The 288358-nt window shown below is 44.4% G+C and overlaps 2 protein-coding genes across 51 annotated transcripts; one reads left to right on the top strand and one right to left on the bottom strand.

Annotated features, from left to right (window-relative positions):
- Positions 1–3225: 3225 nt before the first annotated feature.
- Positions 3226–214576, top strand: LIMCH1 (LIM and calponin homology domains 1). 50 transcript variants are annotated; one of them, XM_083457894.1, is made up of 34 exons: positions 3226–3658; positions 78186–78256; positions 95663–95732; positions 119186–119292; positions 126303–126333; positions 133871–133981; positions 145373–145568; positions 148756–149008; positions 151463–151744; positions 158227–158511; positions 160850–161101; positions 162482–162829; positions 168356–168634; positions 169683–170015; positions 172735–172998; positions 174267–174302; positions 178863–178992; positions 180728–180885; positions 182893–183301; positions 184574–184792; positions 186227–186296; positions 187494–187672; positions 189206–189311; positions 192815–192843; positions 194181–194264; positions 196069–196161; positions 198410–198514; positions 199010–199146; positions 200321–200439; positions 201474–201597; positions 203563–203655; positions 204974–205082; positions 206241–206343; positions 209260–214576. In XM_083457894.1, the coding sequence occupies exons 1-34, from the start codon at positions 3566–3568 to the stop codon at positions 209283–209285; spliced, it is 5304 nt and encodes a 1767-aa protein (XP_083314020.1). In that variant the 5' UTR covers positions 3226–3565; the 3' UTR covers positions 209286–214576. The 50 variants fall into 50 exon arrangements, with proteins under 50 accessions (XP_083314020.1, XP_083314031.1, XP_083314042.1 ...); XM_083457905.1 differs by having other exon boundaries at positions 203563–203646; XM_083457916.1 differs by having other exon boundaries at positions 169701–170015.
- An 8842-nt stretch (positions 214577–223418) lies between these two features.
- PHOX2B (paired like homeobox 2B) lies at positions 223419–230394 on the bottom strand. The gene is made up of 3 exons (XM_083458453.1): positions 230145–230394; positions 228210–228397; positions 223419–225471 (listed from the first exon to the last, which is right to left on the bottom strand). Exons 1-3 carry the CDS (start codon positions 230383–230385, stop codon positions 225016–225018), a joined length of 885 nt encoding a protein of 294 aa, XP_083314579.1. The 5' UTR covers positions 230386–230394; the 3' UTR covers positions 223419–225015.
- Between the last annotated feature and the right edge of the window lie 57964 nt (positions 230395–288358).

Raw genomic sequence — 288358 nt, forward strand, 5'->3', positions numbered from 1 at the left:
GCACTGGCTGCTGTTGGGGACCAGTGTAATGAAATGTTGCTCTGTGCAAATAAACGTAAGGAAATTCCCCCGCATGTAAAATGCTAGATGTCAGGGAGAAAGATAGCTTCTGGTCCCTGCCCCAGGAGCATTCTATCATGTGACTCCCCAACACAAACCCCATTGTCTTACAGGATGATGTACAAACAATCCGCAAGTCACAAGTTATTTTACAATAGTCACCATCTACAGAGAGGAGAATTCCATTGCCCTGAAATAACACAGACTGAGGCTCGCTTATTCATTTGGAGTCTTCCAAACCTTAATAGCGTAACTTCTAGAGACTGCTTGCCACTGATTCTATATATTATCATCATCAATCTTTATTACGGTCCAGAGACCCAACAAATCATTACAAAGCAATACACAATTCATACAGCCTACCTCCAGGTTAAACAAGCATTTTGTTCAGAATATAGGGATCATTGGCTCTTGCAACCACCGATAAAAACTTTGCCACTGCTAATGTTTTAGCATTTGTCCGGTCTTCCAATAGGAACCTGACATAGTGAGCCTCTGATTTTCCCGGGAAAGGTACCAGCAAGGGTAGTATCAGTTCAGCCCTGGCTTGCTCATATTTTGCACAGTGCAACCAAATATGTTTTATGGAATCGATGTCTTGAGCACACGAGCAAAGTCTGTCCTGGTAGGGAACTCCTCTCAACCTGCCATCCAACACTGCAGAAGGAAAGACATTTAATCTGGCTTTGGTGAAAAGCCTTCGATAGTTTGGTACTGTCAGGTTTTTAATGTAAGATGTTAACTTAAAGACATGCCATGCCATGGCACTCCTACTGCCAGCGGACTACAGACTGCGTGTGATCGAGATCGCAAGTCACTGTGCATTATCCCATAATCTTTGCTTTAACGTCTTTAGGGCGCCTTCATAACCCAGGTAATATAGTTGGGGGGGGTGTCTAAATATACTAAAGTAGGTTTCTATGGAGGGACAAAAGTGTATATCAATTTTCACAGATCCTTAGATGTTTCAGCCGCCTCCCTGTGACTCGATTTCGGAGGCTCAGAAAATTTCAAAGGAAATAATCCTGGCCTGGATTTCAAATTTCAGGGGAAATCAACCTGGCCTGGAAATGGCTGCTGGAGCAGCCAGATGTTAGACTTTTCCAGGGTGGGGCTATCTCACACAGGGATCTGCTGCCATTTCTTAAAGCTTCTGTCTCTTCATAAGAGTTACAGGGCGGGGGAGGTTCTTAGCACATTGGCTGCTGTTTGCAAGAACCATGCCTGAGTTTATATGCACACAATGCATTGCCCTCGGCTGTACTTGAGGAACGCTTCCAACAGATTCCACACGAAAAACGCTTATGTCCCTGTGGAGATGGAAGTACCAAATTGGTGGCACATGTCCTTCTGGCTTGCAAACTTTATAAAGACCTGAGGAATGAGGTTATCATCCCTCTTTTATTCTCCATTCTGGGTCAGCCCAGCCACTGCCACAGTGTCCTTTCTCTTGGCAGATCAAGATGAGCAGGTGACAGCAAAGGTTGCAAGGGTTTTAGCTGGGGCAATCAGAATAAGATCCACTATTTGACTATTGATTCAAAACCCTAAAATGTATTTTATATAATTGACTTTTTATTCTTTGTATATTGTGTTGTTGTTTTATTGCTATGGCTGAAGGCTGATGCAAATAAAGATTCATTCATTTGCACACTGTGATGGCCTGGGACTCGGGCTCGGACTCGGAACCGGAGGAGTCATGGTCCGCACCGAGTAGTTTTGGGACTACAATTCCCATCATCCCTGAACACTGGTCCTGTTAGCTAGGGATGATGGAAGTTGTAGTTCCAAAACAGCTGGAGGGTCAAGTTTGACCATGCCTGCTCAATACTTAGAGCCAGTGTGGTGTAGTGGTTAAGAGCGGTAGTCTCATAATATGGGGAACCGGGTTCGCGTCTCCGCTCTTCCACATGCAGCTGCTGGGTGACCTTGGGCCAGTCACACTTCTCTGAAGTCTCTCAGCCCCACTCACCTCACAGAGTGTTTGTTGTGGGGGAGGAAGGGAAAGGAGAATGTTAGCCGCTTTGAGACTCCTTAAAGGGAGTGAAAGGCGGGATATCAAATCCAAACTTAGCCTGTAACTTGGCTAACAGAAAAAGACTAAGCTCAAATCTGCCCTTTTTCAAAGGGCAGGCTTTTATTTTATTTTTAAAGGCTGGCTGTAAGAGATGCATGTGCAGAGGGAACTGAGAGAAGATAGGTGTATGCTGGGCTTTTTTCCCAGCCGGAACTCGGTTCTGGCACCTCTCTGGTGGGTGCCATTGCCATTACAGTGGTACCTCTAGTTATGAACTTAATTTGTTCCGGAGGTCCGTTCTTAACCTGAAGCTGTTCTTAACTAGAGGCGTGCTTTTGCTAATGGGGCCTCTTGCTGCCTCTGTGCTGCTGACACACAATTTCCTCTCTCATCCTGGGGCAAAGTTCTCAACTCGAGGTAACTCTTCCAGATTAGCGGAGTTTATAACCTGAGGTGTTTGTAACTCAAGGTACCACTGTATAAGAGAACAAGGCAGGCGTTCATGGTATGTTCCAGCACCTCTTTCTCTCCAAAAATAGCACTGGGAGTGTGACTTTATATTTCACCAGGGTACTCTAGTGCAGTGGCGTAGCGTGGGGGGTGCAGGGGGGGCCGGCCGCACCAGGCGCAACATCTGGGGGTTAGGGTTAGGGGGCGCAAATCCACGGGTTAGGGGGCGCAAATTACTTGCCTTGCCCCGGGTGCTGACAACCCACGCTACGCCACTGCTCTAGTGACAACGAATTGTGTCTGCGTTCTTTTTCTACATGCACACAAGGTCCTGGCACCGGACTGAAGTAAAGATAGGCAGGTGGGCTTCGGTGATAGACCTGTTGCAAATGGGTAGGGTATAAATAATAACATTATTATTATTAATGTTGGTTTGGTGTTGACAATTTGCGCATGGATCCTGCTGGTTCTAATGCCAAGCTTTTATATATAGAGAGATTTTTGCTTGCTTTTGCATTTCCAGAAGGAGACCCCCTTCCTTCTGTATTGGAGGGAAACTGGAGATGAAAGTCTCCCAGGCCTGCCCTGTCTCTGGTCCCCGATCAGGGATGCAGCTCGCAGAATCCTGGGCGCCTGGGATTGGCTCTCCCGCTTGGGGGCGAGGAGGAGGCGGCAGCGGCCTGGGCATTGGCAGGGCCTTTCCCCTCTGCCTGCTGCTGCTGCTGCTGCAGCCGCCGCTGCTTTATTTTTAGCCGGCGGCTCAGCTCCGCTCAGCTGCTGTTGCAAGAGAGGAGGCTGGTGGGAGGAGACCAGGCAGATCTTCAGCCGGCTGCGAGGAGGAGGAGCAGCGGGAGGAAGCCTGGCGCACCAGCCAAGCGCGCCCCGCATGCACGGAGCGGTGCCCTCTCCTCCCATCGCTGCTGGGGACGCACGGCGGCCGCTGGCTTCCCCCACGCGGCCCCCGGGAGAGAGCCGAGAGCCGCCGGAGCCCAGGCTCGCTCCGTGCTGCGGCAGCGGGGGCGCAGCTCGCCTTTGCAGATGGCCAGTCCGGGCTCGGGGCTGCTGGAGGCGACGCAGCCTCCGGGGGACTCACCGGAGCCGGCATTGGCCGAAGCGCAGCAGTGGATCGAGGTAAACGGAGCGCCAGCAACCTCTCAGCTCCCTCCCCTTCGTGCATAGGGTCCTTTTGCTGTAGCTCTCCCCCCTCCCCACACCCACACCAAAAATTATCCCACTGCAGTGCCTTGGGCCACCGATCCGCGCGAGATTGGCAACCGGTTTGGGGAAGTGGGCGCAATTTTGCGCGCAAGGGTTCTCCATCTCTCTCTCTCTCTCTCTCTCTCTCTCTCTCTCTCTCCCCGGCTCTGGCAGTTTCCCCCTGATGGTGCAGAGTTGCCATCGCCTGCTGAAAAGACAGGACGTCGGTGAGGTTCAGAAAGAACTGCTGCAGTAGCAGCAGCAGCAGGTTCAGTTCGCGGGGCGCATTTTTAGGCGGCTGGAGGGATGCGTCTCTCTCTCTCTCTCTCTTCTCTCTCTCTCTCTCTCTCTCTCTCTCTCTCCCTCCTTCCTCCCTGTCCCCGCTCTTCCTCTTCCTCTGGTCGCCCTTCCTTGCAGTCTAATCTCTTAATCGCATTTCTTTCCCTCTCTGGGCAGAATGAAACGAAACGAGAGACGGGTAAACAAGGGGAGCGCTCGGCAGAGAGCTCGCCTATCCTCTGGAGGAGGAGGTCTTGGGGATTTCAGAGCAAAGAGCTGCTCTCCAGGTCTGGATGCTGAAAATGGGATAATCCAGACAGGTTCAAGTGCAGGAGGGTGCTGCGTTAGCGGCAGCTGAGGGCTGGGCGAACGTGGCCCACATCAAATAATCTCTGATAGTTTATACTGTTATAGTTCTGTTGTCCAGATCATTGTATAAATAGTGATTTTGCCCTCCTGCTCCTTCCAGGTAGCAGAATAATGCACCTATTTCGCTTTGCGCACCTGAGCGGAGAGTCTTATTTTTCACCACTGGGATTTGTCGTTAGTACATCCTATAATGAGTGAACTATTGTTATCATTATCACTGTTATTATTAAAGGCATGCACAAGCTTTAGGCCTTAACACGCTGTTGGGGAAGGTGAACAATGCTTCTACTTTGGAACCATACAGAGTGGTTGGTTTTTTGTGTCCATACAAAGAGGCGGGAAGGAGACACTCTGAGAACATCGGTATCAACCAAAGGCGCATCTTACAGCCTGACTTTAGTGTTCCAACTGAGCCTTGGCTGCCTTCTTCCAGCAGAGAAGCAGAGTTCTGTGTAACCTGAAGGCTTGCACACACACTAACTCAGGCTATATATAGCACCTCCACTCTCTGTGCCTGGGAAGACGAGAAATAGTTTGCCTATAAAAAGTGTGGAAAATATTTGAATTGTTTGGTGTAGGCAAGGAAAGGGCATTTTTAGAGTAACCTGCCACTGTTTTGAGGGTCACATTGCTGCTCACATGTAAGTTCAATATCAAAAGGGTGCATTGGGGAGGGGAGCTTGTTAGGATCCCAACCTTCAACCTTAGCTCCCCACACTCCATTGTCTTGGGTGCTTTTATTCTAGCCTGTCTCACTTCTGGAATTGCCCTGGGAGAAAAGTGAGAGGGCTTGTAAGCATTTGATTTCAGTGTGGATTAGAAGCTGCCTATCTTCTCATTAAATCAGGGTCGTCCGCATGACACTCCCTTCAACCACCTGCAGTTTTGCTCATTTCCACCTTCCAAATGTGGATTTTCCCAACCTGGGAATAATTCAACATGCGGTTCAAAAATCTGACACCTAATTGTGCCACCTGGAGCAGCATCCACAATGCTGTGTTATTACAGTCATATCTTGGCTCTTGAACGCTGCAAACCTGGAAGTGACTGTTCCGGTTTGTGAACGTTCTTTGGAACCCTGACGTCTGACGGGGCTTCTGCAGCTTCGATTGGCTGCAGGAGCTTCCTGAAGCCAATCAGAAGCCACACTTTGGTTTCCGAATGTTTTGGAAGTTGAACGGACTTCCGGAATGGATTCCATTCGACTTCCAAGGTACGACTAATTTGATTTTTATTTTTTTTAGAACATATACCACATGATTGGTTGTTGTTGTTTTTAAACCAAATAAACCCTCAAAGCAGTTTACAAAAGAATAAAACAATGACTCATTTTCCCCCTCACCTACTCCCATTTCTGTGTCCCCTCGTTTCCCCTTACCTTCATTTTTTATTTGGCGGCACTTGTGGCTATTTCTTGGTAGGCTTTTCCAGGCATGAGCACTGCCTAGATTTTTAAAACAGTGTTTAAACATTCAGATTCACAAAACTGAGGAAAACCATGTAACACATCAGCCTTTAGCTTATTTGTGTTGATCTGTAAAACGTTTTGTGATGTATTTGTGGTTTTATATCTTGATTTTATTCTGTGAACTGCCCTGAGACCCCCGGGTATAGGGCAGTATATAAATAATGATGATGATGATGATGTCTCTGGAATTGCCAGCTTTGGGGAGCTGGGAATTTGGCCTGCCTCTCTCTTTTGCCTTCCGCCTACACGTTTGGACTGCCCCACCTTCATGCAGTATTTGCACACTACATTGGATGCTAGGAACAATGACAAAAAGGTACCTAAATAAATAGGAGCACCATGAAAATCACTTGCCATTTTCCCTTGTTATTTTTTTTAAAAAAGGGTGCACATGCATGTAAAGTTCTACCTTTGCACATGTCTTGTTAGTGCTCAAATGGAGGAAGAAGAAACAGCAAGTTAGAAAGGAGGGTTGGAAGCACACTGTGGATTGACCCATGCCCATGACTGTGGAGGGGAAGCAGCAGCTTTGCAACCAAAATGCAAGCGTGTATGGATTTCTAAGCTCAAACTGGAATGGGAAAACAGTGGATTTGCAGTGAGATCCTGCACAAATTTGAGCTTCCTGCTTCCCTTCCCTGCATATCTCTTTTGACGCTAAAACCAATAGTTAAAAACATGCAACACCCTGTTCTTATTTTAATGGGACAGAAATGTGATCAAAGAAATGTGGCTGTTCTTCTTGCACATAATTTTGCCCTCTGTTCTTCTGATTTATTCCTTCCTGTGCATTGTAGCCATTCAAAACCCCTGGGTCCTCTGTCCCCAATAAAAGAGGGATACAGTATTCTTCACCAGAAGGCATGTGGGTTTATTGTGTTGATTGATTGAAGGGACTTGTCAGCCAGGTCTTCAAGAATGCAGGGGCCTTTAATTTCTTTGTTACAGTGTGACAGCTCCTTTTGTCACCAACTGATAAGAGGGGATGAGACAGGCTTACAGATGGAGCCTAGGCTCAAATTTTGCCTGGGACTTCATTGAGTTCAATGGGACTTACTCCCAAGTAGGTTTGTACAGCGTCGCAGTTCGAGTCTCCCTGAAATTGGAGCATGTGATCAGGCAAAATGAGCTCTAGATACAGTTTAGTTTAGATCAAATGTGGGCAGCTAAAAACAAAACAAAACAAAAACTTGGCCGAGCCAAATGAAAAATGAATGAAGAGTCACGCGAAACCTTAAAGGCTTAACTAATTTGTTATGGGAAATGTTTCATCCTGAACATACTCACTCCTTATTGGCTGTATTTGCATGTAATGCCATTTTGCATGGTGAGGATGAGACACATTGAGCACTGGGCCTGTCTTATCTTTGTTCCTTTTTCTTTCTCGAGCGCAGCTTCCAGGAGATTGTAAGCTTCTGCTTTTTTTCTTTTTAGATTAACCTCAGGTCGCCATGTCCTCTGAACTCAGGTAAACCGTGGTTGAAACAAGCCAGCTTAAAACCGTAGGTTAGTCTGGGTAGGGATGTTACCTTGAGTTGTGAGGAATCCAAAACAGAAGCAAGAACTTCTGCACTCCTCACAGCCATGCTGGAGATGGGATTGTGAGAGTTTGGCTGGTGGAGAACCACTGGCCCAAAAGTCAAACCTGGTCTCCCAGCCTTCCCATTTGGCCAATGAGGCTGGTCTCCGAAAATGACACCCACCAGTCCTACACATGTCATCATATGTGATGTCAGGTGCGAGGCAGGCAGAGCTTTGGTTTCAGGAAGCAGGACAGATCTTCCTGTGCATTGGCTGCTGTGCAGAAACCTGTCTGGTGCAACTAAATCCTGCAAAAAAGCAGGTTTGAATTATCCATGCATCAGTCAGACAGTCCCAGGCCTTAAAAGGTTCCCCATCTGGCGCTAAACCGTGGTTTGGTGCTACTCACAAACCAGATGGTTATGTCACTTGCCAATGATGTCGGGGAGCTGAATTATTCAAAGCCGTATTAAATTTTGTTGTTCTTTAGTCATTTAGTCATGTCCGACTCTTCGTGTTCCCATGGACCAGAGCACGCCAGGCACTCCTGTCTTCCACTGCCTCCCGCAGTTTGGTCAGACTCATGTTTGTAGCTTCGAGAACACTGTCCAACCATCTCGTCCTCTCGTCCCCTTCTCCTTGTGCCCTCCATCTTTCCCAACATCAGGGTCTTTTCCAGGGAGTCTTCTCTTCCCATGAGGTGGCCAAAGTATCGGAGCCTCAGCTTCATGATCTGTCCTTCCAGTGAGCATTCAGGCCTGATTTCCTAAAGAATGGAGAGGTTTGATCTTCTTGCAGTCCATGGGACTCTCAAGAGTCTCCTCCAGCACCATAATTCAAAAGCATCAATTCTTCGGCGATCAGCCTTCTTTATGGTCCAGCTCTCACTTCCATACATCACTACTGGGAAAACCATGGCTTAAAGACCTTAAATCTTGGTGCTCGTAATTGTTTAGCGCTTTATTAGACGGCTATTTACATTATTGTAAATGCTTATCTTTATTTTTTTTAGCTCTTTTGAGAAGTGAGAATTGCAAAACATGTGAAAAATATTTGGGCTTCTTGCTATTCATTTCTTTGCTTTATTTCATGCAGCCCAGGAGGTCTACAGACCCTTCACTTTTTAAGAAAGCAGCATGGGTTTAGACAAGATTCTAAAACGTCAAGTGTTCCTTGAGGGTTGCATGCCTCCATCCACCCCCAAGATGAAACATAATAGTTAGCTGTAAAGTCCTAGTCTTAAAATAGCTATTAATCTAGTAACCACTGCACATGAGCTATCTTTCTATCAGAGTATTTATAGAGTCGTTTGCTACATCTCCAGCAAAAGTGGTCTAATAAACAGTGTGTGAGGTCCTGTAATAAAGTCTACATTCTCGTTTGGGTATAGACTTGCTTGTTAAGCTTCGACAAGTCAGTTTCTATAAGGGCCTCTCTAAACAATTGGTGTAATAAATCTGGTTTCTCATATCTGTTCAATAAACCTACCTCTCCTATCTCCCTGTTTGTTTCTGACATGTTTTAATTTTCATGACACTTCAAACTGCAGGATTTTGTGTCACATATGGACAGGGCACCTGCCAAATACTTTGTGCGACATAAATTATCCAAGGATGCAATTCCTGAAGCCCTTACACCACATTACTACTACTACAGTACTTGTTAATCTAGTCCTCTAAGTAACATAAAGTATGCAGTGACAAAAACGTCAATGAAATGAATAGTAACATATCAAATTGGATAGAATACATAGCCACACACATGCAAACACACAGAAAGAGCTAAAATAGCCATCCCAGTAAAAACAGAGTGCTCAAATATTGTCAGAGTTGAGAGTTAAATTATGTTCACGAGCAATTTGCCTCGTGCCCAAAAGATGATGTTGTAGTTGCCAGGCGGGTTTCTCAGGGGAGAGAGTTGCATGAGCTTTATTTTATTATTTGGTAGCTGTTCTCCTATTTTAAATGTGCGTATCTAGCCAGATTTTTTGTTAAATGGCTAGATGGATGGGAGCAAAGCAAGTTTCCCCTTTATGTTCCGCGTAGATGGGAGATAATGGTGTAATTGAAGGGTGACTTGACGTGGTACAAAAGCATTTAATTGTGCTTGGGGCACTCTTTAATTGATCACATTGAAATACCTGCTCCTTAGTTGTAAAATATTGTTGATTCACACACCCCTTCCTTTCTCCACTATTTACAGTGTAGGTATTCCCACAAGTTGTTGACTCCACTTGGATGCTGTCCTTGACTTACACACACACACACACACACACACATACACACACACACACTTCTAATTGCTGTCAAGCCTTGGTGGAAGGGAACCAATAGCAGGCTTTTTAACTGAAAGATGGGGTAGAGATCTAAAAATGAATGAATGAATGAATGAATGAATGAAATGTACCTGCTGTTCATTGCAATTGATCAATGAGATTGGAATTCAGATATACCATTATTGAAGATCTGAGAAAATGCCAGCGTCTGTGGACTTTTGGGTGAATGTTAACCTGAGAGCATTGGAGACATGAGCAAATTGCAAAGTTTTTTTTGGGCTGAAGGAGATAAAATGGGGGGGGGGCCTTGGGAGAGCAGAGATGGGGAGGCACTGGAGTAATCTGATGCGAATAAAATGGACTGACGAGAATGGTATTTATTTATTCTAAAGCATTTTTTGAGGTTTCCCAAGTTTTTTTTGGGGGGGGGGGTAGCTGGCAGGAACAGGATGGGAGGAGCATTAACTGGAATATAATCTTGTTTCAATTGGTTTAAAGTTCTTTTTTTGTTTTAAACCTTGAGATGAAATATTCACACTGGGCATTCAAGATTGTGTGGTTTAAGAATGGCAAAAGACGAAGAAGGTGTGACTTCTACATTTTGTCCTGAACTTGCTGAAAGGCAGTTTGAGAATTTGGGCAATTTCCATTAGGAATTGATAATTTAGGATTTCTGTAACAACTTCAGCAAAGATATACTATTTTGAGCCACATGAGCACGTCATGTGCAAGTGTTTTTAATTCATTTTCATTGTGGAAAATTAATATCGAAAAGTCTCCTCTTTTTGTAGGTCTCTCTTACTTGATTCTGTTAGTCACAGGTGTCTATTGCTCAGGGACTGCCAACCAATAATTAACCCCGTCAGAATTTGAATTTGTTACGGGCTCTGACAGGTCAACGACGTTGGCTTTTCCACTGCAGAAGTGTGGCATGGAACCGTTGACACAACCGTTCATAGACCTATTTATTGATCAGGTTTTTAAGGCCAACTTCAGTTCAGTGCAAAGATCACCAGAGCAGTTTACAGTAAGAACAACCAATTGCAACAATTCAATTAAACTATAAAACCACAAGTGATTTTGCACAATAAAAGCAGCAGGAAAAATCAGACAAGAAGTTGCGCAGATTGTAAAAGATTGACAGAAATAAATAAATTATGAACACAATTTCACAGGACGCCATTTCAAAGGCAGCCCTTTTGTCACTCCTGAGATTCACGGATAAAAGGTGGTATACAAATTTAATGGATGATGAAGATAATAAACCACCTCACCTCTGATGACAGCAATACCTGGAGAAGCACCTCTGTAACTGATTGCAGTGCAGGGGGGTCAGATTGATGTAAAAGCAGGCATTCATTTCAGGTATGCTGGACCCGTCTTGCAGGGCTTTGAAGGGAGAAATGAACTTGCATTTAAATGTGAGCTATGGGCTGGAGTTCTGGGGTCACAGTTCAATCTGCAGACTTCCTCCTCCAAAGGCTGTGTCAATTCATATGCCAAATGTTGGGCTTTAAAAATCTATGCTGACCTGATTTACTGGACAGATACACATTCCTTCTACTCTGTTGTATGAATTGTCCACCATCACTAATAGGATACTTCTTTGCAGTGGCCAGTTTGCACGATCCATTTGCCATATTTATTTGGTTCAGGACAAGTCTTGGGTCTTGCATTTTTAAAAATTGTGCTTTTTTGTTTTGCTATCTACCTTGGGCTATAAAGGAATGGGGTGTGTATGTGTGCGCACACACATACAGTGGTACCTCGGGTTACATACACTTCAGGTTACATACGCTAACAGGTTACAGACTCTGCTAACCCAGAAATAGTACCTCGGGTTAAGAACTTTGCTTCAGGATGAGAACAGAAATCGTGCTCCAGCAGTGCGGCAGCAGCAGGAGGCCCCATTAGCTAAAATGGTGCTTCAGGTTAAGAACAGTTTCAGGTTAAGAACAGACCTCCAGAACGAATTAAGTACTTGACCCGAGGTACCACTGTATTTAAATGAATGGTGTAGAAAGTGAAAGAAGCTCAGCAAATGGGTCATATGGATTGGCCCATATGACTTGGCTGTCCAGCAATGCTTGCTAGCCCTTGCTGGGGATGGTATCAGTTCCCCAGTAGCACTATAGCAGTCCTTACAGATGCCCCTAGCACCAAACGCTAGCAAACTGGTAGGTTTGCTGCATTCTACATTGTGTTAAGGAACCCCAACATGATAATTGGTAGCCCCATACATGGTTCTGGCATCAGTGTAAGCAAGCATTTGGCTTATACCTGTCCCTCCCAATAAATAGAGTATTACATATATGTAATACTAGGTCCAGCTTTCTGAAGGTTCTGCTTTTGTGGCTTTCTTTCGATGGGGGATGCTTAATTTGGGCAGGGGCTAGAAAAATGTGAATGTGTGGACTGATCATATTCTAGGTTGGAGCGGAGGTGCGGGTCTAAGGTTCTCTTTTGATCCTCACAAGATCTAAATCATTGACACTGGAACCATGTATGGCATCATCGGGTTGGTTAAGATCTTTCTAAGGCACATGCTCTCATGTACATCCTTCATTTCAACAAAATGAAACAGGGTCTGTTTCTTGAATGCATGGTCTACACCAGGCATAGGCAAACTCCGGTCCTCTAGATGTTTGGGACTACATCTCCCATCACCCCTAGCTAACAGGACCAGTGATCAGGGATGATGGGAATTGTAGTCCCAGACACCTGGAGGGCCGGAGTTTGCCTATGCCTGGTCTACACCAACCTTCCCCAACTTCTGCCTTCCAGATCTTGTGGACTCCCAACTTGAACCGTGTTGGCTGGGGCTGATGGAAGTTGTAGTCCAAATATCTGGAAGTCATCAGGAAGGCTGACGCAGGCCATGTGCTGAGGAAACAGACTTTCCATCTCATGTTGTTAAAATGTAAGATTTACACAGTCTACATAATCAAGTGGGGTTTATCCAATCTATCTTTCAACTGTGTTCACTCGACTCACAATATTGTGAAGCACCCGGCCTTCCAATACTCTGCTGCTTGTTTGTGCCATCTACAAGACAGATGTGGTTCAGTCCAGACAAGTGCCATTTGCAAGGCCATCTTAACCGTGGGCAGCGTTTGAAATTCACCCAGGTGCCAGGATGGTGGCTGATGTCTCCATCATCTGGAGGTCCATGCCTGGAGATCCTTGGAGCTTGCCTCTTTTCACACACTAACGACACCTCAGAACGAATTTCTGGAACCAAAAAGTCGTCTTGAAAAATACAATTTTCAGGTTGTCGGGCCACAAATGGCAAACAGGCATTCCATTTGGCAGCTGCAATCCTGGTATAAGGAGCCATTTGGAGCCCAGCTTATATCTCTTTGAGTTCCTAACACACTATTGGGTGTGAGGGGTTTGGTTTTTGAATGGCTATTTCTTTTCAGCATACATTCAACATGGTCTCTTTGTGTGGTGAATCAGGAAACTGTAACAAAAGCCAACTCTTCTAACACGATGTTAAGGCATTATTTTCATTTGCTGATTACGGCTGCATTAGGAAACACTTAATTCAGGCCACAATAACCCATTTAGACTTTGCACAAGTGTTAGGCAGCAGCAACGGAAAACCAGTTTGTTGCCATTTGTTGCTTTAGCAACATGTATGTTTTGCTGCTGATATATAAATTAGAAAGGGCTTCCTTGTAACAAGTAGACTTTAAAATAACAGCGCCGGCAGGGTGAGGCGTTTCTTTTAATGCAGCCTGCATTATTGAAAGGACAGTATGTATCTCCTTTCAATTAATGCATCTCCATTTCACAGAAGGAATATACTGGCCGTGTAAAAGTATAGTGGGGTTTTTTAAAAACAAAATCACCAATCTCGTTTCATGTATTTGGGACATGATTCTGCAACAGGGGGATTTCCTGTCCAAGCAAATCCCAGCTTCAAAAGGAGGATTAATTTTGTCCCTCACACTCCAGTTAATTTTTAGCCCTCTAGGTGCTGAAATGTCCATTTAAGCTCCCTTTCTGCCTTGCAGGTTTGATGTAAAGAATTGCTTAAGGTGAAGCGTAGCTGCCCCTTCTCCCCTGAATCAGGGGCTGTTATAGAAACCCTTGGGATGTGGGTGGCGCTGTGGGTTAAACCACAGAGCCTACGACTTGTTGATCAGAAGGTCGGTGGTTCGAATCCCCGTGACGGGGTGAGCTCCCGTTGCTCGGTCCCTGCTCCTGCCAACCTAGCAGTTCGAAAGCATGTCAAAGTGCTTGTAGATAAATAGGTATCGCTCCGGCGGGAAGGCAAACAGCGTTTCCGTGCGCTGCTCTGGTTCGCCAGAAGCAGCTTAGTCATGCTGGCCACATGACCCAGAAGCTGTATGCTGGCTCCCTCGGCCAATAAAGTGAGATGAGCTCCGCAACCCCAGAGTCGGCCACGACTGGACCTAATGGTCAGGGTTCCCTTTACCTTTATAGAAACCCTATCCACAGACGTTGCTCCTAAGCCACAAGGAAAACAGAACTGGGCTGGCCCCCACCACTCTTAAAAGTGACAAGGGTCATGAGGAAGAAGCACTTCCAAAGGCAAGCTGCTCTCAGTCGCATCCTGTAACTTTGAAATGTTAATTTTGGCAGAATGAAGGTTTTTTTTAAAATTAAAAAAATGTAGACTATCATGACTTGAAACAACATCTGCAAAAACAGTTATTTGGGTCACAGATTTATAGGAAGATAATACAGCAATAAAATCGCACTTGAGGCCTGATAAATTCCTTGAGGCTATTGTTATAGCACACAAATGGCACTTCCCTTCTTTGCCTTATTGTCACACCGTATCCTTGTTGTCAGAACGTCTGTTATGATTTTGTTAGCCTGACAGAAGGCTTTCCCATCGGCGTGCATTCCTTAGAAACTTTGCCAGGTCACAAGAATGTATCCTTAATACAATAGCTTCAAGTGAGCAAGTCCTATTTTCCCCTTTTACCTCCACATTCCCCATTTATGATTGCTTTCCCTAGAGACAGATATTGACCGAAAAAGCAATCGCCTGAAGAAGGAAGAATCAGGTATGTGCTTTCGTAGAAGTAACTCCCAAGTTGCAAGGTTGAGATGTGCAAATTTTCATACATGGACAGTGCTTCCATATTCAGGCGATGAAGGCAAACAAACCCCATGTTGATAATAGCTGGTAATTTAATGTGAGTGTCATTTATATGGGTTTCCCCTTAAAAGGGACACTTTCAGTTTGAAGTGGCCCTTCCTAGAAGATCATTATAGAAGTAGCTCCTTTTTGTATATCTGCAAATTGAATAAAAGAAGCAAGAAAGATAATATTGCTGAAACATCACAAGTAGCTGGAAATTTTGTATTCTCCACTGTTACACAGAAATTAAAGTATTGGCTTCCCACATAGAACAGGATAGGAAAGTATGTATGTAAATACATTAATATGTACTGAGTCTCTTTCACAAGAGTTGTTAAATGCACCTGTTTTTGGAGGGGGGCATTGATTTTGTAAAGGTGGCAGGGCAAAGGATTTCAGAGAAATGAATGTGAGAATTCAAATGTAGACCTATCTTTATCCTGTGGTCAAATCCACTTTTCACTAAGTTCATCAAATTCTTTTGCTAATAATCTAGGTGACCTCAATGGTGATAAAGAGTTGATAGATGTGGTAGTCTGATGTATTCTGCTTGGTTTATAGTTGTACAGCAGTACCTTGCTGTAATGGTTCTAGGGGTTGCTCGCACGTAAGCCGGTACAAACACCTGGCTGGATTGCCTGAGTGAACCTTTTCTGTCCGGACAGCCACTCACCCGTGGCTGTCTCAATCGCTGGCAGAATCCGTCAGTGGGCGTTTCTTAAACTTCTTCCAGCAAAGAAGCTCTTTGACACCTAGTCTTCTCCTACTCTCTCTGCGCAAAAGCCTTCTGCGCAAGGAGGGCGTAGGCAGCGGAGGACCTCTACTCTCCCCGCTGGTCCCCGGCAAGGAGTCATGGGACCGCCTCGCCGCTTCCCCCATCTGCCCCCCTTCTCCACTGGTGCTATGCTGATTCTCTTCCCCAGAAGATGGGCTGCCTCTCCCAATCCCGGGACGCTCTCCGGAATCCCTCTGGATTTTGCTCTCTCCCTCCGGCACTGATGGCAGTTTCCTGACACTTGGTTTTCGAATGTAATCCGTTCCAGAAGACCGTTTGAGTTCTGAAATGTTCAAAAACCGAAAACTCAATATGGAAGCCTCGATACGGAAAACTCAGTACGGAAGCCGCGTGGCATGTTCAACTTCCGAGGCGTGTTCGAAAACTGAAGCATTTGCTTCCGGGTTTACAGCGTTCGAAAACCAAAATGTTTGTCAACGGAGACGTTCAAAAACTGAGGTACCACTGTATATGGATATAAACTAAGCTCTGCTCAGAGTTGAACAACTGAAATCTTAAGTTCATTGACTTCAGCGGGTCTACTCCGAAAATGACCAACAGTGGATATCATCCTGTATATCGAAATGGCATTACTGCACTAGCTGCTTTTGGGTTCAAATGAAAGGACTGTTTTTAACCTATGAAGCTTTATTTCTTATAGAACACATCTGGATCATCAGGTACTCCTCTGAGGTGCTTCTTCAGATACCTCCTTTGAGAGTGGCTTGGACGGTGGCAACAGGGAAGGTTCTTTTTGGTTGTGGCCCCCCTTCGGAATGAGGTTTTTCAGGTGAAAGTGCTGATGTCCTTTCGTTGCTAGGTTTAGACTTCCCTCTTCTCCTGAGCATTTGATGGAATATGATTCAGCTCTGTCAGGGCTTTAAGTTGCTGCCTCTCTGGGCTATTTGTTCGTTTTTCTGTGGAGCTAGTGTTTATGCATTGATTTATTGTTAAATTCTGATGGCGGTTGCTTCTAGCTGTTGTAAGTTGCCTAGAGACTGTCTCCTGTGTTAGGCGACCAACAAACGAAATTATCGAAGGCAATGGTGACGTAAGCATGTGATTAAGCACAATTCATTACACGGTTGCCTAAGTCCCCCAGTGTCGACGAACATTAAACAGGTGTTGGCAAAAATATTTGGCCTTGAGTCTACACCATCGTTCGCTGGTCTCTGTGGAAAAACTTCTGTTGACTTCATGGAGTCATGAGCCACAATCCGGCATAGAGTTAAGCACTCTTAAGCCCAACTGACTACAATGGGACTCAAATGTACATAACTCTCACTGGATTGTGGCCATGTCCTTTGTATTTGGCAGTGGAGCAGGGGTCATGACCTAGACAGTAGTCACAAGTCAAGGCATTGACCATTGGAAGATTCTATTTTAAAACTGGCATAATCATCCATAAGTAAACTTCACAAGCTGAAGTTTTACCCTCCCTGTCCCACTGTAGGAATTGGACAAAGTTGTTGCAATTCTGTTTTGGGCAGTTCTGAGATCTTTCATCTTGTAACAGGGTGGATAGATGAAATTAAAATAAAATTAAAAGTAGGATTTTAAAGTTCAGGTGGATTTCCCCCCACAAAGTTTCTCTTTTTAAAATAACTCGGTTTAAAACGGAACCTAAACTTAATGCAAGCATGTAAGTTCTCAAAACAGAATTTATTGTTCTCTTTTGAACACACGGAAGGCTATTTTTCTTTGTAAGTAAAGAACGATGGTAAAACAGTATCCCTGATCATCATATGGCACAATAGTTCATGTCCTTAGCTTATAGCTTGGTTCTGAATGAGCTACTTCATGCGTTACATACTGCAAGTAACAGGTGCAAGCTCCAGGTTCAGCGGTTTGCAAGCTGTTGTGTTTGAGGCAGGTGCAGATGTTGGTTTTTCATTGGGTACACAATAACTAAAGATGGTGCTGTGAGCTTACTTGGAGGAGAGTTGGAACACCCATATTGTAGACGTGCTTTTTAACAAGGCACTTGAGATTTTCAATTTCTGTTTGATTTTATTTCTTTATCGGTGGTGTTTCTAAGTTGGGTTTCAAAATTGCACATTGTGTTTTAGAAATAAATAAATATTCCATACAGGGTTTTACTTGCCCTAAGCTCTTGGGATAAAGAAATATTTCTTTCTTTTTGTATATAAGTTTTTATTAGTTTTTTAACATATCATTTTCAACCGTAATTAAACATACTTTTACATCTTATTCAAATTTTTGACTTCCATCAATCCTGTCGGAAAATTTTCCAATCTAATCTCTCAGTATGCATTTCTTATCTTCCCTAGTACATTTCAAACTCATAACCATTATCTCTATCTTTTCCTACTTTGTAACCCTTCGTATATTTCTCCTTACAAAACTTATTGTAGTCCTGCTAGCGTAATTTGTTGGTTTCAGTCGCTCTTCAAATAATTCATATACTTCTTCCAGTCTTCTGTAAATCTCTGGTCCCGCAGGTTTCAAATCCTTCCTGTCATTTTGACCAATTCTTCATAGTCCATTAATGTCGTCTGCCATTCTTCTTTCGTTGGAATTTCTTCTTGTTTCCATTTCTGGGCTAACAACACTCTTGCCACTGAAAGATAAAGAAATCTTTCAGTGCAGTCACAACTTTAGTTTGTGCATCTTCTCCTTGAGAATGCGAAAGGCGAAAGCTGCATTAATGGTTGTAGACAGGGACAGGTGGGTAGAAAAATGCCAGCCGTGTCATTCCGCCTATAATAACCATCCGGCAGAGATCAACCACACCTCCAAAGGAAAATAATCCTTGCCTTCTTAATATAGTCACTTTCCAGGCTGCTTTTCTATTCTAGATGCTGTGTTTTTCCCGGGTGAATTGTGCAACATCCATTTTATCAGTTCAGTTGTGCAGTTGCTCCAGTTATGCACTCCTTCCAACTGTAGCTTATGGAAGGTGGTAAGTCTGGCCAAAACAAGCTCAAGTTCTGTGTGACCTTGTGGTTGGTGGCACTGGTTCTGTCAGCATCATGGGCAACAACTCGTGGCCTTCTCGGTAGTGGCGCCCTCCCTGTGGAACACCCTCCCTTCAGATGTCAAGGAGATAAAGAACTACACAACTTTTAAAAGACATCTGAAGGCAGCCCTGTATTGGGAAGTTTTAAATGCTTGATGCGTAACTATTTTTATATATATGCTGTAAGCATATGGGAAATCCGGCCAGATGGGCAGGGGAGTGTAAATTATAAAATTCTTCTTCTTCTTCTTCTTCTTCTTCTTCTTCTTCTTCTTCTTCTTCTTCTTCTCCTTCTCCTTCTCCTTCTCCTTCTCCTTCTTCTTCTCCTTCTCCTTCTCCTTCTCCTCCTCTGCTTGTCAAGTCTCTCTCATGTCTACCTGCAGCATGTTGAATGTACCACCATTCCCACCCCCCCGGTTTCTTTTCTCATCTTCTTTCCTTCTGTGGGGAGGCTCTTGATTCCCCCCTCCCCCCAAAATTTGGGTCAAATAAATCAATATTTCTTAATAGATTTCTATATCGGGCTTCACAAAAAATGATCACAGGGTGGTTTACAAAAATAAATAAAGAGAAAGATATAATGCTCAATAGAATTGAACCAATTTCCATAGATTACATAAGTAGCATAATTAGAAACACCATTAAGATAGCTTAACCCATCAGCCGCCAAACAGCCAGTGGAAAATGTCTGAAAGAATTTGAATTTGGAGTGAGATGCACCTCAGTCGGGAGATAATGAGTGATAATATTATCAAAAGGGCTGAAAGAAAACTTGGGCAGCCAATTATTTCTAGCATTCTAAACTAATACAGTGGTGCCTCGCAAGACGAAAAGAATCCGTTCCGCGAGTCTCTTCGTCTAGCGGTTTTTTCGTCTTGTGAAGCAAGCCCATTAGCGGATTAGCGCTATTAGCGGTTTAGCGGCTATTAAAGGCTTAAGGGATTAGCGGATTAGCTGCTAAAAGGCTATTAGCAGCTTAGTGCCTTAGAAAAAGGGGGTGGGGAGCGAAAAAACCCCCCAGGAATCGCAAGACATTTTCGTCTTATGAAGCAAGCCCATAGCAAATTTGTCCTGCGAAGCACCTCCAAAACGGAAAACCCTTTCGTCTAGCGGGTTTTCCGTCTTGCGAGGCATTCGTCTTGCGGGGCACCACTGTATATGAATCGTTTTCAGTTTAGATCATACCTATTTAACTTCTGTCATTTTTACACATTTTATTAAAGGTAAAGGTAAAGGACCCCTGACAGTTAAGTCCAGTCGCGGACGACTCTGGGGTCGCGGTGCTCATCTTGCTTTACTGGCCGAGGGAGCCGGCGTTTGTCTGCAGACAGTTTTCCAGGTCATGTGGCCAGCATGACTAAGCCGCTTCTGGCGAAACCAGATCAGCACATGGAAACGCCGTTTACCTTCCCGCCAGAGCGGTGCCTATTTATCTACTTTTACTTTGACGTGCTTTCGAACTGCTAGGTTGGCAGGAGCAGGGACCGAGCAACGGGAGCTCACCCTGTCTTGGGGATTCGAACTGCCGACCTTCTGACTGGCAAGCCCTAGGCTCAGTGGTTTAGACCTCAGCGCCACCTGCGTCATTTTATTAGGTCATAATAAAATTTGATTGACATATATGTATATATTGTATCCCAGGACTCTTGCAATTTTTTTCCTGAGATGTTGAAAGGTCTGCCATTTAACCCGTGATGATGCTCACCATCTTGGATGCAAATATAAATTGGTTAAATTAATCTTTGGCTCCACATGATTGTCAGGGTTAAAATCTGAGGCTAATGAAATATAAAAGATTGACTGGTGTATCTGGTATATATAAACGTATAATCTATTTGTAATCTTCCTTGAAAATGACCTGATGATGAGAAACAGAGACTCTATATATAAGTAAGCTGTCAGCTTGCTTGGCCTCCATCCACTAGGGACTAACTTGTTCCATTGATTCAGGACGTTGGCTGCAGTTCTGTGCATATTTGACTTAGGAGTGAGATCTGCTGAATTCATTGGGACTTACTTCTGAATATGCGTAGGAATGGACTGTGTGTAACATAACTTGGGCTGGATTTGATGCATATAAGTTTGGTTCGACATCAAGAACGAGTACACAGTTATATTATTTTAAATATCATCTTCCCCAGACAGGCATAGAATGTGATCACAAAGAAGTATCACCATTACGTGCTAAATACTACCACCGATAGTGATCCCTGTGATCTTTCCTAAGCAGTCCGTACAAAATTATGTTTAGCATTAGTTCCAGTTCAGTTCAGTCAATGGTTATGTTTTTAGAAAGAGTTCCTCAGAATAAAAATGAACCCAGTACAAGTTCTGCTCACAAGTTAAGAAATCACAAGCGTTGGCGTCAATTAAGTAAATGGTGAATTTGAAAATAGCTCGCAAATAAATTTTTTTATCACAAATACTGTTAGGAAGAAGGCTTTGCTTCCTCAGGAAGCTTGCATTTCCTTACAATAACACATCTGTTTTATGGTGCTCTGTCATACTGCTTGTGATAAAATCAAGGGAATTTATGCGAAAGCATTATATATTCAAATCTTTCCTAAAAAAAAGAGGCTACTAGGCAGTCAGCTATATGACTGAATTCTGGGTTTTACCAGAAGGAGGGCCCTTAGTTAAGAGGTTGAGACTTTCCAAAGTGCTCATACATGGTAGGTTTTTGCAGTGATGAATATCTTGTGGTGTGATAAGAGTAATATTTAATTTGAAAGAAGAAGGTATGACTAAGAATTGCCCTAGATTCCGAAGAAAAAGATGCTTCCTACCTGTGGGGGAAAATACTCATTCATGGTCATGTTTTCCATTTTACTATCCTGTTTTAAAAATAACACCTCCCTGCTTGATAGCTTTTACTAGTCTGCACACGCTAGAAGGCATTACAGTAGTGGAAGTATCAATTCTTCCTTCTTAAAATTCAGATAGAATTAAATCATTGACCTATAAACGAGAGCAGTTCTTTATTTCACTCTCGTTGGATTTCAAATTGCGATTTTAAAAGAAATTATAGCAATGCTTGGTAGCGCGTGAGGTAGCAGTCAGAATGTGGAGGAGAGCAAAGACGAAGAAGGGAAATGAGAAACAACAGGGTGACTTAAAAATAATAATTTTACAATAATATAAAACAGAAATTTGAATACTGAAGCATTCCTTACTTGTACAAGTTGGTATACAGTCCACTTGCCAAAGGTTCATCATACCAGCTAAGATCTTTATAGTTCATCCTGCAAAAGTGTATTTTTGACCCACTCACTGTTTTTTTGTTTCTTTGTTGACGGGCTCTTTCTTCACTGTGAGCTGTAGTCATGAACATACCATAGTTTGGCTGACTGTGTTGTACAAATTAGGCCATTAACGCGTACCCTTCATTGATCAATTTGAAACTGCCCATGCTGACACTCCTTCTGACAGTTTATTCAGAATTTCTCTCCTTTGTTGCAGCCGTGCAACCTCTGATCTTCTAGAAACTTATTCTTGAACCACATCTGAGTTAAAGAAAAAGGTGTGTTGGTTCAGATGCTGTGGCTTTCATGTATCTTACCTCCTTTTTAAAAAGGATGTGTAATTTCATCACAATAAACAAGTCCTGGATGTGAAGTTGTGTGTGCTGCAAGAATGGTCTTCATTTTTTCAACATAAAACAAATTATTGCTACAATGTTGTGGGTTGTATGGTGCTTGGCTTCTTCTCTTAATTTTCCTGGCTTTATTCATCCATTTTTTAAATAATCAGAAACTACATTAAATGTAATCCATGTGATCTGGAAATAGAATAAAAGGTCTGATTTAAGCAAACGATCACACATGCTAATAAATTTTTTTGCCAATATGTTGATTCATGGAAAAAGCTACGAGCAAACATTGTGGAAACAAATTATTTTCCGGGAAAAAAACCCTTATATCAAGAAGTCAACAGGATTGTATTGGGATTAATTGGAGTAACAGCAAAGTTTTTAAACTCCTCTCTCAAATTTTAGAAAGGAGGTGGAAATTTCAGGTGCAATATGCGTAATTAGACTTGAAACTTCACAATACGCTGGATTTAACTTATAATGCTGTATCTCTCTATACTGTGTTTGCACTGGTCTGTCATCAACCTATTTTCATTGGCTGTTTCCCAAGGTTCTAAGCTAAAGGCACATATCAGGGGAAAGAGGAGAGGACAGGAAGAAAAAGGAGGGCGCTCATGTCTGTAATAAATGATTTTTAGAGGAAATGGACCCTTGGTGGGGTGGGAGGAGTGTCTCTCTGTGTGTGACAGTTTTCCCACTGAGAGGGGGAAAGTGAGTGGTTTAAAACAATGAGAGCAATTTGAATAAAGCAGGGATGGAGAGACACAGGCTTTTAATTAAAAGAAAAAAGTTTTAACAAGGGGAAAGAGACATGGATGCAACACAGACTCTAACACCGATAAGTTAACACAACAAAGCCTTTTCCAACTTTCTTCTTGCCATGCTCAAACCTTGTTTTAAACCACCACTTCGCCCTAAGTGCCTTCTCACTCACTCTGCTCAAACCTCTGCCATTGTTTAAGATTACCCCTTTTTTCCTCTCAGTATTTCTCCATCCCTGCTATACTCAAACTTCTGCTATTATTTAAAACAGCCCCTTCCCCTTCTCATTATGCTCAAACTTCTCTCATTCTTCAACTGTGACATATGAGAGAGACAAAGAATGTGGAGCCTCACATGTTCCACAGTATCACTCCTGGTGGCATGGGTTGTCTTTAACATGAAGTTTCGGATTCAATGTTGTCATTTAAAATAGATTCTGCATTTTATTAACAAGCAAACACGTATATGTAAAACATCCATACATTATATGTAAAACATCCACCCAACCAAATGGAGCCATCTCTTAACTGAACAAGTTAATGGATGTAATTCAAAGTGTTGGTGCTGACCTTTAAAGCCCTAAACAGCCTCAGTCCAGAATACCTGAAGGAGCGTCTCCACCCCCATTGTTCTGCCCGGGCACTGAGGTCCAGCTCCGAGGGCCTTCTGGCGGTTCCCTCAGTGCGAGAAGCCAAGTTACAGGGAACCAGGCAGAGGGCCTTCTCAGTAGTGGCACCCGCCCTGTGGAACGCCCTCCCACCAGATGTCAAAGAGAAAAATAACTATCAAACTTTTAGAAGACATCTGAAGGCAGCCCTGTTTAGGGAAGCTTTTAATGTTTAATAGGTTATTGTATTTTAGTGTTTTGTTGGAAGCCGCCCAGAGTGGCTGGGGAAACCCAGCCAGATGGGCGGGGTATAAATAATAAATTATTATTATTATTATTATTACTCTTAAGAGTCTGTCAATCTTAAAGGTATAGTAACATATTGATCCCAAGGTGTGTACATAAAGTGAGCTGCAGAATACGAGTAATTTCATAATGCTATAAAACTGAAAGCATTATGTCACAGGTCAGTCTAATGCAGATTCCTCTATAGCAAGCACAGTCAGCTTCCATGGCTAGGCTGTTCAAATGGTTTAGCCCCCCAAGCCTCTTGATGTTTTGGTTCAGGAGGGATCAGCTTCTGTGACACATACGGTATATAGATGGATGGAAGATGTCTGGGAGCACCTTGCCAGCCCGGGAAGTGTATTCCTACCCTTGAAAGGTTGGAATGAATGCTGCTAACTCTCTCATCCTATATGTAATGCGGCAGCTAGACTGGTGACTGGGAGTGGCTGCTGAGACCTACACTGGCTCCCAGTATGTTTCTGAGCACAATTCAAAGTGTTGGTGCTGACCTTTAAAGCCCTAAACGGCCTTGGCCCAGTATACCTAAAGGAGCGTCTCTACCTCCACCGTTCTGCCCGGACACTGAGGTCCAGCTCCGAAGGCCTTCTGGCGGTTCCCTCAGTGCGAGAAGCCAAGTTACAGGGAAGCAGGCAGAGGGCCTTCTCGGTAGTGGCGCCTGCCCTGTGGAACGCCCTCCCATCAGATGTCAAGGAAATAAACCAACTATCTGACTTTTAGAAGACATCTAAAGGCAACCCTGTTTCGGGAAGTTTTTAATGTTTGATGTTTTATCTTGTTTTTAATATTCTGTTGGGAGCCTCCCAGAGTGGCTGGGGTATAAATAAATTATTATTATTATTATTGTTATTGTTATGGATTACAGTGGTACCTCAGGTTACATACGCTTCAGGTTACAGACTCCGCTAACCCAGAAATCGTGCTTCAGGTTAAGAACTTTGCTTCAGAAATCGTGCTCTGGTGGCGCAGCGGCAGCAGGAGGCCCCATTAGCTAAAGTGGTGCTTCAGGTTAAGAACAGTTTCAGGTTAAGAACGGACCTCTGGAATGAATTAAGTATGTAACCCGAGGTACCACTGTACTGCATGACTTGAGGTTCATAGAGATTGGGTTTGAAACGGCAAGATTTTTAGTGGCACTTGTTGGAAGTGCGAAGTCTAGGGAATGCTCAGAGGCTAACATTTTTAACTGCCCAGGCATGCAAGATGATTCTAAAACTGGACATAGCGGCTGTTCCCCAGTGATCCTTGGCATTCAGAGTGCTCCAGACTGGCAAATCACAGCTGGGGAGCTTGCAAACAGAGGAGTGCTAGATGTGGGAAGAAGTGGGGGTGGGGGGCAGGGGATGTTTAAAAATAAAGACGGCCAAGCTGCTGGAATTAGTCCTATAGACTTGCCAAGTAGTATCCATTTTTAACCAGTGTAAATCAAGCCAGCAATCACTTACCAGCTTACAGAAGTTCCTTTGCTGGATGTGATTGTTCCCTCCCCAGAGATTTCTTGTACCTCCTAAAAAATCCGGAGAATGAATTACACTATATGCTAAGCAAGAACAGGTGTACTTTTTGAGGGGCAGGGAGGTCTTGTTACATCTGTAGCAAAAAGCATTTTCTGTGGCATCTGATTAACTCCCAGTTAATTTATCTGCATTTCTTCTGTGGGGAATTTCAGCATTTTGATTCTTCGCTATAGGATTTTAGGTCAACAAGGGAACCTTTTGCCATATTAGCCTTCTTATGAGATAAGAGTTGGTAGCAGATCATACGCTGTGTCCCAGTTCTCTTGTTTTCTGTCCATTTCTTTCATTGCTGTTCTTCTTTATCAAACTATCGTTTCTTGACGATTTGGCTTTTATTTTTGGCTCACAACCTATTTAAATTACCGTATTTTTTGCTCTATAAGACTCACTTTTTCCCTCCTAAAAAGTAAGGGGAAATGTGTGTGCGTCTTATGGAGCGAATGCAGGCTGTGCAGCTATCCCAGAAGCCAGAACAGCAAGAGGGATTGCTGCTTCCACTGCGCAGCGATCCCTCTTGCTGTTCTGGCTTCTGAAATTCAGAATATTTTTTTTTCTTGTTTTCTTCCTCCAAAAACTAGGTGCGTCTTGTGGTCTGGTGCGTCTTATAGAGCGAAAAATATGGTACCTTTTAGGTTTGGGGAGTCAATTGCAGATTCTATATTTATTCGCTCCCCCCCCCCCCCAATCCCTGATTTCTGCAAACCCTGACTTTATGAATCTTTATTTGAAACTACCAGTATAGTCCTTACTACTCAACTTTGGGGGCTTGGAAGTAAGTCTGTTGAGTTCAGTGGCATTTACTCCCAGGTCTCTGTGTGTACTGGTTGCAGCCTGAATAATCTGTTGGATCTTGCTTTTTATTTTTTTTACTTAGGAAGTCTTTGTGGTTCTTGGTGCAGGGTTTTCTCTATGGTAGAAGGAACTCACGCTCCAGAAAACCCTTCAAGGCACCCTGAACTTTTTCATGAGCTTTTAAAAGTGGCCTTGTGGTTTTGTGTCTTAACTTCGAATTTTACCAATGCTGCTGCTTTTATATATAATTTTGAACTGGATTTTTATTTATTTATTTATTGCTTTTTTACACCCCTTTGAATTTGAAATAGAAAGGCAACTAGCAAATGGTAATTAAATGCATCGGGTTGGTTTGCTAAGGGATGCAATAGATTTGCCATGTCTGGGACTTAAAGAACCCTTGTTGATTGGAATAATAATAATAAAACTGGGATGTTTTTTAAAAAATATATATTTTAATGACAATTTTTGAAATAAAATGCAATAAGAATCAAACTACTCTACAGAACAAGAATATTAAAAAACCAAAAGATTAAAAGTAAGAGGAAAAAAAGGAAAAGAGGGGAAAAAATACCTGTAAGGCCCATTACCATATTTATATTATATATAACCTGTCATTTATCCACATACAGAGAGGTAAACGTTCCCATTTCCCACCTGGGAGTGTATTAGCTGTCCCAGTCTCTCACCCTAGGAGACCTTTCTAGGATGTCTTTCATGGAATCAATAGCCCTTGATGCAAACTGCAGAAAACAAAGAGAAAATGTACCTTTTTGGGGTGGATGAGGGGAGATAAATGGGACCTAAAAGGTTGAATTAAGGGCAAGATCTTCAGCCCTGGATCATGAATCATTAGGTTCATTGTGTGTTCTTTGTTCCATCTGTTGAAGAACAGAGGGATTTTACATATCCCTGGGTGCACTTGTGCCAGCAGCTGCTGTAGGATTTACTGTGGGGGGAGCCCCTTCTCAGGATGGTTTTTGCTTGTGACCTGTAGTAAACTCTTCTCCGGGGCGTTGTAGTTGACTTCAGCGACTTTACCTTTCCCATCAACTGCTTCGCCTTCCATCCCTGCTGATGCAAGGGGGAAGCAGCCCAGATTCTTTCATGCTTGGCCGTGGGCAGTGGCGTAGCGTGGGTTGTCAGCACCCGTGGCAAGGCAAGTAATTTGCGCCCCCTAACCCGGGGCAAGGCAAGTAATTTGTGCCCCCCCTGCTGCACTGTCCCTCCCCCAGATAGTCCCTCGCTCTCTCTCCGCACCGCACCGCACGCCTGGCACCCTCACCTCCACAGTGGGCGGCGACCCGGCGGCTCGGATCGGATTCGCACAGCCAGCACTGCAGTGAGAGAGAGTGAGTGAGCCAGGTAGGGGCAGAGAGCTGCGAGTGCGAGCGCCCCCCCCGATGTTGCGCCCGGTGCGGCCGGCCCCCCCTGCACCCCCCACGCTACGCCACTGGCCGTGGGCATCAAGAAATGTTTCCAGGCTGCCTGAATCTGGGGAAGGGCTACAGCTCGGTGTCAGAGCATCTGCTTTGCAGAACATCCCAGGTTCAAGCCCAGCCCTGTTTAGGAAAGCTTTTAATGCTTGATTTGATTCCCCCCCCCCTTTTTTTCTTTCCCTCTCTATTTTTATTGGAAGCCACCCAGAGTAGCTGGGGCAACCCAGTCAGATGGGTAGGGCATAACAAACATACACAATAGTAGTAGTAGTAGAATCATAGAATCATAGAGTTGGAAGAGACCACAAGGGCCATTGAGTCCAACCCCCTGCCAAGCAGGAAACACCATCAGAGCACTCCTGACATATGGTTGTCAAGCCTCCGCTTAAAGACCTCCAAAGAAGGAGACTCCACCACACTCCTTGGCAGCAAAGTCCACTGTCAAACAGCTCTTACTGTCAGGAAGTTCTTCCTAATGTTTAGGTGGAATCTTCTTTCTTGTAGTTTGGATCCATTGCTCCGTGTCCGCTTCTCTGGAGCAGCAGAAAACAACCTTTCTCCCTCCTCTATGCGACATCCTTTTATATATTTGAACATGGCTATCATATCACCCCTTAACCTCCTCTTCTCCAGGCTAAACATGCCCAGCTCCCTTAGCCGTTCCTCATAAGGCATCGTTTCCAGGCCTTTGACCATTTTGGTTGCCCTCCTCTGGACACGTTCCAGTTTGTCAGTGTCCTTCTTGAACTGTGGTGCCCAGAACTGGACACAGTACTCCAGGTGAGGTCTGACCAGAGCAGTAGTAGTAGCAATTATTATTATTATTATTATTATTATTATTATTATTATTATTATTTACAAGTAGCTCTGGGAGAGAACCTTGTCTCAAATCCTGGAGAACCACTTCTAGGATAAGTAAGGTGATGGACTACAGTGGTACCTCAGGTTACTGACGCTTCAGGTTACAGATGCTTCAGGTTACACGCTCCACTAACCCAGAAATAGTACCTCGGGTTAAGAACTTTGCTTCAGGATGAGAACAGAAATTGTGCTCTGGCAGCGCTGCTAAAGTGGTATCTCAGGTTAAGAATAGTTTCACGTTAAGAACGGACCTCCAGAATGAATTAAGTTCTTAGCCCGAGGTACCACTGTGTGCTGAATTGGCAAAGTGGTCAGCCAAAATAGCAGGATCTAATAATGATTGCTTTGTGGAAGAATGGAAGCCCTTTATGGACTATTTTAGAATGAGTATTATAGTTTGATGAATTCGCGAGCTGGAGTTGAATGATGAGCAACAGAAGGAATTAGAGAATATAGTATTGTTTGTTGTGGTATAAGAGTTAGAAGATAGTGTGCAGCAGAGGGGGAGTAACAAAAACACCATGTAAAATGGGGTGAGAAGCCGAAAAAAGACAAATTTATTATGTATTATATGTTAAAATTTTGGGGAAAAAAATCAAAAGAGAGAGAACAATTTCTAGTCAATGTAGACCCTATTGAAATAAGATGGACCAATGGTCTGCCTCTGTATAAATCAGCTCCCTTTGTGCTCCCTCTAGCTGCTAGACCTTTCCACCACAAAACAGTGAAGAGAGATTGGATTAGGCAACCTGGGCAAGGCAGCCAGGAGAAGTATATATCGATGGCCCGTGTGAGAAGATTGAAGAACAGAAGGAGTGAGCTTACACAGAAACACAAGGAAGTTTAGCGGTGGGGACTTCACAAATGCATAGGGATCATTTGGTTAATCCATGGGTAGGCAAACTAAGGCCCGGGGCACGGATCCGGCCCAATCGCCTTCTAAATCTGGCCCATGGAATCAGTGCGTTTTTACATGAGTAGAATGTGTCCTTTTATTTAAAATGCATCTCTGGGTTATTTGTGGGGCATAGGAATTCACCCCCCCAAAATATAGTCCGGCCCCCCACAATGGGACAATGGACTGGCCCCCTACTGAAAGAGTTTGCTGACCCCTGGGTTAATCATTGTATAAACAGACTATTGTATTTTAAAGCATCAGCGTGCTTTGATGATACCTATGTTTTACCTGTAGCATAGTTGGACCAGAGATGACTCATTAACATGTGAAAACAATCACTTTGTTCTCCTGTAGGGGAGAATTGGGATCCATGAGGTGGGCTGTCTCTGCCCATCTCCCCACTGGCAGGAAGTTTCAGGAGAAACTTTGAGGGATACTTAGGGTTGCCATATTTCAAAAAGTAAAATTCCTGACACCCCACTTCTCTTTTGGGAACAAAGCCAAGAAGAGTTTCTCTTCCAGGCAATCTTTGGAAACGCAAGCTGCCTGTACAAAATGGGCCTGGAATTCCCTGGAATGTAGCAGCAGCTCAGGCCAAGGAGGTTTTTTTGGTGCTATCATCACTTCCTCTAATAGTGAACTTGGGTGATCATGGCAGAGTGGATGGTATCCAAAGCATGGCCACTGAGAAGCTGAAAGAAGAATTTTGGGATAAATCCTAAGACATGTAGAAATATAAGACATAAAAAGTCAACCCTCCCCACTGCTCAGAGATCTGTTTCAGAGATCCTTAGGATCTGCGTTGAGTAGGGTTGCCATATTTCAAAAAGTGAAAGATCCGGACACAAAAGTGGTTTTTTGGCAGAGTTGTTGAGCTTGCTTTTTTTTGTTTGTTTGTTAATGGAAATTTGCCAAAATCCAGACTTCTGACATGGGCTGCCATACGTCAAGAATCAGCGATTTCTGCCTGGAAATTTGGGACATATGGCAACCCTGACGTTGAGTCTCAGTTGGGAAAGAAAAATGGAAAACCGGGAATGGGGGAAGGGAAGATGGGATTGGGTTTCGGCCATCTTGAAGCTACCTTGGAATATATTAGGCATGGCTAGCTGGCTGACTGCAACCGCGAATGGGAGCTCCATATGGCAATGCTTTGTTTCAGACCACACTTTCTACCTATAGGAAGTGTAAAAAAATGTGCTATGCACTGACCTAGCACATGTAAAACAGAATGTTTGCCATGTGCAACTACTGAGAGATCTTAAGCCAATCCCCTTAAAAATAAATGCTCGCGAATGTGTTATCTTTCCCAATGGTAATTAGTGTCTAGCGTATCTAATAATTGCTTTGCTTTGACATTTTATTTAGTTAACATTTTCCCCAGGAACAATTACTCACTGGCATTAATAGCTTTCTATGGTTTCGCTTCTTTGCCTGTAGGCTTCTGCACACTTAAAAGTGCTATTTATCACAGCTGTTAGGATTTGCTTTCAGAAGAACTACAGCTCCTAATGCCTGGTATTTTAGTTTGCAAGTAGACCAGATGGATTTTAGGAGGCAAGAAAGAAAAGTAAAGGGTGCAAGTTGTACAGCTTGTTTTGTGTATGGATAGAAACCTTAAGCCCTAAATATCTTGGGGGGGGGGGAATGCATGTGACTATCCCAAGATCCCATAGTGCTTTACTAGAAATGAATTTTGACCAAATGTAACCTTAAGTGAATTTAGATGTTCCTCAACCTCTTCAGGTGAAACATCTGGAAAAAGTCAAGTGAAACAAAGTTTCGTCCATCACTGCTGTAACCTCTTTTAGGTCATACAGTGGTACCTCGGGTTACATACGCTTCAGGTTACAGACTCCGCTAACCCAGAAATAGTACCTCGAGTTAAGAACTTTGCTTCAGGATGAGAACAGAAATCGTGCTTTAGCGGTGCGGCGGCAGCAGGAGGCCCCATTAGCTAAAGTGGTGCTTCAGGTTAAGAACCGTTTCAGGTTAAGACCGGACCTCCAGAACGAATTAAGTTCTTAACCCGAGGTACCACTATATAGCTTTTATGTAACCTGAGGCTGGTTGAGTAAAGTCTCCCTTTGCAAGAACACATTGACTTGCTCATGGTTGGGATGAAATCCACACATCTCTTTAAAACATTGTGCATGCATTCCTATTAGTTTTATTTTAGCTCATAGAGTGGAACCTCGGTTGTCGAACGTAATCCGTTCTGGAAGACCGTTCGACTTCCAAAATGTTCCACAACCAAGGTGCAATGGGTGGTCTGCAATTTCAATGGAGAAAATTGAGAAATGCACCTCGGAAGCCATTCGACTTCTGAGGCGCATTCAAAAACAGAAGCAATTACTTCTGGGTTTTCGGCATTTGAAAACCAAAATGTTTGGCTTCTAAGACGCTTGAAAACCAAGGTTCTACTGTAATAATGTTTGGATAACTGTGTCATTTGATGAACTTTGATACTTTATTGCCCCTCTTTCAGGACTAATTCTATTGTGAGAGCATGGAGATTTTTTGATATTTTTTTTAATGACTTGGATTGTAGATTGTAGATGGTGAATGCAATGGTGACTTGTAGTCCAACCCTGTGTCATAGCAGGAAATCCTGCAGAAAGCAGAGGAACTGTAGAAATGTTCTGTACATATTCAGCTTACCTGAGCCTTAAGTACTTATGCACATATCCCTGCGCACTAGAATCAAGGTGAGGGTTCAATCTTTGAGAGGTTCAGGATGTATTTGTGAGTAGAATAAAATTGCATTTCCCCTATGAAACCACAAAAACAAACTGTATAGGGACAATACCACAAAATATTGACTGTCCCTGGGGGGAAAAATAGAGACAGATGGATTATATGACAAGGCAAGAAAAACCAATCCAGAGGTCGTGGTCCTGATTACAGTGTACTAAGTGGAAATGGTCCCTGTAGCTGAGATATGGCCAAGCTATCTTGTATTTTGGAAATGCTATTCATCTGCAAGCCATTCCAGCCTTGTATGACTGTAGAGAGCAAAAGCTCCGCTGTGTTTTCTTTTTGAGTTGTGTGAGTTGGCTGCTGAGGGCTGTAGATTTGAAGGCTATGTAGTTCTGTTTTTCATGGGCTAGCATTTGAGGGCCTTGCAATTAATATCTAAACCTTTACTGTGTGAGAGTGTGAAGAATTTGAGAATGTCTTTATAGTACCTCTTTGAGCATTTAAGGTGCCGACAAGTTATTTCCTTTCTTGCCACCATACCTGTTATCAGCTTCCACAACCCTTTTCCTGTTCTTTGTGTTTAAATTTGTCTGCATTCCTTATTATTACTGTTTTCTTACTGTGTTGCTATTGGGAAAGAAATACAAACAGAAAGCTAAACTCAAGCAGTATACGAAAAACACACATACCTGCTGATGATGCTTTTGAGAATGCTTCTTATTTGCTTAGTGGAGAAATTGTAGCAATCCATTTATTTATTGCAACTGTGTTGTGGAAAGTGGTTTTGAGATTGGGGTTTATTATTCTGATTTGGTGTGTTGGTAGCTAAGATGTTGTTGGTCTGTGCATCAGTTTACATTTTGCATTTTTTCTCTTATGAAATGAATCCCCTGACCTCTGTCTTGCTGAACATACTGCACTGCCTTTATATTGAGCCAAACCATTGATTCATCTATCTCGGTATTATCTCTATCTTTCCCCAACCTGGTGCCCTTCAGTTGTTTTAGCCTACAGTACCATCATTCCTGGGACGCGGGTGGTGCTGTGGGTTAAAGCCTCAGTGCCTAGGGCTTGCTGATCGAAAGGTCGGCGGTTCGAATCCCCGCGGCGGGGTGCGCTCCCGCTGTTCGGTCCCAGCGCCTGCCAACCTAGCAGTTCGAAAGCACCCCTGGGTGCAAGTAGATAAATAGGGACCACTTACTAGCGGGAAGGTAAACGGCGTTTCCATGTGCGGCTCTGGCTCGCCAGAGCAGCGATGTCACGCTGGCCACGTGACCCGGAAGTGTCTTCGGACAGCGCTGGCCCTTGGCCTCTTTGAGTGAGATGGGCGCACAACCCTAGAGTCTGTCAAGACTGGCTCGTACGGGCAGGGGTACCTTTACCTTTACCTTTACCATCATTCCTGGCCGTAGACCATGCTGGCTGGGGACACTCAACAAATAAACCATATATTTAAGTATGTATATTTGTGTTTGAAAATGCTCTAGCACTCAGATCCCACTGTGGGCTCCCAAGTTTGATCCCTGTATGGGACAGCTGCATATTCCTGCATTGGGCTCGAACCACCAACCTTCTGATTAACAGCATGATGCAGCTGTCCTGTCTGTGCCCTCCAGATAGTTTGGTTTACAACTCCCATCAGCCCAATTATACCGTTAGGTTATTATCTGCGGGTTTGGGATCTTTCATTACAAATGGCCCTGTTATCATGGGAACTAAAATAATCTTTTTAAACCAAGAGGCTAAGAAATAGTTTACAGAACAAATATTTATATGGAACAAGTAAGAGTAACCCCAGGCGATATGAGATTATCGTGGTTGCAAATGCACCAATCGTGGTATTCGCTAGCTAGTCAAAAGGGCCGGCACAAGACATTTTGGCACCTGAGGCACCCGAACAAAATGGCGCCTTCCCTCCATGCCGCAGAAAAAGGGGTGAGTGAAAATCTACATAAGGAGCAAGGGGGAAGTATATATCTACACTGGGATCTGCTGCCCCTATGGATCCTGCCACCTGAGGCCCTTGCCTCATGGGCCCTGCTAATATCAAGCCACTAGACCTCTGACCAAAATCTGAATCAATGAACTCTGCCTTTCGGCTTGCTTCCCTCAAGCACAGTGCTTTTCACTGGAGTCCCTTCACACATTCTGCAGCACCACATACAGTGATGCGCCTGCAGATGTAACCAGGTCCTCATCATCAACCCCACAATTTTAGTGGCTGCATTCAACTGGTTGTGTAATTCAAGTTACCATAGGTAACTGTAGATACATGTCATTTTCAGAACGGTCAGGTGAGGAAAAACACACAGATCACCTGGTCCTTACAAACCCATAACTTATCTTCACTCTTCCTGAAACACTCTTCTGATATCGAGTAGCACACATTAGCGAAAAGACAGGAAAGTTTTGTGAATGGCTTAATTTAGAGTTTGTAAGGAACCCAGTTTATTTATAACGGTAATGGTTGTCTACCTTCCGTCATCCCCTGGCAGCAAATAGTGACACACCAGCTTTCTTTGGACTTTATTACACTGGTGATTTATTGAAGGGATATTTGTATCTTTGGAATCTTAAAGTAAACATTTTTAGCTCACTATTCTTGTTTTGAGACTGAAGGACACCCCTCCATTCGTTTCTGTGTTAAAGCAATGTGAGTGGGATGGTTTTGACATTAATTGACTACAGATGTATCACCAGTTCAGAACGCCTTATAATATATCCCTCCTCACATAATTCCTCTCTTTAAAAACATGTACCTTGTCTTGAAATCGAGCTGCATTTTTGCACCTGTTTTAGGGAATCTAGTTACAGACTTTTATTTGTCTGATGATTGCCATTGTTTAACTTCTTTTGATTGGGAATGTTTGAGGTGGGTAAGGAGCTGTAGAAATGTTTTTTTGTGTTTTTGTTTTGTTTTTTGCCGTTTGGAGTGGGAGAATACCAAGACGCAATCAATTAAATTGTCTGGATTCTTTGGCTGGAATTTGGAATGTGAAACTTAATAGATCAGAATGAGCCTGTTTATAAAGAATCTGAACTAAAGATTTGTATAGAGATGGCTGAGGTCTGTTCCTTGTCTCGATGGCATTTCAGATCTGTTTCCTATCACAGTCCAGATCTGCTCTGTGTCTGTTTCAGTGGTTCAATAAGGTGCTGGGCTTATTAAAGAGGTGGAGCTAGTAAAAGTCAATGTCATACTCTTAAAACACCCTCAATATGTTAATGTGACACAATGCAGCATTCATTTGGATTTTGCTGTAATCTACAGTTTGCGGTAGTAGATTTGGAATAGGGTCCTGTTCTTGCTTTAAGTATGCCTCTTGCTTTCTCTCGCCTTTCACCCTTTCTTCAGCCTTCCAGAAAAAAAGATGCTGTAAAAAGCAATGCTATTCTAGGCTGCATCAACAGATGCACAGGAACAAGGAAGTAATGTTGTTGTTGTTGTTTAGTCGTTTAGTTGTGTCCGACTCTTCGTGACCCCATGGACCACCAGGCATTCCTGTCTTTCACTGCCTCCCGCATTTTGGTCAAACTCCCGCATTTTGGTCAAACATTTTGGTCAAACTCATGCTGGTAGCTTCGAGAACACTGTCCAACCATCTCATCCTCTGTCGTCCCCTTCTCCTTGTGCCCTCCATCTTTCCCAACATCAGGGTCTTTTCCAGGGAGTCTTCTCTTCTCATGAGGTGGCCAAAGTCTTGGAGCCTCAGCTTCAGGATCTGTCCTTCCAGTGAGCACTCAGGGCTGATTTCCTTCAGAATGGATCGGTTTGATCTTCTTGCAGTCCATGGGACTCTCAAGAGTCTCCTCCAGCACCATAATTCAAAAGCATCAATTCTTCGGCGATCAGCCTTCTTTATGGTCCAGCTCTCACTTTCATACATCACTACTGGGAAAACCATAGCTTCAACTATACGGACCTTTGTTGGCATAGTCCCACTCTATTCTGCCTTGGTCAGACCCCACCTGGAATACTGTATCCTGCTCTGGGCACCACAGTTTAAGAAGGATATTGACAAGCTGGAAAATGTGCAGAGGAGGGCAACCAAGATGATCAAGGTTCTGGCAACCAAGCCCTAAAAGGAACTGTTCAGGAATGCTCAGGTATGTTTAGCCTGGAAAAGAGGAGACAGAGAGGAGATATGATAGTCACCTTCAAATATCTAAAGGGTTGTCACATAGAAGATGGAGGAAGCTTGTTTTCTCCTGCTCAGCTGGGCAGCACCCAAACCAATAGCTTCAAGTTCCAAGAAAGGAGATTCTCACTAAACATCAGGAAGAATGTTCTGACAGTAAGAGCTGTTTGACAGTGGAATGTTCTCCTTCAGGAGGCGATGGGCTCTCCTTCACTAGAGGTTTTTAAGCAGAGGTTGGATAGCCATCTGTCTTGGATGCTTAAAATTGACACTCCTGCATTGCAGGGGGTTTAGACTAGATGATCTTCTGAGTCTCTTCCAAGTTTACTTTTGTATGATTCCATGATTCTAAGATTCGAGAGGCCTTTTGATTCTGTTTTGTTACGTATCCAGCAGGTTTCGCAGGGATGAAAATGTAGACAAAAGAAAAAAGGAATTGTAGCTAGGAGGAGATCATGGGGTGCATATTTTTCCCCTAAAATATGCTCTAACCCAACTTTATTTTAAAACAACGTATAGTTCCCCAACTCTCTCAACTCAAAATTCTGCATAGATATATGCTTCTGTTTAAACTAGGGATCAGCAACCTTTTTCAGCCGTGGGCCGGTCCACCGTCCCTCAGACCGTGTGGTGGGCTGGACTATATTTTTTTTGGGGGGGGGAATGAACAAATTCATATGCCCCACAAATAACCCAGAGATGCATTTTAAATAAAAGCACACACTCTACTCATGTAAAAACACCAGGCAGGTCCCACAAATAACCCAGAGATGCATATTAAATACAGTGGTACCTTGGGTTACATACGCTTCAGGTTATATACACTTCGGGTTACAGACTCCGCTAAACCAGAAATAGTGCTTCAGGTTAAGAACTTTGCTTCAGGATGAGAACAGAAATCGTGCGGCCGCAGCGCGGCGGCAGCAGGAGGCCCCATTAGCTAAAGTGGTGCTTCAGGTTAAGAACAGTTTCAGGTTAAGAACGGCCCTCTGGAACAAATTAAGTACTTAACCTGAGGTACCACTGTAAAAGGACACATTCTACTTATGTAAAAACACGCTGATTCCCATACCGTCCGTGGGCCGGATTGAGAAGGCGATTGGGCCGAATCCAGCCCCTGGGCATTAGGTTGCCTACCCCTGGTTTAAACTGCCATGTTTTTCTTCTCAGCCTTTCTCCAACCCTGGTTTACTCAAACGTCTGCCATTGCTTAAAACCACCAATCCCCTCTCTCAGTTTCTCCCTGTCCTTGCTTTATTCAGATGTCCACTGTTGTTTAAAACCACTGTTTCCCCCCCCGTCACTGCTTTCCTCAAACTTCTGCCACCATTTTAAACTATTACCTTCCCTGTCTCAGTGTCCTTTACTCCTTGCTCCCATGCCACAGCCACTGCTGTCGTTCAACTAGAACTCACAAGAACTTCCTGACAGGAAGAGCTGTTTGACAGTGGAATTTGCTGCCAAGGAGTGTGGTGGAGTCTCCTTCTTTGGAGGTCTTTAAGCAGAGGCTTGACAACCATATGTCAGGAGTGCTCTGATGGTGTTTCCTGCTTGGCAGGGGGTTGGACTCGATGGCCCTTGTGGTCTCTTCCAACTCTATGATTCTAACTAGCCTTCTCTTTTGTTCCTCTTCCCCGTATTGACCATGCAAATACAGGAATGTGATGGGGCACTTCGAATCTTTCAGTGGGGCCGGGCAGTGGTAGCATTACGTTTTTACGCACATAAGATATTTATTGAGTGTTGACCCAGTATTTGAATTGTTGGGATTGGGCTAGACCTCTATGAGTTGTGAGACAAGGCTTACCCTGGGAATGTGACTTCTCCTAAAAAGCATATATCTATGTTTATTCCAGCATGCTTGTGAAGGAGTAAGCTAGCCAGCTTTCACGCTGGCACCGACTTCAGTTTTTGAGTGAGAGAGCACTCTAATATCTTGCCCCCTTGGCTCCCGAGTTTGCTAAATAAATCATATTGGTGGCTTGTCTTACCTCTTCAAATAATAACTGGAAACAATAGTACTACTATGATAGAGGTTAGGAGCAGAACACGGGTTCCAAAAATGGGAAACAAGCAGGTAAAATTAACATTTGGCTGGAGCCTTGGGAAAATGCTAGCAGTGAAGGTTCTTTGTGCGACCGAACCGAAATCTGAGAAGTTCAAGAAACACTCTCACAAGGTAGCTTTGTGCTAGCAACTGTTGATTATGAAGAGAATGGAGCTAACTGTGTGACAGATATACAAGATATTGGTTACCACTCCTTCAAGTGCTTTATCCCTACCCCAGCTTAAAATCTTACAGGGAAAGAGAGAGAGAAAGAATGTGAAAGAATGCAAACGGATTCCTAGTATATCTGGAATCAAAGTGATGTCAGAAACAATGCTTGAATATTTAAACCTCATTTCCTTGGACTGAAAAGCAAGGATGATACTGGTTTTGACATTAATAATGAACTCAATATATAGCTCAGTTGGCTAGAGCATGGTGCTGATAGTGCCAAGGTTACAGGTTTGATTCCCTTATGGGATAGCTGCATATTCCTGCATTGCAGCGCGGTGGTCTAGATCAGCATTTCCCAACCTTGGGCCTCCAGCTGTTTTGGACTACAACTCCCATAATCCTCAGCTAGCAAGACCAGTGGTCAGGGATGATGGGAATTGTAGTTCGAAAACAGCTGGAGGCCCAAGGTTGGGGAACACTGGTCTAGATGATCCTCAGGGTCCCTTCCAACTCTACAATTCTGATTCTATGATTCACCTGAGTGGATGTTATAGAATCATAGAATTGTAGAGTTGGAAGGGATTCCAAGGATCATCTAGTCCAGCCCCCTGCAATACAAGAATCTCAACTAAAGCATCCATAACAGACGGCCATGTCAAAGCCACTGGATTAAATAAGCAGAAGAAGGTGGCTGAAATTCCCTTTTAATCTTTTCTTCTTTTAATTTAATAGAAAAATACAAAATGCAGGACACTTTCAGAAATATACCAAATAAGCAAATGACTCCAAGCACAATTCTAAAACTGATTCTGTTTATTCAAAAACAATGTATTACCTTATATGTTCATATCTTACCCAATCAAACATTCTGTTCCCATCAAAGTCCTTGTGACCATTCCAGTTTTTCCAATTAATATTAAAGGTTTTGCTACTGGTGCTGCCATTTAACCTGGCCTGATACCCAAAATGTCATGAATTCTGATCTGTTCTTCATGTACTTCCAGTTCTGTGCACTACAGGAAGGAAAATATATAAGACATCAGTTCTTGGGAACATTTCTGCTTGCTTGATATATATATATATATATATATATATATATAGGCTTGTTTCTAGCTTTTACGTCTGCAGAAAGTTTGTGAATATATGATGGCAAAAAGCTTCCACTGTAGTACAGTGTTGAATAATATTCCCATTCCCAATTAGGAGCCTGATCTGCTCTTTGACCTTTTTGCTATGAGTAGCCTGCATGCCACAGTTCTGAAGTTTGTGCTGATAATTTGGTTAACTAGTTGGAATAATAGCAAACTTGTGTAATTCTCTGGCAACAACAAAGCGCTTGTTTCTTCAGACAAATGGGGACCGGTTTGAAATGCGAAAACAAGTAGGAGAAATGGCAGAATGTGTATTGACATTTCTTCCCCTTGTGGAATGTGCCTGCTTGAGTGGATTACGGTTCCAAGAGTGTGGTTTTGTTTGAATTGGCTTGGGTAGAAGATCTGCTTTCAAATAATTAATGGACCTTTTGATCCGGAGGCTTTCAAGTTCTTCTAAATAATCTTGATCTTCAAGTGGGATATAGAGGTGGTCGGTCAGTTGACAGGTCCAATTTTGCTGCCTTGCAGTGACGTAATGAGTAACCTCTGGGACAGTATTAGTTGGCTGCTTTTCCTGTTGCTCTCCTGGAAAGAAAATAATACACGAGATGGGGACCAGCCCTCCAAGGCTCTGTGCTTTGTCATATAATGAAGCAATAGATTCCACCATTTTGTAGTGGATGCCACATTTTCCCAGAATCCTCCATGCTGTGAAATACTTCTTCACAAAGCTGTGTGTTTTTGTTCCTGAGTGCTGTGAAATTCACGTCCGTCCGTCCCTTTTCTTTAGTATGCATGTAAAATTACACGGCCTATTTATTCCTTATCTCCTTATTATGCTTCTGGTAGCTGTTAAGGTAGAGTAGCTTAGCATGTTGGGTTGCCCAAACCCTTGCTTTTCCATGGCCTCCCCTGGTGTGGTCACGTCTCCTAGTGCTGAAGCCAGGTCCCCACGACCAGGAAGCCCCAGCATGCCAGGGTGTGTGGCTGCAGTGGTGGAAGAGCACAAGGTGGTGGGCGGCGTTGGGGGCATCAGCGCCAATCCTGCTGGGGATGCTTAGTCACCCAATCACCGTTGCTTAGCGGTCAGATGGAAGGAATGTGAGGCATTTCCTGTATCTTCCTTGCTGACGAGATTCACCCTCTTCAACAAGAACAACTTAACAGTGAGAAACGGGTACAGCGGTACCTCGGGTTGAGTACTTAATTCGTTCCGGAGGTCCGTACTTAACCTGAAACTGTTCTTAACCTGAGGTACCACTTTAGTTAAAGGGGCCTCCTGCTGTTACTGCGCCGCCGCTGCACAATTTCTGTTCTCATCCTGAAGCAAAGTTCTTAACCTGAAGCACTATTTCTGGGTTAGCGGAGTCTGTAACCTGAAGCGTATGTAACCTGAAGCATATGTAACTCGAGGTACCACTGTATTGGGAAAACAACACATGATGCATTGTGCCTTTAAGAGCTGTGTGGCTGGCACAAATTAAGCAGGCTAAGCCTTTTATAATACGGAAATAAAATTACGAGGAAAGCTTCATCTGCTGACATTCTGTCCGTCATGCATGTTCTTACTTATATTTGCCCCCCGGTTTATTTTTGGATCCTATACTTCAGCACAGCAGCTTGTAATGATATGGCTACTGGTTAAAAATGGCCGAGGGTGAACCTTTTTTTGAATCAAAAGGTTCATCTGAATGAACTTTGAACTCAGCTGTTTCGTTTTGTAAAAGACAAACTGAAACTAGTTACTTTTTGAACAGAATTGAACTAGAATGTCTTTCTATTTAAAATGAAGTGTGCTACAAAGCAAAATGTGTCAATAGTAAGAATGGTAGTAATGAGAAGCTACCAATTTTTCACTTCCTGAAACAATGCATGAAATTTGCACTTCTCCGAATTTTGCGATGCATTTCTTCACCCAAAAAGGTGCATATAGTGGAGGGAAGTGTGCAGAAAAATGCTTGTTAGTGAAAATAACATACAAAAAACCATTATATGCTTTGCTTGCAAAAAGAGGAAGAGAAAGCAAAACTGTGCACTAAAATGCTGACTGTTTTCATGCGGACTTTTTTTTAAGGAAACTGATGCAGAAATCCGGCAAACTGGATTTAGGATTGGAAGGCGAGACATGGAGAGAAGCAAAAATTGACAGTCTCATCTATTCCTAAATGGTAGTATTCTGCCCACTTATATAGTGGTATTTTTGTAACCAGCAAGGGAAGTCACAGCTAGGATTGAGATGTAACCCACAAAGGTTGGAAAGGTGTAGTGGGATAATCCCATTTTTCTTTTCTTTCCCAGGTCAAAAACAAGAGATGCATGTAAAAAATAATGGAGAAAACTGAGATCCTAGTATTGCTGCGTGGTTGGGCAAGAACATGCCCTTCCCACAAGAGATGGATTAAGATTGGTTTGAAATGGGTGCATTTCAATAGTTTCTCTAAATCTGGGCCTAAAAGATCACATATAGTTGCACTGACTGCAGTATAGCAGTGGACATTCATGAGATTCCAGTATACATACGAATGTATGCTTTCTTGCCTGGCAGCTTCCCGCACAAAACCGCTGAATAATGATCTACATTCTCCCAAGCTTTGAAAGCAGGTTAGGGAGTTTGGCAAAAGGAGCGGCAGGACGGAAGTCAGCCTCTGAGATCCTGATGAGGGTACACATAACTCTGCACTGGGTCAGGGGTTTTATCTTCTAAGGACGGGTCAAGACTCGAGATTCTTAAAATAAAATCAAGGCAACAAATGAAGTGACGCTATCGAGCGGAAGAGTGCAATTTAGTGTGAACTGGAAACAGGGCAACAAAACACAGAAAGGAGATTTATGGCTTGCATTTTGCAGCAGATAAAAGAAATGCTTTCATCTCTGAAGTAACACAAAGATTTGGTTTTGCTTCTGCCAGATTTCGCAGGCGCGATTTCTCATGTGTGCGAGCCAGCAGTGTTTGCCAGATGCAGCTTGACTGTTTAGCTCTTGTGGGCCCAAGAACAGTCGAGTGGTGTCACAGGATACATCCCTAAAACATTTTTCGTCTAGTTCCTGTAGGTCTTGTTAAGAAGGCCACAAATGTAGCTTATGGGAGGTATAAAATCAGGAAGAGCACTGTAAATATGGGCTGGAAATAGCTGTTGTAGTAGTTCTCAGTTTCATAGATCAGCATTGGAGTTATACATGGATCATCTTATGTTGTGAACCTCCCTGTAATCTATGGGTGGGGACACGGGTGGCGCTGTGGTCTAAACCACTGAGCCTCTTGGGCTTGCTGATCGGAAGGTCGGTGGTTTGAATCCCCACGACGGGGTGAGCTCCTGTTGCTCTGTCCCAGCTCCTGCCAACCTAGCAGTTCAAAAGCATGCCAGTGCAAGTAGATAAATAGGTACCACTGCAGCGGGAAGGTAAACCACACTTCCGTGCACTCTGGTTTCCATCACGGTGTTCCGTTGCGCCATAAGCGGTTTAGTCATGCTGGCCACATGACCTGGAAGGCTGTCTATGTAAATGTGGGGAAGGGTAAGATTCATAGAGCCTGTACTCCATCTAATTCTGTACTTTGGCAAAACGCATCAGGAAAGACTACATTACGTCACTTTAAGTCCTCTCTAATTTATTCTGCTTTTGCTAATCCACGGGGATGGGCAATGAAGCCTTGCCCCTGTTCCTGGAAACCTTGTTCAGATTTCTGTCTCTCTAAACTTGTGAGAATTCAGCAGGCAATACTTACATGCGTACAAACAGTGGCGTAGCGTGGGGGGTGCAGGGGGGGCCAGCCGCACCGGGCGCAACATCTGGGGGGGGGGCGCTCGCACTTGCAGCTCTCTGCCCCTACCTGGCTCACTCACTCTCTCTCACTGCAGTGCTGGCTGTGCAAATCCGATCCGAGCCGCTGGGTCGCCGCCCACTGTGGAGGGGAGGGTGCCAGGCGTGCGGTGCGGTGCGGAGAGAGAGCGAGGGCCTATCTGGGGGAGGGACAGTGCAGCGGGGGGGGCGCAAATTACTTGCCTTGCCCCGGGTTAGGGGGCGCAAATTACTTGCCTTGCCCCGGGTGCTGACAACCCACGCTACGCCACCGCGTACAAACCTGTATTTTCAGCCAGAAGGATGAGAAATGCTTTAAAAACATGAAAGCCGGAGTTGTCAGGAAGAGGAATTCTTTACCCCAACATCACACATTTTTGTGCTCTGTTGGAATTGTGGCATACATGTAGCCCTGATTCAAAGAGTTGCTTTTGGAAATATTAACTTGAAAGGAGTGTTTCTTCTCATAATTATTCTTATGTCTCCGTAATAACTTCAGCAATGTTATCAACGCAGGCCCGTCAATCACCCCTCTCTTGAAGTTACGAGATTTTAGGGCTTTGGAATGCACATACTAATACATACACCGTACGGTTTGTTTCATAACATTCCCCCTTATGATTTAGCCTCTGATATTAGCATGGTTCTTCTTGCACAATCCTCTCCCATGTGGTTTCTATGTTTTTATGTTACCGGAGCAGCACTGGGAGCAGAAACCACGCTGTTCCAACAACCTAGGAATCTGGCTTTAGTTACATAGATTTCCATAGGATGTATGCAAGATTAACTATATGTAAGATTGCTGGCATGCATAGGTTTTTCAAGTGGATTTCCAGTAGCTACCATATGCCCAATGGTCATGTGAACTGGCTCCATCTGCTACCAATTTTTTTTATATGTATAAAAACTTTTTATAAAATACATTTCCTCAGTGTTATTAGCAACAGATGTTCCTGCACACAAGCCTAACACACTTTGACTGTGACCCATTTGTTATAATAAATCCATATGACACACTTAAGAGTGTTTCCACTTGGTGTAAGTTTTGCTGTGTGCCCTCCCCCACCTCATTTCTCCCATATAGCTTCTAAAAGAACGAATGTCTGAATTTGCAATTTTGCAAAAACGCACCACCTGTCGGGCAAAACTAAGCCGTGCCATTATGTTGTAAGCTTCACCAAGGCATGTAGTTTCCCCCTGAATTGTGTGTGTTTGGGTGTTGGCAGTGGCAGACTGTCGATGAACAAGGGTGCAAAACCACTCGCCCCTTTTGCCCTTTCTGCTGCTGCTGCAGCCTGGTAGATGTAGCTGTTGACTGACAGTGTCACGATGTATTGGGCAGAGGTTTTGGGTTTCAGAGGGTGACTAGCAACTGCTGAATGGAACAGGTCCCAACCCTCAAATTCCATTTTGTTTTCCTCCCCCCCCCTCCCAAACTGACAGAACCATCCCTGATTTTTGCTGCCTGCAAATGGCGTAGTAAAAATGGGAGGGCATTTCTGCTGATGGCAACTTTACCCCACTGTTACTCCGCTGTGCTCATACACAAAACCTTTGAATATGTGGCTCCTTTCCAGGGTTCGAAATTAGCAGGGCGCCAGGCGCATTTTGCGCCTAAAGATTATCCCACAAAAAGGCAGGGTGCCATTTTTTTTGCGCCTGGGTGACACTCAAGCATTACTGAAATGTATGTGCTTTGAATCCCCGAAGTACATGTTAAGGATAGATAATATGTTAAGGAGTTTAACAATAAAAAGTTGAGTGTTTTGAAAACTGAAGTGTGGTACCAATATTTTTATTGTAAACACCAAATTAAACACGTATTAACAATTTCTGATAAAAACCTGATATTAACAATGTGTCACTTATGTGAATTGCGTATTAGTTCATGCTTGTCAAAATAATAAATAAATAATGTTGCCGACAACACCCCTTCCATGGCGACTAGGCATTCTGTTTTGGCATCTACAACCTGGGTCCCAGAAGCCATTTGGCTCCTAGCTTTTCTATCTCAGTTCCTCACCCTATTTTTCCCACTGAGCCGTGTTGCTATTGGAACGATGGAGTGGAATTAGTTAGTGCCATGTTAGCAAAAGCTTCTAAAGAATAAGAGTCATGAAAGGATTCTTGGATGGTTGAGAAAAATATAACTGGCCTATTAGGGAACCTGTGGACCTCCCAGATGTCGAGAGAATAACCCCCCTCCCCAATAAAGTGGTACCTCGAGTTACATACGCTTCAGGTTACATACGCTTCAGGTTACAGACTCTGCTAATCCAGAAATATTACCCCGGGTTAAGAACTTTGTTTCCGGATGAGAACAGAAATTGTGCAGTGGCGGCGCAGCGGCAGCAGCAGGAGGCCCCATTAGCTAAAGTGGTGTCTCAGGTTAAGAACAGTTTCAGGTTCAGAAAGGACCTCCAGAACGAATTAAGTTCTTAACCTGAGGTACCACTGTAGTGGCATTGCTGCTTCCTTCTGAAACGGGGAGGTGGGATAACGGTGGGGAGCAGCATAGGCGCAGCAGTGGAAGAACCAGATTGGCTCTGCCATAGTGCCTGCACGACCCTGACCTTTCCCACTGTCCTGTTCAGGTGACTCCACGATCAGGGGGGTTGCAGTGAGGCCACACCATGTTGGTCACTCCTGTTGGCTTGTGCTCACTGTATCCTGGGCTTTTTTTCAACTGGAACTTACTGGAACTCAGTTCTGGCCCCTCTCAGGTGGATGCCATTACCATTATAAGAGAACAAGGGAGGCGTTCATGGTGCGTTCTGGCACCTCTTTTTCTAGAAAAATAGCACTGGACTATATCCATATTTCATTTTAAAACTATTATAGTGGTACCTCGGGTTAAGAACTTAATTCATTCTGGAGGTCCGTTCTTAACCTGAAAATGTTCTTAACCTGAGGTAGCACTTTAGCTAATGGGGCCTCCCGCTGCCACCGTGCAATTTCTGTTCTCATCCTGAGGTAAAGTTCTTAACCCGAGGTACTATTTCTGGGTTAGCGGAGTCTGTAACCTGAAGCACCTGTAACCCGAGGTACCACTGTACAGAGCTTTTGATTATAATGTTGGGGTGAGTGGGTTGAGGGGATTATTGGTTTATTTTTGTTCTTGTTTTTATTATGTGGAATGTGTTTTTTTTAACTTGTCTTTTTAAGTTGTGCACCGCCCTGAGATCTACGGATGAACGGTGGTATACAAATTTAATTAATAATAATAATATCCATGCTACGTTAAAATTCAGGGGAGCAATTATTGCTGCACTGATGAAGAGGAAATCTTCTTTAGAATGTCCTTTACAGCAAAACCAGCAAAGGATGTAGGCTTGGATGTAGGCTAAGATTGTTGCACTTAGTTCCCATTGAAATCAAGGAGAACTTACTCATGGCTTCTCCTAACTGGTCCCATTCGTTTTGAGAGGTCCTACATCCAGCTGACTAAGTCTAGAGGAGTCAGCCCAAAGTCTCTTGATGCATCTCAGACTAATATAATTTTTGGGAGCATAAGCTTTTCTGGACCAGAGTCCAAGATTCCTTAAGCCTACATTTTGTTACATTGAATTGCTGTAAATATAGAAAGCTCAAATGGAGCCAGACCATTGCTCCATCTTTATCTGAGTAATTTCTGCTCCAATTGACAGCAGCTTTCCAAGATTTTGGTCTTGGCCAAGACCTTTTCCATGCCTGCTGCTAGAGATCCTTTTTAACCGAAGATGTCAGAGCCTGAACCTGAAATCTTCTGCATGCCAGTTATGTACTTACCACTGAGTTATGGCCCTGGGCAAAGATTGGCTTCCAATATGCAACTAAATACAGCGTTTGTGCTTAGGAATATTTTATGCCTCTTTTCACCGGGTCTAATTTTTTGCTTCCAGCATTGATTTTTTTGGCATTTCCTGTAACTCCACACCCATGGAATCGCATTGAAGGGATACATGCTTGATTGAATACCACCAGTGTTAGGGGAATAGTCTGGTAGGATTTCTTCTGCTTTTGCTTGCCATAGAAAAACATGCATGTTTTTTCACTTTCACCAGCAAAAAACAAACAAACAAACAAACAAACAAACAAAAACCCCACCTTGGTACTTATTCGGTTTTTAAAAAATAAAAATGCAGTAAAAAGTCAGATTGAGGATTATATCATAACAAAACAAAACATAGAATATTTAAAAATATAGTTAGCCAGGTTCATGCATAACACCAAACTGTGGTGTAACATTTTCTGAAGGAGTGTGAATGAGCCTGAACAAAAGGTTGAGTTTGTACATTTCCCCCTCTCCAGTCTCTGCGACTGTGAATAGGACTTTAGCAGAATTTTGTTATACTTTCGTCCTGGCTTAGTGTTGCTAGGGGCCATGATAGATTAAAGCAAACTCTTGCAAATTTCATCACAAGCCAAGCTTAAACCGCGGGCTATGAAGCTGCCCTGTTAAATTACCAAGGGTTTGTTTTAAATCCTTGACTATTGGTAGTTACTGACATATATAGGTATATTGATAGATCAAGTTTTATTATGTCTGACTGTCTCTGTCTGTCTGTCTGTCTCTCTTTAAAAGCAAGCTTTGCCTAAGCTCCAGTGCCTTTTCTCTTGAATGCTTTCTGATGTAGAGGCACACTAAAAGAAATGAGAGACTCAAAGACTTGCTTATCTGCTAATTAGTGGGTGGGAGTATACTTTGTTTATTATTAGAGTGTTTGCCATTATTTATATGGTGGGTGTCTCTCCTCACCAAAATGTTGTGTTAGACAATATATTGATGTGTTGTGTGACACTCCCTTTTCCCTTCCCTAATAGTCTCTAGGAGACCTTTGGGTGACAAACAATTTAACAACAACAACAACAGTATAAAATATATGCTCAAGAACCATTGATTCCATGAAGCCTTTTTTTCTTATAGAACTGCATGAAAAATATTTATTTCATCCTTTTAAAACAAATTCAAATACAGTGTGAAATGCTGTGAACATTGGTTGTGCTTTCAAGAAACAAAATGATGGGAAAACCAGCAATGCAATTGGGGATGACTATAGTGTTTGCTATCTGCCAAACATGATAGCGATTCCAGGGGTAATGAAAGGTGCCCGTCAGTTGCTAATAGTCCATAAAGTAGGATAATTATAGGAAAATAGCTTTTACTTGCACAGGCAAATGGATCTGAAGAATGATTGCAGTTTGTAGGAACTTGCATCGCAAAATGAGCAGTGAATTGACTCTGAAGTTGGTCCAATTCAGCTTCTATGCATGCAATGGGAAAAATAATCTCCTCTCTCTCTCTCTCTCTCTCTCTCTCTCTCTCTCTCTCTCTCTCTGATTTGGAGCTGGATAGGGTGGCAGGTGTGTGAATTGTTTCTGTCTCTCACACTGTAATAGATTTCATTATTCCTAACACCAGGTTATGAGCGATGACAGAACTTGAACCAAAGCAACCTGATTGTAACTGGGCATGCTCTGTGGCCATGGCATGTTGAATGTTAGTTGAAAAAGGAAATCTGGTGGGGAGTGGAATGAGGAATCATGCTACCACTTCTAAGAACTTAATGAGAAAGTAGCCTTCAGTGCCTGGAAAGGTTCCATTTATAAATCTCTAGACTCTCAAACTGCATGCATTTCTTTTTCCTCCAAGACAAGGATGCTCGCTTTGCAATGTGGACTAGGCAAAGTATATCTGCTGTGATTCATAGGCTTCAGCCCTGTGCCCATTTTCCTAGGAGTAAATCCCACTGAATGAGCTTCTAAGTAGACTTGTACACAGTTGTTCTACGTTGTGATCGATAGGATTGCAGTGTTGCTCTAGATTAAGTTACGTGGTAACTAAAGTAAGCTGGTGAATTTGTGAGACAACTGTTTTCTATTTCGTTTTTATATGCTCAAGAGCGGATTTTGGTTTCATCTTCTGAAATAAATACTACTTTTAAATAGCTCTTTGATTTATTTTCTCTTCTGGGTGTTCAGAGGTTATTGGGTAATCCCATGGAAGCCTTCAGCTATTTGAAAACCCATGGCCTTGTCTGTTGTACAGTGGAGAAGTGAACAGGTTGGAAAGCCACTGGAAAAAAGGAAAGTACAGCCTTTACAACTCTTGGTAGAACCCCCTGAATGTCAAGAAAGTGATTGGATGATGGACCTGTCCTGAGTTTGGGCCCCAGTGTGGAAGCCTGGTATGCTGTGTCATGGCTTGTGAGTGTTAAACAACCCCTGAGTAATTCCTCCTCCTCTTCCTCCTCTTCTTCTTCTTCTTCTTCTTCTTCTTCTTCTTCTTCTTCTTCTTCTTTGTGATCACTCGTAGCTGAGTAAGATTGTCTTCCACTAACATGGTTTTAACAGTGAGTCCACAGTGGGGAGATAGGTTTCCGGGTGGGAGTTGATCATGATGAGGGTTTGCCAAGCGTGCCTTCCTCTTAGTGCGTTTCTCCCCTTTCTCTTGAGTTTGAGTGTCTTCAAAGTCCATGACACCTTTGGCTGTTCTCCAATTGCAGCGCTCACAGACTAGTGTGTCCCAGTTGTCGGTGTCTATACTACATTTTTAAAGATTTGCCTTGAAAGAGTTTTTGAACCTCTTTTGTTGACTAACAGCATTACCCTCCCCATTTTTAAGTTTGGAATAGAGTAGTTGCTTTGGAAGATGATAATCAGGCATCCGCACAACATAACCAGTCCAATGAGGTTGAGTAATTCTAAGATTACAGTGGCAAGAGTCTGAGTCACCCAACACAGTCTCTGTAAGCATGATAAATAGTACAGGAACTCAGGGAATAGTTTTATGCTTTCCTTGCATTTGCTGAGCTCACATGGTTCATAGGGTTTTCAGAATTTCTTTCTAAGATGAATCTGACCATCTCTATTTGTAAGAAATTTTTTTGACCTTTTTTATAATTTAAACATCTGGCACCAACTTTGCTTTTTAAAAATGGCCCCATATTGCCTTCAGCAGCAAATGACTGCCAACTGAGTAAACAATAAAGTTTTGTGAAAATTGTGCGTTGTCTCTGAGCTTAGAATTAACATGTGCAAAGTCTGTTGTTTGGATGTAACATACTGTGCGAGCGGAAACACTAATAAGCCACTGAGCTGTGTTTAATTAACATTTACTGGGTTAAAAACCCAAAAAACCTAAGTCAAATTTTAATGGTGGCTTTTGCAATACAGAGATGACAAACCGTAGTTTGGCTTTAATTTGAATTGTTCTCTTGCATAATTCTTGACAATATGCACAATAGTTTTCCTGTAATTTCACAGATGACAGTGAATGGTGTCATCTGTGAAATGTGGAAAGAGGTTTTTGTTTCTTCAAAGAGTACTTTGTTCTGGTAAGAGTGACTTTTCATGCTTGCTTTTAAACTTTTTATCACTTATCATAAAACATGAAACACTCAAATAAACATTTAAATCAAATACAGCAAATTCCACCCCCCCCTAAAAACTGACATAAGTGCAAAATGATTTGGATCACTCAAGGGACAATTAAGATACTTATTAAGAATGTTTTCTGTGTTCTATATAGAGTCTTCTAAATATGCTTTTAAAAATGTAATTATATTTTGTTTTTGTCCTCTGGCAGAAGAAAACAACTTGCAGACATTGTGTGGTTAAATGATTGCTACAATTATTACCAAATTTGATTTTGTATCAATTCAGTTTTAATTATTATATAATCATCTGACTTTCTGCTAATGTTATGCAGTTATTCTATATTTAATCGAACTGGACTATTCTTGCTTATAACTATCAGTAAAATCTAGAAAAGTAGTCAATCTTCCTAGATAGTTGCTGTCAAAGGGGAGTGTGCCCAGCAAGCCTTATGGACAAAGAGTTGTAAACATAGGGCCATTTTGTGAGTGGTGCCCCATCTCTGGTTTCCAGTGGCAGAAAACCAGAAAAAGGCCTTCCAGGATGATCTTAACACCTAATTAAAGGTAAAGGTAAAGGGACCCCTGACCATTAGGTCCAGTCATGACCGACTCTGGGGTTGCAGCGCTCATCTCGCTTTATTGGCTGAGGGAGCCGGTGTACAGCTTCCGGGTCATGTGGCCAGCATGACTAAGCTGCTTCTGGCGAACCAGAGCAGCGCACGGAAACGCCGTCACCTTCCCGCGGGAACGGTACCTATTTATCTACTTGCACTTTGACGTGCTTTTGAACTGCTAGGTTGGCAGGAGCAGGGACCGAGCAATGGGAGCTCACCCTGTCGTGGGGATTCGAACCGCCGACCTTCTGATCGGCAGGTCCTAGGCTCTGTGGTTTAACCCACAGTGCCACCTGCGTCCCAACACCTAATTAGGCAGGCTTATTTGGGAGTATGTTTCCAAAAAACATACCAAAATTTGTGCAAAATTATATTCTAAGGAAAATTATGTATTTTGTGTGTGCGGGGGGGGGGGGGGGGGGATAGACCGCAAATTTTCACCTAACTTCTTTTTAAAACAAAAAAAAAAAGGAATGCACATTGATGCAGAGACTGGATAGAAAAGCCTTTTGGAAACATGGGCTTCAAAAATCCCAAATCATCCATATTTAGCTGCAGAGTACTTCCAAGGCTACTGTGAATTCATGCTCTCTCTCTGTGTTTTATTTTGGCAGCGGTTACAGGCCGGGCTTCTTTTGTGTGTGTGAACTGGCACTAGGTGTGTCTAATGCTTCACTGCCATTTAAAAGTATGGCTTTGGGGATTATTGCAAATTTGCCTTGCTTGGGCCGAGTTCAATATATAGCCAGGTGAATTCCGCAGTGCACTCTTCCATTACAGTCCTGGGACTTTTAACACTCATGTTTTGTTTTATTTCAGCGTATTTTAAAGGGGGAGAGTTAAGCTGCAAAGTTTCGTGAGAAGTCCAGTGGCCAGAATACAGAGCAGCTGCCTTTTCTGTGCAAAAATTTTCTGTGCAAAGGGGGAGCAAATGAAGCTGCAGTGCGCTGCTTAATCATGGTTGGGGTTTTTTTTGGTTGTTTTGTGTGTGTGTGCACATTGGGTCTTAAAGCATTCCTGGTATGGAGACAGTTGATAAAGTTGCCAGGGTCTCGAGAAGGATAATAAAGCATATCGCCTCATAAAGCCCAGCATGAGCTGTGAGAAACTGAAAGTGGAACCCTATATACATGTGTACATGTTAGAAGTAAGATAAGTGAGTCTAGGATTGCAGCTGGGAGTGGCATGAATTTGTGGAGCTTAAGTGTATTTAGCCTGCTTTGGAAAAGGCAAAAATAGCTGTATAGATGAGTAACCCTTTAAAAGGACAAATGTGCCTCCTCACCCCATAGCTGATCTAGCCTAGCTGATCCATTTGCAGGCATCTGATCATTTTAACCACAAGTCTCTGTTTGTCTTTTCTACTTGGCTTTTTTCCTACTTTTTCCTACTTTTTTCTTCTACTTGGCTACTTGGCCTTTTTTCCACCTGGCCTTTGGCTTAGTATCAGTTTGATTCCCTCCCCGTCTTTCTTTTTCCTTTCTCCTCCTATGAAGAGGCTGCATCCTAATGTTTTAATGTTGTTTTTTAATCTTTATAAAAATTGTATTTTAATCAACTTGTTTTTATTATTGATTGTTAGCTGCCCTGAGGGTCTTGGCTGGGGAGGGCAGGGTATAAATAAAAAAAATATTATTATTATTATTATTATTATTGGCTTAGGTGGGCTTCTGCTGATCAGCACAGGGGCTGAAAATAAAACTCAGCCTTGCGTTGCAAACAAGTCCACAAAATATTTTTACCGCCCTGTGCTTAAATTTACTTGTCTTGCTTTAGGAGAGAGAAGAGGGAAACAGAACTTCTTTTTTTGTCTCTGGACAGGTTTTACTCACCAGAGGTTACAAAAGACTAGTTGTGTGCAAGCCTGATTAAAACCAATAGCCATCGTGAAGGTATTCATATATTTTAAAATTTATAGCCCATCCTTTCTCCCAAAGGCAAGCCTTCTGTTTTTGTCTTGTCGCTTGCAGTTTCTAGATGCACATGAGAGCTTCTTGAAAAGGGGATTTTAGGTGGGAGGCTAACAATGCTATGCTCATCTTCGTTGGTCATGGGGATTTGACGTTGTTGCCAGAGCGGTTTTCAAACAGTGGCTGAAGTGAAAATAACCTCAGCATGACTAACCTCTTCTGGCATCCAAAGACCTGAGAGTAGGAGACAATTGGGAGGCTTTGCACCTGACGTCAGCAAAATCTCTGCGCGTCACATTTGGGCCTTGACTAGAAACGAGGAAAAGTAGGTTGCATTTACCATCTGACCAGTCTGGAGAACGTGACGAACGGCACAGCAAAAGTCCTTGGATTAGTTGAACTTCAGCTAAGATGGGCACCACAATTTAAGAAGGTTATTAACAAGCTGGAACTTGTGCAGAGCAGGGCGAAGAATATGATCAAGCCTTATGAGGAATGGTTGAGGGAGCTGGATAAAATGAAGGGTTGAGGAAGCCTGGAAAAGAGCCTGAGAGGAGATATGATAGCCATCTTGAAATATCTCAAGGGCTGCCACATGGAAGATGGAGGAAGCTTGTTTTCTCCTGCTCTAGAGAGTAGGACCCAAACCAATAGCTTCAAATTACAAGAAAGGAGTTTCCGACTAAACATCAGGAAGAACTTTCTAATGGTAAGAGCTGTTTGACAGTGGAACAGACTCTTTTAGGAAGCAGTGGAGATTTTTCCTTGGAGGTTTTTAAGCAGAGGTTGGATCGATCTGTCACAGCTGCTTCAGTTGAAGAAGAAGAGTTTGGATTTGATATCCCATTTTATCACTACCTGAAGGAGTCTCAAAGCAGCTGACATTCTCCTTTCCCTTTCTCCCCCACAACAAACACTCTGTGAGGTGAGTGGGGCTGAGACACTTCAGAGAAGTGTGACTAGCCCAAGGTCACCCAGCAGCTGCATGTGGAGGAGTGGAGACCCGAACCCGGTTCCCCAGATTACGAATCTACCGCTCTTAACCACTACACCACACTGGCTCTCAGTTGAGATTCTTGCATTGCAGGGGGTTTGACTAGATGACCCTCAGAGTCCCTTCCAACTCTACACTTGTATGATTGTTGGAGAAAGTGGGTAGCAGTGGAGATAAATTTCTTTAGGAAGGGTATTGGGTTATTCGCCTGAATAATTCAAGCCTGTTAAATCGAAATGGCTTTCTTTTGCCCCTTTTGAGCTTTTTCTCTTATTTTACTGGAGATCGTGTAGAAAAAAGAACTATACATTTAAAGTAATTTCTCAGCCTTACCTATTATTGTGGTTCCTGGCTGCTGGATTGGTGTGCTGCTACATCACTTGAGACCCTGGCTGGAATTCAAAGAACTACGTTTTACGTGCCTAACGTTGGACACACCCAGTGGGATTTGTGCCTGGTTTTTTTGTTTTGAAGCGAGTCACTGGACTACGTCACAAAGCTATTCAAATATCCCAAGTCCGGAGCTTCTTTGGCTGCACAGAACTAATCACAGGGTTCTTTGGCCCAATGCCTGGGTAATAGGATGATGCCCTTGCACCTGTTCTTTCTGTTCCACACTATTCTTAGGGCTTGTGTGTGTTTTGCCCTACTGAATATAAAAATACAATTGAATTCCTTTCTCACGTGTTCATTCTTTATTACGCGCGCACGCACACACACACAGTCCAGAAGAGATTTGAAGATCATACAGTCCAACACTTTTGGTAAAATCCTCCGTTCCAGTTTAGTGCATAGAATGATGTCATCTATGCTACGCATTCAGTCTCCTATATCCATTTGACATTGCTGAGTGCTGTTCTGGAGATCCCCATGACATGTTTTCTACATAAAAGCGGGCAGTTTAGGTATGTTTCCATGCCTGTTTGGTGGCTATCCATGCTAAATGTCCTAGACCAGATGGGTGGGACGTCGCCTGCTCTTGATGGAGTTACGTTGCCTCTGAAGGAGCAGGTTCATAGCTTGGGAGTCCTCCTGGATCCTTTGCTGTCGCTCGAGGCTCAGGTGGCCTCAGTGGCCCGGAGTGCCTTCCCATAGTCGCCTTTGTCTGGACTGAACCATCCAGGGGTCCTTGACCTTTACCTTTTAACCCCTGCTAGCTAGGGATGATGGGAGTTGTAGTCCAAAAACAGCTGGAAACCCAAGTTTGGGAAGCCCTGATATTGAGTATCTGAATCTCAGTCTGGTACTGGTTTCCTGTCAGAAATAATCCCTAGCCTGCTATTTACCTCAGAGGTTGCTTCCCACTGCAAACAGCATCTTGGGGGACAAACAGCAGTCAATAGGATGCAACTTGGTTCCAGACCAGGAGTAGATTCTGGGTCAGGATTCCAATGTTGCTTTTCTCGAAAATAAAAAAAATACACTCTTCTTTTTTTTAATGAAGGAAGTGTAACGTGTAGTTTGACCCTGTGTATGTTTTTGGAGGATGCAGGTGATTCAGGCACAGTCTTAGAAGGAGCATCTCTAAAAGAAGCATCACTTTCTGTTTGAGATGAAAGGGGAGTGGCCGTTTTAAGATGTCATGGGAGGGATGGGCTGCAGTCTGAGATGAACCAGGAGCTGGGTAGCAGGAGCTGTAGAACAAGCCCCAGCATTAAGGACCAAAGAACAACAAATGATACAGGAACAAATCAAAGCCCAGAGGATTTTTTACTGTGTACACACTATACCTTTAAAGCGTATTAGAAGTATGTTCTTTTCCTCAAAGAATTCTAGCCATTGTATTTGTTGAGGGTTGCTGGGAATTTTAACTCTGTGAGAGGTTAACTACAGTACCCAGAATTCTTTGAGGGAAAGAATGTGCTTTAGAGATAGAGTGTGTACACAGCCTTAGTTGCTTGAGCAAGGCTCAACTGGAACAATTTTTCCACTCCTTTCTATTGAGGAATATCCAGTGGCCAGCCTGGATAAATGAGAGAAGTCCAAGGCCTCAGGGTACTTTACTGAAAAGTTGCCACCTGCATTTCAGTGGGTTACCATATGAGGCAGCTCTTGAAACAGAGCTTGCCATCTGCAACTTAGGTACTTGTATTAAAAACAATTAGTTCTCTAAATAAAAACCCTAACTCCTGCTTGATTAATAGGGGCAGCGTTGTAAGTCAATTAAATGTTTTAAAATCTGTTTAATCTCACCAGTGAAATGTTGCAGCCTTAGTTGTCTGACACATGCATCCATGTCTTGATCCACTTCCATAAATTGTATAACATCTCCCTCATTTAACTTTCTTATAAATAAAGCATAAATAATGAATACTTTAAAATGATCAGTTGAGTTATGAAGTATCACAAATATATCTGTTGGACAGAGAGGGGATGTTTTCTTTCTGGGAAATAGTCTAAATGAGCTGTGGCAGATGAATGTTGATATTACACATTTTTGCTAGGCAAACTCTCCAGAGAGCTGTGCTCAACAGGAAAATCTTCTTCTTTTTTCTCCCTTCAAATAAAGAGTACACTATGTTTCTTGCACTTCGTTTTGAGTGGAACTTCACGGGTTTCCAAATGTAATAATAATCATCTGGAATGGCAATTGTGAAAAGAGAATACTCCTGCTGTATCTGGAGTGCCTATTAAGTGGTCTCTGTTAACTCCTTCAGAAGCTTCAGGAGGATACAGAATATTTTCACCACACGATTATCTACACTCATTGCAGTGTACCTGATGCTGCTTGGTTTCCAATATAAGTGCAATGCTTTGCTTGCAGTGCTGTTTTTCTAGAAAAAGAAGTACCTGAACACACTATGAACTCCCCCCCCCCTCTTTCTCTTACAGTGGCAATGGCACCCACCTGAGAGGTGCCAGAACTGAGTTCCAGTGAGTTCCCCCTGAAAAAAGCCCTGCCTGGATATACACACACCCGAACTTCCTAGTTCTTTTTGCATATCTTCTGCTCCTAGCTATTTAAAGAGAACAAACGTCACTTTTTCACATTTTTTCACATTTAAAAATATAAATAAATGAGAGTCACCTGTAAATGAGGATCTGTGACTCTCATTTATTTATATTTTCAAAAACGTATTTGGCGCTGTCATTGTGTAAATGCACCATTATTCTAGAGGAGCCCAATTTTACCTTGCTGCTTTTGTGCCTTTGTGCAAATATTAAAAAGCAGAGAATTCTAGGCCTCTCATCAAACAACATCTCCCAGGATTCTATGTGGAAAGCCATGACAATTAAGCTGGTATAAAACTGTCATGCGTTTGTTGTGTAGATGTGTGGATCCAAAACTCCTTAAGGAGCGCAGACCGTTTTCTAAAGTTCTCTCCACCAATTTGAATCTATCAAACTGCTTTAACTATCAGACAAATAACCGCAAGCCTCAATTTTAACTGTTACTATTACTGTTTTTCCAAAGTAACGCAGAAGAAAAGAGGATCAAGTACATTAAATACTGATAAATAGTTCTATTGCACTTGAAATAGTTTGAAAACCTCCCCATCTTAGTAGTATAGATTTCAAAATGTCTAAGCTGATTCTGACAGGTTTCAGTTGTTTATTTTGACAGATGTTGAATAGGACTAGAGATTTTCAGCATTTGTACATTATAGACCTCCAGTGAGGAAATGCCCCAAAATTTAAAGAGCTGGCATTGGAAAAGGAAGCAGCAGAGGGGTGCGAGAAAGAATTCCGTCTCTGGAATTTTTTACGCATAATCATATTGTATGTTTTTGAATGCCTCTGTAAGCTGTGAGCATCCTTTAGGAATTTTCTCACCAAATTCAAAGGAGTTTTGTTCAATATAACAGTTGGTGTCCTAGTGACCATGTATATTTTGGGATTTTTTTTTAAAACCAGAAGAACAATAACTGATGGGGGTGGGGGAAGAGTAGCAAAGAGTATAATGTAGTACAGCAAATGATATCTTTGGTAACATACTGCAAAGCATTATATAGAGAGATGCCTGGGAAGATTACTCAGAATTACAGTTACAGCTAGTTCAGAATGTAGCCGCAGTTTGGTTGTTAACTGGGGGGAAATTGAACTAAACATATTTCATCAGTGCTTAAAAATCTCCACTGGATGCCAGTGTTTTTCCGGGCACAATTCAAAGTGCTGGTTTTGACCTTTTAAAACATTTTCATTAGCTTTTTGGGAGGGTGGGGAGTGATATTTTATATAAAAAAATTCCAAATCTCAAAATGCAGCCTTTAAAATGAATGCTGACTTGAGAGCAGCCATTAAAATGAATGCTGACTTGAAAGTATGGAGAGGGGAAGAAAAACAGTGGATTTTAGGGGTTGAGGGGAAGAAGAAGAGTTTGGATTTGATATCCCGCCTTTCACTCCCTTTAAGGAGTCTCAAAGCGGCTAACATTCTCCTTTCCCTTCCTCCCCCACAACAAACACTCTGTGAGGTGAGTGGGGCTGAGAGACTTCAAGGAAGTGTGACTGGCCCAAGGTCACCCAGCAGCTGCATGCGGAAGAGCGGAGACGCGAACCCGGTTCACCAGATTACGAGACTACCGCTCTCAACCACTACACCACACTGGCTTTGTATCAAATTTGTATCAAGGTTCCCCATTGCTGTGGTGACATTTTTTAAGGGTCTGGTGCCATATACACAAGGGTTTGGCAAGGCCAAACCCTTACAGGGTTAAAGTCCTCAGAATGGAGTTGTTCCTTCGCTTTAATTTTTGGAAGGGGCAAATTGGTGGCCATTGGTTCGTAGCCACCAAGAAGCTGCTACCACAGTAAACAGTCCAGCCCTTGGCACAGGTTTCCTCCTGTTTTTCTCCCTCCCACAAACCACTACCTCCTTCCAAATTTCGCCACAAATTGCAGGGACATTTTCATTCAGATCCATTAAAAACCCGGCTGTATACAAAAGCACTTGGAGTTGGAATATTGTTCTGAAGTTCATCATTCCAAAGCAGCGCAAGCGCTGCCCATCTTCGCACGCACTCAATAAGAAGCAGTTCTGCTGCTACCAAAAGGCTCTTCCTGTGGCGCCACTGCAGCGCGCAAGCTGCTCCTGCTCGCGTGTGGTGTCACAGGGAAGCCCAAGTTCTGGCTGGTTCACCACCTATGTTCTGGTAATCCATGTTCTGGCAACCTGATTAGATTAATGCAGTGTATGAGTGCCTGCCCTTGAAGAATTGTTAGCTGTTTCTTTTGCCTGTGAAGTAAGGACCCCCTCCCAGTGCTGAATTTACATATAAGCAAAACAAGCGATAGCTTAGGGCCCCACACTCTTGGGCCCCCCCAAAAAAAAATTAAAGGAAAAAAACCTGGATGTACATTTCCAAAATATAAGATAAAAAACAAATAAAATAAAACCTACATACAGCAACAGTGTTGTGTAGGCTCCTGTGATGTAAGTAATGGGCCCCGCCTGCTAGCCTGCTCCCTAAAACATAACTGTGTTGCTCCTTTCTATATAAAGGGTGCCCATATTTTGCATGGACTGCTTGTATGGCAACATGTGCAAATGGCTTTAGATACCTATTACGTCCATAAACTACCATATAGCATATATCCAACACAAGAAACAGTGACAATGTGTCATTGACAAAGGACAGCTGGATATGTAAAGGGCCCCATTACCTTCAGTAGCTTAAAGGTAAAGGTAAAGGGACCCCTAACCATTAGGTCCAGTCGTGACCGACTCTGGGGTTGCGGCGCTCATTTCGCTTTATTGGCTGAGGGAGCCGGCGTACAGCTTCCAGGTCATGTGGCCAACATGACTAATCCGCTTCTGGTGAACCAGAGCAGCGCACGGAAACGCCGTTTACCTTCCCGCCAGAGCGGTACCTATTTATCTACTTGCACTTTGAGGGGCTTTCAAAGTGCTAGGTTGGCAGGAGCTGGGACCGAGCAATGGAAGCTCACGCCGTCGTGGGGATTCGAATCGCCGACCTTCTGATCGGCAAGTCCTAGGCTCTGTGGTTTAACCCACAGCGCCTCCGGCTCTGGACACCCCCCCAGCAGACCACCACTAGGTCTTAATGCTTGCCACCCACTCCAATAAATGAAGGTGGGATAGTCATACAGGTGTATCCATACTACTTAAGATGATGGATATTTCAGGTGGATCTTTTAAATAAAGCGGAACATAGGAAACCAAGAATTCATTCTATCATATCTGTGCTTTGTTCCTTGGGACATGAAATTATGAAGATTTTTCTTTCTCATGGGGCCAGAAGGACCATTGCTAAAGAGCCTCCAGAGAATTGCTCCAAGTTCTAGGGAGCAGTCTTAAAAGTAGATACGGATAATGATGTTTTTGTGCATGTGGTATTTAAAAGCAAAGTTTTCTTGTTTATTGCTTGAGCCTGTTAGATTAATTGGCAGTGCTAGCTTAGCGTCTGTGTTGTAGTTAAGTATTCTTGTAATGATCTGCTTTCGCAAATGGTCCCTTTGGGCTGCTTTAGGTAGTGTTGCAGCGCTCAATATATAAAGTGTTCATTTCTGATCTGGCACAATAGCTTTCATGATCACAGATGAAGGTTGAAATGGGCTGTTTCAATAGGCTGAAGTTTTGCTTTCCAGGGTATAATTAAAACAAGCCTGATGTCACCCTGAACTGCTCCTTTCATGTGAAATCAGGGTTTTGTTTGAGCTTACTTGAAAGCGCTAATAAATTCTGGGTTTTATTTAATAAGTTAAGTTATACATGTGTAATGTCTGTGTTAAAAGATGTCGTGACCAGCTTTTACATCAGATTTTTAAACTTTAGGGTTAAACAGGGATTGAAAGGTGAGATACACTTCGCTTGTAAGATCAAAGTTCTCCAAGAGGATTTTCGCCTCCCTCCCACCCTTCTGCATGCCTCCTAATGAAATGGATAATTGCTCTATCTTGGGCAGACATCAAAACAATTAGGTTATACATTATTACAGGGAGATGTTTCAGTATAATTAGTGATACCCTGTGTTGTTGTTTTTGACAGTCACTGACTCTGGGTTTTAAGCTGCATGGACACATGCCCTCATGTTTGCTAGGAGTCTCCCTTATTCTCCATCCCTGAATAAGTCCCGTTATTCTCCTTAAGATTCCTGCCTTGCAGGGGGTTGTACTAGATTACCCTTGGGGTCCCTTCTGACACTGCAGTTCCACGATTCCACCCCCTGGCATCTCTAGGTAGGGTTGGGTTTTAAAGCCCTAAGCGGCCTTGGTCCTGTACACCTGAAGGAGCGTCTCCACCCCCATCATTCAGTCCGGACACTGAGGTCCAGCGCTGAGGGCCTTCTGGCAGTTCCCTCACTGCGAGAAGTGAGGTTACAGGCAACCAGGCAGAGGGCCTTCTCGGTGGTGGCACCCACCCTGTGGAACGCCCTCCCATTAGATGTCAAGGCAATAAGGAACCATTTTACTTTTAAAAGACAACTGAAGGCGGCACTGTGTAGGGAAATTTTTAATGTCTGAAGCTGTATTGTTTTTAATATTTGGTTGGAAGCCGCCCAGAGTGACTGGGGAAACCCAGTCAGATGGGCGGGGTATAAATAATAAATTATTATGAATTATTATTGGGGGAAGGCTGCTGTCTGAAACCCTGGAGGGCTGTTTCTAGTAAGTGTCGACCAGGGGTCAGAAAACTTTTTCAGCAGGGGGCCAGTCCACCGTCCCTCAGACCTTGTGGGGGGCCGGACTATATTTTTTTGGGGGGGGGGATGAACAAATTCATATGCCCCACAGATAACCCAGAGATGCATTTTAAATAAAAGGACACATTCTACTCATGTAAAAATACGCTGATTCCCAGACCATCCGTGGTCCAGATTGAGAAGGCAATTGGGCCGCATCCGGCCCACGGGCCTTAGGTTGCCTACCCCTGGTGTAGACAATGGACCAGTGGTTTGGTGTAAGGCTGCTTCCTGTGTAAAAGGTTCCTCCCTCAAATTGCACTTTCCAGGACAGTTGATCAAGAGGCAACAAAGCAAAATCAACAAGTTGTAATAGAAGCTCTACAGACTTGGCTTCAACACCAGTCAGCTGTTGGCCAGTCCAGTGGCGTAGCGTGGGTTCTCAGCACCCGGGGCAAGGCAAGTAATTTGCGCACCCCCTGCTGCACTGTCCCTCCCCCAGATAGTCCCTCGCTCTCTCTCCGCACCGCACCGCACGCCTGGCACCCCCCCCTCCACAGTGGGCGGCGACCCGGCGGCTCGGATAGGATTCGCACAGCCAGCACTGCAGTGAGAGAGAGTGAGTGAGCCAGGTAGGAGCAGAGAGCTGCGAGTGCGAGCACGCCCCCCCAGATGTTGCGCCCAGTGCGGCCGGCCCCTCCTGCACCCCCCACGCTACGCCACTGGGCCAGTCCATATGGCTGCAGATTGTCTCCTACCTCCTTTCCTCCCCAGTCAGTATGTACTGGTTTTTACTTCTAAGTTTTTCAAGCAGACTCAGCCTCTTGCATTTATTCAAGCAGCTTCTTAGAGCTTATCCATACTTTCCTCTGCTTTATCTGGGCACGGTTAAAGCTTCATGTCCAAGTGCCCTCCCTTTTAATCCAATTAAAATAGGGACGTCCTATTCCATAATAATAATTTTATTATTTATAGCCTGCCAGTCTGACTGAGTTGCCCCAGCAACTCTGGGCAGCTTCCAACATATATAAAAACATAATACACACCAAATAACTTTCCTATACAGGACTGTCTTCAGATGTCTTCTAAAGGTCGTATATTTATCTCCTTGGCTCGGGGGGGGGGGTCACATGACTCCATACCCTCCAACATTTCTCCAATGAAAATAGGGACATCCTAAGGAAAAGTGGGAGATTCTGGGATCAAATCAGAAATGAAGATGGCTTCTGTAAATCCAGGACTGTCTCTGGAAAGTAGGGAAACTTGGAGGGTCTGCATTAGTTGTGGCCAACCTGCCCCATTGAGTTCAACAAGACACATGTGAATGTGTTTGCAGCTATGGCCATTCCTCATTGAAATGGGATACAGAATCAACCGTCCCTCTAATATTTCAAGAGTCTTCATTTTCATTTTTTTTAATGAAATAGTGTGATAGACTCCACTGTTGAATTCAGTTCTTCATACCCTAGTTAAGTTTAAAAGCTATTGAAATAAAATCCACTGGGGCTGGTATCTTAAGGGGGAAGGGAAGGGACAGCAGAAAACAACAGAAAAGCAGTGGTTGCATTATCAGATAAGGGGGATTGAAAAGAGCTCGTTGAATATGAGTGGAGTTATTTGTAACTGCAGATGTGCATTGATTTTTCACGTGAAGTGTGTGCAGATTTAGCGCTCTTGGGTTAGAGTACATTTCTTTCCGTTTTTAATTGCTTTCTCGGTTGTTGCTGGATTTATTGGGAAAACCCATCAGTACGATAATGGAGCTCAAGGGAGTGAAGGAAGACACATGAGTTCCAACAAGACAAGTGGGACCTGCAAAAAAAAAATGTTACAACATGGAGTGCTCCTGTTCAGGATGTCAGAGAGCTCAGCACCCATGCTTTCTTTCAGAAGACCCCATTCCATTTCCCCACTTCCCCAACGGACAGCATTCAATGGCCACTCAGCACGCTCATTCTTCAATGACCTGTTTGCAGGTTTCCCATCCCTAAGTGTTTCTTCCCATAAAGATACAGTACTTCATTCTTTTGCAAACCTTTGGGCTCCCCCTGAGCCTATTGACAGGTCCCTAGTGTGCGTGAATTGTGCCTTTTTTCTTTGCTAGATGAGGACCATCATTAAAAGAATGAGTTTGCTGTTTCCACACTTCTGTTTGGAAGCACCAAAAAAAGACTCTGTGTTTGGAGTTCTGCTCCAAGGTTATCTAATTTCTAGCAGGTGTACTTGCTTAGGTAGGCCAGTAAAGTGCAACAGGGAGAAGGCTTCCTTTGGCAACTGTCCCAATAAGCAAGTCAGATTTGATGCTCGGGGTTCCCTTGTCGCCATCCCTGTGGTCCTGTGATGGAAGGAGCTGTCTCAGATACACTTCTGGCTGAGCAGCATCTTGTTAAAGGAAGGGAGGCATTGGCTGGCAAAATTTGTCTCCTGTTATCTCTAGCGGCTATTTTTCCTCTGTTCCTTTCCCTCCAAACCACTAAGAAAGATTCCAGTAATATGACAGCTCTGAATTGATTGGCGATTTGCACACGTTGAGCCTTTAGTGTTGCAGTTGAGAGAGCTGCAACCAAACTCGAACCAAACAAAAATGAAAGCATTATACAGTGGTGCCTCGCAAGACGAAAAGAATCCGTTCCGTGAGTCTCTTCGTCTAGCGGTTTCTTCGTCTTGCGAAGCAAGCCCATTAGCGGATTAGCGCTATTAGCGGTTTAGCGGCTATTAGCGGCTATTAAAGGCTTAAGGGATTAGCGGATTAGCTGCTAAAAGGCTATTAGCAGCTTAGTGCCTTAGAAAAAGGGGGTGGGGAGCGAAAAAAAACACCCCAGGAATCTCAAGACATTTTCGTCTTGCGAAGCAAGCCTATAGAGAAATTCGTCCTGCGAAGCACCTCCGAAACGGAAAACCCTTTCGTCTAGCGGGTTTTCCGTCTTGCGAGGCATTCGTCTTGCGGGGCACCACTGTATACTAGTTTGGGGAAGCGGTGTTGTGCAAAACGTGTTTGCATCAGGATGGGCAATGCTTGTGTTGTTTTCGAATTATTTGTTTCAGGACAGTATGCCAATTCCATGCACTTTCCTCCACAGTTAGAGGGATTTTAAATAGAGCTGAATGAAAACGTCCCTGCAATTTGAAGTTAATTTGAAGGGATGTGGGTTTTGGTTTTTTTAAGGGGGGGGGGAATTGGTCTGTTTATTGTTTACCACAGGCAGCACTGGACTGCTCTTGGTGGCTTTCGAAATATAATTCTGAGGAACAACACTGTTTTTCAAGGACTCTAACCCTGTGAGAAAATCACAGCCCCTTAGTCCTTGGGGAGATGGCACCAAAAACATTTCCCCCCCACAAAAGAAAAACCAGTGAGTTATCTTGACACAAATTTCCACTCATCCCCTGAAATTGCTTCTGTTCCCCATCCCCTTATATTTGAGATATAACATGACAGAAACTATTCACGTATTATGCCGTCATTAAAAGATTTTTAAGCCTGCTCCTGAAGCACCCTTTGGGCTGTTCAAATCTCAAAATGTTTTCAGCTCCTGCTAGGATTATTCTGTATAATACAGAGTAAAGCAGAAGGGATGGAAATACACTGACATAAGCAGAGGCATGTTCACCGAGAACGATCCAAAGAATTCCTAAAAGACATACCATCTATATTTCAGGGAAATTTGCAGTGTTTTTTTCCAGAGGAAAGTCGAGAGAAGGGCTACTGTTCCAGTACAGGTGTTAACCTCAAACTTAGATTTATTAGCATTTGTAATTTTCCACGGGGATGGGAAGTCTATAAACTTAATCTGGGATCATATATATGGATATATTCTTTGTCTACTTCGTTGGAAACTTAAAGACCTCAACACCTAGTGGGGAAAAGCTGACTAGACAAATGCAGTATTTTTGATTTTTCTCTCTCTCCAAACTTCAGATTCCTACACTTTCTCTTGGTTCATGCACTTTCTCCATTGCAGGAATGGGAGTTGCTTTCTGTTTGTTTGAACTTCTGTGGAGAGGAAGAAGCTTCTACCCCCTCAACATTCTGAGCAGTTCACAATCAAATTAGAAATGGACATAGCTGTCAACTGTGCCTTATTTGGCGGGAATCTCCTTTATCCCAGCGCCGTGTCCCACTGCTGTCCTGGATTGATGATATCCCGTAAATTTCCCGGGTTTCAAAGGAAGCAGCTCCTCTCCCTCCCTTCCTGCGCTCCAACTGTGTTGCTTGGCTGCGTTGCTCACCCAATAAGGAGTCTAAGAACGACTGGAGGGGTGGAGCTTGCATGACTTGTGCCGATCAAATCGGCCGTGTTGCCTGGGGACTCGCCTTTGCTCAGCGCTTCCCAGCGGAGAGGTGACGGTGGTTTCCCTTGCTGTATCCCCTTTGCCGGGTTGCTGCGCTGTGAGAACCACCGCTTGAGGCTTTGTTTGACTGCTGGCTGGGCTTTCTGCCTTTGGCTCGGAGGGGCTCAGAAGTTGAAAATACCTGCGCTCTGAAAACCCCTTATTTTGGCTGCTGATCCCTTATTTTTGAGGCTGCTGGTCCCTTATTTTCAAATCTGTAAGTTGACAGCTATGAATGGAAGCAAGCCTTACTTGCTTCATATGGCTGAAGACCAATCAATATATTGCATTTATTTATTTAACAAATGTGAGCACAACCATTCTCTCCTCTGCTCTTTTCATTTCTCTGCGTGTTCAAGGAACCATAGAATCAAAGAATCTTAGAGTTGGAAGGGGCTCAGGGGTCATCTAGTCCAACCCCCTGCAATGCAGGAATCTCAGCTAAAGCATCCATGACAGATGGCCATCCAGCCTCTGCTTAAAGACCTACAAGGATTGGGAGAAACTCTGGCGCAAGGATATTCGCTTTACCGCCTGCTATACGATAAAGGAAAAATTTGTTAAAATGTTTTACAGGTGATCTTTAACACCAGTTAAACTCGCCAAAATTTATAAATTAAAATCCAACCTTTGTTGGAAATGTAACAAAGAACCTGGAACAATAATTCATATGTGGTGGGGTTGCAAGGAAATAAAGAAGTTTTGGGGAATAATACATGAGGATCTTAAGAAAATGCTAAAAAAAAAAACCTTGATAAAAAATTCTGAAGCTTCTCTGTTAAGGTTGGTATGCAAAGACCACAAACCACATATGAAAAAACCCAATATTTTTATATGCAACAACAGCTGCCAGGGTAGTGATTGCCACTAAATGGAAATCTCAGGACACACCAACAAAGGAAGAGTGGATTTGTAAATTAAGTGGGTATATAGAACTTTCATAATGTAAGTAGCACTAAATCCCAAGTTCAGATTCTCACTGTGATAACCCCACCTGGTTTTATTAATAAACTTTTTGATGTAGTACATCATGTGTAAATACAGTGGTACCTTGGTACTCAAACGGCTTGGTTCTCAAACGCCAAAAAACCGGAAGTAAGAGTTCTGGTTTTCGAACGTTTTTGAAAGCCGAACGTCTGATACGGCTGTCAGCTATTGTTTCCGGGGCACCTGCACCAATCAGAAGCTGCGCCTTGGTTTTCAAACATTTCAGAAGTCAAATGGACTTCCAGAACGGATTAAGTTTGGCCCTTTTGTTTTTGCTATTTATTTTGCGTTTTCATTTTCGAGGCTGTTTCGGTTAATTTGTTTTTGTGGCTGTGTGGAATCCAGTCCAGCTACTGATTGATTGACTGATTGATTGATTGTGTGACTGCAGAAATGGATAAAAGCCACCCCCATCCAAACAATAATTATCATCTGTGCAGGTAAAAAAATAATAATTTTTATCATCTACAATACTGTCTTATTTATTTTATAGTACAGTACATTGATTATTGCTTTCATTTTATGGATCTATGGTCTCGTTGGATAGTAAAATTCATGTTAAATTGCTGATTTAGAGGTTGTTTTTAAAAGCCTGGAATGGATTAATCCGTTTAGCATTACTTCCTATGGGAAAGCGCACCTTGGTTTTGGAACGCTTTGGTTTTGGAACGGACTTCCGAAACGATTAAGTTTGAGAACCAAGGTACCACTGTACACTGTTGAACTTCAAGAAGAATTCCATGGAATCACACAACTGCCTTTTAAGAATGGGAAGTCGAATGTCACTTTGGTTCCATTGTATCATGTATGTGATGCATTATTCCTATTTTGGAAAGAAAGGAGAACAAAGGAGTGGGAATACCAGTGAGATTTATTCTGCTGTGAAGGATGATCCTCCTGGTACAAGTTTCTCTAGGGAAGTTTACAGAGCTGACTTCTTCCATCTTTGCAAAGTGCTAATGGGCTGCTAGGTCAAGTTCACAAACTTGATCTAGCAATTGTAAATAATTATAAACCAAACTAAACTATAAACTTGGCCATCTGGTGCCTGTAATAGCTTAAAAATGGTGCTGAGAGCTTTGTGGGGAACATCAACATCTGGAAGGCAGTATTCAGCAAGTGATGCTACATCTCATACATGTGTGGATTTGCTATGGTTGTGTAACATCCGTTTTCAAGTAGGTTTCAAATGTGTCCCATAATTTTCCTCGGTATAAGACTGGGGCAGCAGAGGGAACTGAGTGGACATTCATGAACTGGAGAGGAAAGGACGACATATGTTTAATTTATTTATAAGAATATAAACCGCCAAGTCATAAAAAATATCAAGGTGATGTACAGTAAAATGATTAAAACATCATAAAACCTTGTGTAGTGTTCCATTTCAGAAATATGTTTTGGAGATGGTAGTCTCTGCTCAGCACATATAGCTTTCCAGTGGAGAGCCAGTGTGGTGTAGTGATTAAGAGCGGTAGACTCGTAATCTGGAGAACCGGGTTTGCGTCTCCGCTCCTCCACATGCAGCTGCTGGGTGACCTTGGGCCAGTCACACTTCTCTGAAGTCTCTCAGCCCCACTCACCTCACAGAGTGTTTGTTGTGGGGGAAGAAGGGAAAGGAGAATGTTAGCCGCTTTGAGACTCCTTCGGGTAGTGATAAAGCAGGATATCAAATCCAAACTCTTCCAGTCCTCTGAATATTCTGCCAATATGCTTCTGGACAAGGAATGAGAAATTAAAAATACAGTTATTTGGATGAGATTTGTAAACAGATGACACATCTTTAACTTTACAGCTTTTACTAATTATGATTTTAAAACCCCCCAAATATGATGAATGCATGTTGTGGTCTCAATTTTTTTAATCTTCTCAGCCTTGGTAATTACCAAGATGAAAATAAAAGGGTTACATTGTCAGACAACCAATGCATAGTCTTTGAATGCAGCTTCAAGTTGCTTTAAAGAAATGGAGAAAGGGCACGAAATCTTTGGCCAAAGAGATTTTGTTTCATGAAAATCCTTTTTTTTTTGTACTAATGAAAGGGAGGAGAAATATAATAAGCCTCCTGATGAAATATGAAAACTGCTATCGTCTGTATTTTATCTTAATTGTGCTAAATGTGTTGCTGTTAATAGAAACATGGACATGCTATATTAGGTATCAGCAACTGTAAGTTCCAAGGCCAAATATGAACCTGTGGCAAACACTATCCCTGAATAAGAAACCTTGTTTTGTTGAAGGCATTAAGCTGACATCACACCCTCCCTAGGGGGCCAAACTTGACAGGTGTGTGGAGCCATAAGGACATCAGATGATGCTTGTTTTGAAGTCCCAATTGTTGGGACTTCAAAGTGCAGTGTGTGGGGGAGCTGGTTGAAAGACCTTTTGCAAAGAGACCTATGTATCTCTTTTAACCTCTGAAGAGGTCTTTCAAACAGACCCACCCTGAGCTTTGGTTGTGCACACTTGTTCCCAGGCTGCGGAACTGATGAGCGCAGCCAATGAAGAACCAACACCTCGCATTGCAGTGATCTCAGCAGATTGGCAGGTGGAAGTGCGGGTTTTTTGTTTTTTGTTTTAATGTCTCACAGGTCAGATTTGATCCTCTGGTGGTCCAAGATTGACCCGCAGGTCAGAATTTTATTTTTCATTTTTTACTGTAGTTCTTAGAAGGGTGGTAGTTTCCTTGAGTGGATCAATACATTTATTACCAAGCAGTTGGCAGAATATCTGAACATAGTCCAGTCTTGTGGCCTGCTGTGATTGTCAGTTCTTAGCTTGTCATTAAGTTGGCTTCTTTCAGGTTCTGAATTTGTATTTGATACTTTGTACTTTGTCTTACTTGACTATAATAACCTTCTGATGGGTGTTCAGCTCTCATTGCCAACTCAGAAGCAAGAGAGGAGTGTGGAGAAAGTTGGATCTGAGGTAACAGAGAGTCTAGTGTGATATCATACCTTCTCCCTGAGTCCAGTTCCAAAGCAGCTTTCCAAGAAATATAATTCCTGAACATGCTCTAGATCAGAAATACCATGAGTAGAATGATTCATATTTCTGATCTAGATCCTTATTAAGTCTGGATGCTGTTCTTGTCTATTTTCTGCAATCCCTACCCTTTGATTACCTGGAGGAGATTTGTACTCGCCACAGGTGCCCTGCTGAATAACTGTTTGTGTTATGTACTGAAGTTTCACCCTGGGCAAGCAAGGGGATACTGTAGATAGTTATGCAAATGAAGGATCGAAAGTGACGTTCAGTGATTGGATAGTTTGTATGCAAATGAGGGATCGAAAGTGACATTCAGTGATTGGATAGTTTTAGAAAATGGCAACAGTTACATTGTTCTGGAGCTCTATATAAGCATGAGCTCCTCAGTCAGTTCTGTTCCAGCTTACAAATAAAGAGCTGCATGCCCACAACTTAACAGTTTGAAAGGCTGCCTCAATCAAAGAAGAAGAAGAAGAAGATGAAGAAGAAGAAGAAGAAGTTGTTTATTATTTATACCCTGCTCATCTGACTGGTTTGCCCCAGCCACACTGGGCGGCTTCCAGCATATAAATAATAATAATAATAATAATAATAATAAACATTAGCCTGAATTTTAAAAAAAGAAATCATAATTGTTACTTTCAAACTTTGGCGTGGGCCTTGATCCAGCACCTAGCATAGTGGAAGCTGCAGTAACTGATTTCAATAGATCACGGATTGTATCTTCCCTTACAAAAAAAGGAAGGAAATAAAAATTAAAAATTAAGAAAGGAAGACAAAGAGAAGGTACTTAGCATTCTCTCTCTCTCTCTCTCTCTCTCTCTCTCTCTCTTTGATGCTGAACACAAATTGTTATATACACACAAGCAGCAGCAGCAGCCATATAAACAGAAGTCAAGGAAGGAGAGATTTCATGTATAAAAGCCAAGTGAGAAATTACCCTTTTTGTTTCTTCGCATTGACACTCTGTTTCAGAATTACTGCTTGTGGTCCCATCGCCACATGGACATTGCATAATGGATGAGTTTGTGCTGTCAGAGGCAGCAGGTGTTCTAACAATAAAAAAAGAGCCGGTTATTGTTTGAGCCAGCATCTCCACGCCGCATGCCCTGTGAACAAAACCTCTCCTGTATCTGGAGCAGCAGGGAGAAATAAAAGCAACAGACCAATTGCCACTTTACCGCATTACAATCTTAATTGGATGTTCCAGAAATAAATTGATGTGGGTTTTCACCCCAGCTCTGTTTATGTAGAAATTGATTAGTAATCCCATTTCATCTAGAATTGCATGGTTTGTCACAGATAGGTGCTGTCGGCAGATCAATTGTTTTTTAAAAATATTTCCAATTATTGCATAGGTGTGTAAATTTGTGCTCAAGAGAGACCACCAGCAAGGTAATTGCTTTCAGACTTACTTTTCTGATGGCTAAAGCCTTTTCTGTATACGTCGGCCACTGAAAGCTAAGTATACTGTTTGCTATTGCTAACAGATTTCAGAGGGAGCAAGAATGCAGATGAAAAAGAAATTGCAAGCATTATTATATATTTCTTAGCCTGAGGACCAGTTTATGCTCTTCTGTCTGCAGATGATGTAAAGATGGCCTTCTGTGTGATATGGGTGGCGCAGGCAGGCTCTTCTATGCTTAATTTATGTGATCTGTTCTCACATTTTCCAGGGCAAACATGTGGTTTGCCTTGTTGCTTCATATCTCTGATATCAGAGAGGGCTAAGTGAGCCGAGAATTCTCATATTGTGAACCATGTGCTTCAACCCGAAGAGAGCGGATGTTTTGAGATGAACCATGGCAGAACCTGAAAACAAAAGCTCACCATGGTTTGTTTATTTTTAAAAAATCACTTTATTTGACTTGTGTAACTTCTGTCCCTTGGAGTTAAGTTTTAAGTACAAAAAATAAAGAAGTATAGTGAGAACCATAGTATAAAAGGAGTGGAAAATAACAGGGCCATTAGTTGGATATTTACTGGTAGCAGCAAGCGTTTGGAAGGGTTTGAGTGGAATTTCTTTGTTAAATTGGTACAATAAAGTGTGGGAAATTGCCCTTGCTGAAAAAGTTTACACAAAAACTATGTATAGCAACAGGACAGAAAAACAGGACAGGCAGAAAGACAGAAAGACAGACAGACAGAAAGAAAGAAAGAAAGAAAGAAAGAAAGAAAGAAAGACACATTTACGGTGAAATGGTGAAACTTTCTTGCTTTTACAAATCAAATGGATTATTATTGTTATTATTATTGTTGTTGTTATTATTATTATTATTATTATTATTATTATTATTATTATTATTATTGAATTTATTATACCGCCCTATACCTGGGAGTCTCAGGGTGGTCACAGAATAAAATCAAAATATAAAACCACAAAATACATAATAAAAATAAAAACAGCAACCCAATACCCTCCCCCACAAAAACACATTTTAAAGGGACATCAGATCAACCAAAGGCCTGGTTAAAAAGGAACATTTTGTATTCTTATGCATATCCCTACAGCCAGAGGTCGGCAACCTAAGGCCCGTGGGCTGGTTCCGGCCCATGAGCTTCCTGGAACCGGCCCACGGCCATTCTGTGGATCGGTGTGGGGATTCTGTGAAGAGCGCCGGCAATAGCTTGAGTGCACGCATGGGTGCGCATGCTCCGGCCCACCGAGAGGTCTGCTGGGGAGTGGACCTGCCCGGCCTCAAAAAACGTTGCTGACTCCTGGTTTATAACAAGGCTTACCAATGTGGTTCCCTCACAATTTTGTTGGACGCCAGCACCCACCACACCCAGCAAGCATGGCCAGTGGTTGGGCATGATGGGAAATGTAGTCCAAATTTGTTTTTGAAGGCACAACATTGACTAAGCCTGGTTTTTACCCTCCCCTGCAAAAATCTCCCAGGTCCTGATCCAGATTGTCCCCCCTGGGTGTTTCTGAAAGAAAAATATTGCACTGAATGAAAACAGCAACATAATTAGTATTCTGGCCCAGAGAATTTGAGTCAAGCAAGGGTAGAAGAAAGGAACAATTGATTCCATTTTAGAGAATGAAACCAAAGCGGTTTCCAAAAGATCACACAAGAGGTTTGTGGTAATGGCATACAATAAGTACCAAAAACATGCTCCTTTATTCCAAATTACCACAAAGTATTTACTGCCAAATTACAACCAAGCTATTGTGATTCAGCAATACTGGTTAGAGGAAGGGCCCCTCAGGAATCGGAAATAATGGTGTATTTTATCTACTTGTTGTATGGTCATCTTTTCAGATGGCTTTATGGGAGAGGGGATGAAATTGAGCAGGGACAAATAAAGTGATCTTCTGTGGAAGCTTACTTTTTTGCAAACTCTCCCTATAAATGGACTAATTTTGTGTGGCAAGCAACCCAATTCTCAAAGCTGTTCACCAGCAGAAATTGAGCAACAGGAGCTCACCCCGTTGCGGGGATTCGAACCGCAGACCTTCTGATCGGCAGGTCCTGTGGGTTTAACCCACAGTGCCACCCGCGTCCCTTACTTCATAGTAGTTCTGTTGAATAAAATGGAAGAGTTTCAGGGCCCTTTCAGGCTCCCGACTGCCCAGGCGTACTCTAGGGTTAAACCGAGAAATCTGTGGATTTCAACCTCTCAATGTCTTCAAGATAATCTGTGGAGCTATTTTACTGTACTGTAGTATTCTCTAACGAAAGAGCCATCTTTGCTTGAGGCCGAAATGCATCTGTTTTGACTGTTTTGCTCTAAACAGAGCCGTATGGGACCTATTTAGTGCAAATGAGCAGATAAATGGCTGTTTTTATCAAGCACAATCCCCGTATCCTTTCTAGGACAAACGATCTCTTCATGGCTGTGTTTCACATAATGCAATCCCCTTCCTTCCTCGCTTGCTATCCATCTCATGTAGAAACCAAATAATTGCCTCCAGGAGCAAGCCAAGGTCTCATTAAGCTTTGGCACTGCCCAGTCAGTTGGCTTCCAATATGTGGCGGGATAGGAAAAATTTCACCTGGGGACATCATCTGCTTAGTTATTTGTAACCTTTTGCTTTTCCCCTCCCTTCCTTAAGCTGTTCTGACACCTGGGGCTTGTTAGGCTAATGCAGTGGATCATGTCAAGCCTCAGTAATATGAACTGATGCATACTGACAACAATTGTGGTAATATGGCTTTGTTTAGCGGTCTGGCTTTTGGCGTTGATCTGGCTTATTGATGTAGCTATCTGCGTTGTATTATATATAACTTTATTGTTTTTATTGTATTAGTGGTTTTTGTTGTTGCTGGAAGCTGATTCAAGTGAGTAATGGGGCAAATTTAGAAAGGTATCCGTTTTAAAAATATGCAATTTTAAAAGAACACAGATAAGTGAGCTCTTTGGCTCTCACTTCAGTCTCCGGACCCCAGGAAAAAAGATAGAGGTAACTGGGTGCGTGGGGGGGAATCCATGCGTCAAACTTTTGGCGTTGATCTGGCTTATTGATGTAGCTATCTGCGTTGTATTATATATAACTTTATTGTTTTTATTGTATTAGTGGTTTTTGTTGTTGCTGGAAGCTGATTCAAGTGAGTAATGGGGCAAATTTAGAAAGGTATCCGTTTTAAAAATATGCAATTTTAAAAGAACACAGATAAGTGAGCTCTTTGGCTCTCACTTCAGTCTCCGGACCCCAGGAAAAAAGATAGAGGTAACTGGGTGCGTGGGGGGGAATCCATGCGTCAAACTTAGAATTAGAAAGGATATCTCCCACACTGCCAATCCTCAAACATTCTCCACTCTTCCACTCAGTGGTGGGAAGTACAGTGGTACCTCGGGTTCAGTACAGTCATACCTCGGGTTGAATGTGCTTCGGGTTGAGCGCTTTCAGGTTGCGCTCCACGGCAGCCCGGAAGTAACGGAGGGTGTTACTTCTGGGTTTCGCCACTTGCGCATGAGCAGACGCTCAAAATGACGTCACACACATGCGCAGAAGCGGCAAAACGCGACCTGCGCACGTGCAGACGCACCATCGCGTCTTATGTTCCGTTCAGGATGCGAACGGGGCTCCGGAACTGATCCCGTTCGCGTCCCGAGGTACCACTGTACTTAATTCGTTCCGGAGGTCTGTTCTTAACCTGAAACTGTTCTTAACCTGAAGCACCACTTTAGCTAATGAGGCCTCCTGCTGCCGCCGCGCTGCTGGAGCATGATTTCTGTTCTCATCCTGAAGCAAAGTTCTTAACCCGAGATAGTATTTCTGGGTTAGCAGAGTCTGTAAACTGAAGCGTATGTAACCCAAGGTACCACCGTATGATGTCAAACTCAGGGTGAAAGGGAGAAGCGTGCTAAGAGGAAGGCACGCTTGGCAAACCCTCGCCATGATCAGCACCCGCCAGGAAACCTATGTCCCCACTGTGGAAGGATGTGCGGATCCAGAATTGGCCTCCACAGTCACTTATGGACTCACTGTTAAGACCGTGTTCATGGAAGACAATCTTACTTGGGTACGAGTGATTTCCAAAGAAGAAGAAAGATGGGAAATGTAGTTTTCCCATGGGATCCTTCATAGTTTCCCCACACCCTATCACTCTGTTAGCTAGCAAGAAAGGAACAATTTCCCCTCCCTGTCAATACAGTTTTGGTGCTCCTTTGGTCATAAACAAAAGGGAAGCCCGCAGTGGCACAATGGGTCAGTTAGTGTGTCTGGCTGTTAACCAGCTGGTTGGTGGTTTGAGCCCACCCAGGGATAGCTGTGGGCAGGATTCCTGGAGTGCAAGTTGTCTCCACCTCCACTCTTCCCTTTCATAGAATTGTAAGGGACCCCGAGGGTCATATAGGCCAGCCGCCTGCAATGCAGGAATCTCAACACGCGTTGGTCTCCCATCCAATATGAAACCATACCGGACCCTGCTTAGCTTTGTGAATGTGCTGGCAGTTTTATTGCTGCACCGCTTGGGGAGATTGAGATGTACAGTAGAGTCAGGCAGCAGTGGCGGTGGGCTGAGGTTGGAAATTCTTTTCCCACTCAGGATTTTCTTATGAGCCAGAGAAGATGTTTGGGGGTGTCTGTAAAACATGCCTCTGATTTTGAAGTGGGGTTTCTTGATTCCAAGCCTGAACTTGAAGAGCTTCACTATCATGTCTACTTATCTCCCATTCATTCAGGCAGGTTTTATGCAGGCCATGCTCTGCTCTTCTTTAGGCTGAAGTTCCTCACCCCGCATTCAACTGAGTTTAGTCTCTCCGTGCTCACATGTCTTTGTTTTCCTTGGTAAACACACATTTCATGTACGTCAACTAACAGCAATAGAATCGTTCCATTGCCAAGACTGAACATAACTTCTTTAAAGAGGAAAATGTAACAAAGATGGTGAAATCATACCGTTTGTTGTACGTGTGTAGATGACAAATTACATTGAGCTTTGGTTCTTTGATTTTCATCGTGGTATCACATGAAAAGCAGCCTCTTCCTGTTTTTCTGCGTTTTATAAATCTTATCAAAGACTTGGCAAATAGCTCAGGCATCAGTAGAGAATGAGATATGCTTGTGAGGTCCTGTATGCTCTTAAAGAGGCTGCAAAGGCAAAGCTTGCTTCAGCTAGGAATTTGAGCAGAGGGCTTCCCGTTTCTGCCCCTGGCACTGCACAAATGATTGAACCAATTGTCAGCTCTGCATCCTGCAGCTCTCTCCAAATTATCACCCTGTGTGTTAAGCATAGGAGGGATGGAGTGCAAAGGCCACAGGGCCAAGAGTGGACTTTGCGGTGTAGCATCATTTAAAGATGTTGTGTGTGTGTGGAATGGATGCTTCTGCTCTCTGACCATTGGGAAAGTGGACCTGAATAACTTGTGGCTACCCTGATTCAAATAGATTTAGATTTGGGGTCATTTGCTTTGGAAAGGTTTCAGTTTGCGTCAGGGAATTTTCAGCAGCCCTAGAGCAGGAGTCGAGAACCTGTGACTTTCAGAAAGTTGCTGGAATCAAACTTCCATCATTCCCAACCAGTATTGCAAAGGGTTGGGGATGATGAGAGTTTGGGCCCCTCCAAATGTTGCTGAACCAGTTTCCCCACTCCTGGTCTGGAGAATGATGTAATTATCATCCGTATTTTACTTAGCTTTAGTAAGCAAAACTAAATACAGTGGTGCCCCGCAAGACAAAATTAATTCGTTCTGCGAGTTTTTTCGTTCTACGAGTTTTTTCTTCTTGCGAAGCACCAATGTGTATTGACGGTTTCCCATAGGAATGCATTGGCGGTTTAAAAAAATAAGGCGCAGGACGTTTTCGTCTTGCGAAGCAACTCAGAAAACGGAAAACCCTTTCGTCTAGCGAGTTTTTCATCTTGCGAGGCATTTGTCTTGCAGGGTACCACTGTACATGGAAATGGCCACATTTGTCCAGTTGTATTTATTTGTGTTTGGTGTCCATTCATTTTTGCCAATGAACTTGTGAAATGGAAAAAATATATATATGTGAAATGTAAAGCACTGGAAAATTCTGATGGGAAAAGTTCATTGATTCATACCCCTGCTTTAACTACCTCTACAAAGTAAAATTTATTTCATATAGTTTTCTCAGAAATGGGGCTTCCTGGTTTGTATTTTCCAATACTTTGTGTAACAAATGTATATGATGTATTTGGGCACAGATAGCCCTTTGAGTGCTTATTCAAAGTAAAAATCCCCCCAAAAGTGGTGTGAACATGCTCTTAGACCCTTTTGTAGACCTGGGATCTTCAACTGAAGGGCGGTATACAAATTTTATTAATAACAACAATAAACATAGGAAAAAGTCTACCTACTTTATTAGATGTGTTAAAATGAATCATGAGTTGGCACTTCTCAGCAGATCAGTATTTTGGGGATTGTATATAATAATTATAAATTGCATGAATACAGCTTTGCAGTTGACCATTGATAGTGACAGTTTCAGTCTTTACCAAATGTTGGGGTAAATTTGAATGGAGTGTTAAGTCAGGATTTCCTAAAGTGATAAGGCTGTATCCAATTAATTCATATTCAGAGTAGTAGACCCACTGAAGTCTTACATGGGATACAGTGTTTAAGCTGAAAATAAATTTCTAGGCTGTGACTAAGGCTGTTTCAGAAGTGCCAAAAAATACTGAGCTGGGGTGCTTTATGATGAAGTTTGTTTTTGTTCAGAAAACCATCCCAAACCCTAAGATTTGATGGACTAATCCCCACCTCCTTCTTTTACAGCAAGTTACGGGGAGAACATTTGGTGATAAAGATTTTCGGTCTGGATTAGAAAACGGTGTTCTGCTGTGTGAGTAAGTAAAACTGCTCCTTGAACTATGAGTTTTAAGTTCTTTTTGTGAAGTCCTCGTAAAACTGCACCTTGAACTATGAGTTTTAAGTTCTTTTTGTGAAGTCCTCGTAATAATAGCTATAGCGTTCAAGTTATCTGTGCTTTGGAGATAGATTTGAGGAAGATTCACACAACCATTTTTTCTTCGTTTGCTTCTTGTCAAGTTTGGTTTGTTGACCTGGCTTTGGGAATGTTTCGCCAGCTGCCTAGATGGCCCCCTCGGATGTGCTAAAAAGCACATCGTGCTATGACTTCCTAGGAAGAAAAGTTACTTTCCCAGACATTATAGTACAGACCTGCTGTTAGGAGTCATCCGACCTCAAGCCAAAGGAAACTTCTTGTGTGGAGCACCTCCAACTTAAACAAGTGTAGCCAAAGCAAACAATTGAGGCTCGTCATCAAATGTGTTGCATGCTTAGGAGCTGGATGGTCATGGTGGGTTGTCCAAGCGTCCTCCAAAGTATACATGCACATCTGGTGGGAACGCTGCCATTCTTGATGTAATATACCTCTTTGTGGAATGGACGAGGGAGGCTCTCAAATATCAGCCAATATTATTTAACATGCAGGCTTCTGCTGTTGCCTAGCAAGCATTCTTCACAGCTCAAGAAATTGGCCTTAGTGTGACCAGATAGTCCACCAGGATGCTTTGCTTTGTGTTCATACATGACCATTTCCAAAGTTCTGTCATATTTAACAGGGGCCGCCAGAAATAGATTACAGGATGGGGACTTGCAGGTAAAGGCTGACTCCGCTCTCAAGGGTCACATTGTGTTTTGTGGGGCAAAACCTATCTACATTATTCTGCAAGTCATTCATTTATTTAGATTAAAACTTTTTGTTAAAGTAAGTTGTACTCAGAGTAGTCTACTCTGAATATTACTCACAAAAGGTATTACGTGTACTCTAAAATGTGCTTTGAAATTTATTTTCAATGAGAACTGCACCAGAACATTCGAGAAGTGCAATATCTTGTGCACAATTAAGTTCTAGTCTGCTCATTAGACTGGGACAGGCATAGGCAAACTCCGGCCCTCCAGATGTTTTGAGACTACAATTCCCATCATCCCTGACCACTGGTCCTGTTAGCTAGGGATGATGGGAATTGTAGTTCCAAAACATCTGGAGGGGCGGAGTTTGCCTATGCCTGGACTGGGAGATCAGAGCCGGCCCTACAGTTAGGCAAAGTGGGGAAACCATTACAGGAGGTAGCAGAAAGCACAGCCCCCTTGCTGTTTCTCCTAAGCCCCCTGGGCATTCCCTCTCTTTTCAAGGACAGAGCTATGTATGCCACATGGCATTTTCCATCCCACCCCCTTAGCTTGCTGTCTCGGGTGTTGTGGAAGATGCTACTCCATCACCACTAGTGAGTTAAGATTTAACTTCCAGTCTACTTAATTTCTGTATGTGGAATGAGGACAGGGCCAAGCAGCTAAAGTAGCATATCTCTGACGCTACCTGCCCCTAACACGCAGTAAGTTCAATTGTGGGAGTGTAATGGCAGGGTGCTACTTCACAGGTCTGAGGGTAAAAGGTAAAGGACCCCTAGAGGGATGTGGGTGGTGCTGTGGTCTAAACCACTGAGCCTAGGGCTTGCCGATCGGAAGGTTGGCGGTTCGAATCCCTGCGACAGGGTGAGCTCCCATTGCTCTGTCCCAGCTCCTGCCAACCTAGCAGTTTGAAAGCATGCCAAAGTGCAAGTAGATAAATAGGTACTGCTCTGGTGGGAAGGTAAACGGCGTTTCCATGCACTGGTTTCACCAGAAGTAGCTTAGTCATGCTGGCCACATGACCCAGAAAAACTGTCTGCGGACAAACGTCGGCTCCCTCAGCCAGTAAGGCGAGATGAGCGCCACAACCCCAGAGTTCTTCGCGACTGGACTTAACTGTCAGGGGTCCTTTACCTTTACCTTTTAAAGGACGCCTGGATGGTTATGTCCAGTCAAAGGCAACTATGGGGTTGTGGTGCTCATCTCACTTTCAGGCTGAGGGAGCCGGCATTTGTCTGCAGACGGCTTTCCATGTCATGTGGCCAGCATGGCTAAACCGCTTCTGGCACAACAGAACATTGTGACGGAAACCAGAGCGCATGGAAATGCCGTTTACCTTCACGTCACAGCGGTACCTATTTATCTGCTTGCACTGTTGTGCTTTTGAACTGCTAAGTTGGCAGAAGCTGGGACAGAGCAATGGGAGCTCACCCTGTTGCGGGGATTCGAAGCGCTGACCTTCTGTTCGGCAAGCCCAGGAGGCTTAGTGGTTTAGACCACAGCACTACCCGTGCCCCTAGTACCTCACAGGACCTCCTCAAACCTAGTGGCAGGCCTACTTTTGAGGTAGATTAGGGTGGCTGAGAGTGACCTAAGGCCCACGGTCACCCAGTGAACTTCATAATTCTCTCACAGCTCTCTAACCTATCTCATAAAGTTGTTGTAAGAAAAGTTATGCATGCCATTTTGAGCACCTTGGAAGAAGGGTTGGATATAAAAGTCCATATGGATGTGTCCGTCACTGTACTTTCCCATGTTACCAAATACGCGCATGATGAACTGAAAACTATATTGGAAAACTAGAGGTGTGGCTTGTCTAGCAGCTTTTATGTTTTCTCTGTCTCTAGTCGTACATTTCGTCCTTGGCTAATAGTGCCTTTGGTAGAAAAGTGCTTAATTAACAGGGAATTAAGTTACCGCTCAGCTCATGTTGCCCTATTAATCCCAGTCTAACCAATTTGTGGACCTTTAGTACAAAAGAAGAGGGGGGAAAATGCCTTGCTTGCTTGCAAATACCCTTTGTCTGACCAATGAGGTTCACAGACCTGACTTACCCTGGTGGAGATTGTTCCGTTGCACTCTGGCGTGAGTGTGATCGCCTCTTGTGAATCCTGCTTGCCCGGGGTCTAGTGTTCCTCTGTCAGCCATCTGGCAACCTTGACAAGCAAACCCTATCATTTAAGTGCAGAGGTGGACAGAGAGCATCTTGGCAATTGTGTTTGGTTGCCTTCCCCTTTCCCAGGGACATGTCTGAGAAGTGGTTTGACCATTGCATTGCTGAGGTAATTGGAGTCATGCAGGGTCAAACCTGTAAGAATCCCACCCTTTCCTGTCTGGAGCAGTAATGGGTGGGGCTGTGTGCACAATCAGTGGCATCTGTCTGACTCCAGTCACTTATCTTTTCTTCACAGTCGGGATGCAGGTGGCGCTGTGGTCTAAACCACTGAGCCTCTTGGGCTTGCCGATTGGAAGGTGGGCAATTCAAGTCTGTGCGACGGGGTAAGCTCCCATTGCTCTGTCCCTGCTCCTGCCAACCTAGCAGTTCAAAAGCACACCAGTGCAAGTAGATAAATAGTTACCGCTGTGGCGGGAAGGTAAATGGCGTTTCTGTGCACTCTGCCACCTGTCACGGTGTCCTGTTGTGCCAGAAGTGGTTTAGCCATGGTGACCACATGGCCCGGAAAGCTGTCTGTGAACAAACACCGGCTCCCTCAGAAAAGCGGAGATGAGCGCCACATCCCATAGTCGCCTTTGACTGGACTGAACTGTCCAGGGGTCCTTTACCTTTACCTACCTTCACAGCATTAAAAGCAACTTACCATTTTGTACTTTGCTACTGTTAGCAACGTTACAAAATAGCAACATGTGCCTCACCCCAGTAAAAAATGGTGCAGGTCTGGTTTTAAACTGGTTGATTTTCTCAGCAAAACTCGTGCATGTGGCGTCTAGGTATGGATAAGTGCTCCCCTTCCATGTAAGGCTCATAGATTTCATATTCTTGAACCCTGAGGACAAAATGAGGGGCAGACTGAATCCTGTTGAGAAAGAACGCTCCAGAGGTTATGATGCTGGGGTGATTAAAGTATCCATACAGCTAATATGGGCATGTAAGAGATGTTCCTCCCTCAGTTGTATGATTGTGATAGTGTTACCAGAAAGGAAAGGCACATTTGCCGTCTCAAATGTAGGCCTCAAAAAAGTACGTCACTTGTAACCCCAAGTTCAAATGATCTATGACTTTAACAGTTGCAGAGTAATTTACCGTATTTTTTGCTCTATAAGACTCACTTTTTCCCTCCTAAAAAGTAAGGGGAAATGTGTGCACGTCTTATGGAGCGAATGCAGGCTTCACAGCTATCCCAGAAGCCAGAACAGCAAGAGGGATTACTGCTTTCACCGCGCAGCGATCCCTCTTGCTGTTCTGGCTTCTGAGATTCAGAATTTTTTTTTCTTGTTTTCCTCCTCCAAAAACTAGGTGCGTCTTGTGGTCTGGTGCGTCTTATAGAGCGAAAAATACAGTATATTAAAACTATATTAACTTGTGCTTATTTTGTGGTTTGCTTCACAATGATGTTCTCGTTTGTTAGTGTGATATATGCGCTTCCTGTTTCACTGTTAGAGGCTTTAAAAATATATATATACCCCTGATTAGACCAGATCATGCTTTGTTTTCACTGCACAGAGAGATGGAAAGCGATGTCTTGTTTGCAACTGGTGTGCATGAGGGAAATCTGAAGGGACCTGAAGAAAGATTAAAATGGAGCGTGGTATTTTGAAGCTCTTTTCCCAGCTAAAATCAAGCTGGTTTGGGTTTGCGGGTGCTCAGACTAATTGAAGGCTGGCCAAAGTATATGCAGCCAGGTTTAATACACCTGCAACTTGCTTCTGTTGAAACTTTTCAGTGTAAGGGAAAGTTGAAGAGATGGTTCTTACTATTACGTTCCATTCTATGGTCCAGATATCTCAGTACATAATACACGAGTCTCTCATCAAATCTGTCTTCAACAAAAATATGTGTACATGGTGACTTGGAAAGGAATGTGCGTATTATAGTAACAGACTGGGTAAAAGGAAGTATGCCATAGATCTGAAAGTGTGAAAACCTTTTTTGAGTAGCCGTTCTTCTTTTTGGGTTTAAAGCAACACTTCTGTTTTTCATAACGTTACTCGTTTCAATTGCTAACGCAGCTGTGCTCAGGCGCTAAGCTCTTTCGTTTTTTTTGAAGGAGTGATTTCATGGCTTCTGGCACAGTGGTTTGGATTGACTAATACTGCGTAAAGCAATTTTTTTTTGCAGGAGCTGTCTTTGTGTGCCAGAATAAGAGGCAATTCCCATTGAGTTCCATTTTAGTTTTGCTTAAGTTAGTGGTGCTGTAGAACAGATTGCAGGCACCAAGAGCCTTGCTGGTTTTCTTCATGCTGCAGTTGAGCCAACACTTATTTTCCTGTGTTTTCCTCAATCAATAGTGGCATGTATGAAGCCTAGTGTCCCCCTACCCACTTCAACATTGCTGCACAGAACACTGCGGATGGACGTTTGGGAAAATGACTTCTCTGCATCAAACTCTCTCCCAAACTTCAGTTTGTAGTTTCACTTACTTCATGTATTGGTGCCACACACGGTGCTCTCTCCTGCCCTTGGTCAACGTAACTGTTCTTCTTTCGCTTTTCTAAATTACAAGGAGCATAGAATAATATTGCTGTGATTGCATTAGTGTAATAACTGTGTTGTTACAAAAGTTGTGTGCCACACCCCCGCTCTCTGCAAAATTCCAGGCACTCACCCGGGGTCTGTGTTCCTGTGTAGAATTGAGACTGTCATAGATTTAAGAAATAGGTTTATTTACTTGTTTACACCTTCAGTCTGCATAGAGCGAATCTGGATTTTACAGCCTGGTCGTTTCAAGAGGGGCTTGTCCCCCATAGCAGTGCAGCTCTAGAGTCTAAGGCAGGCATGGCCAAACTTGGCCCTCCAGCTCTTTTGGGACTACAGTTCCCATCATCCCTGACCACTGGTCCTATTAGCTAGGGATGATGGGAGTTGTAGTCCCAAAACAGCTGGAGGGTCAAGTTTGGCCATGCCTGGTAAGGCATCTCTCACAGCCAGCCTTCAGCCAGCCTGCCCCAGATGGACCCCAGTCTTTCTTCTCCCTTCTTCCCAGAATGCCTTGCTCCAAAAACACTCTTTTCCTGGCAACTCACACCCAGTTACCCTGGCAGCCTTCCAAACCCCCAGTCTCTGTTTACACTTCAGGGCAAAAGGGGGGTGGGGGGTAGGACAGCTCTCTTGCATGCTAATGGCCCTCCATGGCCCTGTACTGTTTCTTAATAGCCCTAGCTTGGCCAGGCTGTTCTGCATAGGCTATCTCAGGAGTTCCTCTGCAGCTTGTATTTCTCCTTTCGCATCACAGATAATCAAAATCCCAACAATCTTGACTGTAATGTTGGATACTACTACTACTACTACTACTACTAATAATAATAATAATAATAATGATAAAGAAAAAGGCTAAGGAATGTGCATTTCAAGTTGTGGGGAGGGGGAACTAGGTAGTAGTTCATCTTTCTAGCTTTCCAGGTTCTATGGCTTTATTCCTCTCATTTCCCCAGATGTCAAAACATCACAGTGCATCCACTCTTGGCTCCCTGTGTAGTGGTTAAGAGCGGTAGACTCGTAATCTGGTGAACTGGGTTCGCTTCTCCGCTCCTCTACATGCATCTGCTGGGTGAATTTGGGCTAGTCACACTTCTCTGAAGTCTCTCAGCCTCACTCACCTCACAGAGTGTTTGTTGTGGGGGAGGAAGGGAAAGGAGATTGTTAGCCGCTTTGAGACTCCTTCGGGTAGTGATAAAACGGGATATCAAATCCAAACTCCTCCTCCTCCTCCTCCTCCTCGTCGTCGTACTCCTCCTCCTCCTCCTCCTCCTCCTCTTCTTCTTCTTCTTCTTCTTCTTCAGAACCCTCCTTGCTCCTTTCTGCAACAAGTATTCTGACCATTTTACTTTACTGTCTCAGTAAACACCCCTTTGTCTGGGAAAGGTCTGGCCTATTCGTTGTTGCTCCCTTCCATGTACATTACAAGCGCATGCCACTCTCTAGACTATAGTTCTGGAAGCGGCTTAGGGCAGGCTGATCTGTGCAGAAGACCATTCTGTAGTATTGTGGCAATCTAGTCTAACCACTGTTGTCAGTTTTGCCTGCCCAGCTGCTGCAGCTAGGCGGACCGGACCTGCTGGTAAATGTTTGAACAGCTGTTTGCAATTGCAACCGTTTGTTTTAAAGCAGTAATTCTCTGTTAATACCGAGCAGTCTCTTTAAAAGGCGTTAAAGAAGTGATCAAAACACCCTTTTTAGCAACACCCTTTAAAAATGAGAATTCAGAGAGATTGGAATGAGCAGAAACAAATGGGCAATTTAAAGTCTTGCTTGAATTCCAAAAACCAGTAGGTAAAGCTGTATGTTTTAAAGAAAAGTATTCTATCTTCCTCTTCTCTGGGAAGAGACCTTCGCTGCAACAGTATCTTATGGCTTCAGTGGCGTAGCATGGGGGGTGCAGGGGGGGCCGGCCGCACCGGGTGCAACATCTGGGGGTTAGGGTTAGGGGGCGCAAATCCACGGGTTAGGGGGCGCAAATTACTTGCCTTGCCCCGGGTGCTGACAACCCACGCTACGCCACTGTATGGCTTGTCCAGTGCAAAGGAAGTGATTGTGACAGTGAGGGCTATGATACTTGTTTTTTAATGGATTTTATGAATCCGTGCGAATGGAGAGTGGAGGGGCTAGCTAATACCCAATGAGCAGGATAGACCAGTGGTTTGGTATCCTATCTTTCAAATAATGCCAGAGATGATCAGTTCTATGTTTACGTTTCCATTGTGTCCTATCATTTTCCTCTTCAATGCTCCAAACGTCACCACAGGGCGGAAGATATTGCCACGGTTTATTCATTTGGGGTCATGTCAGTTGTGAGAGAAACTGGTTTATAGAACCAACTACAGTATCCAGAGTGGCATTTGCTTTCCAAGATGTGCTAAGTGTGCTTTTGGTGTGTTGATCACTTGGATGTAATAATTTTGCAAGTACTCCCAACTTTGAAAGGCTTTCCCGGTCATTCACGGGAGTTTTAAGTTTATCTGGTGGTAAAGTGTATATCCTCCACCAGAGCCAGGGCCTTCTCAGTGATGGCTCCGACCTGGTGGAATGCTCTGTCCCATGAGACCAGGGCCCTGCAGGATTTAACTTCCTTCCACAGGGCCTGTAAGACAGAGCTATTCCGCCTGGCTTTCAGCTTGAACTTAGCCTGATCTTTTATTCCCCTTCCTTCCCTCCCCCTCCCCTTTTTATAAAGCTTACCTGCTCTGGGATCCCACAGCTAATTCTCCCCTGGTCTCCTCGCTGGCCCAAATAGGACTAATTTAGCCAGCTAGCCCTGCTAGATCATCTAATGTTTATTGGATGGATTTTCCCCCTAAATTGATTTTTGAATTCTGAATTTATTGTTATTCACGTTTTATACTGTATTTTATGCTGTTTTTTGTAGCATCAATTAAATGTTTTAAATTTGTTGTTAGCTGCCCTGAGCCCGGTTTTTGAACCGGGAAGGGCGGGGTATAAATAAAAAATTATTATTATTATTATTATTATTATACTTAATTGGTTAATTAGTCACTACCCAAGATTAACAATAGCACTGTGGTGTACTCATGCAGCTAGGGGAGTTTGTTGTTTTTGCTTTGTGAGTGCATAAATACACATACACAATCAGGTATTTTGCCTTTATGGAATGAATGTGAGTGACCCATGCCACAATGTGACAAAAGGCTAGCGATTTCCTGTGGTTTACAGTGCTGTATATTCTAATGCCAAACCATTATCGGCTTCTTGGATTTGGCTTGCGTCTAGCCTGGAGGGAGACGTCGAGTCTCATTAAGGACAGAGATCTAAGTTCAGGCAGGGACATGGGAGGCTGTTTTTGTATCAGGCCGGAGTCGCAACCTGCTATGTTTTTATTGTTCAAGATGTAATGAGGAACAAATATTATAGTTCAGTATGGGGTCCATAACCAAAGCGACAAGTAGAAGGTAGTGCATCAAGTGAGAGCTATGCAAAGTTGCAGCCAGAATAACCTTCTACATAATATAGCTAGAGGAAAGGAATAACTTTTGTCCAAAGCTGGGATCCCATAAGGACTCGGACATGCCTACTGGAATGTGTGACTTCCCCCGCGCCCAACACACTTTGAATGGCAGACCCCTCTGCTTTTGAAATTCTAGAATCATAGAATCATAGAATAGAATCATAGAACTGTAGAGTTGGAAGGGACCCTGAGGATCATCTAGTCCAACCCCCTGCAATGCAGGAATATGCAGCTGGTCCATACAGGGATCGAACCTGCAACCTTGGCGTTATCAGCACCACATGCTAACCAGCTGAGCTATCCAGGCTCCAATTCTGGTCAGTTTCAGAAGTCACCACACTGCCCCAAAAGCCGCAAGGGAACTTCTGTTGTGCATTTTTATGCACAACAGGCCTAAGTAAAGGTAAAGGACCCCTGGACGGTTAAGTCCAGTCAAAGGCGACTATGGGGTTGCGGCACTCATCTTGCTTTCAGATTGAGGGAGCCGGCGTTTGTCCGCAGACAGCTTTCCGGGTCATGTGGCCAGCATGACTAAACCACTTCTGGTGCAACGGGACACCGTGACGAGTGCCAGAGTGCACAGAAACGCCGTTTACCTTCCCAACACAGCAGTACCTATTTATCTACTCGCACCAGTGTGCTTTTGAACTGCTAGGTTGGCAGGAGCTGGGACAGAGCAACGGGAGCTCACCCCATCACGGGGATTTGAACTGGCAACTTTTTGATCGGCAAGCCCAAGAGGCTCAGTGGTTTAGACCACAGCGCCATCTGTGTCACAACAGGCCTAAGACAGAAATCTCATGCATGTTTACATGGAAGAAAGAATTTTTGAACCCAGTTGCACTTCTTTCTTTACCCCCCCCCCCAATATAAATCCTGCAGAGAAAGAACCTACCTTTTGTCAAGTAAACTTTTTGAAGTTGCCTTTGTTAATATATTTTCCTTCATTTTTGTCAAGGTACCTGAGGGCAGTGATTGTGGGTTACATTAGGAACAAAGAAAGTTGCCTAAATTAATTAATTTTATAACGAATGATTTTAGAGTGTTGTTTGTGCTGTACTTTTGTACTGTTTTATTGTTGTTAGCCGCCCTGAGCCCGGCTTCGGCTGGGGAGGGCGGGATATAAATAAAATTTATTATTATTATTACACTGAGTCACATCATTGATCAATGTAGCTTAGTATCCAATCCAAACCAAATAACTTTATTGTGCTAGCTATTGGCCACGACAAATCTGAAACAAAAATAAATGCACGTAAAGGGATAAAAGGTAAAGGTAAAGGTACCCCTGCCCGTACGGGCCAGTCTTGACAGACTCTAGGGTTGTGCGCCCATCTCACTCAAGAGGCCGGGGGCCAGCGCTGTCCGAAGACACTTCCGGGTCACGTGGCCAGCGTGACATCGCTGCTCTGGCGAGCCAGAGCTGCACACGGAAACGCCGTTTACCTTCCCGCTAGTAAGCGGTCCCTATTTATCTACTTGCACCCAGGGGTGCTTTCGAACTGCTAGGTTGGCAGGCGCTGGGACCGAACAACGGGAGCGCACCCCGCCGCGGGGATTCGAACCGCCGACCTTTCGATCGGCAAGCCCTAGGCACTGAGGCTTTAACCCACAGCGCCACCCACGTCCCTACGTAAAGGGATACCATGCCACAAATAATAGTCTCTGTTTAGATCTCTGCGTCTCCCTTACAGATGTAGCTTATTATTATCCACACTTTTTAGAAGCAGCTGTCTGGGGCTTCATTTCCCAGCTCCGCCCCTAGTTATTGGCTTGCTGGGGGGGTTATTGGGTTGTTTTTATTTTGATTATATATTTTGTGGTTTTATATTCTGATTTTGTTCTGTGAACTGCCCTGAGGCCTTTGGGAATAGAGCGGTATATAAATTCAATAAATAAAAAAAATAAAAATAGTTACCTGAGATTAAATCTGGGACCCTCTGCATGCTGCTGAGCTAAGGCCTTTCTGAGCCTTTCTACAATATTAGGTTTGTTTCAGAGAGAGAGAGCGAGGGAGAGAGAGAGAGAGAGAGAGAGAGAGAGAAAGAAAGAAAGAGTGTAACAAGTTTGGGGCACCCAGGGTGCTTTATGGACAAATGGAGATTTGAATCTGGGTCTTTGGAGCCCATGCCTCTGCTTATGACAACACAGAGCTTAACAGTGACCTCACCTGTCAGCCCTTTTTGAAGTCAAGGCACCAGTGTTTGCCCTCCGCATGTTTGTTGTATTATTATATTTTCTGTAGGAAGTAAACCTTGTTTTATTTGTGTCTGAAGGGTCCAATTTGCTTTAGTTTCTATTTGACTTAAATGTTGAAAGACCACACAGAAGACTCTTAAATTTTAGTTTACTTCTTTCAGTGAATAAACAAGTATTTTTATTTTGTTTTTTAAGAAAGCCAGCCTGCATTGAAAGAAAGATGCCAAAGAATAGCAGCTCTATTTTGATGCCTCAGGCAAAGAACTGAATAGGGAGAGGTTTTTCTTTGCTGTCTTCCTCTTCCTCATAAGCCTAATCATTAATAGTGGTGGTCTAACCACATTTTTCATTTCCTCCCACTGCAAGCCCAGATCCTTTCCTCTCTCTTCCCCTTCACCTCTTCCTTAACCTTCAATGGGGCCAACGCAAACATTTTTAAAAGATTTATTTCAAGCAGCTTCTGACATTTGGCGTTTGCATTAAGACCTCCAGGATTCGCTTTTGTGCGTGAGCCTGAAATGGAGGAGGAAATCCTGCAATCAAGTTTCATAGTTTGTGCATCCTTAAAATTCTGCGCTCTCTCTCTTTCTCCCTCTCTGTTCCCCTTTCTTCAATATTTTCCACTGTGGAAAATTTAGGCAGTGAGTGGAAGTATCCACATTAACTCTGGAAATTCTTAAGTCAGGAAAATATTACTTGGTGTCGTTGTCATTATGCTGGCCTGGAAGGAAAATGTTCAAATGCTAGGTGAACAGCCTCTACCACTTGCAAACATATACAAAGACAACATATATAAAGACAACTATGAAAAGGGTTGGAACGAAATAAAAAGAAATCTAGGTATATGGGGAAGAATGAACTTATCATTATTAGGCAGAATTCTGGCCATTAAGATAAACACATTGCCCAAAATGTTATTTTTGTTTCAGTCAATACCAGTAATAAGTAAGACATCGCGCTTCAAAAAATGGCAAAAGGATATCTCAAAATTTCTATGGAAAGGAAAGAAACCAAGGATAAAACATATTTACAGATATTAAAGACAGAGGAGGTTTCTCCCTTCCAGATTTCAAACTATATTATGAAGCTGCATGTTACTTGGGTCCGAGATTGGATTAAACTAGAAAATACTATCTGATTAATTTTAACGTTATGCTTCAATAATCAGAATTCCCGGCCCCCTTTGATTCTGCAGAACACTGCACTCTGGATGTTCAAGACACAACAGTGAATAATATCCTTAATTTTGTGTGTGTGTGTGTGCCACAATTGTGCAGGAGATCAGAAGAAGCACAGAATGTGCATGTGCTTCGTGAGGACCTTTGCAGTCCTTTTTTTTTTTTATATAAAAAAGGAGGTTTCTAGTCCTTATGGCTGAAGGCACTGAATCTGAAAGTCTATGCTTGCTGAAATCCTAGAAGCCAAGTCTGAGATTTCCAGTAGGGCATTGGGCTTCAGTGTATACAGTAGGTACATACGGTTCCTTTCCGGGGAGGGGGGGGAGTGCAGAGGTACGCATTCCTCTAAACATTTTGTGAATCTAAGTTTGGCCTCACTGAGGGGCAGTATTTCAATACGAGTAGGAAATTGAGAGTGCCCCTAAATATTTTTTTAATAGAAAAATAGCACTGGGTATATAAGAAAAAGACCTGCTAGTTTAGACTAAAACCCAGCATCCTATTTTCCACAGTGGCCAGCCAGATACCTAGGCAAAGCCTGCAGAATAGCTCAGTCAGCCGAGCATGAGACTCTCAAGGTTGTGAGTTTGAACCCCACATCAGGCAAAAAGAATCCTGAATTGCACGGGTTGGACTAGATGTGGTCCCTTCCAAGTGTACAATTCTATGGTTTTATTATTCTACGTAGGACATGAGCGCAATCAAATTCTCCTGCTTATGCATAGCCGTCATACTCTTCATTATTAGCACAAGTACAGTGGTACCTTAGGTTACATACGCTTCAGGTTACAGACTCCGCTAACCCAAAAATAGTGCTTCAGGTTAAGAACTTTGCTTCAGGATGAGAACAGAAATCGTGCTCCAGCGGTGCGGCGGCAGCAGGAGGCCCCATTAGCTAAAGTGGTGCTTCAGGTTAAGAACACTTTCAGGTTAAGAACAGACCTCCAGAACGAATTAAGTACTTAACCTGAGGTACCACTGTATGTTCTGCTTTTCCTTCAAGGAGCTTGAGGTGGTGTACACCTCCATTTTAATCCTCACAACAAGCCTGTGAAGTAAGTTAGGCTGAGATCGACAGTGGCTGGCCCAAGTTCACCCCAGGAGCTTCATGGCTGAGAGGGCATTTGAATCCTGGTTTCCCATGCTACAGGGGTCAGCAAACGTTTGCAGCAGGGGGCTGGTCCACTTTCCCTCAGACCTTGTGGGGGGCTGGACTATATTTTGGAAATATATATATATATATGAACGAATTCCTATGCCCCACAAAAAACCCAGAGATGCATTTTAAGTAAAAGGACACATTCTACTCATGTAAAAACACACTGATTCCCAGACTGTACGCGGGCCATATTTAGAAGGTGATTAGGCCGGATCCAGCCCCCGGGCCTTAGTTTGCCTACCCATGTGCTAGTCCAACACATAGAACTCATAGCCTCATTCTCCACAATTTTGTCTAATCCCGTTGCCCCTCCCCATCATGATCAAAACCAGAATCACAATGCACAGTGTTTTCTCGCTTTAAACAGGTTGCAGAAGTAACCACGTTTTTCTTTGTGCGCAGCTTTTGGAGCCATTGGGTTAATACTTCTAGTACAGAGTACATAGTCCCGTGTGTACTGAATTATAGTAGGTGTGCTCATTGCAGCTGTCATCTGATAGCATGAATATGGGAAGATGCCAGTTCTCATGGTTTGCTTCTTCACTTTTGCATAATGGGTGTGTTAATCAACATGGGGCGTGGGAATCCCCACTTGAGTCTCTCGAACTATAATATCCCTGGCCCAATTCAATTAAAATATGTGCATAAAAGTTATATGTAATGAGGGGACCCGCACACTGGTCTTCTCTTTCCTACATCTGGCGCATGGGTGTGCCACACAGACATTACATGCAAATTGTCTGCAAATGTTAAGCTTGAGTAGACCCAAGCCATTTGGTTGTTAACTCACATAGATCTGGGAAATTACCCAAACTCTTCAGGCCCTGGTAAGCTTTATTATTTTGGAAGCTACTGCGAAATCTTTCCCTTTCGGTGTTTTAAGGGATCTTGTAGTTTAGTCGTTTAGTCGTGTCCGACTCTTCGTGACCCCATGGACCAGAGCACGCCAGGCACTCCTGTCTTCCACTGCCTCCCGCAGTTTGGTTAAACATGTTTGTAGCTTCGAAAACACTGTCCAGCCATCTTGCCCTCCGTCGTCCCCTTCTCCTTGTGCCCTCCATCTTTCCCAACATCAGGGTCTTTTCCAGGGGGTCTTCTCTTCTCATGAGGTGGCCAAAATATTGGAGCCACAGCTTCAGGATCTGTCCTTCCAGTGAGTACTCAGGGCTGATTTCCTTAAGAATGGAGAGGTCTGATCTTCTTGCAGTCCATGGGACTCTGAAGAGTCTCCTCCAGCACCATAATTCAAAAGCATCAATTCTTCGGTGATCAGCCTTCTTTATGGTCCAGCTCTCACTTCCATACATCACTACTGGGAAATTAAGGGACCTAAGCAGTGCTATTTTTCTAGAAAAAAGAGATGCCGGGACTCACCATGAACGCTTCCCTTGTTCTGTTATAATGGCAATGGCGCCCACTTGAGAGGTGCCGGAACAGCAGTCCAATGAGTTCCAGCTGGGGGGGAAAAAGCCCTGGATCTAAGTGATCTTCCACACGCATCACTTGTAGTGTTAGCAGCTGATTGATCTGCAGATCACACATTCTCACATTCCTGTTATGCTGCTCACTTGAGTTGTGAGCCATGATGGTTAGGTGCTGGGAATGGAAGGAAAATAGCCTGAAGGTCTTCATCACATCCAAATCCCAAATGATTACTGTTGTTATTATTATGCTTGATATTTCCCCACTCATACCTCCCATCAGTGACTTAGATAAAGGTGTTGGGACTCGATATTTTAAAGGTAAGGGAAACTAAGATCTGATGTGGAGTGGCTGAGCATCAGAAACACCTCCCCCCACCAACTGATAAATGAGTGGAAAAAAACCAATAGTGGTAATCAGGGGCTCAGGATTTAGAAATTTATTTCTGTGGTAGGAGCTAGCTGCTAGACAAACCTAAACCTTCAATAGACTGAAAAATGACTCTCTGATCTTGGGAATTTGGCTCAAAGGGATATTAAACCCTCAGTCTCTCTCTCTCTGAGAACTTAAGCTTTGAAATCTCTTTAACAATGGCCATTTCATTCCATCTCCATTTTTAGAGACACACCCGATGTTTTTTTTCCCTTCATCCTTCCCATTCTTTTGCCTCCACATTCCTTGTCCATTTCTTGGCCACACATCCTTGTCGTTTCTCCCCTTTATTTATTTAAAATATTTATAGCCCTTCACCCATGGCAAAACCAAGGTGGGGTGCAACAAACAAAAGAACCATATAGCAACAATCTAACTTTTTTTTGAAAAAATGTAATGATAATCATGTTAAGTCAGCTAAAAGCAGTCAACTGCTGAGCGGGTTAAGCAATCAAGGCTGAAACTGCTGAAAGGATCAGGCGTATAAATCCATCTTTTAAGGCACTGGCAGGCTAATACAGTGAGATGCGCTCTTCTAGATATATGGGTCCCAAGCATCTTAGGGCTTTAGCATTAAGCACCAGTGAATTGGGCCCAGAAGCAAGGAGGCAGCCAGGAGCGTGACTCCTGCAGAGTTGATGTGCTGTGATTTCACCAGTCTGAACTGGCTAATATTCTGGCACCCATATTCTGCTTTAATTGAGTTCAGCTCCCGAGCAGCCTTCAAGAGTAGTCTCAGTTGGGAGGTGACCAGAACGTTGATCAGATGTCTCGTCCAAATGTCACCTGTGGAAAAATCCAGAAATATCTCTGTGGGATGAATTCTCTCCATGCAGGCATTGCAACCTTTGACAGCGTCCACCGTCGTGCCATGAATTCTGTGGGGAGAGACTTCATAATCCACCGTTGGACCCAGCGCTACACATTGTGGCATGTGTCAACTGTTTCAGTTTGTTATGAAGGGAACATGCAGATCTGGACTGGGGAACCTGTGATGCTTCAGCCCCAGTCAGCAAAGGTGGGGGATGATGGGACTTGTAGTCCAACAACATTTGAAGGGCTACAGGTTCACCAGTCCTGCTACATGGTTTCCACCAGGGCCCTTTTTCAGCAGGAACTCAAGTGGGTGCCATCACCCCAAAATGGCAGGTCCTTGTGTCTCAATGGGTGCACAAACCACACACCCGTCGGGTTCTTCAGGCCTTCAAAGTGCTGGTCTGTGCACAGCCTCATGGGGTTAAGGAAGAACTCCACATAAATGCAGAAAGCAATGAGTAGGATTAGGAGAAGGCCTAGGATGGCAGATATCACGCTGTTGAGGAAAAGCCAGTGGTTCCTCTCTCCCACACAGCCGTTGAGCCACATGCAGTGATGATCAAATCCACACATACACCCTTGTTGCAGGTCCCACGGTGCTTTGATGTCACATTGACCTCACAGATGTGACAGTGGAGGTTTTCAATGACTTGAGCATGCTGGCTTCAATTGAAAAAGAATGAGGGAGTTTGTTCACGGTAAGTTCTGGCACCTCTTTTTTCTAGAAAATCAGCACTGGTATCCCTTCCTCACTCTTTTTTCTTGCGCCAACGTCCCTTCAGTTCCTTTTAAAAGTTGAATTGAGGGTGAGGCAAGGGAAAGGCAGGCAGGGAGTGAGGTGAAGGCAGTCTGTAGTGGGAAGATCAAGGACTCCTGGTTGCTCCCTATTTTATAGGGGTCAGGGAATCACATGACCTTCTGGCTGCTGGTATAAATCAGCTCAAGTGTGGCCAGTCTCGCTGCATTTCCCTTCTTTGACCAGAGCCAGCCAGTTGTGTACAGGTTGAATCCATGCCTCAAATTCCTCAGGCCTCCACTTAAGTACGCACTGCAGCTCAAAGCTCTTGACAGACCTGGAGATACCGATCTGAACTTAAAACAATAGCGCTTGCAGGCTTACGTAATTTTTGTCCCAAGTTAATAGTCTCAAGGTTTCCCTGCTGCGTTAAGTGTTCTCACCGACCGGGAGAAAGCAATTTGCAAGTTGAGTCTTCTGACTGATCCTTCATCTGACACACTCCTTTCTCATGACAGGTTGCTGAATTCCATAAAGCCTGGTTTGGTCAAAAAGATCAACAGACTGCCAACTCCCATTGCAGGACTGGTAAGTATCTTGTGGCTGAGACGTTTTGGTTGTCTTGTTTACATCCTGGTGTTGTGGTGGCCGTTTTCTCCAGGGTAACGCAAGCACACCTGCCTTATTCAACTTGTGCAGCGGTAGTGAAAATTCACATTGCTATTTGTGAATCTCTTGGGATGCATTCCGATTAGGACTTGAACATTTTAAATCACAGACAGTATTTTTTAAATATATATATATATAAATGACTGCTTTGGACTTTTCGAATGCACTGCACCCAGGGCCCCGTTTTTATTTTGAGTGCACCCTGATTCCTTCTGCATCTTCAGTAAAAGTCACTTCTAAGAAAACTGTGTCTTAGAGCTAAATTTAGCAGAGGCTATATCCTTCTTTATATGTTACATAATTAATTATTATTTTTTTTTTGCTGATTTAGGAAACTGTATCTTGACCTATTGTTTGTTTAAATGACTGACCATTTACTGAAGAATAATGTGGTGGTTCTACTAATTTTTTGAAAAACAAAAGCAGTGGAAAAACATTCTTTAGTTCACAGTTACAGCCCTGTTCAGGTACACTTCATCCACACATACAACAAATGCATGGTGCAGGGAGTCGAAAATCATTGGCGGAAATCATTGCCTGGGGTCAGGAGGCGTACTCCAAATCTTCTCACCTCTATATCGGTGGGCGACGTTGCGCACAGGCGGCCATGCCTCAATAGTTTTCCAGTGTGGGGGTGGAGGTCCACCACCTCACCCCTACGTCATGGCCAGCCGCATCACCTGTGTTGAGGGACAGCTGCAGCCAATCAGCCAGCAGGGTGGGAGTGGCCACAGGCCATTTAATCACGGCACAACCAGATGGTTCCCTCTTCATTGGATCACACTACTTACCCACCCTCTTCTAATGCATTGCTCTGATTTGATCTTGCTATGGCAGTTGTCGGTCGCCATGTTGTTGGGGCTAGGTAGGGATTTTTTCCACTTGGCAAATTGGAACCGGCCATTTGGTTTTCGCCTACCTAGTAGCAATTGCCTGGGTCAGAAGGTGTACTCCAAGTGTCAAACAGGGATGCCTGAACAGGGCTATAGAGTGAATAGTAGATGCATTTCAAGGTTTACACATTTTTGCTCTGCCTGATGCAGTAGCGTTGTTATGGCGAATTTGATGTCATTTCAATGGGATAAATTTAGGGTTGGGAAACAGACACAGAGCAGCACAGCGTGAAAGGCATCTGGGCTGATATGTTGATAGAACGTAAAGTTTGAGAGTGGGCATGAGACATGAAGGAGCAGCCATCCATTTTGCTTAAGGAGGATATCAAGGGAGATGGATGAAGTTGTAAGGATCTGTGTTCCGAGACAGACACAGTGGTGGCATGACACAGGTCTTGGAATGCAGATTTGTAGCAGGAAAATGAACCCCTTTCCTGCCCTCGAAACTGTTGTCCTCCTCCTCGCCAATCACGTCTCTCCACCAACCACATCTCTCTTACTTTGCCTCGTGGAGCCTGGCGAAGAGAAACGTGGTTGAGTGAAGCGTTGGAGAAAGCAGCTGCAATTGGCAGCAGAAAATTTGAGGTGTGTCTGCTGCATATTGTTCCTTCCTGAAGCTTTGTAGCAAACATATGGGTATGCAACCATCCTATCATGTTGGGGCTCAAGGCTTTGGATGTTGTTCAGATGCCTGATTATCGCCTTTCAAAGCAACTACTCTATTCCCAACTCAAGAATGGAAAGCGAAATACCGATGGACAGCAAAAGTGGTTCAATAAGGCTCTCAAGGCAAGTGTCAACAAATGTTGTATAAACACTGATAACTGGGAAACATGGGCCTGTGAGTGCTCCAATTGGAGAACAGCCTTTACCAAAGGTGTTACGGACTTTGAAGAAGCACGAACTCAGGACGAAAGGGAGAAACAAGCTAAGTGGAAGACACGTTTGGCAAACTCTCACCGTGATCAACTCCTATCTGGAAACCTATGTCTGCACTGTGGAAGGATGTGTGGATCCAGAACTGGTCTCCACAGTTGCTTATGGACTCACTGTTAAGACCATGTTCATGGAAGAGCATCTTACTTGGCTATGAGTGATCGCCAAAGAAGAAGAAGAAGATTCCTGAGGGGAAGATATCAAGCTTCCCATCTGCTATTGGCGTATTAAGAATATCAACTGAGTAGAAATTCTAACTGTAGAATCTTCCTTTGCTCCAAGTATTCTATGCAGTGTGTCTAGGGAAATAAATAATCCAAACTGTATACTTGCAGATGTGTCTCTTTCTATGCTAGTGGTTTGATGCACCTGTGGGACACAACTTTCTTTATCTAGCATGAGATCTTGTTTATTATATAATCTACAGTTGGCTTGGTGTAGCAGCCTATAATCACTGGGGTGAACATACTGGAAAGAAATATGCATGACCCACTGTGTGGAACTGGAGTGGAAAGGGCCTCTGGAAAGCCAGTGTTTTTTGACTCCCAAATGTGGGTTTATTTTTTCTAAACTCTAGACATTGGCTTTGCCGAAATCTGGATGTCTGTTCTGGAAGCTTTCTGAAAACTTGCTTGAAAAAGCACAAATCCGTAGCCAGCTGTGCACGCTTGTCATACAGTGCAAGAATACATGGCAGTTTCTTCTCAGTCATGCACTGTTTCTTAAAGGAGTTTTTAAATGTGGTTCATTGCACCATTTGGGTGGGAATGGGGAAATGGATCCCATAATTTGCTCTTTGTGCAAAGCTGAGATTGGAAAGCTTTTAAAGAATCATCAGCTTTGAATAGTGCAGAATGCTTGCAAATGGTGAAAGTTATTACAAGAGCTTTAAGTGCACGCATATGCAGTATGTTTTTAAGAACTTTCTGACAGTAAGAGCTGTTGAAGAATGGAAATGTCTCCCTTGGAAGGTAGTGGACTCTCCTTCACTGGAAGTATTAAAGCAGAGGTTGGATGGACATCTGTCATGGATGCTTCATCTGAGATTCTTCCATTGCAGAGGGTTCAACTAGATGACTGCTTGTTTCTTCCAACTCTCCATTTCTGTGATTCTGTGCTAGTTATTTATTGGTTGTTGGATCTGCTTGTTCCTGTTAATGAATAAAGGACTGACATGTGTCCTGTTTTGTTTTGAGTGGCTGCTGGTAGTTCACAGTACAGTGATACCTCGGGTTACATGCGCTTCAGGTTACAGACGCTTCAGGTTACAGACTCCGGTAAGTACTTAATCCGAGGTACCACTGTATAGAGAGAATCCATCACTTTGCGTGTTCCCCATGGTGTAGAATTTCAGGAGATGCTTTATTTTTGAAAGCGAATGTATAGACATGACGTGCCACACTAGGGGCAAATAGCTATCATAGCTTTGAAGTCTCGAGGCAGCATTTCTGTAGGAAGGCTCTCTCTTTTTCTCCTCAAATTTCCTTCCTGTCTCTGAATAGTGTCACTGTGAGAGAAAAAAAGAATGAACTTATTTTGGGCTTATCTTTTGTTTGACTGGGGTTGAGTGGAGTTTGTAGCATTACTTCAGTTCCTTAACGCTATCCCTATGGGAATTTCAGACATTTGCCTCAGAGGGTGTGTGAAAAAGGAGTCAGAAATAATAGTAGGAAATTGGGGAAGGCGAAACCGAGTGGCTGAACTATAGCTGCACTCTGGCTCACGGCGCTTTTTGGCTCTTGGTTTCAACCCTAATGAAGAGAGCAATATTGGCTTGCAGACATGCTTTAGAAAGAGTTTGTGTATAGAAGTCAGGGAAAGAAAGTTCTCTATAAAAATGCTCAAACGTTTCGTAAATGACTGCAACCCTACAAGAAAGAGAACTGTAGCAAAATGGATAATAAAGAACAGTTTCCTGGAAAACTGGATGCTTATTAGATTATTTTCTTAGGAAGTTTACTTTGGCTTGGGAATCTACAGGAACTCTGTAGAAACCATGTTATAGGAGTGAGAACTGCCTGTCTTTTGGAGACTTGTTCTAATATATATATTCCTGTTTTTTAAGCTCTGTCAGTTGTCCAATAATTGTCATTCTCCGGGCACTGAACAAGAAATATAGGGCAGCATTAGTCACACTCCGCATAGAACCAATGAAATAGTTGTGCAAGTCCATTGACTTCGTTGGGTCTGTTCTGGATAGTGACCTCCTTGAACTTCAGATCAGCTGTGGAGGCCATGCTCATGGTGTCGCTGCCAAATATAGTTCGAGGAGCAGTGAAATGTGGGACACCTTTTCCATGGTTGCCCCAGACAGCATGGCCAGTGGTCAGGGATAGAATCATAGAATCATAGTGTTGGAAGAGACCACAAGGGCCACTGAGTCCAACCCCCTGCCAAGCAGGAAACACCATCAGAGCACTCCTGACATATGGTTGCCAAGCCTCTGCTTAAAGACCTCCAAAGAAGGAGACTCCACCACACTCCTTGGCAGCAAATTCCACTGTCGAACAGCTCTTACTGTCAGGAAGTTCTTCCTAATGTTTAGGTGGAATGATGGACGTTGGAGTCCAACAACCAAAACAGGGTGACAGGTTTCCTTTCCCTGGTCTAGGGGCAACCATGGAAAAAGTGTCCTACATTTTCAAGGGTTGAGGTGCAGTGATTATTATTTTTAAAAAATTGAGCCACACCCTCTACTGCCTCAATGATTTGCTGCTGCTTTTATTATGTTTCATTGTGATTTTATAATTTTTTGGCGGGGTATTTTTATATTATGTAGCCCACCATGGGGCCTCTGCTTAACTGGTGGATTCCTAATAATATTATTAATAATAAACAAAAATGTGAACTATATATACAGTCATACCTTGGATCTCAAACGTCTTGGTTCCTGACCAAGCGGCTCCCAAATGATCAAAACCCGGAAGTGACTGTTCTGGTTTTCGAATGTTCTTTTGTAAGCTGAACATCCAACAGGGTTTCGGTGGCTTCCGATTGGCTGCAGTCCGTTTGTTCCTGCAGCCAATCAGAAGCCGCGCTTTGGTTTCCGAACGCTTTGGAAGTTGAACGGACTTCCGGAACGGATTCCATTCGACTTCCAAGGTACAACTGTGTGTGTGTGTGTGTTTAAAAAACTCAAAATAGCCAAATCAACAAAAATGCAATTCTGTGCAGCAATAAAACAATATCGGGTATCACCCACAGTTAAAAACAATGCAAAACAACAAAATCAGTAAGGATATAGTTCTGTAAATCATAGAATCATAGAATTGTAGAGTTGGAAGAAACCCTCAGAATCATCCAGTCCAACCTCCTGCAATGTGGGAATATGCAGCTCTCCCATATGGGGATCGAACCTGCAGCCTTGGCATTATCAGCACCATGCGCTAACCAGTGAAGCTACCCAAACCTAAAGCCCTAATTCCGAAAGAGCGATGGGACTAGAAGGTCGTATGCCAAGTAGCAAGGAGTACAAACCTAACAACTCCAGAATAAAGCAGCCACATGAAGACCTGGTATAATAAAGGCAACAGGTTTGTGATAATAAAAGAGAATAGCATGTGGGAATAAAACAGGTCATGAAGGAGTTGCCACCTGAGCCTCGATGGGGAAGACATTCCATCTGAAAGGAGCCACTGCTGAGAAGACCCTTTTATCTTAAGGCCACCTGCCCTGTCTCAGCTTGCAAGTATCACTTGGAGCAGAAAGGGCTGTGGGGTCTGGCTTTGGACGCAGCGAGCCGAAGATACTTGCAGACTCCGTGTGTTTGTGTGTCAAATGTTAAATAAATGCAGTTAAATTGCTTAAACTCTCGTTCCAAAAATAAGTGGAATTTTTCTGTGAGAAAAGCGAGAGCTCTGTTTGTATTTCACAGTGGAATACATTTGCATGACAAAGAAAAATAATAAAAAATGTGAAGAATTTGCATGGGTGTAGGTGCTGGCAAATCATCAGGGATTTTGTTTTCTGTTTTTAAAAGAGAGCCATGCTGGCATAAAGCAGATTTATTTCAGCTGCATTTGGAATATCTATTATTTTGCAAAGAAATAATGATTTCTTTGGTTTTTCTTTAACCGTTAAACATCCCCAAAGTGGGTTTCTTCACAGTTTGTCAGGGCAACGGTTTCTGTTTTCACTCCACACTTCCTTCTGTTACTGTTAAGTGTTGATGGGGGGGGGGGAGCCCCACAAGCACAGGATATTGTAGGCCGGAAGGTTGAGAAACATGGGTGGCAATGTCCACTGGCAATAGTCATCTTTCCCTTGCCACAGGTAGTGTGCACCCTCCCCATAATGCTTGGAAAGGTGTCACACGGGTTACCTGGCAAACGTGATCTGTGCTCTGATTGGCTTAAGAAGAGTGTCGGCTGTCACTCAACCCAATGTGGGTAGTAAGCATTTAAAACAGGGGCATGTGATCCTTACCTTTGTCAGCTCAGCATCGGTTTTTCCTCATCAATAAACAGAAACCCAACAACTGGCCACCTATGCTGCGTTACTCACAAGGAGACTACACGCCTGTCTGTAAATTACTAGGTCAGCATAAGTAAGGTAAAGGTAAAGGGACCCCTGACCATTAGGTCCAGTCGTGACCGACTTTGGGGTTGCGGTGCTCATCTCGCTTTATTGGCTGAGGGAGCCGGCGTACAGCTTCCGGGTCATGTGGCCAGCATGACTAAGTTGCTTCTGGCGAACCAGAGCAGCGCACGGAAACACCGTTTAGCTGCCCGCCGGAGCTGTATCTATTTATGTACTTGCACTTTGACATGCTTTCGAACTGCTAGGTTGGCAGGAGCAGGGACCGAGCAACGGGAGCTCACTCTGTCACGGGGATTCGAACCGCCGACCCTCTGATCAGCAAGTCCTGGGCTCTGTGGTTTAACCCACAGCGCCACCTGTGTCAGCATAAGTAGGTCTGAGCTAAAGAGCTCTTTTTGTTTTCCACATTCTGCTTTCTACATTTTGTCCTTTTCTCTTCCTTTTCCATTCTTAATGAAACTTGGTATAATTCAGCTGCTGGGGCCTAGAGTATGATCATGCCAAACTCTGGGGTTCTGGGTGCAGGGCAAAAGAGTGGGATTTCTCAGGGGAAAGAACAGGTTGTGCTGTGCCCAAGGCAGGAGGGCAGCTGGATGCTAGCCCTGTGGTCCCTGATAAATGGAGAGGGATCACTTCACCCTCTCTGGCTCCCGGTGGAGTACAGGATCAGGTTTAAGGTGCTAGTTTTAACCTTTAAAGCCCTACGGCATAGGACCCTCATACCTTATGGTCTTCAAACAAAAATATCTTGGAGATCCCAGGCCACAGGGAGGTTAGGCTGGCCTCAACCAGAGCCAGGGCTTTTTCAGCTGTGGCCCCGATCTGGTGGAACGCTCTGTCACAAAAGACTAGGGCCCTGCGGGACTTGACATCTTTCCGCAGGGCCTGCAAGACAGAGCTGTTCCACCAGGCCTTTGGCCAAGGCACAGTCTGACCCCCTCCTTTGATAATCCTCATAGAACTCTAGCCCAATGGTTACCATTAAATTGACTCTGAATTGATTTTAGAATTGAATTGATTTTAGAATGTATTTCAATTCATTGTCCCTATGGAAGCAATTGTTTGGCCTCCCAGAATTCATTCCATGAGGCAGTTGTAGGGGATAATGTGGAGTGCGGGAACGTAAGGACACAAGAAGCGTCTGCTGGATCAGACCAATGGCCCATCTAAATTAACATCCCTGTTCTCACAGTGGCCAGCCAGATGCCTGTGGCAAACCCACAAGGCAGATTTGAGCCCAAGAGCCCTTTGGCTTCCTGTGGTTTCCGGCAACATTATTGCCCCTGACTTCGGAGGCAGAGCATAGCCATCATGGCTAGGAGATTTGGATAGTCCTCCATTGATTTGCCCGTTTTGCATATTTGTCTATTTTAAAGAGATCCATGTTGGTGGCTGTTATGTACTGAAGTTCTCACCCTGGGCCAGCAGGGAGATACTGTAGATAGTTCAGGTCCACATATGCAAATAAGGGATTGAAAGTGACGTTCAGTGATTGGATAGTTACAGAAAGTTGTTACAGTTGCGTTGTACTGGAGCTCTATATAAGCAGGCTGGCTGAACCCTTCAGTTCAGTTCTGTTCTGGCCTGTGAATAAACAAGAGCTGTTTGAAGAATCGCTGTGTCATCTGATATGTTCACCCACAACTTAACAGTGGCCATCACTGCCTCCCATCAGATAACTCAAGATTCAGGATGCTGCCAGCCTGCTCCCAGGGCAGTTGTGCAAGGAAGGGCATAAGAGGACTCTCCTAGCCCCCTCCTGAAAACCACGTCAGAGACAATCATGGTATTCTGTGCACATTTATATCCCACCAGCACTTTTGCAGACCGAGAGTGAAGATGGGATGTTGAAACATCTCTACCAATGTGTTGCAACAGTTGGCTGTGGCTTCTGCGGTGTAGACTCTTGTCATAGCTAACCGGTTATTTCCTATGGCCTGACCCCAGAGCTAACCTCTCAAAATTGGACTCGGAAACCAAAACTGCGGTCAGGACCCTGGGTGCTGGAACAATGCTTGGACAGCTGTAGTTGGAACAGAGCTTTCTGGAAGGGAAGGGGTTAAAGCACATCCCATTCCCAAATGAGTTTCTGTTTTGTACGTGTGCCTGCTCATTTTATATCGGACTTCTCTGGACTCATCTCACAGATTTATTGTCCATTCCATTTCCCCATCCTGTTTCCATTTGAATTATGGCTCTTGGAGAGATGAGCAGCCTTAAGAGAGGGATCTTTCTTCGTTCCTCGGTTGAGCTGTAAGTTGTGTGTTCGTACTTAGGGGCTATTGCATGAAAAGGGCAGAAGTATTCGGGAAAAAGCTTTCTTTGATTATTTCTCTTTGGGCTGGAAATAAAAACAGACCTAATAGTGGGATCCTTTCTTTCTGAAAGTCTTGAGCTCAGAGGACTAGAGCAACTATAGCAAGAGTTGACAGGCAGTTTTGCCTCTGTGAACGGTGAAGGATGTCAGCTAAAGCAAACCTTTAATTGTGTGCAGGATTAGGAATCTGTGGCCCTCAAGTTGCACTTCATCACCCATCATTCCTGACGATCGATGGGAACGGGAGTCAGTGGCGTAGCGTGGGTTGTCAGCACCCGGGGCAAGGCAAGTAATTTGCGCCCCCTAACCCGTGGATTTGCGCCCCCTAACCCTAACCCCCAGATGTTGCGCCCGGTGCCACCGGCACCCCCTGCACCCCCCACGCTACGCCACTGACGGGAGTTCAACAACTTCTGGAGAGTCCCATGGTTTTGTATATTGGAAGAGCCTGCAGTTTCACTGAGCTGCACCTCGCTCTTGTTTACTGTTTTCTAGAAAGTGGAAATAATCCTTGTTGTGCTGGTGAAAATGCATTTGGCATTGCTGAAAAATTCGTCGCGGTTTTGTAGGATTTGACACAAATGCATTTGATGCAGCAGGAGTTGCAACTTCAGCTACCAGTAGTAAGATGAACCTGCTTTTGGGGTTAAACTACTTTCCTGCAGGATGGCTTTAGCACAGTGCTAAACAAAGGATGCTTCTTTTTAAAACATTCACCATTACTACCCACAATATTGGGTCCACAAGGTACCACCATCCTCATTTTTTTTGGTCATTAATATAAACATTCAGAAAAGCTTGCAGTGTAACATCTGGGTTCTGAAGGGGGTGGAACCCCCAGATGAGTTGTGACAATAAAACGCTCTGTATTTGCCCATTGCTGCCATTCAAGTTGACATTAGATAAGGAAAGATGACGTGATATATGAATGCCCGCTTCATTTGTTTGCAAATCCTAACTTAACCCTCATGGCTTATATTTATCCTTGTGTATGGCTCTGGAAAGATAAAGGAACTAAATTGCCCTTATCATCGACTCCCTTTCCCCAGGATCTTTTGTGTACACAAAATCTGTCTTTATCTGCAACAGCACAGTTCTTGTTAATATCTTATTCCTGCAGGTGTGATACCGGCTGTGTAGACCGTGGTTGGATCCTTGTTGGAGTTTTCCATAATGATTGTGGCTTGGCTAGCCACACTTTTAACAGATCTGAAGCCAGTCTTGGGAATACAGACCCAATGGAGCCTCTCTTCCCTAGAGCAACATTCCCCCTACCAAATATAATTACATGCCCTCCAACATTTCTCCGATGAAAATAGGGGCGTCCCATTCCATAATGATAATTGTACTATTTATACCCCACACATCTTACTGGGTTGCTCCAGCCACTCTGAGCAGCTTCTAACATATATCAAAACATAATAAAACATTAAACAAAACTTCCCCATACAGGATTGCCTTCAGACAGCTCAGGGGTCAGATAACTCTGTACCCACCAACATTTCTCCAGTGAAAATATGGAAAATATGGGAGTCATTTTGGACTCACAGCTGTTAATTCTGTGTCCAGGGCGGCTGTCTACCAGCTCCACCTGGTACACAGGCTAAGACCCTACCTGCCTGCAGTCTGTCTTGCCAGAGTAATGCACGCTCTAGTTATCTCCAGCTTGGACTACTGCAATGTGCTGTATGTGGGGCTACTTTTGAAGGTGACCCGGAAACTACAACTAATCCAGAATGCGGCAGCTAGACTGGTGACTGGGAGCGGCCACCGAGACCATATAACATCAGTCTGGAAAGACCTACACTGGCTCCCAGTACGTTTCTGAGCACAATTCAAAGTGTTGGTGCTGACCTTTAAAGCCCTAAATGTCCTCAGTCCAGTATACCTGAAGGAGCGTCTCCACCCCCATCGTTCAGCCCGGACACCGAGGTCCAGCACTGAGGGCCTTCTGTCGGTTCCCTCATTGCGAGAAGTGAGGTTACAGGGAACCAGACAGAGGGCCTTCTCGGTAGTGGCACCCACCCTGTGGAACACCCTCCCTTCAGATGTGAAGGAAATTAGCTGCTATCCTATCTTTAAAAGACATCTGAAGGCAGCCCTGTTCAGGGAAGTTTTTAATATTTAATGCTGTACTGTTTTTAACACTTGGTTGGGAGCAGCCCAGAGTGGCTGAGGAAATTCAGCCAGATGGGCGGGGTATAAATACTAAATTATTATTAAATATTTTTATTATTACTTCCTAAGGAAAAGCAGGACATTCTGGGATCAAATGAGAAACCGGGACGGTTTCTCTAAATCAGGGGCGTCCCTGGGAAATAGGGACACTTGGAGGGTCTGTAAGTAGTTTGTCGGCATTGATGTTAACAGTGGTTTGAGGTGGGTGTTGAGAAAGGAGGGGAGATTTTCTCCTGGGAAGGGGTAGTATATTTGGGGCAGGAGTTCATATTCCCAAGGCAGGCCTCCAGGTTTGCTAACTGCCATTTGCAGGCAGCCATTGTTCCGTCCTGGCTCATTTCTAATTGGTATTCTCTCCCCCTCACTCTTTTTAGCCCTTTACAAATAAGCAGCAGCAAAAAAGACTTGTGTTAGAACCCTTTTGCTGATTTTGCTTGCCCCCAGCCCCCTTTCTCTCTACATTTCCCTCTCTACCCACCCTCGTCTTTACCAAACAGCTTTCATAATTTTTTTTAAAAATGTTACATTTGAAAGTAGAATTAAATTCAAAGTAAGAATAGGTGTGAAAATATGCCCAGTTTGCACAAACCAGATAGCAAGAGTTGTTGCTGGGTTTTTTTAAGGTTAAGCATGGAATACGCACCGCTCAGCCCTGCGCTGAGAAAATAAAATGGCTGCACTCTAGCATATGGTTATGCATACTTAAATCCCATTTATTTAACTAACCTAGTGCTGGATTGTGGCCAGTGCCTTTCACTGTTGCTTAGGACTCAGCTTATGGAAATAAATGAGAAAAGGGGGGAATCATTGAGTCATCTGACAGCAGCTGTTTTGAGCAGAAAAGGAGCCTTGTCAGAAAAACTCCTCAAAGCAAATTTCTTTCTTGGTCCCAGTCTTTTTTTTCATAATGGATATGAGCCCAGAAAAGTCCTTTTACAAAGTTACATGGAGTAGAAATGCCAGAATTTCCTGTAGGTTTTAATTCCCACCCTTCCCTTCCCTTCCCCAGAAGATACCAGGGACATTTCCCTCCCCCCTTCTTTTTTGTTGCAGCACAGGCTGTGAAAGTGCGAAGCTGTTCCTAAATTTGGACTATTAGCTGCTTAATGCTGCTTAATCTTCATGTCAGCAAATGTATGGCTACCTTGAGAAAGCTTTTATCTGTGCGCATGTGAAGGATGACTAAAAAGAAAAGCAAACTAAGGAAAAGAAGAGTAACTAGAAATTGTGTTTCCTGTCCAGTGTTGCACCTTTGTACATCTCCTTCTGTCCACCTGCCGTCTCCTCCTAAACTACTTTCCTAGCCCCGTAGCGAGGGGAAGGGAACAATGCTATTGGTCCTTTGCTTTTGCTGCTTCCCCACTGGAATTTCATAGGGGAAGACCCCACAGAAATGTGACTTTCATCTGGAGGCTTTAATGTATTTGTCGTAGCAGAAACCTTACACTAGACCTCTCTGTCTTCTCACACCATTTACTTGATCACAATCCCCGGAGCAAATTGATGAGTAGTTTCTCGACGTGATGCGAAAGTAAAAGGTTGCTTGGCAATGGATGGACACCTCAGACTTATCTGCTCGTGTGTTGTAGCCCTGGATATAGCAGGAGCATTAAAGAAAATACAGCACTAATAGGACAGTTCAGTTGGTAGGACATGAGACTCTTAATCTCTGGGTCATGGGTTTGAACCCCATGCTGGGCAAAAAAAAATTCCTGTAGGTTTTTATTCCCACCCTTCCCTTCCCCAGAAGATACCAGGGACATTTATCCTCCCCCCTTTCTTTTTTGTTGTAGCACAGGCTGTGAAAGTGTGAAGCTGTTCATAAATTTGGACTATTAGCTCAGGTGGGTGCCGTTGCCATTACAGTGGTACCTCAGGTTACATACGCTTCAGGTTATATGTGCTTCAGGTTACAGACTCCGCTAACCCAGAAATAGTACCTCGGGTTAAGAACTTTGCTGCAGGATGAGAACATAAATCGTGCTCTGGCAGCAGGAGGCCCCATTAGCTAAAGTGGTGCTTCAGGTTAAGAACAGTTTCAGGTTAAGTATGGACCTCCGGAACGAATTAAATACTTAACCTGGGGTACCACTGTATAAGAGAACAAGGGAGGCGTTCATGGTGAATTGCAGCACCTCTTTTTCTAGGAAAAAAATAGCAGTGGTTTTGTGTAAGAGATGTGGGAATGGCTGGTCAGGAGGGATGGCTGACACCCAAAAGTGAGCAACAGTCAGCCTCACAGCTGTATAGACCAGGGATGAGGAATCTGTGGCACTCCAAATGTTGTAGGACTCCAACACCCATCATCCCTTAACCAGCAGCTATGTTGGGATATCTGGTGGGTCACAGAATCCCCATATAGATGCATCATGGAGCAGGACTTGGAGAGGTAATTTCGATCTTGCTGAACCAGAGTGAAAGAACCGTCTTATTCCTTAGTCATGTTTTCACGCACCTTCTGGACATTTGGTTTCCTATTGCTAGTCATTCTGCGTCGTCTGTGTGAGAGGGTGTGTGCATGCATATGCAATCCCATTTCCACAAGAAAGAAACAAAATCTTACTTAGAGATAATCTGTACTTTTAAGAGCCAACCAAGAGAAATGTGTGCATGAGAGAGGAAGAGGGGGAGAGATCCTTGTCCACACATCCAGAGTTTGGCTCGCCATTTCCATAACAGCAGTTCCCACTGCAGAAAAGTCAAGTCCTTTTTTCCCTCCTAGCTTACAAAAGCCGCTTGTCTCTTTGATAACCGGAGCTTCTGCATTGAGAACAGCCCAAGGTTCTCATCTACACTTTCAAGTTCCCTTCTTTGGTTCCATCTGTTGCTTTGCAAATTCGACTGGCTCAGATATTGGGAGAGAATTCCAATATGGGAGAACCGTGTTTAGATTATAAGGGCTTTTGGTTAACTGCTGTTTTTCTGGGTAAAGAGAAATAGCTGACCAGGGCAAGTGATAAACACACAGCTGAAGGCAAAACAACTCAGGCTGCTTTGCCCTGATCATTTTGGCACTCCTGCCTCCTGAAGGGTCACAGGAAGAGCCTAATGAAGAAAAACATCTGATGGGAGCTGCTAACAGTATTATGAAACGCACAGCTTGAAATGCCCCAAGTTCTTCCTTTGTTCTTATGCTACCAGTGATTGAGCTTCTTTGTTTTGCTGCATCTCTGGATAGTCTTAAGGGCTGCTGCAGATGTTATACTTGGCCTGGAGAGGTCAGCCACAAACATGGTTTTGTGACTGCCTGTGGATTCTTGATGGTGCACGCTAAAAATCCATGGCAGTTGTAGCCAGGAACATCCAGGAGGAGTATGGACTATTCTTCACATGCCTGCAGCAAACCATGTACCAGGGATCACTTGTGCAAGGCATGTTGGACTTGGATACTCCATGCTGCATCATGACCGCCATGGAAGGAGCCGCTGATGCCCTAATTCTGTTGTCAGCTCCCTGGTGTAGCTGGCTAGAAGGAGGTACTGCAGAAGGCCAAGTGGAATGGTCAGGCTGAAGCTTGCTAGCTCAACAGCTGCTCACAAAACAGAAGGGACAACTCCAGTGCTGCTTCATCTTCTCCTGTTAAACCTGCCGTATCTCCTTAAGCTGGGCAGATTGTTTCTTCGTAGAATCAAAGGGATCCCGAGGGTCCAACCCCCTGCAATGTAGGAATCTCAAGTAGATCACCACCCCTCATGGGAGCCTGTTCCACAGTTGAACAGCTCTTACTGTCAGAAAGTTCTTCCAGATGTTTAGTCGGAATCTCCTTTCTTTTTAACTTGATTTCATTGGTTTGAGTCCTACCTTCCAGAGCAGGAGAAAACAGTCTTGCTGCATCCCTTAAGATATTCAAAGGTGACTATCATATCTCCTCCCACTCTCCTCTTTTCCATGCTAAACTTCAACCATTCCTCATAAGGCTTGGCTTCTAGACCCTTGATTATCTTGATTGCCCTCCTCTGCACACATTCCAGCTTGTCAACATCCTTCTTAAATTGTGGTGCCCAGAACTGGACACAGTACTCCAGGGTGTGGTCCGACCAAGGCAGAATAGAATGGCACTATTACTTTCCAGGGGACGCGGGTGGCGCTGTGGGTTAAACCACAGAGCCTAGGCCTTGCCTATCAGAAGGTCGTTGGTTCGAATCCCCGCAATGGGGTGAGCTCCCGTTGCTCTGTCCCAGCTCCTGCCAACCTAGCAGTTCGAAAGCACGTCAAAGTGCAAGTAGATAAATAGGTACCGCTGCGGCGGGAAGGTAAACGGCGTTTCCGTGCCATGCTCTGGTTCGCTAAAAGCGGCTTAGTCATGCTGGCCACATGACCCGGAAGCTGTAGAACGGCTCCCTCGGCCAGTAAAGCGAGATGAGCGCCGCAACCCCAGAGTCGGTCACAACTGGACCTAATGGTCAGGGGTCCCTTTACCTATTACTTTCCTTTATCTATACTTGTGTTGATGTACAGCAGATATTGAATTGTTGCTAAATTTACTACCCTCCTTGCCTTCCTGTCTGCCTTGCTTCACTCCACAGACCAGCCTTGCCCAACCTGGTGCCCTCCAGATGTTTGGGGCTACATCTCCCATCAGTTCCCATGGCTAATGGTTAGGGGTTGGGAGTTGTGAATCCAAAATATCTCTAGGGATACAGGCTGCGGAATACTCTCTAACTTGAGTTACAGACCATTTGTTGGGTTACAGCCAAGTCCTTGCCTTCAGCCCCCAATATATCTCACTAGAGAGCCTCTTATGATAGGGCTGCCATAAGCCCTGGTTTTCCCAGACATGCCCAGGAATCACTCAGAAAAATGGCATCCGGGAGGATTTTTGCTGAACTAGCAAAATGTCTGGTGAAACCCAGACTTATGGCAAGTAGGGTGTTTGTTTTTTTAAAATCAAAATCAAAGAAAAGCCCCCAAATGAATTTTTTGGGGAGGGGAGATGTCCCTCCCCCCAAAACTCAACAACTCTGTCCGGATTTTCACTTTTTGGAATATGGCTAGACTGGTGACTGGGAACCGCTGCCGAGACCATATAACACCGGTCTTGAAAGACCTGCACTGGCTCCCAGTACGTTTCCAAGCACAAGTCAAAGTGTTGGTGCTGACCTTTAAAGCCCTAAGTGGCCTCGGTCCAGTATACCTGAAGGAGTGTCTCCACCCCTATCGTTCTGCCCGGACACTGAGGTTCAGCTCCGAGGGCCTTCTGGTGGTTCCCTCGCTGCGAGAAGCCAAGTTACAGGGAACCAGGCAGAGGGCCTTCTCAGTAGTGGCGCCCGCCATGTGGAATGCCCTCCCACCAGATGTCAAAGAGAAAAATAACTTCCAAACTTTTAGAAGACATCTGAAGGCAGCCCTGTTTAGGGAAGCTTTTAATGTTTAATAGGTTATTGTATTATAATAATAATAATAATAATAATAATAATAATACTTATTATTATTATGGCAACCCTATCTTATGATGCATATGATGTGTCATAGAATCACAGAATTGCAGAGTTGGAAGGGCCCTCTAGCCCAGCCCCACAATGCAGGAATCTTTTGTGCAACATGAGGTTCAAACCCACGGCCTCGAGATTAAGATGCTCTCCAGTACTTCTTGCATATAGAAAACTAGATAGTCAAGAGATGCTGGAGCAGAACCTAAGGGCAGGCATTTATCTTTTTAAAATTATTTTATTTTTAGATTGGGAAATGCAGTTCTCTTCTTCTCCTCCCCTACCCCCTGAAATCTGAAGTGGTACGGTCCCAGCAGTTCTATTTTTTCTAAATGTTTGTGGATCATCTCTTAGCAGGGAATATTTGACCCTTCTTGCCCACTCCTTCTGCTGCCCCACAAGGACAGTAGTATGCTAGCACTTTCTGTCGGGGGCTATAGAAGGAGAAATTCCACCTGCTCGGGTGGCGCTGTGGGTAAAAGCCTCAGCGCCTAGGGCTTACCGATCGAAAGGTCGGCGGTTCGAATCCCCGCGGTGGGGTGCGCTCCCGTCGTCCGGTCCCAGCGCCTGCCAACCTAGCAGTTCGAAAACACTCCCGGTGCAAGTAGATAAATAGGGACCGCTTACTGGCAGGAAGGTAAACGGCGTTTCCGTGTGCTGCGCTGGCTCGCCAGATGCAGCTTGTCACGCTGGCCACGTGACCCGGAAGTGTCTGCGGACAGCGCTGGCCCCCGGCCTCTTGAGTGAGATGGGCGCACAACCCTAGAGTCTGGCAAGACTGGCCCGTACGGGCAGGGGTACCTTTACCTTTACCTTTACTTTCTATGCAATGAGATCCAAAAGCATCCCTTTAGCTGGAGCCTTGACTCTTGGCACACCTGTGAAAACTATTTATTCATTGTAATGTTTTGATAGTGGGATTCAAATCTAAATACAACTGTGGGGTGTAGCTCACCCCGTCTTGTTGGTCTCACTTGTGTGTGTGCTTTCTGGTCCATCCATCCTGCCAGCAAGTTAGCATCAGATTGAATTGGTAATTTGTTCCGGTTGGCCTCAAATGCTCTCTCTTTCTCTCTCTCTCTTTTTTGTCCATAGTTTTTATCTGATCACAAATTAAGCACTTAATTTTTCATGAATGCCATTACACAATCTCTCGAACGGTCCCCCCCCCCCTAGTGTTTTAATGCTTGTTTTAGACATATGAACTGGCTTAAAGAGTAGATTTTGACATGGTTTTGAAGGAACTGTTTTAGTTGAGGCTTCTCAGGAGAAGATCACAATACCTTGGAAAGTTTCCCTTGAAAAGACGAAAACAAAAATAAGGGGTGAAAGCTGGAATTTGTCCTCTTTGTTCCGCAGGAAAAGGCTTGTGTAAGCAAATCTTGGGTACAAAAAATATTTTTAGAAACTTAATAATTCATAAATCACATAAGGAACATAGGAAAATTGTAATTCTTGCTCTGTAGAATCCCCTGTACATTTTAGAAAGTTGTTTGTTTGCCATGCATGTGGGCACTACTAAAGTCATCACAACCAAATTTTGCAGGATGGTTCCTGAGATCAAGGAACAGGTACAGCCAGATGCCATGGAATTTGAAGAACTGTACTGATTTTAACCCTGGTTTCAAAACTACAGTGATTTTTGGGGCACTTTGCGGCCTAGGACCCATGTACCTACAGGACCGCCTCTCCTGGTATGCCCCACAAATGACAACATTTTGGAGGTCCCAAGTTGCAAGGTGGTTAGATTGGTCTCAACTAGGGCCAGGGCCTTTTCAGTACCGTCCCCAACTTGGTGGAACACTCTGTCACAAGAGACTAGGGCCCTACGGGACTTGACATCTTTCCGCAGGGCCTGCAAGACAGAGCTGTTCCGCCCGGCCTTTGGTTTGTATGCAGTCTGACCCTATGGGCTACTTTTAAAATGAGACTGCATTTTAAATGGCATTTAAACCTGTATTTTAAATTGGTGTTTTTTCCCCTATTATGTTTTTACTGTAATTTTAAATTTTACTGGTGTTAGCCACCCTGAGCCCGGCTCTGGCCGGGGAGGGCAAGGTATAAATAATATTTATTATTATTATTACTACTACTGTAATTGTTAATTACCTTCATATTGCTACAAGAATTATGAAAGTATCTTTAGTTTGTCGGTTTTGCTGTTATTTCAAAAGTAGTAAGAAAATTGTTATTGAACAAGAAGTTGTTTGTTTGACGACGTTTCCCATAGGCTTTGTTTTATATAACGCTGACACACACAAAAGCTGCAAAACCCTGAGTGGAAAATGTTTAAAGTGTGGCTATCCCACAGCAACACAATTTTGTTTTGTTGGCCTTGGCAGGGGTGGAGGGTGCCTAAACTATTAAGAGATTATGGATCGCATTCTTTGGCTTGTAAGAAGTAGATGTTTAATTTTAAAAGAGGAAAGGAATCTGTTGCTCTTCCCTCTTGGAGGTCGTGAACTTGAGCAGGAATGAACCCTTTTTCTTTTTCTGGGCAGCTGTAGCTACTTCGCTGCTTGCCATTTGGGAATAATGATTTGGTAGGCGTGTGGTGGCTACTGAGCCACTCTGAGCCCGGCCTTGGCTGGGGAGGGCGGGGTATAAATAAAAATTATTATTATTATTATTATTATTATTATTATTATTATTACTGGCAGGCCTCTCTGGTTTGCTCTCGAGGAGACCATCTTCAAATGACTGTCATTGGCTATCAAATGAAAGATAACGTTGCTTAATTTGACGGGGAGGAGGGAACCACAAGGCAAGAAGGAAGAAATATAGCTGCGTTAATAACAGCCCCGTGTTTTAAAAGAAGCTTTTTAACACTTGCCAGCTGGCAATACAGTTCGTGTTCAAGCATTTTATGTGGTGTTCGTCGTCATCTTGAAGTGTCTACTTTTCAACACTTGTCAACTTTTCCCTTTTCTTGCGAGGAATCCTATTCGGAATAAAGGAATTTCCCTTAAAAAAAAAGGGAAACGTTGACAGCTATGGCAAGGAGAGTTTCCTGTTGTGGGTGGTGGTTTTGTGTGGTTGCTTTGTCTGTTATGATCTATGATTTTGGTCCCTTTTATACTGTTACAGGTTTGGGGTACCAGTGTTTGGGAGTGCAAAAGTGCCCACGATTCTAAGGAGTCAGTGGATGCTAGAAATTACTGAGTGCTGAGAGTCCTTCCCTGGAATGCTATTTATTTAGCATGGCAAATGTGTTGATAGCCCATCAAAGGAAGATGCTTGGGTCTGGGAAACGGAGGTTGCCAGGGTAACAGGTGCGTGATGGTACCCATTTTAAAAAACAAAGGTCTGGAGATGGGGGGCAAGCTTATAGAAGGGAAGGGCAAGGCATTCTGGGAAGAATGTAGGAGGAAGTAGGAGAACTCCATGTGGCAATGGCTGGAGGAGGCTGCACCGAGAGACCAGGGGTCATCATGACTGGCTGCTGCTCTGGAGCCAGTCTTGCTGAAGCTATGAGAGGAGCGATGAGGGATTATCTTAGGCCATAATGTTCTGCACCCCCTGCATTAAAGGCCTCCAGCTGTAAAGATGTGTACAATGAACCATATTTCTTAAAGACACTAGCCTCTGCTGTGCCTTGCTTTCCCAATGGAAACACAACCCTGGGTGAGTGCCTGAAACTCCCTGGACTCTTGCCACTACTTGGCAGAGATTGGGGCTGGTGCACAACGTCTGTAACACAACATTCCTGTATCAGTGTGAGGGGTAGTTAACCTCTCGCACCACAGTGGTAATATCTGCAAGATCTCCTCATAGGTGGAGAGCAAGAATGGGAGCCATCATTAACCATTTGTTCCCGATTTGAGAACACCAACTGCTCAGGTGTGTTTGGTGGTTATTTGACCCAAAATGGAAAGAAGAAGACGTCTCGACGAAAGAAGAATGCATACGAAAACTTGTGGAATATGCAGAAATGGCAAAACTTACCAGGGGAAAAATAAGAAATCAAGATTTCAAACTTTTTATAAAAGAATGGAAATGGGTTGTTGAATGTTTACAAATAAATTGTAAACAGCTATGAACATTGGCAGGAATGTTGTAATAACCTGCAGTTTTATAAGAGTATATCTTTCAAGCAGATGAATAAATAATTTATTCATTTATTTATTTATTAATAAGTTAATAAAGTTAATTTGGAATGTGCAGGAAAGATTTTTTTAAAATTAAGGAACCATAGAAAGAGCGAAGGGGAGTTTTGAAATGTTAAAATAATTGTAAAACTATTGAAATGTGTACAACTGGAAATCACATATATACATAGAGAGAGAGAGAGAGAGAGAGAGAGAGAGAGAGAGAGTGAGTATGCTGGGACCCACCTGTTGGTTAATTTATCATTAAATGATGATAAAATAAATAACAAATAATTCTGTAAACACACTTGTATCTAACTTTTATTCCCTTTTTAGGTTGGTTCTGATCAGCAAAATATCTAAACCTGACCATTCTACTCAAAATATCACCAAGGAATCATTCCCATCCCTGCACAAATACACACAGAAAGCTAATTTCATCCGTAAAGGTCTTTAGAAAATTTTTGCAGATAGCAAGAAGGAAGCCTGGGGAAGTGGAGAAATTATACATCAGAGGGAGACTCTTTCTGCAACCCTTCAGATTGACTGTGGTTTAGGGGCAACACGTTGGACTTGAACAGGAAGCCTAGGGTTTTTTGAATCCCTGCTCAGCTATGAACAGTGGCGTAGCGTGGGGGGTGCAGGGGGGGCCGGCCGCACCGGGCGCAACATCTGGGGGTTAGGGTTAGGGGGCGCAAATCCATGGGTTAGGGGGCGCAAATTACTTGCCTTGCCCCGGGTGCTGACAACCCACGCTACGCCACTGGCTATGAATGAATCTTGTTGTGGGCGTCTTTGGGTGTCACTTATCTCACAGAGTGGCTGTGAAACTAAAATGGGATGGCCGTGTGTAAGCTGCACCAGGAGATGGGCGTAACGAAATGTAATAAACATTTCCCCCTCTCCAATTGACCTTAGTGTAGCTGTCATCCCCCTTGCAGAATGCTGCAGGTTTTGGAGGTATAGGAGGAAAGGTGGAGAATAGACAAAAGTTCATAAGCATACACTTCCTTCTGTGGAAGAAGGACTTGTTTCTTTTAGCCCTTGCCTTCACTTTCTGTGGGCTGAATTCAGAGAACATGGAAGTCTGTAAAAGTTCAGTCTAGGATTTTTGCAACGAGGCTGGCAGTGACTGCAAGCTGTGAGTGTGCTGATGTTGGCATGCCAAATGCCATTGCGATTAGTGAACTGATCACTGCACACTGAAATAATAAAGAGTGCAACTCTTGCGAAACTGTAGAAGTACAAAACAAACAATGAGGTTGAAAAGGAACAGACAAGCTCCAAAGGAGGGACAGTTTTCCTCAGTAAGTCCCTGGTTATGCAAAAGAAATCCCAGTGATAGTTGAGACTTAAATAAGAGTTAACAATTGTCTTCCCTCTGGAGTTTTTTGTTTTGTTTTGTTTTTGTTTTACATTAAATAGATGGAGGGCCAGCTAAAAATAAATATCACAATATGAGTTTGACTTACTCTGTTGTCAAATCTGATTAGTATTTTGCACTAGCCATCGATGGAGATAAAACAAAAGTGGCTTCAGAATACATGTTTGCAAATAAGTTACATTTTGCCGCAATACAGACATGAATAATCAACCAAACCTATAAAGTATCTACCTGTGCTATAATTTTACAAGCAGCAAAATCAAAAAATATGCCATTTATTTAGTCATAGTGTCGTAGTGACACTCATTATTGCCACTATGTTGAGTGAGCATCGCACTTGTACTTGAATTCTGGAGAGAAAAGATAGGCCAGCCCTTAATGAAATCCACTCTTCTGTTAACCAACTTAAGTACCCCATACCTTCAAAAATCAATGCTTAAGGGGACTACCTGTAACTCAAGCACTCTTATTGCGCCATCTCTTCCAAAATCTCACTGAGCTAGATATTTCAGATCACTACACAAAGGATGTCACCTTCGTAGGCCTGTTATGTTTTTGTACTTGGCCCCAGTTGATGCATCTCAGGGTTCAAGTAAAAAACAAAGTAGATCCTGCAGACCTGAAATCTGCCTGACCCTCTCTGCAAAGAGGCGAGTGGGTCCTTTGCTTGTTCCTAGATAAAAAGTGTGACCTCCTGTTCCTCACTTGCAAACTTCATAGATCTCTGGGTACATGTCTTGTGGTTCTTGTGGTTTTTATATAAGCTAGTCACAAAAATGTCACAGTTTTTTCCTACAAAGAATGAGGACCCGTGAAACCCCTGCAGCTATGGATAGATAAGATGCATTTGAGGGCTTCCTGTTTCCAGTGGTGGAAAATGGCGGATCCCACACAATCGGACCACAGCCGTTCCGACAATTCAGGGCTGATATGGGGGTAATTAGCCCTGGCAGCCTCCCCAGGGCAGGGGAGGACTGTCTTGACAACCCGCGGTCTGCCCCAGATTGCCGATGTGGCAGACGGCAGGGGCACTGGGTCACGGAGCAAGGGACGGACTGACACTCCTGCGACGCCACCTTATAGCCGGACGCATCTGTTTGGGAAAGAGTACAATATACGGACAATTCTGCACTCCATAGAAAAAAAAGTATCTGTTTTCTGACATGACTGAGGATCGCAGAACCAGAGTCAAAACATGGAGGGAAAAAATGGGATATGGAATTATGAAAAACATTGAGGATGATGAGAGGCAGGACTATGATGTTGAAAGCGCTTCGAAATTCAGACCGTGGGAAGCCAAAACAAAAATTACTGCAATTTGGAAGACAATTGGACTTTTTTATTTTAGTTTTTTATTTTTATTGGATTTGATTTGGTATGTTAATTGGATGCTTTTATTGGAAAGTTAATAAACACTTAAAAAAAGATATGATGCATCTGAGTTTATATTTCAAAACTTTACTTTATTACATAACAAAGCGACATGTTGGGTCCAGATTTGGAAGACTAAGTAAACTAGGAATCATCCAGATGATCTAGGTTAGGAAGGGGAAGGAGATAATCTTCTGTGATTACAAGACAACATAAATTTTGCTTGCTTCATTTCAGGACAATATTGCCTTGTTCTTAAGAGGCTGTAAGGAATTGGGGCTTAAAGAATCTCAGCTTTTTGACCCAGTAGACCTGCAGGACAACTCAAGCAAAGCAACAGTCAGGTAAGTAACACAACACCTAAATTTCTGGAATTACATGTCTGCATTACATCTATAATATATTTTTTGCTATGTGGAAAGGTGTGTAGAATTTCAAGATTCATGGCTTTCTCTAGCCTACTCTATCTGCCGTATTCTTGTGCCAGTGGTAGCTCCTAACAAGGAACGATCATTTTTTTAGCTGGACTATGGCAGTTTCACATTCATTCAGAAGTCTGCTCTGTCCCCATTTTCTCATCAAACTGAAATTCCTTCTTTAAAAGATCCATTTAACAATTCAAAAATTTGTATTTTATCACAAAATGATATTTAAATGCACATCTTATTTCAATATGTGCATTTTGAAACGTTTTATCATTTAAAAAAACCACAAATTTTTGGATTATTATTGTTATTGTTTTGAGCCAAGGACAGTAGTGGAAATTTGGAGGAGTGCGGAATACGAATGAAAATTATGCTCTGGGGTTGTGCACCAGAAGAGCCCATTCATCTCTCCCGTCTGTGCACCTGCATAACCCTGCCAGTCTTCCCCATCCCTGCCTTGTCCAGGTAAACTGCAGCAATGCCAGTGGCTAGAGGGCAGCACCATGGCTTCATCCCAACTCGTGAGCTGCTACTAGCATAAGATTAAAAGTGGGTCGTCTGTTTCAGTCTGAGTTTAACAGCAGATCCCAAGACCCAAAGCAAAAAGAATGTGAAAAAAATGGCATTGCATGAATACAAATGGTGGCAACTGACTTTTGAGTTGTGCATTCCACGTTTCACACCATGTCAAAGTGCAAGTAGATAAATAGGTACCGCTCTGGCGGAAAGGTAAATGGCGTTTCCGTTCTACTCTGGTTCGCCAGAAGCGGCTTTTTCATGCTGGCCACATGACCCAGAAGCTGTACGCCAGCTCCCTCGGCCAATAAAGCGAGATGAGCGCTGCAACCCTAGAGTCGGCCACGACTGGACCTAATGGTCAGGGGTCCCTTTACCTTTACCTTTGTTATTTAATTAATTTTTTGTTTCGTTTTATACGTTCTGTAAGAGCTGTACCATGGACATTGGTAAAAGTTGAGTTAGAGCAGAGGTCAGGCCAGTCCACTGTCCCTCAGACCTTGTGGGGGGCCGGACTATATTTTTTTTTGGGGGGGGGAATGAATGAATTCCTATGCCCCACAAATAACCCAGAGATGCATTTTAAATAAAAGGGCTCATTCTACTCATGTAAAAACACGCTGATTCCCGGACCGTTCGTGGGCCAGATTTAGAAGGCGATTGGGCTGGTTCCGGCCCCCGGGCCTTAGTCTGCCTACCCATGAGTTAAAAGGTCCAGTCACAGACAACTCTGGGGTTGCGGCGCTCATCTCGCTCTATAGGCCGAGGGAGCTGGCGTTTGTTCGCAGACAGCTTCCGGGTCATGTGGCCAGCATGACTAAGCCACTTCTGGCGAACCAGAGCAGCGCATGGAAACACCATTTACCTTCCCGCCGGAGCAGTACCTATTTATCTACTTGCACTTTGACGTGCTTTCGAACTGCTAGGTGGGCAGGAGCTGGGACCAAGCAACAGGAGCTCACCCCGTTGCAGGGATTCAAACCGCCAACCTTCTGATCTGCAAGCCCTAGGCTCTGTGGTTTAGACCACAGTGCCACCCGCATCCCCATACCCATGAGTTAGAGGATCACTAAAGGGAGCACCAGTTTTATTGGTTTTTTAAAAAAGATCTGTGCGCAAGACTCTACCCTGGACTCAGCGGCAGAGCATATGTCCGTGCTGCCCAGGGTGGGACACACTTCTGAAGGGGGCAGAGTGCGCTCTTGAGGGGTGCAGGATAGCCACTCGGGTGCACGAAGCGGTGCGCGCGCCCTGCAGCCGGAGGCGGAGCGAGCCGCCGATGGCGGACATTTGGTGCACCACCTGCCTGCAACTCCCAAGCCTCCACCGAACTGTCAAAATGAAGGGGAAAGGGGGGAGTGCCGCTGGTAAAGTGGTGCAGCTTCCCCCTTCCTCTGATGGCTCGGGGTAGGCTTGGGAGTCACGGGTGGGCGGCACAAAGACACCCGGGGCGGTCTGCCCCCACCGCACCCCACTTCCTCCGCCCCTGCCTAGACTGCTGCCAATGAAGCACTTCTTGTTGTTGTAGCAAAGGCAGGGAATTCTTTTGTGCCCAGGAGAACAGGAACTGATCCAGGAAGGAACGAGGTCCAAATGTCATTGGAAGATGCATGTAACAAGACAGGGGACTCGGAAGCTGCTGAAAGTGATGAGCAGGCCAAGCAGGAGTAGGATTGGTGCTTGGGAGGGTGACAGAACCCCATAATCAAAATGCTGGTTCATGGGTTCCCAGAGAGGTGCAGAAAGGATGGTGATACCAAGCGGTCAGGCATGTCTGAGATGTTATGGGGCATGTGAAGGAGGACCTCCTCCCCACATGGGGCTTGGAAAGTCCCAGTGAGATGAGCGAAAAGGGCTGCCCAGCTCAATGGAACCAGAATCCTGTGCAAAATATTTACTGTAGTTTTAACATTTTGCTTGGGGCACTGAAAGGTCTAAATTCCAGTCTTGATTAAAATATAACCTGATGCTTTGAAAATGTATGCTAGGGTGGTATTGAGATTAAAGCATTTGTTTGGGGAAAAAAGCAGCTTAAATTTATGGCACTTGTTCATATTTATGCTACCAATGCTTCTAAGTAGGCAGAGAAATTAAGTACCTTGTTGTTGCAGATTAAAGGGGCTTTCAAGATGGTTTATAGTGCTCATTAAAGGATCCTCAAAAGCTTGATGGCCCTGTGATTAAACAAACCATCAGCCTGTTTAGCTTTTGATGAAAATGGTAGGCAGTGTGTCTGAGTGTGCATGAGAGAGAAGGAATTCAGCAAAATAGCTGTCTCTTGCTACCCACCCACTCATATACACACAGCAATAAACACTGTCATTCCAAAGAAGTGGGGATAAATAGCTATGTTTTTATTGGTGATGTTTATCCCTGCCGTTCTCCCAGTTTGCTCCAGCAAACACAGTTCCAATATGGTCTCACATTCAAGTTCTGTTCAGGCCCAGGGCTGCATCGATCACATTTGGATCATTCCCTGGAACAATCTAGTTTATCCAGCAAGGCTTAGTTGTGGAGTCCACCGATCACTGGGTCCACTCAGACAACTAAGGCCCCAGTTCTGAAAGGTTGAGTAAGAATCCCTTGTGAGAACTTGAAAAACACATGGGGTGGGGCTGAATCCTGGTAAAACCAATGCCAGCCCTAAGCAGTATCTGGAACTGAACGCAGAAATCTCATGATTGAGTTCCTGCATTGATCCACTTTCTGGCTTTAGATCTTGGAGACTTGGCTGAAGAATTCATCTTTTCCATAGCAGACCTCGTCTGCTCTTACTTCAAATCGCATGATTTTCCCAACACTTGATCCTGCCTATAGTGGGCTCTGCAGTTTTGGCAACATGATGATTGTGTTATCTAGAACTATGAGCCCTCCTTAAGAATACAATGGAACCTCAGTTCCTGAATGCCTCCGTTGTCGTACGTTTCAGTTCTCGAATGCCGAAAACCCAGAAGTAAATGCTTCCATTTTTGAACGTTTTTCAGAACCCCAACGTGTGATGCAACTTCCACTGAGTACAAGAAGCTCTTGTAACCAATGGGAAGCCGTGCCTCGGTTTTCGAATGTTTCGGAAGCTGAATGGGCTTCTGGAACGGATTTTGTTTGAGAACTGAGGTACCACTGTAGAAGGCATTGGAAACAAGCAACATTAGCTTCCTTTGGACATAGTATGGTCGCCCATGAAGCCAACCCTTGCTAAAAGATCCTTCATGAGGTCCTTGGGTGTCCCTCACAGAAACCAGTTTTCTTGGGACTCCTGATTACAGCAACGCTCCCCCGTTTCAGTTCTAGCAGCTTCAAACCTTCCATGTATCTTAGGCCAGCAGAATGGACCCTTCTTCCCAGCTTTCCTTTCAGGTCTCTGCATTCTAAACAAGTTTTGATTCAGGAACGTAAAATGGCTAAGAACCATGGTATTTTATTTGTTTCTCTGTTACCCCAGCGACTGCCCTTTATTTGCTCATACAGCATTTAAAAATGTGTCCCCACCCGTCAGCGCAACCTCTGGATTTCACTCAGCAGTGTAAATGCTGTTATCTGGAGGGTCAGCAGGCTGCTTTGTTTATCTAGACTTAGCTCAAGAGACAAGTGGAAGCCAAATCGAATCAAATTGGCTGCTAGAGGAAGGTGTACTGACATCGGACGTCATCCTAGGTTCCTCTAGACTAGCTGTGAGTTCCCACAAAATCTTAACCCAGCTGTTTCCCGGAAGATGAACTGTCAAAGGACAGTAGTCTTCTGTCTAACGCTCACATTCCTGATTTGTGGCCCAAGCTGTGCACTTCTGTACTTGACATGTAATACCTCCATGGCATGCCAAATTCCATTTATGTCTGTGCAAGCGAGAGTTCATTGCAGACCCAGTCGCAGTGACCCCTCCCCAGGGAGCAGGGCCTAGCCTGTGAAGGTGAGATAACTGGACAGGACAGTGTTCTGGGATTTAAAAACATGGCCACAACTTTATTGATTTCAGATGTAGGTTGTTGGACTTGGGGGGCCATTGGGTGGTGGAGCAGCCCCCCTGGTGGAGGGCTACTCATAAAAGGGTCAGGCCCAGGATTAATGGTTTCTCCACAAGACACAGGTCTACACAGATGACCCTCCCAGGTCACTGAAGGAAGCAGCTGCTCAGCCCATGACTGGGTAAGCAGCTATTCCAGGCAAAGTACATAGAATGGGGCACAATGGTTGTGAAATTTTTTTGGGGGGGGAGGGATGGGAACAGTGCCGCCCGAAGGAGGCAGAATAACCTCAAAACATGACCGTGCAAAATAATAATAATAATAATAATAATAATAATAATAATAATAATTTATTTGTACCCCACCCATCTGGCTGGGTTTCCCCAGCCACTCTGGGCGGCTTCCAACAAAGATTAAAAATACATCAAAATGTCACAAGTTAAAAACTTCCCTGAATGTCTTCTAAATGTCAGGTAGTTGTTTATCTCTTTGACATCTGACGGAAGGGTGTTCCACAGGGCTGGCGCCACTACCGAGAAGGCCCTCTGCCTGGTTCCCTGTAGCTTTGCTTCTCGCAGTGAGGGAACCACAAGAAGGCCCTCAGCACTGGATCTCAGTGTCCGGGCAGAACGATGGGGGTGGAAACGCTCCTTCAGGTATACTGGGTCACCTTCAAAGGTATCCCCACATAGAGCGCATTGCAGTAGTCCAAGTGGGAGATAACTAGAGCATGTACCACTGTAGCTATATTTGTGTGAACCAACACTGGAGTGGGGAAAGTAGCTAATCCCCAGCCATGACTACATTTTTACAGCCTTCCATGAGCTTCGGGGCAAAGATTCGGAGCTGGGATATTCCTCTGCATGTGAAGTATCACTGTACAATTTTGAACTCTGACCAGTCCAACAGTGGCACTTAACCCAGCTTCCTACTAGGGGAGTCTCCGCTGCTTACCAGGAGGGGTGAGGTGTCAGGGTGGGCAGGGCAGGGCAAGCACACCAGTGGAGCCAATTCGGATTTCCTGGTGGTGTGCTTGCACCGTGCCTGCCACCTGGCCCTTCCTTCTCCTTCAGCTGGTAAGCTTGCCAGGAGGTCAGGTAAGTGCAGGGCTTGGCAAATGCCCTCTGCTCCAATGTACACTTTGTTATAAGACAGGGGTCAGCAAACTTTTTCAGCAGGGGGCCGGCCCACTGTCCCTCAGACCTTGAGAACCAGTGTGGTGTAGTGGTTAAGAGCGGTAGTCTCGTAATCTGGTGAACTGGGTTCGCTTCCCCGCTCCTCCACATGCAGCTGCTGGGTGACCTTGGGCCAGTCACACTTCTCTGAAGTCTCTCAGCCCCACTCACCTCACAGAGTGTTTGTTGTGGGGGAGGAAGGGAAAGGAGAATGTTAGCCGCTTTGAGACTCCTTCGGGTAGTGATAAAGCGGGATAGCAAATCCAAACTCTTCTTCTTCTTGTGGGGGCTGGGCTATATTTTGGGGAAAAAATGAACAAATTCCTATGCCCCACAAATAACCCAGAGTTGCATGTAAATAAAAGGGCACATTCTACTCATGTAAGAACACGCTGATTCCCGGACCATCCACAGGCCGGATTTAGAAGGCGATTGGGCCGGATCCAGCCCACGGGCCTTAGTTTGCCTATGCATGTTATGGGAGTAGCTCTGACACCCAAATAGGGTACATTCTCATCCTCATCTGTGCAACAACCCTGAAAGTAGCTAAGTGTTATCTCCCTACTGCAAATAGGAGATCTAGGCTGAGATAGCGATTTGCCTAAAGTCACCAGCAGACTTCTTGGCTGAGGCGAGATTTGCACCAGGGACTTCTCACTCACAATCTAGGCTACTACACTAGCATTGCACTAGCAAGCTGGATTTTACGACGCCTGAAAGACTAACGGATTTCTTATGAGCTACATTAGGAAAGAGCCTGTTTCACTGGCAGACAGTGGAGATGGGTACATCCAGCTTTTGATGGGACTCGTTCCATTTGTATGTCAGCAAACCAATCTGAGTCAGTGGAGCTGGTGTCAAACCCGCAAATGGGTTCCAGTCCAACAGCCTCTCTCTCACCGTCCACCTGATTTGTCAACCTTATAAACAAGTAAACACAAACAAAAGTTAATCAATTGAGCAAGATACTGGGCACAATTTGCCTGTGTGTGTGTGTGTGTGTGTTTGCACTGGTTTAGTTCCATTGAGGAAGGGCTGCTAACCTGCATTATTTTGTAGCTTTGTTGACTCTGGTAACACTGGGAGCATGTTTTCATGCTATAAACCAAATGAATGATTGCTCTCTATCTTCCCTTCATGTGTTTCTAACCAGCAGACACATCCTGCAGGCTTTTGTTAGGGGGAACATGTGACCGACTGCATAATACAAGCTCTTGGAAAGAGTTTCTCGTTTCTGATATTTCTCTCTCCTTTCTTGTTGTGCCTGCACATCCAGGAATCTTGACTGTAGCAGAAAGCTGAAAAATGTAAGTACTTGTTGCATGTTTCCCCCTCTCCCAGCTATGGATGGTTTTGTTGCCACAGACTGAGCTTGAAACGCAGATGTGGTTGTGTAGCTGAAAAGAGCTTTTGTGTGTTGGCATGCACTTTGTCTTGCTGCAAATTCATGATCTGTGGTGCTGCTGTGGAAAGCTATCTTTGCTCCCGCTTCAGTTAGGAAATAGCTTAACTCCCTTAGACACCAACAAGGTTTTCTGCTTTTGTTTAAACCATATTTTTTAAAAAAAAAACAAACAAAAAACTGTGTTTGGTTTCCTTTCTGCTTTTGTTGCAAAGGCTAACTTGTTAGGTTAATAGAGATGTGTCTGACACTTCAAGAAAAAGCTTTGATGTTTAAATCTAAATACTGTAGTGCTATAGAAATTTTGCAGGACTGTCATTCCCCCCCCCCCCATCACAACAGCAAACCTCCCTTTGTTTCTGTGTTGTCCTTCAGGGATTGTAGTTTCAAAGCAGCCTTTTTCTAGTCAGTCGCCTTGTTGATTGAAACCAGTGACAGCAGGAACAGTTTGGGGATTGTACAGTGAGGAAGGAAACTTTAAATTCAGTTGGTCACAGAGTTAGATAAACTATCTAAAGCCAGACAAAACTTCTGGTTTTCATACTGTCAATTGTAAACTACAGAGAATTCAAGTTGCGTTTGGCTGACATCCTTGGAGACTCCAGGAAAATGCCAAGAACTTTCTGTAATATTTTTTCGGGCCCATAATCACAGCCATAGGTAAAAAGTCCACTGTCATTTTATCCTGCCTTTCCTGTCATCACTATTGTAATTGTTTTTCCTCCAACAGTGCATGAGCCTTTTTGGAACAGTTGCATTCTGAAGCTGCTGTAAACAAGATTTACTAAAAGCCATCCATTGGCAGGTGTATTGCTTTTCAAAGAGACATTCATAAAGATAGATGTGCATAAATAAAATACATACATCTAACTACCCTTCCCAGCCAAAAGAGATTCTCAGTCAGGTCTACCAAATAAGAACCTGTGATTAAAACATTTCCATTTTCAATATAAACCTAAATCCAAGCCTAGTAATAGCAGCAGACATTATTTACTCCTTTGAAAGCTTGGTGAGATTTTTTAAATAATTTTTTTAAAATAAAAATGTTCAAATATATAAAAGGATGTCACATGGAGGAGGGAGAAAGGTTGTTTTCTGCTGCTCCAGGGAAGCGGACACGGAGCAATGGATCCAAACTACAAGAAAGAAGATTCCACCTAAACATTAGGAAGAACTTCCTGACAGTAAGAGCTGTTCGACAGTGGAATTTACTGCCAAGGAGTGTGGTGGAATCTCCTTCTTTGGAGGTCTTTAAGCAGAGGCTTGACAACAATATGTCAGGAGTGCTCTGATGGTGTTTCCTGCTTGGCAGGGGGTTGGACTCGATGGCCCTTGTGGTCTCTTCCAACTCTATGATTCTATTCTATGGTTCTAATATTTTGAAATGATGTCACCAAGCTGTTGCCTTTGGGCAGGAAACTCCATAATTATGTTTCCAGTGTTGCTGCTTTATTGTTTTAATTAGATAATAACATTATAAATGTAAAGGGACCCCTGACCATTAGGTCCAGTCGTGGCCGACTCTGGGGTTGAGGCGCTCATCTCACTTTATTGGCTGAGGGAGCCGGCATACAGCTTCCAGGTCATGTGGCCAGTATGACTAAGCCACTTCTGGTGAACCAGAGCAGCACACAGAAACACCATTTACCTTCCCTACAGAGCGGTACCTATTTATCTACTTGCACTTTGACGTGCTTTCGAACTGCTAGGTTGGCAGGAGCAGGGACTGAGCAACGGGAGCTCACCCCGTCGCGGGGATTCGAACCGCCGACCTTCTGATCAGCAAGTGCTAGGCTCTGTGGTTTAACCCACAGCACCACCCACGTCCCATTTAATGACATTATATTTTACCTTTAAAAATGTTGCTAGTTCGTTGTTTAATAAAGTAAAGCCCCGTTCTGAATATTTTGACATTGGACCTGATCCTAGGCATGCTTATTTGCACAAACATTTCACTGAATTAAATGCGACTTAGCCCCACATTTGACAAAAGATTGCAGCATTGCCAGATGACTCTTGTGGTCCCTTTCAACTCTACAATTTTATGTTTCAATGATTCTACTCCCGTGGTAGGCCAAACTAGGCATTGATGGAGTTCTGTGTTTGGAGCACCTGATCCAATTTTCTGTATGTAAAAGCAACCATAGTGTGGGAGGTCTGGTCTTCTTACATCTGTGTCACAGCCCTGATTTTCTGGAACACCTATTAGTCAAAGAGAGTCTAAAACACGTGTCTTAACTATTATATGGTTATAGCCATGCAGTGCAGCTCTTTGTATGTTTACTTGGAAGTGATCTCCACTGAAATCGGGACCAGTGAATCAGTAAACAAACATATGATTGGCTTGTGTAAACTACAACTTCATGCTTACTTGAATCAACCCATTGAGGCTTGCTTCCATGTAAACGGCAGTGAATATATTTAGGATTCTGCATTAAATCCCACTGGGACTTACCGTATTTTTCGTCCCATAGGACGCACCTAGTTTTTTTGGGGAGAAATAAAGGGGGGAAAAGCCAGGTCGGGGAAAACAAACCAGGTCGGGGAACAGCGGTATGGCGGCGCTCCGCCTCCCCGCTGTCCCCCGAGCTTGTGGGGCTGGCGCTGGGGAGAAGCGCGCTTCTCCCCAGCGCCAGCCTCCAAACCAGGTCGAGGAACAGCGGGATGGCGGCGCTGCGCCTCCCCGCTGTCCCCCGAGATTGTGGGGCTGGCCGATGTCTGCCCGAAGCGCGGGGCGCTCTGCTTCAGCGCGCCCGGCGCTCCGTGCAGCAAGTTGCTATCCGCAGCCTAGGGAGCCCTGCGGGAACTCCCGCACGGCTTCCCAGGCTGCGGATATCTGCCCGGCGCAAGGGGCGCACTGCTTCAGGGCGCCCGCCGCCGGACAGCAGACTGCTATCCACAGCTTAGGGAGCCCTGCGGGAACTCCCAAAGGGCTCCCCAGGCTGCGGATATCTGCCCGGCGCGCCGGGCGCTCTGCTTCAGGGCAGGCTGCTATCCGCACCGACCCCTCTCGCTCTCCAAGCTTCAGCGAAAGCCTGTATTCGCCCCATAGGACGCACACAGAGTTCCCCTTCATTTTTGGAGGGGAAAAAGTGCGTCCTATAGGGCGAAAAATACGGTACATCCTAGTGAAAGTGCTTAGGATTGCAGCTGTAAAGGTCCCGACGAAAGAAGAATAGATACAAAAACTTATGGAATATGCAGAAATGGCAAAAGTTGCTGTAAAAGTAAGAAATCAAGATAACAAACTTTTTATAAAAGAATGGAAACGGTTTATTGAATATTTGCAAACAAAATGTAAACAGATAAGAATATTGGCAGGAATATTGTAGTAACCTGCAGTTTTATAAGAGTATATAGTTAAAGTAGATGAATAAATGAATGACAAGTTAATTTGGAATATGCAGGAAATAAATTTAAGGAACCGCAGAAAGAGGAGGAAGAAAGTTGAGTTTTGAAATGTTAAAACAACAACAACAACAACAATCATAATGGATTGCAGGTTTAACTTCCTACAGAAGTAGACTCCAGAGCACAGCCTCACCTCACGACAAGCTTGATGGATCATACGGAAGGGGCCAACATACAGTAGTACCTCGGGTTAAGTACAGTGGTACCTTGGGTTACATACGCTTCAGGTTACAAACTCTGCTAACCCAGAAATATTACCTCGGGTTAAGAACTTTGATTCAGGATGAGAACAGAAATCGTGCTCTGGCAGCGCGGCGGCAGTGGGAGGCCCCATTAGCGAAAGTGGTGCTTCAGGTTAAGAACAGTTTCAGATTAAGAACGGACCTCCGGAACGAATTAAGTACTTAACCCAAGGTACCACTGTGGTCGTCCACTCTACTCTCTGGCCCATAGGAGCACCAGGGCGGTGGTGGCAACAGGAGGAAGAGGTTGAGTGGCGGGGGCTCTGTCAATCAAATGCTGCACCTGGTTTACCTCAGTGCGGCGCAGGTGGGGACGTCTCTGCCAATCAAACGCTGCTGAGGTAAACCAGGCACTGTATTTGATTGGCAGAGACGTCCCCGCACCGCGCTAAGGTAAACCAAGCACGGTGTTTGAGTGGCAGAGCCGCCGTTGCTCGGACTCTTCCTCCTGTCGCCATTGCCAGGAGTCTCAGCTTCGCGGCAGGTTCCGGCTTTGTGGCGTGGGCCGGATTTAGGACCCAGGTGGGCCTGATCTGTCCCAGGGACTGTAGTTTGCCAACCCCTGCTCTAGTCACTGGGAACGACAAACCATGATCCATGGCTTAGCATTATATCCAAACCCAGGTATTGTGGTTTGTCTGACTCCAAAGAAACCATGGTATTAAGCCAAGGCTTGTTCCTGGCCTACTAGTTGGCCTTGTTTGAGTGAAACAAACAATGACCCCCATTTTGGATATAATACTAAGCCAGGAATTGTAGTTTGTTAGTTCTGCTGGCTAGATCTCTTACGTTCACAAGTGAACCATGGTTTGCTTGTGATGTGCAAACCAGGCCATTGGGTTTTTTAAAAATGCACTATAGGGAATTCAGGTGATAAATATGAACGTCACACAGTTGGCTCTTAATTTTGACTGTAGTTAAAGCAAAGTGTGATAACTCAGGCTACAGTGCTATGCTGCAGTCCCAGTGGAGTCCATGGAGCTTACTTCTGAGTAGACACATATAAAAGTGGTCAACATATGGTTCAGTATGTCTGAATGCAAGAAAAACATCAACACTCCAAGCTAACTCCTACCTAATAAAAATATGTTATCAGGAAATGAATTATGAAAACTTTGGCTTCCTAAGCAGTGTAATAGTGGAACATTTTCAGTTCACACCATTATATATAGATGTGCACCCCAGCCCACAGTCTCCAGAGAATTTGTTTCTGTGAGTGGAAGTTTCCTGTCAATTATCTGATGCTTATCTAGACTGATCCCAAGCACTGCACCTGGAGTTACTAAATAAACAGGAAAACCACTTTATTTAATAAATACAACAGACAATTACATTAATGACTGCATTTTTTTAAAAAAGAGAGTCTCACAAAATTAATACATCTCCCTGATTATGGTTCATCTAAACTAACATTCTTGTTAAGTTACTTTTCACTGAATTCTTTTCCTTTATTGTCCCAGGACTAATTGGGAGTTTTTCTACACACACACACACACACACACACGTATATATCCTGCATGTGGAAATCCCGTCTTGTGGTTTTAATTTTCCTCTTAAGACGATGAAGAATATATGCAATTGACGGGTGGAGGGTGGAATTCAGACATAATGGTTCTGACATACAACCACTGTAGATTTCCTGATTTTCATCAACTGATCTGGACCAGACGGCAAGATTGTGCACTCCCTCCTTAGCTACATCCCTTTTGAGTGTGAATTCTCTCAACCTTCTCTGTCATTCCTAACCATGGTTAACACTGACCATCTTAACTATGGTTTGCAGCTGGTTGGCATATTCTGGCTGAGGTGGAATCCTGGTTAACCTGAAGCATGCTTAAAGCTGGCGGGAGAATGTGCTGAGAGCTATGCTATCAAATACAGCTAGTGTGGGGGTTAAGAGAGAATGAAATATGAGTAGAGAAATCTAGATTCAGTTGAAAGAGCTCATATCAACCTCCAAAGCTCTAAAATGCCTTGGGGTCGGTATACTTTTTCCATATACACCTGCTTAGACCCTAAAATCTTTGTTGGAAACAAGGCCCAGTAATGTGTGATGGGGAGTCAAGGAAAAGACCCCTTTGATAGCAGTACCCTAATTATTGAGTGCTCTTCCTGGAGATGCTTGCCTGGCTTCTACATTAGGTGAAGAATATAAGAAATAATAATAATAATAATAATAATAATAATAATAATAATAATAATAATAATAATAATTTATTTGTACCCCGCCCATCTGGCTGGGTCTCCCCAGCCACTCTGGGTGGCTTCCAACAAAGATTAAAAATACATCAAAATGTCACAAGTTAAAAACTTCCCTGAACAGGGCTGCCTTCAGATGTCTTCTAAATGTCAGGTAGTTGTTTATCTCTTTGACATCTGATGGAAGGGCATTCCACAGGGCAGGCGCCGCTACCAAGAAGGCCCTCTGCCTGGCTCCCTGTAGCTTTGCTTCTCACAGTGAGGGAACTGCCAGAAGGTCCTTGGCGCTGGACCTCAGCGTCTGGGCAGAATGATGGGGGTAGAGACATTCCTTCAGGTACACTGGGCCGAGGCCGTTTAGGGTTTTAAAGGTCAGCACCAACACTTTGAATTGTGCTTGGAAATGTACTGGGAGCCAATGTAGGTTTTTCAAGACAGGTGTTATGTGGTCTTGGTGGCCGCTCCCAGTCACCAGTCTAGCTGCCGCACTCTGGATTAGTTGTAGTTTCCGGGTCACCTTGAAACGTAGAGTGCATTGCTTGATCCTTTTGGATCAAACTAAAGTTCAGTCCAGTCCAGCATCCTTGTGGGGAAGACCACAAGCAGTAACTGAGTGCAACTGTACCTATTGGTATTCATAGATGTGCTGCCTCTGACAAGGAAGGTGGAACTTTGTCATTGTGGCTAGCAGCCATTGATAGCCTTATCCTCTACAAATTTTATTTGTCTAATCCCCTTTTGAAGCTGTCGAAATTGCTGGCCGTCTCTACATCTTATGGGAGTGAAGTCCATAGTTTAAGTACTGGTACTCTGTGAAGAGATACGTACTTTCTTTTGTCTGTTCTGAATCTTCCAACCTTCAGCTTGCTGGAAAGTATTCTATAAATACTAAAGACGATGGTGATATTTTAATAGCATTTGTTTGGTTTCCCATTAGTTGCCCTAGGCACTTGTCTGGAAAGGCAGGGTACAATTTTAAGAAGCAAATAATATTATTGATGTTTGAAACTCTGTACATGTAAAAGGAAAAGCTTCAAGAGAAGCAGACTGTTGCTTTGGAGTTAGTTTCAATCTGATTATTCCTTATGGTGGAGAAATAAAAAATGCTAAGCCACCTCAACAACCATTAAAATGGTATATTAGTGAAACTTGCAGAACTTGTAATAAACACTTGGCATCAGGCAGTCAGTATCTTTGTGATTTTGACCTCTGTGTTGGGAACATAGAACGACATAAACCAATATTAAAGCAGTTTCATTAAGCACTGAAGCCTTGTCCCTTGAAGTGGTGCCGGTGCTTGAGTTTTCCTTTATTTGGCTCCCCAGATATTGTTGGACAAGGTTTAATAGGGAGGTCTGCCATTGCTACTTCACATACATTAGAAATATCAGCAGTGCTGATGTGATTTCATGTGCTTCAAAGTCTCCGTGTCCATGTTCTTTTGTAAGAGAGCCTTTGAAAACAGCAGCTGACAAATGATTTGATGAGATTTTAAAAGGCTGCTGGAGAGCTGGACAAGGTTGCTGTATTCAACTGATAGAGTGGTTTGGATAGATCACCCCCACAATTAATGTTCATTTCATTCTTCAGGTTTTAGTCACCATCTATTGGCTGGGGAAAACAGCAAACAGCAGCACTGGTTTCAGTGGAGCAACGCTCAACCTGAGGGAGTTTGAAGGATTGCTAACGCAGCTGAGAAAGGTATTTGCTGTTGGGGTTTTTTTCTACTAGTGGAACAATGGCTTCCTCATTAGTAAAAGTACAGTATAGTGGGGTAGGAGAACTGGGAAAAGCACACACATCAGGCAGCCAATTTGGTTTCAGATAGTACATGGTAAGATGAGTTGAAAAAGCCTAAGACACAATTTTTTATGGCCCTCTAGCGGCTACCCTGGCTCATTTACCAGAAGTACCGTATTTTTCGCTCTATAAGACGCACCAGACTACAAGACGCACCTAGTTTTTGGAGGAGGAAAACAAGAAAAAAAATATTCTGAATCTCAGAAGCCAGAACAGCAAGAGGGATCGCTGTGCAGTGAAAGCAGCAATCCCTCTTGCTGTTCTGGCTTCTGGGATAGCTGCGCAGCCTGCATTCGCTCCATAAGACGCACACACATTTCCCCTTACTTTTTAGGAGGGAAAAAGTGAGTCTTATAGAGCAAAAAATACAGTAATACATTTAGTGTTTACTCTGGAAGTGTATACTTGACTTTGTCCAAACTAAGCCTCGTAGAGCAAAATATACATAGGAGGCTTAGTTTGGTCACAATCAAGTACAGTCGTACATTGGAAGTCGAACGGAATCCGTTCCGGAAGTCCGTTCGACTTCCAAAACATTCAGAAACCAAAGCACAGCTTCTGATTGGCTGCAGGAAGCTTCTGCCCTGTTGGATGTTCAGCTTCCAAAAATAGTTCGCAAACCGGAACAGTCACTTCCGGGTTTGCGGCGTTCGAAAAGCAAGGTACGACTGTATACACTCCCAGAGTTAACACTAAAATGCATTACTTCTGGTAAATGAGCCACTGTAGCCAGTGGCGTAGCGTGGGTTGTCAGCACCCGGGGCAAGGCAAGTAATTTGCGCCCCCTAACCCGGGGCAAGGCAAGTAATTTGCGCCCCCCCCGCTGCACTGTCCCTCCCCCAGATAGTCCCTCGCTCTCTCTCCACACCGCACCGCACTCCTGGCACACCCCCCCCCCTCGACAGTGGGCGGCGACCCGACGGCTCGGCTCGGATTCGCGCAGCCAGCACTGCAGTGAGAGAGAGTGAGTGAGCCAGGTAGGGGCAGAGAGCTGCGAGCGCGCCCCCCCCCCAATGTTGCACCCGGTGCGCCCGGCCCCCCCTGCACCCCCCACGCTACGCCACTGACTGTAGCTGTAGAGGGCCGTGAAAATTTGTATCCCTGGCTTTTTGGTCCAATCTACCCACGTACTGTCTAAAACCAAAAAGGCTCTTTGGTTGCCAGATGTGAAATATCTTGGCATTTCCCCCCGCCCTCCTACCCTACTAGTACACCTGCTGCAATTTCTGTCCATATTCTTTTGCCAACTTTAATGCTCATATTGTTTTTTCATTCTTATCTCTAGCTAGCTGACTGAGGTTTTCTAGCAGAGGGACTGGATGCTGATTTAGAGTGATGCTGCTAATACTAAGTCACCGGTGGGCAGCTTGCTGCTTATGCAGGGGAAACCCCAAATTTTATGTGGCTCCCGAGGCCTCCTTAAACTATCCCAATCTTCCGTCCCGTCAGAACAGCTTCCTTTCTGTTCATTTCCTCCCTATTTTTCTTGGCTTTTTAAAGAGTTCTTCTTCCTATGTAGTTTTAGAGGGACAGTAAAAATAAACACATTCTTTAATAAACAGCTTCCCTCCTCATGTTTTGGAAAACTAGTGTGATCTTGTTATTGTGTGCTCCTGAGGTTAACACTCCTGTAAGTAAATTGGTGGGCCCACTGTACACTAAAAGATAATTGAAACAGTTAAGTGTACAAAAAAATAGCAAACACATTTTTTAAAAAAACCTAAAACCATACAAAGTAGACAGTCGTGGTAAATGCTCAATTTATCCGGCTCTTTCATTGGTACCTTGTAGCGAAGAAGGGATGGTAACAAAATTCCAACAAACAGCTTAACAAATAAATATCGGAATGTACAGAAATATTGAAGCATATCTCTCCTTCCAACAACCAGGTTAGCTTGATAATAAAAGTTGTGATGCAGATGGTTCAAAAAAATAAAAAATTTTCATCCTCCAATATGTTTGTAATATGTGAAATTGTGGAGGAAAGAGATCTTCTGTGTAGCTATTATGACTGCTTTTATTGCATGTCTGTGAATTTGATTTTTTCCAGATGGCTGTGATAACTGTTTTGTTACGGAATGCCATGCTTCAGATTATCTGTTTTTAAAGATGTCATAATGCAGATGTAAGCAATGGAATTGCACCACATGTTTTGAATGAGGCGATAATAATAGGATACACACACAGAGAGGCTGCTTAGTTGTTTCCATGTTAATCGCTATGCTAAATAATACTTTGTATTCCAGCAGCGCATTTTCAAGTGTTGAAAGCGGTTTGCACCCGTTATCTTGGTGGTCCTTACAACAGCCTTGCAAGGCAGGGCAGTATTACTAAGCCAAAAGGCAACTTTCGTAGATAATGGCTGAGGGTTACCGTACTTCTCAGCTCTTAGCCACTCTCAAACATGAATCTGCCCTAATGGCATAGAAAATATGGAGGTGTGGCGGCTCTTGTTTTATGCATCTGTCCCCATTTTCCTTACAGACAAAACAAAGCTACTCTTCAAGTTAACAGAAGGACAGAAAATATATAATTATTATTTTTTTTTTTTACAGTTGATTCATTCTTTAATTTGTTCTGTCATTTGTATCTTGAAATGTTTTATGAATGAAAACTGGCCTGTGTCACTGTCTAGCTCATCTGATTTTCATTTACCTTGCTGTCAAGCGTTTTCCACGATAGGGAGACATATTATCTCCCTCCCTCCCCGCCCCCGCCCCTCAAAAACTGGCAATCTGCCAAAGGATTAAACTTATTCTATTGGTATGTAGAGCTTTGGGGGAATTTGGGAAAGATGTCAGATTGGTTGGGGAGGGTGCCAAGGGGGGGACGGACGACAAAGAGGGTGTTTAAGTAGGATTGACTTTGGGGTCTGGAGGTCTGGTTCTCTTTTCAGAACGCATGGCATGCATATATAACGTTATGCGCTGAACAGCCATCTTGTAGGAATACAAAACAATTTTAATGTGTTTTGCATGCAGTGTGGATGATTACATTTGTATATGCCGTGATGTCTCTAAGTGGGTGGCCAGCTCTGCTGTTACGCAGGGTGTGAGACAGCCCACATCAGTTGAGATATTTGGGTTACTATTAAAGGAAAAGCAGATTGTCACTTGCTCATACAGTTGCACCTTGGTTGTTGAACGCCTTGATACTCATATGTTTTGGCTCCCGAACGCCGCAAGTAAGTGTTCCGGTTTAAAGGTAAAGGGACCCCTGACCATTAGGTCCAGTCGTGACCGACTCTGGGGTTGCGGCGCTCATCTCACTCTATAGGCTGAGGGAGCCGGTGTACAGCTTCTGGGTCATGTGGCCAGCATGACTAAGCCGCTTCTGGCGAACCAGAGCAGCGCACGGAAATGCCGTTTACCTTCCCGCTGGAGCGGCTCCTATTTATCTACTTGCACTTTGACGTGTTTTTGAACTGCTAGGTTGGCAGGAGCAGGGACCAAGCAACGGGAGCTCACCCCTTCATGGGGATTCGAACCGCTGACCTTCTGATTGGCAAGTCCTAGGCTCTGTGGTTTAACCCACAGTGCCACCCGTGTTCCGGTTTGGGCAGTGCTTTTTTTCTGGGGGGATGCAGGGGGATGCATACCCCTAAACATTTTGCGAATCTAAGTTTGGCCTCATTGAGGAGGAGTATTTCAGTATGAGTAGGAAAATGAGAGCGGGACGCGGGTGGCGCTGTGGGTAAAACCTCAGTGCCTAGGACTTGCTGATTGTAAGGTCGGTGGTTCGAATCCCCGCGGCGGGGTGAGCTCCCGTCGTTCGGTCCCAGCTCCTGCCCACCTAGCAGTTTGAAAGCACCCTTAAGTGCAAGTAGATAAATAGGTACCGCTTTATAGCGGGAAGGTAAACGGCGTTTCCGTGTGCGGCACTGGTGCTGGCTTGCCAGTTGCAGCTTCGTCACGCTGGCCATGTGACCCGGAAGTGTCTTTGGACGGCGCCGGCTCCCGGCCTCTAGAGCGAGATGAGCGCGCAACCCTAGAGTTGGTCACGACTGGCCCGTACGGGCAGGGGTACCTTTACCTTTAGGAAAATGAGAGTTCCCTTAAACATTTTTTTTAGGGAAAAAAGCACTGGTTTGGGGAGTCAGACAGACTCCTGAAACGGATCAAGTTTGAGAACCAAAGTTCTACTGTAGTTTCATTTTGGCAGCACGAGGATTTATTTTACTCAAGGCACCCAAATTGTGGTGTTTTCTTTTCCTGGCAGAGTTGTGCACACCCAGAGAGGAAAGGAGAGCAATGCCTAGAAGAGGAAGGTTAAAAGAGTTGCACATATATGTCAACTCTGCTGTATGGGCAAAGTTCCCGGCTGAACAAAGTGTACCCCTTTGGTCTCCCACCCTTATCTTTAGATTTTCTACTGCCACAAGGCGAAAAATGTCCTCTGTATCTCTTTGACAATAGCTCAAGAGTAGCACAGGCCTTGGCTCTTGACATGGGGTGGTAAATTAAGAGAGACCACAAAATTATTATGAAACAAAGTTTATTAACATATTTAAAAAATGATAGTTCATCTTGGGGGAAAGAATTAAATGCAATAAAAGTTACTTGCATGCCAAAGCATTCCTCCCTCTTGGAGCAAAAGAACAAATAAACAGCGTTAAGCCCCATCTACTCTCCCTGAAAATTGAACAGTCCTTCACAGTAACATTTTAATGAAATTTACTTTAGAGTTGCATCTCTCCCTTCTGTTTTTCCTCCTTATGACACTGAGATCCACCTTAATCTGGCTATCAAAGCAAGGCGCTTGAGGTTTTGGCATTTAATTCCCATATCCAGACAGTCTAAGTGTGATCCACTGCGTCAGCAAACCCAGATTTATATTTTTATAACATAGAACAGTCCATTTCCTTCACAACATGCTATATTTTTAGATATGCTGTAAGTTGCCCAGAGTGGCTGGGGAAACCCAGCCAGATGGGCGAGGTGTAAACAATAAAATTATTTGCCAAATTAAACTTATGGACTATGCAGAGATGGCAAAACTGACAGCAAAGCTCAGAGACTACGATAGTGAGAAGTTAAAAAAAGAGGGGGAAACATTTATTGTATATGTGCAAAAACATTGTAAACAAGTTGAAACATTAGCAGGTTTGGACTAAACGCTTGCAATTACCAGAAACTTGGGTAATTTTGGATATAATAATGGGTTAATAGGGGATATGGAAATGCAGAATTTGGTGTATATAAGAAACCAGAAGTGGGAATGGAGGGAAGTCGTGAGATTTTAAGAATCTCATTAGAGATAGTGATGAAAGGATAAATAAATACATGGGGAATGGACACACACACACACACACACACACACACACACGTATTTTTGATGTTGATTGTGGAATCATTATTCCTTATGGAAAGAAGAAAAGAAAACAAATAAAATTTAATTTATTTTAAAAATACAGTGGTACCTTTGGATGCGAACAGGTTCCATTCCGGAGCCCCGTTCGCATCCTGAGTAGAACGTAACACGCGTCTGCACGTCTGCGCGGGTTGCGTTTTGTGGCTTCCGCGCACACACGTAACATTATTTTGAGCGTCTGTGCATGTGTGAGCGGTGAAACCTGGAAGTAATGCGCTCCATTACTTCCGGGTCGCCACAGAGCGCAACCTGAAAATACTTAATCTGAAGCTACTTCAACCCAAGGTATGACTGTAAAATAATAATTAATAATAATAATAATAATAATAATAATAATAATAACAACAACAACAACAGCTACCTGGGCTTGGTATTTTGAGCTGAAAATCAAAAGGAGTCTGCATGCTAAGAGAGGCCTGAGGTCCAAATGGGTAGGCAGAGTGCATTGTGGGATGAAGATGTGGGTTTTCGTATCATTAAGAGAGCATTGGTCAGAAAGTTGAGATTGGTGGACAGCTGCCCTGTGTGGTGATCCACTGAACTGCAGGTAATCACTTCAATGAGTATCCTGTCCCTGCAGGCCAGCCATTGACTCCTCCTAGACAGGAAAGCGCAGAAGAGGGCTTCCAGTTGGTGTTTACCCCAGTGTTAGAAACTGAGATATGAAAGCTAGGAGCTCAATGGCACCTTAAACCTAGGTGAGGTTTTTTTTTTGGGGGGGGGGGCTATTGGATTGTTGTTTTTATTTTTATTATGTATTTTGTGGTTTTATATCTTGATTTTATTCTATGAGACCCCTGGGTATAGGGAAGTATATAATTTCAACAAATAACAACAACAACAATAATAATAATAGGTTAGGGGCGCAACAACAGAATGACTAGGAATGCTTTTTTATAACAAGAATAAAGGTAAAGGTAAAGGGACCCCTGACCATTAGGTCCAGTCATGACTGACTCTGGGTTTGCGGCACTCATCTCCCTTTATTGGCTGAGGGAGCCGGCGTACAGCTTCCAGGTCATGGGGCCAGCATGACTAAGCCACTTCTGGCAAACCAGAGCAGTAGACAGAAATGCCGTTTATCTTCCCGTCAGAGTGGTACCTATTTATCTACTTGCACTTTGACGTGCTTTTGAACTGCTAGGTTGGCAGGAGCAGGGACCGAGCAACAGGAGCTCACCCTGTGGCAGGGATTCGAACCACCGACCTTCTGATCGGCAAGCCCTAGGCTCTGTGGTTTAACCCACAGCGCCGGAAATGAATGAGCTGCAGATAAAATATTATGTTCATTTTTCACAAGAGCTACCTGCCCACCCCTGTAATATTCTTAAGAGGGTCTCTTTTCCAGTCTTCAGAGAGTAGCTGAAAGAAGAAAAAGGTCCTCCTTTCCTTCTACTCTGTCATTTTTATCTGAAATATTGGACACACTACTGCACCCAGAGCTCCAAAACTGCTCACCCTAATGAAATTCCCCGTCGCAAAATGCGCCTATAACAATGGGAGTTTCAAACACTGGTTGAGCCTTGCCTGAGCCACAAGCTCTTCCTGAGCTCAGAGTTGTTCCTGCATCATTCCTTGTCCCTGGCTTGCTCTGTGATCCTTCCTCCTGGGTAGTCCTCCTGCTCTGATTTACTCTTTTGCTCTCGACTCCTGGCTGGTCCCACAACTCCTGACTTGCTTCAGTCTGCTGTCCAAAGCCCAGTCCTAACAGCATCAGGCTTGCAAGTAAAGCCTGCAGAAGTCAGACTAGCCCTCCCACATTTTCATTAGCCTGCTTTATGCACAAACTTGTGTTAGTCAGTTAGTAAGTAAACGGGAAAATTCAAAATGCTAAATGTTTGTAAAGCACTATACCTAGTAACTTAGAGGCAATTGGGCTAGTATGAGTAACAGATACACGCATCTAATTTATTTCATGGAGCATTTTTACCTGGGAGAAAGGACACCCTCTTTAGCTCTTGGTAGTAACTTCTGTCGTTCATTACTAAACAGAAGAAAGAGACACCATGAAACGCTGCGTTTTCATCTGATCATATTATTTTAACTTCCTTAAACCCTGTGATTTTACCTTACAGCTATTTGCTGTCTCCACGCTTGGCCTTAGGGGACCTTGGCTTTCAGCACGCTAAGGGACTTTTGGCAGCCAACTCAACAGTGACCCCAATTACTCAGTTTTCTCCCTGAGAAGTTTGTAGGGCATTTGAGTTTTTGAATGATCCTGCTTCATATTTAAAGCCCTTTGTATGTTTCTGTGCTACCTCCTCTCTGCTGTTCATGGTTCTGGGTTTTGTTTTGTTTCACATAGGATTTCATAGACCTGATCCCAGGATGTCGCCTAATGTGTCATAATAGCAAAGGGACTGATGTACAAACTGGGAAGTTTCCGAACTAAAGCTCACCTCTTTCTTGGTAGTATTTAGACAAGCTGGTAGCCTCTCTCTGCCCTGCTCCTCATCTGCAATGCGGCTGTAATAATTGTGGCCAATTTTGGAAGAAATGCAGTGTCTGTGTGACCATAAATGAGATTGAGCTATGTAGCGAGGAACAGGCTTTATTCTTGGGGTCTATAGGGGGGAAGGCCTAAGTGGTCTCCCTCTAGTGCAGGATTTTCCAGACTTGGACCTCCAGCTGTTTTTGGACTACAACTCCCATCACCCCTGGCTAGCAGGACCAGTGGTCAGGGCTGATGGGAATTGTAGTCCAAAAGCAGCTAGCGACCCAAGTTTGGTAAATCCTGCTCTAGTGTGTCCTTTTCCTTTCTTTTATGTAAGCGTGCAGTTCCCTCAGGGACGCGGGTGGCGCTGTGGGTTAAACCACCGAACCTAGGACTTGCCGATCAGAAGGTCGGTGGTTCGAATCCCCGCGACGGGGTGAGTTCCTGTTGCTCGGTCCCTGCTCCTGCCCACCTAGCAGTTCAAAAGCACATCAAAGTTCAAGTAAATAAATAGGTACCGCTCCGGCGGGAAGGTAAACGGCATTTCCGTGTGCTCCTCTGGTTTGCCAGAAGCGGCTTAGTCATGCTGACCGCATGACCCGGAAGCTGTACGCTGCCTCCCTCGGCCAATAAAGCGAGATGAGCGCCGCAACCCCACAGTCGGTCACGAATGGACCTAATGGTCAGGGGTCCCTTTACCTTTACAGTTCCCACAAGGAAGAGTTTCACTTGTGCCATCCAGCAGATATCATGTAAGTGGGTACCTTGTATTTGCCCTATATACCCAAGAGGAACCCTGCAGCATACAAGTCTTTGCTGCACGTGTGCCCTGCTAATAATAGTAATGTTAATAATTATCATTTCCACTTTAGTATGTAAATTTGGGAGAAACTCTTTGTGGGGTGGACAGGACCACAGTATGAGACATGAGACCCTTTCATTTCCAAAACACATATATACAGTATCTGTAGATAAGGCAGAACAAGCTGGTCTGAGCTATCGGCTGTTGGTGCACAGGTCAAGAGAATAGGTGTTTTCTCTGTTCCTTCAGTGAAAGCCCTGGGCAGCTTACTTATTAGGCTAATAAAGTTTTAGAAGTGCACCTAAATACAAAAAGCAGGGATGCAAGAATCACTTATTTGCATACAATGTATATCTTTCCAGTTCTCTTGTTGGGAAGTTGTGATTGCCTTTGTTTCCCTTTTGAGGGTCCAGTCTGGGTTCACCTCTGGGTAATGTGTGAAACTGCCTAAGTTTCATACGTGACTAAGGATCTGAACCTGGGTTATCCTCACATAATGCTGAGGACCATTTCGCACAGAATGCAGTAAGGATGCTTGAGGAATTTGATTCCTATGAAATCCTATGTGACCTGATCCACATTTGAACGTTCAGATTGCAACATTTATATTTTTCTGGGGGAGGGATGGTCTCCAAATTTTGTGTTAAAGTTCTTAGAGAGAATATATTTAGAAAAGCATATAGTACTGAGGTAAAGCATCTACTCAAACACATGTTTGTGGTGGCAATGCATATTTAAATAGAAATGTAAATAAGAATAGCCATTCAGATTTTTTTAAAAATATATATATTTAAAAAATCACAGTTTCATTCAGAAATAAAACAAAATGGACTTATGAATGAACACAATGTGAAATTGACATGAACTGGAAACAGAACAAATCATTCATCCCTACAATGGGAAGCCCAAGGGGCACAGCTAACTCAGAGGCTTTGCCAATCATGACTCCTTGACAAATATGCCATTATGGCATACGGATCTGCAAACCTCTGTTGGTTGAATTTGCACGTTGGTTTGAGACGGACACATGCAATGTCTGCCACATCTGTTTATATTATCAAGTGAAGCAGGCCTCTGGCATGACTTGTTTATTTGTACCACATGATATAGATGCTTCTACACCTGTTGGCAGTTTTGCACCTTTTCAAAAGGACTCCCTGAGAAGCATTTCTCACCTTGGGCTTTTCTGATGACCATATCTGAGGATGATAATATTGTCCCTGCCTTTTTTGACTCAAAGGGAGAAGCAGGGGCTGGGTGGACTTCCAAAAGTTTGCTTTTCAGCAAAGGGCCTTATTTTTGTTTCTCTTGGCCTCATCCTGTTGTAACCGATGATAAGATACCGTCTGAAATAAGGGGCAATGTTCTTCTAATAATGGAAGGCTGAGGATGGCTTCTACTGACCTTTTCCCTCTTCTGGAGCTTTCAGTGTTTTAGTATGTGCGGCTTGCTCTGGAAAGAATTTATAATCGGGAGGCTGTCAAAGGCGGCCATTGTTCTCACTGCTCTGAACATGTGGGTCAGATACAAGTGCTTTCATATCCCCCAGAGCCAGGGGCTGGCAACAAACAAAGAGCAAGACTGAATTCTTCAGAGGCATCAGGAAAAGCGTTTTGCATATTTTTTGGCTGCTGATTGCTCCGGGAAGAAAGACATCCCCTCTTTCATAACTGGAATTTCTCTCCGAGGTAGAAAGACGCTGTCTCCTGCAGCTCGCTGCTTCGTTGTTTGACTGAGCCAAAAGCAGCAACAGCAGATTCTCTCTGCAGGTGTCCCGGGCCAGTAGGATATCTAGGTGGAAATGATCAGCTCGGTGGAGTTAGACGTGCCTTGCCTTCTAACTTAAACCCAGGATGCCTTTGCTCCTATGATATGGAGAATGGCTTGTATGATATGGATATGGATGCAGAACCAGCCATGTTTCAGGTCAATTCCTTTCTTTTTACTTTTTGGTACACATGTAAACTTATACCTGATGGAAGTGAGCTCTAGCCATAATCAATGGGTTAGTCTTTTAAAGTGCCACACGTCGACACCACTTCTTTAGAACATGTTAACCTGCTTTCTTCCAGTTCTCTGTACAAATCTGGTTTTCATTCTGCACATTGCCATGGTGGATTGTGTTTTGCCTTTAACAGTAGTCTCTCTGTAGTTACTTGGAAAATGGTTTTGGTTAGAGAGTGGCGGAAAGAGAAGTTTTGGGTGGAAGACTGACTTGTCTCTTTTTGTAAGCGTAAAAAGGCGATACAAGAATGGCGTTGCTGGCTGTGGTGATGTGTACATTTTACCACGCTGACTCCTCTGGTATTGGAGACAGACGATTGGGCTGTTGTTTTTTTTTTAAGATGGACAAAACTGTTTTGAGAGAGAGGCATTGCTTCCGTAGTGCATGTACACTTTTCGTTTGCCCCATGGGTGGTTTTGGTTAAACTGTTTTCTTTCTACTGTTTCAAAAACCTGCAAAACCTATTGGATCAGAGACAGCCATGATACAAAAGAAATGCGTGTGAGTAGCAGGGCGAACAATGCCTCCAGGATACCACTTTCAACTCCCTTAGAAAAATATCTCTCTATCCCCAGCCGTAGGTTCTAGGCATGCTAGATTCTCAGAAAGTTATTGCTGTTTGCATTTCTTTAAAAAACAACAACACTTTCTATGTGTGTGTGTATGCTTCGTCCACATTAGGAGACTGAGGATGTGGAGAGCCCCAAGCGGAGCATCCGTGACAGCGGCTATGTAGACTGTTGGGACTCTGAACGCAGCGATTCCCTTTCTCCTCCCCGCCACGGAAGAGATGATTCTTTTGACAGCCTGGATTCCTTCGGCTCCCGCTCCCAGCAGACGCCGTCTCCAGATGTGGTGCTGAGAGGAAGCAGCGATGGTAAGCTGTGCTCTCCAGGGCTCCTTTTGAATGCGACACGCGGCTCTTCTGGTGTGAAATAGCTGGTGTGTTGCCACTGGAGAAGCTGGCTTGAGTTTTGAAGCGTGATGTGCCTTTTAATCCCTTGAAGTCAGAAGGGAACTCACTTTGAATGCCAATTTATGGTCTAGAGCTTTGGGGGGGTCACACTATGGCGGAAGCTTTTTACAAGCTGTGGCGGGGTGGGGGATGTCATAGCAGGCTTAATTTATGTGGTGGCACTTCTTGGGCCTGAAATGTAAGGAGATAATAATAATAATTAATAATCTGACCAGGTCTCCCCATCTACTCTGGGCGGCACCCAACAGAATATTTTAAAAAACGATAGAACATCAAACATTAAAAACTTCCCTAAAAAAGGGCTGCCTTCAGATGTCTTCTAAAAGTCAGATAGTTGTTTATTTCCTTGATATCTGATGGGAGGGCATTCCACAGGGTGGTTGTCACTACTGAGAAGGCCCTGTGCCTGGTTCCCTATAACTTCGCTTCTCACAGGAGGGAGCTACCAGAAGGCCCTCAGAGCTGGTCCTCGTCTAGTCCAACCTCCTGCAATGCAGGAATATGCAGCTGTCCCATATGGGTATCAAACTTGCAACCTTGGGACTATCAGTAGCCTGCTCCAACCAACTGAGCTATCCAAGGAATCATCTTGTTCTTATGGTGGCCAACCAGATGCCTAGGGGAAGCCCAAAAGGAGAACCTGAGGGCAGCCGTTTTCTCCCCACGTTTGATTCTCAGGAACTGGTATTCAGAAGCATGCTGTCTCTAAACAGGGAATCTGAGCATAGCCGTTGTGGTGTAGGGGGAAAACTTAACATTTAGTTAGCAGATGATATAGCTAGTCAGGCATTTGTTTGCTAGTTGGTTTATTTAGATATGTACAGACCGCCTTTTAGGGTTAAACCACTTAAGGAGGCCTTCCACATGCATGCAGATTAGTCGGCTGCGACAATAAAATGCCATAACAATAAAATACTAAGAACTAGCAGTATCACCAATCACAACAACCTGCAGCACAGTGTAAAAAATTAGATTAAAAAAATAATTACAGTATTGCAGTTTTGTATCAAGGAGCAGCACAATAAGAAAAATAGCATGTTCTTTTCTTTTCTTTTTTAAAGAAGAAAGCAGTTTTAAGTAAATGGGTCTTTAAAGACTGCTTAAAGGCCTATAAGGATGGGGACAAGAAGGTTTCAGTTGAAACAGTCCCATGGAGTGCCCACATGTTGTAAACTTGTGCAATTTGTACGGAAATGGAAGTATACAAGTGGGATATGGGATGCAGAGCTCAAGGTGTGAACTGGTTGATATGGATGAAGGTGATTCTTCAGGTCAACTGGTCCCGAGCTGTTTAGGGCAGGGACCTTCAAGATGCCATTGGACTACACCTCTTGTCCCTCGTGGTTGGACATTCTGTCTGATCCTGATGGAGTTCAGCAACATCTGGAGAGCTACAGTTAGTAGACTCGGTTCTCTGTCCCTGCCCATGTTGATGTGCAACACTACCAAGGGACGCGGGTGGCACAGTGGTTTAAACCACTGAGCCTCTTGGGCTCGCCAATCGGAAGGTCGGTGGTTTGAACCCTCGTGACGGGCTGAGCTCCCGTTGCTCTGTCACAGCTCCTGCCAACCTAGCAGTTCGAAAGCACACCAGTGCAAGTAGATAAATAGGTATCACTGTGGCGGGAAGGTAACTGGCGTTTCTGTGCGCTCTGGCTTCCGTCATGGTGTCCTGTGCACCAGAAACAGTTTAGTCATGCTGGCCACATGACCCAGAAAGCTGTCTGCAGACAAATGCCAGCTCCCTCAGCCTGAAATGTGAGATGAGCCCCGCACCCATAGGTCACCTTTGACTGGACTTACCTGTCTAGGGGTCCTTTACCTTTTGCAACACTACCATCTTTGAAAAGAAAGTAAAAATGTTTAAAGGTCTTGAGTTCATTTTGTACAGTTGTTCAGAAATTTGTTTCCTTTCTCCCATATTACTTGAACTTTGGGTCATCCCATGAAGTTGAGCATCCTGTGGCCAAATCCATGGGATGATCCTGAGTTCAAGTATTGTAGGTTCATTACTGGCTTTGATGGCTTTTTGAAAAGGATTAGCAAATCCTTGGGTTGGGGGTGTGTATCCACAGCTATTAGCCAAGGAATCTCCGTCTTCAGAGATGGTATTACTCTTGAGTGTCATACACTGGAGATAAGCAACGATGGATGACCACTGCTCCTTCCAGAGACATCTGGCTGACTGCTGCTTAAAATGCTGAATGAGACAGGCTTTGATCAAACCCAGCAAGGCAGTTCTCGTGTTGTCATCTAGCTATATCTGTAGTGCAGCTGCTTGTTGAATATTTCTGCTTAAGACAGCTAAAATATTATGCCTGCAGAGAGCTAGAGGAGTTTTTCTTGGAGCTGTGTGAACACAGCAGTTATTGTATTTCTGACCTTCAAATTCAAGATTATAATAGGAAAAAACGTATTATAGGACGTCCCCGTGTGTTCTCAATTAACGCTGCTAACTGAAGATTTCCCTGTGCAAGGGGCAATACTCAATTGTGTTTTTTTAAAAACGTTCAATACAATAGAGATGTGGGTCATTTTAAAAAAAAAGTCTGCCCTCATTTGTGCAGTCCCATGTGCAGTGTGCAAGTGTGACCTTGTGAAACTTCAAAATGGATCTTAAAGCACCACAGCTTTTACTGACAATTTAAAAACTTGATTCTCACTCCTAAGCAGCGACTGGAATTTATGCTTCATTTGCCCATTGAATTTAAGGAGCACTTTTGTATGTGTCATGTTCTGCGGCAATTGACACTCTGAAGCCCGCAAACCATACATTCGTTTGTGGGGGAAGAAGATAGACACCTTTGCACCAAATAATTGCAGTGATCCTCCTACTGGCCAGTGGCGTAGCGTGGGTTGTCAGCACCCGGGGCAAGGCAAGTAATTTGCGCCCCCTAACCCGTGGATTTTAGTAGGGGCAGAGAGCTGCGAGTGCGAGCGCGCCCCCCCCCCCCATGTTGCGCCCGGTGCGGCCGGCCCCTCCTGCACCCCCCACGCTACGCCACTGCTACTGGCACACATGAATTAAGAATTTAAACTTGACTCCTTTCTTTCTTTTTCTTAATTTCTTTCTTTCTTTTCCACGTAGGCAGAGGAAGCGATTCAGAATCTGACTTGCCGCATCGGAAGCTGCCAGATGTGAAAAAAGACGATATGTCTGCAAGGCGGACATCTTATGGTGAACCCAAATCAGTTGTGCCTTTTAACCAATACCTCCCCAATAAGAGTAACCAGACTGCCTATATTCCGGCTCCTCTCAGGAAGAAGAAAGCCGAACGTGAGGAGTTCAGGAAGAGCTGGAGTACTGCTACTTCTCCCCTAGGAGGAGAGAGACCTTTCAGGTAAGGACTTGGCCACTTCTCAGGTTAGCAAGCCAGAGCCACCTAAACCTAACAAGTCCATCTCCCATTCACAGGTGACCAAGAGATGGTTTCTGGCCTTGTTGTCTCTTGCTTGATTAATTGCAAGATGGCGATCGTATGGAGTGCAGTTTGACTTAGAACATGGCATAAACAGCTCTGCTAGACTTAGTTTATTGAAACATCACTACAGAATTACTTAATGTGTTTTATTGTGGACATAAGGTTGTTTGACCTACTTTGCTTTTAACAAGATGCTGGGTTTCATATTAGTACCATGTCCGTTACTTGAAGCCAGAACTTTGGTTCAGATGCTCTAAAACCTTCTCACGGATTGCCGTCGCGGGTGCTACAGTTTTGTTCTCATCTCTCTCTTTCCTCAATTCCCTCCCAAATCCATCATTTCCAGGAAGCCCTTGGCTTAAGGCCTAAGTCCTCATCCCTGGCTAACACAAAAGCCTCATTACAGTCAAACCTCGGCTCCCGAACACCGAAAACCAGGAAGTCAATACTCCGGTTTTCAAATCTTTTTTGGAAGCCAAACATCCGACGCATCTTCCGCTTGAGTGCAGGAAGATCTTTCAACCAATCAGAAGCCGTGCCTCGGTTGTCCAATATTTCAGAAGCTGAACGGGCTTCCGGAACGCGTTACGTTCGGCAGCCGAGGTATGACTGTATGTATAACTGCAGTTGCTCGTATTCTGCTCTTATTGCAACTCTCTTTTCCCTTGCTGGACTACCAACTAAGTCTCAATCACAAGGTCCTTGACACAACAACCTTCCTTTGTGTGCGTGGGCACTGATGGAGCCTTGAAGGATAGTGAAGGAAGTAGCATTATTTATTTACTTTTTAATAGAACTATCCCACTTTATGGGACATGGGTGGCGCTGTGGGTTAAAGCCTCAGTGCCTAGGACTTGCCGATCGAAAGGTATCGGCGGTTCGAATCCCCGCGGCGGGGTGCGCTCCTGTCGCTTGGTCCCAGCGCCTGCCAACCTAGCAGTTCGAAAGCACCTTCGGGTGCAAGTAGATAAATAGGGACTGCTTACTAGCGGGAAGGTAAACGGCGTTCCGTGTGCTGCGCTGGCTCGCCAGATGCAGCTTCGTCACGCTGGCCACGTGACCCGGAAGTGTCTGCGGACAGCGCTGGCTCCCGGCCTCTAGAGTGAGATGAGCGCACAACCCTAGAGTCTGGCAAGACTGGCCCGAACGGACAGGGGTACCTTTAACTTTACTTATCCCACTTTATAGCCCAGAGAGGCTCTCAAAGTAGCTTACAAGAGATTCTCCCACTGCCACTGGGCACTGTCTACTAGGCATCTAGCTCACTGAAGGCCTCTGAGACAAGGTTATAGGGCTAAACAGCCGGAACTCACCCACCCAGTGACAAGTCTTTCTGACCATTGACAGGCAGCTGTTCTGACTGATTTGGCACAGTCACGCAGACACATGCTGCCTCCTGGCAGTGATTTACATGAGCCACAACAGTCCCCGGGGTCAAATGTCATTTGCCCCATGTGTCTGCATCCATGGAGACAGTGGTGCATGAAGGCTCTGAGAATATCTGAAGCAGACGGAAGGTGTTTCCCCCACCTAAACATTGTGTTTTTGAAAATGAATATCCCACCTTCCTCAAGTTTTCCTTTATTTTAAATATGGATATAGTGGGTTCGATCCAGACTAAGTTCATTGGACTTGGTTCCCATTGAACTTAAGCCATGATTTACCTCCTCCATTGATTTTGATGGGACGTTAATGCAATGAGTTTATTCTAGATCCAGCCTGGTATGTTTCCGAGCACAATTCAAAGTTTTGGTGCTGATCTTTAAAGCCCTAAAGGGCCTTGGCCCAGTATACCTGAAGGAGCGTCTCCACCTCTATCGTTCTGCCTGGACACTGAGGTCCAGCTCCGAAGGCCTTCTGGCGGTTCCCTCACTGCCAGAAGTGAGGTTACGGGGAAGCAGGCAGAGGGCCTTTTCGGTAGTGGCGCCTGCCCTGTGGAACGCCCTCCCATCAGATGTCAAGGAAATAAGCAACTATCTGACTTTTAGAAGGCATCTGAAGGCAGCCCTGTTTAGGGAAGTTTTTAATGTTTAATGCTGTATTGTGTATTTAATATTCAGTTAGGAGCTGTCCAGAGTGTCTGGGGGAAACGCAGCCAGATGGGCTGGGTATAAATAATAAATTATTGTTCTTAAATTATTCCAATATGTGTGCATATATGCAAAAATGCGAGTGTACTACCTTTCGATTCACATCCACATGTCAAAGTGGTAGAATTCCCCCCTCCCCTTAGTAGTGGCTCACATTTAAAAAGCCACCTCTCCTTTTAATTCAGTGCTGAATTAACTTAACATGATCTGCGCGGTCACAAGCAGCAACAGGTAATAAGGCAGGACCGTGCTGTGAAATAATCTGCCCTGTATGACTTGTTAGCAAAAGCCACCCTGAAACTATAGAAGAGGAACAAACTGAAGTACTGGCACAATCTGAAGAAGAGTGTTTGGGCTGTTGCGTTTCTACTGCAAACCCCTCTGGGAAGCCTGTTCAAACAGAAGTGAACCAAGGAGAGCCTTTACGTCAGTCTCCTACACATTCTGCCAAGAAAGCAGCGGGGCCCAGAAATCCCGAAAAAGATCCCAAGGAACTGGGCAAGCTCCGAAGGATTGAGCAGGCCGGGATTAAGATCAGGCCGGCTGTGCAATGCTATGGTAGCAGGTTAGCTCTCCCGCACTGCGGGACTTGGCGTGCGCATGGATTTGGTATTTGCCAATGCTGTGTGGTGTTTCTTGGGTTTTGCTGCAACGTCATGTTCCATAACACGAGAAAAATAACCTCATAAAATGCGCCTGTTGCTTCCTCGCCGGAATTCACTGCAAGATTTTAGAAAACAATAGCTGGGAATTGCAGGCAGTATTATCTGCTATTAAACACATTCATTGCAACTGAGCGATTACGGTGCAGGAATTTTTGGCTGGAAAAGAGTTGTGTGCTCTAATTACTGTGCCCTCTTAACAGGCTCTAAATGTGCAATTTTCTCGGAGCGGTTGAGCTTCGCTTTCGTGAGCGCAAAGCAAAAATGAGGTTAGCAGTTGCATTAAAGGATGTCTAATTTAAAACAGGAATCGTAAAAATATTCAGCTTGTTACATTTTTCTGGTAGAGCATGGAGACTGTTCAACAATTTGCTGTAAGCAAACACGTGACAATAATGTTATCAGCAGCCATCCCTTCTCTTTCAGTTGTTCAGGCATGTCTGATATGAGGGTAGCTTGTTTGTTTCGGCTTTTCTACCTGTGGATATTGAGCAGGGTGAATCAGTTAGTTGGGCTACTCTGTCAGAATACAGACATGTTGGTGCATCCATGTGCAGCTTGACACATGGAGGAGTCTGGCTTGGGGTTTCTGGCATTCCTGTTCCTGTTTGTTTATTTTGCATTTCAAAAAATCAGACTTGTGTATCTGTTTCAAACTCTTACTGATGGAATAAGAACAGCAAAAGGGTGTGAGAGAATGCCCATCAAAGGTGCAGTATTTTTTTATATATAATTTTTTATTTGATTTTCGAAGAAAAAAAGGAGAGAGAGAAATAAAAATAAAATAAACATACCTCAAAAAACAGTACAAAATCCAAATATCGAGATTACTCTGAATCTCCTGACTTCCCCTCATCCCTTCCATGGGTCCTTTTGATTCTATTTTGAACTGCATTTCAATATTTCTCCATTTTTTCCATCTTCCTAAGTTAACTATACATTCTGTTACATTACAAGTGTATTTAAAATCCTGCTAATGTTTTGACCTGTTTACAATGATTTTGTACATACATTCTGGGCACCACAGTTCAAGAAGGACACTGAGAAACTGGAACGTGTCCAGAGGAGGGCAACCAAAATGGTCAAAGGCCTGGAAACGATGCCTTATGAGGAACGGCTAAGGGAGCTGGGCATGTTTAGCCTGGAGAAGAGGAGGTTAAGGGGTGATATGATAGCCATGTTCAAATATATAAAAGGATGTCACATAGAGGAGGGAGAAAGGTTGTTTTCTGCTGCTCCAGAGAAGCGGACACGGAGCAATGGATCCAAACTACAAGAAAGAAGATTCCACCTAAACATTAGGAAGAGCTTTCTGACAGTAAGAGCTGTTCGACAGTGGAATTTGCTGCCAAGGAGTGTGGTGGAGTCTCCTTCTTTGGAGGTCTTTAAGCAGAGGCTTGACAACCATATGTCAGGAGTGCTCTGATGGTGTTTCCTGCTTGGCAGGGGGTTGGACTCGATGACCCTTGTGGTCTCTTTCAACTCTATAATTCTATGATTCTATAAACATTTCCCATCCTTTTTAAAATTTCTTGTCTCCTTGATTCCTGAGCTCCCCAGTTAGTTTTGCCATTTCGGCATAGTCCATCAACTTGATTTGCCATTCTTCTCTGGCCGGGGCTGTCTCTTCCTTCCATCTCTGGGCTAGTAACATCCGGGTGGCCATTGTAGCATACATAAACAATTTCCTCTGGTCTTTTGGGATCTCAGTACCTATAATTCCTAATAGAAAACGTTCTGGTTATTTTAAACATTACCCCCCCCCATTCCATTATATATCATTTCCCAGAATTTTTTAGTTGCATTGCAATTCCACCACATATGATAAAAGGTACCTTCTTTTTCTTTACATTTCCAGTATATATTGGTACTTGTTCTACACATTTTTGATTATTTTACCAGGGTTAGAAGAAGAAGAAGAAGAGTTTGGATTTGATATCCCGCCTTTCACTCCCTTTAAGGCGTCTCAAAGCGGCTAACATTCTCCTTTCCCTTCCTCCCCCACAACAAACACTCTGTGAGGTGAGTGGGGCTGAGAGACTTCAGAGAAGTGTGACTGGCCCAAGGTCACCCAGCAGCTGCATGTGGAGGAGCAGAGACACGAACCCAGTTCCCCAGATTACATGACAAGCGCTCTTAACCACTACACCACACTGGCTCTACACCACACCGGTAAATACTACCGGCATATTATTTTCATATAGTTTTCTTTCAATAAAGTACATGTTGTAAATTTCAGATCTATTTTCCATAGCCTCTCCCAATCTGTCATTTGTGTCTTATGTCCCACATCTTTTGCCCATTGTCTCATCACAGATTTGACCTGTTCATCTTTTGTATCCCATTGCAGGAGCAAATTGTACATTTTTTGACAACAATTTAAAATTATCTTCTAAGAACTCTCTTTGAAATCTTGATAACTCATAACTAAAACTTTCTTTTTATCGTTTTTTTAAAATCATTTAATTGATGATATTCTAGCCAATCTGTTACCAGTTCTCTCAAAGGTGCAGTATTAATATTGTGATGAATTGCAGGTCCAAGGGTTATGCATAAAATTGCATACAGTCAAACCTTGGGACTGCAGATGAGGGAGAGAGAGAGAGAGAGAGAGAGAGAGAACACACCCTCAGAACAACCATGCCAAGTAGTTTTGCCCAGCAAGCAAGGCTGGGCAAGAGCTTAAAACCTCTTTTCACGTCAAGTAACCCCAAGGAGACCCAATGCGAAAAGAGCTCAGAACTTGACTAGAGTTGCTTCACCTAGATTGCCTTCAACTGCATATGGTTGAAATTGCACAAGTCAAATGCTGGTAAGACAAGGGATTGCTGCAACGTATTCTTGGTATGAGACCCAGTAGTACTGGTTTGCTACAGCTGCAGCTGCAATAAAACTAATGGAAATGGCTTAATTGCAAGTAGGGCTGCTTGGTGCACATACACACACACAAACGAGAGATTGTTCTAAACTCAGAGTTGCTTTGTTTGTCAGGAAAGTCCTGGTCAACATGAACAAAACAATGGACGCATGAGTATCTTACTCATGTGAACGGTGTAGCAGAGCAGCAGATTAGTGTAGCCTGAAGCTTTTAATTTTTTTGTGGAAAATGGAGACAGCCACTTCCAAATTGTGCTGCTCATGCACAAAAACATGTTTTCATGAGCAAGCTTGATTGCATTCAATTGCTCAAGTCAGATGCAGGCACGTCGTTGGAAGCAGCCAGGGCTGGCCCAAGGCATTTTGCCACCTGAAGCAAAGGGCAAGATGGTGCCCTTGCGTTCCAAGTAGAGGAACTGACCGGACTGGCAGTGGGGCAGTTCCCCCCTCCACAACTGTGCCTGGTTTTGCAGGCTGGTTTCGAGAGCTGCCATTGCATCTCTATCAGTATCCGAAACTGTAAAAACCAAAGTTCAAGTTCCATTTGCCGAAAGTGTGCGGAGATTGGTGGGAGCTTCAGGCACACCTGGAAGTCGCAGTGGGGAAGATGTGCAAGGCCCCATTTTGCAAGGGAATGCCTGAAGCCACTTTCCTCGTGCTTTTCCAACGATATCTCACGTATTCGGTTGTATGGCAGGCAATAGCAGAACCCCTGTTAGTCCCACATGGGGACTAACGTGTGCAATAACCAAGACAACAGCATCTGTGAGGCTTAAAGGAGAACCTTGGACATGACTCAAAATAGCAATGAAACACAATGCTGTCCGTCTCTCCCATTCTGGAGAGTTTGCAGGCTTACACTGGGTTTAATAGGTCTAGCACATGTGCTTGGAGGAGGTTAACAGCCTTTTGATCATTATGCACAGCTCCAGCCTTGCAACTTCCGGTTCCCCCTTCAAAGCTGCAGATACAGGTGGCATAGCTGTCAACTGTCCCTTATTTGGCGGGAAAGTCCCTTATCTGAGCGCTGTGTCCCGCTGCTGTCCCTTATTGATGATGTCCCTTAAATTTCCTGGGTTTCAAAGGAAGCAGCTCCTCTCCCTCCCTCCCTGCTGGCCAGGGAGGAGGGAGGCTCCAACTGTGTTGCTTGGCTGCGTTGCTCACCCAATAAGGAGTCTAGGAACGACTGAGGGTGGAGCTTGCATGCCTTTTGCCGATCAAATCGGCCACGTTGCCTGGGGACTCACCGTTGCTCAGCGTTTCCCAGCGGAGAGGTGACGGTGGTTTTCCTTGCTGCATCCCCTTTGCTGGGTTGCTGCGCTGTGGGAACCACCGCTTGAGGCTTTGTTTGACTGCTGGCTGGGTTTTCTGCCTTTGGCTCGGAGGGGCTCAGAAGTTGAACATACCTGTGCTCTGAAAATTCCTTATTTTGGCTGCCGATCCCTTATTTTCGAGGCTGCTGGTCCTTTATTTTCAAATCTGTAAGTTAACAGCTATGACACGTAGACAACTCAGTCCTTTAGCCAAGGGAGCAAAGGTTGGGGGAAGCGCTCTGGTGTCATCTTATCTGCAGGACTCCTCATGCTCTCTTCTCAAGAACCTCTTGAGCTGCCTTAGGTACAGCAACAAGTTCAGGGTCTGCAGCAGTAAGTGATTGTTTCCTCCCACATTGTCGTCCCGAAATACTGTATTTTCTTAGGTGCCAGGTGCAGAATTTGAAAGTGGCGGTGCTAGAAGGCAGGAAATGGCTGCCAAAGAGGAAAGCTGTGCTTTAGCGGCAAGCTAAACACCTGTGCTGTTGTGTTTCCATTGCCCTACCTTTCTGAGCCCCATCTGGTTGTGAAAGACCCAAGATGAACTTAATTAGTTTTCTTCTTCTTTTTTAAATACACATGGCAGCAGAGAGGGGGAAGGAAACTTAAAAAAAAGAGTGTGTTAAGAGCATTTATAAATCTCCTTTTTCTTTCCTGTTGATGTTTTCTACTGATTTGTCTGATACAGTAAGCCGAACTATTTCATAGTGAGACCCTACAGGCATGCATATTCCTGGGGAGAAACTTCTCTGTGTCTTCTGAATCAGGACATACAGTTACGCTCTCACCTCACTAACCATGAGTTGTAGTGGCAGTAAAAGGGACTAGGAAGGAATAAGATAGCTGTGAGCAACTCTCTGGGAGCCTGCACATGTACATGATGTTGCTAAGCCATAGTTTGGTTAAGCATGCCATGCAAACCAGATTATAGGAACATGCAAAGCCAGCCTGGGAAGTCCCTTGGGGAAGCCATAATACTTTAAACTAGTTTATAACTGTTTTATAAGCTTCTTACTTGTTAGCATAAAATCAGATTTCTTGACCCTTTATGTGACAGTTTGCTACGAGGTAGGCGAAAACCAAGTGGCTGGTGCCAATTTGCCAAGTGGAAAAATTCCTACCAGGCCCCTCAACAGCGACCAACCAAGGTCCATAGCAAGGTCAAAGAACGAAACCTTATAGGGTGGGAAATCAGGAACAGCTGGTGGGCAACAAAGAGGGAGATCCCTGGCCTATATAGGGCAGGCCACGCCCCCCCAAGCCAGCCAATTGGCCTGCTAGGGGGTGACACGGCCGGAAATCCTCCCAATCGTGCGGGGCTGGCGTCTACCCACTGCGCGCATGGAGTGGCTGTGAAGCCTGCAACTCCTGAAGGCGGAAGTGGCTTTGTGCTATAAATTCTTGTAATGCAAATAGCTTCATTTTCCTTTGGGTTTTGCTTGGATTGGGACAATATTGCCTCTTGGGGCCTCTGGTAGACAACATTATTCTTGGTTGATGATACTGTTCACAGTTCTTCAGGAGCTGGGATCGCCATATTATAAAAGAGGCATTTTTTTTATCAGAGAAGTTCCTTAGCTTCAGGGGTGGGAAGAAAGGGCACCAGTTATATTCCGCATCTTTTCTTTAATGAACTTTTTAATTTTCCCACCTCAAGGTTAATAGATGAATATCAGTGACTACAGTCCTGTGCTCTGATGTTCGTCAATGGGACCATAACCCAAAACCTTCAACAGAGAGGGCGGGTGGGGATTTCTGCTGTTATTGTAAAGTAAAATAAATTCATTTAAAGAAATTATAAGTGCTAGAAGAAAAAGTAAGAATCTAGAGAGTGTCTTTCTGTTAAGTACATGGCCAGAAGCTGTACTATTAGTTTTTGATTAGAGGAAAAAAGAAGTGTTTGAAGTGTTTTTGAGAATAACAGTGCCTCTTTTAAATGGTGAAATGAGCAATTCTTGTTCTGTTCATGTTCGTTCCACAAATAATTAAAGCAGGAAATAAAGATCCATTGTCACTAACTGTGCTTGCATGGAATTCTGGTTTTTGCAGCATGGAGTCTTAAATTATGAACGCTTCCTCTGAACTAACGGCACGTACAGCATATATTGTTTGCCTTTTTAAAAGAAATATGGAGAGTCGTGTTGTCTTTTTTCATTTCACATCTGGATTTCCCATTTAACTTTGCTATGGATCAGTCAATTGCACATGTGCGAAATGGATGAGCTTACTCCAGACATCATCCTTCGCAAAGAGAACCCCTTTATGCTGAGCTATCAGCGAAAAGATTCTGGGTCTGAAGACGAACGAGATGACAGGATTCCTGACCTAGAGAAGGATGATTTTGCTATACGCAGAGCAAGACTAAATCAGCCCAAACTTACGTTGCCATTTAACCAGTATCTACTTGGATCTTATGCAAACAAAGATCGAGGTAAAGTGGAAGAAGGGAAGAAACAAAAGAAAAAGCAGGAATGTTCAAGGTGTGCTATTCTACTTGTTTCTGTATTATTTAATTTGGGATTTATTTTTTTACCAGGCAATGGTGTTGGCACTTCAGTGTAAGCTTTCCCAGTTTCCAGTGGGTTCACAGGGGAGGTGGGGGAATTCAAAGCTCTTCAACGTTTCTCTGGCTGCTCTCTTAAAAGTTGTAGGAAAGGGGAGGGGTGTCTGAGTCAGTTAAATTTGGACTGGGAACAGAAAGTATAGAATATAAGTTGGTTGGTTTGACAGCCACTGTTCTCCTAGTCTCCTAGTTAAGGGTAGAGTCTTCCACAGTGGCGTAGCGTGGGTTGTCAGCACCCGGGGCAAGGAAAGTAATTTGTGCCCCCTAACCCATGGAGCCAGGTAGGGGCAGAGAGTTGCGAGTGCGAGCGCGCCCCCCCAGATGTTGCGCCCAGTGCGGCCGGGCCCCCCTGCACCCCCCACGCTACGCCACTGGTCTTCCACAAGACTTAAGAAAAGGATATAATACGCAGGAGACTCTGGGAATTCCCTCCCAACATTCTACTGTTTTTTAATCTAAAAAGTAGCATCAGAAACTGAAATCAGAAATGGGAGGGAGAATGGCTGTTCAACGCTCTTACTTCCTGCTGTTTTTTTCATTCAACATCACTTTCCTCCTGCTTGACCTTGCAATTCCTCCCACCCAGGTGGGAAAGGAACCGTTTGTTTGTTTGTTTGTTTGCTTGCTTTCTTGCTTGCTTGCTTGCAACATATATATATATATATGGTGAAAACAGATGAATTCCAGTGGCAGTTCTGTTAAAGTGGCAGTTGCAGGGATCTTGGAAGACAAAATTCATAACTCTTGACACATTATCTAGCTTGGCTCTAAGGGTTGTTTGTCTCTCCATGTTGTGTTGCACCAAGTTGTCAGTTTCTTTTCTGCATAATGGCTTTGGACACATTTATTTCTGCTAATGAAGAAGCTGCAAAAACAGGTCTGGTTCAGTTTGGTCAACCCCTTATGGGGAATTCCTGCAAAGCCCTTTCTCTCGCTCTCTCTCGCTCTTTTTACAATAGCTATATTGAGCTCCAGGCATAATTGTGGGCTGGGTGTGGGTGATGCAACATAGAAGTGGATGTTGAGCAAAATGTTTTTACTGCATAGCCAGACTGGTGTCCATTTTGCTCATTGCTGGTGTAGGTAATAATATGCATTATAGTAAAAGGCATGAGCAGTGACATTTTGAGGGAGCATAAGTGATTTACTCTTTATGCTTTGAGAAATATCTGTATACAGCATCTTTAACTGGGTATAGCTTTCTTGGAGAGTGCAGAAAGTCTTTTGTAAGAACTGTGAGCTCCTGCTGCTTTTAGCCATATAAAAAGTGTTGCCTTTGTGGCGACAATATAAATGCCAACATTTACAGTCCCAGCGTCTAACTGGTGACTAATGTCTTGGAATGGCATCTGAAGAACGTGTCCAAATCCTTGGATGCCGAGCTTGGGAATGATTAGCAGTAAAAGAAAATCCCCAAGATTTGCTATATTGGGAGACAAAACTTGAATTCATTGCGGCATAGGAAGTAGACGTCATCATAACTGTCAAAATGAGAGATTGTTAATAAATTAAATATTGTTTCAAAAATGCATCAATGGGGTTGCTTGTCTCTGCCCATAATCTGTCGTTTGTCTGGCCTGGCCAAAGAAGTGGCATTTGGCAAGGCCTGAGCTTTCTGTCCCAATGTTGCCACCATTCCTGCTTTGCTTGAAGGACTCTAGAAGGTCAGAGGAGGCATGTGAGCACTCTCCTTTTGCACCCCTGCCTCTTCCAGGTTAAGGAGGCCCACTGAAGGTGCCATGCCAAAGAGCTTCCGAAATCTTGCTGCTAGCACTGGTAGACAATAACTATGTAAAAACGGGGGTATTGTCTCTCAATGGGGCATACCAGCCACTAGCTGAAATTGCAGCAATAGATGATTGCTTCCTCCAACATCGTTCTCTCCTCCGTTGCCCACTTTTACTCAATATTTTGATTTGGCAGGGCCAGCCCTTGCATGAGGCAGAGTGCGGCAGCTGCCTCAGGCAACAAATTCTGAAGGGCGGAAAGTGACTAGAAAAGGGTCTGCTGTGCAGCTTCCTTGCTGCCCTAAGGGTCAGGTGGAGGACTCTGTCCCATCACCAGTGCTGAAGTAAGATACATCTACCAATCTAGTCAGATTTTGTGCACAGAATGGGGGAATGTACCATCTCATCCTTTGCCTCAGGCAGCAAACTAGCTTGGGCCGTTCCTGCTACTGAGCTTGCCATTTGTCGCTGTCTGGTCCTTCAAAAGTATTCTTTGTTCTGCTGATTCTGGAATGTGCATTAAATTAGTGGACAGAAGATGGGGTTGACTTCAGCGAGGCCGATGGTGATATGCGAAGACAAACCATTCCCGCGGTCACAGAAGGACGAGTCTAAGGAGAAAGACCAATCTAAATTTCCAGATGTTCAAAGAGATGACCTGGCTAAGCGAAAAACTCAGGCTAGCCCCTCCCAGCTAGACTTGCCATATTTTGTGAGAGCTACTATAACCCAAGCAGATCAAGACACCTGGGACCGGCTGAAGGTTTCAGGGAATTCCAGGTATGTTTCCATAGAAAGAGAGAGAAGGAGAGAGAGAATAAAGATTCATATCGCTCCTAAAATATTTGTAACTCAAATCATGGCACTCAGGAAGGCCAGCAATTAAGACATATGCATAATATCTGCATGCAGCAAATTACCAGGGTACACAGTAAGGTCCGGTCAATAATAATTGATGTGTCTTTCTGCCAGTCATCTTTGTGTAGGAATGGGGAGAATCTGCCTCATTCACACTTCATGAAACAGCATGTGAACCGAAGCACAGCCTTCCTTCAAAATTCACACTTCTCCTAATTTTGCCATGCTGTTAGTTCTCCAGCCAAGTAATGTGTACAAAAATGCATATGCTAGGGTAAAATGTGCATTAAAAAAATGCATATACTGGTGATAATAATGTAAAAAAATGCATTCGATTAGGGGGAATTGCTTTGCAAGAAGGCGTACGCTAACAGAAAGTTGCGTTGAATGCTGATGAATTTTCATGAGCGCTTAAAAGGAATTGCAAACAATTCTGGAGAACTGAACATAAGACCAGAAAAATGAGAAAGTGAGAGAGACAAAAATCGAGAGATTTCACCCACCCCTTATCTGTGTGTGTGGTCTTTGGTGTTTCCTTCCCAAGCCACCATGGGGAGTGTTGTCTGTCCATCCCCAACATAGCTAAGAATAGCATCATGGGCCATCTTAGGGGCTCCGTCCTCAAGTCTCCTGATCACATCTGTACAGGAACCAGGAATAACCCTTATCATAATCTTTAAGAGTCTAGCCTTGAAATGAAACACTTTTCTTTCCCTTGGTGTTTGTCAAGTTTCCACTCATAGGGCTTCCCTCTTTTCTTGGCACTCCCATGCAGGAAGCAGCTGTGGCAACAGGTCTTGCTAGCTCTGCTTGGGGTTACATGGGAATATGTCTGAATCAATCACGGCTAGACGATAGCTCTCTATCTGGTTTAGTGGAAGGGCTGTGGGCACAATCTAGCAAAAAGTTTACAAAGCAGGGGAAAACTGCCATCATAGCTATTTGCGAATGTACTGCTCAGATTTCCAAGAGACATTATGCCATCACTTGGACCGAAGCCACTTTTGTCCTTTGATAAGTTCATATAATTTTCTGGATACAGTTTGGCTTGGGTCCTGTTGTGCTGTTTACATTTTTAAATGTTGTTTTCACTCTTGGTCAGAATAATTTTTCTCCATGTTCCTTGGTTTGATAAAAAGGGGGGTGCCAGAGTCTCTTCTCACAACACCCCAATTTCTTGCATTGAGTTCATTTTCCTCCTCCTTCTCATTAAATGTTTGGTTTCTTGGTTTTCCCTCAGTCTTGTAGCTGCCTTTTTATATGCCTTTTTATTTTATTTTTTGCTTACATCTTTGTCGTTAGCGACGAGGATCTCACGAACACCCCAGGTTCCTTTCTGACCTCTGAAATGGCAGTGGAAGCTGCCGGTCGTAACCGTTTTGCAAGCCGCAAAGTGAGAATGTCCGAGAAGGCCAGCAGTCCCAAGCAGAGGTTTGTGCACTTTGGGCCGGTGACAGAAATTGACCTTCATGCTTGGGAGAAGCTTTCAATTGCTAGGGCTGCGCCAAAAGATGACATGGAAGAGGCAGCCAATAGGGAAAGAGCTGGGGCTCTTGGGACCACAGTTGAAACCTCATCCTTGCTCTCTGTGAGCCATGTCAACTCTCTTGGTCATCCTGACGATGTCCACAGGCCGCATGCTAATCCCAGGTATTTAGTTTGTATCTCTGTGAAAGGCACAATAGCTAGGATTGGGGCTGGGCAATACCTGGTTTGCAACATCACGCTACATCAGCAGCTAAACATTGCAATATGCCGATATATCATGCTATCTGAAATAAGGAGGGAGCTATGTAGAGCCACGGGTGTACGGATGCGGGTGGCGCTGTGGGTTAAACCACAAAGCCTAGGACTTGCCGATCAGAAGGTTGGCGGCTCAAATCCCATTGAGCTCCCGTTGCTCGGTCCCAGCTCCTGCCAACCTAGCAGTTTGAAAGCACGTCAAAGTGCAAGTAGATAAATAGGTACCGCTCCGGCGGGAAGGTAAACGGCGTTTCTGTGCACTGCTCTGGTTCACCAGAAGCGGCTTAGTTATATTGGCTGCATGACCCAGAAGCTGTACGCCGGCTCCCTCGGCCAATAAAGCGAGACGAGCGCTGCAACCCCAGAGTTGGCCACGACTGGACCTTTACCTTTATGTAGAGCCACTGGCTGGCTTCATGGTTTTCCCCTGCATTGTGATTTTTGCATTGTGTGTGTGTGTGTGTGTGTGTGTGTGCGCGCGCGCACACACACACACACACACACACTCACACTCACACACACACACCATGATTCAAAATATATTGTGAGGTCAAAAACTATGAAACTGGTATCATGATATAGACTTCAAACTGGTTTGGGATGATATATTGTTTTATCGCCCAGCCCTAGCTAGGATAGGATAGAGATAGAGAGAGCACTCATGTACGTAAGCACGAACCCACAACGTTCTATATGTACAACTGACCCTCCCTCTGCAAGTATCTCCCGTTGAAATAATGCCTGCTGTTTGACAACCAGATGCAAGAGGAGTTTGATGGGAAATTTGTTAGCTTCTAACAACTAACTTCTAACAACTAAGGGATGCAAGTGGCGCTGTGGGTAAAACCTCAGTGCCTAGGACTTGCTGATTGCATGGTCGGCGGTTTGAATTCCCGTGGCGGGATGCGCTCCCGTCTTTTGGTCCCAGTGCCTGCCAACCTAGCAGTTCGAAAGCACCCCCGGGTGCAAGTAGATAAATAGGGACCACTTGCCAGCGGGAAGGTAAACGGCGTTCCGTGTGCTGCGCTGGCTCGCCAGTTGCAGCTTGTCACGCTGGCCACGTGACCCGGAAGTGTCTGCGGACAGCGCTGGCTCCCGGCCTATAGAGTGAGATGAGTGCACAACCCTAGAGTCTGGCAAGACTGGCCCGTACGGGCAGGGCTACCTTTACCTTTAACAACTAACTAGTTCTGTTTTTGCAACAGGTGTGTGCACGCATGAGCTATCTTTCCCCCCATTTCCCATCAAACTTCTCAGCATCTGTTATCCCGCGGGTGGTATTCAGTGCTAGTTCTCTTTGGATTAAACCCATTTAAATTATTAGACGTGACTAACTTAGGCTCATTAATTTCAGTGGGTTAACCCTGCCTAGGACTTACTTGAATACAACCTCATACTACTGTCTGGAGACCTATTAAGAGAACGGTTCGATGCATTGGAGTGGCAATGGGAAGCCACGGTGAAGAGAAGATTATGGGCTGGCGGGTGGGGAGAGAACTGGATGTGCCGTCCAGACCTTCATCCATATACATGGTCGTAGCTAAGAGCTGCTTATTGGCATACATATCTGTGGGTTAAACCCCAGAGCCTAGGACTTGCTGATCAGAAGGTCAGCAGTTTGAATCCCCGCAACAGGGTGAGCTCCTGTTGCTTGGTCCCTGCTCCTGCCAACCTAGCAGTTTGAAAGCACGTCAAAGTCAAGTAGATAAATAGGTACCTTTCCGGCGGGAAGGTAAACGGCGTTTCCGTGCACTGCTCTGGTTCGCCAGAAGCGGCTTAGTTATACTGGCCACATGACCCGGAAGCTGTACACCGGCTCCCTCGGCCAATAAAGCGAGATGAGCGCTGCAACCCCAGAGTCGGCCATGACTGGACCTAATGGTCAGGGGTCCCTTTACCTTTACCTTATGTTCATTAAGTTGTTTTTGGAAGTAAGGGCAGAACTATGTGTTAAGAAGTGAATACAGAGTTCCCCACTTTTGTTCACATCCACCCCACACATTCAAAGCACATTTTGAGCGCGTGATACTCTCTGATGAATCCTAGGAACTGTAGTTTAGCGCTCACAAAGCTACAGTTCCCAGCACCTTTAACCAACCGCATTCCCCGGGATTCCTTGGGGGGAGTCCGTGAGCTTTGAATGTATGGTTTGGATGCGACCTTTTGCCTGAGGGTGCTAATTGCTGCAGGAGAATTTACAGGTAAAGGTGCTTTAATTCCTCCCATACCTGCAGGTTTTTCCATATAAATGTGCCATGTGTGTTAAACTACCTTCCCCCCCCCCCCCCAATGAAGATACCTGACTGGAGAATAAATGCTTTGGAGGTGGGTGGGTGTGTGAAGGCTAACAGACACGGGAGAGAACGATGTAGGACAAGTTAAGAAGAGCCTGCCAGTTCCCCTCTGCTTTTCCTAACCCTGTATTAATCTTAAATGGCAGACATGTTTGGGAAGCAGGCGTGGTCGTTCCCCATGTAGTTCTACTCTAAGTCTCTCAGAATCCAGTTCTACTTATTTCCTAATACGGTGGAACCTTGGTTTTTGAGCGTCTCGGAAGCCGAACGCTTCGGTTTCCGGATGCCGAAAACCCGGAAGTAATTGCTTCCGTTTACAAATGCGCCTCGGAAGTCGAACGGCTTCCAGTGAGGTTTTTCCACTTTTCTCCATTGAAGTTGCACTGAAATCCCTTGGAACGGATTTCGTTCGGAAAACTAGGTTCTGCTGTAAATAAATATATCTTATTGTTAGGAAGAGTTGCCTGAAGTGCTTATTATTTATAGGGACTTCCAGCCTGCTCTGTCCTGTTAACTCAGGATGGGTTCCTCAGTGTATGCCTGATTGAGGGATCCTCTGCACTCATATGGCATGCTAGATCCCCACAAGTCATATGTGGGGAAACCCAGCCAGATGGGTGGGGTATAAATACCGTATTTTTCGCTCTATAAGACGCACCAGACCACAAGACGCACCTTGTTTTTGGAGGAGGAAAACAAGAAAAAAAATATTCTGAATCTCAGAAGCCAGAACAGCAAGAGGGATTGCTGCGCAGTGAAAGCAGCAATCCCTCTTGCTGTTCTGGCTTCTGGGATAGCTGTGCAGCCTGCATTCGCTCCATAAGACGCACACACATTTCCCCTTACTTTTTAGGAGGGGAAAAGTGAGTCTTATAGAGCAAAAAATACGGTAAATAAATCAATTATTATTATTATTATTATTATTATTATTATTAGGTTCATGCACCCAGTCCGTACTGATCTCCCACCTCTGCTATGGACCAAGCAATGTATGTGCATGCAAGTGGTGTGGCCTAATGAAACCCCCCTGCACCCCTTCCCCATTTCTTGCATACTACTTCCTGATACTAATAATGCACTTCGTGTTGGCCTCTGCTGTGTGAATCTGCCCTAAGCTGCATTGTTCAAAGAAGAATGGCAAGGCAAGCCAAAGAGAGGGTGACCATCTCTCCTGGAGTTTGCTGGTGGTAGTGCATTCTCTTCAGTAGGGGTCAGCCACAGGTTGATTTAGGCCCTCTCCAGACATCTTGTTTAGTTGTTCATTCATGACGATTTGTGCACCTGGTGTCAGCAGGGCAAGTTATATGTGATCCCGCTTTCATTACTGCCAAATTTTTGGAGTAGATACAGTAGTACCTCGGGTTACATACGCTTCAGGTTACATACGCTTCAGGTTACAGACTCCGCTAACCCAGAAATAGTACCTCAGGTTAAGAACTTTGCTTCAGGATGAGAACAGAAATCGTGCTCCAGCGGCGCGGCAGCAGCGGGAGGCCACATTAGCTAAAGTGGTGCTTCAGGCTAAGAACAGTTTCAGGTTAAGAACAGACCTCTGGAACGAATTAAGTACTTAACCCGAGGTACCACTGTATAACCATGCTTCCAGTCAGTGCGTGCTCTGTACCATCCTGCTGAAATCTAGTAAGTTTTCATACCCAAAATGTTGTGTTTTTTGGAGGGGAATAAGGGTGGTGTTCCACTTTTGTTGCACTCTAGCAGAAGAGTGCCCCTCCACATGCCACAAAAATGTGGTGACACCGGGAAGCCATTGCAGGAAAACTTAATACCGTGGAAAGATGTGTGCACGAGTCACGTTTTCCCCTCAGCTTTTGTCAAGGACAGATATTCAAACACCCCCAGAAAAAGATAGACATTGTGGATGTTCTCTGAATGCGCCGGACACTGTAGAAAATATTTTTTCTACTGTCCATTGTACAACCAGCTACGCAAACACATGCTATATCCCCTTTTTCGGGTAATTTAACATCACGGCACAATGAAAATATCAGATTCTATCTGTCTGACATTAGCCCGGAGGTAACTGAGTTTTTGTCAACAGTATCTCTTAGAGTGGTGAATGGCACTATTTAGCAGGAAGAGAAATTCCAATGAAAATCCTCGTCATTATATATTTTGTATATATTTTAATATTTTATATAGGTTTTATGATGGCCTATACTTGCAACGGGGACATGGTGGCGCTGTGGTCTAAACCACTGAGCCTCTTGGGCTTGCTGATCGGAAGGTTGGCGGTTCGAATCCCGGCGATGGGGTGCGCTCCCGTTGCTCGGTCCCTGCTCCTGCCAACCTAGCAGTTCAAAAGCACGTCAAAGTGCAAGTAGATAAATATTTACCGCTCCGGCGGGAAGGTAAATGGCATTTCTGTGCACTGCTCTGTTTTCGCCAGAAGTGGCTTAGTCATGCTGGCCACATGACCTAGAAAAACTGCCTTCGGACAAACGTCAACTCCCTCAGCTAGTGAGGGAGCAAAATGAGCACCACCACCCCAGAGTCGTCCGCGACTGGACTTAACTGTCAGGGGTGCTTTTTTATACTTGCAATGCCCGATAAAGCTTTGGCAGAGTAAGTTAAGTGCAGATGAATCACTATAAATTCACCACTAATACACTATTATTGTGTCAATGACATTGCACGGAACTCACCTGCCCCCAAAATACCAGTCTTGGAGGGGGCGTTAGTGATCAAGGCTTCTGAAACTTTTGGTACACCATCTGAAGCGGTAGCCTTAGCTTTTGCTTTGTTTCTGGCATCGCATTACAGGCTTTACTTCTTTGTGGCATCTAGTTAGAGTTTTGTTATCCCCTCCCTCTGGTATATTTTTATGCGTGCATGTTAAAAGTGGATTGCACTTTTGTTTCGGTGGTGCATTTCTCTCTCTCCTCCTCCACCCCCCACCCCAATTTTCTGTGCAGCCAATAATTTTCACTTATTTGGCTTTCTTTTATCTAATCAGCCCCTTGTCGTTGCAAGAATTCCTTGCTCGATACTACTAGCAAGAAACTCAGATGTTCGCTTTTAAAGCTAAGATGAATAAGTGAAGGTCTCTTCTCAGCGCTTCCATGTGGTTCTCATTACTTTTCTCCCTTTCTCTCTCCTAATCTCCGTCTTGTACTGTCAGTGAAGTTATGGATGCATGTAATTCATCTCTCTCGGATGCTTGTGCTGATTCTCAGAAGCAAACGCCAAGCAGTTTGAGCGAGTGGCAGGAGAGCAGCGAGGAAGAGACGGATGGCAGCTGCCCAGATATTGAGAGGGATGATATGCTGGCTAGAAGATTTGGAACTTTTCAGAAATCTACTAGCCCCCTTCGCCCATCTTGTCCTCCCTTTTCAGTAGTCAGTTATCGTCCCTTGAAACAGCAAGGAAAAGAACGGAAGACTCTGCAGAAAGCAGAAAGGTCAGAAATGGGAAACCAGTTGTTATTAGCTAATTAATGCCTGTCTTGCACGAAATGCTAACTGTGCATTATATTATTCTGCTTCTTGACAAGAAAGAGGAAAAAAGGACACGTTCTAATTAATACCTGTCAACAAAAACCAGCTAGTTGTTGTCTTTTAACAGAAGAAGAAAAAAATAAGCATGATTAGTTTAAAAAGAGACGTGAGAAAAGAAAGGTTTACAGTGCTGCAAGGTTTTGATTTTAGTCGTTTTGGGATATTACGGAAAGCTTCGTGGATATAATTATAAACACAATATAATAAAGGGATAGGCTGCCTAACTGTTGTGAAATCTTCATTGGTGACATTTAAAAACCAATGTAAAACAAAACCCAGTTGTTGAAGACTGCCTGGAGGATTTCTGCAGTTTTTGTCCAGCTGTGTGACTCTTGCTATTCTTATCATTATTGTTAGTGCTGGCTGCTACTTTTGTATATAAGTTTTTATTTTCTTTCTGGATTCTTGTTTCTGCATCTAGTTTTGATTCTATGGGCAGTATTCAACCACTGTGTCCTGTAAATGCCATGTTTTCCGCTTGCAGAACAGGACTCCCCCCCCCCCACCTCAATTTTTTCCCAGGGAGTTGGGAAAACTCCTAGAACAGATTAAGGTGGTACGTGAGGGAGGAGAAGGGGATAATGTTTTGTTGCACATGGAGATATCCTTGTATAGGTGGAATGAGAGACTTATTGTGGTATATTGCATCCCACCCTTTATATTTTTTATGTGAAGGGGTGTGTCTGTGTCTCTGTGTGTGTGTGTGAATGAATTATTTCCATAATCCAACATCAGGGTATTATCCACATTTCTTTCCGTCACTTATTTGGGGTTTCCTGGAAGGAGTTCCTAGAAAGGCTCTCATCCAGGCACACTGTCCAAGTGGAGATCAGCTTAGCTTTAGCCTTGTCACAGTCCCCTCAGAGGCTATTTCCCAACAGAGTGTTGTGTGTGCAATTATTGCGCAGGCAAGCTTTCCTCCTTGGTCATCTGTTGTCTCCTGAATAACAGTGCCCACGATTGCCTTAGCAGAAGTTCCCTGTTGACTTGTGCGACACGACATTGTATGGGAACAGCTTCCCCTGTATCCCTAAGCTCTGTTGCCACATGCGAAGATGGCTTTGAGAAGTCTAAAGACCAAGATGAGCACAGAACTAATGCAGCAGGAGGCAAAGCGGGATTCAGGAACCCAGGGAAAGATGACATGATGGTGAGAAGAACCAGAGATTTTCCGAAGCAGACTGGACCAAGTGTTAGTCAGTTCCTCCCAGTTCCTTTCTCGAAACAGCAGAATGGTGGGGAAGCAACTAAGGATCTTGTAAAGACTGAACAGAAAGTCAAGAGGTCAGAAAGCTATTCTGCAGTCTTTTTTTAAATTCAGTCTCTAATTTTCACATGGGGAAAGGGCCTGCTTTTTCAGTTCTGCAGCTATATGTTTCCTTTTGATGCACTGAGTTTGTCAGTAGTCTTACACTTGGCTGCCAAGTAAGAATTTCTAAGTGACATTAGGCAGGGAAGGTTAACCAAAGTCGGCTTTTCCCCTTTAGATTGTGAATGACTTGAATAGGTATACAGAGGCCAGAGATGAGGCCTTCCAAATGTCATTGGACTACAACTCCCATCATCCCCGATGTTGGTTGAGGATGATGGGAGTTGACACAGCAGCCCAAACCCCTCAGTGGTTTCATGTAGATCTTAAACAGCACGGGGGACCCTGCAAGCCATTGGTTCCCCAGAACCAAATTCTGGGCGTGGTCATTTAAGGAGGACAGGGACTACTGCAATATGGAAAGTTGATTCATTTAAATGTTCAGCTGTAAATTTCTTCAAATAAAGCACATGCATGAATACAGAAAGAGTGAGGGGACAAACTCAGGCACTCATGAACCAGCTTTCCTGGCTTCAATTAAAGCTCAGAGAGAGGTGACGTGAGGTACATCTCCTCTCATAGGACTTTTTTAGATTCAGAAGTGTAGGCAGCCAGGGAGGCTGCAGAAAACTGGAGAATGTTTAATGGGAAACACACCCACACCCACTCACCCACCCACCAAGCATCCATGACCACCAGCAAAATTCTAAAGAAGTTATCAAGTGCCCTGAGAATGGGAAAAGGAAACCTCTTTTGCAGGTGGATAAAACCATTTCTGAGATGTTTTTGAGGGGGCCAGGTATTGGCACTACACTCATGCCAAGTAAATTTGGTCAAAACTTCCAGATAATTGGGGGGGGGCAAGGTATGAGGGGAAAGATTTCTGAGCGAGCCCTCTTTATAGACTCTGAAATACAAGTGTGTCGGGTAGCTTAGGCCAGTGTTTTTCAACCTTTTTTGGGCAAAGGCACACTTGTTTCATGAAAAAAATCACGAGGCGCACCACCATTAGAAAATTTAACTCTGTGCCTATATTGACTATATATAAAGTAATTCTCTTGAATAGGAATCAAATAAACACAAAGAAAGTATTTTATAATTACTTTATTATGAAATAGTAAGTAAACAAAAATGTGAAAAATTATAAAATACTTTATTCAGTGTAAAACCTGGGCCTGTTTGGCTGAACGCAAAGCTGATATTCTGGCTGGAATCGAAGCTCTTCGTCAACAGCTCTCAGTCTCTCTCTGTATTTAGTTTTTATAGCAATCATGCTTGAAAAGCTCATCTCACACAGATATGTAGTGGAAAATGGGAGCAATGTCAAAATAGCTTTGTTTGCCAGAAGGGGGAACTCCTTGGCAGTATCCAACCAAAAACTGTCCAAAGGTAGATCAGCAAATCTTAGCTTGAAACCACGATTTTGTCTCAGTTCAGTTAGTTCCTCCTGCTCCTGTAAAGTCATGTCCTATATGCTGAGCTATAAGGGTCCCTAACCCAGTCAAGGCATTCAGTGAAGACTGAAGAGAAATTAAATGACAACTTCTCTGGTCCTCCTGGTGACTCGAGTCGCGACGTCTTCTCTCCGCTGCTGCGCACACTGTGCTCGGGCGGGAAGGAAGTCGGAAGATGATGTCCTACTGTGATAGGTCCAGTCTGGAGTCTGGACCAATCACAGCCCGGACATCAGAAAAGTGGAGGGTGTCCCCCTGAGGAGCGCCAATCGGCGCCCCTGCTGGCCGAGGGTGGTGTCAAAAACCCCACCCACCCCCATACCCAGGACACAGTCCGGCGCCCGCCTAGTGGGCGAAGATTTGAATTTTTTTAAAAAATAAATAAATCGAATTTTTCAATTTTTTCCACGGCACACCAGGCAACACCTCGCGGCACACTAGTGTGCCGCAGAACAGTGGCTGAAAAACACTGGCTTAGGCTGTTGCCTGTTGACAAATAAGCAGCGTGTAGCATTCCCCATTTTGTCGTTACAACAACCCCCCATGTTAAACGAAGAGCTTCTTGTTCAGACATGCTGTACAGGCTGAGATTTCCTGACAGAGTCACCCAGTGACCTTTACGGCCGAGCGAAATTTTGAACCCAAACTCAGGGTTCAAAACCTCTGGTCCCTCTTGCTTCCATCTTTGGGTACCACAGAACTGCATTGGCTATTCTTCCTGTGGTGTTCTGAAGGGTCCATGGTTCCCGCATGTCTGTGGGGAGGCACCCCCAGAGTCTGAGGAAGATGGGAGACCCACCTCCTCAGGCTGAGGCAGTGTGAGAGTTCCCCTCGTAAGTGAGGTGACCTGTGATTCCTCCAAATCAGAGTCCTCCATGGGGTGACACATGAAGGAGACATGATATTGTGCCACATAGGTGCTGAGAGTTTCCCCAATATCAGAAAGGTTTATTGGTTTCAGTGAAGCCAGAGTGCAGTTGATGTGTTGGGTAGCTCTGCTGCAAAAAAACCCCCAGTTCATTGCTGCCTTTGGGTGAAACCAGACATGCTGCTTCCCCCCCCTGCCAGGATAGAGAGGCACAGAACTACTGTCACTGAAAATCGTATTTGCCTTTGCTATAGCCATGCATGGTTTGTGTTATAATCTCATCTGTTAGTTTCTGTGTCAGTTAAGAGGAGTGCATGCTGGGTACATACGGGGTGTCTCGCTACAAGCTAAATCAGAAATTAACGTTTTTAGCATTACCGTGACGGACTTGGCAGTCCCTGAAAAGCACCCAAAGCTTTGTGCAGAAAGCCCTCAAAAGCTTTCGGCGCAACCTGAGCACAAACTGGAAGATGGGAAAGACAGAGTCCCTGGCGTAAGGCAAGATGGCGCCTCTTCTGCTCCTCATAAGGACTTGCTGGACTCCAAGCCACTCCAGCCAGGAGATTCTTCGGAGATGCAGCTTACTGAAAGAAACAGCCAAGGATTTACATCTCTAAAGGACGGACATGCACAAACGTGAGCTACCTTGTGGTCAAGAAATTGCACCCTAAAGCCATCTGTAGTGTGTTGGTGTGCGCCTGCTGGAAACAAGCCTGTTTTGCTCTTGCGTTGAATATTTTAATTGCGGATTAACCCTAATGTACTTCGGAAGTGTGCCTTTTTTGGAACTAATAAAGTACTTTCCAGTGGTGCGTTTTTTGGTTTCTTTCCCAGCAGTGGCGTAGCGTGGGTTGTCAGCACCTGGGGCAAGGCAAGTAATTTGCGCCCCCTAACCCGGGGCAAGGCAAATAATTTGCGCCCCCCCCCGCTGCACTGTCCCTCCCCCAGATAGTCCCTCGCTCTCTCTCCACACCGCACCGCACCGCACGCCTGGCACCCTCCCCTCCACAGTGGGCGGCGACCCGGCGGCTCGGATCGGATTCGCACAGCCAGCACTGCAGTGAGAGAGAGTGAGTGAGCCAGGTAGGGGCAGAGAGCTGCGAGTGCGAGCGCCCCCCCCCCCGATGTTGCGCCCGGTGCAGCCGGCCCCCCCCCCGCACCCCCCACACTACACCACTGTTTCCCAGAAATTCTAAGAAATCTCTACAAAACGGGCTATAGGAATGAAGGGGAAGGTGCTGGATTGGGAGAGCAAGGTTAGATTCTTTCGAGAGCTTCCAATCCATGTATATGGGTATGATTTTTCTGGATGTAAATAGGACTGTGCCAAATGAAACTTAATCATTGCTAATGAGTTGCATAAACTTTCAGGATGGAGATAGAAACGTATTCACTTGCAAGATCCAATGACATTTTCTGGGTCCCCCCCCCCCTCCTTGCGGAATGCATCTCAGGGCCCACTTACTATGCATATTGAAATGTCTTTTTAACGGGTATTGATTATGCATGGTGCAACATGTAACTGCATGTGTGGCTCATCTCATAAAATGAAATTTACTTTTTTATATCTGCTTTTATAAGGAATCACTTCCCAGCCTTGGTTTCACAGTGTGGCTTCCTAACAGGGTGTTCCAAATTTTAAAAGCATTTTTTTTAAAAAATTGTTTGGTTGTTGTTGTTTTTTAGTTGTTGTGTGAAGGATTAAAGCGTGATCTCACATGTGATGCTTTGAGAATGCAATGTTCATTCCACACTCTGGACTGATGGAGAAGACTGGCTTCAAATAAACATCTCCTTGCTTGATGTGGTTTTCCTCTTTTACCCACCCCCCTCCTTTCCTCTCAATGCAATTTATATCTCCACCCCCCCACAAAGCCTCTCTAATTTTATATTTGGTTTTATAGATTCGGCTCCAGAACTCCTGTGTCTGATGACGCAGAGTAAGTTGTTGTGTGCTCAGTGGGTTGCTTTAACAACTTAAACTGCATGCTTTCCGTAATTATTACTAATTTTAAATGCAGCTGATGCACCATTCTTACTCGTCATTGTCCCAATGCAGAGCTGTTCGAAATATACGTGCTTTAACATATACACTGTGGTGTGATGGTATGTGCTCTGAAGTCATGCCTTTTCAGAAAGCTATAAAGCATGTGGATGTTGCTGCAAGATATGACCTCTGCTAATCTGTGGCTTGATCCTTTTTTAAAAAAAGAAAATCTGTGGGGTCTGTAGGGCCCACTCGTCTGCGATGACTAAAGGAACTGGAATTATAAATAAGGGAGACTTGAATAAGCATAGGCTAGGTCTAGGAGTAGGGACGCAGGTGGTGCTATGGGTTAAACTACAGAGCCTAGGACTTGCTGATCAGAAGGTTGGCGGTTCGAATCCCCGTGACGGGGTGAGCTCCCGTTGCTCGGTCCCTGCTCCTGCCAACCTAGCAGTTTGAAAGCACGTCAAAGTACAAATAGATAAATATGTACCGCTCTGGCGGGAAGGTAAACGGCATTTCTGTGTGCTGCTCTGGTTTGCCAGAAGCGGCTTAGTCATGCTAGCCACATGACCCGGAAGCTGTATGCCGGCTCCCTCGGCCTATAAAGCGAGATGAATGCCGCAACCCCAGAGTTGGTCACGACTGGACCTAATGGTCAGGGGTCCCTTTACCTTTAGGTCTAGGAGTAGATTACTAAGTAGTAAGTTGAGGGAATGAGTTTATTACATCAGGTTAAGATTCAAAAGCCAAAGCACAGTTAAATTACCTTGTAGGATCTCTGGCGTAAGTTTTGCATTTCTTTCCACAGCATGAAAAATAAAATAAAATAGAAAATTAGCCTTCTGTACTGCAGCCGAAGGGGCTCAACTCTTTCCCTTCCTGCCATTTGGCCTACACAGAACCTCATCTCCTGATCTGCTTTCCCCCCACCTATGAGAGAAAAGAGGTGATGTCCCCATATTGTGTGTCCCCGAACCAGAGAGAAAATTGACTTGAGGAAGAGAGTGATTTTGAGCTGGAAGGAAAAGATTAAATAGCCTTTCCCTGCCCTGTTCAGACTCGGAGCCCGATGGGTCTGTTTTGAGTTTGTTGTTTGTGTTTAGTAGTGGTTGCTTTTAAAGAAAGAAATCAGTCCTCCCTGTGGCATATAGTTTGTTTTTGCACCCTAATATTCAGGCCCCATCTTAAAACATGTTCTCATTGTCAAGGAATCCAGGCTTAAACGAGGAACCTCATAACATGTGTCCGGAACTTAGCCTAGTGAGCTACTTAGGACAATGGGTGCTCCGACCTTAGAGCCCTTTACAGCAGAGATGAGAGACTTGACTCATCAACCCCTGTGTTTGGCAAGCAATATTAAGCCTGCATGGATTGATTGATTGATCGATCGATACCATACCCGCCAACATTTATCTGATGAAAACAGGGGTGTCCTATTCTATTATTATTATTATTCCCTGCCCATCTGACTAGGTTGTCCCAGCCACTTTGGGCAGCTTCCTTCTGGTACGCCACCTGAGACCCTACCTGCCCGGAGACAGTCTCACCAGAGTGGTGCGTGCACTAGTTATCTCCCGCTTGGACTACTGCAATGCGCTCTACGTGGGGCTACCTTTGAAGGTGACCCGGAAACTGCAACTAATCCAGAATGCGGCAGCTAGACTGGTGACTGGGAGTGGCCGCCGGGACCACATAACACCAGTCCTGAAAGACCTACATTGGCTCCCAGTATGATTCCAAGCACAATTCAAAATGTTGGTGCTGACTTTTAAAGCCCTAAATGGCCATGGCCCAGTACAGTGGTATCTTAATTCATTCCGGAGGTCCGTTCTTAACCTGAAACTGTTCTTAACCTGAGGTACCACTTTAGCTAATGGGACCTGCCACAGCGCCACCGTGCAATTTCTGTTCTCATCCTGGGGCAGAGTTCTTAACCTGAGGTACTGCTTCCGGGTTAGCAGAGTCTGTAACCCGAAGTGTTTGTAACCCGAGGTACCACTTCAGGTCAACAGAAGTGTGCTTCCTGCTGCTTTCATCCTCAAACACTTATTCTGGCTCCAGCTTCACGTCACCAACTATGACCTTAGAATGCCTAGTCTAGGGACAACTAACTCCAAGTATGGGTTTTTCTATGGATGTTCACAACTCTGGCCTGACTCTGACTTTCAGTTACCCTTTGGCATCCAACTTTCCGGCCCCTCTAAACATAACTTACCATGCCATATAATAAAGTTCATTGGTTTTCCATCCTGTCACTTAAAAGATTTATCCCAGAAGGAAACTAATGTAGACCTTAGTTCGTTAAAATAAAATCCTGCTATGCTTTAATAACATGACTGCTTGCGTATAATTTATGAAGTCTCAGGGATAATATCAAACCCCTTTTTAAAAAAATAAAAAATAGGTGTTTCATTGTTTTCCTGTAATATTTTAAAGGAAAAGTACTTAGGAGCAAAGAAATGGAAAGCAAGAATAAAGATCTTGACTGTATTCCCACAAGAGATGATTATTTTAATGTACTGGGGAATCCGTTTTTAATAACAAAACAAAACAAAAAAGCAATCCGCCCTGAACCCTAGACTTTTGTTGCAAATGTGCATTAAAAGCCAATTCTAGGAGGAGAAATGTGGCTCTGTAGCCTTCTGAGGTATCATTAGATAGTTCCATACAATTCACATACTTTCAAATAGAAAATGGGCTATACAGGCCTGCTGTATGAAGGATTCTAACAGAAACTTGTAGATGGCAGAAGACGTCTACACTTGACTCCTTTGTTGATGTTACACCATTGTGGCACGGTAGTTAAGAATTCATTGTTGGAGATTCCTAATCTCTTCATGTATGGGCGTGTTCATACAGAAACACAAAGGAGGCTGATTTGCTTATTTTAATTTATGCAATCAACTGCACTTCCATCCAAAGGCAATATGGTGCATATTCTGTAAATAGCTGAAAATTAACCAGCTCTGTATACTGTCCTTGTCTCATGCGCTACGCTTGTGGCATTTTATCTCACCCAACGTTTTTTAACAACCAGCCTCTAACTTCATTTTGCAAAGGAGACTGTGATGGGGTGTGATTGCTGCTCCTTGTGTAATGGTGTGTTAATAGGTGGTACTTTGGTGGGTTGTTGGTTTTTTTAAAACCCAGAATAACAATGGAATTCTGTGACCATTCAGTCTGCATGTGCACTCAGTAGGGATGGCTCTCACCGCTTAACTGGCCTGTTGGCATTTAACCTGCAGTATGTACATCTCAACCGTCTCTAAGGTATCACTTCCGTTGTTTCAGGAAACCAGAAATCTTTGCTCCGAGTAACTCATGGTCCTTTCATAACTAAAGTTTAGATAAGCGGTTTTCAAACTTTCTAGTGTGAGGGGAACACTTTTCCATGTCTTCCAGGCAGCCCTTGTGCGTTGCAGTGGATTCTGGGACCTATCTGAAGGCACACACTCAGTTCATGTGGGGCACAAATATGGCCTATCAAGTCCCCAGCGGTTGTGTTCAGTGATCACACTACTAACCTTTATGTTTGTGTACAAGGCGAGGTAAGCCTTGGGCTCACTGCTCGCTCCTTTCTCATCTGTTCTTTAGATGCAAGTGCCAGGAAAAGTACAGAAGGTTTTGTTAAACCACAACACGCCATGTAGCGCAAACTGTGGCTAATGTTAATGCTCTGTTTACACTGCCATGGTTTCAAGTTGGCTTCCCCCCGCGAAGAAACCATGGTTGGTGTTAACCGCAGTTTGGACGACATGCTGTGGTTGAGCAAAAACAGAAGTGGAAGCTTCTGAACTGCTTGCGGCTGCATCAGGGGAGAAGACAGGAATGGAGAGCAGGCTTGCCTGGACTCACTCGCATCGTGACATCTAAACACAGTCACTGTATAACACCCCATGAACTGAGAGTGCAGCCTAAACCACATTCAGCCTTCCCCTCTGTGCATTGCAAAACAAGATCAGCAGAGGTGGGCGAGGGGAATTTTTCCATCGTTACCGAAATTCTCACTGGGGAACCCTTCTGAGCTCCCTAGTGTTTGCCTGAATGCAGTTTTAAAAAACCACTGGTGCTGATTCACTCCAAAACCTTTCCAGTCGGTGCTATTAACGCCCGTAGAATGATTATTGTTATATTTCCTTACGAAACAAGGGACAGTTGAGAAATTACGCAAGTACAGGGCTGTGCTCAATTCACATTAGATGCCAAGCAAAAGGGCAGCCTTGTGCAGACCTCCGGCTCTTCCTTTTGCAGCGGTGTTACTGGAACGCACTGCAACCAGGCAATTTGCATGCACGTTAGTATAGCCTTGTTTATACTAAAGTAAAAAAGCACATGGCTTCTGATGAAGTGGATGCACATGCAAAAATATCTCCAGCTTTGCCACTTCAGAGCTTTCTGTAGAACGTGATGCGTTTAAGTTTGCTCCAGCGCCCTCCCGTGGCAGAAACGCACCAAGTCTACCCACGACAAATAGCCCTCATCCTCATCCTTCCCTTGCTTTTCTTTTCAGGAGCGTGAGCATGTTTGACATGAGGTGCGCAGACGAGGCTGCCGTGATGCAACCTCATAGCCAAGCTCGCCACGAGAAGCTGCAGACGATCCATCACCAGCTCAAAGAGGAAGAGGACCGGTGGCAAGATGTGAGTATGACAATAAAAGACTCTTTTTGCAGGGGGAAGGAAACCCGTGATAAATTGGGAGCGCTTATTTCACGGCAGCTTTGCTTCAGATCTCACCTTCACCACAAATTCACTTGGTGGCCTTCCATAAGCCACAATTTCAGTTGCAGTTTAGAGGAGATGATGCTATTGACTTACTGTATTTTTTGCTCTATAAGACTCACTTTTTCCCTCCTAAAAAGTAAGGGGAAATGTGTGTGCGTCTTATGGAGCGAATGCAGGCTGCACAGCTATCCCAGAAGCCAGAACAGCAAGAGGGATTGCTGCTTTCGCTAGGTGCGTCTTGTGGTCTGGTGCGTCTTATAGAGCGAAAAATACGGTACCTTACAGGTTTGTTGTAAAGATTATGTGAACCACTTTGAAAACTTCACTGTGTTATACAAATGCAGCTACAGGAAGTTCATCCTTTCTTTTGCCTCAGGTCACTCACTCTCCGGCTTCCACATATAGCCACTTCTGCCCTTCGGAGGAGGTGGAGTTGCGGACTTCACGGCCCCACCACACGTGCGGCGGCTGGAACCCAGCCAACGCGCGATTGGGGGGGATTCCCGATCGTGTCACCTCCTGGCCAGCCAATCAGCTGGCTCTGGGGGTGTGGCCTGCCCTATTTAAACCAGGACGCGGCCAGCGATCTCCCTCTTTGCCGCCTGCCAGCTGTTCCTGTTTTTCCTACCCTTCCGCCCTATAAGGTTTTCGTTCCTTGACCATGCTGTGGACCTTGGCTGGTCGCTGTGGAGGGGCCTGGTAGGAATTTTTCCACTTGGCAAATTGGCACCAGCCACTTGGTTTTCGCCTGCCTCGTAGCAAATCGCCACAACTTTCTTGGTATTGGCGGTTAGGCATTGGTATTGCTCTGTAGATGGAAGAGAGGAGGTAGCACCGTCACCTGCCCCGCATATTGAAGGATAGTCCGACAAAGGATTCCGGGGGGTGTGGCCCTGTCCAAAGCCTATGGAGGTGAGGGCCTAAGACACGCCCCCAGTGGGTGACCCCGGGGGAGTTCCTAGTTGATGTGCATCAGCAGGACTCCCCCTACTGGTGGTTAACCCTTCCTGGACTTCAAGCAGACGGGCTGAAGTCGGATATAGTCAGTTAGGACCAATACCTAAGCCAATACCGCTCATCACTGTAACCAATAAAGTTGTGGCCTTATTTTAGCCCATTAACCTTAATAATTGTGTCATGTGTCATTATTTCCACTGGGGGGGGGGCGGAACTCGTCACGCAAGTATATTTAGTCTAAACTAGGATTTTCCTAACTTGGGTCTGCAGCTGTTTTTGGACTACAACCCCCATCCTCCCTAGCTAGCAGGACCAGGCTTCAAGGATGATGAGAATTGTAGTCCGAAAATTGTAGTCGGAGTCGCAAGCTTGGGAAACACTGAGGAAATGACTGTGCTATAACAGACCTTAGGTTGGGGTACTACCCATTTGTGAGTCTCGGCCTACTGGCGGAAGACAAGTAACCGAACCTGCCTACCTGAAGGCAGCCTTGTATAGGGAAGTTTTTAATGTTTGATGTTTGTTTCGGTTTGTTGGAAGCCGCCCAGAGTGGCTAGGGCAACCCAGTCGGATGGGTGGCATATAAATAAATAATAATTATTACTATTTTTTTATTATTATACCTCACAGAGTTGATTTTCAACATCATGCCTAATCATTACAGTTCTGTCCCCTGCCCATCTTCCTCCTGCAGGACTTAGCCAGGTGGAAAAGTCGCCGGAGAAGTGCTTCTCAGGACTTATTTAAAAAAGAAGCTGAGAGAAAGAAGATGGAGAGACTACTGACCGGCACTGAGGAGGCCAGTGAGCGGAGGAAAAGCATAAAGACCTACAGAGAAATTGTGGAAGAGAAGTAGGTTCATTTAATGAAAGCACAGTCTTGAGGACTCCTGGAGTGCAACTAGACGTGTAGGCCAACTCTGTGGGTGTCGAATAAGCGCTGGCCATGTTCGAAGCATGGGGGTCTGTTCTTTTGCAAAGAAGAACAGGGAGCAAAATCTAGCCTCCATCTCACCTCACTAAGCTCCAATATTTTAAAGTAGTTTTCTAGTTCTGATGCCAGAAGTGAGCTGGCTAGGAGAAAATTACTTAAAGCTGTGGGGCTCAGTGAAGTAAGGTGGAGGTTGTGCAGGGTATAGAATTACTGTGACCTCTGTGCGTAGGGTGAATAATAAAAGAATAAGCTGGATGCCTAGATTCAAAATGTGGGGCTAAACATACTCTACAGCAGGAGAGAGCCTAGTAGAAGAGTTTAAGCCCAAAAAGTCAAGCAGTACAGTGAAGCGTTAGGAATATAGGCTGCTTAACCCTTTGCCTGCCCTGTTTAGTCCACTTGCAAAGTGCTCCACTCTTTCTACCCCTCCTGCAATGAGCAGACCACACCGTTAAGTAAGTTTAAAATGCTTTACTTACAAAACGTTCCAAAGGACAGAGTGTTGCATTTATCAAAGCAGCGGCGAGGAGAACACAGGCAGAAAACCCTTGGGTAGAAAATACATAATATAGTTCTGAACAAGTGCTCTAATCTTAGACACAGCCTTCCTTGTAGATTACATGGCATGGGGAGAGAGGGAACAGGAAGAGAAAGATTCACTTCCTCCCTTATTGGAGAAGAGGGGGTGTGACATAGCTGAGTCTAGCAATCCAGCTCTATTGTCTGATCCCTTCATGCACAAACTAGCACTCATGCATAATTATGTTTTACTGCAATTTCCCACAGAGGAGGGGGTGGAATTTGGTCCCTTCCACAGTGGGGACCTTTTTGGGTAAGAAGTAGCCCCTCCCATCTTCTGGGTGGAGCAAACACTTCTTTAACATACACCTGGTTGCCCCAGGGATCTACCTTGTCCTTAGTGATTCCTACTCTAGAGTTGCTGCCCTGTATCCAATGAGGATGCCATGATCTCCAAGGAACAAACAACCTCCCAGCTGTATTATTCTGCCAACGGATGAGGAGGGTTTTGCCACACATCCAACGGAGCTGTGTGTGGTAAAATATATGGTTCATGATCATCTGTTCATTATCTTCTGCATAATCAACAGATTCACACAGTAAAGCTTTTCCTGGTCGGTGCAACTTCAGGCTACAAGCATAAGTGCACCTGGGGTTGCATGTCTGAATTGCCCATCCATGGCGGGGAATGTGTTTTTCACATAGAAAACAAGCATGTCAGGGTGAAATGTTCCACCTGATATTCTCCCCGCCATGATTGTTTTCTCTATGCAGGGAGTATTTAAATGGCAAAGGGTTGCATTCAAGCTAGGAAATTTCTTACTGCAGTGGGAAGTGGTACAGGCTTGACTGACTTGATTCTGCTTATGGTATAAAATGGCGCCAGCAATGAAGTTAGTTTAAGCGAACTGAGGCTGGATGCTACTTTGCCCAGAATCTTTTACAAAGCAGAAATGAGTGGGGCATCCTCTTTTTTTGCACACATGCTGACTTATTCAACTTACTCTGTATATTGTCTTTTTTTATAACGTGATTTTATGTCATAGGCGCGCCGAGACCTGCGGGTGTCGGGCGGTATACAAATTTACCGTATTTTTTGCTCTATAAGACTCACTTTTCCCCTCGTAAAAAGTAAGGGGAAATGTGTGTGCGTCTTATGGCGTGAATGCAGGCTGCGCAGCTATCCCAGAAGCCAGAACAGCAAGAGGGATCGCTGCTTTCGCTGCGCAGCGATCCCTCTTGTTGTTCTGGCTTCTAAGATCCAGAATACTTTTTTCTTGTTTTCCTCCTCCAAAAACTAGGTGCGTCTTACGGTCTGGTGCGTCTTATAGGGCAAAAAATACGGTAATTGATGACAATAATGATAGGTCCCCCTTTGCAACCTTGCTTCTGTTTCACCCGAAACAGAGAGAGGCGCGAGAGAGCGCTGCACGAAGCGTACAAGAATGCCAGGTCACGCGAGGAAGCGGATAATATTCTCCAGCAGTACATCGAAAGGTTCACCATTAGCGAAGCTGTCCTCGAGCGCTTGGAGATGCCAAAAATTCTGGAGAGAAGCCATTCAGCGGAGCCAAATTCGTCGTCCCCACCCAAGGACCCCAACCCCCTGAGATACTTACGGCAACAATCGCTCCCCGCCCCCAAGTACACTGCCAAGGTTGAGGCAACCATCGCTCCCGCCGGCGGGTCAGAAGCCAGCATCTCGACAGGCCGCACCTCTCCAAGCAAACCGTTTGTCTCGAAGGCTGTGCCTATGCTGACTGCCAAGCCTTACTCGCAACCCAAAAGCACACAGCAGGTGTTGAGAACCTTTAAGGTAGGTTGCGTTAGGTGAGTCAAGGTAGCTCGGGAGAGAAGAAAGGGGAAGCTTTCAAGAATCCCGTTTCAAATATGACAAGGGTCTTCATCATTATTTTTGCTGCTTTTGATTAAAGCAGATAAATTGACTGAAAATATTTTGGTAAATTGTGTTGCGTCGGTGAAACATGCTTTCCTTCAGAGCGGTTGTTAATATGCACATGTGTGCGGGTTTACTTGATGAGGATTTTCACGTTTAAAATAAATTTTATTAGAGTTCATGAAGAGAAATGCAAAACTTAATCTCAAATGTATTTTTTGTCCAACATTAATCTAAGCAAGATAAAACATGGCGAAAAAGAGATAGATAAATAAGGGGGGGGGAGATAGAAAAGAGCTTTCAAGAGGAAATAGAAAAGATAAAACTTCAGAGATTAAATAACTTCTGGTGCTTCAGTGTCTGTTATACTCAGAGCAGACCTGTTGAAATTAAGGGACATGGCTAATCTGGGTCCCTTAATTTCTAACTCTGAGTGGAAGTTAGTTAGATGCAAACTCAAATATTTCTTTAATCAGATTCAAGCCTTTAAGTATTTATATTTATTTCACTCCTCCTGTTTGCCCTTACAAGTCAAAACAGTAGACCCCTTCCCAGAACGCTTAAAACATGGGTAGGCAAACTAAGGCCAGGGGGCTGGATCCGGCCCAATCGCCACCTAAATCCGGCCCGTGGACGGTCCGGAAACCAGTGTGTTTTTACACGAATGTGTCCTTTTATTTAAAATGCATCTCTGGGTTATCTGTGGGGCCTGCCTGGTGTTTTTACATGATTAGAATATGTGCTTTTATTTAAAATGCATCTCCGCGTTATTTGTGGGGCATAGGAATTCGGTTTTTTTTCCCCTTTCCAAAATATAGTCTGGCCCCCCACAAGGTCTGAGTGACAGTAGACCGGGCCCCTGCTGAAAAAGTTTGCTGACCCCTGCCTTAAAATGTAAATTTTACAAGAGGGGAAGACAACAGAGGAGAGAGGAAAGAGAGGGGAGGAAAGAGAAAATCAGAAGTGTCTGGGAAAGAATAATCGCACGTGGAGTTGCACTAACTCAAATGGCTTGCGTGCTGTTGCTGTAACGCTGGCGAGAACGGCACCCTAAAAGTCTGCTTCCCTGTGCCAGAAACACTGATGCCACAAAAATAATTTTCATTTTTTTCCTCTGAGAAATAATACACCTTGCCTTGGGGCCTCTCAGTTTTACGTTACCCACGTGGTTTTTGAAACTGTACCCTGCAGGTGGATGGAAAAGTCAGCATGAACGGAGAAGCTGTCAACGGAGTGGAAGAGGAACGAGAGAGAGAATGCACAACGTTAATATTTGCCCCTTCGCCAAGCCGGTTGCCAAAGTCCAACAGTGTGGTGGACGGTTCCTCGGTGGAGGGGGAACAAAACAGCCCTAGCACCGAGCTTGTTCTAAAACGGCTCATCGAGCACAGCAAAGACAGAGCGCAGACGGTAAGGACCATGCCATCAGATTGGCCATGCTTTGCAATGGGGGTGGACCAACTTTCAGTCTCTCTTTCACAGTGCATTTCAGGTGTCCTTCAAACCAATAGTGTGCCACCAGTGAACTAGGAACTAGGCTAGTCCCGTGAATGTTCCCAGTAAATTAGAGTAAAGGTAAAGGGACCCCTGACCATTAGGTCCAGTCGTGACCGACTCTGGGGTTGTGGCGCTCATCTCGCTTTATTGGCCGAGGGAGCTGGCGTACAGCTTCCAGGTCATGTGGCCAGCATGACTAAGCTGCTTCTGGCGAACCAGAGCACGGAAACACCGTTTACCTTCCTGCCAGAGTGGTACCTATTGATCTACTTGCACTTTAACGTGCTTTCGAACTGCTAGGTTGGCAGGAGCTGGGACCGAGCAATGGGAGCTCACCCCATCGCGGGGATTTGAACCACTGACTTTCTGATTGGCAAGTCCTAGGCTCTGTGGTTTAACCCACAGCGCCACCTGCATCCCTAGTAAAATAGAATATTAAAGCATTAATGCCTGGTGCCTCCTTCCCAAAGGGAAGCTTCTGCCAAGCTTAAGGAGGAAGGCGAGATCCTCGCACACGCGTCAGGAGGTCATGACATCACTCCCCCCATTGCTCCAGCAAGTTGGCTCCTCTGTCCCTGTTTCCCTGCAAAAAACAACAACACTGCATGCCACTTCTGTTTTTGGGGGACAGGAGGCGGGCAGGTGTGGAGGACTCCCTGGTCCTGAATGGGGTAATTGTGCCCCTGAAGGACCAGGTGCACAGCCTGGGAGTCAGTCTGGACTCACAGCTGTCCATGGAGGCACAGGTCAATTCTATGTCCAGGGCAGCTGTTTATCAGCTCCACCTGGTATGCAGGTTGAGACCCTACCTGCCCGCGGACTGTCTCACCAGAGTGGTGCATGCTCTAGTTATCTCTCGCTTGGACTACTGCAATGCACTCTGTGTGGGGCTACCTTTGAAGGTGACCCGGAAACTACAACTAATCCAGAATGCGGCAGCTAGACTGGTGACTGGGGGCGCCCGCTGAGACCATATAACACCCGTCTTGAAAGACCTACACTGGCTTTCAGTACGTTTCTGAGCACAGTTCAAAGTGTTGGTGCTGACCTTTAAAGCCCTAAACAGCCTCAGTCCAGTATACCTGAAGTAGCATCTCCACCTCCATCGTTCTGTCTGGACACTGAGGTCCAGTGCCGAGGGCCTTCTGGCGGTTCCCTCGCTCAATGTCCCTTGCTTCGAAGCAGTCTAATTTAAGCCAGTGTGTAACTGTTCTAAAATACGTGTCTTAATTAACATCCCGGCCACTCTGAATTGGAGGAGCAAATTATGCTGTTGCATGAAGAAAAGCACAAAAGTTTGTATTTGTTCTGCCTGTCGGTCGACAGTAATATAAATGTTCTCTGCAGGGCATCTTGATGGAAGAAACTAAATCAATCAACCAAAACGAGAAAACCGATTCGGAAAGACTGTCCCCAGGTTCGTTGCTTTAAAGAATTATTATATGGGCTTTTTGTCTATACACATACATGAACAGTGCCCTCTAGAGGTTTTGTGAAAGAAAGCTAACTTGTAATTAAGCAGTTTACAGCTGTGAACATCGTGTTTGTTTTTGCCCAGGTTTTGAAAGGCTTTTGATGGGTTACGATGTTTTTCAAAATAAAAGCATGAAAATAACTTGGAAAGTATATAACGCATAAAACTTGATTTAAAAAACCCACATTAGTTTCAACAGCAGGTCAACCAGTATGATGCCCTCCAGGTATCATAGAAGTACCATAGAACGGTTGAGTTGGAAGGGACCACCAGGTCATCTAGTCCAACCCCCTGCAATTCAGGAATATTTTGTCCAATGTGGAGCTTGAAGCCATGACCCTGAAATTAAGAGTGGGGAAAAATGGGAACGAAATTTAAATTAGTTATTAGCTTTTTAATTATTAAAGCTATGTATGGGTGGATAAATCAGTAAATTTTGAAGGAAGAGGCATGCAATATTTTGTTTTTATCCTTGGCAGGTATGTTTTGTAGTGTGAACCATCTTAAAAGAGGCATTCCTTTCTATGTGAGAGCAGGTGGAATGCCTCCTTTTAGATGCTGCAAAAGTGTTTATATTAAAGTTATACTGCATCTTTTGAGTGTATTGTCCGATAACTTGGGGCATCACTTTAGTCAACTTCATATTTCTAACCAGTGCTTTTTTCGGGGGGGGGGGGGGACAAAGGCGTACGCATAGCCCTAAACCTTTTGTGAATCTAAGTTTTGCCTCATTGAGGGACAGTATTTCAGTATGAGGAGGAAAATGAGAGTAACCCCTAAACATTTTTTTTTTAGGGAAAAAAAAGCACTGTTTCTAACTGGCTAAAAGTTGTGGGCCAGTTTATTCTTTCTGCTTTCTAGAAATAGTGGCCATTGTGTACATTTTTCTTCTTCTGTGTGTCTACACACACACACACACACATACTTAGACATACAACAGGCAACAGTTACATAAAATGAGAATTAAAACAAAGCAACAGTATATGCTCAGAGAAACGTTTCTGAATATATTTTCTGTGTGTCTTTTTATTGGATAACATTTTCGACGTTCTTTCGACGAGGCTGCACTTCCCTTTCTTATTTAATCGTCCTGATTGATTTTTTGTTTGCTTTTCCCTTGTTCCTCCAATCCTGCTTCAGACCACAAAGAATTCAGCACAACCGTTTCCCGTGCCAGCCCTACTGTGGCCATGGCGGAGTTCTCTTCCGTCATGAACTCTTCCCTCAGTAATCATCGCAAGGAAATGGGCTCAAATGAGGAACCGAAGAAACTTGAAAGGGGGCAACTGAAGGATATAGAAGCACCAGTTATCCAGAAGGTAGCGTGATGCACTAAAACCTACAGTTGAGGATGGTGCTAGACATGAGGCTCAATGCATCAGTTAAAAACTACAGCAGGGGGAGGGTCGATTCTTCTGTCCAATGCCATAATCCCAATAAAAATCCCTCCTTCTGCACTCTGCTATTAGTCTGAAAACATATTCTTCTTTTCTGTGCTAATAGCATCCCAAGGATGGTTTTCATCAAGATGAGAACAGCAGACCAAGCAGTGCTGCCCCTTCAGTTTCACTGCTCTTCAACAATACAAATGAGCGAAACTTTCCCTTGCCACACACAATAATAATAATAATAATAATAATAATAATAATAATAATACTACAGTGGTGCCTCGCAAGACGAAAAGAATCCGTTCCGCGAGTCTCTTCGTCTTGCGGTTTTTTCGTCTTGCGAAGCAACCCTATTAGCGGATTAGCGCTATTAGCGGCTATTAGCGGCTATTAAAGGCTTAAGGGATTAGCGGATTAGCTGCTAAAAGGCTATTAGCAGCTTAGTGCCTTAGAAAAAGGGGGTGGGGAGCGGAAAAAAACCCCCAGGAATCGCAAGACATTTTCGTCTTGCGAAGCAAGCCCATAGAGAAATTCGTCCTGCGAAGCACCTCCAAAACGGAAAACCCTTTCGTCTAGCGGGGACGCGAACCCGGTTCCCCAGATTACGAGTCTATCGCTCTTAACCACTACACCACACTGGCTCCTACGACTGTGTAGATCCTACGACTGGTGTTATATGGTCCCGGTGGCCACTTCCAGTCACCAGTCTAGCTGCCGCTAGAGAACAGGGCCCATACGTAGCTATTATTAATTTTTTTGAGAGTACAGAATAGTTCCTAACGACACATTTTGCGTCTTGTCTAGGCTGACCGGCAAAATGCAAGATACACAGCTGGTTTTCGTTTTGCATTTCCACCATGTGAAGATGGAATGTGCTCATCTTTCCCATGAGGAGATGTGTACCCTCATGGGAAAGGGTTCACACGAAACGGGAAAGAAGAATTTTCTGTTAGTCAGTTCTAGCTTGCAAATAGATTTAGAAGATTAAAAAGCAAGCTTCATTTATGCATCTGCAGAACCGGGGATTTAGTCTAATATATTTCTGTTCGGACAGATGTAGGACTGTTACTACACAGGAAGGAGGGAAATAAGGGAAAATGCATTGTGAATTATGTCAGCCAGTGCAAACAAACAAGCAAAAAAAAATGTTTAGATGTCCTCATTTGTTTTCATAAACAAAGTAAAGCAATTATATTCAGACCACCAGTTTTGTGATTTTCATGGGTCTGTCTTTAGGACTTCCAGCCACTTCAGTGCATCTGTTTGGTTAGAAAAAGTAGACCATATATTCCATAATAAATAATTCAATTTAGGCAGAATATCCTGCTTACCTGATACAGCCTAGACTGTTTAATTAGTGTAGCTAAGAAATCCATCGATAGGCAGTGCTAACAAGGAGGGTCTATATTTTGTATTCTATTTTGTTGTCTTAGAACTGATTCTAGTCTTCAAAAATTGGCCTAGGTAGAGACTTTGGAAGCCCCTGTGCAAGATGGAGGCATCATATTTCCACTTTTGAAGATAATCCCTGAGAGGAGCCAAGTGGTTTTGCAGAATTCTGCCCCACAAGGTAAACAAAACAGGAAGTGGGGTGGGAGGAAGAATTAGGGGTGTATTCTCAGTGCATCCTTGAACATTTGCCAGAGGGGTAGAGGACAAGTCTGTAACATCATACTTTTGCTTTTTTAAAAATAATAATAATACAAGTTATGGCAGGCCTTTTGACCACACGCACAACCTCTTCATTCTCCTCTCCATGTCAGGAGCAAACGAATCAGGAAGTCTTCCGTTAACCACAGTTTTATTTTTCATCCAAACTGGGGAAACCATGGTTTACAGCCTCAAAATAAGCCAGGATCACAAGACAAGTTTTGAAGTTGGCTTGTTCTAAAACTCGTTATGATAATTTCTGAGTTTGAGGGGGAAACTACAGTTAACTGAGGACTTCTTGGCTGGTTCTCTTGCTTGCTGGCTTTCATGAAGAAAGGAGTTGGTGTTCCTTATGTCCCCAGGTAGAATTCTCCTATGGTTGGCAATAGCAGAATAAAACTGAATCACAATGGGATTGTGATCTTCCAGCAGCCTGGAGGCACTGAACCAACCTCACCCTTGCTCTGGTATTCTTAACCTCTATTCAGAAGCAGAACAGGCAGCCAGAAGGATGATGACTGTCCCTGGAAAAGGCTGATACCTTTTCCTAGGACTGTTCCTTCACTGACAGCAGGAAGGTGGGAGGAGGAGACTTGTGTAGACTGAAGTACTGGGCGAACAGGGACTGTAGATTGCCTTCAGACCCTTGACGAGAAGCACCATGGAAACCATTTTTTATTTATTATTTGTTCAGTCTTCATTCTGCCCCTTCCTTTTCTCCCATCATTCTGGGCCTAAGACGGGCTACGAGATATAAGTAAAGCAGCCAAATCGCAATCAAAACAATCATGAGAGTAACACATCAAGGATACATGTAGGACAGTATTAGTTTTGCCATTTTCTCGTTGCTTTCAAACATGGAATCAAGGAGTTGTCGAGTTGGAAGGGACCCTGAGGGTCATCCAGTACAACCCCCTGCAATGCAGGAATCTCAAATACATGACAGGTGTGTCAGGAGTTGAGCCTACACTCGAGTAGGGCCATCCAACCTCTGCTTAAAAACCTCCAAGGAAGGAGAGTCCACCTCCTCTCATCACCTCCACTGTCAAACAGCTCTTACAGTCTGAAGGTTATTCCTGATATTTGCCGTATTTTTCGCCCCATAGGACGCACCGGCCCATAGGACGCACCTAGTTTTTTTGGGGGGGGGGAAATAAAGGAAAAAAATATTTCCCCCCCAGGTGCGGGGGCTAGCCCGAGCTTCCCCCGACCCCAGCCCCCAGAACAGGCTGCTATCCGCTAGCCGTGGGAGAGCCGTGCAAAGTTGTGCGGCTCTCCCACGGCTATCGGAGCACTGCGCGAAGCCCGAAGCTTGGGGCGTGCTGAGCACAGCGCGCCCCAAGCTTCTGGGTGCCGGCAAGGTCTCCGCCAGCCGTGGGAGAGCTGTGTCTCCCACGGCTAGTGTATAGCTTCCTGAAGCCTGGAGAGCAAGAGGGGTCGGTGCGCACCAACCCCCCGCGCTCTCCAGGCTTCAGCGAAAGCCTACATTCGCCCCATAGGACACACACACATTTCCCCTTCATTTTTGGAGGGGAAAAAGTGCGTCCTATAGGGTGAAAAGTACGGTAGTTGGAATCTCCTTTCCTGTAACTTGAAGCCATTGGTTCAGATTCTGGCCTCCAGGACGGGAGAAAACAAGCTTGCTCCATCTTCCCTGGGACAGCCCTCGCTTGATCTCCATGGGAAGCTAGAACCAACCAGCCCACTTTCACAAGATTTGTTAATCATCTTCCTGAGTCTCTTGGCTGCTCTCTGGTCTCTGCTTACCTTTCACAGTGTTGTGTCTTTTCTTTTGTTCCCCCCCCCCCCCGGCCTGCCATCTACTCTAGAGTCGCCCAACAGCCCCAGCGTTCCGCTTAAGGTTCGGAACTCCTGGCGGCGCTCCCAATTTTTCTCACAGTCAGGTAAAGTGTCAGCCTCGGATGCGGCTGCCTGCCCTCTTGCTACGCCGCATAGGTGTCTTCTAGAACGTGTCCACAGCTAGTATCTCTGCCCATCCTCCTTGCTTTCGTAGAGAGTTGCGTAGTTGGCAAAGAGCTCGCCTTCGATGTATAACAGAGCAATGCCACCATCTACTTTGTCAATTCGCTCCATAATACCGCGAAGCTGTCGAGATCAAAACTGTCTCACCAAAAGATGGCAAGAGCTCTCTTGGTAACTGTGGCGCTGGAGTGACACATTCCCTTTCCCCACATGGGGAAATAGAACTTAGATAGCATGTGGTCAAAAGCAGTAGCTGTTGGTAGCCAGCAGTAGCTTAGAACCTAAAGTTGACTTAATGCTGATGCTGTCCTTTCTCCATCTGCATAGAGGTTGATGGAAGGTCTGTCTGTCTGCTTTCTCAGGGGGTTTCCCTCTCTAAAAAGTTGCAGATTATTAAGGAAAGATTTGTAGACTCTTGATATCTTTTTCTGCATGGATTCATCCTAAAGAGGTTGGCGTCACGAATTGACAGAACTGGGCAACTGCTAATCAGGGGACTTACCTCTGACCCTGAGCCCATTGGCCTTGCTGTTCATCCCCCTTACTTGCTGTCCTCTCCAAGCTCAGTGAGTGACAGGATCACAGAGAAAGGACACTTATTCTGCAGCGCATTGGGCCTGGGGCAAATAGGGATAGATGGATCAGTCAGTTTCCAACCTGTGCCAGTTTCTCATGAATTCATTCACACCTTTGTTCTTTCGCTTTTCCTCCATCAATATGCACATTTAGAAAGAGAGAGAAAACCTGCACAAAGAATCACACTTTTTTGGTATGTCAGTGACCCCAAAATGCTGATTTTTAAATGTACTTCGGCATGTGTTTTGAGCTCAGAGTTGCATTTCAAATTTTGGAGAAGGGTGAAAAGTGAAGACCTGCTTAATAGTGTAAGCCAGGGGTAGGCAACCTAAGGCCCGGGGGCCGGATCCGGCCCAATCGCCTTCTCAATCCGGCCCGTGGATATATCCAGGAATCAGCATGTTTTTACATGAGTAGAATGTGTGCTTTTCTTTAAAATGCACCTCTGGGTTATTTGTGGGGCATAGGAATTTGTTCATTATTTTTTTCAAAATATAGTCCGGCCCACCACATGGTCTGAGGGACGGTCAACCGGTCCATGGCTGAAAAAGTTTGCTGACCCTTGGTGTAGGCAGTGTGAAATCCTTATGCATCCCTAAGATGGACAGGGCAAGGGGGGGGGAGAGAGCTGCAAGGAAGCAAAAGCCCATTCAGGGAGATGAGGACACCTTGCCCAAGAACCTGCCAAAATCTGAGGTTAATGGCTGCAGTTTTAACTTGTCAGTTTTAAATTGTTAGTGTTGGAAACCCTTTCAAGGTTGGAGAGCAGGGTGTAAAAATACATGTAAATAAATGATGCCTTTCATTTGAAAAATAAGCTTGCTTTTGGCATTTTTAATTGCAATTGTTCTTTTCTCCATGCAGCTGGCACTGATAACAGTGACAAATCAAATGTAAGTTAAGCGTTGTTTTTCTCTTGTGAAAAGTATCACCTGGGTTTTTTTATTTGTTCCCAGACTTAATTGTGAATTACTTATGTGGCTGGCTTGCCCAAGCCTTAAATTAATTTATTTTCAGCATTTTTCTTCCATTCTATGTGCCTAGAAAGCACAACATTTGGAATGTGTCAGATCAAGAGCCTTCCCCGAGAAAGAAGAAAACAAAGAAGTCGAATGCTTTTTCCAGCCCTAATTAAGACACTTTTTAAAAATATCGTTGATGGCCAAACTACACGTGGCACTCAGTGCATCTTTCCATTTAATAAGCAGTTATTTTAAAAGCGCAAATAGGATCAGTGGGAATTAATGGGATCAGGGCATTGTCACCAGTGGGGGATTCTCACAATGCCACCTTCTGAGGAGGAATTTTCCGCAAGAACACAGCAAGGGAGGAAAGGATTATATTTCCCCCTCCATGCCTGTTCTCACCCTATTATCAGCTGCCCCCCCCCCAACTGATGCTGTTTACATTTTTAAAAATCTGCACATTAACTGCAAAGGTGCATTTATATCGATCGGTCCCAGCACTCCTCTGTTGACGTAGACATTTATGGGTCCACATCTTGAACAATGACAATGGGGCTAGTGGAAATTGCATTCTGGGCATATTTGTCCCCACGCTGGTTGCCCACGCAGAATCCAACTTCCATAGGTAGAACTTTCCTTGTCCCTTACTGGATGGAGATGATGTGTATGTATGAATATATTTGAGGGGTTTCCCCTCCCCTCGTATTTTCACCATCTCCACATAGTCCAGTAAGTCCACTCCTCTGCTGCTGGTACAGTGGAACCTCGGTTTTCAAGCATGTCAGAAGCTGAATGATTCAGAACCTGAATGCTGAAAACCCGGAAGTGAATGCTTCCGTTTTCAAACGCACCTTGGAAGTCGAACGGCTTCCGAGGCGCGTTTTTCCATTTCCTCAATGGAATTTGCTGACCTCCCATTGCGCCTCGATTGTCAAACGTTTCGGAAGTCGAATTGTCTTCCAGAACAGATTGCGTTTGACAACTGAGGTACCACTGCACTTCTTTCCATTTCTGTGGGCACAGAATTCTGGATGCGGCCATGGCGTACATAAAGAATTTAACCAACTTTTGCGGGACTTCTGTTCCTATTATTCCCAAAGAAAATGCTTCAGGCTTTTTTGGTCTGTGTGTGACTATTTTAAACATCTTCAGAAAAATTTGGTTGTGTGTGTGTGTGTGTGTGTTTTAAAGTAATAAACGTTGAAAGCAGTTTATTTCTGATATGTATTCCTAGCCTTTAATGGTATCCATCAACTTTATTTCAGCGCTTTGGTTGCTGGTCTTGGGACCCAGAGGAGGAGCGTAAGCGGCAAGAACGATGGCAGCATGAACAGGAGCGTGTGCTTCAGGTATCTCCCATCCTTATTTGTTTATTACATTTGTATTCTACCTGGTTTTCGAGGAGTATCGTGGCTTCTGAAATTTCTCCCAAGCCTACCTTTCCATAGTTGAGAAGTTTTCCTTAAAACTTGAGCCACATGTGCTTATTAGTCACATAATCCTTTGATTCCCCATTCATCTAGAGACCCTGACTGGCTCCCAGATTTTTCCATGAAAGAGAAAAGCATACAAAACTCTCAGCAGAAGTGCAACATAGTGGTGTTGATGATATGCATTTTAATGATACACATTTTAAAGGGCTAGGCATAGGGATGTTGGGAAGTGAATACGATTTGAAGGGTTCCTTTTTTAATTCAGAAAATGGGTATTCATTGAGAATGGGTATATTTTTTAGAAAATAATTCCACTCTAGAACAATCAACTACTTGGCTAGTTGTCATCTTCTCCACTTAAGACCTTTATACGTTGTCTGTTTATCTTATAAGCTGACATAGTTCTTCATCTTTCATTAAAATTTTACTGGCAGCAGTTTATCCTGATTAGATTACTGCCAAAGTCAATATATCTATGAACCTCAGTTAAACTCGGATGCAAACCTAGCCAAATGAAAATGTATGTCCCATGTTTCCAAGTATAGTGGATTTTTTTTGTTATTTCTCCCTCCCTCCCTCCCTCCCTCCTCCTTTGCCTTCTGTTTTATGGCTGAGAATGGATTTTGTTTCAGATAGCAATCAAAATTTGATCAGCTGCTAATCAAACATGTCATAGCCATGCTGCCTTATGATTTGAGATGAATATAAAATTGAAGGTTGAACCAGGGACAGAAAAAATATTATCTAGCTTAGGGAGATTTCATTTTTTTTTATTTTAGTGGGTATTTCTAAAAGTTAGGTCATTTTCCTTACAGCACTGAGTCTTATCCTTTGCCCACACCAAAAGATCTCATAGAATTATAGCTGATGTTACAGTCATTGGAGGAGGAAGGACTAAGGCACTAAAACTTTGAGAAAAGTAAAGCTTTTCAGTTTTTTTCATACCTGAGTACCATCTTTATCACCCACTATTGCATCTATACTAGCACCCTCATACCCATAGTTTCTTGGGAATTCTAAGAAACAAAGAAACAAAAAAATCAGTGCAGTTTTGAAATCAGCTCTTAAAATCAGTGAAATTTTGAAAGGTTCAGTCCACCATCTTGATTCCAAATCATAGCCCATTTTATCCAAACATAGACAAAAACCTGCTACGTGATCTCAGGAACCATCACGTAAAATTTGTTTACAATATCATAAGAGATGTCCGAATGCATAGCAAACAGACAAGCAACTTTCTGAAACAAATAGTCAATGTTCACCCTGTATATTCTTCGCCTTCTCTGTTCTTCCCTGTATCAGTTTTTCTGCTTCCTCCCTTTTCCATGTTTCTCTTTCCTCAGTGCGTAAGTCAATAAACTTCATCCCTCATTATGACATTGTAGTGTATTTTCCCCAACTCCCATTCCAAATCTTTTAACACAGGCAAATGAAATGTCAAAAAGTGAATCAGGCATTATGGAAGAGGAAGGGTAGCAACTCCTGGGGGGTTTTTTATGTTAAATTTTAAGGTTTTTCAAATATCTTTTTTTATTGCTTTTTCGCTCTGAAGGAATCCTTGACTCTAGCGAGTCTTGCTTCTTCTTCTTTTACTGATCAAAGAGCAGTTGCATTTCCAAATAAATATTCATTTGGAGCTCTTCTTTGAACCCAGAGGAGGAAACAATTTCCCACTTCCCATAATTCCTAAGTTAACAGCTTGTGTTGGAACTCTCTGCAGGAAAGGTATCAGAAAGAGCAGGACAAGTTGAAAGAAGAATGGGAAAAGGCACAAAAGGAAGTTGAAGAGGAGGAGCGGAAATACTATGAGGAGGTACGAAGGCAGAGACGCAGCTTTGATGTGGCTGTACCTGTATCATGGTGGCTGTAATACAGTGTTTAATTTGCCTTGTCCTTGGGTTGGGTTGTTTTTTGGTGTGTGTGTTTTTTGCCAGAATCATGGGGTCCTCAGAAGTCAACTAGTCTTAACTCCTTGCTTAGAGCAGGATCTGCAATACAGGATGCAACTAGAGTGTCCCTGGCAGATGGCTGCCCCTAGCCTCTCCAGTAAAGGAGAGCCCACCATTCCTGAGTGTGGGATGTATTATTACTAGAGCAGTCAAGTACAACATTTTCCTGTTGCCTAGAATGGACGCACAGGGGAATGTGGCTCCAGATAGGGAGGACTTCCTGTCATACATGCTCTGGAGCTTCCACTCCCTGTGTGTGACCAGGTAGATGGGCGTGACCCAACTGACCAGATAAAAGGGTTGGCCACGCAATCATCTCTCTCTTGGACTCTCGCTCTCCTGGCTCTCAGCCAGCGCATGGCTCAACCTTCACAAAGGATGGAGACCACAAGCTGAGATGTAGCTCAGACTTCTTTTCACTGTAACCACAAGATAAAGCTTGCCTTCAGATCACTGCTGTGAACTGAATGTGAGTAAAACTTTATTCTTACTTTTAAAGAAGACTGTGTTGTGCTGTTATTATTTTAAGAGGGAAATGAAGGAGAAACTTAACCAGCAACAAGCCAGACTGGACTGCTTAATTAAAGGATTCTAACGAATCATCAACTTGCTTCCAATAAGTTGCAAAGGGAATGTGCTCTTCTGTTTGCTCACTAGTGTGAGTGAGGAGGGATAATATCAAAACATGATATATCCTCTCCTTCCTCCACATTCCCACACTGAGGCAGTCTGTTCCGCCGTTAAACAGCTTTTCCTATTAAGAAATTTATCCTACAGTTTAGCCGGCACCTACTTCCCTGCAGTTTTTCAGCCACTGGTTCTAGTCCAGCTCTTTAGCTGCCCCCTCCACCATCCGCTCACCAAACCTTCTTCTTTCCAAGCTAAATATACTGAACTCTTTCAGCGGTTCCTCACGGGAAATGGTTTCTGAACCGCTCATCTTCCTCGTCACCCTCTTCCTAGACACACTTCAGTTGGCCAATGTCCTCCTTCAAATGTGACCCCAGAACTGGCCACATTGCTCCACTTGTAGCCTGACCAGCACGGAATAGAGCAGAACTATGACTTCTTATGGGACACGGGTGGCGCTGTGGGTAAAAGCCTCAGCGCCTAGGGCTTGCTGATCGAAAGGTCGGCGGTTCGAATCCCCGCGGCGGGGTGCGCTCCCGTTGTTCGGTCCCAGCGCCTGCCAACCTAGCAGTTCGAAAGCACTCCCGGGTGCAAGTAGATAAATAGGGACCGCTTACTAGCAGGAAGGTAAACGGCGTTTCCGTGTGCGGCTCTGGCTTGCCAGAGCTGCGATGTCACGCTGGCCACGTGACCCGGAAGTGTCTCCGGACAGCGCTGGCCCTCGGCCTCTTGAGTGAGATGGGCGCACAACCCTAGAGTCTGTCAAGACTGGCCCGTACGGGCAGGGGTACCTTTACCTATGACTTCTTATGATCTGGGCACTAGCTTTTTTAAAAACGCAGCGTCATTTATTTCCAAACTGGGTTTGTTGACAGACTCTCGCTATTTTCAAGTGCGTTTCAGTCACATACTGACAAGTTGTTCAGTTAAGAGTTAACTGGGAGGTTTTGCACAATGACCCTACTTCCCCGTAAGATCGGATTTTTGGCAATAAGGAAAGTGCCCTGGGAAATGTGGGGTTTCAGCACTGTATCATCCAGTCTCCTTGCAAACACATCAGAATGAATCCTCTTACCTTACTTGTAAGCTTCCCAAAGGCATTAGATTGGCTGCTGTTAGAAACAAAATGCTGGACTATGAGATGGTATATGTACCTTTGTTATCCGTGGAAATTTCTCAGTAGCAACAATTTAAAAGAAATCAGTCAATGCTGGACTATGATGGGATCCAGCCAGGGGAGTTACATCCTTTGTTTTTCGGCCCAGTTTTATTTTATTACATTTATTATTTTATAAAATGTCCATTGATATCTGACTTCCAGCCTCTTCCCTGTGCCTCTTCCCTGCATTCCATTCCTCCCTGGGGGAAAATCGGGAAAGGGCACATTTGAGTCTTATATCGCCTGGTTCCTAATGATGCAGCTGGGTTTTGTTGCCAAACTTTCACCATTTCGTTCTTTCGACATCCTTACCTCTCCTTTAGGAACGCAAGATCATTGAGGACACTGTGGTACCATTCACAGTCACTTCGAGCTCTGCCGAACCCTTGTCCACGTCTTCCTCTGTGACGGATGGAAATGGGACTGTGGTGAGTTTGCTGGTGGAGTTCAGGGATCTGGTTGCAGTGTCTGCTTTGAAAGCAGCAGTTCAGGGATCTGGTTGCAGTGTCTGCTTTGAAAGCAGCATTGAATTAAAATGCCTTGGGGTTTAGCCTTCTCTTTGGGGAAAGAATCTTTGGAAGGCTGAGGATGAATGTGTGATGGAAGAATTATATAGCTATGTCTGAAATGAGAAGCTGGCCAAACAAGTTCGGACATTGAGATAGCTGGACTTTGAGGGCGATTTGGTGGGGCAGTAGTGTGGCGTTGTTCAATGGGTGAAATCAAATGAGACTAAAACACTATGGCCCAACCTGTTGGAGGTGAAGAGGTAAAACGTTTTAAAGACACTTTTTTTTTAACCATCTCTGTCAAATCCTGAAAGTATAATGTACTTTTAAATAATCCCCCCCCCCATTTTTTCTTTGTTAAATAAGTAGGCTGTTCTTTTTTTAATAGTTCTTTTTTATCTCTAATTTTTGTAGAATATGGTGGACGTGAGCTACTCTGAAGAGGAAGATAAGCAAAAGGAAGATAGAACTCGGAAGAATTTATTTTCTGAGCAAGATGGTGTTCCCTTTTCAAAAAGCAAAGAATATGAACCATGGAAGGAGAATATGAGGTGTGTAAAAGAAATAACATTTCATGGGGTGTGCCTGCACAGGTGTTTCTTCCAAAAGAATATATGCAGAAACCGCTTGAGCCATCTTCCTACTAGGGAACATACAGAATGTTTGCCGTTAGATATAATAATAATAATAATAATAATAATAATAATAATAATAATTTATTTATACCCACCCATCTGGCTCGGTTTCCCCAGCCACTCTGGGCGGCTCCCGACAGAATGTTAAAAACACGATAAAACATCAAACATTAAAAACTTCCCTAAACAGGGCTGCCTTCAGATGTCTTCTAAAAGTCAGGCAGTTGTTTATTTCCTTGACATCTGATGGGAGGCGTTCCACAGGGCAGGCGCCACTACCAAGAAGGCCCTCTGCCTGGTTCCCTGTAACCTGACTTCTCGCAGGGAGGGAACCTCCAGGAGGCCCTCAGAGCTGGACCTCAGTTTCCAGGCTGAACAATGAGGGTGGAGACGCCCCTTCAGGTATACTGGGCTGAGGCCGTTTAGGGCTTTAAAGGTCAGCACCAACACTTTGAATTGTGCTCGGAAATGTAGTTAGAGCCAATGTAGGACCTTCAGGACCAGTGTTATATGGTCTTGGCTGCCGCTCCCAGCCACCAGTCTAGCTGTCACATTCTGGATTAGTTGTAGTTTCTGAGTCACCTTCAAAGTCACATAGAGTGCATTGCAGTAGTCCAAGCGGGAGATAACTAGAGCATACATCACTCTGGCAAGACAGTCGGCGGGCAGGTAGGGTCTCATCCTGCATACCAGATGGAGCTGGTAGACAGCTGCCCTGGACACAGAATTGACCTGCGCCTCCATGGACAGCTGTGAATCCAAAATGACTCCCAGGCTGCGCACCTGGTCCTACAGGGGCACAGTTACCCCATTCAGGACCAGGGAGTCCCCCACACCAGCCTGCCCCTTGTCCCCCAAAACAGTACTTCTGTCTTGTCAGGATTCAACCTGATAACAGGTTGATCAGAATCGAACAGATTTTCATATCATCTCAAATGCAATACTTTATCATAGGAAGAGTGTGCTGCCAAAATCAAAGCTGCCTGAGCCTCCGCAAATGGGTAGCTGTGGCATCATCAAGCCTAATTTCAAATGCGATTAAGAAATCGCTCCATATTGTTCCTACCTTTTTATGTTTTACGTTTATCAGCACTGTAAATAAAGAAGAATATATAGGAACCAGTAAACAGAGGGGAAATGAGCAAGACCCACAGGTTTCCAGGACGGAACGTCTACAGCCCACTGAGATGACTTTGCCACTGTGCCAGGGTACGTGAAGGCTTTTAAAATCTCTTTACAAAACAACAACTCTCTCCTAACTAGTTGAAACTACATTTGCAGTGAAAATAAAATCTACTATCCTCCTTTCTGGTATTGCATGTATTGCTACATTTAGAGGAGACTGAAAGAATTAAAACACCATGAGTTGTTTTGTACAGAATCCAACCTCTTTATACCATAGCTGTCAACTTACAGATTTGAAAATAAGGGACCAGCAGCCTCGAAAATAAGGGATCAGCAGCCAAAATAAGGGATCAACAATTACTTTGATGAAATTCATATGTTGTTGCATGCAAATGGCTTTAGATACCTATTAGGTCCATAAATTACCATATAGCATATATTCAACACAAAAAAACAGCAACAATTTGTTGTTGACAAAGGACAGCTGGACATAGAAAGGGCCCCATTACCTTAGCTTATTTAAGGGACATCATCAATAAGGGACAGCAGCAGGACATGGCGCTGGGATAAGGGACTGTCCCGCCAAATAAGGGACGCTTGACAGTTATGCTTTATACAATGCAGGGTTTAAAAGAAAAAGAAACCACTGCTCAGAAATTATCTTTGGAGAATTTTCAACATAGCCTTCACAATAAGAGTGCTTCCAGACTCTTGTTGCTATTTCACTTGTGGAATTCAATCACGTACCATGAAATTCAGCTTCCACGTTTAAAGTGAATTTGGTACATAAGAAACATGCTTGCAAAATAAGCCAGACACCTTGTGGTAAGGAAAGTGAGGAGAAATGCTCAGGATGTGTATGTGAATGACAGTTGCTTCAGGGAACGTCCTGCAACTTCCCTGGAAACAAATCGCTCAATAAAGAGGTTTTCTGGAAGTGTAAAAGGCTCGAGAAATGACCCTCTCCATGCTCGACAACCGTAGCAATGTTGCTATATGTCTTTTTCAAAGCTTTATGGTGCCTTTCTTTTGGGTGGGTGTGCGTATTCAGAAATGCCTCCTGTCAAACAACCCCTTTATTATGCAAGTGTTTGCCTAATTCGAATCTGTCTCTCCAGATGTTACGTGGAATCAGCAGTCATTAACTAAACAGAGCCCACGTGTTTCAGACACGAAACAGAAAAACTTTCCGTCGGAACATAATTTAGGTCTGCCGGTCAGTTCTGCAAGAGAAATGAGGAGGTAGGTAACAGAGTTGTCAACACTTAACAACACTAACAGAACGGGCTTAAAGGTTTGTCAGTTAAAATTAGAAACTTATTTACAATGATAAAGAATCTCAAAGCAAAAGGAAAGGTAGACGGGGGAAATGAGAAATGCGGATGAAATTATAATTGGAAGTTAGAAAGTCAGTTGGGTTGGGAGGGAGGGGGGAGGGAAGTCATTGACTCGAGAGAGTCAGAATATAGGTAATGTAAAGGGACCCCTGACGATTAGGTCCAGTCATGACAGACTCTGGGGTTGTGGTGCTCATCTCGCTTTATTGGCTGAGGAAGCCGGCGTACAGCTTCCGGGTCATGTGGCCAGCATGACTAAGCCACTTCTGGCGAACCAGAGCAGAGCACGGAAATGCCGTTTACCTTCCTGCCGGAGCGGTACCTATTTATCTACTTGCACTTTGATGTACTTTTGAACTGCTAGGTTGGCAGGAGCAGGGACCGAGCAACGGGAGCTCACCCCGTCGCAGGGATTCGAACCGCCGACCTTCTGATCGGCAAGTCCTAGGCTCTGTGATTTACCCACTGTGATTACCTATCCCATAGGTAATGTAAAGATATGTAAAATCACACGGTGTTTTTTGAAAATGAAAATGCCAATAAATATTATTATAATAATAAAAAGGAGGTAGGTAACAGAGGCTTCCTTGACTTAATCAGCATAGTATGAGAGCATACAATCAGCTATGATATCACAGACCACACTGAGACAGAGACCCCAGGGAAGAGAATGAGGTTGCCTTAAGTTTCACATTTGACCCTTCCCTAAGCGAGAACAACAAGTAAGCCACTCTGGGAAGGGAGTGTGACATCTGGGGGTAGACCATAGAAACAATGGATCATGTGGTAAAATGTTCCTGGACTGTGCAACTCCAGAGCATGGAGCAGTGGGGAGAGGAGCATGACAGGACTGGAGCCTCTTGGGCTTGCCGATCAGAAGGTTAGCTGTTCGAATCGCTGTGATGGGGTGAGCTCCCGTTGCTCTGCCCCAACTCCTGCCAACCTAGCAGTTTGAAAGCACGCCAGTGCAGCGGGAAGGTAAACAACGTTTCCGTGCGCTCTGGTTTCCGTCACGGTGTCCCATTGCACCAGAAGCAGTTTAAGAAGAGGAAGAAGAGTTTGGATTTGATATCCCGCCTTTCACTCCCTTTAAGGAGTCTCAAAGCGGCTAACATTCTCCTTTCCCTTCCTCCCCCACAACAAACACTCTGTGAGGTGAGTGGGGCTGAGAGACTTCAAAGAAGTGTGACTGGCCCAAGGTCACCCAGCAGCTGCATGTGGAGGAGCGGAGACGCGAACCTGGTTCCCCAGATTAGGAGACTACCGCTCTTAACCACTACACCACACTGGCTTAGTCATGCTTGCCACATGACCTGGAAAACTGTCTGTGGACAAACGCCAGCTCCCTCGGCCTGAAAGTGAAGATGAACACCACACCCCATAGTCGAATTTGACAGGACTGAACCATCCAGGGATTCTTCGCCTTTACTTTTTCCCTTATTATCATTATGAGTTAATTAAATCCTTCTCGCCTGCGGAATACTAGCCATGCTTTTGTCCTACAGTGATAATTCTGACTATACAAGGAGGCGTTTTTTTACCCAGGGAGCCATTCAGACTTGCGACTCCCCTGTTTCCATTTGAAGGAACCACGTGCAAGAAGAGTTCACCACAAGATACAGGGAGAGAGGTTCTTATTCAACCTCCAAAGCCTGCTCCAGACCACTCAGGCCTGCAGCATGAATCCTCACTCTTGTCAATCCACCAGCCCTGCCTGAGGCAGCAGAATGGCTTCCTTGAGGCCGCTCAGTACCTGAGGCTCAATGCCATTTCCGGCCCCATTAGGATCCCTCCCGACTCTCTGTTGTGGGGTTGGACTTGCGTTTCCAAAGCTTCACCAGAGTTCCCTCCTGTTTTGTTTCTGTTTCAGGGCAGGCTGTCGAGAGAGCTCTGGAGCTGGGCGATCGTCATCATCACCCTGTTCTCCTACAACTCAAAGCCAGTCACCCAACAGGTACAAAAGGTCAATAAGGATTTTCACAAGCTAATGAGCTACCGGTACTTGACAAAGTTATCATTTCAGCTAAAACCTCCTAACTCGTTAGCGCAGTTTTGAGGTGTACGAGTGGTGGCATAGATTAAGACGTTCCCAAAAGTATTTTATCACCCTGGAAAATATCTAGGAGCTGCGCCTACAGATAATGGGAGGTTGTTCGAATGCCATACATGCAAAACATAAAGGAGATAGTTGTCTTAGGATGTCAGTTTGCATTTCTTAGTGCAAAAAAGTATTGATCTGATGTGATCTTTCCTATTCTACTTAATTCAGGAGGGTTCTGGAAGCTTCTGGAAGTTTCTCTGTGTGAAAGAAACATGCAGAAGGTTCATGATGTTTGGGTTATTCCTTCAGAGAAGCTGAGTACAGCTGGCTTAAACTGGTTCCCATATCTCTTTCTGTCATGGTCATGCTGACTATAAGAGTAAGGCCAGAAGGAGCCTGAGTTTCACCTTTCTATCTCTTTTCCTTCTGGTGTGGTGTTCTGTACATAGTGTGCTTCGTATTAAGGTTTAGACTTACTATAAGTTATTGTAAGTTTAAGTTAAGTCTGCTGCAACTGGATTCCTTATGGACAGTGCCAATCCTGAATGTATTGGATTTGTGACCATTATTCTCATTTGCCTTCAGTAGCAGTAAAGCTCTGCTGGATGAAATACAATTGCCTCCGGTCTATTTTTTGAGGAATCCTGAAATGAGTTTAAGCTGTTATTCTGCTAACTATACATTGGAATCTACTCTGGATCAATACTGAGTAGAATTTCAATGGCATAGGATCCTATCAAACCACCACGAATATGGAGCACATCTAGATGGTGCTTGCCTAAGAGGAATAACTCATGCTGTAGCTATGATGGATGTAGCCCTGTGGGTGTCTCGGCCAGAAACAGTTCCTTCCTGTGCCATTCAGTTGACAGAGAACTGGAACGAACTGCGGTGCAGTATGTTCATTGTCCATTGGGCTACTCTGGTGAAGAGGTCCATAATGTCCACTGTCCATAATGTCACCTTAGTACAGTGTTTCTCAGAATGTAGGAGAGGAGCCCCACCTTTGGGGTGTGAGAGACCCTCAGCAGCTGGGTGCCCTGCTTGGTCATGAATGGTTTGAGCACTCGCTAGGTCCTCAGCGCTTTGGCTAGCTGGAGGACAAACCAGCCTTTTCAGGGCAGCGGCAGGTTTCCTCTCGTGCCAAACATCAGCTTTGTGAGTGAGAGGATTTTCACGGGGGCCACGGCATGGGAGGAAATGTTTGAATATGGTTTTGTCGTTCCTTTCTTTCTTTTAGGTCTGTCAGCGGAAAGAAACTCTGCTCTAGCTGCGGACAGCCTCTCGGGAAAGGCGCTGCCATGATTATCGAAACACTCGGTCTTTATTTCCATATTCAGTGCTTCAGGGTAGGATTCCTCAGTAACGTATTCTCCCTAAAGGATGGTCTGCCTGTTGTCTTTTGCATGGCAGTTCCCTTCAGCACAGTTGGGAGGTTTAGTGCAACTTGCCTTGCAGGTGCTTATACCTTCTGTTTCTTTCTGGTGATGGATGCTCCACCATCCCGAGCCATCTATGTAGCAAGCTACTGCAGATAATGCAACCACTAGAAATTCTCCCGCTTTGATGTCAGGCATCAGGGAATCCAATCCCTCCCACGGTGGCAGCCAATAAGCAGATAAACAATAAAAGTTCTTACCAAGCAATTTATTCAATAATTCACAGCGAGCAACGAAGGAAGGCAGTCTCCCTAAGAGAATGGCGTTGCTCCAAGTAAAGTCCCACCCCCTCGGTCTCTCCTATCCTACATCACCCCTGTGTCGGCTAATCTGAGCTTTCTGCCTCTGAGCTCTCTGTTCTAATACCCTCAATGCACGCCTGGTCCTGGGCGAGGGGGTGGACAGGAATGCTTTCCAGAGACACTGAGTCTGTCAGCTGTCTCTCCCCTGGTGCTGCTGCTGCTTCTTCCTGCTGTTCCTCTCCCCATATTTCCCAGCTTCTCCCCTCTGCAGCCTCTGAACTGTGCCCTTCTGCAAACCACTGTTCTAAATCTATACTGTCCTCCTGTTCTCTGAAAGGTTCAGGAGAAGGGGTGGGAGCGGTCTCCACCATTTCTCCTCAGTCCAGCCCCTGACACTTGGAGACAATGTGAAGATGTGGCGAGGAACTATGGAAAGAATTTTTCTCTTTTTAACCCCAAACAAAGATGCACACCCAGATGGCATATCCACACCACTGACTTAAGCTATCATTTAATTTCTAGGGAATTTTGGGAACAGTAATCATGTGATAGGCAGTAAGGGAAGGGATATTTCAGAGTGAAAACTCTCACCAAAGTACAGATCCCAGGATTCTTGGTGGATGGGCACCGTGACAATTAACCTGGTATAAAAGCAACATAGTTTGGGTATATTATTATTATTATTATTATTATTATTATTATTATTATTCCCTGCCCATCTGGCTGAGTTTCCCCAGCCACTCTGGGTGGTCTACAGCATATCCCTAGGAATCCCGATGAATGTATTATTTAACTTTAATTATATCCACTCTTTGTCAATAAATAGTGTGGAATCTGCAAGGGACAACTTGGAGATGCAGCAAGCGGAACAGACGTCCGGATTAGAAGTGGTCTTCTCAACTGCAATGATTGTTACATCAGATCCAGAAGTAAGTACCGGGGACTGGTCTCAATGTGATATTTACTGCGTATGTGTGGTTTTTTTCAACACTGCATACTACATTAGCCTTGCAAATATTCCCAGGGCCTATGCCACCCCACAAAAAAAAATTACGACCTCACTTGCCAACGCATACCAGTTGAGATAAATCATTTGTGGCGCATCACTTGCCTGAAAGATGTGTGCAAACAAACTAAAGTGCCCTGAGGCACTTTACACCACCCTCTTGTGCACACTAACTCGGAAGTAAGTCGCACTGTGTTTAGTGGGTTTACTTCATGGCAAGGGTGCCTCAAGGCCTTCCATGATTCCCTTTGGAGAAAATGCAAGTCTCCCCCTGAGATCAGTGGGACTTAAAAGTGCCTAGTTATGGCGTGATTCAACTCTACCTCACATTTTACTAAAACTGATCAGATGTAGGCAATTTGCACTCCTCACAGGTGAATGGGCAAGTAGTTATTTACAGGTATGTCCAACATATAATCTTGTAATGATTTAATTTCTTGTTGAAACTGTATACTTTTCTTATTCATTCATTCATTCATTCATTCACTCATTCGTTCCATTTATATCCCACCTTCTTTCTCCTTGCCTCCTGCCCCAGACCCCCATTTTATTCCACAGCAGAAGAAACCGCTCTGATTCCTTTCAAAATTCAGTGCAAAAGGCCAGGAAGGGACAGAGGCTGTTCCTGCCTCTCTGCATTCACCTGTTTGCACTGATCTTTTAGCACTGCCTAGCACATTTGCAAATTTAGCAGAAGGCAGGCTGTCCCAGCTGGCTCAGAGGGTACGGCTGCTCACATTCCATGATGCATGCTTAATAATAATAATTTATTATTTATATTCCACCCATCTGGCTGGGCCTGTGGAACACCCTCCCACCAGATGTCAAAAAGAACAACAGCTACCAGACTTTTAGAAAACATCTGAAGGCAGCCCTGTTTAGGGAAGCTTTTAATGTTTGATGCATTACTGTATTTTAATATTTTGTTGGAAGCCGCCCAGAGTGGTTGGGGAAGCCCAGCCAGATGGGCTGGGTATAAATATTTTAGATATGACAGAGAAGCCTGGAAACAGGAAGGCTGTGATATGTGTGTTTGCCCAGTGTCACTGCCCTATCCTAAGATGCTCTGCGGACAAGTTGATACATACATGTTTGCCATTAGATAGCATAATAATAATAATAATAATAATAATAATAATAATAATAATAATTTTTTTTATTATTTATACCCCACCCATCTGGCTGGGTTTCCCCAGCCACTCTGGGCGGCTCCCAACAGAATGTTAAAAACACAATAAAACATCAAACATTAAAAACTTCCGTAAACAGGGCTGCCTTCAGATGTCTTCTAAAAGTCAGGTAGTTGTTTATTTGTTTATTTCCTTGACATCTGATGGGAGGCATTCCACAGTGTGGGTGCCACTACTGAGAAGGCCCTCTGCCTGGTTCCCTGTAACTTTGCTTCTCGCAGTGAGGGAACCGCCAGAAGGACCTTGGTAGAACGATGGGGGTGGAGACGCTCCTTCATATGCTTTGAGTAAAGAAAGGAACCGCAACAGATGTACCTCTCCTCTTTCCTGGGAAGAAAAAGTGTGTTGTTATAAATAGAACGAGAAGAAAAAAACTAAATCTAAGAAGCTGCTTTTTGCGCTGGGAAACACTTCCACATCCTGAAAGGTAGAGGGCACTGTTGTATAGTTTCACAGTCAATTTGCACCAGAGAGTCGCACGTTTTTGGCAGGAACTGTTGTAAATATGGAATGAACAATGGATAAATTATCATTTAGATGTGTGGCTTTAATTATTTCAATCCCACATTCTCCTTTGAATCTAACTGCTATAGCCTGTTCTGCGAAAGGGTGGACAGAAAGTAGACGGTGATTTGACGGAAAACCACGTCCCCGTTTCCAGTTGCTGACTACTGCTGAGATTTTTGCAATGCTAAGGAAACGCTAGTGTGCTCACTTAGTGGAGAGCTGGGGGGAGCCATGGAGAGGTGGGAGAAGGGTGTGCATCGCGCCTGATCTCTCAAGCCTGGTTGAGTAACTGCATATAAAGCACATCGCTTTTCCCAAAGAATTCTGGGAACTGTGGTTCATCCATCTCAGAGCCTCAATTCCAGCATCTCCTTTAAATGTACACAGCCATATAAGCCCCGGTGGTGCACTGCATGGTCTCTTCAGCTGTTTAAGATTGGAAATACAGAAGGAAGGAGGTCATAAGATGCCTGTACAAAAAAAATACATTGCAGTTGCCATTAATTTGATTCTGAATTGATTTTAGAATGCTGTGTTACTTTTATTGTTGTTAGCCGCTCTGAGCCCAGCTTCGGCTGGGGAGGGCGGGATATAAATAAAATTTTATTGTTTATTATTTTCATTTTTCATTTTTTTAATTTTATTAATTTTCACAAAATTATAAACAAAACAAACAAACAAACAAACAAACTTAGATCATAGCCTTATTAAAATTACACTTATTAACATTGTTAAGTGACTTCCTTGCTTCCCCTTGGTTGAATTTCCTTGCATATCCTTTTAACGGTTTTCCAAATCCAAGTTCTTATGAAATTTAACTTAAACATTAACATCCTTATATCTTTTCATTTTAAAATTAAACATATTAATTCATCACTTAACTTATATAAAATCCTAAGCCAATTAAGTATCTGCAAGCTATTTCCAGTTAATTTAACTTTACATCTTTAACTAAATAATCATTAAATTTTGTCCATTCTTCCTGATACTCCTCCCCCTTCTGGTCGCGGACTCTTCCGGTTAGGTCGGCTAGCTCCGAAAACTCCATCATCTTCATATTATTTTTATTATTTTTTGCTTCCGGACATGAAGAATGGCGTAAGCGCTTTCACTTTTTCTACCCGTTTTTGTCTTCATTATAGCCGCTGGTCAGCCCACGACTTTGTGACATGGATTTCAGTCTTGCGTGCAAATGTGTTCTCCAAGAAGGATTGTCGCTGTTGTTCTGTTCCTGGGCTTCTTCGGGACAATCACTTGTCAGAGCTTATATCCATGGACTTGATAGCTCTCATCTCATCTTTGCAAGGCAGGCACAAAAGGCTACATCGGCTACTTTCCAATGCAATACATATTCCACCCCCTTTCTTAACTCACTTACATTACATGTATGAAGTTCATCTCTGGACTTTCAGCTCCTTTTCCCTCTCGCAGGAGCGTGCGTGTTCCATATTATCAGTTACGTTTGGTTTCCGAATCTGCTCTTATGAAAGTAACAAGGAAATAAAGATGCAATAAACCTGTCCTGTTTCTAATACGACTAGGAACTGAGAATGTTAAGTTTACATTACTTTTTGTAGATGTTCTATAATATGCCAATGTGTAAATCTAATTAGTTGCATTTGAAGAAGAAAATGTAAACAGCATGACAGAAAGCAGTTCCCCCCCTGTTTTGTTTCAGAAGTGGTAACTTTTTTATATATATACAAAGACACTAGTTTGATCCAAACATCCTGTAATTCTGAAACATTTTACTATATTACTTTCAGTCAGGAAATTGAGTGAGCAAGTGATTGCAAGTTCAATCCTACACCCATGAACCTAGGAATAGGGCCCACTGAACTCAGTGGGGTTTACTTCTGAGTAGACATGCCTAGGATTGGACTGACAGTCATGCCATCTGTTGTGTGCATAAAATGATGTTTCTTGTAATAACAAACTATTTTACCGAATGAAGTGTTTTCTCTAAGCTTAAATAATACATGCTTTCGAGATTGTAGAAATACCCAACAGGGATTGGTCGACTGGCAGCCCATGAGACGAATCTACTTTCTGAAGCAATTTACCAGCCACTGGTAGCTGTACCCAATTTTAATTGAGATGTGCCCAGGGTTTGACTTAGAAGCGGGGGGGGGGGGGGGAGTTGGTACCGAAATCATCATCTAACCCAACCTCAATGCTGCTCCGTGAAGATGTGACGTTATTTCTCTCCCTCGGTGCTGGTGTGTGATGGTCCGTCTGTGCCTCAGCACGTGTGTACCATAATTGTGAAAGTGAAAGTGTTGCCATTTTGGGGGGGGGGATGTAACTTTTTATGGACCCATAAACACCTAGCACCTCCGACCACTTGCTGTATGGAAAATAAAACGGCTCCTGAGGCTGCAGGACTTGGGACAACCTAGAATAACCATTAAGAAGTCCATCTTGAGATAAATATCGTAGAACGACCACTGCAAATGCTTTCTGCGAGGTCGGTGGAGCAACACTGCAAGCCAAAGCTGCTCATTTTCGGTTGTAGGGAAAGACGTTTGTGGGCGGCAGGGATGGAGACACACAGCCTGAAGAAAACAGGACAGACACTCTGGAATTTGGGGCTGTAGAGCCTTTCATTCTGCAGAGAGTGGGCATGCTTGACGCTGGAGTATTCAGTGATGGGTACCACTTCAGGACCACTCATTTATATATTCCTGCTTCCAGTAAAGTTGCCGCAGAGTTGGTTAAACTTCTGTACCCCAATGATTCTGCATATATTGAATTTGAAGGGGGAACCTTGGCCCGTATGAATACATGGTAATAATCATATGCTTTCGGCTGAGATCCTAAGCTCCTTAGGTTAAAACCGGTGAGATGCACTTCCAAATAAATATGCTTAGGATTTGGGTATGTTTACACGCACACAAATTTAGGGCAAGGCCAAACACTTTTATTCTAGGAGGGATAAAGTGCTGGCAACAGTCCCCATGTGTTGGCTCTTCCTGGAACATTGCCTCTTACGCCTGCAGCCGTATGCTCTGAAGGAAAATGGCGCTACAAAGGCTTAAGAGACAATGGCCTAGGAAGACAGCCTGAACACGTAGTGCATCAATGCGCATGTTTCCAAGGCTGTTTGTGTGCTCCCTTAGCAGTGTGGTCTTCATCATTATCCCCAGATTAGTTCCCACACCACTCTGGTAACATGCATAATGTGGGAGAAGTACTATGAGTGTGGGCGTCTGATGTGGTTACTTTGACACTGGCGCATTCCCAGTGTAATGGGAAGCAGCCACATCGTTCCCCACATGCAGCCTCCTCGGTGTGCACATGATGTTATGTTCTGGAGCAGCATGAGAATCGGCACAAGGAAGGAGCAGCAGCAACCATGCTTTTCAGATAGCTAAAGAACCAGTCCTCTTGACCAATAATGATGGAAGTTTTCAAATGTGCAAGAAATAAAAGAGAGAGGGTGTTATATTTGAATCTGGATTTAAACCCGGTCAAGTCAGGTGCACGGCGTGTGTTTCTGATTGAACATTTTCTTGACTCCTAAGGAACTGGGATGGTGATCAGAGGCAGCACACTAGATTTAGCTGATGTGCTACGGTTGCAAAATAGTGGTTTGTGAGCCGTATTCTTTGGTATCTTCTGCAGGCTGAGTAAAGGTGCGAGAGATTGGAAAGCCTATGTAGTTATGGTCTTCAAAAAGGAAAAATATATTTATGCTGCCTTAAGAATATGAAAGCAACAAACAAAATTAATTGAGATTCCTTGTTGTATGTGACTGTATTTGCACATCGGTTATCTCTTGGTGGGCTAGCAGAAAGAAATAGTAGACATTTCTTAGGTAAGCAATAAATATTTTCTAAGGGTGACACAAAGTCACTATTTATTTATGTGTCTAGGTGGGTCTTGATGTGCAGTTGTGCAAACATGCAATCATGTCTCCTTTTGTCACTCAAAAGCATTTGTATACGATTGTGTCTATCTTAAAACATACGATTGTCTGATAGGAAGTTACACATTTCATTAAAATTGTGCCTTAGAAAATACAAAGCTGTTGCACATTCACCAGTGACAGATGGATGTAATAATTGTGGTGTTGTTTTTTAAGAAAAAATATAATTCCTAAGGACAGAGATTGGCAACGAAGTTGTTCTGCAAACAACAAACCTTGTGGGACTATCCATTTGACCCCCACATTGTGAGTAGTCATTGAAGTGATTTGTTTGGGGATACATATAGATAACTTTACTATTTGAATGGATTGTGCTGTAGTCATAATACCTCTTTGTATAACAAGAAATGCACAGTATAAAAACTGAAGCCAGATTTGTGTAAGTACCTTTCTCCCCCACCAAAAAACTGAATTATTCCCCTGCTCGACTGCAGTTTTTACAAACACTTACTTTGGAATAAGCGCCATTGGGGGAATAATTTTTTTTGCTTCTGAGTAAACAAGTATAGGATTACAGTGCAAAGCAGTCATTCCCAAACTGTGGACTGTGAGAGCGTTGTGTGCTTTGTGACATAAACTGGACTGCATAGTTAAAAGCTCATGCAATTCCAAAGTACAGGAGAGGCTGCCCGGTGTGTCTCTGCATGATGGATTGCTCCACCCTCCCCTCCTTCCGACCAGCCAAGCTGGAGGCAGATCATTCTGCGGTGTGTCTCTGTCTCCATTGCATCATATTAAATACAGAGTTGCAGCAGAATTGGGCATCCTCCAAGGAGATTTCCCATTGCATCTCTGCATGAGTTTCTGCTCCTTCCGTTCAGCGGCTTATGCAGAAACGCAAGAAATTGGCTTCTCCTGGATAGCAATTCTTCCTCTCACACACTACAAAAGGAAACCGCTTTGGATGCAGCAGTGATGTGCGCCTCCATTTTTAATTCAGACATGGCTGTGTCAGCTCTCAGAAGTCTGGGAAATTGCATCAAGGGTTGGAATCTGGCGCCGCCTGTTCAGAAAACGGCCTCTGCTTGTAAACAGACAGTCCTTGAGGTTCAGCTAGAAGGCAGGCCTCTGATCTGAGCGCTGCGGTTTGCAAGCCCAAGTGCTCAGTTCCACCAATCGACTTGTCAGTGGCACAACCTATCGTGTTGTTCCCTGCAAATTGGAGCTGGGTTGTGCGTTAAGTCTCCAGACTGATGCATTACTGCAGTCTACTTCCTGGTACAGAGCAGTTGCACACCTGACCAGGAGATTTGTGTTTACGTTGGTGTCCTCTTAAAGAGAGAGCAGTCTGGCATAGGTATCTAGTGTGTGTGAAGGACTGCGGATATGGGCCTGAACCCAGCTTACAGTTGGGTATCTTCAAGACTCATGGGAACCAGTGGTGCTTAAGGGCACAGCTCTGTGCTTGTTGAGTATAAGCCAGTGGGGAGCTCTGATAAGACTCCTGTTGAAATCAATAGAACTTGCCCCAAGAGCAGAAGATAGTGTGTTCTTGTGCAGGTCCTGTTGCTTTCAGTGGGTCTTGCACAGCAGCACATCTCAATGGCTTGTGAAGACGTTGATTTGCACTTGTGTGCAAAGGTTGCTTTAATATTATTTTGTAAAAAAATAATCATGCAAAATCATGAGGATTGTGCAGATCTGATCCTGCTTTTAATAACCTGCCAGTCTTCAGTAAGATAATAACTGCAGCCGGAATTTACATACTAGCAGAATTTTTCAAGTGCAACGTTTCTATACGCAAACAGGATTTGATGGCACATTCGCTTACGAATGTAGCTGACCGTCTTTCTCCTTGTAAACTGGGAGATGGCAGCAGCTAACTTTACATGTATCAAAACCTGAATCACTCTCACGTTCCGCTTCCATTAAGATGGATTAGTCACCAGCATAAAGATTTTTTTTAACTGTCAACTCTTCCGCCTTATATTTCATTTCAAATGAGTATGCACATTTCAGCCGCCTCATTATTTCCAGCTCTGTTTATAAACGTGTTAATATTTGTTTCACAAATAACTTGGGAATGGGTAAGGGTAGGGAGTGGCCGGGGAGGGGGGAGTTTATCTACTGCTATGTTGGTTTGAAATGGTAAATAATGTGTTTCAAAAGATAATTTACTGTTGAAGCGCCAATATAATAAACGTAATGGATTAAAAAACACACCCAAAAAGTGTATTTAGCTTCTAATTTCTTTAGAGAGCAGGCATAACCATGTCATCATTATTTTTTTATATATTTCATTTTCAAAACTTCATAGTGGCCCTTATTCTTGTTATGTAGAATTAATTCCGTATTCTCTGTAGTTATCTATAAGTGGTATAAAAGTTGGTGAGCCAAAAGAGGGCTACTTTATATGCAAGATCACCAAAGGATGAAAGTCCTACTTGGGTTAATGTTGAATACCAGTTACACTAATCTCCATTGATGATATTTATTCTAAAATGCCTCTGGAAAGCAAGAGAATTCTTGTCTAAATGCAACAGCTTTTATAGTAAATGTTATGTTTATAAATAAACATTGATTAAAACTGGTGCTGTTTGACTTTTAATTGTTTTGGTATAGCCAAACACAATAAAACTTTGCAGGAAACGAATATATTTTGTTTGGTGCCTGGTGCTATACTTTTTGCTAGAAGCCGTAGAACAGGTATTGAAAATCCAGAAATCTGTTTTCTGTCTTGAGATGTGTGATGTGCAGAGCTGAATTCCCATTGGATGGAAAGTGTACTGTAGATTGTTACCTGAAAACTTCTCATTGATAAATCAGTAGTCCAGAGATACAAGTGCTGCCCCTAGTCTCTTGGAACATACCCAAGTTTGAATTAAATCTATATGACTTGATCTTTGGAAATCTGGCATATTGGAGAGGGGCATATGTGTGAGAACATTCAAGAAAGGTATTAGCTTTCCTTTCCAAATTTCGTTATGTGAAATTACGCCAGAGAGGGCTTGGGTGACAGCCATACTCAGGAGTTGCCCCAAAATGTCTACCATGTATTATGACAGTTTTGCAGGATCAATATATATGGGCTCAGAAGAGAGGATGGCCTTTTGCTGAGCCACCCAGTCCCAATGGTGATTTGGGGGTTTGGATTGCTCTGCCTGTGAGTAAAATGCAGGTGACTGGCTTCAACTATATGTTAAGCAGGGACGTGGGTGCGCTGTGGGTAAAACCACAGTGCCTAGGACTTGCCGATTGTATGGTCGGCGGTTCGAATCCCCGCGGCGGGGTGAGCTCCCACCTAGCCCACCTAGCAGTTCGAAAGCACCCTTAAAAAGTGCAAGTAGATAAATAGGTACCGCGTTATAGCGGGAAGGTAAACGGCGTTCCGTGTGCTGTGCTGGTTCAGGCTCGCCAGAGCAGCGATGTCACACTGGCCATGTGACCTGGAAGTGTCTGCGGACGGCACCGGCTCCCGGCCTCTAGAGTGAGATGAGCGCACAACCCTAGAGTCTGTCAAGACTGGCCCGTACGGGCAGGGGTACCTTTACCTTTACCTTTATATGTTAAGCAGAGCCTTTGCCCATGCCTTTATTAACAATTTCACCAGCCCCAGATCCCAAAATGTTCAGCAAGTGTGAGGGCCAGCTAGCCACCGGTTAGAAATGAGGTTATTTTAAAGCTGAACTAGAATGGCCCTGGCTGCATCTCATTGGTGTTGGACAAAGTGTGTTGACAGCATGCATTAAATTAATGACAGAGGCCTCTGCTTTAAGACGACATGTGTTCTAGCTTTTAAATGTAAAGCTTAATTTGAAGTCCCAAAGTGGTTATTCTTTTTTTCTTTTTTTAAATCACTCCCAGAATGCAAGAAAGAACCATTAAAGGTTTTTAGTGATGTTTGGAGAGCTCCGTTTCCAAAAGAAAATTGGCTCCTTTTCCTTGGATGCTGGACTGAGTTTTAATTGAATTTTGATGAGATGATGGATGTTGTACTTTATTCCAAGTCTATATGCTAAATTAACAAGACTGTCTGCTTAGTTTTCCCTTTTGAAAGCAGACCAGGATGAGTTGCCACTAATTCTCTCGTTCAAAATATGATTAGCTACGTGAACCAAAATCTTAGTCAAAAGTTGAAAGTCATTTTTGAAAGAAAAAAAATTCTCTCAAGCCAAGGTTAATTCTTAGCATAGGGCATATACCTCCTCTGGAAGCACACAATGAAATGGGAATAATCCAGTCCCACTAAATTAAATAGAACTTTCTCTGGGTAAACATGGGTACATTTTCTTTTTGATGAAACAAGCGTGAGATCCTTCAAAGCTATAATCAAAAGTAAATTGTAAAACAGATACATTTCAAATATTTAAATGAGAGGTAGCTACTTCCACAGAAGGGATGCGGGTGGCGCTGTGGATAAAACCTCAGTGCCTAGGACTTGCCAATCATCAGGTCGGCGGTTCGAATCCCCACGGCGGGGTGCGCTCCCGTTGCTCGGTCCCAACGCCTGCCAACCTAGCAGTTCGAAAGCACCCCCAGGTGCAAGTAGATAAATAGGGACCGCTTACCAGTGGGAAGGTAAACGGCGTTTCCGTGTGCTGCGCTGGCTCGCCAGATGCAGCTTGTCACGCTGGCCACGTGACCCGGAAGTGTCTTCGGACAGCGCTGGCCCCCGGCCTCTTAAGCGAGATGGGCGCGCAACCCCAGAGTCGGACACGACTGGCCTGTACGGGCAGGGGTACCTTTACCTTTACCTTTAGCTACTTCCACAGATACGCAGTTACACGTAGGAAAGGCTCCAGCTAAGATGAATGTCTTGGATGGCCACAACTTTTATTCAACCGTTAGGCTCACTGGTGATCAAACAAAACAAAACATGGTGGTGCCAATTAATGGAAAGAGATGTTAATGTTAACATTTCCTGTACAGCAGCTGATCAGGAAGCATGCAAATTGTTTTGGTATCCCATGTTTTAATAGATGCTCGAGTTATGACTGTCCAAACTTGGGGAAGTGCTCTGGCTGCTGTGATCAGAGGCTTGGGACATGACGGAAATAAAAGAAATTACCCATTACAATACTCTACCGGAGGAAAGAAATCAGATGACTAGAACCTTTCAAAAGAACTATGGACACGGTTTATTTTTTATTGGAATTAAAATGGATAGAATTGTTATTATGGACCTATTAAGTCGTTGGCATCTGTTGTCTTGAGAGTCAGTGGAGGGCAGCTCCAAAGGCAAGGCCAAACCACTGGAGAATCACAGCGCCTGCTGTGGCTGCAGAAACTGGTGACTCTTAACTGCTGCCTGCCGCATTGTTTTTGCTGTGTTAGCAGTGACCTCTGTGGGGCACAAGCCTGGGCTGTGTGTATGGAGGTCCCGGGCTGCCCAGATGACAATACTTGCCTCTCGGCCTCGCTGATGTCTTCCAAAGAAAAGCAGAGCAAGATGTTTGGCACCAGCCTGGCTGCAGGAGTTGCCAGGATGAGGCATAAAAGGTTTCCTTAGGGCCCCACTCCTGATTTGTGTAGGGCTTACTCCTTAGCCCTTTCCTCTCCCAAAGATGTCCCACAAGGCAGCAGATGTTTAGGATCAGTTTTCCTTCTCCTAGATGGGCTCCTTTCCCAGGTTGATGAGCCCCATCTGCCCCTCGCTTCCCTCTACAGCACATGCAGAAACCACCTCCTTGACCATTGGAGCTACTGTTGGTCTCATCTGCTCAATATGCCAGAGACGTTCCTCACTTGCAGGGGAAGTGAGGGTTTGAGACCCATTGGCAACCCTTACCTGGTTTATGTGGGATGTGATCCATGAGAGGCAATCAAGTACAACATTCCTTGAAATGCTAGAGAAGACAAGCAAGGGAACGTTTGGTCCAGCCAGTCAAAACTTCCTGTTCCTCCTGGCTGGAGCATCCTTCCTTTTGCATGTGATAGAAAGTGGGTATGACCTAACCTGTCCAGGTAACAGAAGGAAAAGTCACGCAGCAACCTCTCTCTCTTTTTCTGACTTCCTTCTTTGTTTGACCAGCTTTCAGCTAGGACTGCTCTGCTAGCTCTCAGCTAGCAGAAGCACTGGGATTATTCCCCCGTATGGGGTAGATCCACACGTACATATTTGTAACTAAGCCTGCCTTCAGGAATCCAACTGTGAACTGATGTAAGTAAACTTCTTTTCTTGACTTTGAATAAGATTGTGACGTCTATATTCTTTTAAGAGGGATTCAAGGAAACTTACCAGGAATGAAGACAGACTGAATTGTATAATAGTGAGAGGCTCACACGGGCCTGCAACCAGCTATCTGCTGTGCACGTAAAAAGGGGAATGTAACTCTGCTAAGTAAAGGGACTACTTGCTAGTGCAAGTTAGGAAGGATATTAATAAACATTATATCCTCTCCTGCCACCCTGAACATTCCCACAGTTTAGCCGGCCAGTTGGAAGCCATTCACCTGTTGCATGCTGACAGCTTCTAGGAGCCACAGGTGAAAGTTGAGTGCAGGCTGAGGGCCTTCTGGCAGTTTCCTCACTGCAAGAAGTGAGGTTACAGGGAACCAGGCAGAGGGCCTTCTTGGTAGTGGCACCTGCTTGTGGAACACCCGTCCACCAGATGTTAAGCAAATAACTATCTGACGTTTAGAAGACATCTGAAGGCAGCCCTGTTTAGGGAAGTTTTTAATGTTTGAAGTTTTATTCTGGTTTTAATCTTCTGTTGAGAGTGGCTGGGGAAACCCAGCCAGATGGGCAGGGTAGAAATAATAAATTATTGTTATCATTACACAAAGGTAGACAAACTACCCCAGAAGGAGCATGGCATGCTCCCCACCAGAGGCAGGTGAGGAGAGGGGAGATTGTTGCCTCTGACAAGCAGAAATAGTTGTATTGACAGAATGATCTTAGCACAACACTGTATTCCACACTAGGTAAGCACTGATTGGGGAGTTCTGCACCAAATCACATGAAATTAGGCACATCTGAGCATTTGCATTGACCTCTCCACTAGGTAGCCACTGGTGTGTGTCCAAACAGGCCATATATTTCCATTCCACTTGATGAAAGTGCAGATGAGCTCCATTGAGCTAACATGACAGCCATTCCTGTGATGTTTGCATTGCGATAGCACATTCTGCTATGCAAGCCAGCACAACAACACACAGCACTGAGAGACGTGCCTGCCAAGTTTGGTTTTTTCAACTGCTAAATTAGGCTAGTTTCCTGTATTATTTTATGCAACATTTTATGGATTGGGCTTTATTGACATTAGGATTCCTCTGCAATTGTTCCTCCTATGTTTTTGAATTGTTATTGCTGCTCATTTGACATGTTGTGATTGGCTTTGAAAGCAACCCTCTGGAAAAACCCAGTGGTGGTGATGTAAGATGAAGTGTTAATGTTCCAAAGCTTGCCTGTTTCATATATGTGCAATGAAGAACAACAATAGAGATGGCTGTGGCTGGCTTTGTAGTATTATCTGGTTGCTTTAGCTGGGGAGCATTGTAACTAGTTCAAAGCTTGAAGTTTGAATTAGTTTGAAACTCAAAGTTCACATTAGTTCAATAATAATAATAACAATAATAATAATAATAATGGTTTCCCCAGTCACTCTGGGCGGCTTTCAACAGAACATTAAAAACAGAATAAAACATCACATATTAAAAACTTCCCTAAACAGGGCTGCCTTCAGATGTCTTCTAAAAGTCAGATAGTTGTTTATTTCCTTGACATTTGATGGGAGGGCATTCCACAGGGTGGGCGCCACTACTGAGAAGGCCCTCTGCCTGGTTCCCTGTAACCTCACTTCTCACAGTGACGGAACTGCCAGAAGGCCCTCGGAGATGGATCTCAGTTCAAAGCTCTAGGTTTGAATACTTCAAAGCTCGAAGCTCAAATTAGTTCAAAGTTTGAATTAGTTCAAAGCTCGAAGCTCAAATTAGTTCAAAGTTTGAATTAGATCAAAGCTCAAAGTAATTCAGTTTGAATTAGTTCAAAGCGCAAAGTTCAAAGAAGTTTGAAATTTGTAAAGGGGCGGCACAAAATGTGGGGTTCATGGCCCAAAACTAGTTCATAAATTTGGCATCAGTTTGGGGGTGGATCTGGAATTTTGGGGTCACACATGAATGAAGCTGCCTAGAGGTTTTGACTTAATTGAAACATTTCCCCTCTTTGGTGTTGCTGTCTCTTGGTTAGGAAAAAAAAGACTATAGCGTTGCTTCTGAGCCTCTGGCATTCTTTGCTGCATGGCGTTATTCCAGTTCATTGAATTAATGTTTCAAACATACAAGTCCTAGTATTTCAAAGGGAGAAATAAGTATGTAATAAAAATGGGAATTAATTGCAATGGAAAGATATGCTGCTTCACTTTTAAGCCTAGAAGCTGCCTATTGAATATACTTACACACCTCAAAATCAAGATGAACCCCATACCACACCTATACCACCCAACATCTTCATCACACAATACACACAGAACTTAGCAGCAAAGATACAATGACTATTTCTCATGTTAAAAAACTAAAATACACGGTTGTTAGCTAACTACTATGGGGATAAATTTAGAGCCCTTTATTATAGGCTCAAGCAAGACCCTGCCAAGAGACTTTTCTTTTCAGTTCTAATCATTTTTTTAATCAATGTATCCCAGCAACAAACGTCCAGTTTTATTAGTCTGTGAATAAAGTGAGCAGGGTTTTGTTTGGATAAGAAACTCCAATGCAAATACACCTAAGCTAAAATGAATATAAAAAATGCCCCCCCTAAACTGAAAATATGTAAATAATTCCAAATATATAAACAACACTTGGAACAGAAACCTTAAAATCTGAAAAAGTATGGAACACATAATTACTCTCTACAAAACTTGAGACTCTGGTTTGGGAGGGATATATCTATTATTAACAAGTGCGTCATCCAGTTTTCCTCTGTGAGATCTTTGGCCTTGTTGAGCATCAAAAGCACAAGAAATAAACTAAACAGCATAATGGCAACTATTTTAAAAGATTAACCACTAAACCCTATGTCCTTTTAATGTGTGTATTGATTGTGTTCTTCCACATTCTCTTGCCGCATCTGGAATCACATGCAATTATCTCTTAATAGCGAATTCTATATATTATGTATTTATTGCTACTGAATAGTTGGTGTTGTAGCTGAAATCCGTTAAAAATAACGCAAGTTCCAAATTGTTTTGAAGTGGAGAGTGCGATGCACAAGCCAAGTTCCTTGCATCTCTAATCCAAAGGGTTGTTTTTGGTCACCAGAAACACACATTCTGAGCAGCTTTTCCTCACCATGGCATTTAGCAATTATTCCTTGTTGAAAGCGGTATTAAAAATTGCTTGTCTCCTGCAAAGGGCTCTGGTATTCCAGCATAATCAACTCTGTTCATGGTTGACTGTCCTGTACTGGAACTATTGGCGACATTTCAATATTTTTATCTTTGTACTTCTTTCAAGAGGAAAATGTCTCCAAGCGGAAGTGCAATAAAGCCTTTTAAAGCATTGGCATGCAATTGCGTGTTGAGAAAGCAGAACATCAGCTCGAGCTGTGAGGATAACTGTGAGAGGGAAACATCACAGCCGAAGTTTTGGGTATTCAGTCAAACAAAAAATGAAGCATTTTTTAAAAAAAACAACCATACAAAGCATTTTCAGAAAGATCCCAATCTGGGATGTTTTGGAGCAGTTTCCAAGGAGGCCTTTTAATATTTATTTTGTAAGGTAATCTGGTTTTGTAAATGCTGACTGCTAGGAAGTGGGCAAAAGAAAAGGATCTTACGATTGTGACTGCCAGATAACTCTTGAATTTAAAACTAACACAGTTAGGAATTCCTGTTCAATGTGATTAGCTTAATGAATTCCAAGAGAGTTGAAGTAGCCAAACGGGATGACCAGGCTTAGCCTGTATAACAAAGTGTATATTTGAGATTTGCTTTTTAGAATACCTATACCATGCACATTACGCAAGTTATCCACAAATACTGATTTCTTCTTGCCAGTTTAATACCTTTTGGTGTAAGGAATAGTATCTTTCTTCTTTCTCAATGCCCATCATCTCCTCCCATTCACACAACACATACACCTTACACTGGACTCCGGAATACTTTTGTATTGGTGTGAAAGCACTTCTTTGAATCCTGCACGCCTGAATTGCCCTTATTTGAAAAGCAGAAGAAAATCTCTGGCAATTCACATTCATTCAGTAACTTATCGTTTATTGACTTTTTGATGACTGTGTGAATGGCCTCCGCTAAAAGCACTGCTTTGGGGTGGGGTCAGATGACATTAAAAGCTCTGACTGGGGTATTTGATCTGTCATGCTGAAGTCACAAGAGATTATTATGCATCGGGCAACCCACTTTAATTCTCTGGTTGTTAGGACTGCAGTGTTGTGGAGGAATTAAACTGCACCTGTCTCTAAAAGATTTCAGAGGGAAAATAATGGATGGATTGTTTTGAAATCTGTTTCTGACCTAAGTTGATGTGCTATCCAACAAGGAGCTTTCTGACATGCTAAAAAAGCAACTATCTCAAGGAGATATTCACAGAATGAATGGCAGCACTTACACTAGGTACAATGCAGTGAAGTGCTATACTTGAAGACCGTATTGTGATGGGTTCAAAACGTGATCACCACCCTAGAAACTGGGTCACAGCACTTCCTGGTTCCTACAACATTATCCACAGAGGAAATTCTCAATACTGGAGGGTTGATTTATTTCCCACCCAGAGCCTGCCCACTCTCTAGTGCCTATCAGTCACCATTTATCACGACACTCTTGTTTTTAAAAACACACTTCAGGAAGAAAGTAAATTAGAGCGAGAGATGTAGAGGGCCTGTATTTGCTTTTTGTTTTTATTATCAACAATCAGTTAATGGTACACTCTTGGAAAACTATATGCACATGTAGAAATATTTCCCCCTTTTAAATAGAAGCATTCATTTTAACCACATATAAATAAATCTGAAAATCCTGAAACATAATTTATGATGGTTAATGCTCACAAACATATCCCAACACAAAAGGAAAAAGAACAATAATAAAAAAGAGACAACATGCAATTGATAACCAAAGCTGATACCATTGCATGGAGCCGACCTCTCTAAACGCAAAGAAATGTAACCAGTGAGAACCTCATTTCTCCATAAAGACACACCATAAAGACTACAAGGAGAGAAAACATTATTTATACGTCTAACTAGAGTAGACAAGTTTGTATCAATATTAACACTATACAATTGAGTCACAGAACACAGTTTTAGAAAGACACAGAAAAAGATGGTAAAGCATACCTGTCGACATAACTAATACCTAGGTTCTTGTGCCTTGTAAAAGAAACATTTCTTAAAACCCTAAGAAGAGATGCCTAAAAACTGCATGGACAATGTAATCGTAATCTTCAGAATGAATTCCAATCCATTTGCCAGAAAGGGCTGTTTTGGACAGAGAGTTGGTTCACCTTCTGTAAACTTCTCCCTGCACATTGAAACACACAATTACGGTAGGTTTGCAGCAACTGCGGTGGGGAAAGGGCAGGGCCGTAAATGAAAAATCTAATCACTGCTAGTAATGATCACAATAGGAGGGTTGGCTATGCTGAATGGTCAGGGCCGGTTCACGTTGTCACTCGGCAGGGCTGGAAACGGAGTTGGACCAAGAACTGCTTCTCACACGTCTCAGTGGATTACTGTGTGTGGCTGAGGGCTGGCAGCTGAACTCTGATACGACTTTTGATCAGCCTCGCAGGAGGAGATGGGTTGGGTCCTCTGGCTGCACCTTCACAAACGCAAGTCATCACCTATGCTGCATTTACGAAGCGGTACCCGGGCACAAACAGCAATCATTTGGCACACCACCCTAAACCATCTTAACGTAACTTGAACCATACATACATACGGTACATACCCTCTAACAACTGCCACATCAAATTAGGTCACCTTGTTTAAGAGGAATGCTAAACAAAAGTAGCTTTCCCTGAGGCAAGCTGCAGTTTCCACGAGGGCTGGTGTTTTGTGGCGCAAAAATATTTCTGAGAAGCCTTCAGAAATGGGCTCCCTTACCTAGAAAACACAGATTGATCTACCGAGGCGGCAATCCGTAAAGTTTAAGGCTTAAACATGCTTATTAAGGGAGTAAGCCCGATTGAAGAGTGTGGAATTTGGTTCAGAATAAAACATAACCAGATTGCACTGATTCTGTAACTATATCCCCCTCCGGTGTAACATAACATTTAACTGTAATTTTAGACCCTCCGTGTCAATTATACTCTAGGGAAGCTGCGAAAGCAGGAAGGGGTGTGCGTCCTACTAGCCTAACTGATACATTCAGAAGCTGTGCTCTAGTTACAGTACAAACGACTTGCACAGCAACCCCTTGGTTTCAGTACGTTTACAAATTTAGACCTCTCAACTCTGTACATGTTCTCTGGGCCTCGTCAGCTCAGCCCACGAAAAGGAGTGAGTGAGTGGGGCGGCAGGGGGGCTCCAATTTAGCCCTGGGGGAGGGGGAGACCGCGTGGCTCTTAACGCGCGCACCTTGGCTGTGCCAAGTCTCCAAATGGAGCGCTCACGATGCGCAAAGGCGGACGCGCGGTTTTGCAACGGGTGTGCAGCCACGCTGAAAGCGCCTCAGCCTCAAGGAAAAACCCGGCCAAGAGAGGGGGGTTTGGCGGGGTGGGGAGGAAGGATTACATTGCAGTAGCAGCAGCAACACCGACAAAACGACACTGGCAGCTTGTGGACAGTTTTCTCCCGGCCAGGGACTGCGCAAGGAGGAGAGGGCGGAGGCGCGGCGCCTGCTGCAGCAGAGCGATGCGCACTACGGGGCGCGCTCGCTTGTTCGTAGCCCGGGCAAGGTCGTTTGCAAGTCCGCGCCGTCGGGGCCGCTCCGACGTGAGCGAGGAGGGCAGGAGTAGAGGCCTGGCGAGTCCCTTCCCTGCAGAGGGCGCCGCCTCCTCGCTCTCGGCCATTGGGGAAGCGCCCGTCGAGGGAGGCCCGGCCCCGGCGACGCAGCCCCGGCCGGCCGGCCCCGCGCTCAAAACATACTGCTCTTCACCAAGGTGCCTTTGGTGCCGTTGGGTCTCTGCAGCGACGAGAGCACGCTGGCGAAGGGCCCACCTAAGGAATCCGGGATGGAGGTGATCGGCCCCGGTCCGGGGGCCCAGCCCTGCCCTGGCCCCGCCGCCGCCGCCGACAAGCCACCAGGCCCCGACGGCGCGCCTTTGCCGGCCTCCTGCCCGGGCCCGCCGGCTCCGGGTCCGCCGGGACCTCCCGTGGGGCTGGGCCCGCCGCCGCCGCAGCTGGGAGCCGGGTTGGGGTTGGGGCCGGGCCCGCCGGTGCTGTCCGGGTCGGTGCTTTTGGCTTCTTTGCTCTCATCGTCCCGCGACGCGTCGGACTTCTTCCCAGACGAGCCGTTCTTGGCTGCGGCCGCCGCTGCCGCCGCGGCGCGCTCCTGCTTGCGGAACTTCGCCCGTCGGTTCTGGAACCAGACCTGGCCAGAAGGAAGGAAGGAAGGAGAGAGGGGGAAAAGAGAGAGAGAGAGGTTCAGAGTGGGGCGGGCGGCGAGCGAGGGGGGCAAGCGTTCTATTCCCACGTGCAAGGGATATGCGAGTCAAGCCAAAGCAACCTCGAGTCACCGATTCTGTGTTTGTGACCAGAATGCGAGACCATCCCCCTTTCCTCTCTCTCTCTCTCTCTCTCTCTCTCTCTCTCTCTCTCTCTCTCTCTGTGTCTCTCTGTCTCTCCCAAGCGCGCCTTGAAAGCCACTTTGCGGTAGTGGATTCAAAATAGCTGGTCCAGAACTCAGCGTCACTACTTAAATCATAGAACTGTAAAATGGGAAGGGGTCATGACGCGATCTGTTCCAACCCGTTATCTTTTACCCAACATGGGGCTCAAACCGACTGAGCTATCCCAGCTTGAGCCAAAGAAAACAATCAATAAACATGTGGAAAGATCTATCCTTGCAGGTCTTAACTGGCAACTATTTTTAGTACGTGAACTTGTGTGTGCACCCAAAAGGATTAAAATACCCACTGCTAACTATCCTTAGTGTATGGGTGTAGGAAGGGGAATGAAAAGGCCCATTTCCCAAGTCAGTGCCAACCGACGGGCAATGAGCGTAGACAAGCCCATCTGTGAGCATCACAAATTCCCATTCCTGTGAGAAATCAGGGGTAGCAGCAATAGTAAGATTAATAACATGTTACAGATGGCCGACTTATTCCATGGTTATATTTGCTTTCTGGCACGAGGCGACTGGGTAAATTGGCTTTAGACACCCAGTGTCTAAAAGATGCTAGCTAAAACCACCTTATGTGGTCCTTGGGAGGGAGAAGCTGTGAAATGGACGCGCTGCAAATTCAGGTTATACAATGTGGTGGAGTTCACGGTTGCAAATTCTTCCACTTACGGTTTAGAAAAGAGTGGCGTGTGCCCTAGTTGAATGGACGGACTCTGGGTGGCTACTGGCCATGCCAAGCTAAAGAAGAACTTTCATCTCAGAACATTCATATCGTTTTGGCAGAGGTCTCTTTTCTTTTAATAGGTCCAGACAATAAACTGCCGTAATTTACTCCCTATTGTACGGGCAGAGTGGACAGGAAAAGTCCTTCACTGCAGAAGCTGGTTGTTGCTATAAAGTAACATGCATTATTGTTCCTCTGCTGAGGAATAATGTAGCCTGTCTGTGAGTTCTGCTGGCCATCAGCTCAGCCACAGTTCGTAAATAAAAAGAACAGGTGACCACTGGTAGGGTCTAGCATGGCAACTCTTAAGATGCTTCCAGGTGTGCTGACATGGAACCAGACCATTGGCCACGCACATCTGGCATGTTGGCCAATCGCTGGTTGTTGTTATTATTTTTTGAATTTATATACAACCCTATACCCGGGGGTCTCAGGGCAGTTCACAGAATAAAATCAAGATATAAAACCATAAAATACCTAATAAAAACAAAACAACACCAAAACAGAACAGCCACATTCCCTTTCATCTCCAATACCAGTGGCTCTTCTCTGTTCGGATTTATTGCTGTTTGGCACCATCACCCTAACATTCTTCTGCCCATGCTTAAAACCTTCGTGCCACAATCTGTCCTTGCATGCTTTGGCCTGGCTTGCTTTGCAAATTAACTGCTCCCCTGTGACCTGCTTTGTGGTATATCAGAGTGGTTTGCAGCCTTGTTTTCTCAGAAATATCAATTGTGTTCCGTTGGGCAGTTGGATAGGATTGTAGTCTTAATGACTTGTGTTATTATTTCTTGGCGCATCCTAAACCAGTCTTTTGCACTCTTGAGATGCTCAGAAGTAGTGAAAGGATGGAGTATTTAAAGGAAAGGTGAGGAACCTCTGGCCCTCCAGATTTTGCTAGATATAAACTAACGTCATCCTTGGCCAAAATCTGGAGGGCCAGAGGTTTACCACCCCTGATTTAGGGTGTGTCTTAATTTAAGACACAACAGTGTATGCCAAATATAATTATTTCAGGTCAGTGACTCCAAGGTAAAGGTGTTTATATGTACCTAGATTGCAGATCAGGTGAGATCTTAGTGTAAAGCTTTCACTGCTTCTAGAATTCAGATCTCCAGTTTGCTAAGTTAGAAATGGTTCCCACAGAAATAGAGAGCATTGCTAACAAGATCTCGAAAAAAATAATAATCAAAAGGGATGCAAATATCTAATACTGAGAATGGTATGGTCCTCGCCACATGCTGCCCTGTTCAGCTATCCAGATGATAATGTGTCCTCTGCCAAAATCAGGAACTGACAAGGTACCTGTACAGAAATGGGTGGCTCTAGCAAGTGAGCCAAGCCGTAGGGAATACATATCCTAGCCACTGGGCTCTCCAAGGAAATTGCTGCCCTTAGGAGTCGTACTCATTACCATGAGGAAGGTGAGACAGCTTTGGGATGCAAAGCTCAATGCCTCCTGCTGCTGATGGAGGAATGACTCAAGATAAAGGAGGTTAAAAAAAATGAAATAAAAGGCAGCAGCCCGGAATGATAAACATAAAAAACCCTGCATCCATTTTCATATTTTTTCCCAAAGGGAAGTATGAAAATGTGCAAAAGCAACAGACTTCCCACCCTGGGACTCTCTGTCGTTGGTCACCTCCCGTCCAGCAAAATCTTGAAAGCGCTTGCGAGAGACCACTCGCGATGCTTTGCTCCGGATCAAGCGGCCTAGGCGGTTGCTGCAATCCGGATCGAAAGGAGCTCCTTCACCAACCTGAACTCTGGCTTCGGTGAGGTCGATTTTGAGGGCCAGCTCCTCTCGGGTGTAGATATCTGGGTAGTGAGTCTCCGCGAAGACCCTCTCCAGTTCCTTCAGCTGCGCGCTGGTGAACGTGGTCCTGATCCGCCTCTGCTTCCTCTTCTCGTTCAAGCCTCCGTGGTCGGTGAAGAGCTTGTAGGGGACTAAAGAGGGAAAGGGGAGCGGGGTGGGAGGAAAAGAAACACAGGCCAGTCGATAACGTGCTGCGATTCCCCGCAATAAGCCGTTGGAACGCGAGGACAGCCGTCCGGGGGATCCGGATTCGAATGGTTTCACTGCGCTTGCGGCGGTCGGAGCGTGACCCGCGAAACCGTCTACACCGCCATGCTAACCAGGGAGCTTACTCGCGAGCAGACATGGAGAAGAAACGCATTCTTGTCCCGTCCGTTTTCTGAGACGGTTAACGTTTCTAATCCAGAAAAGGGAGAGGGATGTATTTCGATAACGAAATGGATAAGGAAGCAGAATGATACGGTCTGTTTGCAGATGGATTCTCCAAAACACTATTATTATTTTTTACTTTCGATATAGGTTATATAAAAAAAACCCAACCACCTCCCTTCCCCTCCACCCCACCCCACAGCTTCTGTTTATTGCGGTTGGATCAAAAGTATACCATCCTTAGCGACGATTTTCCAAAAATGAAATTGCGGGGGAGGGGAGAGCGATGACAATTTATGCTAAATTAAGATGGGGGGTGGTGGTTCGTTGGAATGACAGGCAAATCTTGTAGTTGCGCCCCCCCGCCCCCATCTCCTCCTTTAATGTCGCAAAGAGAGATGACGAATGGAGAGATTGGCAGGGCGATCTCGCTAGATGCGGGTATGAGCGTTCACACAAGACGGCCAAGGCTGCCTTTCTCTCAAAATGCAACTGCTACATGCCTGCTTGATTTAGTACAAAAAATGGTCCAAAAATAATAATGATCCACGACCAGCACCAGAGGTGCTGTTTCCATGGAATTCGATAGCAAAATCGACCCGTTGCGTTGACCGGAATAGAGCAACACCGACAGGTGCCATCCTAAATATGTTGACTCGGAAGTCCGATTGAGCTCAATGGGATGTGCTCCCAAGTAAGTGTCGCCTCCCCCTCCCAGACACCTCCAGAGCTGCCCCTGAATTTTTTTGCACCTCCTCCCTTACTCGAAGACTTTCGCCCAGGCGGGATTTCGTTGTTCCTAGGGGGGGAGCTGCTAAAAAAGGAAAGAAAGGAACGAAAGAAAAAGAAAAATACTAGCAGCGAGACAGTGCCCGCTTATCTCTCCATGGCATGTTTACTGTTGTTGCCCGTGGTGGATGCGGTTTCTTAAAAGAGGGAAAGGGAAGAGAAGGAAAGGGGGGAAAGGCGATGAAGATGAAGATGATGAAGAAGAAGACAGTGTCAGTAATGAGCTTTCCTCGCGGCTTATTTAATTATTTCCCCCAGCTTTTCCGTCTCCCTCGCAAAGTAAATAAATTATGCCGATCATTTTGGCAGCTTAAGATAATTTTGTTGGCGGTTTCGGGTGTGACTTCGGATAGTGTAACGGTGTAAGTGAATTACACCCCCCTCTCCCCCCCCCCCAACACACAAACCCAACCCAACCCACCCCCCTCCTCTCTCCTCTCCTCTCTCTCCTTCCCTGCAATCGCTCCTAACGTGATAAATTCTTTCATTTGTGTAAGCAAATTTCGTTGGGTAAATACTAAACACATTGCCATTTTCCAAATGCAATCAAAGCGAGGCTTCCCTCTCCTATTTTTTCCCCTCCCTCTCTTTTCTCCTCGGCCGGGCTTTGGCTTGGCTCTTCCCCCTTCCTCCTCTCTTGCCCTCTCTCTCTCTCTCTCTCTGCTTGCCTTTCCCCTTCTCTCTCTCTCCAGTGTCCAGCCAGGGGCGCAGGGTCCTTACCTGCCGCGTATGGGCTGCTCTGGTGGTCCCTAAGGGTGCCCAGGCTGCAGGATCCGGGGGTGAGGGACGGGCACCCGGAGGTGGCCCCGAAAGTGGTCCTGATGGGGTTATACTGGAAGCCGCTCGCCTGGCTGCACGAGCTGAAGTCCGCGTAAGCCGAAGCCAAGCTGGACGTGTCCATCCCAGCCATGCACGACTCGTAGGCGGAGGAATTGAGGTAAGAATATTCCATTTTATACATTGAAAAGGCTCGGGGGTGGCCCAGCCAACGGGTTTGGGGGCTGGAGGGTGGGGAGAGAGAAAAGATGGGGCTCCTGGTCAAGGTGGGGTGGGGGTGGGGGCGAGGTGGATGAGGGGGGGAGAGAAGAAGAGCCAAGGCAAGGGGAGAGAGCGAGATGCGCACAGCTCCGCTCTTGCTTCCAGAGTGGCCTCCTTGCTACCAGCCGTGCCGAGTTTTATGAAAAAACGGCTCCTATGAGCTGCCTTGCCTGAGGTCTCTAGAGCATATAGTCCTCATCATAAACTTGGCTGTTTCCACTTGGACAATAGCAAAGCGGTTGGTCTGATCGCGGGCGCTTTTTACATGACAATAACTCATCAGTCTATTGGGCTGGCAACTGGGGTGGGGGTGGGGGGAGCGAGGAAAGAGGGGAAGGAGGGGGGAGGGGAGAAGGAGGGAGGGGAGGGGAGGGGAGGGAGGGGGAGGAAAGAGGGAGGGAGGCTGAGCTGCCCAACTTCCCTCTGGCTGATTCCTGCATCTCTAATGAGAATTTAATACACACCCTCGACGTCCCCGGTCCTCTGTTTCGCCAAGCAGCCTCGCTGCCCTTTTAATTCGATCAGCCTCCTTGGGAAAGGAGGAAAGTTGGGTGACGATTTTCCCTGATCCGATTTGCCCGAGCTTTTAAACCTCCTTTTTAACTGATCTCACTCATACACACACGCGCGCGCACGCACGCACCCCTATATACAGGGCTGCTAACTTGCTTAAAATATTGGGGGGCCCAGGTAAACCCCGCCCCACATAATCGATCACAAGACACGACACCCACACTCCGTTTGAATGGCAATGCCTATCAACTTTGGGCCCCCCTCAAATATTTAAATATTTTATTGGGGGGCTCTAGAAGTTTGCCCTATGCATACGCACACCCACACACCTGGGAATAAAAAGAGAGAAGGGTTGGGGGTTGTTGCGGGGGGGGGCGTGTTTTAAGGGTGTGTGTGGAGAGAGGTGGTGTCCCCCGCCCACAACTAAGAAGAGAAATAAGCCTCCCTCCCCCGCAGCTTCGGACTAAGGAGTGAAACCCCGGGGTCGTCGCGAAACCTGCTTTGTACGCGCGTTACGCGCTCAATTGAACTCCAAAGAGACCCCCTTCCGAGCGTGAAATGCGATAAAGGGCGAGTACACTGGCAGGACTCGGGCACCCTGCGAAAGGGACCCCTGGGTGGGGAGTGGCAGCGGATGGAGGGGTTTCCCAAAGGCACCTGGTCGGAGGGAGAGTGGGGCGGGGGAACCGACGGCACACCCCGCGCTTCTCCTTCCAAGGTCGCGCGTGCCTGGAGGCGCTTTCCACTGCGTCTCCCTTTCCTGGCACCATCCGCACCACCACCAACTCCCCACCCCGGTGGTTCTCGAGACTAACCGAGGGCCCACGAGAAAAGCCCGCCCGCTCCCAACACTTGGGTTTCGAAGGCAGCGATTAGGCCCAGGCCTGGGTTTAAATCATGGACGCGTCCTCGCCCACCTAAAACCCGCATCCTTTCTCCCCCCGCGTTCACAAAATACGTTTCCCCAGCCGGACCCTAACATTTTGATAATCCGATGGATTTTAGCGGAAGAGATATGGACATCCTTTCATGGAGATCGAGGCGGGGGCGGGTTTTTTTTTAACGTGCTTATTTATTTATTTTTAATTTTACGTTCGCCTTTTCAATCTCTGCGCTTGGTGGGGGTCCCAACGTAACGATAATAATGACCATAATAATCTACTTTAAAACAGCTCCAATAACAAGTTGGTGTCTTGATGCTCCCGATCAAGTCACGTTTTCTGTTTACAGACAACGCTGAAGCTCCCTTCACATTCCCTTGTAGAAGAAAATACATTTCTCCTCCCAGGGAGCCTGAGCAAATCAGTCCCCCCCCCCCCGATTCTTGTCTGTGGATTTCACGATTTGCATGGTGCTTCCTTGGAGATCATTTCAGCCTGTTATTTACCCCAAGATACAAAGTCCACGCCATTCATTTTCTTGCATTTAGATCTCCCTTCCTCTGAGCTGGTACAAACCAAAACTATCGCGAGGCGAGTTTGCAAAATGAGCAGGCAAGTGAGGGGGGCGAGGGGAACGAACAAACTCCTGGTGTTTCTGATGCGCTTCCTTGCATCCCTCCCGAGCTAATAAAACTATCACCCTCGGATAGTATTTAAAGCCTTTAAGACCGATCCGCAGTATTTGCAGAGCTTTCACCGAGCCTAAAAGAATGGAAAAATGGGTGGGGAGAAATCTCGCGTGCACCGGAATTACCTCCGGACTTTCTCCAGTGTTTTATGGCACAGTGAAAGACTCCTTCAAACCCTAAACGCGGCTGCAATGATGTGTGTGTGTGCGTGTGTTTTGCTACATGTCCTTGTGACTCGCCGATGAAAAGGTTTCTTGAGGGGACAACCCACGCAGCCCAATTGCAGTCCGTGGGCCAGGATGGCGATGCCGTCGAGGGTGCTCTTGGAGAGCGCGCAATTGCGCGTCGACCTTGGCGGCGCAGAACCGGAGCCGGGGGGAAACGGGCACTCTGCCCCGGAACAGGCGAGGATAGTCGGGGACGGAAATATCTCAAGTGGCGAGGGAGAGTTCCCTGGAAGACCTCTCCGGAGTCCAAACGCGGGGTGAGGGGTCCGCCGTCCATGCAAAGAGTGGCAGAGTGGCGCGCATCGAAAGGCTATTAGGGGCGGTTGTTTGCCCTCTTTGGCACATACATACACATCTGTATTATACACACAAACACACAACATACCAAGCCCAAGCAGAGAAAAAACCCACAACCCCCAAGCTGACTCGGAGGCGGAGTCCTCGGGAGTGGCTCCAACGCAACCACTCTCAAGGCCTCTGTTACTCCACGTGGTCTCTTGACGCTTTTAACCCGGCCTCCAGTTAAGTCAGCTTTGACACCGGATTTAATGGCTGCTTGGGGAGGGGGAACGCTCCTTCGGTAGCATAAGTATTTCTGGAGTACCTTGCTTTGCGCCACACCAGTGTTTCTCACACTTGTTTTTCTGGGCTACACTTTCAGAATAAATATTTGCTTGCTCCACAACGATTGGAAAACAAGCAACTGGTAGCAGTGCTTGATTTTGAAAAGATAACTATCCATATTCTTAAAGAAATATTTTTTAAAATATATACTATACTATACTGTACTATACTATACTATACTATACTACACTGGAATGTATAAATTATTGTCGTTGGATCTTCCTGCCTCACTTGGCATCCTCTTCTGCCACAACCTTTGAGAACCACAGTGTTAGTTGCAATAACTGTAGAACTGTACAGTCGGAGGGGATGTCGTAGGTCATCTAGTCCAACCAGTGGCGTAGTGTGGGTTGTCAGCACCCGGGGCAAGGCAAGTAATTTGTGCCCCCCCCCCCCGCTGCACTGTCCCTCCCCCAGATAGTCCCTCGCTCTCTCTCCGCACCGCACCGCACGCCTGGCACCCTCCCCTCCACAGTGGGCGGCGACCCGGCGGCTCGGATCGGATTCGCACAGCCAGCACTGCAGTGAGAGAGAGTGAGTGAGCCAGGTAGGGGCAGAGAGCTGCGAGTGCGAGCGCCCCCCCCAGATGTTTCGCCCGGTGCGGCCGGCCCCCCCTGCACCCCCCACGCTACGCCACTGAGTCCAACCCCCTGCAATCCAACATGGGGCTCAAAGCCACAACCTAGAGATTAAGAGTCTCACGTTCTACTGACTGATCATGTATTACCTCATTTGCTTCAAAATCAGTCAAGCTTGCTGTGCTTGGGAGCCCGCCTGCTTATTCTGGCTGGGAACTGGACTTCTGCTCCCAAATCCTGCCCTGGTGATGGCCTTGGTGAAGGGGCGGGACACACACACACACACACACACACACAAATTTGGCCCTTGAAAAATCACATCCACTAATGAGACATGCTTCCTTCCAATATCAATATTAATTCTAACCTTACTGGTTCTTGCATGTGGTCATGCTCAGCAGGTGTTGTTTATTCTGCCAAGGACTGCAGTGAGCAGAAGACGCTGCTGCTCATATATGTAGCCAATCTAGATTGAAAGCTCTAGTTAGCTCTCATGTCAGTGACACATTGAGGAGGCAATGGGTATGTCTGTGGGCCAAAGACTACTGCCAGCGCTTGGGCCAAGGTACATAACCTACATAAGTAAAAGCTAACTCGTTCTTTGGACCCTCATGTAGCCAAAATGGCATAAAAGGAGGTGTTAGCAGGCCAAGGTTTGCAGAAGTACAAGCATGTGTGAAGTATTCCACCAAAGTCCACTGTGGTCTGAGCTTTGGACACAGAAAGTTAACTGACGGTTGGGGACAGAACAGAAAACTGGGAGGGAGAAGGGAATGGAGTATCCTGAAAGGGCATGGCTGGCTGGCTGGAACCCTGAACAAAAACATTGCACACTGTGACATTTTGTTGCCGTTCCACTTGCAGGAAAGTTAAGGATGTGTCCCAGAGTTCAGAAGCAAACCCAAAGTTGACTGGCTAGCCAGAAGCAAACTGGCAATTTTTTGCACCGTTTGGCATGCGTACGTTATTCTTAATAGGGGATCCATCCCACACAGCGACGGGCACATACCTAAGATGATACAACTGCCAAAGATGGCTGTTTCACCTGGTTTTTACATATAAATCTAGCAGAGATAGTCATCCTAACATTGCCAGCAAATAAGCATTCTGGACAAGGCTGTAGGTCCTAGGCTTGGGGAATTTGGGGGCAAGGCCTAGTTCTGCTTTAGACCATCTCGTATCTCATAGGCCTGCTCTTCATAGGCACTGTGGTTACTGTAGCTCTTATCACAGCCACTGGGCTGGATGTAGCATTTTAAGGTTGCTTATCAGCTGCACGGCACATCTCTCTTTTTACCTGGATTCCGCTAAAGACTGGGTTGGTGACTGCAGAAGTAGACCGCCAAGCAGTAAATTCTGACGGAGGTGCATATGGAGGCACACATTCTGCACATGTGGAAGCATGGAAGTAGCCTATGGCGGAGTCACTTGGATAACAAGCAACTGCTAGTAGCGCGGATCACAAGTTGAACGAGCCAAAGTGGTCTCTGCCCAGAGAAATGGATGGCAGTGACAGTACCTCATTCTGGCCTCCTATATAGTTGGTAGCAATGGCAGCCCCAGATAAAGAGAGAACCATTTCTTTCTTGACAGACTGAGACAGCATCTTAAAAAGCAGAGACATCACCTTGCCAACAAAGGTGCATATAGTTAAAGCTATGGTTTTCCCAGTAGTGATGTATGGAAGTGAGAGCTGGACCATAAAGAAGGCTGATTGCCGAAGAATTGATGCCTTTGAATTCTGATGATGGAGGAGACTCTTGAGAGTCCCATGGACTGCAAGAAGATCAAACCTCTCCATTCTGAAGGAAATCAGCCCTGAGTGCTCACTGGAAGGACAGATCCTGAAGCTGAGGCTCCAATACTTTGGCCACCTCATGAGAAGAGAAGACTCCCTGGAAAAGACCTTGATGTTGGGAAAGATGGAGGGCACAAGGAAAAGGGGATGACAGAGGACGTGATGGTTGGACAGTGTTGTTGAAGCTACCAGCATGAGTTTGACCAAACTGCGGGAGGCAGTGGAAGACAGGAGTGTCTGGCGTGCTCTGGTCCATGGGGTCACGAAGAGTCGGACACAACTAAACGATTAAACAACGACAAATTTCTTTCTTAAGACCTTAAAGGTAAAAGGGACCCCTGACCATTAGGTCCAGTCATGGTCGGCTCTGGGGTTGCGTCGCTCATCTTGCTTTACTGGCTAAGGGAGCCAGCATACAGCTTCTGGGTCATGTGGCCAGCATGACTAAGCCACTTCTGGCGAACCAGAGCAGCGCACAGAAACGCCATTTACCTTCCCACCAGAGTGGTACCTATTTATCTACTTGCACTTTGACGTGCTTTTGAACTGCTAGGTTGGCAGGAGCAGGGACTGAGCAACGGGAGCTCACCCCATCGCGGGGATTCGAACCGCCGACCTTCTGATCGGCAAGTCCTAGGCTCTGTGGTTTAACCCACAGCGCCACCCGCGTCCCTTCTTAAGACCTTAGGTGGGGCTTTAAAAAAAAACCTCCCTGGTCCCAGTGGGCTCCAAAATACAACCATTAAACAGCCTTTAGTGTTCACATTTTTTCCTGCTGCGACTCAGCTGTTTTCTTTATCCTTCACTTATGGCGCCCGTTTTCCCCTCCACCTGCTTGCCACCTTCTAGTCTCCATTCAGGGTGCCATTCAGCCCCCTGAGCAAATGCCCTTGACTTAATTATCTCCCTTCTGTTTTCATATTTATTTATTCACTTGGGGGTGGGGGTTGTTTTCGGCAGGGCAGGAGAGGAGTGGAATCTTTTGTAGATTCTTTTCTTCCCCTTCTCCAAATTTTCCTCTAAAGATGAAAGAACCTGCGGGTTTCCCCTTCCTCTCCGTGGCATCCCAGGCCCCCTGCTCTCGTTTTTTGTTTGGAGTCGTCCTTTTTACACGCGAGCCGTTCTCCTCAAAAGTTGTAGCAAATGCTTAATTTGATTACGGCAACTATAGGCCAACTGCCTCAGCAGCCTTCCTCCACGCGTCTGGAGGGGGTGAAAAGGGAGCCCATCTCTACGAAATAATCAAATCAAAATGAAGTGTGGAGGGGGGCGGGCGGTGGACACAAAAAGAAGACGTACACACACAAAAACCATCCTGACTTCCAGGCGGCACAAATAGAATTAAGAGTCACCAAGAGCTCTGCTGTCCAGCTTTCCTCCCGTTCCGAAAGGCGGACTTTTGTCTACACATCACAAATTCAGGTCCGGCCAACCAGAAATACAGTTCGTTGCTCTGTCCTTTATTGACACAGGATGAGGAGGTTTGTGTGAATCTTCCCTTCCCTCCTGCAGACGGTTACAGCAGTGACAAGGTGGTTAGAGCAGGAAAGAAGCTAACAGAGGTGAACCAAGGGTTGGCGATGTGTATCAAGGACAGATCAGTTTGGAGTTGAAAGGAAACTTCTCTATCCTATTCTTTGGCGTTCTTAGAGGAAAATCCCCCTTCCTCCCACGGCATCTATCTCCCCCCTCCCTTCAAAGTCAGAAAGAATGTTAGAAGACAGGGAAACAAAACAGCAAACAAAACGGTATTGTACTGAAGTAGCAATTGACCGGCAAAACGCTTGTCAGGCCCATCATGTCTCACTCCTATGAAGCTGTTTTTTTCCGCAGGCTAAATACACAGTAGTAACATGGGAACGAATCAAATATTAAACACCAGCGAGCATTTCAAAGGAGCTTTCTTTTTGATTGCTTTATTTGCGAGAGACCGCTAATGATTCCCGCTAGAGATGCCCACCAAGCAAAGGACCAGCTTCAAAAATGTCATTTGGGCTCCGGACGGCTCCCCAATTTTCTTCCATTTATGATTTTTATATTCACAAAAAGGAAAAGAAAAACAGACTGTAGCCTATGCCAAGGGACGCGTCGAATATGTGAGTGATCAAACTCAATATCACAAATAATAGAGTCACTAACGCAAGCAACAGACAATAGCTGTTTCTTCAATGGAAGTCAATTTTGTGTGAATAAAGCATTGTAGTCAAAGACTATGTTTGTATTTTTTTTCCTTACAAGATGCTTTAGTTACTTTGAGAGATTGCAGGGAGCAAGGAGGCACTTTCTCTGTAACAGCATGCAATCAAAGTATCTTCTCTAAGTTTTGGGAATGGAATAATATTTCTATTTCTTTTCTCTCTCTTTTATTCCGTGCAGATGAGCCAGCTAATAAATCTAATAAATCTCCTGTGCTCTCTGCACATTTAGAAAGCAGTAAGAGGGAGCTGGTGGCTATTCACCATGTTCATTGCATTATATTTTGCATGAGTGATACAATGACCCCCTTTGTGTGTCACATTAAACCATAGTTTAAAACAAACTATGGTTTAATATGTAAAATAACTAAGCAAGTATTAGACATCACCCCAGAATTGGCCCTACTAAACATCTTCCAAGACAACAATGCCCATTTACACCACAAAGAACTCATAACCCACCTACATTCAGCAGCCAGAAACACCATAACCAGACACTGGAGAGACCTGTCAGGAGCAAGCATGGACCAATGGTACCAAATAGTATGGGAAACAGCCCTACTAGAAAAATTAACCAATAAACTGAAACTGACACGGGGGCAAACATACCTTCACCCCGGTATGGCTCCCCTTTATCACATACACAGCCCAACAAGACAATGGCAATAATCCACCAACAGCATACAAATCAATATGGCTACCCTGATCCTAAACACCCACTCACACACGAAAACAAAGATCACCACAGCCAATCACAAACAACCACACCTTAGGCCAACCCCAACCTCTCTCACCACCAAAGAAACACAAATGAACTGCACGAGCAACACTGACACCAAACCCTTCATACATTAAGCAAAATAGAAACATCGCCACCCGACCCCACCCCTCTCCCCCCCAATGCCTCAACAAATGAAACTGATTTGTAAAAATGTTACATGGAAAAAATTCCATTACACATACTTCTGTAAAAAACAAACAAACAAACAAAAACTATGGTTTAATCTGAACAAGCAGCATGCTGTTCAGAAGCTCCCATGGCGCTGCCATATCCTGGACAAAGCAAGCCAAAGTCTCGTCAACCACACTCAGCCTTGGGGTTTGATTCCTCCAGAACAAATCTTGGTTACCACTCAGTGTCTGCTGGGAGGAAACAAGGACGAGCTTGGGGTTAGACGACTCTCTCTTGTTTTGGCCACAGTACAGCAGGAGTGGGGGAACGAGCAGTGCATGTTCATTCACATTAAACCAGGGGTGGGAACCTGTGGTCCTCCTGATGTTGGACTTCAGTTCCCATGAGCCCTAGTCTGCATGACCAATTGTCAAGGATGTTGGGAGCTGTGGTTCATCATGCAACACATTTCCTTATTGCCCCCAGAATGTTGGATGTAAAACACAAGAGCAGTCAAGTACAACATTCCTGGAATGAACATGTTTACACATGAGGAGGAATGTTTGTCCAGCCAGCAGGTAAACTTCCTGTTTCCTTCTGGGCTGGGACAGACTTCCTCTGCATGTGACTAGAGGTGGGCGTGGCCTCACCTGTGCAGGTAATGACAAAAACACAGGGCAGGGCAGCCATCTCCCTCTTGACTACATACATCGAATAAGCAACATCTGCTTAGCCAAAGATGCTCTCTTGGTTCCAGCCAAGAGAGGACAAAGGGACTGTCTCCTTATGAGTGTATGTTTCCAGGTGTATGTTACTTTTCTAAGCTAAGTCTGCCTTCTGGGACCCTATTGTGAACAGAATGATGTGTGTGTAAACCTTTTTATACTTTTATAGAACTGTGTCGTGTCTTATCTTTTATGAGGGAATAAGGGGAAAATACCAGAACAGTTATTATAGAGGCTTTAGCGAGCCTGAGCAAACACATCCACTGCAAGTTTAAAAAGGGGAATGTTACTCTGCTAAATTGTGAACTTGTTAACACAAGTTGGAAAGGCTATTATCAGACAATATATCCTCTCCTGCTTCCCTGAACATTCCCACACAGAAGCATCCGAAGAGGCAGAGGGCAAAGCAGGAAACTGACAGTGTGACAACACGGGCGACAACAGGTATGTTTTACTATATGTTACAGAGGGGATCTTGCTTTCGGCAGTAGTTTCCTGTTTCTGATTATGCACAGGCCTACTGTAAACCTCATTAGTGCTTCATTTTCACAGGTTTGGGAATTGTACTTCCTATCTGCACAAGCATGTTTTGCTGTTATATGTAGTTGTGGTTTTTGATACCATGAAACATGGGCATAGCCAGGATTTTTTTTTGGGGGGGGGGCAGGACTTTGTGTGGTGTAGTGGTTAAGAGTGGTAGTCTCCTAATCTGGGGAACCAGGTTCGCGTCTCCGCTCCTCCACATGCAGCTGCTGGGTGACCTTGGGCCAGTCACACTTCTTTGAAGTCTCTCAGCCCCACTCACCTCACAGTTTGTTGTGGGGGAGGAAGGGAAAGGAGAATGTTAGCCACTTTGAGACTCCTTAAAGGGAGTGAAAGGTGGGATATCAAATCCAAACTCTTCTTCTTCTTCTTCTTTTGTTAGGGGGGGAGCAGAACCGCCATGATTGGTCAGTTGGTTAAGTATTTCTATTGTTTTACTTGATCTGGGAGAGGCAGATGCTATGAAAGGATAACCTGTTATGTATTATAGTGTTCTGTGTGTATTTTTATAAACACAGGAAAGCAGGAAAAGAATGAAGTGCGACAAGCTTCTTCCAGCAGAGGGATCTCCACATTGCTTTTTTGCTGGAGTTTTGCTGATAGCAGGAACAGCTGCTGGCTCGTGGAAGGTGGGGGGACGGGGACGAGAGCATTTGAAGAGAGGCACAGATGTAAAAGTGACATCTGCCTGTGACAAAGGAGAGTAGATTAAATTAGGCAAGGAGGCCTTTCTGTTTGCAGTGAAATTGGAGAAACATATTCACCGTGTCTGGGATGGCAGAAAGAAGCAGCATTTGTGAGGAAGCATTGACTACAGTTGGTACCGCCAGAGATGTAGCGTGGAAGTGATACAGGAGAAGTATTGGAAGAGACAATCCGTAGGGCATTTAGACATTTTCAGCCCTTGGACCTAATGGTGTTTTGGGGAGCAGTGTGCTTCCCTGAACGGTGATGAAACGGCTTCATTTACTTTGAAATGTGGCAGGCCAGCCTTGCTGCGTTTGAGGACCTTTCTAAGTTCTGCCCTGGTAGCTTCATTGGAGTCAGAGCAGAAAATAACTCTGAAATGCTACTGGCCTGTAAAACGAGTCTTCTGTCTGAGATCAACTCACGTGGAATAAACACAATTCCTAAATTCAGGACACGTTTGATTTGTTGACCTATCACATTTGTGTCCCACCATTCCATTCCTTCAAAAAATGGTTTACATTGGGGTGGTAGGTAAGGTAAGAGGTAAAGGACCCCTGGATGGTTAAGTCCAATCAAAGGCGACTATGGGGTTGTGGCGCTCATCTTGCTTTCAGGCCGAGGGAGCCGGCATTTGTCCGCAGACAGCTTTCTGGGTCATGTGGCCAGCAGGTCTAAACCACTTCTGGCGCAACGGAACACCGTGATGGAAACCAGAGCATACGGAAACGCCGTTTACCTTCCCACCGCAGTGGTACCTATTTATCTACTTGCACTGGCATGCTTTCGAACTGCTAGGTTGGCAGGAGCTGGACCAGAGCAATGGGAGTGCAGCCCGTCTCCGGCGGGAAGGTAAACGGTGTTTCCGTGCGCTCTGGTTTCCATCACGGTGTCCCGTTGCACCAGTAGCGGTTTAGTCATGCTGGCCACATGACCTGGAAAGCTGTCTGTGGACAAATGCTGGCTTCCTTGGCCTGAATGCGAGATGAGCACCACAACCCTATAGTCTCATTTGACTGGACTTAACCGTCCAGGGGTCACTTACCTTTTACCTTAATTAACATCCCAAACTCTTCATGTCCTCATAAGATCTCTGGCTACAACTCACATCCTTCCTCACCCCTGGCTGTGCTAACAATAATTGGGGAAGGTGAAGGAAGACTGAATTAGATATTCAAACATTCCCAAAGTAGCCAAGCATACGGAAGGCTGCTCTTTCCCTCTCTGGACTGGGCATTGGGTAGTCTGTGAAGTTTTTTGCAGCGGCACCAGCACAATTAATTAAGGGCTTTCTGTGACCCCCCAGAAAGAATTGAGGGTCATTTGTAGGTGGAAAGGCATTGTCCGGAAGCCACGTTGATCTGTAGGTCTACCCAATGAAAACCAATGGATGGAGAGACCAAGAGCATTAGCTGATTTGAGACCAGCACTCACTACAATTTTGTAACTAGATTTACCAGAAAGGTGGCAAAATTATGAACTGTATAGTGCATTTGTATGGGAACATTTTCACAATCTCAAATTCCAGTTTTGCCCTTGTCTGTTGTGCTGAATACGTTTCTGTTGCTAAGGCTGAAGTACCACTTGGCCCTTTAAATGGTGTTCCAGTTTAGACAATAATCCACTTCTTAGCACTCATTCTTCCCTACTCCCTTGTCTTCACTTAAAGGGAAATTAAGGTGTATTAAGAATTAACTGCTGCTTACTTCTCTTTTCTCCACGGCCGTCACTTGTTTAACAGAATACTAGCTGATTACTTGATTAATTAATCAATTCTGTTTGCATTAACATTTGTATGATTTGATAAGTATATTATAATTGTTTTAAATTGCTCTATGTTTGCTGCTTAGTGATTTATAAGTGGTTTATAAAGTCTTCTAAATAAACTTAGCTTTAGCAGCCTATCCAGGCATGTAAATAAAGTTATGGATGTCTGTTCTTAAACTACGTTTAGTAGTATTTACACAGGAAAGATTTGGGGGATGCAGAATATACTTCAATATTGGGCTGTATGTCCCTTTATCTGGAAATTCTCTCAAAAAAATTTCCAATTGCTATCCAGTAATATCAAACGTAAGTCTCCTATCAGACACTTTAGGGAGCTTCAGAATAGCTCAAATACATTTGAACTGGACATTTTCTGGAAGTCTTTCTAGTTAATCTGCATCAGGAAGTTTCCGTTTGCATCGGAAAAGTTTCTGGTGTTTGGTGCAGGGGTAGGGAACCCTTTTGAGATCAGGAGCCACTTTTAACAACCTTCTGAGGATCGTGTCCCAGTGGTGGGCATCCCCAGAGCCAAAAGTACGCAAAGCAACGAATGGAAATTTTGCCTTTGTACATAGTTCTTCTGACATACATTCAAGCACGCCTTCTCTGTCCTTTGTCCTGACAAGCAAGAAGCATGATCAGAATTGAAGGACACATTCCAGCCAGGCAAAAACACTCTGGGCTTGAAGCATGGTCAGTGAGGGGTGTGGCCTGAGGAGAAAGTGGGCGTGTGCTGGGAGAGTTCCAATGCCCCGCCCCTCCAGGCCTGAGGTTCCCCTCCTATGCTCTGTAGAGTCATCAAATTTAGCTTATTTTTATCTTACTTGCTTTTAGTAAGCAAAGCTAAAATTTCTGAAACCAGACCCTCCAAGTGTCCCTATTTTTTAGGGACAGTCCTGGATTTACAGAAGCCATCCCAGTTTCTGATTGGCTCCTGGAATGTCCCACTTTTCCTTAGGATGTCCCTATTTTCATCGAATAAATGTTGGTGGGTATGAAGTTATGCGATTCCAAAGCCAAGGAGATGAGACACAACCTTTAGAAGACATCTGAAGGCAGCCCTGAATAGGGAAGTTTTTAATGTTTTTTATTATTTTTATTATTATTATTATTATTATTATTATTATTATTATTATTATTATATCATTATTTATATCATTATTTATTATTATTATTATTATTATTATTATTATTATTATTATTATTTTATTATTATTATTATATATTGGAAGCCACCCAGTGTGGCTGGGGCAAGCCTGTCAGATGAGTGAGGTAGAATTGTTGTTGTTGAATAGGGCATCCCTACAGTGGTACCTCAGGCTACATACGCTTCAGGTTACAGACTCCGCTAACCCAGAAATATTACCTCAGGTTAAGAACTTTGCTTCAGGATGAGAACAGAAATTGTGCTCCGGCAGCGCAGCGGCAGCAGGAAGCCCCATTAGCTAAAGTGGTGCTTCAGGTTAAGAACAGTTTCAGGTTAAGAACGGACCTCCGGAACGATTTAAGCACTTAACCCAAGGTACCACTGTATTTTCATTGGAGAAATGTTGCATCCATTCATGTCTATTAATGAATTTATGAAATGGGATTATTTCCTGTGGAAAGATAAAGTACCTGAATCCCACCCCCCACCCTGTCTGATATCATTGATTATATTGTGATCTGTTTACCCCATGGTATAAAAGAGGAAAGGAGGGGGCAATTGCACCAATTGATTTTCCAAGTCCTTCTTGGAGCAGCGTGGTGTGGAAATAGCGTCTATTACATGCATTTAAATCTGGCAGGTGGGTTGTTAAAATACAGCTAGGGGTCAACAGAAATGTGTTGAATTCTGCAGATGTCTACAGAGGCGCTGAAAGGCTCTCCACAAGCCTATTTCTGCCTAAGACGTTTTTAACCATCTCTACAAATTTTTCGATCTTTGTTTACAGGCATTTCTCTGGCTAACAGAAATGTAAATAGCACGTTAATTGAATTTCCCAGTAGTGGATTGAAAAGTGCTGCTGAAACAGGCTGGAGAGAGAACTAATACAAAGATCTATAGCAGAAGCATCAAGAAAATCTGTGGTATGTATGTATTTATAAAATGATGGGGGCTGTGAAGAAATATTGAATATTTTGAGCAGGAGAAAAGAGTTGTGGCTACATTATTATCATTAAGTTGTGGGTCTGTAGTCGTGGCGTAAAGGCAAATATTTTTTCAAATACAGTATGTAAGCAGATGGCCAGTTCACACATGGGACAGTTCTCGCAAGATTGCTCAAGGGAAGGATCCACTAATTTGTGTCTGCTAGTGATTGACCCACAAGCGGGTGTCCTATATGAGAGTTTGAATGGCACTTCCTCATCATGAGAGCATGGGCCGCTGCCACACATGGTTGGTGGTTATGTCCAGGAGATGTTTTCATTGGCTGAATATCGTTTGAACATCAGGGGCTATGCTTACTTGATAACCGGCAACGCCTCTCTATAAATTCTGTGCTATGAGCCCTTAACATGTGAATGGTAAATTCAAGATAATGTTTCTCTTGAACATTAGATGTTCCTTATAAACCCATCTAGGGACGCGGGTGGCACTGTGGGTTAAACCACAGAGCCTAGGACTTGCCGATCAGAAGGTCGGCGGTTTGAATCCCCGTGACAGGGTGAGCTCCTGTTGCTCGCTTCCTGCTCCTGCCAACCTAGCAGTTCGAAAGCACGTCAAACTGCAAGTAGATAAATAGGTACCACTCCGGTGGGAAGGTAAATGGCGTTTCCGTGCGCTGCTCTGGTTTCAGTGTTCTATTGCGCCAGAAGCGGCTTAGTCATGCTGGCCACATGACCCGGAAGCTGTATGCCGGCTTCCTCAGCCAATAAAGCGAGATGAGCGCCGCAACCCCAGAGTCAGCCACGACTGGACCTAATGGTCAGGGGTCCCTTTACCTTTACCATAAGCCCATCTAGTCTGCTTAGAACATTCACAGCCAACTGTGAGAGAGTGAGAATAAAACACAGCCCAGCACAGAGAGAAAATGCAGGCCCAATCTCAGAGAGGAACAAGCACAAATGTACACACACACAAACACAATATAAGTTTTATTAAATTTTCTGTTTTACAATTTAGAATACTCATTTAAACATCCTTAAAATATCACTGACTTCCCTTCTTCTCTTTCCACGGTTCATTTTGCATATCATAAATCCCTGCTTATTTCACATAAACTAAACCATTAAGTATTCCATTATTGCATCCAACACAACTTGTTTGCACTGTTGAATTTATCTTAATGCTGCCAACGTTTTCAAGTGTACACAATCTCCCCCCATATATTCAATAAACATTTTCCAATCTTCTCTGAACGTATGTTCTTCCTCTTCTCTTATTCTATGTGTTAGGTCCGCAAGCTGTGCATATTCCACCAGCTTAAGTTCCCATTCTTCTTTATTTGGGACCTTGCTCGTTTTCCTTGGGGGGGGGCGAATGGACAAATATACAAATATAGACCCACTCCACTGCCTAGTTTCTTCCCTCCTCCACCATCCTGCCTGCCCCAGATCAGTTCAGACTTTCTCTCCCTTGTTCAATGCATCTGGTCTGGTTACTGCTGCTGCTGTTACCCACAAACATACCTTTCATGTCTGTTTTTAACAACATGTTTACAGAGAGCTTGATCTTCCTCCTGTTCGACTGCTCTGCTCTAGATCCCAGCCTGGAAAAGTTCACAAAGTTGAAAGGAAATGAGGGCAAGCAATGCTCTTCTCACTGCCTCTCTCTGCTCTGTGTACCTTTTAAAACTGCGATCGATCCCTTCCCACTTTGAAAAGGAAGGTAAAAGGGCAGAAAGGGGGTCTCACAGGAATCAGGGGAAATCATTATGGGTGCATTTGTGCCCACGGGCACCAGGTTGGCAGTTCCAGATCTTGGGTGATGCACCAGTGCATGACCTAATCCAGAACAAAACACTGCGTACATGGAAGTCTGCTTCTACTCGTGAGTTGCTCTCATGGGACCAGGTTGACGGTCCTATTTATGATATCATGTCAATATATAAAATCCAACTGTTAGGAGCTGCTGAAAATAGATTCTGCGCTATTACACATGCTATACAATTTCTGTTCTCATAGAAATTGTATAATGAAATGTGTGACGATGAAGAATTTGTTTATTGCAACTTTTAATTGAGTTTCCTGGAATGTAATAGCGTAAATCTCCACACACAAAAATGTGCTTTTAAATATTCAGTCTTTGTCAATGGGTTGTACCACAGATTAGAAAAGATTATCAAAACCAAACCAAACCATCATAAATAATATGAAACGAAAAAAATAATAACAAGGTACAATTTAACCAAAGTTAAGAACTTTTAAAGCCTACCAATGGCTTGGGAGAAATCTAAGTGTGCTCTTAACTTTTCCCCAATGGAGTGAAAATGCTTAATTTTGGCTGGATTATACCCGTAATCTGTCTGAAACCCAAATTACTGTGTGGTCTTCTGTATTGATCACACTGGAGCAAATGCCATATTATTTCTAAATTAGTCACTTTTTAATGTATTAGAGGCTGGGGGGGGGGAGAGATAAGAATGCTTTGTAGCCGACCCACCCCATTCATCCAACAGGATAATATATTAGTGAAGGACATCTGTCAAACTTGTCTTCTCCTTAGTTTAGCTTCTAATTGCCATGGAAAGACTCTCTGCTTCTGGGTCCAATTTATGAACACACTGTCTGCTTTTCAATGTTAAAACCCCTTAATTGCTCCTATTACTATCATTGGCTGCAATCTTGACCCCATGAACGTCAGGGCGGCCGTTGCCTTAAGAGGAGGAAAGATTGCTCCGGCTTCTTATTGCGGCTCGCTCCGCAGGACAACAAAACGTGCCATTTTTAAGGATACGTTTATAAATGGTTTTTTCAGTTTCTTCTCCGGTAAGAAATGTGGCCTCCTTCATCTCAATCCAGCTCCCCGTACGATTTACATTAGACAACACTCCGTCAATAAAACCATCAAAAATGATCTACAGCATCGGAGACAAAAGATATTGTGTCAAGTTGACACTAATCGGTTAATTCCAGTAAACCTTCCAAGAAACAAAAGCTTGTTGTCTATCACTAATGAGTGTGTGAGGGCCCCCTTCTGGTCCTATAGCAATGCATATCTATAGAGATCTATCTGGCAGACACATTGCCCAAGGGCTCTATATGGAAACCCCTGGACAGAATCTATAGTTAATGATGTTGACCCTGCTTTCCCCAGCAGGGTTGAATTCAAGACCTCCTTATATCTGACAGCTGATGGTGTATATTATGAGGATAATATAGACTGCTTAGCGCTCTTCTGATTTGAAACATTGGCAGAGTTTAAAGTTCTCTGCTTGGACCTTTGTGATAACATGCTAGACCTGGTTGTGCTATGTGATTGAGAATGGCGCAAAGCAACTGTTGAGAAGGAGCAAGGAAAAATGACAAGCAAGACCAAGTCTCCTAGTTGTTTAGATCAGGTAGCAAATCCTATCCAGAAACGTTTTAGGGATGTCGCAGAGTATCGCCTGACCTTCTCTGGCCTATCAAGGTTAAGAAGCTATCTTGGTAGGTATGGATGGTCTCTCAGCAATCGGACCCTTTGGGCAGAGCGGGATGGTGGCACACAGACGGAATGGCTGCCCTAACATCCATCAGGTCACAAGTTCAAGACCCCTCTATGGGCTCAAGTCCAGACACTCAAGTCCCAACTTCATGTTCGGAGGTCAGGGAGGGGAGAACATATTAAGATGTCTTGAAATACAGCGCGTTCCAAAGGTCCACTCTGAGAGACATGTGAGATTAATTGCAGGAAAGCAGCAGCGTATTTGCTATTTATTTATTTTAATTATTTTAACTATGGCAATATTGTCAGCAAAAGAAAAACCTGCTTTGTGTGCGTAAGAGAGAAAGGCAGGGGTCAGTGAGTTTTCCTGAGCAGACCTTGCAGGGATGCATAGGAATTGAGCAAGAGTATGAAAGGTAAACAGGGATGTGGGTGGTGCTGTGGTCTAAACCACAGAGCCTAGGGCTTGTCGATCAGAAGGTTGGCGGTTCGAATCCCCGTGACGGGGTGAGCTCCCATTGCTCGGTCCCTGCTCCTGCCCACCTAGCAGTTTGAAAGCACGTCAAAGTGCAAGTAGATAAATAGGTACCACTCCAGCGGGAAGGTAAAAAGCGTTTCCATGCACTGCTCTGGTTCGCCAGAAGCGGCTTAGTCATGCTGGCCACATGACCCGGAAGCTGTACGCCGGCTCCCTTGGCCAATAAAGCGAGATGAGCACCGCAACCCTAGAGTCGGTCACAACTGGACCTAACAGGCAGGGGTACCTTTAGCTTTACCTTCATAAAAGGTAAAAGGTAAAGGTGAAGGACGCCTGGACACTTAAGTCCAGTCAAAGGCGACTGTGGGGTTGCAGCGCTCATCTCACTTTCAGGCTGAGGGAGCTGCAGTTTGTCCACAGACAGCTTTCCAGGTCATGTGGCCAGCATGACTAAAGCACTACTGGCGCACGGAGGACTGTGATGAGTGCCAGAGTGCATGGAAACACTGTTTACCTTCCCGCTGCAGCAGTAGCTATTTATCTACTTGCACTGACGTGCTTTCAAACTGCTAGTTTGGCAGGAGCTGGGACAGAGCAACGGGAGCTCACTCCGTTGCGGGGATTCGAACTGCCAACCTTCTGATCGGCAAGCCCAAGAGGCTCAGTGGTTTAGACCGCAGTGCCACCCGCAACCCAATGAGCGTACCAATGAGCAAGAACATGCTAGCCATTGGTAACATAGCTGGTGCTAGCAAACTGGTGACCCTAAGCAGAGGCAGTTTTAGGGTAGCATGACCGGTGCCGTCGCCCTATGCCCCATCCCACAGGGGACTGCTGTAGAAGGGAACCTGAGAGGTGGGAGGGCTCTGGATTTTAACATCACACAGGGTGCTGCTGAAATTTGGAAGCCCAAAGTATGCTACTGCCCTGAGATGATAATTATATTTATTACTGGCTGCTTATCACCCCCAGGAAAGTGAAAGTGAAAAATATAAAGAACAAGGAGAAACAACCTAAAAAATTTACATGCGGATGAGAGAATGATATAGCCAGTGCTTTTTTTCTGGGGGGACGCAGGGGTTTGCATACCCCTAAACGATGCTTTTTTCCATTTAAAAATGTTTAGGGGTAGTCTCATTTTGACTCAAGAAAAATCACCATTTTGTAGTTCAAATTGGGAAAAGAAATACAGTAAATGGACAAAAGTACAAAGAATCGCAAAATGTTTAGGAGTAGGCGTACCCCTGCGTCCCTGGATTAAACTTCAGTGTCTTGGCTGTCATCCAGTCCATCCACGGCCACACTTTCTTTCTTTCTTTCTTTCTTTCTTTCTTTCTTTCTTTCTTTCTTTCTTTCTTTCTTTCTTTCTATCTAAATAAATAAATAAATTTATATTAAATTTATATACTGCCCTTTATCCACAGGTCTCCTTGCAGATGTAAACAAGAAATAGAACTTGTGTTGTCAGCATATTGATGACAATGCAGTCCAAAACTATGGATGACCCTACTCTTTCATGTAGTTAATAATAATAATAATAATAATAATAATAATAATAATAATAATAATTTATACCCCCGCCCTTCTGGCTGATTTTCCCCGGCCACCCAGCAGAATTTTAAAAACACAATAAAACATCGAACATTAAAAACTTCCCTAAACAGGGCTGCCTTCAGATGTCTTCTAAGAGTCAGATAGTTGTTTATATCCTTGACATCTGATAAGTGGGCATTCCACAGGGCGGGTGCCACCACCGAGAAGGCCCTCTGCCTGGTTCGCTGTAACCTCACTTCTCGCAGGGAGGGAACTGACAGAAGGCCCTCGGAGCTGGACCTCAGTGTCTGGGTTGAACGATGGAGTGGAGACACTCCTTCAGGTATACTGGACCGAGGCTGTTTAGGACTTTAAAGGTCACCACCAACACTTTGAATTGCATGGGAGATAAAAATCAAACCCTGTGGCATCCCGCATTCCATGGGGCCGAAGAAAATTCCCCAGCGCTACTCTCTGAAGATGGTCACCTAAGTGGGACTGGAACCACCACAAAGGAGCTGCTGCAGAAGAATATCATGATGGAGGGCATTGAAAGCCATTGAGAGATCAAGGAGGGTTGACAAGGGACGCCCCTGCTGGCTCCGTCCAGGCAAAGGTCAACATACAGGGCAATCAAAGCATTTTCCAGGCCTAGACCTCAGTGGACATGGATCTGGAAATTTGGTTTTGTCCAAGAGATTTGGCCCCTTCTTATATTGCCTAGAAAAGTTGTCATTAGTCAAGGAGCCAATGCCACAGCTACCAAACAGGATTATCGCAATGATAAAAAAAATGTGGTAGGGCTGCACTGCCTTGAGCTAGATTAGGTAAAGGTAAAGGGACCCCTGACCATTAGGTCCAGTCGTGGCCAACTCTGGGGTTGCGGCGCTCATCTCGCTTTATTGGCCGAGGGAGCTGGCAAACAGCTTCCGGGTCATGTGGCCAGCATGACTAAGCCGCTTCTGGCGAACCAGAGCAGCGCACAGAAACGCCGTTTACCTTCCCGCTGGAGTGGTACCTATTTATCTACTTGCACTTTGACGTGCTTTCGAACTGCTAGGTTGGCAGGAGCAGGGACCGAGCAATGGGAGCTCACCCCGTCGTGGGGATTCAAACCGCCGCCCTTCTGATCGGCAAGTCCTAGGCTCTGTGGTTTAACCCACAGCGCCACCCACATCCCTGAGCTAGATTATCCACCCCAAAAAACATTTTGTATGAAAATAAAAATTAAGTGAACAGCGTTACATGGAAATTAGCACAGGGACATCAGGAGCTAGTGCCAATATAAATGTTGGAGAATGTTTAGGAATTCTGCCTCCGTCCCTTTCTATTCTCACGTTTATTCATCTGAAGATGAAAAAGTACCCAAGACATACTTCCAAGACATGGAGAGTGCTGGCTGAAACGATGACAGGGGCTACTGTTAAAAATTAAATTGTGCCTTATTTCTGGTGCAGTTCTTGTGTGCCACATTTGCGAATAGTAGTGAGAGATTTAATGATCACATATTTTTGATCTTATTTCCCTTTGGTCGATGGCAATTTTTTTCTGTTAATGTCGACTTAGAGCTCAAAGTAATTTAGTAATTGATTCTAAGCACGGCAGCTCGCCAATGGCAGCTCTCCATTCAGGGAAATATCTTTGCTAATTTTATCCTCTGGAATGAGATTACCATGCTAATCTCCTCCCAGCCCTCAGTAGCTTGGTCATTGGGGAATCGCTGATGCAAATTATGTTATTAAACACAGCCCACTCCGCCCAACACAAGGGAAAAATGAGAGCCGAACAGAAAGAAGCAACTGAGGGGCGGGAGGAAATTGGCAATATCAATTCTCTACGAGTGTTATTTTCCAGGGTCCTCTTCATTGCTTTGCTGTCATGTGTGGAGGCCCCAGATAGTCACCTTTTAGAGACAAGTTGCGCTTGGTTTTTAAGTTTGCTTTGTTGTTATTTATTTAGAAGATCGACAAACCGCTTGGCCAAAGAGCTTTCCAACGCAATGTGCAAATAGAACTGCGGTTAATGAACAGCTAAAATCCAACAACCAATAAAAACAGCAAATATATGTAGGGCCATCATCATTAAAATACATCAGATCGATAAAGCTTGCAAAACAAATATACAGTGGTACCTCGGGTTACATACGCTTCAGGTTACAGACTCCGCTAACCCAGAAATAGTACCTCAGGTTAAGAACTTTGCTTCAGGATGAGAACAGAAATTGTGCGGTGGCAGCGGGAGGCCCCATTAGCTAAAGTGGTGCTTCAGGTTAAGAACAGTTTCAGGTTAAGAACAGACCTCCAGAACGAATTAAGTTCTTAACCATTGTACTGTGGAGAGTGCATTAACTTATGGTCTGTGTGTGTGGTTTGGGAGCTGCACGGCCAGGGAAAAAACAATGCTATCCAGGGTTGTAAAGACTGCAGAGAGAATAATTGGCTGCACTCTTCCCACCTTAGATCAAATCTATGCTGTCAGGTGCCATAAGAAAGCTGCAGAGATAGTGCAGGATAGTACGCACCCCGGAAATGATCTCTTTCAGCTTCTGCCTTCTGGAAGACGTTATAGGGTTATAAAGACCAGGACTAGCCGCCTGAGAAACAGTTTCTACCCAAATGCAATTCTGGTTCTAAACGCAGTATAAGGAGTCTCTATAGTATATTGTATTTTAAAATGGGGTTTCAGAGTTTTTAGGGGGGTTTAAATGTCTTATGTAGATTTTTCAGTTTCAGTGTTCTTGTATGGGACAATGACAATAAAGATATTGGATCGTAATCCGAGGTACCACTGTAGGTAATCAAGTTATGTGTTTGGGTGGGCTTGCCAAAGCAAAATGGAAAAATTCAACGGGTGTCTAAGAACAATATAACGTGAGGGCCCCTTCCTGCCTAATATCAAGAGGCAGGGAGTTCCAGAGTTCCACATATTTTTGAATGTAGCTCAGTGGTAGAGCTTCTGCTCTACCCAGTTTCAATCCCCAGCATCTGGGAGAGATCCTCAGGGAGCCGATACCTTACACAATGCTGAGCTACCCTGACCCATAGTCTGGCTCCATATAAGACAGGATCCTGTGTTCCATTTTCTCCTTAATGAGATGGGAGATCTGATCACAGATCTGTCATCTGGTCTAGTCTGTCCCTCAGACCTGCCACCTGATTAAGGCTGGAGGATGTTAAACCAGTTACAGTGTTACCTCGGGTTACATACGCTTCAGGTTACAGACTCTGCTAACCCAGAAATAGTACCCCGGGTTAAGAACTTTGTTTCAGGATGAGAACAGAAATCGTGCTCCGGCGGCGCAGCGGCAGCAGGAGGTCCCATTAGCTAAAGTGGTGCTTCAGGTTAAGAACAGTTTCAGGTTAAGAACAGACCTCCAGAACGAATTAAGTACATAACCAGAGGTACTACTGTATTATGTAAAGCGCTGTGTACTCTGATAGGCTGTGCTTCAGTGGAAAGTGCTATCGTTTTGCTGTTTGAAGAGCAGCATCGCTCTTGTGTCTCCAACTATGTGCACAATATTTCATGCTTGAAATAAATATAAGTTCTTTTATATTCTATCAGCCAACGTTTCACAGAGCGCTGGCCATGTGCAGAATGCAGAACAGAATGCAGACGACACTGCCCTTGACCAGACAATCAGCAACTGGTGGACAAAGAGCCAACGTTGGCACCTATAAAGGGTTATTTGTTTTCATAGAACCATATAATTGTAGAGTTGGAGGGGAACCACCAGGGTCATCTAGTCCAACCCCGCTGCGATGAAGGAATCAGGGCTCAAACTCACAAACCTGAGATTAAGAATCTCGTGCTCTACTGTTGGGTTGGAATAAACGACAGACGAGTAGCAGGTGTCATCTGGGAGGCATCTCCTCGAGCACGTCTCGGAGAGTCCCTTTTATTGAATATTACAGCATTGCCTCGCATGTGCTTGCTGCTGATTGGTTTAACACGAATGCGTATGCAAGGGTTACAAGGGTTACGTATAAGACATACAAGGGTTGCGTATAAGACATTAATCATCATTAGATAGAGGGAACACAGGCATGGAAACTTCCTTAGTAAACAATCTATAGTGATTGATATGGTGAGACTCAGAGAACGTACAGAGTGCACTTTAACATTCCAGTCCAGGGTGATAAGGAGAGGATGTATACAGATAGATAGGAAGGTCAGGACATGATGACGCACTTAACCTTCCGGGCTAGCTGGTGCCAGGGTGGTTGAGAAAGGAATGTACAGAAAGACAAACGACGCAGCATCTCTAGATAACTACTCTGCACTCTACCAACTGAGCTATCTGGTCCCCCAGAAACTAATGCAGAAGGAAAAGGTTATATCTGAAAGGGGGTTATGCTGGTCTACGACCGTAATAAAGTGTTGTTGTTGTTGTTGTTGTTGTTGTTGTTGTTGTAAGGGGAAAGTAGCTGAAGCTCCAACACTGGCCAATAGCGTGCCATGGAATTGTGGCTCACCAATCATCACCCCTCCTCAAAAAGGACCCTATTGGCTAACCACAAGCTTACATCTACATATTCTTATTTTACCAAGTGTGACTTTGACAAGGCAGCGCAATCATTTTTCTTTATGTGTTGAGCTGCTTTCCCCCTCTTCTTGATTCTTAGTGTGCAAATGCATGAGCTCAATTACACTTGAACCTTACCTTGAAGCATTGCACGCATCCATGGATAACCCCGTTATGAAATTCAAGAGGCCTAATGCAATTTGGTCCGGGAAGATTTACTTGTTAAAAGGAAAACAACTTTCCCATAAATAATTTACTACAACGGGGGGGGGGGGGGGGAATAATCCTTGCTCCCATCATCCTTGCATTGAAACTAAGCAAATAGGATCATGCTCGATGAGTTATTTTTAAATTGCTTGGAAGTGCACAACTCTCATATCATTGTCAATAAATTGGGGGGAAATAGCTGAAGAGAAGAAATTGCTAGATGTCTTGTAGCTTTACAGGGCAAGTTGATCACAGCTGAAGAAAATGTTTAAAGCTTAAGAGCCTATTCCATGATATTGAGAGTCATTGGAAAATGTAATACATTGAATCAAAAGCCTGTTGGTTTAGAAAACAATATAATTTGCAACATGCATTTAAACACACACACACACACACACACACACACACACACACACACAGCTGTAGCTGCACTGTTGGCCACACTCCCAAAAGGAAGCTGATCATATTCACAGTATGGGGTTTGCAGCCAAATCACAAATGCATGGTTTGCTAGACAAGTCTAGGGCTAGTACACAGACAGTTCTTAAATTTCCTAGAGAGGACCCTCTGTGTGGTCATTTTCCTGCCTCTTCTAGGCAGGAATTATGTAACAACAGATAATCTTTTATACAGTGGTACCTCACGTTACATATGCTTCAGGTTACATACGCTTCAGGTTACAGACTCCCCTAACCCAGAAATAGTACCTCGGGTTAAGAACTTTGCTTCAGGATGAGAACAGAAATCACACGGCAGCAGTGGCGGTGCGGCAGCAGCAGGAGGCCCCATTAGCTAAAGTGGTGCTTCGGGTTAAGAACAGTTTCAGGTTAAGAACAGACCTCCGGAATGAATTAAGTACGTAATCAAAGGTACCACTGTCCTTCCTCCTGCACCATACTTCCAAGCTAAGACTGGGGCTTCCAGTCACACATACCCTATTTTGAAGCCAACTTTTGTATTTTGCACTTGAGAAGTCTCCTTACCTGCATTGTATCTGCTGCCTGCATTGAAATGTAAGTAAAGTCTTTTCTGATCTGGAACGATTTTATGTTGGTTCAATGGATTTATAACTTACAAGTTTTAAAACTATTTATTTTTATATTGTCTTTCTGCCCAAGGCGGATTACAATTTTAAAACTTGGTTTACCGTCATGTAGGAAAGGGGTTGATTTGGTAAGCCATCCCTGGAGAGCTTTCTCCTGAAAGGTGAGATATAATATTCAGAACAAATATGAATTATATTGGGTTTAGAATTGAATGGGCATATCTTTCTGGCAGTGGTCAAGTGTGTGGCTTCAGGTTTTGCTACCTTCTGGTTTTAATGTAGTCTGATTGCATGGGAAAGGAGATAAGAACATTAGAAAAGCTCTGCTTGTTCAGGGCAAAGGCCCACATAAGTCAGCATCCTGTTATCTCAGTGGCTAAGCAGATGCCCATGGGAAATCTGTAGGCAGAACCAGAGTATAATAGCACATTCCCACCTGAAACCCAGCATACTGCCTCTGACAGTGGTGGAAGAACATAGCCATTTTGGCTTGCAGCCATTGATAGAAGAGAAGAAGAAGAGTTTGGATTTGATATCCCGCTTTATCACTACCTGAAGGAGTCTCAAAGCGGCTAACATTCTCCTTTCCCTTCTTCCCCCACAACAAACACTCTGTGAGGTGAGTGGGGCTGAGAGATTTCAAAGAAGTGTGACTGGCCCAAGGTCACCCAGCAGCTGCATGTGGAGGAGCGGGGAATCGAACCCGGTTCACCAGATTACGAGTCCACCGCTCTGAACCACTACACCACACTGGCTCTTATAGCCTTATGCTCCATGACTTTGTCTAATCCTCTTTTAAAGCCATCCTACTTGGTGGTCTTGTCAACCTAGCAGTTCGAAAGCACGTCAAAGTGCAAGTAGATAAATAGGTACCACTTCGGCGGGAAGGTAAACGGCCTCTCCATGCGCTGCTTTGGTTCGCCAGAAGCAGCTTAGTCATGCTGGCCACGTGACCCGGAAGCTGTATGCCGGCTCCCTCGGCCAATAAAGCGAGATGAGCACCACAACCCCAGAGTCTGTCACGACTGGACCTAATGGTCATGGGTCCCTTTACCTTTACTTGGTGGTCTTCACTACATCCTGTTGGAGAAAATTCTATAGTTTAACTATTGACTGCATTTTCTTTGGTCTGTCCAACATTGACTGGCTCCAAGTTCTTCTATTGTGAGGGAGAGAGAATTATCTGCTTAATTTCGCACATCTCTCTAGCATGTTGCCTCTCACTCACCTTTGGTCCTCCAGATATTGTTGGACTGCATCTCACATCAGTCCTAGCCAAGAGGACAAATGGTCAGGGATGATGGGAGTTGTAGTCCAAAAACAGAGGACCCCAGATACCCTGTCCCTGTCTTAATGGAACCCAAACATTTTGGCCTACAGGGTTTACGAATGTGATGTATGCTGCCTCCGTATTATTTAAGAAAACATTCGGATTGCTCTGGTTGTCTTCGAAGTTAATTCGATAACGTAAAATGAAAGCTAGTTACGTGTCATAAAACATGATGCAAACTTGTTAGCGTCAGACGAAAGACAGTGGAGCAGCTATCATGATAGGTAAATTCAATATGTCAATGTGTGTGTGTGGTTCTCCCTTTCCACATGACATTCATGAAGTAAATAATAATGTTTGCTTCCAAATAACAGCATCTCTCACAACTCTCCCTGGTTGCCTGTGCTTACATTAAGTGCTGCCTCTTTTTCAAGCTGATGAGAGATCGTTTCAAGTGTAAATATTCCAAAGAAGCGTAATTTCAGATTATGCTATTGGGGTGAATGTAGAGAGCAGGATGACCGGTGCAGCTAAGCAACTTCCTTAAAACAGGATTCTCTTGCCGTTCTAAGAAACCCGTCTGCATTTTCCAGGCTCTCTGCTATTGTTAGACTCCATTACAAGTTGCTCTATAGCAGCCTGTTGTCTATCTCTCTGCACATTGACCTTTGTTGTAAGATCTGCTATAGACATCACAAACTCTCACATCAATTTACTACAATTGGATGTGGCATCTTGCGGCTAATTTGATTTCTGCAGAAGTGCACCTGGCTCTGTTTTTCCCTATAGAATGTGGAGGGAGCTTCAAGTCCTCCCAGATGCCATCTATCTGACTGGCCCATGTGCTGCTCAAGGTCTAAGCTGTTTGTCTTCATTGCCCCAAATGCAAGCAATCACAAAAGAAGAAGAAGAACCATTACAGAATGCAAAATAAAAAATAAAAAAGGGGGGGGGGGGAGAGGAAGCAAACATGGAAGCTTGATTTTAATGCCTGTGTAAAGGTAAAGGGACCCCTGACCGTTAGCTCCAGTTGCGGCGCTCATCTCGCTTTATTGGCCGAGGGAGCTTCTGGGTCATGACTATGCCACTTCTGGCGAAACCAGAGCAGCGCACAGAAACGCCATTTACCTTCCCACCGGAGTGGTACCTATCTATCTACTTGTACTTTGATGGGCTTTCGAACTGCTAGGTTGGCAGGAGCAGGGACCGAGCAATGGGAGCTCACTCCATCGCGGGGATTCGAACCACCGACCTTCTGATCGGCAAGCCCTAGGCTCTGTGGTTTAGCACCACCCGCGTCCCTTTTAAATTCCTTAAATGCATTTTCCATTGTTTGCCTGAAAGCAGAGAAGATCTTCCTTTTGAAGGAGGGGAAAGAAAACAATGATATTTGCTGATAATAAAGTATTAAACATGTTTGATAGTTTTCAGCTAGATGAAACTAATGACAGAAGATACCTACGATGGAGAAATTACCAAATCCAAAATCCTACTGGGCTCATGTTGACAGTTTGGTGGTAGTGGTGGCATTTCGTCTCCTTCCTTTTTGGGGGTCTTTTGTTGTTGCTTCTCAGATTTTATATCCTATCGGTCCCAAGCTGTGCTACATGACAGGGTTGGACCAGTATTTTTTGCTGCCTGAGGTGGAGCAGTAAATGATGCCTCTCATCACAAGTCAAAGTCCACACTACTTAGGACTGGAAATATTATTTTGGCACCTGGCAGAAAATCCCACAAGCACCTCTCCCCCTCCTTGGTCGTAGAAACACAATCATAATATTGCACTTAGATTATTTCATCAACAGATCACAGATGTGAGGAACCGTTGGCCCTCCAGAGGTTGCTGAACTACAACTCCCATCAGCCCCAGAAAAAATGGCCAATGACCACTGAAGGGAGCTGTAGTTCGGTAAAAATTGGAGGCCCAAAGGTTTCTCACACCTATATTTTGTAACACCCAAAATCATCTGCTGAGGTGCCATGTTGCTGTGTCTAATAGTACAGCTAGCCCTGCTACCTGAACATCTCCATTTGTTAATTTCTGAGCCAGTGTCCAATGACTTCTAACTCCTTAACAGCTACTAAAGCAGTTTTAGCAAAAATAAAAATAAAAGAATAAAAAATGGACCAATCCTGACCTGTAAAGACTCAATAGGCAACATCTTTACTGTGCAACAGATTTAAATGTGATACTAAGATGGAAGGTGGCATAATGAAAAATTTGCTCTAGAACACTATCCTTTTATTGATTTTTCAGAAACAAATGATTGTATTGATATTAACGTTCACATATCTTGTTCAACACTGTAATTAAATATGCCTGTGTTATTTATTTTTGTGTGTATTGTGGTTCATCTTGGCACTTTGTATATTACGTGCACTTTGTATTAATAAAGAAATAAGCAAAAATATTGGTAGTTATTAAAAAACAATAATTTTATATTTTATATTGTTTTCAACTTGTAATAATTTTACACTCCTGCAGCACTGCATGTGAAAAACAACATCAATTGGTTTGCTTAGAGGCTTCTGGAAAGCAGTAGAAATCCAGTTAAAGTGGCAGCGCTGCATTTTCTCATTGGCCTTGTGGCTGCTATTTAATGCAGTAAAGTACAATCAGTCTCAAAATACTTCCAGGGGAACCTGAAAATCCAAGTATTATTCTGGGCACCTTCTGCTGATTGGAGAGCAACCTACCAGAACAGTCTTTTGTGTGTGGCACTATGGTTTGTGAAGGTCCCATATTCTGGAAGTACTCTAAATGAATAAACCCTTTTGTCAAATACTGTATAGTACTTTTGTGTTGCAGAACTATTGCACTGTTTCAGTGCTCAAAGGGTAAAGTTGCTTTGCTAGAACAGGGCCGGCCCACCCATGAGGCAAGGTGAGGTGATCACCTCAGGATCAACAGGGGCAGCAGATCCTGTTGTAGCTCTTAATTCCCGGCTTGTCCCTTATCTTCACTAACCCCTTCTTCCCTAGCAGGGAGGCAGGTGCCATTTTGTGGTTTGCCTCAGGTGTCAAAATTTCACAGGCTAGGAAAATATCATCTCCTGCCTAGCCCATCCATTGTTGCCACACTTGTGGTGTGAGATACGTGTTCTTGCGAAGCGCAGTTGGCTAAAAAGCACAGTACAGGCCAGGTTTCCACAGCAGTGACAAGTGTGCATAGGTACAATTACACACACTTATGTGGGAGCAACTTTCATTGAAATCCCTAGTTGAGAGAAGACTGGGTGGTGACGGTTTTTGTTTTTTCCATTTTCAAAAAATGATGTTCTGGAAAGTCCCTTAGAATCGAAGACATCCTTCAGTCGATGACATTTCCTTTTAGGTTCTACAGATGCGCAGATTCGATACAAAACCTCCTGAACACCAAGATATATTCAGAACTTTTGTCATGGGCGTAAAATGACACCTCACCTTTAATTGTGAACATTATGTATGCATTCCTGTTCACTGCCGATGCTACTTTGCTTTTGGCAAAGGAAAGAGGAAGTTGTTTTGTTTAGAGGAGTCATCTTGTGCCTTTTGTCCCTAAGTTTTTTGTATCCTTCCTAAAAATGTACAAAGAATTTCTGGGAGTATCTGGAAACCTTTGGGTTTCCTCAAACCACTCCAGAGGGTTTGGGCTTTGTTGAGGCAAAGCAAATAACGTTGTGTTTGTAGAGCCAAACATTTGGCAATGCATTGTGGGCCAGGCCCCATTAGAAGGCTCTACAACAACCATCACTCTCTTTATATAGAGAGAGATGCTTCCCCCCTCCTTTTCTTTAGTAATGGTTTCTCTTTTTAAAACCATTTGTCTATAATTCCCATTTACTGCACTGACACCTAATGGCTGGCAAGGAAGAATTGATCTCCACGGGTCTTGTTTGTTGCTGGACAAAGAGGCTTCTGCATTTTTCACTAGCAGGGGATGTATAGATTGTGTTTCTTCTCGAGCAAACAATGTTATTTGGATACCACCATTCAGCTGCAGGAACAAAGCATCTGAGGCTGTGTTGTTTTGTTCCTTTTTTAAAGCTGAGTTATTCCAAAAGTCCCCTAGAGGTACAGAGGCAGCATCGACCAAGGTGATCAGTGTCAGCGGATGCATTATGTCAAAACCAGAAGTTCTGGGTAGGACTGTTCTGAAATCAATTGTGGCTAAAGTAATTATCTAGAGATTATTAAAATGTTTACCAGCACAATCCTATACATGTCTACTCAGCAGCAAGTGCCACTGAATTCAGTGAGACTTACTCTCAGATGAGTACAGGATTGCAGCCTAAGTTAATTAGTATGATGATGATGATAACTAAGATCATCATAGAATGGTCTTATACTCTCCAACATTTCTCCAATGAAAATAGGGATGTCCTATTCCATCATCATTTTATTATTTACACCACGCCCATCAGACAAGGCTGGGCCAGCCACACTGGGCAGCTTCCAACAGAGATAAAAACATAATAAAACATTAATGATTGAAAAAACTTCCCTATACAGGTCTGCCTTCAGATGTCTTCTAAAGGTTGTATAGTTACTTATCTCCTTGGCTCAAGGGTTGCATAACTCCATACCCTCCAACATTTCTCCGATGAAAATAGGGATGTCCTAAGACCTAAGGGACAGCGGGACATTCCGGGATCAAATTAAAAACCGGGACGGTTTCTGTAAATCCGGGACTGTCACTCAAAAATGGGGACACTTGGAGGGTCCGTGGTCTGCTGATCAGTTAATAGACAGTTGTGGGCCTGCCATTGTGAATCAACATGCTAGCTAAACAGACCTAGCTCTGTCCAGTTCTTGGAGAGCTGGTTTGTGTGTTATAGAACTGGTGCAGTTACCATACACCAGTGGCTCTCTCAAGAACCCTGAGCTTACATGAGCACAGCTAATGATGTAAGTAGTACCAACAGCAGTACTGGGTTATGGCAGAGCGAAGTCTTAGTGTAGGAACTTGGATTATTCTGCATTTGAAAGTGGTTTTGGGAGGTTCTGATCTCATATGCTTCATTTTTTGTAAGCCACTTTGGGCCTCTGCATAAAGCTGGGCATTATTTATTTGCTTGTATTATTATTATTATTATTATTATTACTATTACTATTACTATTACTATTATTATTTCTAATCCACCCTTCACCCAACAGTGCCAGAGGTGGAAATATACACAATCCAAATCCAAAATTAAACAAAACACAGAATTCAATTGCACATAAAACCACCAGCAAGCAAAAGAAATTCAAGCACCCAATACAGTTCACATTGTCCAAAAGTCTGTACAAAGAGTTGCAACTTCACTGACTGATGAAATTGCTTGATAAGCTACAGATCGGAGGGAGATCATTCCAGAGGTGAGCAGATTGGTATAAAGAAAAAATGAACTATTTCAGGTATCTTTAATATGGGTCAAGCCATACCCTACCACTGGGTTGTGGTCTGAGTTTCTTTGACAAAGTCTGGATGCAAAATAGCATTGAATGAAAATAAAAATGAAGGATGATGAGCAGCAGCAGCAGCAATTTAAAATTAGTTTTTTTGCTCTCAAAGTTGCTAAGAGACTTTATGGGGGGAAATTTGCTTCCAAGCTGCTGTTGCGAATTTTGCATTGCCTGGGCACTTCCATCTGCTCCCCGCAGCATTCAACTTGCAAATAAACTGATTAGTTCAGACATCATAAGTCTCTGGTGCTCTTATGGCTCCAAAGGAAATTGACTCTGTGAAGATAGCCCAGAACTTCCCAATGCTCCGGGGAGGTTAAACAATTTTAAGTCTCATTTATTTCAGTGGAGGATCTCAGCATGTGAATTAAAAGTGCTTTACTTTGGCTGGCTTTTGCCCTGATTGTGCAATGCAATGCAGTGTGTGTGCTCAGTAAATGGTTGCATTATACAAATTTTAAAAGAAAAAGTGGCACTCGTGGTAGATATTTCGGTTGCATTCTGTTCTCAAAGCATGTCAGAAACAGGACTTAAATTCATGTCAGGACTAATCAGGGTTCTGATCTCAGACTGCATTCCGTGCCAGAGACATATGAGATGATAATAAGGAAATGAGTGCCCCTGAGCATGTGCAGAGTGCCTTTCACCACGGAATAACCACGAGAGATTGTGAAACAGGGCTTCCACTGCAGCCGACTTGAACCCTAGTGCCACCTCTCATCTTATCAATTAGCCACCAACCCAAAAGATGGATATTTGAGACACGCTCCAGTCAAGGCTGAGATTCAGAACCTGGGACCATTTACTCTGGAGAAAGGCCATTGGCTTAAGTGCTCCAGAAATGGCGCTGCGGGGTTGCGATCGGTGTCAGCCCATCCACTTCCCAAGATGATGGGGATTAACTTGGTGTGCCATCAGCTTATAAAATTGGCTTTTAAAAAAATGCGTCTCAGACCAGCTGTGTGAGAGTTAATCAAACGAAATGCAATTTGAGGAGGTGTAAGTCTTATTAATATATTAGGGATTCTTAGGGTCCCAGTTGGCCAGGCCAGATGTGCTGCTGCATAATGAGAACACAATAACCTTCATCAGGAAGTGGATCAGAATGGTCGCCCCGGCATCTTGTGATCATCTCTATATAGTATTTGCTGTGGGGGGAGGTTGATAAGGAATAATAGGTTAACCGGATTCGTACTTGGATTTTGACTTAATGCAGAGTTGATCTTATTTTTCTGTTATTGCAGCCCTTAAACTGACATACTGGGTGTCAAACTTATTGACACTTCTTTAGACATATAAAAGGACACCGTTAGGCTTGCTTTGATTATCTGGCATAGTCAGCGTAATGCTTGCAAGCTTATTGTACTGCACACCTATAGTCTGGGTAAGTCATTGCTTCCGATACTCACACGATTTTGACCAACAGCAATAATTATTTGCATGTGACCTGGGGCACACTGTTGAAGGAATAAACACATTGATTCTTGGATTCTATAGCTACTTGGAATCAGGTCCCTGGGGGATTTGTTGGAACCCGGAACAAAATGTCCAATGTGTTGAATCAGGACACTTTTGTGTTTACGTGTAATATTTGCATTGCTATCCTTGTATTAAAATATTCAATTTATAGAGAGCTTGGAGTTACTTTCCCTTCAGAATATTTGTACCTATCAGCCATCCCCCCCCTCTTTATTTACATACATACATACACACACAGATATACATGCAACGGAGACCCATTTTTAAAAACTAATTTCATTGGCATTGTTGCCCCAAACAGATTGTGGCAATTTTGTAATAATACGAAGGAAGGGTGAGTTTTGTTAGCCCACTTCAAGGACTTAAAATCCCCAGAGTTCTTTGAGTGAAGAAGATTTTGATAGCTTAACGGGTTGTTCCCTGTCTGCCAGAACAAGGCCTCTTGTGCTCACAGGTGGACTAATTTTAATGTTGCGAAACAGAGGGTCCCCATGCAACTGTTGCACATGAAAAAAATGCGTCATGCAGCAGATTTCACAATCTATTGTGCAGCAAAGCTACCAGCAACCCGCTTATGCATTCTCTTGCACAACAACACACCCTCCAAGTGTCCCTGTTTTCCAGGGACAGCCCCAGGTTTCTGATTTGATCCCACTTTTCCTTAGGACGTCCCTATTTTCAAGCTGCCACTCTGGGCAGCTTCCAACACATATAAAAACATAATAAAACATTATCATTATTTTTTAAAAAAACTTCCCTATACAGGATTGCCTTCAGATGGCTCGGGGGTTAGAGAACTCCATACCCTCCAACATTTCTCCAATGAAAATGGGACATCCTAAGGAAAAGGGGAAGGGATGCGGGTGGCGCTGTGGTCTAAACCACAGAGCCTAGGTCTTGCTGATCAGAAGGTTGGTGGTTCGATCCCCGCGACGGGGTGAGCTCCCATTGCTCGGTCCCTGCTCCTGCCAACCTAGCAGTTCGAAAGCCCGTCAAAGTGCAAGTAGATAAATAGGTACCACTCTGGCGGGAAGGTAATGGCGTTTCCGTGTGCTGCTCTGGTTTGCCAGAAGCGGCTTAGTCATGCTGGCCACATGACCCAGAAGTGGTACGCCGGCTCCCTTGGCCAGTAAAGCGAGATGAGTCGTCCTCGACTGGACCTAACGGTAAGGTCCTTTTAAAGGAAAGTGGGACATTCCAGGATCAAATTAGAAAGCAGGACAGCTTCTCCAAATGAGGGACATCCCTGGAAAATTGGGACACTTGGAGGGTCTGCAGACTAAGGGTCACATTTTGAAGCAGGGGTTATACAGAGCAAAGTTGTGTGGTCCCGGTAGGCTGCAGTTCCAGCTTTGGCCACCATATGGGTGGCACTGCAGCATAGCAGAGATTGACCTAGTAAAGATTTCAACCACACCATACATTTAAATATTATACCCAGTGCTTTTTTTCTGGGGGGATGCAGGGGTACGCATACCCCTGACCATTTTGTGAATCTTTTTACTTCTGTCCATTTACTGTATTTATTTTTCCCGATTTGAACTATAAAATGGTGGTTTTCTTGAGTCAAAATGAGAGAACCCCTAAACATTTTTTTGGGGGGGGGATTATGCCACATTACAGTGGTACCTCGGGTTAAGAACTTAATTCGTTCCAGAGGTCTGTTCTTATCCTGAAACTGTTCTTAACCTGAAGCACCACTTTAGCTAATGGGGCTTCCTGCTGCCGCCGCGCCACCACACAATTTCTGTTCTCATCCTGAAGCAAAGTTCTTAACCCGAGGTACTATTTCTGAGTTAGCGGAGTCTGTAACCTGAAGTGTCTGTAACCTGAAGCATCTGTAACCCGAGGTACCACTGTATATTCATGGCTTCCCCCCTCCAATAAATAAATAAAAAATCCCAGTAACTGTGGTTTGTCAAGGATGTTGGGAAATGTGGTTTTGTGAGAGGTGTCGTAACAATTTACAGAAAATTACAGCTCTCGATATTGTGGGAGGGGAGTCACAATTGTCGAAGTGGTATAAGAGAAAATTCAAAAGCTTGGTTTTTGAAACTTGCAATGTTATTTAAATTTCAGTCTTGAAAACATATTGGGCGTGAGCCCTGTTGCAGGGTGGCCCTGCGCATCATGTTGCCCGAGGCAGGAAATCCAGATGGCCTTCTCCTCCCCCACATGTATAATCATGATGAAAATCCCCTGCACTTTTGGTGCTGAAAATTCAAGGTCCAATTTAAATGGAATCCCAGGTGTGCAAAAATATAAATAAATCCTTAGCTATGCATAGTTCCACTTGACACGTGCAACATTACGGAGGCAATGTGTCTGTACTACATGCAAACTCACGCAAGTCTGTTGCCATCTTTGTGGAACCCTGCCTAAGTGTGTGTGTGTGTTTGTGTGTCTGTTTTATACACCCAGATTCATGTTTTGACCAGGTCTCAGATTGTGGCCTTGCAGGCTCACACTGTGCCATCGATTTCAAGGATGAGAAAATTGAAGGGGGCTCAGCACTTGCTACTTATAATTTGCCCTCTAGAGCTAGTAAGGGTTTGAGCCATTGGTGACAATGAGAAAACACACACACACACATACCGAAGTCTATTTTACAGTTTCCTACTGCATTTCATAGAACATGATTATGAATACTCATTTTAATTAACTACACTTAACCACATTATGCTTTCATGTTATATACACTGTTTAGCATGGTGTGCCTTTAAATAATAATGTACTCCGGGCTCCCCCACTAATAATTGGAATTAAGCCTGTGTTGTGCTTGAATTAAGCGTGTATTAGCCTGCAAATACATTATTTGTCGCCGTTTAGGTCTCTGCAGTTAATTTCGTTCTAATTAAGTGTATGCAGGGTTCCAGAATTACCTGGAATCTTTCAGTGGGCCACAAGTGTGTCCAGTAAATGATTTGCATCTGTCGCAATGAAATAATATCTTTTTAGCTTACGTGAAAGTGGGGGAAAGAAACCACTGGCAAAATTATGGGCTTAAGATATGCCAGTAAGCACTTAAACCAGCCTATTACTTTCCATTGGTTCCAGATGGCTTGGAATCAGTCTCAGCATTCTTAAAAGTTAGCCCCTCGCACACATACCTTACATTGACCATCTACATGGAAAACAAACACTTTTTATGATCATTCTTTGAGAGAAGCAGCTCTTGATAGGGCAAAAATGGGATAGCTTAGATTATGATAAAGGGCGTGTTGTGAATATGCAGCACAACAATAAGGCAGAAAATATGGTATTTGTGTGTTAGAAACTTACGATTGAAATAAGCAATGAGATGTTGTCGAAATGCTGTATTTTTCGTTATCTAACAGAGCTGTCGCTTGAAACCTCGTCTTGCAAAGCTTGCTCAGTTTAGCTTTGCTTAATTGCCCAGAGAATTCAACAGGCAAAAGTAACCACAAACTGAGACAGGCTGTCAGGATTGGGTCCAGTAAACAACTCACCACGAATTTTTAAGCTTCACATTAGCCTATACACTTGAAATATAAATGTGTTAAGGGTCCACAGTTACATTTCTATGTTATATTTGAACTGGTGGTGATCTCAGCAAAAGACATTGTGCGCTGAAATGCTTTGTTTCTGTAAATTCTGTTAATGAAAGAAACTCGTCAGTAACGACCCTTTGAAAAAGCAACACATTCCTACTGACAAAGCAAATAGGCACATTCTGTATAATTACTGCCTTGAACTCTCCTCTGGTTTCAAGCACAGTGTTAAAAATGCCACATAATTCAGATATTTCCCCCCTTTTTCCTTCCTTCCCTCCTTCACAAGGGAGAAATCCCATTCCCTAATATATTTTATGGGTTTGCTCTCTTTCTGATATTTCCTTTGCAAAGGTCCTGCTCATATTTGTATCTTATTACTTTTCGTAGACTAGATTTATTGATAGTTTCTAACAAAAATATGATTTCAGGATATTTACTGAACAAAACTCAATATAAGAGCCCCCAATTCAATTGTTTTTCATCAAAATGGAGAACAATAAAGAACCTAAACTCCTCAGCTCAGACACAGCAGCATCAAATAGTCCTATATTTTTTAAAAGAAATAAACCAATAACAGGGAAGTGATAGATGTTACTTAAAATAAAACATTAGTTTTGTTTAATTTATATGGGTTTCTAAGAATCTAGACTATAACATGAGCTGTGGACATTCTGCTTCATAAACATGTAGAAATACAGTTGAATTCTTTGAAGGAGAAATAATCAGAATCCTAAACATCTGTGGATGTGATTTTTATTTCTTAATACCATTAACTGCCTTGACATATATTTAAATGTGATTTAAATAAAATTCAGGATAAGAGAGTTATCAATAATATTTTGCTACTGTGACAGCTTTTGAGTAAGGCTAATCTTGGTGATGATTTCTGCTGAGAAATCCAGAATATGGATTTCTAATGCCTTACTTTTCATAGGTCATTCCCAAAGTTTTTATTAGCAGTAGCACTGATCATTTGGTAAAGGGGTTGTTGATTAATCCCTTTGGCTATCAATAATTATTTGCTTATAACAGACGGATTTCTTCGTTCTTTATCTGCTCTTGTCTCCCTGTGTATTGCTCAGTGATTATTATAGATATTTATAAGATGGTTCTTATTTAGGGCATATTGCATCACTGAGAGATTCAAGCAATTATTTTAAATCCCCCTCTCCCTTATCCCAAATTACTGGGCATTTTCCACTGAAAATGGTAAACAATATTATAAACTTTTTTTAAAAAATAAAAAAATAAAAGACCAGGAAAAGGAGGGAAAGAAGTAATCTGATTTCTGGGAAGAGGGAACACAGTGAGAGATGTGTGCCTTTATAAGGATGGACAATGGAAAGCAAAATAATAACTCCTAAGTTTGATTGTTCAAATATATTCTACAATACAGAGAGCTGCATGCAAGCTGGAACAGGCGTAGGGCAGGAAGGTTAAGTAGAAGAGAAGGCACAATACTTCAGATTGGCAGTAGACTGCAGGAAGAATAATCTAATCAAAACTAAATTCAATTATCTCGTCCCAGGCCAGGCTCCTGGGATTGCCGCACTGAATACTAGCAAAGGCTCTGCCTAGACGTTTTTTCCCCAGTCAAACGCACATGATGAATGCAGATGAAATTTGAAATATGAAAATCCGAAATAATTTATGGAAGTTGTCAGAAATTTGGCTGGCTCGTGGCGTAATTTCCTTGGAGACGAGGCAGGCTGGCTCATTGCTTCTCGTCTCGAAGCAGTTCACCGCTCTTCCAGCGCACGGATCAACCCCTTTCAAAATGCTCTTCCAGGCAAATTACGGCTCATTATAGACAGCCTTGCACCAGGCCATTATGTCAGAGGAAATCTTTTTTCATTTGCAGAAATTTGCTTGGAATTCTCATATTTATTTGAGCATCCATTATCGAATCTGAACATTGAATTATCCACAATTATGCTCTGGGTTAAGGCGGATGTTTGTGTACATATGGAAGAGACGGCCACGGCGTCCTCTGGAAAAATATCTATATATATATGGGGGGGGGGGGTTGCCAATGATCTTTACATGCTTCAAGCAGCTGCCTTTAAGGTATCAGTGGAAAGCTGGTTTCCTGTAGCTATTCATTTACAAAATAGATTTACTTTCTGAAAAGAGCCTTATATGGGAAAGAATTGGCTGGTCCTTGGAGCTTGATATTTATCTCAATTAGGAGGTCTCTTTCCCTGCAAAGATGGAGTTCAGGCTTGGTCTGGTTTTTCTACAAGCCCCCTCTGGTTGGCCTTTCCTTTCAATTACATTTTGCGATGAACGTTTGGTGTCCATCATATGTGCTGTGCTGCCTCCACCTCCTCCAGTCCTAAGAGCGTAAGGTGAACCCTGCTGCATCTATCTGACAATTCAGCATCCTGTCTCCAACAGTGGGCGGCCAGATGGGAAATGTACCAGCGCAGATAAAAGGCAACGTCTCTCCTGCCTTCTCTGTCTGCTGGCAACTTGTGTTCAGAGATACAGTGCCCCTGGACATGGAGGTTCCATTTAGCTCTCGTGATAAGCCAGTCTGGAGAGCTCAGTTGGTTAGAGCGTGGTGCTGATAATGCCAAGGTGGCAAGCTTGATCCTCGCATGGGACAGCTGCATATTCCTGCATTGCAGGGGGTCGGACTAGATGATGATGATGATGATGATGATTTATTTATACCCTGCCCATCTGGCTGGGTCTCCCCAGCCACCCTAGGTAGCTTCCAACAAAGTATTAAAATACAGTGGTCTGTTAAACATTAAAAGCTTCCCTAAACAGGACTGCCTTCAGATGTCTTCTAAAAGTCTGGTAGTTCTTCTTCTCTTTGACGTCTGGTGGGAGGGTGTTCCACAGGGCGGGTGCCACTATCGAGAAGGCCCTCTGCCTGGTTCCCTGTAACTCCACTTCTTTCAGTAAGAGAACCACCAGAAGGCCCTTCGTGCTGGACCTCAGTGTCCGGGCTGAATGATGGGGGTGGAGGCACAGTGTATCCCAGAACCCGTGTGCAATGTTTTGGGCCACACTCCCAATGGTTGTGGGTTGCCAGTCATGTCATGCTGTCAGGGCCGAATTTAGGTTTGATGAGGCTCTAGGGCCCTGTGGGACTTGACATCTTTCCGCAGGGCCTGCAAGATAGAGCTGTTCCGCCTGGCCTTTGGTTTGGACTCAGCTGACCCTTATGTTTCCCTCCCCTTATGGTTTTGATTTATGGGCTACTATTAAAATGAGGCTGCATTTTAAACTGTATTTTAACCCGTATTTTAATAAACTGCTTTGTTTGTTTGTTTGTTTGTCCCCCCCCATTATGTTTTATTGTAATTTTATTGGTGTTGGCCACCCTGAGCCCAGCTCTGGCTGGGGAGGGTAAAGTATAAATAAATTGTTGTTGTTGTTGTTGTTGTTGTTGTTGTTGTTGTTATTTATTAAGCTACTGAAGGTAATGGGGCCCTTTATATGTCCAGCTGTCAACAACAAATTGTCGCTTTTTTGTGTTGAATATATGCTATATGGTAATTTATTGACCCAATAGGTATCTAAAGCTATTTGCACATAACAAATAGGAGCCTACACAACACAAAACACTGCTGCTGGATCAGGCCACAAGCCAACTAGACCAGCTTACTGTTCTCACAGTGACCAACCGGAAACACAAGACCACTCTGAGCACCTCATTTATTCCCACACTGGAGTCATCCACTCTAAGACAGAGATGCTTCAGTAATAAGTAACATGATCATAGTGAGCTCGTGTGAAACAATTTATTCTCTCTGTTACCAAGGTAACATGGATCCAGACCATAAGAGGCCAAGGTGGGGGTTTTGCACCTCTCGTTCCTCCTTAGTAACATATGAATTAGGCTTTGCTAATGCAGGAAATGGTTGTAAATAATGTCATTCCTAAGCTTGTGTAGTAGCTTGATGACCTAGCATGCTCCTTGGAACATGATTGCGCCAGCAGCCATGTGAGACGACTGTTCAGATCATCCAGCCTAGAACTGCGATGAAGATAGCACAAGATGGTGGAGCCAGGACACAACTGCTCTACGCAAATGTTTAGTACAAAGGCAAACTCTTGCTTTATTGCTCTTTAAAGATGCCTTCAGTTTGGCTAGGACTATACGATAGACCATGGTTTTCCCAGTAGTGATGTATGGAAGTGAGAGCTGGACCATAAAGAAGGCTGATCGCCGAAGAATGGATGCTTTTGAATTATGGTGCTGGAGGAAACTCTTGAGAGTCCCATGGACAGCAAGAAGATCAAACCTATCCATTCTTAAGGAAATCAACCCTGAATGTTCACTGGAAGGACAGATCATGAAGCTGAGGCTCCAGTACTTTGGCCACCTCATGAGAAGAGAAGACTCCCTGGAAAAGACCCTGATGTTGGGAAAGATGGAGGGCACAAGGAGAAGGGGACGACAGAGGACGAGATGGTTGGACAGTGTTCTCGAAGCTACCAACATGAGTTTGACCAAACTGCGGGAGGCAGTGGAAGACAGGAGTGCCTGGCGTGCTCCGTCCATGGGGTCACGAAGAGTCGGACACGACTAAACAACTAAACGACTAAACAACAACATACGATAGACTAGAATACTTAGCATAATGGTTTACTAAAAGGCAAGGGTCTGCATAGCTTACATTGTTGCAGCGTAGCATTTTTGTTAGTAAGAAAAACCATCTTGGCTGCGAGTACCGGAAGACCTGCTCCTTGGCTTGCAGGCCTTTCCCCACCTGACCTGGGAGGGCAGGGCCTGACTGACTCCAGCTACAAAAACTGAGACTGCTAAACAGACTTTTGGGTTGGAGTATTTTTGTAGGGGGTTTTGTAGGGCTATTGCTGTTACTGATGTTATTATATTTATTTTAGAATTTATTATGATGTAGGTGGAAATGGTTCGACTTGTGTACCTTTTGTTGTTTTGTTTATTGCTTATGACTACCTTTGTTATGTTTGCAGTCGTGTATTTTTAAAAATGTTGTAAGCTGCCTTGAGCGTGGTTTTCACTTTGGAAAGGTGGCATACAAGTAAAATGATTGATTGCTTTGATTGAAATGACTGAGGTCAGTACAAATGGCAATGCGCTTTGGAGTAGCCCAGTAACACCCAGGGCAGGGATCAGGTAATGTTGAAGCCAATTACAGGAGACAGAAGAAAATTCTACCCATGGTGAGTTGGTTAAGTATGGTCTTTTGTGACATTCCTTACACTTTTCTTGGAAATCTTTGATAGCTTTTAAAAACTGGATTTCAAATTATATACATTTAAAGTTTCATTGAACATGACAAACCATTATGTCCCAGGTGTCTTTTCTTTTTGAACTGAAGCATACATGCATGAAATGGATTTACCTGTGGGAATAATATCACTGAAGTCTGTGAGGAATTCTTGTCCAAAGTCATTTTGTCTACACGCAAAGGTTAGCAGGAGCGGACATGTGAGCAGCAAACAGATTAAGAGCACAGTGTTACTTACAGAGAAGTGTCTATAAAAGCCCCTTCTAATGCTAGCAAAAATTATTAGTGGAGCCTAAATTATGAAAAAATTATTCTGCCCAGGGGAATCTCATGCCAAAGGAAATGACAATTACCAAAAAAATTGTAAAGAAAATATTTTTCCAAAGGCCACAACACCACTAAATTCTGAAGTATAGCACTGGGATAAAATAGGAATTGAATTAATAGGAACAAATCTAATTAAGAACAGAAATGGAATACATATCTAATTAGTGGTAGCAATCATTGGGACCAAACAAGAAAGAAAAATCTTGCAAATTAGTTAGTTAGTTAGTTGCATTTATATATATATAAAAGAGCCCATTCTTCATGCTCAGGCGAGGATAGTTCTCACCTTTGATCTCATAACAGCCTTTGAGGTACATTAGGTTGAGGGTTAGAGGCTAGCCTAAGCCACCCCACCAAAGCTTGTGGCTATGGAGATTTAACCTGGGCCTTCTTAGCTGAAATCTGTCCACAGCACCATACTGGAGGTCTCTGCAGATCACAGGGAAGGTAACAGAAATATTACATGCAATGTACAGTGGTGCCCCGCAAGACGAATGCCTCGCAAGACGGAAAACCCGCTAGACGAAAGGATTTTCCATTTTGGAGGTGCTTCGCAAAACGTATTTCCTATGGGCTTGCTTTGCAAGACGAAAATGTCTTGCGATTCCTGGGGGTTTTTTTCTGCTCCCCACCCCCTTTTTCTAAGGCACTAAGCTGCTAATAGCCTTTTAACAGCTAATCCGCTAATCCCTTAAGCCTTTAATAGCCGCTAATAGCCGCTAAACCACTAATAGCGCTAATCCGCTAATCCGAAGAGACTCACGGAACGGATTCTTTTCGTCTTGCGAGGCACCACTGTATTATTTTTCCAAACATAGGAACTTAGAAGTGGCTTCAGAGAAGTCCCACCTGGAGATGCCAAGTTTTAGACTCAAGACCTTCTGCATATGACGCATGTGCTCTACCATACCATGGGAGATTGACTTTGAGGTCGCTACTATGTGACCTCAGTGATTCATTAATTGGCTGACATGGCAGGAGAAGAAGGTGCACACCTGATCCAGTTATTCTGGTGGCTCTGCAGAAAGTCCCAGATCATGCTGGCTCTGTTCTCTTTAACATGTAAACGCCTTTGGCCTCCCTGATTTTTTGCTGGGCATTCCCTGCCATTTTAAAAGAATGGGGCACCCACACACCCCCGCCTGCACTTATGGCATGCTCCACATGCACAATAAGCACTTGAAGTTTAGGATTGTACCATGGCTTTGAAACAGGGGTGATCATCCTCTTAAGCCTGGCAGGCAGGTCACGTCTTCTAGGCACAAGTCACCTGGGAGTGGCCTCATTGCTTATATATCTTGGAAGAGGAGCTTACTGGGAAATGATACTTAATGAAATGAAAAGGATGTTTAAATTAACCTTTGTAAAAAACAACAACCAGGAGCTTTTCTTTGGGGCATTATAGGGGCAGAACTACCTAAAATGTATAGAAACTTATTCATGTACGGTACTACAGCGGCAAGAATGTTACTCGCCCCCAAAAAGAAAGAAGCAGAAGTCTCAGCAAAGGAAGAATGGATACAAAAACTTATGGAATATGCAGAAATGGTGAAACTGACCGGAAGAATAAGAAATCAAGATAACAAACCTTTTTTGTAAAAGAATGGAAATGGTTTATTGAATATTTACAGATAAATTATAAACAGATACAAACATTAGCAGGATTATTGTAACAACATGCTGTTTTATAAGGGTATATATTTAAAGAATAATAATGATATGCAGAAGATATTAAAAATAAACTTAAGGGACTGTAGAAAGAGGGGAAAGGAAGTTAAGTTTTGAAATGTCAATATGATTGTAAAATTAGCGAAATGTATATATATGAGAGGAGAAGTGGCTGTTCCTGTTATGGTGAGGAACACAGAGCATGAGATTCTGGGCAGATTTATTTGGATAGATCAAAAGAAAACAGCTGAGAGCAGGTAGCTGTAAAGAAACAGGACCAGGGACAGCTCCAAGGCAGTAGACAACATATTCCACCAATTTTTACTCTCTCTTTCAGATTTGGCTTTGTCTCAGTTTGAACATGTGATCTCCCAGAATCTACAAACTGCACACTTTGTGGCTCTTAACATCACAACCAGTTTTTCTCTCTCTCCTGCCCAACTTTGTTCATTTTTTTAAAAAGTGACATTAAACTGCAAAATAGGCAGTTCAAGAGAAATCAGAATTTCTCATTATTTGGTGAAATTTTGTTCGGCCATTAAAAAAAAGTATTGTGTGATGGTGTTTTCCAAATACAGTGGTACCTCTGGTTACAGACGCTTCAGGTTACAGACGCTGCAGGTTATAGACTCCGCTAACCCATAAATAGTGCTTCAGGTTAAGAACTTTGCTTCAGAATGAGAACAGAAATCGTGCAGCAGCGGCGGGAAGCCCCATTAGCTAAAGTGGTACCTCAGGTATCAGACTCAAATGCGTACACAATAAAGGTCAATTTGACTCTTTCAAGCACACGGTATGATTTCTTTGCTGTTGTCACAAAACTAGGAAAGAGAGACCAAGTTTCTAAGCAAGTGCCTATATGCAAATACTTCAAATTTTCCCTTTGTATGCAATGAAATTATTCTGATGATCATTGAACTCTGTTGTTGTTGTTAAATTTATTACCCATTTATTACCCATCGTTTATGACAATGGTGAAAGTGTAAAGCGAAATAGTCGAGAGCTTTTCTGAAAGAAAGTTGCGATTACTACCTTTCTATCTCAGAGCAATCTGGCCCATCTTAAGCCTGCTGTGACCCTCCAAGTCAAACATAGCTTGCTGAGCCATGTATGGCAAACCGTCACAAATGTCCTTTTTGCTGTCCACCTGGGCCTGCAAACAGGCGCTGCACAGAGCACTCGGCCAACGACAATGGATGACTGGTTGGCTGCATTCAGCTTGGCAGGTCACAAATTGTGCAGTCCTTTCTTATGCAACATAAATCTTAATATCTTGGAAGGAAATAGATTCCAGACACTTGGGCAGAGAATGACGCTGAAGGCGAAAACCACAGCTACAGCTTTCTCTTTATTATAAGACCATTGGATTTTTGTGTCCAGAAGAAACGTCGTATTGCTGCTGTAACAACGATGATGATTATTAAAAGTGTAAGATTCGTATTGAGTCTCCAAATATAAAATCATGAGTAACTATATAACCTTTGGAAGACATCTGAAGGCAGCCCTGCATAGGGAAACCTTTTAATTTGCAATGCTTTATTATGTTTTTATAGATGTTGGAAGCTGCCCAGAGTTTCTGGGGCAACGCAGTCAGATGGGCGGGGTACAAATAATAAAATTATTGCTATTATTATTATTTGAATGGTTAAGTTCTGAGTCACATGGCCTCTGTTCTCTCTTGGCCACGAATAACAAAGGAGCCACTGAAAAAACACCCTGACTTTTAATGCTTTAGGAAGTTCCATTTTATGTTTGCTTGACACTCTGCAAAGTTGCATGTGACCACTGCATGCTTGCTGGGTTTATCCCGATTTTAAAAACCTGGCCACTCCTGTTGCTCCTCTCATGCAGATAGCAGCAGAGAGGTTGCGCAAGGGCTGGTGCCTCCCCGGGTCTTCTTCCTGCAGGAAACTTTGTAATAGCACTTAAATACATAAAGCGACGGGGCAGGAGATTATTGCTGGCATTGTGCCTTTGTAGATGTGTATTATAGCCTCGCCCCGCCGACTGACACAATTAGCTGAATGTGGGACAAGACAAACGTTGTATGCGACAGTGGGGTAGTATTGAAAGCTGACCCCCATATCTAGAGGGCGAAGAGTTATGGATCCATTGATAGCCGTTAACTAGGGCTGGGGAGCGTGGCTGTTAAATTTTTGCCTGCTGGCTTCTGGCTACAGGCCTGCTGGCTTTTCTGGCAACAGAGGCCTTGAATGGAACCACAGGCTGCTTTGAAACTTTGTTCTTCTTTTATAAAACTGACCATTGACAAGGAGAGTGGAGGGGGAGCAGAGAGGCAGCAAGCTGCGCTGAGCACACACTTCCTAGCCACTCTTTGTTGCTCTTTTTTTTCCTTCCCCTGGCTGCAGTTTTCTTTCTTTAAAGCCGTACGAGCAGTTATGAGGATGTCAAAAACTGCTGCACGTTTTTAGCCGGTTGATAAAGAGCAGTTCATGTTCAGAGACATGGCTGGGGATGATCCAAAGTTTAAGCACTCAAGTGCACAGTTTTAAACACGCTTGCAAGTGTGCCCCATTGAACTCAGTTTACTTCTGAGTAAACATCCTTAAGACTGCACCAACGTCTTCATCAATGACAGAACTGGGTACAGGCATTAATGCTCACGTGTCAATCCATGGGATTTGTAATCATTTCATTTGGGGGTGGGTGGGTTGTGCTGGTTTTTTAATCCCCCCCCCCCATGGAGAAATAGATCATCTGTTTACAAACTAGCTCTTGAAAAATACAAGGAGTACAGACATAATAAAACAAAGCAACTTCGGTCATGAGACACCTCCGTACATCATGCAAAAGCAATAGTCCAATTTTCAGGTTATGAAAACTAGAATTAAAAAGTCACTATACAGAAAAGATTCCAAGTTCCCAGCTTGGCGAAAAAAATTTTTTTTTTAGATCTTGTCCACTGACCGCAAGGCTGGTTTTCTTACAAATCACAGGGGTCAGTCTGTCCAAAGTTGAGCACCGTAGAGTCCCATTGATATAAGTGGGTGGGGTAAACTTGTACTTAGTAACTCCTACCAAAATGAATGAGACTCAAATCTGTTTAACTTGCAGTTTTATTATCAACATTTTAAGAAGCTTCATATAATCACCAAAGTATTTTAAATAAGATTATTGGGCCATTTATACCACATTCCTAAGCACACCTATGTGGATGTGCTTTTTAAAATAGAAATCAGTATGACTTATTTGCAAGCCAATAGCTGCAATATGACAGAATTAAGCACTCAACTTTCCCCTGATTTCAGTGACTTTAAGGCTGCTACCCTGTGGAAGTTTTCCTGGGAGAAAGATGAATGAAGTACAATAGACTTTATAACTCGGTAAATATGTGTAGGATTGTGATGTTACTGTGCTTAATCTATGCTGGATTGTGACTGCTGAATTTGAGACTCTGGTATTGCACTGCAGAATAATAGTTCTAATTTTCCTCTGTTTGATCTGTGTGCTGAACACAATGCTTTTCAAGATTCTATGACTATAGTTTTATAAAAGAGAAAATATCTGTCTGCTCAGGCGAGCGGGATCTGGCGATTCCAGCTAATTGATTACACAGCTCGCAAGGTTCTGGACAGAGCACTTTTTCATGGACAGGCAGTGTGACAGAAGACAAAGCGTACTGAAAGAGATAAAGCTTAAAAGAGAAAGAAAAGACAAGAGATGGAAGAACAGAGAAGACACAGAGAATCTTTAACGCCTCTTGGAACAGAGTGATCAAGAAACTAGTATCTGGCAAATATGCAAAAGAGGAGCAAAAGCTTCAGAAAGTTAGAGCTTTTGATAGTGATCAAGCATAACGGAAAATTTTGTTTCTTTCAGATATATTATCCAAGGAGCTCAAGTTTACACGAACATGGCTATATATGACCCTTTTACGACTTATTTTGTACAACACCCCCATATCTAATTGACGAAGGGCTGTTTTAAGAACTTTGAATATATGAATAACAAATAAATAAAAACAGGAACATACATGGCTATCTTCCTTTTTTTATCCTTGCAAGGACAACCCTGTGAGGTAGTTCAGTCTGAGGGTTACCCAAGGTTACTTCATAGCTGAAGAGGATGTGAACCTAGGTCTTCCCAGTCCTAGTCCTAGTCCGATATTCTAAACCAGAGATGGAGAAGCTATAGCCCTCCACACGTTGTTGGACTACAACTCCCATCATCCCTGGCCATTGGCCATACTGGCTCGTGCTGACAAAAGCTGGCATCCAGCAACATCTGGAGGACTCTAACCCATTCTTGCTCTCACCCCACTGGCTCTCAAATATAGCAGAAGTGGAGAAACACTAACCGACCCTCTGCTTCTTATTGTCAGTACTTTTTATAACAGCAGAGTGTTGTTCTCAGGTCTAGAAGGCTTCAAGAAAGACTGGCAGTGGCTCGGGCTGTCCTCTTTTTTGCTCTTCAAGATACAGTGGTACCTCGGGTTACATACGCTTCAGGTTACATACACTTCAGGTTACAGACTCCGCTAACCCAGAAATAGTACCTCAGGTTAAGAACTTTGCTTCAGGATGAGAACAGAAATCATGCTCCAGTGGTGCAGTGGCAGCAGGAGGCCCCATTAGCTAAAGTGGTGCTTCAGGTTAAGAATGGTTTCAGGTTAAGAATGGACCTCCAGGACGAATTAAGTACTTAACCCGAGGTACCACTGTATGGCAACCCTAGGGAAGTGAGGGGCAGATGGGGCTCGTCAACCTGGGAAGGTAGCCCATCTAGGAGAAGGAAAGCTCTGGTCCTAAACCTCCGCTGCCTTGTGGGATATCTTTGGGAGAAGAAAAGGCCACGGAGTAAATACTACAGAAATCTAGAGTGGAGTCCCTAAGACTGTTTGCTGGTGTTTTGTGCACCTCCTTCCAGCAACTCCTGCAGCCAAGCTGGTGTCAAACGTACCCGTATTTTTCGCTCTATAAGACGCACCAGACCACAAGACGCACCTAGTTTTTGGAGGAGGAAAACAAGAAAAAATATATTCTGAATCTCAGAAGCCAGAACAGCAAGAGGGATCGCTGTGGAGTAAAAGCAGCAATCCCTCTTGCTGTTCTGGCTTCTGGGATAGCTGCGCATTCTGCATTCGCTCTATAAGACGCACACACATTTCCCCTTACTTTTTAGGAGGGAAAAAGTGAGTCTTATAGAGCAAAAAATACGGTATTTCTCTGCTTTCCTTTTGACCACATCAGTGAGGCTGAGAGGGGAGTCTTGATGTGTGGGCAGCCCAGGACCTCCATATACTGCCCAGGTCACTTCGATGCTGCTAATGCAGCAGTTGGGCTTCACCCCTGGAGGTGCACTCCATTGTCTCTTGAGGCAGATGGATGCCAACAACAACAACAACAACAACAAGCTTCCACTATAGGGTTTTGAGAGACCCAAGACCAAATGAACGTGGAAGTTCGCATAGGTCTTTGAAACCGTAACCTGTGAGTCGGTTAAGACACGGAGTCCGGAGCAGATTGTGTGTGATGCTTTCCTCGCTCCTGGCTGGCCTGTTCTCAGGTCACAGAGCAGGAGCTTGGGGAGTAACCACCAGAGGAAGGAACAGAGCCGGAACTAGCCGGATGTGCTTGATGCCAGGGATGATTCAGTCCTTGCAAGCAAGATGTTCCCAGCTTTGACTGATCTGCCCATTAAGCTGTGTGATCCATTTACCATGGAAGCCTGTGCAAACTGTTGGACAGCTAAAAAATGGGGAGGCATCTGGTATTGACTCTGGACTAATGATGAAAGCACTCTGGTATGGTGGTCCGAAATTAGCAAACTTCCTATGGGCTTGTGTGTGTGTGTGTGCAATGAAACAATGATTAATGGAAGAGCTCCTGAACACTGGCGTAATTGTCCCAATTCCAAAGGGACGGGGGGTCGAGCTAAACTGAACAACCATTGCAGCATCTATCTTCTGTTGCTACTGCTTTATAATGGGATGCTGTTGAAGAGGGCAGAGCCTTTCACTGCTATTTTACTCATCTCCTACCAAGCAGGTTTCTTGAAGTACACAGTCTGAACAAGCAACTATTCCTGTAGCTTTTTCACTCTGCTGCTATAGCTGGTGGTTCAAATTGATAGCTCCCTTTGAGGACGATCTCACTTTGTTATCATCGCTTTTCCCTTCATTCCCCTTTGTTCCCTCCCAGCAGTGATGAAATTTATACTGTATGCTCCTAGAGGGTAGGGACTTTTCCTTTTTCCTTTGCAAAGTGCTGTACAGTGGTACCTTGGGTTAAGTACTTAATTCGTTCCGGAGGTCCCTTCTTAACCTGAAACTGTTCTTAACCTGAAGCACCACTTTAGCTAATGGGGTCTCCCGCTGCCCCCGCCCCCGCCGGAGCACGATTTCTGTTCTCATCCTGAAGCAAAGTTCTTAACTCGAGGTACTATTTCTGGGTTAGTGGAGTCTGTAACCTGAAGCGTATGTACCCCGAGGTACCACTGTAATGATATTTAGTGGTTATCCAATTGCAGAGCCCTCGAAGCTGCACAGGCCTTTAAATCGCACCGTTTATTTAATTGTTCCTCTTATTAAATCCACATATCCTATTATGTGGCAGTGGTCTTTAAAGTGCAACGTTTGTTGAGTTACGCTATTAAATTGTACTTCATATTAGTTTACGAAGCCCACTAATTTCTCATCAGAGCCCATTAGCCATACTATCTCCAGCTTATTAAACAAAACAAAACCTATTACAAACAGTTCGGAACAGGAGTCTCGGTTCATTTCAAGAGCATCACATCTGAATTTTTGAAACTGAAAGTCCTAGCCTCACTGCAGGGCAATGCAAGAGGCCTGTTGCCCTTAGCAAATTACCTGTTGGTGGTTTGGGGAGAGCTGAGGAAGGGGTGCTGGAGTCCACACCCCCCTTCTCTTCTCTTCTCTTCCCTTCCCTTCCTTTGGAGGGAATGGTGACCCTGGTATGGCAGCTGTTTTCAAAGGGGAGATGGTGTGCTGTTTCCTGGGTCCACCAATCCTGGGTCCACCAATCCACCAATCCCATCGATTAAATCAGTTAAGTTTAAATGAATTTAAAGGTAAAGGTAAAGGGACCCCTGACCATTAGGTCCAGCCGTGGCTGACTCTGGGGTTGCGGCGCTCATCTCGCTTTATTGGCCGAGGGAGCCGGCGTACAGCTTCTGGGTCATGTGGCCAGCATGACTAAGCCGCTTCTGGCGAACCAGAGATGTGCACGGAAACACCATTTACCTTCCCACCGGAGTGGTACCTATTTATCTATTTGCACTTTGACATGCTTTCGAATTGCTAGGTTGGCAGGAGCAGGGACCGAGCAACGGGAGCTCACCCCGTTGCGGGGATTCGAACCGCCGACCTTCTGATCGGCAAGTCCTAGCTCTGCAGTTTACTAGCCATAAGGGAGGAAAGACTGTTGTTGCACCCAGGGATTGCTTGCAGGCTTCCCATAGGCATATGGTTGGCCCTATGACAACTGGATGTGCCACAATCCCAGGGTCCAGCAGTGATCAAGACAGAGGCAGAGGTTGTAGATTCACCAGGTAAGGAGTCAGACTAGGTATCTGACTCCGAGCCTGATGCTGATGACCCACTAAATCCAAGGCTGGCAGGGACCCCCTGGACTAAATCGCTCAGCACCAGAGCTCTCGGTGCCAGAAGCGGAAGCCTCATAGACACCTTTCCCTGGACCTGAGGAACTGAGCTCCTTGGTGATCCAGTGATGCAGGGAGTGTACCAAGACAGGAGGCTAGGGAGCCCAGAAGAAGCACCCATTTGAAGGCCAGGGGGCTAACCCCTTAAGGATAGCAATTCTCACAATAGGAGTTGAGCCCTGGAGAAGTGGACTTGAGTGAGCTTCAAGGCTTCAGTCTACCTCCATCCTTTTTTGGATCAAGTGGCTGACTTGGAGCTCTCCATGGTGCTGCCTCCGCCAGACCAGACTGGACTCGACCAGACAAGAGATGCAGCATCTATCTTGGACTATATGGGCCTTGGCTCTCATCCAACAAGGCTGCTTTTACATTCTAATTTCTGAGCAAGCATCTTCTTACTAAACCGATTAAAGCTTGTAAGCCGCGTCATCGTAATTTAAATTAAATGTTTAATCACCAGCATTTCCTGAACACTTCTGCACACATGTTCTAAAACGCACGTAGGAAAATGCAGCCGCCAGTTTACTCAACTCAAATGGTTGACCTCAAAGGAAGTTCAACCAAATCAAAAGTCATACTGCTGGAGTGGTGGGTTGTGTTACTTATCAAATTTGTTAGTCGCTTTATCTTGCACAGGGCAACCCAAAGTGACAAAATCGTAATCAGGAGAGATCTATTGTAACCAAGTTAGCCAAGTCTATTGCTTTTAATTAGTCTTCTCCAAATAAGTTGAATACAGTACAACTCAATTCTCTACTCACCAATATGGGTCAAGATTCAACACTGTTGAAGTCATACTCTGAGATGGTGGGGGGTGTGGCAAACCCACAAATATTCTGCCTTGAATCAAATCGATATCTAAGACTACATTCCTGTGCACCTGTACCTGGGAGTAAGCCCCAATGCAGTGAAATTTACTTCTGAATTAACATGTATAAAATACTCCTTGTTGATTGAGAGTGTTGTACAACTTAAGTCCAGGTTTATTGCAACCAAAATGGAACTAGCTTCCAGGGCTGGATTGAAGCGAGGCAACTGAAGCAACTTCACCCGTAGTGCAAAGTGGCATAGTCCATACTTCTACTGCAGGCTTCCTCAACCTCGGCCCTCCAGATGTTTTGAGACTACAATTCCCATCTTCCCTGACTACTGGCACTGCTAGCTAGGGGTCATGGGAGTTGTAGGCCAAAAACATCTGGAGGGTTGAGGTTGAGGAAGCCTGTTCTACTGCCTCAGTGTGCTATCAGTGCATAAAGTCTGAAAGCCACCAGCTATTTACTTCAATTAGTCTTCATCTGAGGCTACTATAACCTTCTATATCACCTGCCAAATTGCAAATTTGCAGCCGGGATCCTAACCGCCATTAAGAGGTCAAATTCTTGGACTGGTCTGATCTCCTCCATAGGATGGATGGAAGGGAAAGAGAGAGGCATTTGGGGTGGAACGGAAATAGCAAAGAAAAAAAAAGAAAAAAAAGATAAGGAAAGGAAAGGAAAGAAAAGTGAAACGAAAATGTTCCTTGCTTAATTCAAGTGTGAGGGTTGTTGTTTAAAAGGTAAAGGGACTCTGGGGTTGCGGAGCTCATCTCGCTTTATTGGCCAAGGGAGCCGACCTACAGGAGCGCACGGAAATGCCGTTTACCTTCCTGCCAGAGCGGTACCTGTTTATCTACTTGCACTTTGACGTGCTTTTGAACTGCTAGGTTGGCAGGAGCAGGGACCGAGCAACGGGAGCTCACCCCGTTGCGGGATTCGAACCGCCGACCTTCTGATCGGCAAGTCCTAGGCTCTGTGGTTTAACCCACAGTGCCACCCGCGTCCCAATACCTTTACCTATGACAAAGGTGCAGAAGGAGGCTTGGCCTGGAAGAGAAGGGGTTCCATTGGTCCTGCAATTCTCTCGCGTGGGAGGCGCAGCGCTGCGGCCGAGCGCCAGCGTTCCATTGGCACTTTCACTTTCTTTCTCTTTCTCTTCCCCTGCCAGTCTCGCTCGGCTCCCCGGAGCGACGGCGCTCGCCCCATGCTGGGTTCTCAGGCAGGCAGCTGCATGGGCCGAGCTCAGCCCTTGAGCGGAGCTGAGAGAGAAGCGCAGGGGACGGTGGGGGAGAGAGGCAGGCGGCGGCGACGGGCCCTGTGTTTGTGTGTGTGTTGGGCCTGATCTGCCTCCCCTTTTCACCCGCTCCACTTCCTCTGCCGCGCCGCGCGCCTCCGGGCGGCTGGTGGCTCAGCGCATAAAGTGATTAGGTAACAACAGAGCACCTTCCCTCCCTGTTTTCCTTCAATGCGCTTGGGCCACGGCTTTTGAAGCGGCCCGGCCCTGCCACTACCCGGCCATTATGCCTGGATGTATGGAGCTTTATCCGGAAAAAGCTCCGCTTTGCCCCCGGCTTCATCAATCATTTAGACCGGTTCAAATCCCCTTCATAGCCTTCCGCCTCATTTAACCTATCGAGGGGCGAAAGTGAAGAGAGGTTTGTAAAGCTCCGGGAAAAAATGCCTGCACACACCGCTTTTATTTTATTTATTTTTTTCCTCGCTCGCTGGTGTTTCCGAGATTCGGGGGGGGGAAGGGCGGGGAGGAGGGAGAGAAAAATAAAAGAGGGAGAAAAGGCCCCAGAGAAAAGCATAAAAGCAAAAGGGCCTTTATGAAAGAAAGGACGCTTCGCTGTCGACATCGCAGGGGCGGAGAGGGCCCTCCCCAAACATTTAGGGAGAGAGCAGCCAGGCCAACAGCTTTACACCTCAGCCAGCGAAGGGTGAAGGGTTGAAGAAAGTTAATCCCGGAGAAGCATTGAAAACCGGGCGTTACTGATTATGAGCTGGAGCTAATCTTGGAGTAAATGAACGGGAAAGGGTAAAAGGCGGATCCAGCTGATTTTTAAACGGATCCTCGTGGATTCATATGATTTTTTCATTCAAATTAAATAAAACCACCATAATACTGTAGACCATGTCTTACTCTGTAGTAAAGGTAAAGGTACCCCTGCCCTTACGGGCCAGTCGTGTCCGACTCTGGGGTTGTGCGCCCATCTCGCTTAAGAGGCCGGGGGCCAGCGCTGTCCGAAGACACTTCCGGGTCACGTGGCCAGTGTGACAAAGCTGCATCTGGCGAGAACACGGAAACGCCGTTTACCTTCCCGCTAGTAAGCGGTCCCTATTTATCTACTTGCACCCGGGGGTGCTTTCGAACTGCTAGGCGCTGGGACCGAGCAACGAGAGCGCACCCCGCCGCGGGGATTCGAACCGCCGACCTGACGACCGGCAAGTCCTAGGCACTGAGGTTTTACCCACAGCGCCACCCGCGTCCCATCTTACTCTGTAGGCAGCATCAAAAAATCAAGCATTCACTGTTTCGTGGTGCAAAAACATGGTTAATAAAACACGGATCCTCGTGATTTTTGCACTAGGCATTCCTTCCAGATGTGATTTGACACTGGATTTGTTGGAGTTATTTTTTAAAAGTGGAGGATCCGTGTAGATCCACCTTTAACCCAGACCCTAAATAAACAAACTGCCCCTTTGAAGGAAGAAGGCCTCATTCCAAATGCAAGATTACAGTGATAGTCAGTAGAGCATGAGACTCTTAATCTCACTGGTTCGAAATATTCTTGCCTTGGTCCTTGTGGTCCCTTCCAACTCTGGGATTCTAATGAGAAACACACACCTCAACGTGGAATCCAAAATGTCCAATACCACAGCATCCTGTGTGGCATGACAAAGGAAGGAGCAGACTTTTCACACAGCCCATTATAGACCCAAACATTCAGGTGGGGCCGGCTCTACCCTTAGGCAGCTGCCTCAGGCGGCAGATGCCGAGTGGCAGCCGCATGGTGTTGGAGTGTCGTGCACAGCCTTGCCCTTGTACCCTAAACTAACCTCTCATCCTCAGATATGGTGGGAAACCGTGTTAAAGCTGGAGAATCAGCTACCCTTCTGGCTAGCTTCTGTACATGGGGTTTATGTATTTATCTCAGTTCAAGGTGGCCTGTATGGTTCTCTCCCTCCAATTGTCCTACCTGGGAGGTAGGTTAGGCTGAGAGGCAAAGACTGTCCCAAGGTCATCCAGTGAGCTTCAGTTTTAATCGGACTTTTAAAGATCTGAAGGAATCAAGCCATGACAAAGACTTGCTCATGGTGGCAAGCAGCAAGGGCAGGATTCAGGGTGCAAATGTGGATGTGTAGAAGACTACAAAGCTCTTGTAGGAGTGAAAAGAGAAGGAAGGGGCACGCAGAGAATTAATTATCCAATGGTGGGACTTTTAAGGAGGGCATTGACATGGCAGAAAATCACAGAGATGTCCCTTGTAAAGTCACAGAGAACGCTGCAAAGCTGGAGAGGGTGGAGGGAATTTTGGGTGCTGGTTTGAGGTGAGCATTCTCCAGTTTAAACTGTAAAGGCCTGCTTTGAGGATATACAGTGGTACCTCAGGTTAAGAACTTAATTCGTTCTGGAGGTCCGTTCTTAACCTGAAACTGTTCTTAACCTGAGGTACCACTTTAGCTAATGCCACACGATTTCTGTTCTCACCCTGAAGCAAAGTTCTTAACCCGAGGTACTATTTCTGGGTTAGCAGAGTCTGTAACCTGAGGCATCTGTAACCTGAAGTGTCTGTAACCAGAGGTACCACTGTATATCCTCAGTCTCTCTTTCCTAGTTTTGTGACAACAGCAAAGAAATCATACTGTGCACTTGAAAGAGTCAAATTGACCTTTATTGTGTACGCATTTGAGTCTGATACCTGAGGTACCACTTTAGCTAATGGGGCTTCCCGCCACTGCTGCAAGATTTCTGTTCTCATTCTGAAGCAAAGTTCTTAACCTGAAGCACTATTATGGGTTAGCGGAGTCTATAACCTGAAGCGTCTGTAACCTGAAGCGTCTGTAACCAGAGGTACCACTGTATTTGGAAAACACCATCACACAATACTTTTTTTTAATGGCCAAACAAATGTCACCAAATACAGTAATGAGAAATTTTGACTTGAGTTCTTAGAACTGTGGTAGATTACATTGCAAAAAACCATTCAAAACACCCAATGGATTTTAAGTTGTGGCTTTTTTGTGTGATCTCATAATGTTATCAAAGATGCCAAACAAACTCTGCACCCCCTCCTTTAAAAAAGTCTTTGTACCCTAACATAGATAGGCCCATTCAGGATACAAACCCTAAACACATTCACACGGCAGTAAACTGCTCCGTTCGATGCAATCAAACGTATTGCCGATCGTGGATTGGGCAGTTCAATTGTTTGTAACAATAATGGTCACTCCGGATAACCAGCCTGAGAAGTAATCGCATCCGCCCTATTCCACAAGCCTGGTGCTGGGTTGTGACTCTCTGGGATCCAGAGATTTGGGTTCAGTGACATTGCAAAAGATTCTAGGTTACCTCTCCAGTCATGACACACAATCACAGCATTTCCTGTAGGCATTTTCTTGGTTTATTATCTTTTTAAACCTCATCACACTAATAATAGATTTGGGGGGGGGGGGCAGTCCTGAACTAAAGGCTTGTTCTTGAACGACTGCAAAGAAACATCAATAGGGGCTGAAAACATTAATCTTTCCAGGAGTGTCATTAATCGTGAATTTGGATTGGGAGTTTTAAACTGGGTTTTAATCACATCTGATCGTTGCTGCAGGGCTTGCAGGCAGTCTCTGTGTGTGTGTGTGTAATTCAGGCAGATCACTGTAGCCACCTCAACATTTACCTCAACCATATTAGCAAACTGATTAAAAGTCAAATGGTTAATTGACAAACATTTGGGTCAGTTCATATCAGTGGATATTTTTTCATGGTAAGGCACCAGTACACAGGCAAGCTATTTCAGGCATGGGTATTTTAGAAAATCTGATTTCA

This window comes from Podarcis tiliguerta (assembly GCF_965153285.1).
Source record: "Podarcis tiliguerta genome assembly, chromosome: 9".
NCBI lineage: Eukaryota > Metazoa > Chordata > Lepidosauria > Squamata > Lacertidae > Podarcis > Podarcis tiliguerta.

Bases quoted from the DNA above. Each gene is read 5' to 3' on its own strand.
- LIMCH1 (XM_083457894.1), top strand. From the start codon at position 3,566: ATGGCCAGTCCGGGCTCGGGGCTGCTGGAGGCGACGCAGCCTCCGGGG. The intron at 203,656-204,973 runs GTCAATAAGGAT...TCTTTCTTTTAG, and splicing joins TCACCCAACAGGTACAAAAG to GTCTGTCAGCGGAAAGAAAC. The intron at 206,344-209,259 runs GTAAGTACCGGG...TCTTCATTATAG, and splicing joins TTGTTACATCAGATCCAGAA to CCGCTGGTCAGCCCACGACT.
- PHOX2B (XM_083458453.1), bottom strand. From the start codon at position 230,385: ATGTATAAAATGGAATATTCTTACCTCAATTCCTCCGCCTACGAGTCG. The intron at 228,398-230,144 runs GTAAGGACCCTG...TTCCCTCTTTAG, and splicing joins GAGCAGCCCATACGCGGCAG to TCCCCTACAAGCTCTTCACC. The intron at 225,472-228,209 runs GTTGGTGAAGGA...CCTTCTGGCCAG, and splicing joins TCACCGAAGCCAGAGTTCAG to GTCTGGTTCCAGAACCGACG.